The 251207-nt window shown below is 43.5% G+C and overlaps 5 protein-coding genes across 6 annotated transcripts; 4 read left to right on the top strand and 1 right to left on the bottom strand.

The window, feature by feature from the left end:
- Nucleotides 1–5509: 5509 nt before the first annotated feature.
- APOH (apolipoprotein H) lies at nucleotides 5510–11556 on the bottom strand (the record flags this gene model as incomplete). The annotated part of the gene is made up of 8 exons (XM_080356696.1): nucleotides 5510–5580; nucleotides 6435–6632; nucleotides 7107–7286; nucleotides 7857–8045; nucleotides 8623–8699; nucleotides 10066–10162; nucleotides 10523–10699; nucleotides 11499–11556. The coding sequence occupies 8 exons, from the start codon at nucleotides 11554–11556 to the stop codon at nucleotides 5510–5512; spliced, it is 1047 nt and encodes a 348-aa protein (XP_080212822.1).
- Nucleotides 11557–25141: 13585 nt separating this feature from the next.
- On the top strand, nucleotides 25142–138592 carry PRKCA (protein kinase C alpha; the record flags this gene model as incomplete). Of its 2 annotated transcripts, XM_080356679.1 has the most annotated exons (18): nucleotides 25142–25314; nucleotides 28678–28709; nucleotides 75319–75401; nucleotides 97912–98023; nucleotides 98714–98842; nucleotides 107423–107579; nucleotides 107675–107809; nucleotides 108556–108652; nucleotides 115049–115078; nucleotides 124213–124356; nucleotides 125136–125309; nucleotides 126206–126297; nucleotides 127877–127939; nucleotides 128134–128272; nucleotides 133991–134071; nucleotides 135251–135358; nucleotides 137801–137941; nucleotides 138428–138592. In XM_080356679.1, 18 exons carry the CDS (start codon nucleotides 25142–25144, stop codon nucleotides 138590–138592), a joined length of 2055 nt encoding a protein of 684 aa, XP_080212805.1. The 2 variants fall into 2 exon arrangements, with proteins under 2 accessions (XP_080212805.1, XP_080212806.1); XM_080356680.1 differs by lacking the exon at nucleotides 115049–115078.
- Nucleotides 138593–161287: 22695 nt separating this feature from the next.
- Nucleotides 161288–164687, top strand: CACNG5 (calcium voltage-gated channel auxiliary subunit gamma 5; the record flags this gene model as incomplete). Its single annotated transcript, XM_080356410.1, has 5 exons — nucleotides 161288–161495; nucleotides 162234–162320; nucleotides 163101–163241; nucleotides 163872–164017; nucleotides 164430–164687. 5 exons carry the CDS (start codon nucleotides 161288–161290, stop codon nucleotides 164685–164687), a joined length of 840 nt encoding a protein of 279 aa, XP_080212536.1.
- A 32861-nt stretch (nucleotides 164688–197548) lies between these two features.
- Nucleotides 197549–235401, top strand: CACNG4 (calcium voltage-gated channel auxiliary subunit gamma 4; the record flags this gene model as incomplete). The annotated part of the gene is made up of 4 exons (XM_080356273.1): nucleotides 197549–197771; nucleotides 228650–228733; nucleotides 233923–234063; nucleotides 234863–235401. 4 exons carry the CDS (start codon nucleotides 197549–197551, stop codon nucleotides 235399–235401), a joined length of 987 nt encoding a protein of 328 aa, XP_080212399.1.
- A 6986-nt stretch (nucleotides 235402–242387) lies between these two features.
- On the top strand, nucleotides 242388–250800 carry CACNG1 (calcium voltage-gated channel auxiliary subunit gamma 1; the record flags this gene model as incomplete). Its single annotated transcript, XM_080356384.1, has 4 exons — nucleotides 242388–242628; nucleotides 247683–247757; nucleotides 249734–249871; nucleotides 250574–250800. 4 exons carry the CDS (start codon nucleotides 242388–242390, stop codon nucleotides 250798–250800), a joined length of 681 nt encoding a protein of 226 aa, XP_080212510.1.
- Between the last annotated feature and the right edge of the window lie 407 nt (nucleotides 250801–251207).

Raw genomic sequence — 251207 nt, 5'->3', positions numbered from 1 at the left:
CCGCCACCCCCGTGTCCCCCCGGGGCTCTCCCCGCAGCGAACCCGCGATCCCGTGTCCCCCCGGGGCTCTCCCCGCACCGAACCCGCCACTCCCGTGTCCCCCCGGGGCTCTCCCCGCAGCGAACCCGCGATCCCGTGTCCCCCCGAGGCTCTCCCCGCACCGAACCCGCGACCCCCGTGTCCCCCCGGGGCTCTCCCCGCACCGAACCCGCCACCCCCGTGTCCCCCCGGGGCTCTCCCCGCAGCGAACTCGCGATCCCGTGTCCCCCCCGGGGCTCTCCCCGCACCGAACCCGCCGTCCCCCGCGTCCCCCCGGGGCTCTCCCCGCACCGAACTCGCCGTCCCCCGCGTCCCCCCGGGCAGCGGGTCCCTCCCCGCGGGCCGCACACACGCACTTCCCCGCTTCCCTCCCTCCAGGCACTTTATGAACCCGCTCCCCGGCCGCCCCGCGTCTGCCCGGAGCCGCTTTGCAGCGACCGACCGCTGCGAGCGCCCCCGTTCCCACCCGCTGCCGGGATGAAGTTGGCGGGATCTGACATCCCCGCAGCTCCCGGGGAGCTCCCCGCGGGACACGCCGCCCCCTTTACCTCGCTCTCCGCGGGGCCGGGGTGGGCCCAGCCGGGCCGGCGGGTCCCGGCCCCCCCACGGCGGGGAAAGGCCGCCCCGCGCAGCGCCGGCCCGGCCGAGCGGCCAACGGTTCAAACCGAGCCCACCCCCGCTCCCGGCGGCCCCGCTGGCCCCGCGCGTTTCCGTTTCCGCGGGGCCGCCCGCCGGTTGCCGGGCGACGCGGCCGCGGCCCAGGCCGGGCCGGGGCGGGGAGCTGAGGCGGCCGGTCACCGCGGGCCGGGAGCCCCGGGAGCGGGTGGGTTTGGGGAGCTGCTTGTGGCTAGAAGCCGGTAGGGGAAAAACTCTTGGGCTTGATGGAGGAACAGTCACAGCGCAGAGGCGCAATCGCTGCCTGCGGTCGTTAATCACTGCCCCAAGTAATTAACGTGACGTGGTGAGCAGTGGTGTCCCTGCCAGCCCCCTGCGCCAAACAGCGCTACACATTTTTAACCCCAAAATGTATATGCACACAGATATAAATACGTATTTAATAAACCTCAAGAGGAACCAGCAGAGCCTGAGGGAGCACAAAGGGAGAAACAGGAGATGCCAGAGACCATAGAATCAGTTCGGCTGGAAGAGACCCTCAGGATCATCGAGTCCAACCAGAGCCTAACTCTGGCACTAAACCATGTCCACGAGAACCTCGTCTAAACGCCTTTTAAACCGCTGCAGGGACGGTGACTCCACTAGTGCCCTGGGCAGCCTGTTCCAACACCTGACTACATTTTCCATGAAGAATTTTTCCTAACACCCAATCTGAACCTCCCCTGGCGCAACTTGAGGCCATTTCCTCTTGTCCCATCACTGATGTAGCGATGTTGGGTCAAATCCTCGATACACAGGGAGGTTTGTGCGGCAGGAGAGCCGGGACGGGAAAAGCGAGGGTGCAGGAGCAGAGGGACAAAACCCTGCACTGTTTGGAGCGTGTTTATTTGTTTGAGCTGCAACTAGTTGGATATCAACTGTCTTTTTTGTTATATATCCTCCTTATGATCAATAATTGGGGAAAAACACTTCCACTCAACGCTTAGTGGAAAATATTTGCCCCTCTGAAACGGAAGGTTTATAAATCAGAAGTGGCTTTTGGGTCCGAGCGGTGTTTTGTAGCTCCAGAGTGGGTGCCAGAATCATGAGCAGTTGAAACGAAACTGAAATTGCAGGTGCAGGCTGAATAACTGCAGAGCCAATTGTAGCCACAGTTTCTAATTGTTTCTAAGTAAAATTTGTTCAAGTGTATCCTTGTAGATAATAGAGTGATTTTGCGTTCACTTTAAAGCATTTTATGCTTGGTATTGTTCACGTTTTGTGGTTTGTTGATGTCCTGTCCCAAGGACAGAGAATATGAGGAAATGGAAATGGAAAATATTAAGATTACACGCCTGACATTCCTACACAAAAGACGGAGGTTACACTTGTTTTGCAGCCATGTCACAAAAACTATTGATTACTCCAAAATAATTAGGGAAATCTCCCATTCCTTTCAGCTCCTCAGCCTCTTCTGGAGTCAGTGAAGTGATTGCGTGTGCGTCTGATCCCAAATAAAACGTCTGACCTCTTTGATTCATTTATTTCTCTTTCCCCAAAATCATTTGCCTTACCCTGTCTAAAGTGCTTTTCTCTCGAATGCATAAACTCTTCAGCTCTTCTAAGCTTGATTCACATGCACATCTACATCAAACAAGAATTCCTTAAAAGTACGGTAGGAAATTGGCTGTTTTCTTTGATTTCTCAGCTGTCTCCGGCAACAGTGATTCGCATTGGGGTTCGTTCGGTGATAGCTCTGACAGCTACACTGGTTCCTGCACAGATTGCACGGAGCTCCTTCAATCAACGTTTGAAGCATGAAAATCAGTGATGTTAATCCATGGTAGAATCTCATGAGTAGATTACAAAGATGATTTCTTTCCTTTAAATTCAAAATTTGGAATAATTGCCACAATGTATTTTAGAAAATATGGCTTCTTTGACTCTGTTTTAAAATAATGGAAGATTCTTCCAACACAGTAAGACTGTGGGGTGGCTGACTTGCTCCAAGAGCCGAACTTTTCACCTCTGAATCAGATACCCGGATTTGTCATGGGAGCTTTGTAATCATTATGAAATCAATTTGCCCAAATCTGTCCAAATCGCAGGAGACAGACGAGTTTTGTGAGTTGGCAGAATGTGGAAGGCTGGATGGACTTAACAACGTGACTCTCTCTGGGCAGTTTTCTCCAGGCACGTTGGCCAGGTGAGACCGTGAGCTTTGCATTTCTGTCCCGCTTTGCAAATCTGCTTTTTGACGGTTGAAGAGGGCTGGAATTTCTAAGCCAACCTTTTTGCATCTGATGTACATGGATCTGAACCTGCATGTCACTTTCAGGTTTTAACGTATCTCTGTCATGATCATCAAAAAATACTTTGAAAACCTGAATTTGCTGGTATATGGTGACAAAGAACACGAGGCAGAGCAGGACCAGGGAAACTGGAACTAATTCTCCAGGCCAAGTTTCCGGAAGGAATAGATCTGGTTTCTGGGTCTGCTTACCAAGGCAGAGAGCTCAAAGCCTGCCCTGATTTGGCAATTGCAGAAGTTCTATCCAGAAAAGAAAGAAAAGCTAAAGATTCAAAAAATGACCAAGGTTTTGTCTCCAGCCAAAGCTGCAGCCTGGACACGATGAGTACTGAGGAAACCACTGCAAGTACACGAGTGTAGAACACACAGATATCTCAGCCAGAATACAGAGGTAATTCCCAATTTGAATTGGAAAAATATCTTCATCTAAATAAAATACATGCAGTACTTTTTTTTTTTAAATCTCATTTTACACGTTGTCTTATCTCTGTAACTGTCTCAGCAGGTTGCCACATGTAACATGAGCACAGCTCAAGGCATTCTGTCAAACATCTTAGGAGAAGGAAAAAGCAGGTTTCACTCACTCGCACCAGCCTTTGGAACACCTCTAGTTGCAATACATTATTTTTCAGACCTTCTAAGCAAACCTTTCATGTCTGAAAAGTTGTGATTCACAAACACCTCACTACTTCAAACGCTTACCAGGTCACAGAGTTTTTTTTCCTCCTTCTTCTTGCTTCAGGAGGTTGGATAATAAATTCAGCGTATGAACATTGGCTCCTAAGGGCGATTCTTTAAAATATTCCAATTCTGCATACCCAGCTAGGAAGCAGGGCCAGCTGATGGGATCAGTCGGAATTCTGCTGCACAAGTAAGTAGAACTGGGAAAATTTGCTTAGAAAAATCTGAATGTTCCTGGGGCAACTGTTTTTGTGCAAAATACAGATAATTTCAGGGAGAAGCAGCATTTCTGTAGCAGTGACTGCTAACTTAACTTACGCCAACTTGACAGCGTTTTGCTGCGAAAGACAAGTTAATATTAAACTGTGTTTGGTATCTCAGCTGCTGCCCTGAACATCCCGATCCCAGGGAGGTATCCACACAACATTTGGACCAGATTTCCCAACCGAGAGGTTCCTGCCAGCTGCGCTGTGTGTGTTACAAGTACTTGTGAGTATCTTGGTCTGTAAGTCAAACGTCATCCAAGGATCCTGCTTAAACACATTAGGAACCAGAACACAGCGCCCATCGTACCAATGACAAACCCTCCTCAGCTGCTTGCTTGAGTTTGTCTGTCTCTACATTACAGAGTTAAATTGCAGAGGAGTGCAAAGCATTAAATCCTTAAGAACAGCTGCCTCAATCTCTCCTTAAAAATAGGAAGTACAAGAGCAAATTATGTCAGTCATACTATTAAAATATTCATGCACAGCCTTCAGAAAAAGATATATATACAATTAGAGTATGTTCGGAGTTTTTTAATGGTAGCTGTAGCAGCTTACAAGTAGTTTGATCTTAATGTTAAATGATCCTTTTAAAAAGTTCTGCAGTCGCTTGCTTACTGTGTAGCTTACTTGTGCTTTTAATCACAGAGAAGGCTTTTCGACTTCAGAGAGAACCACCTATGACTCATGACCATTTATTATAAGTGTATAACAAATATTTCTCTATCACTGTCTACTATGTTGAAATTATAATTATTTTTTTCTGAATGGAAAGACAGACATAACCACAAAACTTGCCAGACTGGATCACACCAGTGAAATACCTGTGTCATAAGTCAGATTAAAAGTACAGTTTACTTCAAAGCTATTTAATGACCAGAAGTCATTGCTCTTGCTCAATGGTGTACAATTTACTTTTTTAAATAATCAGTTATATTGTGTAATATTCAAACATTGGTAAAAATTAACAGTTGTTTAAAACAACAGTTTCAGGTGAAGTTAGACTCTCAAAACCATGGTTTTTTAGAAGTGTAAAAGAACCCTTCGCTTGATGCTGTTGACATTTAAACCCTGCTTGGATACTCTAAACTCATTGGAAATCTCAGGCTTTCTACTTACGTAAATTCTGGAAGATCCCAGGCTGATGTTCCTCTATCTATAATTAACGGTCCATTCCCTGTCATAGGGGAGCGGTAATGGAATCTGAGCCCGGCTAATTACTGATGATGAAGGCCTTTCTGTATAAATCAGTTAAGAGCTAAAGGATTTGATTGATGATGAGGTAATATTAAATAAGAACACTCTATTGGCTGAAAATTACTTTATTGTAAAGGGACTGCTATTGAGAAAGTCATTTACAATTGCATAACTGATGGAGATACGGAAAGAGAAGCAGTATTGGGGGATTTAAGGCAGGGAAAAGAGAATAAAAGTTAATGGCTGAAATAACGTGTCGGAGCTTGTGGAGGAGGTTGGTGGGGATGGTGGGAAACAGCTGAGACAGACAGCGCTCACAGAAAGTCCGGAGTTCTGGAAATTCACACTCACGGGATCTAAGTTTTCCTCTTCTATACAATATTTTATGTCAGGCAGAGATTTGGTACCGTATTACTTGTCTGATTCACGCTTGATCTTCACATGGTTTCATGTCTGATGGGTCCTTCTTCATAAGCGTTGAAAGAAAGCCACGTTCTGTTGGCAACAAGCGAAGAACTTGAGTTAAATTTTTGAAATGTGGTAGTTGAAAATAATATGTCCCATGGAAGCTGGTAAGGTGAGCAATCAATCTTTGCATCATAGTAAAAATGCTAGAAGAAATCCACTATTTTAATTTCTATTTTAACGAAAGCTAAGCTACCTCCATCAGAAGCCAAATGTGAGGAAAGACGTTTTCATCATGCATGGGCTGTGCTTCTTCCTTCCCTTACAAGTGAAAACAAAACTTACAAGGAATATACTACGCAATAAATGTTGATAAAACAAATGCAAAGCATTTCCTCTTGCTAACAGACTTCAGTATTGAGTCTATTTATCTCTTCTGAAAGCCTGTGTGCCTGTGAACCGGTTCCCCCAACATCAATTCCTCACTACAACTGCCAGCTGCTTTTGAACGCTCTTGGTCCAGCATCAGAACCACTTTGTTACTGATGAGCCCAACGTGGGAATAATTCACCAGAACGGGAGTGAATGCATCAGGTTGTCAGGGCTGCAGCAGCGTGCAGGATTTCTTCCCCCGTAGACAACACTGATCCAAGGATTCATGAAATCCCAGGGTATTTTACAGACAGTGTTTTTTTTGGGCCAGGCCACCTCTAAAGAACACCTTGAAGAACAGAACAGGGATTCAAGCGGGGCTCTGATGGATCTGAAAAAACCCTGCTGTGCATTCTTTCCTTATCTCAGGCCATTTCTTCCTAAATACCCAATAACTTTAGCACAAGGCACATGAATTAGCCAGTCAAATAAGGCTTGAGGATGAATGATGGCATTGCCCCCCAACCATAGTAGTTGTTACTCCACCACCAGAGGCAGCGTTGTGGTCCTACCTTTGAAGCAGGCGGGCAGGGTGAGGTTGCCGTCCACACACTGCGCAGGCACCGTGTAGGCACAGGACTTTTCTTTATTCTTACAGAAGAAGGAGACGGTTTCACCGTGCCGAATGCCTTCCTTAAGGTCGTTCTGAACCCTCTTCTTCTCGCCGTTGTATAATACTACAGCTTTCTTAACGGGTATTTTACACGGTCCTGTGGAACAGTCCGGTTATAAGCAACACATAAGGATAATTAGAACTCTGTTTTGAAAAGTGAGCACGTTAGATCCCATCAGAAATCTGTGTAAGTGCTGTTTGGGAATGAAAAATGGTGTGGCCCATATAGATAGTATAAAACTTCCGCTGGTATTACAATGCTGAGGAAATTCAGAACCCTAAGTATGGGTCAAAAGTTCCCAGCGAAAATCCAGCCTCAGTAACATTTCTAATTATATTAAATAGGAACAAGAAAGGAAATACTCAGACAAAAAGAAGTTACGTGGCTGATTATTGAAGTCTGCTCAGTTACATCATGTCACACAACACTCAATGCAGGGAGTTGTCTTAGATTCTCAGGGCCTTGAAATTACGATTTCAGTTTTCTTTTGCACGAAGCTGTAATAGCTCACTAACGATCAGAGGGAAATTCAACCTGATGGATGGTTTCCAACAGCTGGGGTGTGTGTACCTCTACAGATTGGCTTGGTGGACCAGTTTCCAGTCTTCTCACAGCGGGAATGTTTGTGTCCATCCAGCACATAGCTGGGCTGGCAGCCGAAGCTGACGCTCTCGTTGTAGTGATACATTCTACGGACGGCAAACTCTATGAATCCGTTTTCTATTCCCGTTGGAGTGGGGCAGGTGACAACTGTGGCACAAAACCAAAACCAAAGCTTGGTCAGTGTTTTGCGGCTCCAAACAACACGACATACTTCAAAATAAAACTTTGTGGTTGTTCGTTTCATCCTGTTGCAAAACCAAACGTAGACAGAAGAAAGATTGTTTTAAAAAAAACAATAAATAAATATTACTTGTTTTACATACACATCTCTTGCAATCTGTAGTTATATCAGAAAACTATTTAAATGTGACATAGTTTCACTGAAAACAGTGAAGTTCTCTGGACTGAGGGTAAACTTGCCTACTTCTGAGATTGATCCTAGCACTTAGAATAAAACGTCCGCCATTCTCTGATCCCCCACCATGAACTATGTCTTGTTTAAATAACCTTTATACCTGCAGCAAATATTTCATCCGTTCCACGTTGTGCGCAATCTTGTCAGCAATCACCTTGCATCCTCGAGTCTGACTTTCAGATTAATTCTGCTATATGTTTGCAATAACAATTGTTACCAAAAAAAATATTAAGGTTGTTCGTATAGTTTAATATATTGGATTCTAGGGAATATTTGCAGGTTGATAAAAGGACGTTACTCACCCTTGCACTCGGGAATGCTGCTCCAGTTCCCGTTGGCCATGCAGGTGGCCGTCTCATTCCCAAAAAGTGCCATAGGTGGCACACACTCAAAAACTATCGTGTCCAGGAAATGAGAAACATTTCCAGGTTTCAAGCGACGGTAGGAAAGGACTCCAAATTCAGGAATCGAGGGAGGCGCGCAAGTAACAACTAGAAAAGCATTCATAGAAGTTAAAGCTTAAAGAGCGAATTATTAGTAGAATCACAGGAGTGACGTGCTTACAACCAAGTTAATCCACACTATCATTTAAGGAAGCTTAGCTAACGAAACAAAAAGAAGTCAGATTAAAAGTCTCAGGAGCCTTAGAGTATGTAATCCATGATTTTTGCTATATTTTTGGGGCAATATTTTGCAGTGTATTGCTTTTTCAGTGACGTGTTCATGCAGGGCAGGTTATAGCAAACACACGTATAACAGTTGCAAAGGCACGACGATATCTCCTTTCTATACACATGAATTTGAGTGGATAAGCGTCTTACCTCCAGCTGTAAATAACATCCCTGATCCTGGCCTTTTGTACAGTCCTTTAAACTGTATTTCTCTAAAACTAGAACCCACACATTTAACCCCAAACATACAGGGTTCTTCTTGGTTTTCCTAATTATTTCTCACATGGCACTATAGGAGGCCTCCTAGTAACAGTATACGTAATTCTGATCAATGTAAAGGAATCCTTCTGTAATAAGGAGAACAATAGAGTAGGTTTTTTGATATTTAAACACCTACCTTGACACTGTGGAAAAGTTCCGCTCCACTTTCCATCTGCCATGCATTGGCTCGTTCTTGTCCCAACGAGGTTGTAACTGGAAACAGAAAGATCTGGTTATCAGAAAGCTCAGTGAACATGGAAACGAATCAAGCTGTTCTTTGCAGGAAAGATTACCAGTCCTGATAAACAGACTCAAGAGTCCAGCTCTGGATCCTTCTCCAGTTCCAGCACTTACTGACCCCAAAGGAAGTTTAGATTCAAATATGAGAAATTGCTAATATTTGAGTATTGCAAGCATCCAGACAAAGGGCTTGATACAATTAGATGTGTTGCTTTTTCAACTGTAAAGTCTATCCTATATATTCATTTCTACAACTGGTTAATACTCTGGCTATATGTGAGTAGTGAGCATTGATCTCTGATTGTTAATGTGAATGTTGTGGGTTTTTGGGAGGAGTTCCTATCTAATTATGACAATTAGGATCAAACTATCGCAAAGAACTCAGCACTCTAAAAAACTAAAAAGGCGCTGAGATGCATTATTTTATTTTCACGCTAGACAACCCAATTTAATTTCCATATGCCCTCTAAATGCTTCTCTGCCATCCTCTGCACTTATATTGTTAGCACCTACTCTGAGTTTTAAAGAAATCTTCGTCCTGTATCTTATCATTTCAATATCACACAGCTGAAAACCAGTAAATTATAATTAGCAAAATTAAATAATTTGCTGATAATTTCCTACATTTGGTGTTGTAGTTTAATTTATTTCCTCCTTATTTTACCCCTCTTTTATGGAAGAAGGAGGTAGTGGGGGCTGCTGATGCTCTTCAGTGAGCTCTAGGCTCTGTCTTACCTATGACCTTCCTAGGTAAGCATTGTTTGTTAATTAATTATCCAAGGAAAATTATTTGTATATTAGTATCAAATATTTCTCTGTATTTGCCATAACTGTTTTTCTATAAATGTGTTATCATTTCCCAAACTAGCAAGTAGCCTTGAGTAAAAGTGCATTCGCTCCAGGGACCAAGTCAGGATTAACCTCCTGTTTTCATTTGCTGAGCTTGGAAAAGCAGAGAGACAACATTTTCAGTCTCCAGAGCCCAACAGTGTAACAACTGAGATGGCGATTATCTTCTCTCTGCTGTAGGATTTCATCTCGCCATGGTGTAAGAGGATTTAAAAAGCAGAGGAAAGCAGTCCAGAATAAATCTCTGTATAAAAATCTCTATTTTGATGGCTTCTGGAAGATGTTGCTTTGGAGCAGCAAAGCTCCAGGATGTTATAGCCAAAACTGAACCGAGGATGATCACTAGATATGCTTTTTTAAACTTTTGGAAATGGGTTGGGCTCTATGTGCAGTTTTCTAGGTTCTCTGGCAATATTGCAGCGGGTGATACTGGCATGTAAGGCTATGGTTTAAATTATTCGTTTAACGGCATGAGGAAGGGAACACTTACCCTGGGTCACATGAAAAACTTATAGAGCTCTGATAGTGGCTGTCTATAGCTTCAATTTTTCCATTTTGCAAGAGTCCGGGTCTGGGACATCTCTTTGCTGTTAATTAAAGATTTTTTTAAAAAGGATAAAGTTATTTCATGAGGCATGAATCTAGGAGAATGGAACTGAGCTGATCATAAAGGGGTCCTGGCATCTCTCGCGTTTTTCCTCTCCTATGTGCTACATTTCATAAGTACATTTTCTACATCCTATCAAAATATAGTAGTTTCAAAGTTGTTGCAATGAAATAATTTTTGGCATTTGGTTACCTAAGGAAAATAACTTCTACGCATTCAAATGCCAAACACGAACGATGCAGAATACAATAAACGCAGGTGTTATCCAGCAGTATGCGTCATTACAGCGTAAGTGCTGCTGGGCTGGGTCTAGGAGTAGGATAGACTTGGTTTTACTTACGCAGGCACAGGAGCGTGTTGAGGGGCCAGCGGCCCGTCGGGAGGCAGGTGTATTTCCTCTGGCCGTTATTGGGGACGAACCCGGGCCGACAGGTATATTCTATTTCCTCACCCACATCATACGCTCTCTTGTCGACGTTAATCGTGGCAAATAGCACTTCTGGTGGCCTGGGACAGACTGGAGGAAAGGAGACGCTTAACAAGAAATTGGGCAGAAAGTTGGAGTTGTTCTTATTTCTCAACTGGAAGCACAGGTTTCTGTATGATCACTAGCTATAGTATGTTCCTGTATGGAGCTAAACGGTCTTTCTGTAATCTATAGGTACAGAACTTATTGAGGCAGCTCTTGGTTACTTATAAGTATTAGATTTTTGTGTCACTTCATTATACTTTTGCTTCAAAATGCATTTGTGAAGGTGTTCTGCCAATTGAGTCAATTATGGTAAATTATCTTGGACAAAAGAGGGTGAGAGTGACTTAGAAGCAAATTATTGCGTTCCACTTTTAACCCAAATTAGTTTGCCGGGGTCAGCCTGGAATGAGGTTTTGGGTTTTGTTTTTTTGCAATTAAATTTCGTTTTCTTTGGTTTCCCCAATTTTTCGGTTCGGTGGGGCAAACGCTCTGTTACATTAGGCAGTTCTGATTGCAAAACAGCTTTAACATATTGACCCATCACCCGGAGAGTGAGAAGAAGAGGGGAAGGGGGAGCGGAGGGTGCGGAGCGTGTCCTGCAAAGGACACGGAGAGACGCTCCCGCTGATATTGTGGCGACACAACAGAGTGACACAAAGCTTGTGCTGCAGAAACGCACAGCAAATGGATGGAAAGAGAACGCAGAACAGTGCCCAGAGTCCTTGGCATGGGGAGAGGAGGAGAAGAGTGAGCGGGATGATGGAGAGTTGTCTGAAGGTTTAAAGTCCTGTGGTTCCTTTCTCCATCTTCCCTCATTCACACCGTAGAAAGTGGAAGCACTTACCTCTTGCTGCCAGAGCACAGTGGCTCAAAGCAACCGCGACCAGCGCCAGGGGGAACATCACGGCCGGTCCACGAGCCCGAGTGACCCTGGGTCCAGGGCTGTTCTCTCGCAAATAAAGGCATCCACAAAAGGATGGTTATATATTAACTCTTTGTATTTATTCCCATCCCAGTAAACAGAAGATAAAAGGTCCCTTGTGTTGTTTGTAATAGAGGATGAAACAACCATCACATGTTGCGTTGGTACATAAAGCGGGGATTGAAATGGTGATCTCTGCTGAGAACGTCTCCTCTCCGGTTGGTTCTGCAGAGCAGCTCCTGTTGGGACCGATGTTTTTGACAACACAATATTATCTTCTCAGCATCTTTGGAGGTTGAGGCTGTTTGGAGTAGGATATTGGACCAAATAATTGAACTGTCGCTAAGAAGCTGTTGTTTATCACTCGAGTGTGTATGTTTCTATGGACCAGAGTTACAACAATCTTTTCAAGGCAAAATCATTAGCGTTGGAGTGACATTGGTTTTGTCATACGCCTCCAGTGATGCCAACTTCATGCCAGTTTGCTCTAGATGATGATATGCCCTGAAATTCACGTTTCGGGGCCTGTTCAATCAGATTCAGGTTGTCAATCGGCATCTTTCAATTAACAGATAACTAAAAGCAGCAGCGGCAGGGCTCACAGTGCCAGCCTTGCAGGAAAAGTGGAATAATGATTCTGGGTTGAGCTTATTCATGACAAGGGCGTCAAACTTAAATCATATTTTTGGGTGGTATAACAACTTGGTTTGGTGCTGAGATTTGGGGTCAGCAAGTCAAAACTCCACAGCTACCAGCTGAGGTCCCGATCACTCCCAGTTTAGCAGATTTTAACTGCAGGAGCATCTGAAGTGCCACCAAAATAACATTTGTGTGATCATTGTTCCACAGTTCGGTGTTTCTAATCTAAGTATCCTCCTTCCCCGCTGACTCACAGCCTGTGAGGGGGAGTGAGGGACATTTGAAGCTCTAATGAGAAGCCAGGTTATGTCAAACTCTTACTGCTCTGATCCTAAATAGCTTGTTGATTCTTGTGTTTTTGACGTTTCTCTGTTTGCATTTAAAACACACGTTTTAGCCACAACATTAAATAGTTAGGAACATGCTATTCTTCTCAGAAAGAAAATGCTGTGAATGTCCTACTCAAAATATTTACCAAATACACAGTGCCAGAGGGCAAAGTACCGCTGCTAAATCAACAGAAAGAAGTGGACTTCATTTTCTGTATTTACATCTGATTCTTTTTCCATTTGTCACAGCCTGGCTTTTCCCTCTTCTTTTTCTCTACAAAATGTCCCAAGTGCCTTTCCCCTCCCCAACACACAGCAATGCCGTAATGAACTCTCCTGCCTCTGCTTTCAATCCTTCCTGCTGTTTTGATTACATTCTTCTCTGTATTTAAAATAGCACAGCAATAGATGGGCACAGTTTTATCCATTTCAACGCTGACCAGCTGAGCGTTTCTCCCTGTGCTCAGCAGATGGCAGAATGTCCTGTACCATATACCATACAGATACAAATGGGAACGGAAAAGCTTTCTATGCCGCTTTAAGAAGAGGAGGGAAAATGGTTCAGTTGATGTGCACGTTGTTTTTCTATAGATTTTTGGGCGTGATAAGTTTACTGCTTTTAAGATTGAAAGTAAAATTGAATAATTGCTTGTGAAACTGGAAGGAAAATGAACGTTTAAGTATACATCTCGCACAACTGCATAATCACCACCAATATTGTGATTCTTTTTGAAAACCTGCTACTCTGCAATAGGAAACATTAGAATGTGTTTTACAAATAACTGTGTCTTTTCCAGTAGCTGGAGAAAACGTGATTATTATTGTATGGATTCACCTTGGCAGAGCATAAGCAAACCAACTTAGTTCTGTCTGTATTTGGTGGTAGTATGCAATTATATATATATATATATATATATAATCTGATTTTTCCATCAAATCCAGCCCACTCCTTTAGCACATGTGCTATTTATTAGTATAGTTCCTATAAACCAAATCATGAAGCAGGACTTTGTTTCATCAGTGACCACATAGGAGACTGGCTCTGCCACAAATAGTATTATATTCTAAGGAAAGAAACGGTGGCTGCAAGCACAGGAAGTGGTGCAAGAACACCCTGCGATGATGTTGACCAGCATGGTATGCAAAGTATCAGTCTAATTGTTACCCGTTTTTGTGTTAACGTAACCTAAAAGGAGGATATGCAGGAAGGATCTGAACAAACTGTTTTTGCAAAAGCGGTGTTGCCCTGATAAAAATTATTCGGAGCAGCACAGCAGGACCAAGAGTGCATGTTGGAAAAGATGGCAATTAAATGATGGAGACTGGCATCACTGATCAGAGTGGCTTCAGTGAGGAATAAGAGCGAGGAAGAGGGTGAGCCAGCAAAAGCCTTAAAAGTGAAGGTAAAAATGTCATATGGAAGAGAAGGAGTAAAAAAAAAAAAAACACTAGAGGGGTGCTAAAAGAAAAATGATGATGAAAACCAGTCTATGCAGCGACATTCTTCATTGACACTGAGGGTCAACTGGAGCTGTCATGACTAGAGGAAAAGACATGGTAATAATCAGGACAGAAGATAATAAGAAGGCAGACAAAGATTCCAGACAGCAATTGGTCTATCCTGGAGAAATTATGCAGAAAGTTTGCCAGAACTGGGTGGACTGGAGGTCAGTGCGGGGTAGAGGTTCCCCAGCTAATGAGCCAGACCTGTGCCCTCCCTCTAATCTGTCTGCTTCTCTACTCGATGCCGGCGTTTTCCTGATGTTGTAGGATACGTCGCACCTCCGACCCCGCCACAGGCTTTCTGGCAGTCTGTCCTTCCAGACAGTGAGGGCTGGGTCTGCGTTACCCATCATTCTCAAGATTTTATGACTGTTCTTCAACCAAAAAATGCACGACGCAACCAGTTCAAAATGCAGGTATTCCTCAAATCAACAGGAGTGTGATAAGACATTCAGGTTCCAGCTTCCTTCACGCTGCTCTTTTTGCTTCACATCAATCCCTGTGTTTTCATGGGGACACCCGTTCCTCCCTCTGAGAATGAAGAGGTGATGATCAGGTGGCCAATGATGTATCAGAGTCCTTCTGCAGGAGCCAGGGCTGAGTCTCAGGTCCAATCGTTGTCCTTTGTATGGCCAAGATACTTCTATTAATATTTGTTCAAAGTTCATTTATGCACTGCACAAACATTTCTATCGCCTCTACTCAATACATCCAATAGTGAAGCGAGTGCTGCGTTGTACTGAAGAGATAAGAAATAAGAAGCCTTAAAGGAGAATAATTGCTTTCAGTTCTGGACAAGTTGAAACTATTCCTACTTCCTAAATATTAGCTGTTTCGTACTTAATGTAGAATTGTATACACAATTTAGATGTATACACTAATTATTAGCAAAATATTCAGTCAGCCAGAAGCCAACATCCATTTGCAGTGAATTATTTTACATTTAATGTGTTTGGACATGTTGGAAGTAAATACACAGTAACTGTTATTAACCTGAAAGAATGTCTTAGTGGCATAAACTGTGTCTATATGATTCTTTAAAAGATTGTTTTCACTTAATAGCATGTTTTAGGGGTGAACTGCAGTCCTAGTTACTGATGTTCCACGGTGGGTTTTTTCTGAATTTAGTGAAATAATTTAGTCTTAGACCTTAAATTGTCTTAAGTATCCATGCAAGTGCAGTAGGAAAGTACCCAATCCTGTACTGACCATCATGCTGAGCACCTCTGAGGGGTTTTCCCAAAGTGGGTGAACACCAAACACTGGGAGAAAACGCGAATGCATGGAAAAAAGAGACAGAAAGCACAGCTGTGTGCGCTTTGTGCAGATAACAGGCAGTACAGGTAAGGAAAGGTGATTTCACTTCTATAATTGTTATTTTATACCATCAGCTAAACATGACATTACTTTCCTTGAATAGCAAAGCCATTTAAAGAGGTTCCTGCTGCCCTCTGTCCCCAAACCTTTCCTCCCCGATGGTCCTTCCTATCTACAAGCTACAATTCAATGTCTCCTTTGCTATGAGAAAAGAGCATTCTGAAGCTGCTTCCTCCTCTCCGCCTTCACATTTCCTGCACAGAAAACCCAGAGACTCTCTCTCACAGTTTTACTGTGACCCAAATATCGTTAAACAGTCTGTTCCTCAGATCAATTCATCAAAACTCTGTCTCAAAAATCCCGCGCTATATTTCTTTATTGAAAATGTTAAATTACGAAGCCTTGGGGGCAAATGATTCTCTGTGAGAGTTTGAGTCTGCAGTGAACAGCTTTGCAAGGGATGATTTTTGAAGTGTTGACATGAAAGTGCAGTGTGGAGCCACCGATCTTCTCACCCTATTTTGCCTTGTCCCACCTTTTTGCCTTTTCCCTCGGTGCAGGTGTAGAGATCCACAACGCTATTGAAGGCCAAGGCAGCCAGCCACCCTAATGGGAGCTCCGAAAGCACAAGCTGGTGCTCTTCTCCCATCAAGCTTGAAATGAAGTTTTCAAGATTCCCTTTATCATTGCTTTTCTACTTTCCCTTGGGAGCATCATCTGGCCTTATTTATATATAGAATAGATGTATATTGCCTTGGGTTGTCATGTTGGCAAGCTGGAGGGAATTCAGACCTGGTGAGGGTCTGATGCAAGGAACACACTTGACACTTTCAATACATCAAACTTGTCAGCAGCATTTTAGCACTTTGTGATCCAGCAGAGCAATCCTCGCTCCTTTCCACCCCAGGGTGACTCCATCCCTCCCAATAAAGGATTTCTCCGGGTGAACAAGAACGCTCTTAAATTGCCTTCACCATCCGTGGCATGTTGCCATAATGCTATCAGAAAGCCCAGCCAACATGAGATTTATTTACTGCTGTTCTTTGGCTTTCCCGAATGGTGGATAAGAGGATCAATAATCAAAAAGCTGTTTGGGATATTCATCCACATTAAAAACTTCATTGAAAAGTGCATATGTCTAAAAGCATCCGAGAATCCGTGCTCTTTGGCTCTGTCGGAGATGCTGTCGGTATCGCCTAATAAATCGACAGCTTCAACCCAGACAGATCCTATGATCTCTATTAACCTGTGGATATTATCTGTCAAATTCTTTCTGGGCAGAGGTCCAGCCTGTTCCAGATTAATAAATCCACCTTCTTTGTGATTCAGCTCCAGCACAGTGTAATCAAAAAGTAGATACTCATCTCCCTTATGGTCTAGACCAAAACCTTCACCAGGTCTTGTCATCGCTTTCATCTGCAGCTTTTTAATGGGATTTTATTGATGTTTTTTAAGTGACTTGAATCAATTTATATACAATTAACAAAATCACAAGATTAGGAATTTGACACAAATCTTGATTAATCGACACAAATAGTTGACTATAATTTTTCCTCATGTATTTTTAATCCGGTATTCTTAGTAAATGTACTCCAAGAGCAGGAATTCCTCCCTTCGCTGTTGACAAGCCTGAAAAAGCTAAAAAGGTAGTCTCGGAACTGAACTTTTCATGAGAAGTTGGATGCAGAGGGAAGGCCATTGAAGTCTACAAGCTGGTTTTTAGGAGCCTTTTGGAATATTGAAACACAAGAGGGTGAGTTGAGGGCCAGTGCAGTTGGGAAGGTTGTTTTGTATTGAGCTGGACGTTTTGCTGGAAAATCACGGTGCTGCTGAGGCTTCCACAGGCACCTCTGTTGATGTGGCTTCTGTCTGATGCTCACGACATCGCATTATTCTGCATCTGGATCCTGTTAACAGACTCGTAGCGCACCACAAAGGATGGTTCTTTTATAGTGTGGACCATTAGAGAGCAGGGAGATATCAATAAACTAATTTTCCTTTGTGACAGCCTCTATTCTCCAGCAATAAATCCACGGTCAAGCCTTTCTAAGAGGAAGCAGATTTTGAAGGGGCCTGTATCAATAACCGGAATCGGCTTTTCAGAAGGGCTCAAATTCTATTTAGGCAACTAAATGAAGGCCATGCTTTTAAAAGTACTCACTTTATTAAAGCAAATTTTTGGTGTATTGGGTTCTTTGGAAAATGTAGCTATCGATTTTGGTTGCCAGGAGGCCACTCAGCCGCTCTGACAATCTCCACATGCGTGTATATCCCCAAAACTTTTGATTTGATTCTAGCGCTGTAATCTGCATCGTCATCTAATGAGGCTTTTCCTGGGGTTTTGCGTTTCTTTTTAAATTTCATGTAAAAATAACAAAAACAAATATCAGGCAATGATGTCCTTTATTCATTGCGCAGGGAGATTTTTCATTGCACATGGAGACACAAAGATGCTGCCAGTATTTTGGCAACAGAATGAAATAGAGTTGTAATTGATCCAGCATTGCCAGAACTGATATCGGTGCCATTCTCATAAATAGAAGTTTGGAAAAGAGAAGATATCCAGGTGTTTTGGCGAGAACAGGTTGCGACCGTTCTGCAGAGTGCACAATATTTATTATACAAGTTGAAAAAGTGCAGAAAATTATCTCATTTTCTCCGTCACGTCACCTAATATGTGGTTATCAATGAGAGGGTCATTCTGTTTTCCACACACATCACAGCATAGTCAGGTTGAATGTTAGTCCATTGAACCAGTTGGCTTAACCACTGTTCCAACCTTGTTAAAGCCACCACGTGGCTCTTATCTCACAGCCACATCATCTGGATGGAACGAAATCCACCGGCACTTGCATATGGGATGCCCCGGTTTGTTTATTTTCCTTAGAGCGTTGTGGGTGAGATGTCTGATTTATTTTAAATATGTTTTCTGAAGTACAACTGTTTTAACATGTAATTAACATTGAAAGAGCATCCGTAGCATTTTATTTTCATGCACATAGCAGTTTGGGGCTATTCAGGTCACTGTATCTTGTGCAACTGAATGGCAGCATGAGACTAATTTAACGCAACCTAAGGAGATGTTCCCTTGTTATGATATGTATTAGTCTGCTAATCTTTTCAGTCTTTAATCCACAATACGGGATTAAAAGACCAAAAATAGCCTCTACTGTCGTTAAAGGGCAGTTTCTGGGGTTTTGTTTGAAAATGAAAATTCAAGCGGGGGGTTGAATGAACATTAAATGCTGACAAACAGAATCCCCCCTTGTGCTGTGTCTGCGGGACATGGAGGGTTTCCACACTCCATTTTTCAGTTAACTGTCACTTTGGGTTTTGAAACGTTTCTATGAAATGAATGTCAGCTTGTTCTGTGCTTCAGCATTTTCTCTCTTCAGCCCTTCTAAATTCAACAAGTATTTTAAAGTTGTATTTGTCCAGCCAAACTCTTGTCATTTCAATTATTACTGTTTCCAAAGTGTAAACACTTGTCTAGAGCACAGACGGGCATGGTATAATTGGAAATCATACCATTGAAAACGGTGTTTTGCTCTCTCTACATCAACATGTCATCATAGAATGGCATAGAAAAATAAAGGAGTATCCTGTGTATTCCAGCTGATATGATTTTGTTTTCCTCTCACATCAGTTTGTTAGAATAAAACAAATGCAACATGATACTATTTATTGCCCCTGTGATAAATGATATTCAGCTGTCAAAAATGATAAATTGAAGTGCAATATGTATAATATGTAGTTACACCTTATCTTTGCATATAGATTGCATATAGACGTTGTTGTAGGAAAATAGGAAATTAGGATTTTAGGCCTTGTATCAGTAAGATGAGCCAAGCTGCTAAGGCTGAAGTTTCAGCTTGTCCTCTGTATAGCCCTTACCCAGAACCACAAGCGTGGTTACCTGAAATGCTTATCTTGTACCTTTAGTTGAGACATTGATAGATGCTATTGTAGGACTGCTGACCTCCGTGCTAGACTGATGAACTATAGGTAACAAATGAGGCAGGTAGAACTTCAGACAAACCTAGTCCTGCGACCCGATGACCTTTCGTTCGGTACTTGCCGTAATGGAACAAGAAAGAAGAAGTGGAACCCGCAGATCACTGGGATGGAAGGAACCTGAGGACATCGTGAATACTTAGAAAATTCCACTGGACAGTGATAAATTTTGCTTAGTTGCATAATACCTGTTAGAACCCTATATAATGACCAGTTATACTGCTGTATGATTGTCACTCTCTGAGGAGGTGACCCAACGCTGCTGTTCCTGCGACTCTTCTACAATAAATACTGCTCAGAGTAACCCACAAGAGTTCGAGTCTCTACCCAGCGCCTCCCACGACTACCTTTTTCAGACGTACATTCAGAATTCCTTTTATCTGCAAATTTAAACCCTACGTCTGCAGCTTTTAATGAGGAAAAAAGAGGCAAACCAGGTTTTGGAGGGTGACGTTGTCAGCTGGAAGTGATACAGGAAATGACTTTCTCTACCTAAAGCAGCAAACCAAGGCCATGGAGGTGGTGGCAGCGGCTCGGGTAGAGGAATTGGTCTCCAATGGTGCGCACGGGGACACCTGGGGGGGTGTGAGACCAGGGCGATACGTTCTGCTAACAATTTCTCCCTTTCTGAGCATTTCCATTTAGGGAATTTTCTGGTCTGTGTTCTTCTGGGCAAGGAATTCCAGTTGTCCATTGCAAAACCCACCTACTTTGTTTCCTACAAACCTGTATGCCATGTTGCTCTAAATAAATTATAGAGGCTCTCTTGTTCCGTTGGTACAAGAGAGGTTTGTTCTTTTCTCCGCATTGTTTGAGTGCTTTGTTTGTATTTCCAGTCTGAGTGTTTCTGCCTTTTTTGTGTGTGTACAGTTGAAGCCTGAAAATTTGCCTACACAAGGGAATTGTTCTGATGTACTCAAAAGAATGTGAATTGCTTTTTGGAAGAGATATTCAAAATTTTGCAGACTGATTGCCGGTGGGAAGAGCAAAATCTGCAAAACAACAATGACAGCAAATGCTCCAGCTGAGGCAGAAATCTTTATTTATACAATCTAGAAAGAGATAAAACCCAAGAAACATCCCAAAGGGCCCCCATCGCGTTTCCGCGTGTAACAGCATCAAGCTCTGATTCAGCTCTGTAACTCGGAGATGTTTTCACATGCACCCAAATACGAGGAAACCAAACAATAGCTTGTCACTCAGTATTCTGATGAGAACACGGAGAGGAGAAAAATGTATTTTACACTCAACATTCTGTATATCATCAGCCATTTATTTCAATTCTATGGCGACCTGCTGCGAGGATAATTCCCAAGCTGTCTGCGTGAGGAATGGGTTCTGTTCCACTCGCAAGGAAACGCGGGTTGAAGTAATAGCATCATTTCCACGGTGCGAAGGGAAGGTGGGATTTTGCTGACTTAGCAGTGAACTGCAGTTTCATCCCTGGCAAATGATTAATGATGATGATATGCCATTTTTTCCCCACAGAATTTTTCAGAAATGCTTTTTTTTTGGTGACATTTCATCTCACATAGGACTCTTTTTCTGTACTTAATCTTCTTGTTTTAATAGGTGCATTCAAACTTTCCTGTTAGTACTAGCACATGTAAACAAGCTGTCACATGGGATATTTTAGTAATAAAGTGTTTAATGACCCAATGTTTCCCAACCTACAATCTGAGTAACTTTGAGGGGAAAAGGGCAGAGAAGAGAATGGGTGTAAATACAGAGACACAGGTAGAGTTGTGCAGATACAGAGAGATGCAGAAACCAGTGTTGATCTAGAGAGACAAAACATTTCTACCTCCTTCTCACCCCTCTAACAAAAACACAAATGTAGTTATTTATGTTACCACATCCTACCTTTTTCTAATTTTTGGAAGCGTTTAAAGTGCATTGTTGCCAAACTGGGTAAGAGCAATAAACAGTTCTGTTGATGAATGTGTAGTAAGATCTGGAAACCCAATAGGACTAGTGGACGCTATCTCATCATTTATAGCTACTGGTCAAAAGGTGACAAACTTATGAATGGGAACTTCAACACTAAACTTCACAGGTGATTTCAGACAATGTGTTGGATGGAAAAAGAAATTCTACTCTCAAGTCTGTGTATTAGTGAAAACTGGTAAGTGCTTTTGACTTAATAATGGCAAGTAATTATTGCACAATAGCTGCTGGTGGAAATCTGTGTGGAAATGCCTTTGGAAAACGAGACAGGGTGAAGCGAATTGTTTTTAGGCAGCGGGTTTGCAATGAGCGAGTTGTCCTTCCAAAAAGGGACTTGGAAAGTAGCTACTTGTTCTCATAATTCTCCAGAAGAGGAAGTGGTTGTAATTCACTTTGAAATGTGAAGAGAAATTAGGTTGTGAACTTCCTTATAGGTCTCAAGCAGGAAGTGATTCCTATTTGTTGAATATTTCTTATAAGCAGGAAATAATAAACTAGAGAGCCAGAATTGCCAGAGGAGCTGATGAAGGTGTTCTCCTTGGCTTCAAGTGGAGCTAATGCAGACACAGCACATCGGAATAGGGACAGAACAATCCACGCGCTTTTCCTTTGGGAAGGAGATACTTTATTTTAATTGCTTTTTGATCCAAAAATGATCCAGGCAGCAGCACGTTGATCCAGCAGATGAGTAAAAGCAGAAGGCATTTCAAAGGCTGCAGAATGACTCTTTCAAAATGAACACAGATGCTTTCACTTACAGACCTTGGGTGGTATTGATGCAAATATAGAAAGGACTTGAGATGTTGTGCTTGTTGCAGCAATAATTGAATTCTCCAGAGAGAAACTCATAAACCTTCCAATGGCGGCTTCTACCAGGGACAAACTCTCTAGAGTATTATCCAAATATTCAAACAGGAGTAAACTTTCTTCCCAGAACACGCCATAAATGGCACTTTGGAGTCAGGAATTCGGGAGCTGCTTGCCAGGAGGCTGGAAAAGCTGGTGCTCTGATTTAATAACCATATATATGCCCGAACACAAAAATGATAGTGCTGACTCCTTGTCCAGATGGCCTGAATCAGAAATAAATGGCGAATATGGCCCTAAGGAGAAGAGCAAACCCTGTGCTGCTGATGGGAATGTAGAAATCTTCCTCCGGTGATTTGCAGAGCAAGGATGAGTTCCCGGATCGCCCCGAGTGCAGAGCAGGAAAAACAGGTGTCCAAGCAATTAAAAACCTCCCAGCAAGAGGATGCTGATGTTATTATAGCATATACCAAAGGTGTCTGGTGAATGGAATGTCATATCTCCTCATAGCATCGCTGTGAGAGTGTCCTGGTCATAGGGACAAATCTTGAAGTTTGAAGGTGAACATATACATATATGGAAAAGCATTGTGTAAGCAGCGTGTATCCAAAATACAGCAGTAAGAGAAGTTATATACGCTAAGGGAAGGTTGTGTTATAATGGTTTGCTGTGCACACATAATCTATTATTTCTTTTCTTCGTGCCTAATGTGTAAATTCACAATATACAAATATTTATTAGGTTTGAGATAGAATAGTTGCTTGACAGAGTAGAGTGTTCCTAATGTGATTGTGCAGTGTCACAACTGGTGTCATTTGGCCTAACAAGGCGATGGGCTGGAACTGACAGCCTGGGGCACTCGCTGAGGTTTTAGGGAATTAATCTCAACCAGAGTCACCCTCAAGAAAGAAACGTGAATCCAAAATGATTCAGCAGGTTTGAGACTTTAAGGCACAACCAAATGTACGGATTGTCTCGAATCTGATGTAATGCGGGTTGAGTCTGATTCAGCCCAGTTCTCCAGTTTCGGTAGCTGTGTTTGTAATGCAGCACCACAGGAACAGAAACAAATGCGTTCCATATTTCTTGATGGAACACTTGCAGTACAAAATGTTTCTTAGTGCTCATCATGCTTTGGCATAAGTTAATTAAGGCAAGAAACATCTATTCCCGCTGAGAGGAAGGAGGGATTTGAAAGGTGTAGAATAGGTAGAAACCAAATTCAAAACTGCTACCTTTTTTTTTGCATTTTGGGTCAAATCTGAAAATAGCTGCTTGCAAAATAATAGTCTGAGAAGCAAGGGCATATGGAAACAGTTTCTAGGGCATCTGGCTTGATTCTGTAAGTTTAGAAGAAGAGCAGGGCTGTCCCCGTCACCAGTTATTTGATGCAATGCCATGAACACACCAGTTCAGCCACGCTGCACCCACAAACCCAGGCTTAAAATCAAGAATTATATAGCGTGTAACAAGTCATTTCTGTTCTGCAGTAAATGTCTATGTGCACTTTCCCATCAGCAAATAAGACTTAGAGTTAATTAGCTTTCATTATTGTGAAATAAAACATATTACACAAGCTTACATAGACAGACTTATGAGTATGGAGATGCATTGGGGCAGGGGATCTTTTGATAAGCATCAGTTTCCCATATGTGAACATTAGTAGCCATGGGAATAACGTTTATTAAAAATATTATGATTAGGATTTGGTTTTCTTTCTGTTTAGCACATATATTGTGCTTTGATGCACACGCAGTCATGCTTTAGTGGTTTTCTGAACCTATGGAGATGCTGTATAAATTGCAATATGAGAGGATATATATTTGCCATAGGCAGATAATGTGTCTGTGTCCAGGGACTTGAGAATGTTTTGTGTGTAATGTGAATAAATGAAGACGAACAGATCTATTATTTTATGGAATACTTTATTGTCGGTGTGCTGCACGAAAGCAAACTAAAATCTTTATGTGCTGGATGCATAGTGGGAGCCTTGCTGTGTGTTTCCTACACTTTCTGTTGAGGGTATTGTGCGGTGAATCACAGATACATGACACGCTGCACTGGGGCAAGACAGCGAGGTCTCCGGTGTTCGGTGCATGTGCAGCGCGTGTTGTGCGATGCAGCGGTGCTGGGTATGGCCTCGGGCAGCATTTCCGTGTGCGCTGGTGGCTTCCTGGGCTGCAGGAAGGGGAAGGGCTGGTGCAGGAGCCTGCACCTGTGTTTGCTGTGGCGGGGGACCGGCCCCGCTCGGGGCAGGCACAGGAAACCCGCGCTGTGCAGGCGGCTGGGCGGAGGTTGGCCCCGCTCTGTGCCGTGGCGGAGCTGGTGGCACGTACCGCAGCCGCCCCGGGTGCCGGGCACAGGGAGGCAGAGCCCGAGGTCACCCGGACGTGCTGCTGCTGGGGCCCGGCGGGGAGAGGAGGGGACAGTTCCTATGGCCCAACGCTGCGGGAGCTGCGCTGCGTGTGCCACGGGAGGCAGCTGCTGCCCGAGAGGGAGAGGAGGGAGCCGGAGTGCCTGTGAGAGGGACAGGAGCCGCTATGTGTGCGAGGGGAGCCGGGGTGTACGAGAGGAGCCGATCCCCGGGAGAGCAGCGCCCGTTGCTCGTGTGCGAGAGCAGCCGCTGTGTGCGGGCAGACCCGTCACCGCCGGTGCGAGGGGCCGGAGCCGCTGACGAGAGGCGGCAGGTGCTGCCGCCCGCCCCGAAATCCTCCCCCCGCCGGGGGGCGGCCCCGCGCCGGGCCTGCCCCGCTCCGCCCCGCCCCGCCCCGCTCCGCCCGCGGCCGGGGGCTCGCACACCCCGCGGGCGGAGCAGCCGGCGCGGGCCCGGGATCCTCCTCCCGCTCCCTACGCGCCGCTCCGACGTCAGGCGCGGGAGCGGGGGCAGCGCCCAGCGCCGCCGTTGCCAGAGACTCGGCGGCCGCCGGACGGGGCGGACGGCGGGGCGGTGACTCCCGGCGCGGTGACTCGCGGCGCGGCTCCCGGCACAGCGGTGGAGAGGAGGGCGCTATGGCCGACGTGTTCCCGGGCTCGGAGCCCGGCGCGGCCCCGGACGCGGCGCGGCGCTTCGCTCGCAAGGGGGCCCTGAGGCAGAAGAACGTGCACGAGGTGAAGGAGCACAAATTCATCGCGCGCTTCTTCAAGCAGCCCACCTTCTGCAGCCACTGCACCGACTTCATCTGGTGAGACACCCCGGCAGCGCCTTTTCCCCCGGCAGCTCCGCCCGGGCCCGCTCAGCCGGAGGGGATCCCCTGTCCGGGGGCGGCCCCGCCGCCCTGCCCGGCTCCCGCCGCTTCCCCGGTGCCGCCGTTTCGGCAGGTGGCCGCGCCCGGAGCCGGGCAGGTGAGCCCCGCTGGGGCACAGCCGTGTCCCCTCGCTGCCCCCGCTTCTGTCACATCCCCCTCCAGGGGGGCGGGTTGCGGCTCTGTGCCCCGAGGGGCCCGGGCGGGGGGAGCCCCTGAACTTGGGGCACTCGGGGGGCAGAGAGGAGCAGGGTCTGAACACCCATCGCTTCCCAAACCAAGCAGATCTGTTTCCTCACCTCCTGGCCCCCCGGCCCGGTTCCGCTCGGCAGCGCTCACCCGCGGAGCCCCCGGCGCGGTGCCCGCCCTCCCGGCGCGGGGGGAGCTCGGCCGGCGCTCCAGCTGCTGCCGCAGAAACCCGCGGGTTTGGTGTTTCAGACGGAGGGTGTTGCTGCGCGGCACAACTTCTGCAGCTCTGCCTTTAACTTTGCGATCGGCGCCCGCTTTATTTCCTCCTGTTTGCGGAGGGAGGGCAGGGAGACGGGGAATGCACGGTGACCCCCTACGCTTTTAGGCAAGGGAGGGTTATTTTTTAAGAGAAGGTTCCTGCGACAGGGAGGGGAGGAAAACTTCATGCCAACACCCTCATTACTAAGCTGCTTGCTGGAAAATACACCTACCAGTTCCTGCCGTGCCCTCGTCTGGGCAGGGTTGCAGCTCTGCTAAAGGCCGAGCCGCTCGGCTCTCTGCTGCTGACGGGTCAGTGCTGCCCAGCACCCAATCCAGCACCCTTCTCTGCCAGCACCCCCTGCTCCCAGCGGTGCCCGTGGGTGCTGAGTCTCCCGGCCCCTGCCCTGTGCCCCCGCTAGCCGAGGCAGGAGGAGCGGGGGCGTTCATTGCGTTTAGGTGAATGTTTTGTACGCTCGGCGAGTGTGCAGCATAAACAACTTGAGCTTCTCCTCCTTTCCCTGCGTTGTGCCTCAGCGTCAGCCTTGCTCTGCCGCTGGAGTTCTCGCTCTGCGTTTTGGCTGCTAGGAGTGAAAGCTGTGATTTATTTTGGGGAAAGTTGTAAAAGATCTCGAAGGGTCTGTACCCAGCTGGGTCTGTGCCTGTCGCAGGTGTCTTGCTCTTTGCGTATGTTTATGCATCCGGGCACAGACCTTTGCCTTCCTTCTTGAGCATTTCTCAGTTTGCATGCTGGAGAGAAGACTGTGAGTGCTCCAGAAATGCCTGAGATATGTTTGCGGAGTAAGGAAGGAAATCTTGAGATGGTAGACCACAAAAGAAATAAGGAGAAACAAATCAATTTTGAGCACGTTATTTTTTTTTTTTTTTTAATTATTTTTCCCTATTTGGAAAAGAAAATGCGAGATTTGGTAATGTAGACGTGAGAGACCTTCAGAAACTGCTTCCAAGTTAATCTAAACCAGAATTAATTGGGAGGTGTGAAAAGATGCTGCAAGGTTATTGTGAGACTGTGGCCGTGCAGATAAGTGGCACAATTAGAAACTGAAGTGTAATTCTGAGGTGAGATGGATTTGAAAGCGAAAGGGTGTCCTGGGGCTGACCGGGCAGGACTCACCTGCTCCGTTGTCTTGTTTTGCTACTGAGTCTAAGGAGCCTCTTAACATTGACCAGATGAGCATCTGACAACTGGAAAACTTGTTTTGTTTGCTCATTTGAAGGTGAACGACTCTTGAATAACTATCAGACACCACACAAAGTGCTTCATCTATTTCCAAAATGACACATCGCAATTAATATTTGTTTTAAGGTATAAAGAACTGTAAATACCACTGTTCAGTGAACCACGCCAGTAAATTTGTTTCCTTAGATTACGTTAGACCAGGTAATATTTAAGGAAATAGTTTAATGCCTCCTTATCTAAACAACTTATTAAACAACTTTCATCTCTGTGCTTTGTTTCTCAAGTGCTTATTTGTTTTAAGAGCTTTTAAAATATATTCTAACTGCTGAGGCAGTGGATTGCGGCTGGTTAGTGGTGGGAATTCAGCCCAAACCTCAAAGAATGGTTGTACTTTAGAGCAGATAATCCAGGAATGTTCCTTACAAATATGTTTAAAAGCATGAAGAATTCTCTCAAGTCTGTTTCGTGTTCTCAGTCCTGCTGCCAGCGTTCTGCAATTGCATTTGCACACTTGTAATCTGTGCATTTCACTTTGAAGATGAGAGAGAACAGCAGCAAAATGACAGTATAGTCACATATGCTGCCAGGTCAGCAAACAATTTCATATTTCTTCTGTTTGTCTCACTTTAGGCCAACGTAAAGCAAAAATGGGTAGAGACTCTTGTGTAGAAATCTGCAGAAATGCTCCAAGTTGTGTGATTTGAGTTTCCACCCGCAGGAACAGCGTGCTAATTGTTTGTCCCGCCTCTAAATAAATGAGTGGGAAAATGGTGGATATAATTTCTTTTTTTTAAAAAAACATTTCCACCAACTTCATAATTAAAGTTGATGTTGTTAATTGCAAACAGCCTCTTGCTGGCTTCTGCAGTTCATGGCTTTGGTTCATTTGTCTCCAGCAAAAACGTTCTGCAGAGAGAGAAAGTGCAGGGAAATGTTTACAGGGAGGACACGCAAAACATTTATTTTTGTGGAAAGAAGGTGTTGATATGTTTAAAAATAAACAAATAAAAGCAGCAAGAGTGAAATTTGCCAGGGGTATAATATACATAGGAATTGTGGCTCGCAGATACAACCCTGGTGTGTCACTGTGTTCATTGGTGAAGCAGGACATGCACATTTGTGGTGGAAATGGAGCAAGAAGGGTGGAAGAGCAGTAAGTGCAAAACCCATGGGCCTGTTGTCGTCTTTGTATAGAAACAAGCAAAACCTTTAACCTGGCTCCTTGTCCTCGTGAGCGGTGTCTGGTTGGGGTGCGGAACAGCACCCTGAAACCGGGGTGGAAAACTAAGTCTGGTCTGTGCTAGAACTTGGAATATTTTACATTTCGTTAAGTATATGTGTGACATTAAATGAGTTACAATATTGTGCGCTAATCACAGATGATGATAATTGTAGATCCAAAATAACTCGTAAAATGATAATAATAAAAAGAATTTGTTGCCAGAAGCTGCAGTTGCATAGCTGATGACGGCTATTGTTCTCTGCTCCGAAACGGGTGGGCTGCTCTGCATTGTGCATTCGAAAATCTGTTGCTGCCTTAGCAAAATGTGAACTAATTTAATATGAAGCTATTTTTATGTTGTTGTAGATCATTGAGAAGAAATTATAACTCAACATACTAAGACAGGTTTCTCTGTGTTTTCTTTTTTATGCAGGGGATTTGGGAAGCAAGGATTTCAGTGCCAAGGTAAGTCACAAACGCTTTGTTGGCCTGTATGTGTTGTTGTGTCTCACTGTGAAGGCAAAACTTGCCTGTGGCAGGAGAAACGAGCCTGGAAGAACTAAGAGAGCATCTCTGCCTATGGAAATTCTAAAGGAAGACGATTCAAATAACTATCAGTTTTTATATCATATACCTTGAACAATCAAGTAATTGTTCACACCGTAATAACACCAAAAGTACTTGGTTTTTGTTTTGTTTTTAATCTCAATATAGTAAATGTCATATAATGTACATGTGCTGCAGCTTCTAACTTTCCATGGAAATAATCCGTGCAATTTAGCTTTTGCAGAGACCATTTTTCACATCAGCAGCTCTTGTCTGTGTGGGCGTTTTAGAAAATGGATTCACTTTCTAGTCATACGGCTGCTTTTCATAACCCAAACTCCCTGGTTTTAATTTTCATGCTCTGGATGTTTAGGAGGACCTTTGCTTTGAACTGCACTTTAGGACACGCAGCATTTTTCTATCTTATGTAATACTCAATTACAAAAATATTCCGCCCCTACAAAACCACTGATTTATTAAATTCTACTAACCTTGAGAAATGGAAAGCTGCTCTAGTGGAAGATAACTATATACGTGAAAGCCACAGCTTGATACGCTGTATTCTCACATGTTCTGTATTCTTATCGATATTTACTATTTAATAACGAAATAACCACACCCAACTATTGCTGTTGGTTTTTCTATGTCATATGTTTACCTAATCAGGAGGAAGCTTTTTTGTTGTCCATTTCTCCCTCGATCCCTGTTGTTTCACCTGCACATGTGCAGTGTGTGCTCATTAGCTGCCCTTGGCCTCGCTTCTTTCATTACGTTTTTAGTGGTTATTTGCTAATGCTCTAGAACACATTGACTATCCTGAACGTCGCTTTTCCTTAGTAGTTGGCGAAATTATAGATTCTGTGGTATTTTTGTGGAAATTGATGTTAGCTGATACTTCTTGAAATGAAGCCTTTGAGAAACTGAATGTAAAAGGCTGATGTCTTTCTTTAAAGATGTTGCAATAAGTAGTTTTCTTTCTGCAAGTAGAAACTTGCAGAGAGACATACAGTGAAAACGTTGTGTGCTTTATTAAGGTAAGCGTGCAGCTATGGTTTTACTATGAATCTTTTATAGAAAATCCTCTGTGTTGCAAGGTGTTAATACTGAATTCTGTAGATCCTCCAGTTGTTTTGCTACTCATTGCATCCAGATGGGTCTGCAGCCTCTAGTGAGCAGTGAAATGGCATTTCCCAAATCCCATTCAGGATCGCTCGGTGGGTCCGAGTTGAAGAATAGATCTTCATTACAGGTTTCCATCACTACAGATGTTCGTTACAGATTCGTTGTAGAAAATAATGGGGCTGCATTTGGATTGTGCAGTTATCTCAGGTTTTGCCGTTTGCACAATGGTGACTTGGTCCTGTTTTCTGTCCAGGAGTTGGTGGCTCAGATTGGCCACAATCCACTGGCCTGAGCCGTGGACCTGGTTCGCTGTGGCGCTTCTTTTCCAGTGCTCTGGATTTTGTGGCCACAATTCCTTCTACCATCCTCATTCTGGTTAACTAGCAATAGTTTTGTCCATTGAGGACTAATCTTTATAAAGCTAGTTAGAAATTTGAATTCAGTCTCATTTTCCTTCCAAATCCCATGAGCACAATCAGGAGTCAAAGAGTAGAGCGGCTTGATTTACGTTTAAGTGCTTCAAAGAGTTCATTCTCTTAGGATCGTAGTCCTGAATAATAAAACTCCATGATAAAGTGAAGCAGCTGAATCAATGTTTTTCAGTTCAGATTCCCGAGGCTTCCATCTGTAAAGTTATCGGCTGGAGGTGGGAAGACAAATTAGTGAGGACATGAAGAATTTAGGAAAAGTGAAACTAAAAGTTAGGTTGCAAAAGACCACCCTCGTTTCTTTAAGCGACTGCCTTGACATGATAAATGAAGAATAAATGGGAATTTCAGTATGACATGAAGGAGAGAATATTACAGTGACAGCTCCTACAGTAACGATAGTTCTTGGTCCATCAGAGTTCTACTATAAGAAACGTTTTTAGCTCTCTTTTCAAGAGTCTTGTAAAATCTCTTGCTAGAAAGACACCTGATGTCGGGCAGGTTTCAGATTTGGGTAGTTTTCTCATTTCCAAAGTTGTTTTAATTCCTCTGGCCTCTGTTGCCGAAGGGAAGAGGAAAGGTCCATAATAGTCATGCATCAAACTCTAATGATGCTTCTCCTCTAACAAACTGCAATTATTCTATGACTGTTTGTGTTAGTGGTTCTTTAATTAAACAAAAGGCCTAACTTTGTGTTTGTGCGATGTTAAATCTTGCCGCTAACCCTGTGTATTTTCATATACTTTAAAATTTCTTTCAAAAAGTGTCACACAAAATGCAGTTCTAGTTGTAATTTTAAGAGGTGCTCTCAAAAGGAAGGATTTTTATGTGTAAATTTAAATATTATTTAAATTAAAACTCGATGCTGTGTCGTAATGGTCTTTTTTTTAGGCCACTCATACTTTTGATCATCAGGCTGCTTGGAGCACGTTTTCAGTTGTCTGTAAGCGTTTTGTTTTCTGATTTTGTTGCCTTTGTTTCTGCTGTAATGTTCAGCTTCAGCATTACATAAAAACATTCAAATGAATCCTTTGGAATTGAAGAGAAATATTTTCATTTCTTTCCTTACAAAACTTTACAGGGTTTTTTTTTTTTCCCCTCCTTATTTTTATGGGTTTGCAAAACACAATCCATTCAATTTTGGTCTGGCTTTTATTGCAGCGGAGGTTCAGGGTGCAATTGCATTATTACCGCGCAAACGCTTCCAAGAGTCACTTCACATCCTAAGTAGTTGGTCTGTATCAATGTGTGTGTTTTAATGCGCCTGGCTGTGCTGGCAACCACATCTGCAGAATGGCCACGGAGTTTGAGCTGCCACTTGTGATCTGCGCAATTCTGGGGCAGCATCACAAATAAGTGTTTCATAGGGAGGTTTTGGGTTGAGAAGCATCAGTCTGAGCCCGTTGTTGGTGATGTCTGAGTTTCAGAATGAACTTGGGAGAGTTCAGCTGGATTAACGTTATCCTAAGGAATGTTGTTTTTACAGCTTCCTGTTATTAGGAAGCGTTTTGCTACTTGAAGTTTGTGGTTTATGGTTGATTTATGCAAACATGCAGCATCCTAAAATATTGAGCTTCTGAGATGGGAGCTCTTACTCCGCTGTTTTGGTTTTGCTGTTTGTTGATTGTCTCTGTGGCGGTGAAAACATGATGGTAAGATTGTTCAAGTGAGTTACGGCTTCGTGTTGTTTCCTTACGTTGCCAAGCGGGCCAGCAAGCTGTCTGCAATGCAAAAAGCTTTGTCTGACACGCACGTGAAAATAACTGCAAGATGAATATGAAAAATCGAATAATCTAAAGCGTTTTCCAGTCCATGACAGTAAGAAAGTTTCTCTTTTGAGAAAGCAGACTTTAAATCTGTTTGATTTGTGAGAAAAGTGATAGTGATTCACTAGGATGCAAAGAATGTATAGTGGAGAACATAACGTACGTTTCGAGGTTGTTTTAAGCTCAGCACCAAAGGCTCAGCAAGTTCCTCCAGCTAAAATTATTTTTAGTTACAGTAATGTGTGATCAAGTCGTGTTCCTGATTAAAGGCCTGTTGTTAATTCTCCCAAATGCTCAAAAATTGTAGTTATTAACTGCAAGTTTTCCCTCTTTCAGATGGTTTCTGCAGGGTGTGCTGAAGTTCAATATTATGCTGTAGTTCAGTTTTGAAACACATTTGGCTTAAGGATCGAGGTTTAGTTCTTGGTTTTCCATCGTGGTGGTTGTGTTCTCCTACCAGCAGTTTCGTGTTCATTTTACTATTCACATTTTCCTTCGTAACAAAAAAACCCCAGCATAATAAAGAAAAATGTATTCCCTTGCTGTGTTGCTTCTCATAAAAATAGTTGCTTCTTCCTTACTTGGAAATGTTATTGCCAAAGGGTGGATAAGATAAAGTTCCCCTCTGTGCGCCAGAGCTGCATCTCTTGTATCATTATCATTTTTGCGGTGAGATCGGATATTACAGACCACAGTTTGAACAATGCGTGTGTTTTCCTTTGTGCTCTTTATATTACTTATTAGTCATATGCTACCGTTTATATTAACTGACATTTCTATAAGCCCGAGACTGAGAAATGAATTCTCTGGAAGTCGCCGAGAGGCTGTGACTGATGATGCTTTCTGTGTAATTAACGGTCAGCATGAGATCTCCCAAGACGGGACTTTACTCTTGATGTACTGAGAGCAGCTGACTCATTAATATACTCTCATGCAGATAACTTGGAAGTACCTGCTCAGAAACCTCCAGAGCAATAACCAAGATGCACACACACAACCCCCACCACCACCACCAAAATAACACAGCAGATTAAAGCCACCCGGGAGCACGAATTGTGCCTGCGCACTGTTTCCACGATTCCTCTCCCAGCTTTGTCCCTTCTGTTGGTCTTTGCCCTCTGTAGACTGTGTCTCTCTGGGCTCCTCCTCACCAACAGCAATTTTAATGACCTGCGGACAGTGTGACGTACAGCTCATAAGCACGCAGATAAGATGCTTATTGTGCTTTCGCCTTGTCAGTTTTATTTATTCTTCCCCTCCTTTGGCTGTCCCTTTTCCTTCCCTTCCAACATACGGCCCAGATTATGAGGATCCTGTTAATTGTCTGATACGAGTGTAGGTTGAGATTCTGTTCCCTGTCCCCATGGTTGAACTTTGAAAAATGACCCGTGTTCTCAGTCTGTAGTGAGAACAGCCCTGACATGCAGATGAAACTCCCGAGTCTTAATGAGCGCAAATGCATTAGTGTCGGTTCTGATCAGGAAAACCCTTTGGAAATGTGTATCTGAGTTATCCCTGTTTTTACAGAGCGTGAGTGTGCGTTGCTGGGTGGTTTTGGAGCGTGCGAAGGTGCACGTTTGGTGTCCTGCAGGTGCTGGAGGGTGTTTGGTTCATGGATCACGCAGCAGCTGATGCCACAGAAACCCCCTGGAATGCAAAGTGTCTGGGTGTCTGTTCTTAGCACTGCTTTCCCTTACATATCTGTTCCTGTTCGAGCATCGCTTGATAATATAGACATAGAGGTTGTGCTTGCAGCAGTTGTTTCCTGCGTGGGGAAGGGGCCGGCTTGTCTTTGAGCATCATTGCTCTATGGAAGGGACAACAGGGCATCACTGTCAGAGGAGGGAAGAGACATGAATCCATATTTGTGAGGCATCTGTTACTACAATCCTGTGCATCACGAAAAAAAAAAAAGGTCCATATATCAAATATATGCACAATTCACTCTGCATCAACATGACAGTGAAATGGAGGAATCTGCCATGGTAGTTCTGTTTTCCTGGAAAATCTCCTTGGTGATAATTGTGCTCATCAAAACTGGAAGGTAATTAAATCTTATCCTGCAGCAAAAGCTTTTTTTTGTTGTATTACATCTCGGCTTCACCCTTCCCACACTTGTAGTATGTGAAGTTTTGTGTACTCGATGCAGTTGGATACCCCAGCAATGTGTTCCAGTTAAAAAACGGACTGTTCCAGTGCCCTGGATGTGATTGTGTGGAGCTCTGCAGCTTCTAATTAAACATGTGGGAGTGAAGCTCATTGTGAGCTGACAGATAAACCAGTTTGAGTCCTGGGCGAGATAAAGTTTGGCATGTTCTCCATTCTGCCCTCTGCTTTGGTGCAATACCGCACATCAGCTGCTGATTCGCAGCCACATACGGTGTTAATTTTATACAAGGTTTCTGTGGATGCGACTTGTGCCATGAGCAGAATTTAATGAAATGCTGGAAAGAAAGTTGCAGAAAGATGTAGAAAACAGATTTCCCTGTTGGGATGCATTGCTAATTATTTCTTTGATGTTTGTTTTTTGTGGGTTGTTTCTCTTTAGGGTGAAAGGTAAAAATAATAAGTTATTTAATATATACTCAGGGCTCATTTTTTTCATCTTTTACGTGTGCAGCAGAAAGCATAAAAGTCTAAGAGCGAAGGCCTCCCTTGTGTATAATTAATAACAGAAACTGCCCTTTAAGTGTTTTTAAATTCTTGTAGATGCCGAACATGGTAATTGTAGCTGATTTCCGCAGTGCTCGCTGAAGACGTGCAGGGGCTGGAAGTGCTTGGGAGCTGGTTATCAGCAGTTAATGTTTCAATTGCAGCTGTTTATGAAAACTGCCTTCCATAAAAGTGATTCATAAGTTACCTTGCAAGTCAGGCAACCAAACGCCTGTGTTTCTGTGGCTTTCATTGTCATTTGCGCTGATCTCTTAATTATCTTTTGATTTACATGGAGTTTTTTGGTTCCTTTCTGCAGTTATACAGCTTAGACCGTAAGGTACTGCAGGCACATATGCCTTTTTTTTTCAGAATATCTTCTAGTGTCGTCATGTAGATTTTGAAATCACATTTCTGTCTTTATTAATTAAAATCTTTTCATCAAATGAGCTTTATTAGAAGTCTGGAATATGTCCCTATAGACGTTGCAGCCATTTCCTCTTTTCTACTTTAGCTTCAATCAAAAGAAGTGTGTAAAGCTATTAATATTGTGTATGTTGCAAGCATTTGCATATAGATAAAAGAAGCTTGGAATTGCATTTGGAAGTTGCAATTTTTATTCTGGAGCGAAACTTTGAAGATTGTGTTTCTGAAAATTAGATGTTTTTCCTTCCGAATGATCCTTAAAATGATAGCGCAATGAATATTGGTACCAGTTTAATTAACCATTTTCAGATTTTTAATCAGATGTTTAGAAACTGGGGTTCTATGGGCTTGAGTTTCAAACCCACTAACAATGTCCATCTGCGTGTCCTTAGTACATGGTAAAAACAGATAAGGAGTGACTCAAAAAAGTGGATCAGGTACTATTCTTCCTTATTTTACTATTAACTTTGGGGAAAGTACATACTACAAGATACAGGCTGAATACAGAAATTCGTATTTCAAAGAGTGTTGAACTTTGTTCTCAGTGTAACTCTCTTTCCAAGGCACAGACATTTCACTCTTCACGTTCATTTAAAATGAGTAGCGTTTTAAACTTCTCCGGAATGTACTAAACGTGTTATTTTAGCTCCTCAGTAAACAAGAGATTATTCATGTTTGAGGATGATTTGGAAGAACAGTTTATCTTATTTCAACTTCTACTCTGTGCTGGGTTTGTATTTTGTTTTTTAGTCACCAGGGCATGGGCCAGAATCCGCTTTGAAGTATTCATGTCCTCTATAAATTGGTCGCTAGGTGCCAAACGATCCCCCTCGTAATTAATTGCTCCTGTTGTTGAATTACGTTTGCGATGTCGCACTTTGTGCCGCGGCACCTGCGAGAATCATCACCTGGTACCTGCACTGGTTTCCCATTTATTGCGCACGTGCTTTGGTGTGTGTCTGGAGATGACGGGATCCTCGAGGTGATGACAGATTCTGGGCAGCTCTATTTTCTCCCGTTCCACACTTTGAGAAAATAAATGGATTTCAACCTAACGATTCCCTGAATTCGTTCGACTCGGAGAAATTGTTATATAATCGCGTTAGAATAAATATAGAAATAGACTAATCCAACAGCATTGACTACAAGGATATATGTGTATTTATTCAAGTTTTTCCATCATGGCATGTTAGTTCATCGAATTTGTGATGTGCTCTAAAATTAGTCAGATTTTGGATTGCTCTTACCTTGTTTGCTGACTTTTGCTTTAAATGAATTAAATTTGAGAGCATTCCAAGTATGTCAGTTTTATATCTTCCTTTCTTGTCATCAGCTTTTACAAATTACATCTGTTGGCTATATCTTTATAAGATGGAACTCCTCTGTCAATGCAAGCGGATGCAAACGCAGTAGACAGCAATAGGTACACTCCTGTGCAGGATATTTTTTGGTTCTTCTGAGTGCACGTAGGCCCCTTGAGATGAATGTTGCAAGATTACAGGAGGGAGAAAAATATCATTTTGCTTATATTCTGTTTCAAATATTTCGATGCCTAGATGTTGCTCAGACCTATTCTTGATGTTACTGGGAGATGCTCAGGTGTGAGCTCAATAAATCTGGTTGTGCAGCTCAGTTAATGTGCCGCTGACGCCAGCCCTTGCCGACACACGTGTAGAAGTCAGCACAGCTTATTTCTAAGATTTCTGCAAAACCGGAGCCTTGTCTCAGCCTCCTGATGCTGCATAATGGGGAGAGATTTAGTTGTCGTGTTTGTATAAACTCTGTTCATTTGATTAAGCTTGAGCTTCTTTGAACACTTTGCAAAAGCAAAATTATGTTGGATATTATTAAACCTGGTACAAGACCAGGTGTCACTTTCGTTTGAGGATAGAAATACATTATATTACAAATATTTAAGGCTTGTATTTCTACGGTGAGGGTGGTGAGCCCCAGGCCAGGCTGGATGGGGCTCTGAGCAACCTGAGCTGGTGGAGATGTCCCTGCTCATGGCCAGGGTGACACTGGGTGGGCTTTGAAGGTCCCTTCAACCCAAACGCTTCTGTGATTCTATAATTTGGTATATCCTGCATCATCATTTTGTGGCAGCAAATGTTTTTACACAGTTACTATGGGTTTGTTGTCAAGTATCCTGAAGACAACAGGGTCCGTAGTTTTGGGGGTGCTCATGGAAGCCCCTCAAACAGGACATCCCCGGGAGCCTTGAACTGCTTCGGTATCTGGGTCGGATCTAACGGAGCAGACGTGCTTGACTTTGACCTTTTGCTCAATGTGCCTTGTTCTAGTACATGTTACTTTTTTATTACTTGAATAGAAAATGTTAAAAGAACACTGTAAAATATTTGGTAATAGAGCCATTTCTATATTGGGAAGAGGGAGGGCAAACCTTTGTCACCATTGCATCCCTTTCCTGGGTTCTGTAGAAGGTCTTTGACTTCAGATTCTTTTGTTTCCTGCTTTAAACCCCTCTCTGGGTCTGTGGTGTTGTGAGTATTTATAGTCATAGGCTGTAACTGCAGCCCCAGTTTTAAACAACCCTGTGGCTGTAATGGGCATATGAAGTCCCAAGGCTTTTTACTGCTGGTGTCATCTTAAGTGCTTTTGAATCCTGATAAGAGAACAATGGAATGTGGGTGGTTACGTTAATGAGACTGACAGTGACTGAGGCTTCACCTTAGTAGGAACTGAGTGAACAAATTCATTGATGCAAGGCCATGAATTTATGGACACCTTGGTCTTGGAGTATAGATTGTTTAAGTAAATGTGTAGCTGAAGATTGTTGAAGGGAATAACAGGCTTTGTCGTATACCATTAATGCATTAGGGAGGTCTAACGGGGTTTATGCAGGTTTCTCTAAGCAAGCTTTGTGAAAAATAATGAATGATAAGTATGCTCAGTAAATTTTCACGAAGTCCTAAACACTATCTATGGAGCTCATTTTGTAATTTATATCAGTACATTAGAAAGAGTACTAATTGTAGAACTTACTACACAATTAAATTTTTATTAAATCTTGCTCCTTCTTGGTTTTTATTCAACTTATGCAGATATTGACCTTTGAATTGTCTGTGTTTGATTGAGCTTGCTTTGAAGGGAAGGGGGTGTGTTTGCTATCATCTTTAAGCTTTTGTTGTAATAATTAAAAGGGCAGCGTCAGACACGTGGATCGTTTGACATTTAACGTGGCAAAATGAAAAGGAAATTGTTGACAAAATCAGTGGGGTTAATTTTAGAACCATCGAGTGTGAAGTGTAGGGAATGGAAACTGGGCTGGCCAGCAGGTACCACAACCGCATCCTCCCCGAGCCTCCCGAACACAGGCCAGGTCAGGTCTGTGCTCAAGGACATTCTTTGTAAGAGTGTAGGATTGTATTAATGTGCAGCTAATAAATGTTCTTAATGTTTTAAAGCCTGGATTTTGCAAGCTGCTTTGTATGAATGGATCAGGATCGCGGTCAATGCGTGTCTGTTATTGTTGTTCTATATGGAACAACAGTTGGGATCTGACCTTAGCCTGTGGTTAATAGTGTAGGCTTTAATACGTATTTTTGTTTGCAGTGCAGAGATCCTGTGAATAACTGAAGCATCATAACGTGCAGAATTCAGTGTTAATACTTAGTAAAGTGAGATGCCCTTGATACAAAAGGATTAGTAACCTGGCGAGGCACTGGGTGTGCTGAGACGTGCACATATTGTGCTGTCACTTTCCATATGTTTGGTTTTTTTTGAAGTGGAAATTATTTGTTTGGGCTTAGTATTGAAATTTCAATTTAATAGCATGATAATATCTCTTAAAATTTTACATAAAAATGTTGTCATATAAATAGTTGATACAATTTAGATTGTGCTAGTTATGGCTGTAGGTGAGGACAGAGCTATAAATGCAATCTGAAACAATCATTGGGTATAATATATACCTCATGCAAAAAAAGTAAATGTATGCACGTCTCCTAATAGTAATGAAGAAGCAGTAGTGACAAGATGCAACCCTTACTTCCTAGCTGACTTGTAGAATGCCTTCATCCCCGTGTATGTATAAAACATAGATATACTGTGGGAAGTAATTTCATTTTTCCCTTTTACAACGTATTTTGGAAAACTGGAACCCTTAATTCTAGCTCTCATTGCCTGGGAAAATTGTTTATCCCTAGGTCGAAGCTTAAAAGCAGAATAATTTATTCTTCAATGGTATCTCTTTCTGCAGTTATAAATTGGTCCTGCCCTGCTGGTGAGACGCAGGGTAACAGATGCAATCTTTGGATCAACCAGCCACGGCTTTTGTGTTAACCAGCCATCAGCAAATACCACCAAATTACTGGAGTACAAGACGCATCTGTTGGAAATGTGTTTACATCTTTTGTGAAGCAGGACGGGGAAGGCGTTACAATGAGGGTTGGGTTAGAACCAGCTGTGCGGGCAGCGAGCCGGCCCGTGTCAATGGGCTCTGTTCAGAACCCCGAGCAGACCGTGTCCGACTCGGGTTCGTGTGGCTTCGCTCCAGCTGTTTTGATTCCCTGACTATTGCATAAGTGAATTCTGTAGTTTATTTGCGTTTTCTGCCCATGTGAAATGTACCTGTGTGAAGCTTGGTGGGCAGTAGCCTAAATGCACACGTGGCTTTTCAAAAGTTAAAGCCTACAGGTTTTTGTTGCTTATAATTTCAGATTTAGTCTTCACCGGATGTGTTGCCTCCTTATTTTTGAAGGAATGCTGCCTTAATTTCTGCATTCCAAAGGAAAGCATTAAGCCTATGAATCAACCCTTTAACATTTGCTTAGCTCTCGACTTTGATATTTTATTAATTTGTTCTAATGGCATAATCCATGTTGCCATGAGGATGCTGTTCAAGGCCACATGTCGGCTCTTAGAAATGGATGTCCTGCTGCGTTTTATAACAGCGTGTCCTAATTCTGAAGTTGCCGGTTATGTATCCCTGATAAAGTGCTCCAGCCTTTTCCCTTCCTCACCATGTCCCGCTCTCTCTGCACAAAGTGCCACGAGCCCCACGTACCTGTTGTTAAATGCGAGTGGCAATTACCGCACCAGAACCTTGCGAAGCGTTGATGTGGCACTTGGAGTGGAGGCCCTGAAGGAAGATAATGAGTTCTGTATTACTTGGTAACGCGGGATAAAACATCACTTTCTTTCAGCACTCTCGGTAATGAGTCCTTCAAAAATTTCAGGCTGAAAATAGAAGAATCTTTTTGCTAATGCAGCTTTTGGAGCTTGGTTGTAGGAGAGGTAGAACACGGGTTATTACGGAACACGTGTAGCATCTGCATAATAGTTCTAAAATTAGTCAGTGCTGGGTTTAAAATGTGAATTGCTTTCAAGTCGAGTTGGGATGTGGAAACCTCTCTCTTTATGTCTTAGTTGTTAAGTTATCTCGTGAGACCAGTTCACACAAAGATTCTATTGAACAATTTAAAATGTCAAAGTTTTCTCGGCTGCACAGCAGCTGTGTCCAAATGGGTTTTGTGTTGATGGGAACTCTATGCTTTCTCCAGGAGAATGCACTGAACTAGTCTGGTGGTTTTTTAAAATTGAGCCTATTTCTCCGAATTAGTTTTATGAAAAGACCGTTTGGGAAGGTGGTACTTTGTTCTAGGGTTAAAAAATCTGCATGCTGTCTCCTGAGAAAATACCAAGATCTCTGATAACACAAATTTTACTTATAGATTACTGATACCTTTAAAAGGCAGAAAGTTATCAGAGATCCACATGTTGTAGCTTTGCTGATTACCTGTGTGTGCATACCCTTAGGCTTTCTTTTCGCACATGGTCTTGCAAATCATAACGTGCTTGTTGGACTCGGAACTAAAAATAACACTGGCTTTTTTTTTTTTTTCCCCCTAACTATTGTCTTTAGACCATCACACTCTGCTTTTCTATCATTGACTTAAGGCTCTGCAAAAGATTAAAAATCTCATTGCATTGAGCCTCCTTGGTGTGTTAGGCTCATATTGTCTCCACCTGGAAACCAGTGACATTTAGCAGTGCTTAGATTACACAGATTGTATCAGGATCGAGGACAAGAGATAAATATGTAAGACGGGGCTGTTTTTCATCCTTGCTGTACAGAGCCTTGTGCAGAGATGTACTGATGCTGTACAAGCGTCCGTGTCCTCAGGAGCGGGTATGGAAGGGCTGAGTCAGTCTGAGAGCAGAGCGGCTGGGAGCGGGGATGGGCTCTGTTCCCCAGCAGAGCTGCTCCTGGCTTTGCCCTCCTTTGCCTTTATTCCGCACAATCGGGTTGTTTTGGCTGGGGGGAACCTGTGGTTTTTCAAGCAGATTATTATAGAGGTCACTGTCTGGAAGCAGAGTCACTTAACTTGGGCTTCAAGGAGGAATTATTTTTATAACTTGTTATATGTGATGAATGAGCTACGTTATCTCGCCGTTCTGTTCAGGTTTCTGGTGGGGATGTGTATTCTCTTCTAAACCTCTTTTGCCTTCTGTAAGACGCTACATAACTCAAGCGTTGTTTAAATGAGAACAAGTGCACAAGGGATACCTTTCTTGGTGGCTGCTTGCTCCCTGTTCTGAAGATCATCCGCTTAGCTGGCATTAATTCAGTGCGATGATGAGTTTCTGTAAATCACAGCAACCCTGCCCATGCCAGACCCGAGCTTGTCACTGCTTCAGTGTTGCCATTTTATCACTCACTTGACAGGTGTGAATGTAAATCGGATTTCAGACTTATTTTGTATTTAGGTTGGAAAGTCAGTTTACTGCTTCCTCTGGTTTAGGCCATTGCAGGGTTTAACTTGGGAAATCTGCAGGTCTGAGGGGTTTTTTGCAAATCATTATGGATACCAATAGTGTCTACTAGCCAGACTTTGTTAAATCACTGTTTGCAGCTGAAAGGCTACATGTAAGGGCTGAAGAGGTGAACATATGTTAAGGCTGGACTGTGGTTTGTATTATATTTCTGAAATTTAGCATCCTTCTAGCCCCTGGCACTGGGTTTGGGTCATGATTAACACAGCAGAATTTTATCCAGTCATACCAACAGAATCTTGTTACCATCACCGGATGCTGTTTATAGAGAAGAAGCGTTTCAAAAGCTTGTTGCAGATGGTGTTCCATCTTTAAAGATAATAAGATTAAAATGTGTGACGAGCAAAAATAGGATGGTGGTGGGAAACTGTCACAACCTTTGTTGAATAGACAATGATGCAGCAAATTGATGTCTTAGCGATTTTGATTCTGGTGGAAACTTGGTACAGCTGTGTCTTAAAAAGCCTGGAAAAACTATTTATAGTAACTAATTTCTGCAGATAGCAACAAATTCAGCGTGCTATCACCATCTTTGGGATGTTTCCTTGTTTGAAGCTGATGGAATGAAACAGAGATGTATTAAGCCCCCAGATTAAACCTACCTATAAACTTTCTCAGCTGCAGAAGTATTTGCTCTTGTTGACATCGCATCTTTCATCCTGGAACACCTGTTTCATCTTCAGCTCTTTCTTCGCCCTCAATTTGAGTCAGATTCTTTCTAGTTTAGCAGCTCTCAAGCTCGAGGGGGGGTACAGAGTTATTTTGGAGATCGTGGATGCTGCCGTTCCAGCCAGGCTTTGCTGGGACCGCGGTTAAGCCTGAGTTTGTTGTGCCTTGTCCCAGGTGGTTCCACCTGCTGGGCTGAAACTCGTGTGGGCCATTTCTCTCCCATCCCGCGAGGGATTTGTGCCTGGCAGGAGTTTATCAGCCCTGAATTTAGGCCGTTGCGTTAATTTTTCATGTGAAAACGTAGGAGAAGGAAACAAACAGAAAGCGGAGAGTTCCTGGAGTGCGCGGCCAGCTGGGTTTGCGCTTTGCTGCAGGTCCGCTGTGTTTTTAGAACACTGCGAATGTCAAGCGTGGAGGAGGAATGTATTCCAGGAAACTCAGACTCTCACAGGATGTCATGAAAAATGTATGTGAAAAAGTTCAAAATGCATGCGAAAAAGTTCAGGTTTGTATTTCACCACTTTTTCACTATTGAGATTTATTTTAAATGGAGTATTTCCTTCATGATGAGTCATTAGGAGGACCTTTATTTTTTTCAGTTGCTCATATTTTATTATTAGCAATAAGTGAAAAGTAGCCTGTGCTATTTAATTTCACTAAAGCCTTGTATGATAGAACTTGGATCAAAAATGCCATTAGTAAATGGCAGGATCTTTTGACTTCTATCCTTTTGCTTTGCCACTAGCATTTTAGCACACACAATGAGTATTTTAGAAAGATATTATGAAACAAGTTTTTTTTGTTCTTTAAATGCTGAATGTAGTCATTAAATATTATAATTAGTGATCAATTTGTAATGAAGTGCCCTGTGACCTCCATCTTTTTCCTTGCTTTACCATCAGTTTCATTTTCTTTTATTACTCTCAAGAATTCACACTCTGATCTACAACAGCCAGCTGGTCTGGGCTAAAAATAATGCAGGAACCCCTACCCTGTGTATTGTGACATTGCAGACTTTTATTTACGGCTGGATTAGAAGGAAGAGGAACTTTAATGATGTGTGATGTAGGAAAACTCTGTCACTCTTCATGGGGCATTTAATGTGTCGGGACAGGTTCAGGTTTAACGTACCTGAGCAGAATTGTGTGTTGTGTTTATCAGAGGAGGGGGTTGTGTGAGCAGCCCGGTGCTGTGCAGCGAGTGCACTTTGGTTGCTGGATGTGGTGGGTACAGCTGAAATACTTCACAGCAATAGCAGATGACTGTGAAATCAAAGCAGCCTCAAACTGACGAATCCCTTCGAGCCGTACGGGTGAAACGCTGTGATATTACCTCGTGTTTCACTGGGAGAGACACCCGTGTGTACGCGCCGCGTTTCCCGCGGGGATCGCAGCTTCTGGAGCGGCAGTTTGACCTTATCAGCTGTGCTGGTATCAGTGTCGGCGGGCTGGGAACCTGCCCCAGGAGCTCAGGAGCCTTGGAAAGCCCAGCAATGCTGGACCTTGTGCCCTGGGTGGCTCTGCCAGGGGTCCCCATTTGTGCTGGGGTCCCCCAACGTGCCCACGCTCTGTCAGACCCGGGTCAGATCTTAGTGCTGCTTATGGCAGTTTGGGCAGCATTGCCCCCAGCCCTCAGTTGCTTTGCTTTTTATTCCTTTAAAGTATGGATAAGAATCTGAAAGATGACAGCGATGCTTACCCCGTCTATTTTGTTTCTCTTATTTAAATAAAATGCCTCAAACCTCAGGGAACGGCCGCTCTCGAGCCATGCCGTTTTCGGCTTGTAAGGAGAATTTCTCACTGTTCCCCGCAGAGCACCTCTGCCAAGGGAAACATACTTTGTGTTCTAAGTGGTGAGACTTTGCAGATCTTCCTACGCAAGATATTCAGCAAACTCTACCTCCCCAGACATTAATTATTACTATTTAGAAATAATTAACTAAGGGCTTTTGCTACTGCCAGCCTCATCTTGGTACCAGATAAGCTCTCTTTGGGACATGGCATGTTTGCTTCTGTCCTGAGTGATCCGTACCTGTGTGTGTCATCTCGTGCTTCCTCCTTGTTAAAAATTCCAATGGATTATTTACAGGGTTAAGTGTTCCATTTATAGAATGAAAAACATAATATAAACCACCTTATTTCACTCCTGTTAACACTCTGAGAGCCATTTGTTGTTGGAAATCATTAAATATTGGACTGAACTACGTGTTCTCTACAATGTATTGTTTGAAATCTACCACTTGATTTTTTTCCCCATGCAAATGTTTCCCTTTCTTACCTTTTTGTCAGTTACCCTGTAAGTTATGTCAGGAATGTTATGACAATTAAAGATTACTTATCCTGAGTTTAATAGTGATGATAATAAAAGCTATACATTGCGACTTGCTTTTTGTTGATTAGATATAGAATGTGTATAGGAAAAAAAATTGCTTACCACAAAGTCAAAATAATCACTTACAGAAACGCGGTACTTATACACTGGTGTGAATGAAGCAAATAGGCTTTTAGTTCTGAATTGTTATCACTCTGTTTGTGGAAAAGTTCGCAAGGTCCGTTCCTGCTGTGATTGATTTTTCTGGTGTCTTAGTCATGTACAGAAACCGAGGTGCAGGGTGGTTTAATTCCTAACTAAGTGTTGCTGGAGCTCACTTTGTCCTCAAAGTGTTTCAGAAATTTGCTATAGAATTCTAATTTTTGCTAGATAATAATTTATATTTAGGTAGAATATTTCACAGCTGGAGTTTTTATTCTGTGCCCAAATCCAGACAATAAACTCACCAGTTGTCTTTAAGTAGTTAAACTGTGTGCTGTCATCTCTCATCCCTTTTTTTGTAATTTTTCAGGGTTTATTTATATGCAGGTTATTGTGCAATTATAGCATGTGAGACTGAACTAACGTTCCTTTGAAATCGCAATGGAATGAAACTTGAGTCACATTAGAAGAGACACGTTTCCCCCCAAAATTGTAGTTTTTAAAATTCTGAAATTTATCGATTTAGTAATTGATTCCTTGTTTTAATTTGAAATAACATCAAAGCCTTAAAAATGTTTAGAAGTGAAGATTTCCTTTGTATTAGATTTTGTTGATGAACCACTGGTTTTGACCCTGTGATAAATTTATATATATATATATATATATATATATATATATATATATAAAATGGTTGAATATAGATACATTGATGTTTATATAAAAAATTAGTTATAACTGTAACTTCTCCTCCTCTCTGATGCACTTGCTGGGTGGCCTACAAGTGATACATTTCACCATTCAAATACTGCAAATATTTGATATACTTTGTTTTTAACCTGTTCATTTTCCCACAAAATTAACCCGTTTTTCAACTCCTATATAAAATAAAGTTTTATTCTTGCTAAAAATAGCTGTGGTGCTCATCCCCTTGCCTGTTTTGTTGAGTATTGGGTATCTCTCTTGGCTGTTCTGTGTGACGCTTATTTTTAGGGCCTCTATTAATATCTTTAGGTGATGTAAGAAGACTAAGGCAGCATTAAATGGAAAACTTAATTATTGTCTTTGTAGTTTTCGCTGTGAAATATAAGTGGAATTCCATGCCAGTGTTTAATAGAGGAAGTTTTAAACAGGCAAAAGTGAAGGATATGGGAACTGAAGCAGGGTGACCGTGAGCCAGCACTGGGCCCTTGTGGCCAGGAAGCCAATGGTACCTGGGGTGGGTTAGAAGGGGGTGGTCAGTAGGTCAGAGAGGTTCTCCTGCCCCTCTGCTCTGCCCTGGGGAGACCACACCTGGAATCTTGTGTCCAGTTGTGGCCCCTCAGTTCCAGCAGGACAGGGAACTGCTGCAGAGAGTCCAGCGCAGCCACCAAGATGCTGAAGGGAGTGGAGCATCTCCCGTGTGAGGAAAGGCTGAGGGAGCTGGGGCTCTGGAGCTGGACAAGAGGAGACTGAGGGGTGACTCATTCATGTTCACAGATATCTAAAGGGGGAGTGTCAGGAGGATGGAGCCAGGCTCTTCTCGGTGACAACCAGTGATAGGACAAGGGGTAATGGGTTCAAACTGGAACACAGGAGGTTCCACTTAAATTTGAGAAGAAACTTGTTGATGGTGAGGGTGTCAGAGCCTGGCCCAGGCTGCCCAGGGGGGTTGTGGAGTCTCCTTCTGTGCAGACATTCCAACCCGCCTGGACACCTTCCTGTGTAACCTCATCTGGGTGTTCCTGCTCCATGGGGGGATTGCACTGGATGAGCTTTCCAGGTCCCTTCCAACCCCTGACACTCTGGGATTCTGTGTGATTCTTTTTCACTTAAAATGCATTTTCATCTCAGAAATACTTACAGCATTTGTGACAGTGATCTCATGTTAATCCGAGGACAAATAAGTGAATATTTGTTGTTAATAAGATGAAATTGCAGATGTTGAGAGTGTTGGAAGGCGCTTGTCCTGGACCAGCTTTCTGCAGATTAACAGCCCAAGAAACCGAGGGATTTTAATGTGACCTTCTGAAAAGAATCATGTCCTGGTTGTCAGGAGGAGCAAGGAGCTGCATTCAATTACCCTTGGAGGTTCTTTTCAGTCCTCTGTTCCTAATTAAGTAGGTTTTCGCTATATTCAGCTAATAAGAGCTAGTAGGTGCTGATAATATGAGATGGAAAGAAATAATTGAAACTAAAATCCTATTAGTGTAATGTATAGAAGCTGCTATATTAATGGAAATATAAAAATATGATGATATGAAGGCTCAAGTATGAGTAAAAAGGCTCTAAGCTTTATACTAGATTTTGTAGGGTGGTTTTTTTGTTGTTCCCGCACAGGCTGTCACTGGGTCAAAATCTGTTCTGAACGTTGTTGTTTGTTTGTTTTTTAATATATGATGCATTTCAGTAATCTTCTTGTAATCCTGTGATAAACTGCTTAGTTTTAATGGAGAATGTTAGATGTTATTTGTAAAATAGTTGACCCCTGTGACACGGGTTTCATTTTCCGACATGTTTTCAGGGGATCTGCTCTTCCCAGCTGTGGAGCTGCCCTGGCATTAACCTGACCAACCTCTTTTGGAGAAAGGAGGTATATTCTGGATTAAATTCTTAATATCAGGCCATTAGGAACAAGACCAGACAATCTGCATGACTTAAGAAGGTTTACTGTCTCTATGTATGTTCCGTTTTGTGATAAACCTTTCTTATTTATGTCACTTTTTCTTTCATTTTTGTCTTGCTATGTAGCCTTTTTTCCAGAGCAATGGCACTGGTTATTCATTTAACAGTATTGTAGGCAGGTGAAAGCTGCATATATTTGTCTCCTGACCGATTTATTTTGGGTCTTCTAAGGAAAATAAGTACCTTCCTTAATTTGTAGGACAATTTGGGGCATAAAGATGTGTCATGAACTTGTCAAAACCACGTACAGAGATGCTGGAAGTCCATATTTGAAGTTATTTCATGTTCATTAGAATACAGCGTGCTCCTTAATTAGGCTTTGATGTTTTCTTGCTGATTTTTTTTCGACCCTTTCATATTCTTATACCAACTAGACCTAAAATGAGTCTGGCCCCTAGGAATGAAGAAGGAAGTGCTCTCATTCCTAATTGATGGGTGTGGGGGGAGGGAGGAGCGTGGTTGTCTAAAGACTCACTTCTTTGTGCAAAAAGCACAGATAGGATTGAAACAGTTTGCTGGATTGTTGGTTTTTTTACCCGCAATCTTATTTCCTCTGTAAGTTGTTTCAAGGAATATTATATATATTCCTATATATATGTATATATTTTTTTTATAAGAGCTCTGCATTTAGAGGTGCAGACACTTCAACCCATTGCACACATTAGAGGTGCAGTAGCAAAACTCTGGGCCATTTTTTTAAATGCAGTATTTGAAAAGGAATTGCCCTGCATCTCCTACACTGAAATCAAGGCCTCAGAAAGCGTTGACTGTATTATATAGGGACTATTTTCCTAGACCAAGCTTATAAATTGCAGACCTGGTGCAGTTGCCTTCAGGCAAGCTATTGTATTTTACTTACCTGCACTAGAGGTGTCTGAAAATAGTGCAGGATTTGGCAGTGATTTGTAGAACTGCAGAATCGCTTGTGATAAAGCTGCTTGGGTTCTCTGTTGTACAGGCAGGCTCGAATACTTGCGGTGTATTTAAGGTATTTCAAAGAAACTCAACCAGTGTGAGGATTCAACCCTAATTAGTGTGATAAACCATCGCCTTCAGTAGCAGAGGTAGGTGGATTCCAAGGCCGACCTATTTCAGGTTTATAAGCCAAACGAGTGAAGTCCTGGAGAATCTTGGGCTTTCTCTCTGTTTGGTGTTGGGTGCTTTTGGGACTCGGGGTTTTCCATGAGCCCCCGTGTCATGGAGCTTGGGGACAAACCATATTCCCAGAGCCAGTGCTGTCAATGACACCAATGTTGGTGTTGGGGTGTGTTTGGGACTCAGGGGTTTCCGTGAGCCCCCGTGTCACGGAGTGTGGGGACAAACTGTGTTCCCAGAGCCAACAGTGTCGATGACACCAGTTTTGGTGTTGAGGTGTGTTTGGGACTCGGGGATTTCCGTGAGCCCCCGTGTCACGGGGCGCGGGGACGGACCGTGTTCTCAGAGCCAACAGTGTCAATGGCACCAGCGTACGAACAGATCATCAGCTAAAAATCCATTTTAATTTCAGGCTCCATTAGGGACACAGAGAGAAATCATTATTTGTTAAACAGAAAGTAATGACTGAAACGTTTTGAACCATTTGTGTTTCAAACCTGAGAGTCGGTGTAATAGAATAAAAACATGTGCATTGATCTTTTTTCTTCTATTTTTTTTTTCTTTCATTTCTTCTTTAGCTGTTTGAAAAATGACCTGGGAAAAACTAATAGACTGGCTTTAAAATAAGAAAATGGAGCTAAACACTGCAACATGACGGGGGTCAGAAGTGTGGATTCATTTCCTTGTTCAAGCTGTGAACACAGTTGTGTAATCAGTTGTGTTTGGAGCTTGAAATAATTAGTAATCATCAACTAGTCAGAAAAGTTTAGGCGATCAAAACCAGTTCTTAAAGTTTTTAGTGTTCTGCAATCACTTTTTCCTTGGCTAATTGAAGTGGTATATTCTCTAATTGTTGCGTTGAGCTGCAGTCACTTAAATGTGTCCTAAGGCGTATTTTGCTCAGGTTCCTTTGTAGCCGTTATCACAATCAATTGTGGCAGCATTCACACTCTTCATATGTATTAATTTTCCTGGGTATGGTGTTTATAGCACAACTAAGACCTTTCTTTGAAGACATAGGCACAGGAAGCTGGAAACAGGAGGATGCTCTGGTGTGCTTGTTTTTAATTGCAGGCAGTTTTTGCATTTGTTTTGAAAGAATATAATTGCTGTCTTTTTATGTAGTTGTGTTGTCAAGAGTATGGTATATCCCCTCATGGGTGTGCCACGCAGTCTTATTTTCTTATGAATGTTTTGTAGGTTGTTATGCTTGACTTAAAACTGTATATATTTGCATCTGCTAATATCTCTTAAATGTAAATGTTGTGGTGGAGGTGGTGGGGAGCATGGATAAGACCAAACAAGGCCATTTCTGCTGCTTGCAGCCTTTGGAAGCGACATCAGGCCATGCCATGCTTGGCTGGAAAGTCAGTAATCTGGAAAACAGGTAATGGCCCTTTTTATGTATGGAAGTTGTAAGGTATAGAAATCTACATGGAACAAGAATAAATCCTTTGTTTGACTGTTGCCATGCAGTTGATGCTGCATGTTGCCCTTTAGTTAAGTTTTTATCAGCGTTCCCTAAGGAAATACCTTTCTGAATTGTCCGAAACAGGGCGGTTGTGCTCTGGGGATATTTCTACCTCTAAGTTTTGGCCGTTCTTGCAAGTGCGGAGCGTGTGATGGTTTAGAGCAGCTTATGGGTTTAGAGCGGCTTAAGCCTCTGGCTTATGGGTGACATGCTACCCTACTATTCCCTGACAATAGCCACGAAAAAGTTAAAACTGAGGCTGATAATGAGGACAAAAGGCGGCATTCTCACGTCAGTTGATAAGTCCCACTGCCCCAAATCCAGGCAGCTCCTTGCTGGTGCTGTGCCCTATGTGCTCAGTGCAGGGGTCCGTGCCATATCGTACCACTGCGCTAAAATGGGCTGCGGCAGTACCAGCTCTTCACCATATCCAGTCGCTAATATTTTTTCTGACATTTTCAGCTGTTTTATGACGCTACAGGCGGTGCTAGTATGTGCTGGTGATGTTTAATAGTAATTATATTAAAAAGGAGCTGGTGAATGATCTAAGATTACAACTGAACTGTATTATTGTGCTATTACCATCTTCTCTAATTAATAGATAAGCAAGTAGAACAGGCAACACTGTCAGCAGAAGCTCAAGATTAAGCTTCTATCTAGCTCCTAGTCTTTGTGAGTATCAGTCAACTGTGAAGTTGCAGTGGGCGGTAATGAAAGTAGACCGTGACATTTCTTCCCTTTACCCAACTAATAACCTGACCTTTGAGTCACACTGCCTTAAAGCTGCAGAGTATTTTGAGAGGAAACTGTTCCCCCCCCAACCCCACCTCTCACTTTTCCATTAAACTGTGACGTCAAATAGAAACACCGAATAAATGGAAGGGACCTCTGGAAGCCATTTAGTCTGGCTCAGAGCGGAGCCAACCTTGAACTTGGCTCGACTTTGAGGTTTAGTCGCTTTGCTCAAGGCTGTGGCTGTTTGAAGTTGGAATATCCCCAAAGATGGAGATTTCTCAGCCTCTCTGGGTGGCAAAGCATCGATGTTCTGGTGTTTGATCACCTTCACTACCCAGTTGGAATGTCCCTTGTTGTGACACATTGCTTGGCTGGCCGAGTCTGATCTTCCTGCTTCTCGGTCAATACAGCTGGGCTGGTGGTGTAAGAAAACTGCTGAAAACAGTCAGAACTCTTATAAATCTCTCAAACTCCTGGTTTGTCCTGAGAATTTCATTATCTGAAAATTGTAGGCAAAATACTTCATAAATCTGTGCTCTGTTTTATATCCCTGAAGAAGTATGTTTTGTTGTTGCTATTGTTGGGTTTGTTTTGTTGTTTTTTACATTAGCTGTCATTGTTTTCTACGAAGTCGAACAGAAAATATTGTAACGGGTGTATCGAGGAGGGCTTGGAGATTTAGGTTGCTGGTTCATTAGAAATACTGGCCTAAGCTCTGTAAGCTGCTTTTGCAGCCGCACCCGTATTTCTCAAAACTGCTTTTCTATGTGGCATTTCTCATGGTGTGTGATGAAAACATTCCCTCTTAGCTGTTTACTTGCATGCTGAATTTCAGAGCACAGAGGCCCTTGCGATCAACATCGTGATTTCTCTCTTGCAATGCGTGAGTTACAGAAGACAAAGAGGCAGCTACTCCTGATTTAGGTGACTCACGGCTCAGTATTTGGGTTTGAAATACTTAGTACAGACACCGGCTTTGGTGGATCCATTAAAAACACAGGTTTGTGATTCAAATGTTATTCAGTCATCTTTTCTTGCTCCAAGAACTGATGGAATATGCAGATGTGATTTGATCACAAGATCAGGTTTTTGTGTTTATTTCTTGGAAATGTATCAAGATTTGGCTAAATTCACTTGTTCTCCCCTCTCTCCTGTCGTCTTCTAAATAACTTCATTGCTGCCGCTCATTTCTGACTCTCAGGTTGCACAGTGTCCGTTGGGAGCTTTGGTGTCCTAAATAGTCAATACCGACTGCATTTGCAAAATTATTTCGTTAATGAAATTAAATGCACATCATTTCTATCTCTTCAACACAAACTTGAAGTAATACGTTGAAGCTGAAATTAGTGGAAATTATAAGTAATGAAACTGATGTTCACGTTTTCCGGGCAGGAGGTACTTAAGACAATTTGTGTTTTGTCTTAATGGTTAAAAATTTACCCGTGATTAAAAGGTTTTGGTGTTTGGTTTTGTGTGTGTGTGTCTGTGGTGGGTTTTTTGGTTGGTTGGATTTGATATTTTTTTTTAATATATATGCCATAGAATCTCTCCTTAAGAGAAAAGAATTCTTCCCTCCTGTCTTCCCCAGCTCTTTAAAGTTTACTTGGCAAAGAATGTATATCTGTTGCCCAAATTACCCTTAAGTACTGAGCTGGCTTACAATCTTTATTAATATTAATATGTGATCATAATTAAGCTAGCAATAAGATACTAGCTCAGCCAGTGACTTTGCACATGTACGTGTGTCTCCTCTCTTAGTTCTACTCTTCCAATTTTATTAGATATAAGCAAAAATAAAAATACACCGTTGTGTGGCTTCTCCTGTTTTCTGCCATGATAACCTTTCGGCCAGATGAGTAGCTCAGCCAACTCCTTTCGGTCATATTATTGAAAGTATAAATTAGAGAAAACCAATATTATTAAGAAGCGAACTAGGTACTGTAGTGATCTATGTGCAAGTGTGACTACCAGGAACATAGTTTAAGTTAGTATTGGGATTACGTGTATTAGAGAATAATTGACATGAAACATCAGTAGAATTTTGGCAAAGTTTTGTCTATGTGTGTCAGCACTTTTTTTTACTGTGTGTTAATTGTGACCAAACTGCATTGTATAAATCACAAAAAAAGGTCATTTATTATACTTCTCGCTATTAAAAATACAAATATTCTGAAACTATATCTTCGTGGTTCTTAATACATGGAGCTAAAAGCCTTGGCAGAACTATTTCTAGAAAATTCGCATTACTGGTTTTCAGATACGGGCATGCTTGCTGTTCACTTACAGCTCTCTTTAATGACAAACACTACTTGGAAATGGCTTAATTGGATTGTCTGCCTAATAGCATTAGGCCCGTTGTGCTGGTTTGGCTGAGCTCTAATGGTCCCTTGTTGGTGAAGAGATCAGTGGAGCAGCAAAGCGGAAAGAGAAACTTCAGCCTGGAGATAAGAGCCTTTGCTCCCCACAACTGCTACTCCTAAAAGAAACGGAGGTGGGGCTGTTGAAGAAAATGCTTCAGATATTATCTATATTGTCTGACTAAATTTAGGCAGAATGCGTTATTACTCCTTTCTGACCGATTCAACAACTGCAGACGTTTTGGTTTATGGTCAGTCCAGTGGGTGGGCACAGAGTTACCCCAGCAAAGAAAGGATTTGCTAGTTCTGTTTGTAGTCTTGGTCCTACAGCCATTAAAAAAATATTCACTGCTCATTACTTGTCACAGGTAATTTCTGGAAATACAAATTTTGTGTAATTTGGTGCTCCTGGTGCTCAAAAGTTCTCATGTCTTGAGAAAAGAATCAAAAGAAATCAAGAAATAGCTCGGTGTCGTCGTGAAGGTTGAAATGAAAGCAGTAGGATGGACTTCTTTATTGAGCAAAAGCCTATAGGCCGGGTTTGTGTGGGCGGTTGTTGTGTTTCATATTTCTTCCTGGCGCTCAAGAAATTGTTGCAAGTTGTTTGAGATGTCTGGTTTCCCAATAGCTCTTCATACAGAGAAGATTTCATTGGTCATAGGCTTTAATACGATTAGAGAAGACTACATGGGATGATAAAATACTCTTTTGTTAGAAGTATATAATACGTATTTAACCAAATTTCAAGAAGCAGATGGCTAATTAGGTAGTTTGGTGATGCAAGGCTGATCATATGTTCTAGCTCTAAATAAAAATGTAACAAAACTTCATTTGAATATTTTAAACAGACTTACATAATGTTTCCTAGTTAGTATTAAGTGGAGTGCGTACTGTTGGGACTGTCCATATTCATGTGAAAAGACAAAATCAGTGTTCTGCTTCCTATGGAATTGGCTTTATCTGATGCCGACTGGGCTTCTGCTTCTTGAGGCAACGCAAACTAAATAGGGGATTGTGGTTGGCATTGCAGTCTGGACAATTCTTTGAAATCGCATCCAAAATGAAATTAGATGAATACTAAACATACATTGGAAACTTGGTTATTTTAATACCATTTCTATCTGATGAAATTCTAAGGCATGACATCATTAGAATGACTTAATTTGGCGTGGTGTATTTCCAGCTGTATGTCAAGTTGTTTTGACAGTTTAATACAGGAAAAGAACATACTGCAGGAAAACTGTGAATAAAAATACTGAGTTGCAAGAGTAATTAGGGAAGGAGGAAAAAACGAGGTTACGAAACTGTTCGAAATTCTGTTTTGAAAGTGAATATGAGGCAGTTCACCGCAGAATTTAGGAAGGACAGTTATTTCCCAACAGTGAGGGTGTTGTGGGCAAGCAAGGTGAAGATAGTGTCATGTAAGAGATGGGTGGAAAAGGGAGGAAAGATCTGGTCGGATACATCAGGAAAATCGATTTTAAAATAATGATGGGCAGCTTTGTAATTGGCGCTGGGAATGGGGAAGACATTGAACTGCTCTGAAGTTTGCTCTTCTGAAGAGTTTTGTTCCCAGAAACAGATCGTATCCTACTGTACCATAGACGACTGTTTGACAAATATAACGGTGTTTGATCCAAACAAGTGAAACTGAGAACACTTCCTACACAGCGTCATGTACCACATGTGTAAGTGCTGTAGAACTTGGAAACGTTTTTCTCATCTATGTAATGTGCAGAGATCGGCAAGTTCTTCCCCTCCCTCTCCCCTCCTTCCTTTCTCGATCGTGCCTTTTCTGTTCAGTCTCAGATTTGGTGAGCTAAATCAAAGTGGTGATTTGCATTGTTTCCAGTCTGTGCATAGGCAAAAATGCAAAATACTTGGTGCCATCTCTGTGCTCTTCAGCCTGCTGCGGAGTTTTCAGAGGCTTTTTACCAGATTAAATCTTAAACTTCTAAAATGACCTCAGCGAAAACCAAGTTACCGTGTGCTTGCAATCCAGTTACTTGTCTGATTCTCTACAAATGATTTTCTAAGTTCTGTTCTCAGAAGAACTGAACACTGTTGGCAGACAAATGGGGTTTATTTCAAGTCATCTATCTAGGCAGGATGAGGAGTGTTCTTTGCAATAGCCTTTCAGCCTTGTTTTTGGGTGCCAGGTGATTAAACGAGGCTGTTGCCATAATGTACAGTGTGACGCGACTCTTCTGAGTGATGGAAGAGGAGGAGGAAGAAGATATTTGCCTCTTAATTGATTTCCTCCATCCTTCCCCAACAAGCTGTCAAATTTGAATGTTTGCCCCAGTTTTCTTTGTCATATGTGGGGGTAGCGGGTTGCTTGTTCGAAACTGGCAGGAATCAGCAGATATTCTGCCAATAAGGAGAATTCAGATGCGATCGAGACTTTAGAATATTGGGGGAAGCAGCGGGATTCGTGCACTGAATTCCATTTACGGGGCTGTCACTGCCGTATTACCTGAATGCTGACAAATGTGTCTTCCCATATGGAACTTTTCACAGTATTATTCTTTGTAAATTTTGAGCCATTGGTTCTGTAGCTCTTTCTACTGCGGTTTTAGTCCTCTAACTCATTGACTTTGATGTTCGCTATCACCTAGGAGTGATTGAAACAAAGTCCCTTAGCAGTTGGATTCTTCTCTCCTCATTTTATATGAACTCAACAGTGGTATTTTTTGCACAAAAGAACAGATTGGAGTAAGAGGAATAACGGGAGTCCATACAGAACACACAAGATTGGCTCGGTGCACATTCCTATTTGCTCCCGCTACCTTGGAAACAAAGGGTGGCATGACAACAAAAGCAATGCAGGAAGAAAGGTTAAACCTCACCAATTCAGAATGCATTCTGCTGCGGAAACTCGTCTTACTTCACAACGGAGTTTCAAGTTTTAACATGCATAGGAAAGAATTGTCTGATTGTTTGAACCCCATCTGTGGTTGAAATCAAGGCTGGTAACTGAAGGATACAAAAATGCCATTTTAATATAAGAACGCTTTAGAAATGTTAAATTTTTGAGAACAAAAGAAGAATGTCTCTGCAGCTAAAAATAATTTTTAGTCTGGGCAGTTCAAGTTTTTTTAGGGAATTTTTGATCAAAAATTTCCTAAAAACATGCAGAGTGTTTCTTGTACGGATGGAATTAAAGATAGGGACTGTATAATTTGGTTTTGCATGCCCAGCGATGCTCTAGGCCAGGTTGCTCCATTTCTCCTCCCTGCAGCCCTGTGTGTCTGGGCACAGCAGAGCAATGAGCGCATCTCATGGCTTGTGCATCATCTCCAGAAAGTTCTGTAAATTGTCTTGATCCTTCTGGTCCTTCCTTTATGTCCTGATGGGTCTCCTGCCTGAAGTTGGGGACATCAACCCACATCATGCTACCCTGCCCATTGCCAACACCATTTATGTTCTTCGAGCTGTGATTTTCTTTAATTTTTACTTATACTGCTCCCTATTTTTTTGTTCAGATATCTGCTCTGCAATTTTCTCTGTCTTGATTTCCCTAATAACCCGCTTTAGGATGAGGATATTAAAGGCAAATGTCAAAAATATGACGCTTGAGCTCCCATTCCAAACAAGTTAATCTGGAGAAGCATAACAACATAATAGTTTTTCAGAACAGTGTGATTGTAAACATTTCTTTTCTTGAGGAGCTAACTCACATAGATGTAAGTTCTCAAACTCGTTAATACTCCATTTTGCTGCTCAGTTAGGTTGTTCAAAGGCTAAGCCAAAACTGAAAGAAAGAAGGCATTTATTTTTTGAATAAACACTTGTGGAGTAGTTTGAAGGTCTCTTTATTCATGCTGAGGCAGCAGTGAGGTCAGTAAATAGTGTTTGCTTCCCTTTTCAGTTCATCTTCAAGAAGGGCTTTTCTTATTTGGTTGGACTTTCAGTCACCCGGCAACTTCTGAGGGGCCTTGAGTCAAATATTCAGCTCTAAATGCAAAACCGGGATGAAAACAAGAGTCCTTAGAAAAGCTAAACTGAAAAACTATTGAGTCTTGAACTCAGTAACGTCACATCAGAATGATACTTTAATTCTTAAATACACATTTCCAAAACAGACAACAGGCTTAAGATGTTTAAAACCATTTGCAAGTTGCTATGCTAGTTTGGGAAGCATGCAGATGTTATAATATTGTGTCTCTCCAGATGTCCATGTTTTTCCTGAAGATACTCTGATAACAAAATACATGTTTAAACTTCTTAAGTCCAAGCTAGAAAAAGTTTTCAGCAAGAATTTAAATATTTGTACTGTCCTCTGTGTTGTTCAGAAACATGGGCATTAGATTCCAGTTATAACAGCTACATCTTCATACTCAAACAAGCTTTTCTGCCGCTGTCCAAAAGAAATGTGCCTTTTTCTTGCTGCACAGCAGTGAAGTGCTATAATTCAGCATAAAATAGAATGTATTGCAAGTTAGCATTAGCAGACATCGACCTATATTTAGAAAAATATATGAAGAGGAAAGATAAGACACAGAATGTTGAAAGTTAAAGAAAAAAGAATGTAAGATTATGGTAGATCAGATCTATCTTGGAACTGTCACATGCCGAATTCCACTAGAATTAGTTCATTTTAACAATTAGACGTGAGCATCGTTAGGAAAGTATCGTCAATTACTGTAAAAAACATAGTAATTGTGTCTATACCATCTATTTGCCCGTGTTTCAGAACACTTGAATGTTACTACTTTATGTATATTAGAAAATGGCATTTGTTGTTGCCTTAGTATAAATGTGAAACTTCAAATTGCTAAAGAAAATGAGAAAAAAATTTTAATTAACTCCTTGGCTTCGGTAAAGCATTTGACACAGTGTCCCACAGCATCCTCACGGCTGAACTGAGGGAGTGCGGTCTGGATGATGGGTAGTGAGGTGACTGTGAACTGGCTGAAGGGAAGAAGCCAGAGAGTCGTGGTCAATGGGGCAGAGTCCAGTTGAGCCCTGTATCTAGTGCAGTGCCTCAGGGGCAGTGCTGGGGCCGGTATTATTCAATATATCCATCAATGACTTGGGCGAGGGAATAGAGTGACTGTCAGCAAGTTTGCTGATGACACCAAGCTAGGGGGAGTGGTGACACTGGAAGCTGTGCTGCCATCAGAGACCTGGACAGGCTGGAGAGTTGGGCAGGGAAATTTAATGAAATAGAACAAGGGCAAGCGTAGAGTCTTGAATCTGGGCAGGAACAACCCCAGGTTGCAGTCTAAGTTGTGGAATGCCGGATGCTGTTCAGCAGATGGACAAATTGTCCAAACAATATAGATATAATCTTAGAAACGGAACCCCCTCTGGTGTAATCCTTTTGTAGGTAACGCTGATAGCAAAGGAGCTCTGATCGGGGATTTGCTGCCTTAGTATTGAATACAGTTTTGAGAACATGGTGAGGGAAAAAATACAAACATGAAGAGCCAAGGAGTTGTAGTCATCGTATTTTTCCAGGAAATTACTTAACCTCGTGTGAAAGAGTGTTATTCATGATGGGACCGGGCGAGGGAAAATATACAACTGTATATTCTGTGGTAAAATTCTTTTTCAGGCTGTCAAAGGCCATGAATGAAACATTCATACTTTCAATGAACATGTTGTTCCTGAAGATAGTCATGATATGAGCAGAATAAAAATAGTAGTGGGAAGAATGGAAAAGAGTATTAAGAGTATTAAGTGAAGGAACAAAAATTTCATTCTACAAGGCATGTTTTATTTCAAGCTTTTATTATAATATAGCTTGGGGATATTTTGTTGCATTTTCTGTGTGCACAAATGGCCTGTAAAGTCCTAAAATGCCATCGCTAAGGTCTGAGGGAGATTAATTGATGCTGTGAATTTCTGCACTTTAAATGGAGGTGATGAGTCCGTCCGTCCGTCCCAACTGGCACAGGGACTTCATCCCTGGGTTACCCCATTTGCAGCGGTGAAGTCCTTGTGCTTTATTTTGGTTTGGAAACCTGGGAGACTTCTTAAAAGCTGTTTTCAGTTCCTTTTCCTATTTGGCATTACACAGGGAAGGGTTTGGAATAGAAGAGGTTAACATTACAAAAATTATTATTCAAACTGGAAATTCCATAGAGATAACAGTATCCAGTAAGTGACCCGTGCTATACAGTGCACTCTATACCTCTTTACTACATTCTTGGTACAAATGATACATTAATACTTTAAATGATTAAAATAACATTTCATTAGCAGGAAGTAATCAATGAAATGCATCCTCGCTGAGATCTGCTAAATCTACTAATACATTTGGCTTTCGGTGCTCACTGACGCAGCAGCGCAAATTCGATGCAGCGTGCGGTCCAAAAGCTTCTTAGGCTCTTTTAATCCTCAAATCACGAAATGATGCATCCACGCGGTGTGTTGCTTGATGCGAGGGATGTTGCTCTCTACAAATTAAGACCTATCACGTGAACACAGATTTTTCCCCTTGAGTTTCCAGTTCTTTACCGGTTACTCTAAAAATTGCATTGCAAAGGTGTGTAGTGGCTGCTGCATCTGGGCGTTCGGGGGGAATACTAAGAGAAGATACATTAATTCTCCACTTGAAAAATGATAATAGCAGAAGTTACACCACAGCCTCTGGCTCCATTTTATTTTCGTCTGGTTCTCTGTGTGCAGAGCATGCAGTGAGGGTACAGACTGCTTGGTGAACTTGTACATTTACAGGCAATTTGTGAAGCTGGACACATCTGAAGATGATTAAACCTTTCCATAACATAAAAATGCTCAATGTTGATGAAAACATAGATGTAAATTGAACTAATTATCCTATTTATTCTAACAGAGTATATTGTAAAAGGTAATAAGATTCATAGGTAGCAGGTACTACTTTGATAGCCAAACCCTGCAATCCCGCAAATGAGCATTTAAATGGACAGAAGTTTCCTATGGATTACGTTAAGCCTGTGCTAAGTGCTCTGCATAACTCAGAGAACATGCAGTATAACTGCTTTTCATTAAATGCTGTGATTTCAGTTAGAAAACTTCATGGCAAAGATCGCAGCCAGGAAAAGTTGGAGTATATTTTCCCCATCAGATAGAAGAGAGGCAATTAAGACATATTCTAGGTCAGTGAATGAGTCTAGACACAATAATAGCCAGTAGGGAATTTGCTTCTGTTCTTCCAGCTTGCATAATGTGTCCAGAAATTGTTCTAAAAAGGGAAGGAATGGACTGCAAATGATGAAAGTCAATGTGCTCTATTTATAGGGGACTTTGATTTGAGTGTCCTCACACACATGCTTCTTGGTCCTAAATGCTGCGTTTTCTGTAGATGGAGTGAGACATAAAAGTTGACATGATCAAAATGCCTGAGCGCTCAGTGCGGAGGAGGGCAGCACTTAGGCACAGGAAAGAAGATGAAACAGGTTTTAACCTGAAATCCCTAGGAAAGAAACCTCAGTGAGTGTCCTGCTAATGGAAAGCAGAAGGCACAAGGTGATGCATTAGTTCTTGTTTGGAATTCTCATTATTTGGTGCAGCGTGCTCAGAGAAACGAGCCAGATGCACCAGCCGAGCAGCAGGACAATGTGCACACAGATTAGCCTATTAATTTAAACCTTCTTTTACCCTAGCCAACATATAGGATGAGATTAATCCGCTCACAAGTAAATGCCAACGTTGTAAATTTTAAACCGAGTGATGTCTTGAATCCTTTTAGAGCCTATGGAGAGAAATGGACTCTCCTCAGATGTGATTAATCGCATCCTAAAGCTTTGTTTATATTTTGTTTTTAAGTGTAGTATCCATCATTTTTAATGGGAGACCTCTCCACATGATGCAGGCAATTTACAGTAGGATGTGATAAAGTGCCTGGTTCTGGTTCCCTCCATTAATTATGAAGCGATGAGCTTGGACAGATATATATCTAAACACGTAGGTGAGATAAATCCCTGTGGTGTTCATTTATAAATCTGTAATAATGAGGGAACCCAGGACAATCTCCCCTCCCCATGTAACGTGATGAATTACAATGCTTCAGTAATTTTTACTGAAAATAAGAGTCAATTGTAAACCAGGAGAGGAACTTGGAGGAATCCAAGAGGGTAAAGCCTCACGTGTAAGATCCTGCAATGAAATGACCAAAATAAAGCATGGGAGGCCAGTTTATATTGTATAAAAGCTCTTGGAAAGAAACAAAGATACGCATTGTTGTAAATTAGAACAGCGTGTGCCAGCTGCTGTCAGAACACCACAAGTGTCATGGAAGTTCATCAGGTTTTGATTGCATCTGACTCCACAGCATTGAGTAGTTAATGCAAAACATAGGCTGTTAGGAAGTTAAACTCTTAGTTTATGTATTTATCAAATCTGTTAACAGCATCACTAGATGAATTTAATGGTGCAGCTGTATTTAACAGAATGGCCGAAAGTGGAATTGTGGAAGAACTATAGGAGAACTGAATAACAGATTCAGCCAGAATTTCTTAGTAGTGTAATATGCTCTTACTAAAGTATTAAAAAAAAGGCCACCAGGCAAACACCCTCAGATTTGTATATTCCTTTAATGGGTTAGTCTGAGCTTCTATTGAGATACACTCTTAGCAGATTGACTTAAATGCCAATTGGTAATAAAGAAGAAAAGCTGTAATCTTCTTCTTTAGAGCAGAGCCATTTAAAGCTGAAATATGACTAATTACCACAATTGAACTTGTGAAATCCCTTGCATTTGTTAATAGACTTACTGTGTTAATGTCTCTGTGAATGGATGTAAAATCCTAACAGAAAAAAAACAACCTTGCATAGTTTTAAGACGTAAATATGATCTTTTGTTTTCCCTCACAGACAAATAGAAGTGCATGAAATACCAGTTTGCCCTATGTAGCAGTAATTTATAAGAAAAGTTTATGGGTTTTTTGGTGGCTTTTCTATAAAAGCTCAAAGCAATTGAAATAGTATCTTTTAAAAAAAATCTGTTTTACAGAAATCTGAAAGTTCTGTGATCAGAATGAGATTCCATTATGCAGCAGGGAAGTTAACTATGAATTCCCCATTACAGGTGTTACTATTGTCAGTAGTGTTGGCTGCTGCTTAGCAGAAGTGTGTCCAAGAAGAAAATGTAAAAACCCCTCTTTATTGTGCAGTTGTGCTGTGAGGCAGAATGGAGACGGAAAGAAATATAAAGCACTGAAATAAAGAAACTGGGGCTCTGCCCTCAGCAGTTTCAATGTCCTTTGTCAGCACTGCACATTTTAAAAATAATAGAACACATTTTTTCTGTTCCTCTTTTTGTTAATCATCTGCAATTTGTTCCAGATTCTGAATCACTTTCATAAATCTGTTTTTAACGAGTTGTGTCCAGTCAGTGAGTTCCAGAACAAATACATCCAGTCCATTGGTTTTGCAGTTGCAGAATTTCTCACCAGTCGCATCTAATGCAACTCGGGCAACCTCTGTATTTTGTCCTTTAGAACTGAACAATTAATATTTCAGAGCGTAATTATTGGCTTTAGAGGTACATACCGTTAAAATAAAAGAGTAGCAGATGACGGGGGTGATGGGACAAAACCCGCAACAGGAATTTTGCTGCCGTTGTGAGGATGCGGAGCCTTTCCTGGTGCGGACTGCGGTGCTGTCCACAACCCAGGGAAACGCTGCAAGTTGCGTTAATTCCGCACACCCGTATTGTTTGCTGCAGTGACTTGGGTGGTTGGTGTTTCTGTTTTTCTACATCAGCATCCAAGCACCAGTGGTGTGCCAAGGCTGGGGTCCCCACATAAGTCCCATTGTGGGACTGAAGTATTGCATCTGGGCAGGAACAACCCCAGGTTCCAGTATGAGTTGGGGAATGACCTATTAGAGAGCAGAGTAGGGGAAAGGGACCTGGGGATCCTGGGGACAGCAGGGTGACCATGAGCCAGCACTGGGCCCTTGTGGCCAGGAAGCCAATGGTACCTGGGGTGGGTTAGAAGGGGGTGGTCAGTAGGTCAGAGAGGTTCTCCTGCCCCTCTGCTCTGCCCTGGGGAGACCACACCTGCAATATTGTGTCCAGTTGTGGCCCCTCAGTTCCAGCAGGACAGGGAACTGCTGCAGAGAGTCCAGCGCAGCCACCAAGATGCTGGAGGGAGTGGAGCATCTCCTGTGTGAGGAAAGGCTGAGGGAGCTGGGGCTCTGGAGCTGGACAAGAGGACACTGAGGGGGGACTCATTCATGTTTCCAGATATCTAAAAGGGGAGTGTCAGGAGGATGGAGCCAGGCTCTTCTCGGTGACAACCAGTGACAGGACAAGGGGCAGTGGGTTCAAACTGGAACACAAGAGGTTCCACTTAAATTTGAGAAGAAACTTGTTCCCGATGAGGGTGTCAGAGCCTGGCCCAGGCTGCCCAGGGGGGTTGTGGAGTCTCCTTCTGTGCAGACATTCCAACCCGCCTGGACACCTTCCTGTGTAACCTCATCTGGGTGTTCCTGCTCCATGGGGGGATTGCACTGGATGAGCTTTCCAGGGCCCTTCCAACCCCTGACACTCTGTGAAGGGTCTGGTCCAGGGCAGGAACGAGGAGCTGGGGAGGGGACTGGAGTCCATAAATGTTTCTTTAAGCAGCGATGCTGGTTTATGCCTCTATGAAGTTGATATGAAACTAGTGACTAATGTTCCTTTCTTTAGTAGAGGATTTGACAGGTTGAGGTTGTTTAGCTTATTTTCTGCCTGTCAAGCACAGACAACCTGTGCCAGGGGAGGATTCTTGCTGCACCAAAACTGTGAACTTGAGCTGTTGTGGGTTCATGCTCCAATTTGGAGGGAGGCTTTTACCCAGATTAGTGCAGGAACTGATTTTGCAAAGAAACTTTCTATGGAGTGTTTTGTGACCTCTTTACGTTCTTTCTCTCCCTCCCGGCCATTTGCCTGAGACGCAGTTTAGTGCCATTTTCACATTCTGCACTGAATTTATGAATGACATATTTGCAAATTAATCGTGACAGCTCTAGAGCAGAGTTCCTGCCACACTGAAATTCATGTGGCATCCAAGTATTAATGGAAGTTTGATTTCTTATATAGCACTGCGTTGATGTATGATACTGTTCCATATGTGGGATGTAGTTTTTCAAACTTTGGAGCCTGAAATTAGCTCTGCATTTGTTATGCCACTTCAATATAATTCATGTAGAATTCATCTGTTTGCATGCCAGTTGGAATCTACTGGACTTTGTTATTTTCCATCCACTTCTGTAACAGTTTCACATTGTTTACAGAGAGAACATGCACTTTATATAAAAGCACTTGCTTTCATACAGTTTCACTGCATTATTTTACTCAATTTGTGAAGAATTTCGGCACCATGCAGTGCACAGCGTTAAAAGGCATAAAATGACTGAAAATAAACCCTATTTTTGGCTGATATAATGGAATATTCACCATCAGAAATATTAAACAGCATTTAAAAGCTGTGAGTGAGACGTAATGAATGAGCTGCATTGTATAAAAGCACATTATTCAGCCTATTGATTATAAGGACTTAAATCCAGATCTTCTAAGGGAAAAAGTGGCTTTTTAAGTCTTGCTCCAAACGAGCTGGGGGATAATCTTTGTTACTAAGCTGAGGCCTAAGGAGAAACATGGCCAAGTACTGACGTTGATCCATTAGAACTTAAGACATTCCACAGTCTACACCGAGTGTCTAAATGATGTGATTTGGGAAGTAGGAGACATGAACACAGGTTGTGGCACTGGGGAGACTCTGAGTGAGCTGACTTGCCTCAGACTCTTCAATAAACGTTGAGGTTTTCTTGTCTCTTCTTGGTTTTTACTGTTTCCCATCATCACTGTACGGGCTTCATCACACAACAATGAAATCTTGTCCCGTTGAAGTGCTTTAATGATGATTTACTGAATCCCAGCCCCTTGCTGCTTGAAGGTTCTCGACCTGTTGTAGGTGATATTCTCGGGTGAACATCAGCTAAAGTGGCACTGACACTCACGCCTTGTTTTTTACTTTAATATATTGCTTTTAAAAAAATATACAGGCTAGGAAGGAGTGTTTACTGTTCCACATCATGAGAATACTACTCATTCTGTCTGACATAAAGTAGGAAATACTGTTTATATTGTGCTTCAGTGAGCCAGGAAAAAACACACAAATATGTCATGACCATACAGCAGAAAATGCTTGTATACTGTTTTAATAGTCAAGGCTCTATATGACTTATAACAAGGGCAGCCATTATTCTAAGAACTCAAACGTAGCCTTAATGTTGGGGAACATTTGGAGATAAAGATCAAATTCCAGGAATGCGGTCTGCGCTTGAAAAATGATTTGAAATCTTTGTCTAGACAAACTGAAGAAAGCTTCTCAGTTCTTTTTGACTCCATCACACAAGATGAGTCGAGTTATAATGTTCATATAGGTTGTTATCACGTGGGGTTTTTATCTAGTATAAATGTAGCATAAATCCAGGCGGCTGTGGGGGTCTTGTAGTTCTGTTTTTGTACTATGTGAACGTTCATGTTTTGCATGTTGAGCTGGCCCAGGGAACCGGTCCAGCTAAGCCCAGCCTTGCCAAAATACATCGGCTGCATGAATGTGAAGCCATGGAAGCGAGGAGACAGGGCCACTGCTTTGGACAGCAATGTGCCGTATGTCAAATTAAAGTGGTCACTTAACCGTGACTTAGGAAATCATCACTATGTCAGCTCCGTGTGCCGGGGACACCCTGTTGGAGCCGGAAAAGCGCTGGGATCCAAGAGGTGGAACTAGGAATGGCTTTGCATGGCAGCCTAATGCTGAATTACTATTCTGATGGGTACAATTCGTTCACGTTTCATAAATTCATGCTCAAAATGCACCTTTACCTTTGAAAGTTATGGTGGCTATATGGTTTTCTTGCATATAGTGACCATAGCTTTCAAAGATTTTCTTGCTGCAAATCTCCCATCTCAACTACTTCTTTGTTTTGCAACTGTGGTTTTTTCTGTAAATGTTTTACTGCAAATATAAAGAATTCATTCATAATTAAACTGCATGTTTCCATGGTTTCTCATTTTGTTATGTATGTGCTACTTACCTCTGAACCCACAGGTATTTCCTAGAAATACCCTTTTTGCTATTTGGGACAAATTACTGTAAGCTGTGTCATTCACTCAACCATGTAATTTTGGTAACTGCTAAACTTAAAACATGCAGATTAATTTCTTGAGTGAATAACATAACAGACAAACACACTAGGAAAGAAAAATCTTCCACCTATTGGCTGAGGGTGAATTTTCTGAATTCTGTAGTTGTTTTCTTTATGCATTTGTTGTCTTAACATTGGCAATAAATCCGACTGTAATTGTTCTAATGCAGTTTTATTCTGTGTGTGTGTGTGTGTTGTTTTTCTTCCTGAGAACTTGCAGTTACTTTGGGATGAAACTGTATTTTCAGTGACTGATGAGTGGAGGAAAGTGACACTGGAGTTTCTAGCAGATGACCCTTTAATAAGATGTATTTAATTGGATAAGACTTGCAACAAATATTGGGCATCTGTTAGGTAACAGAAATAACGATGAGAAACAGCAACAGGGAAAAAAACTTAAATTAAAAAAACCTCTTCAGTTTCTTGATCTAATGCTACAGGACTGTAATGTTCATGTGTTAATACCTGTTTAGTGTTCAGGATAAGAGAGCTAGCATATTAGTGATAATGTAGAATAAATTACCAGATCTGAGTCTTAATAGTAATGGCAATCCAGCGCCAAATGGTTATCTTGTGTATATGGCCTGTGGATCTTCTAACTAAAGATACTACGTATTGCACTGCAAATACAGTTAATACGCTGAATTCTAAAAATGTCATTATATCCAGATGATTTGGTTTGGCGTCAGCAAGGGAGTAAATAATGCCTTTCAAGAGGTTTTTGTGCCTTTGGGGAACAAAATTAATATCTTTCATTTTCATGCAGTCATTTTAGCACATGATATACCATAGAACAGCCTACAGAATTGATCAATCGTGCAAACAAAAATGAGCTAATTGTTGCAGTTTGAAGTGCGTTTATATAGCAAATTGAACTCTTACAGAGATTATCATGAAGCAATACAAGGTGAGGTTTTCTGACAAGATTTAAGAGGTTTCATAATTATCTTTTGATGTAGACCTTCCCCATGCTGGAACTAGAAAGAGCAAATGAGATGGGACTGAAGAGACGTAAGCACATCTGAGCTCACGTTTCTGTGGATCAGTACAATGATTTTCTTCATACTTAAATTTATATAATTCTATACCAGGCATAGACATTAAATGGTGCATAAATGCTGTAACATTTATTCGTGAAATTAGAGCTTTCATGCTTTAAAATGAAGTTCTTTGTTTTGTTTTCAAAATAAGTAGGCAAGGCATGAGTATTTTGCTTTAATGTATCAGAAGCCCCATTATGCTATTCTAGAATCATGTTATTTGAAAGTTAATGTCAAAGGATTCTATCATCTTTTTAGTGACTTTCGTATATGTGAGTAAATGCAGAATTGTATCTGTGTTGCATTAGTAATTGGAGATCAGTTGTCATATCAGGATTGTGTCCAAACAGGTAGCACAGGAAGTTTATTTCTCGTAGTTTAGTACTTGGGATGTGTTCATATGTCACAGTTTGTTCAGTGTCATCCTGGCTTCAATTCTTCCCATCTTGAAGAAAAACAAACACCATCTTTTGGCAATAATGGAATTAGTGTGTGGATTGTGTTTGCTGGCAAGTGAGGTTCATTAATTTTGTGAGCACGTTATAAGGTTTCTCAAACACAACTGAAAACCTGGACTTAAATTCAAATTATACTAAAATACTTAATGTTCAGCTCTTGGCATTCGGATCTGGCATTTCACTTGTTGTATTTGTGTCCATACAAATTGTACTCCAAGAAGGAAGTGTTTTGGTTTACAGCCACCAGTGCCTTGACATCATTAAATTATGAAGTGCTGAGAAAAACAAGCTATAGCATTAGCACTAAAATATTTCTTAAAACCTCACGGTAAAACCTTAGAGCTGCACTAGCGTGTCTGAGCAGTTTTGTGCTTCGAGCAATGAAGGGATGCGGACGTCACGGTGGGACGTGGCACGGGCTGTGTTAAATTAACTGTGCTGGTGATTTAACATGAGATGAAAGATTGAGAAGTTTCATAAGGCCTTCTGACGTTTGTCTGCGGCGCATTAGGCCCCTCGTGCCCCAGAGTTTTGGGTTTTGGCTGGGCAGCTCTGGCCATGGCAGCATCGCGGGCTGGGACCATGGGGCTGGTCCTGGGACCATGGGGCTGGTCCTGGGCTGGGGACATGGAGGCAGAAGCAGCAGAACGTGGCGTGTGATGGGGACAGGGCTTGTAAGAGCAAAGCCGTTGCAATTGCTCCTACATGTAGCCAAGGAATTCTTTTCATGCTGGACGATGTGAATGGGATTCAATGCGACCGTGTCTCGCAGCATTGGTGGTGGCTCTACTGTGATTTTCCAAAAGCTCTTTGCTTTCTGTTGGCGTCCGGGATTCCAGCTGCGTTACTAAACAAAATAACCCCCAACAGCTGCATTCTGGAGCTCGATTTCGTCTTGTAACCCGTCATTTTATGCAGCCTTAAAATCCGTACAGCCTGTGCTGCTTTGTACCACTCGCTTTACTTATGCATTAAGTAACATATCAAACTGATGGCAGCCGCTTTATTTAAGACATCCTATTTCTGCGATTTGGGCAATGCTAAGTTAGTAGAAAAATCCGAAGAACTGATGTTCAGGGCTCAAAAGAAACATTTGAGGGCTTTCACATTGTGTTAGTTCTTTAATTGAAAGCGCTGCGCTGATCCTGGCTGATGTGCTTGTACACAGCTCCAAAGCAGATTATAGCGGGCACCCCCAGGGGCTTTGTCGCTGTCGTACAACACGTCAGGATCAGCAGATTTTTAAAATAAAATGAATTCAAACTATAGAAGTGATAGAAAAAGGTCTGTGGTTGTGGGTCATCTTTTTTTTTTTGCTGTTGCAAGTACTTAAAATAGCTGTTTCAGCACCGATTTTGATGGATGGGTTCTGGGTTATAAAATGGGGCACCTCAAAGGAGGGAGATTAATAGCTTTGTGAAATTTTAGCAAGGACTCTCAATCTTTTACAAAGTACGTAATTAATAAGTAGATTGAAACAGTTATGAATACTTTATATTCCATTAAAAACTTTTGTATTTTGAAAGTCTTCCTCAGTTTTGCAAACCTTATGATACCGTTTTAGGGGAAAAAGATACCGTGTACCTTCTTTTCCCTGCAGTGAGAGGCAGAAATGACAAACTTGGTGTGGTGTATGTCTGAATATAGTAGTCAGGTATATCTGAATATATTATGTGAGGTATTTGGCAAAGCCCAAAGTGTTTTAAAAATGTGTTACTTATATAGCTGTAGGTCTATATTTATATACGTATATATTTATATACCTGCATTTGGATAAATGAAGATGTCTGTGCATTCCCTGCCCCACACACGTTCTGTATTTGCACAAAGCTGCAGGTCTCACAAAGCCACTTACTCGCAACATCCATTTTGTACTTAGTGTAAGGGAGTTAATGACCTGACGAGTTAAAACTGTCCAGACAATCTGTATAATCCCTTCACACAAATAAGATATTACAGTTAACCTTTACTTTCCCTTAATTTTAAAAAAAATATATAATATAGATCTTATTTTTGTCTTTCCACCTACTTATTTGGCCTAATTGGCCCTGACACAATTGGAAAAGAAAATCTGTGCAGCAAGGTCAGGGGTATGAACCTGAGGATGTGCAAACCAGTTATTGACTGGCAGACTTGGAGCTTTGAAGTAGGAATCAGCCCTAATTTGTCAATATTGATTTCATGTAGTCCCTACACTTCGCCTTCAAGGTGGGTTTTGGGCGCCGCTTGACGAAGGTAGGTGAGGTTTGTAGGAATTGCAATGGAAATGAAGATAATCCGTGCAGATTAGTGCTGTACAGGTGCTGGGTGGGCCCGTGGGTTACAGAAGAGCTGGAAGAAGCTTAGTGACAGGTTAAGGTGATGGGGAGAGACGGTTGTTCTTATTGACAGTGTTATCCTGGAACAGGCTGTATCCTGTAGCCTGTTTTGGTGAGAAAGGGGCTGTAAATGCCAAGTGGAAGGGTTGCATTTAGCAGGTAGCGTTAGCCTGGCCACTCTGTTGAGATAAAACTCTCTTCTAGATGGGGTGAAACATTGGCCAAAAAACCTAGTTGATGTGTTATATATGTTGAAAAAGTTAGGGTAATGTAATTTTAAAAATTTCCCTGTGCAGTCAGTATGGTAATAACATTCAGAGGTAGTGCTGCTTCTGACTTCTCTTTGGTTTCTAATCTACAGCCTTTTTAATATTTAATATAAAAGGGATTTTTGTATTTTTTTTTTCCAAGTTACAATGTATTCGGAAAATGAAAAAGATAAGTATTGTTAAATCCTGTTTCTTAGTTGTTACTCTTCTTGCTCTGGAAATATTCCCAGTGCCTGATTTTAATCTATTCCTCATAAATTTATTTAAACAGTACTGCTTATTTAAATAACAACCGTAGTCGGTATTTAAACGATTTGTCTATTTTGAAGTAGTACCCTATTTCCGTGTAATTGCTATATTTAATGTTAGGACGGACTGATGCGTGCCGTGTGACAAGTTCATTCATGGCTTGGTGTCGCGCAGCAAACACAAGTCAGCCAGTGATATGGGCCCCCAGGGAGGTTCTGCGGCCGCACTGGAAATGCAAAGCATGTGAAACATCAACATCAAAACTACACAGTGCCCCAAGCTACTGTAGAGGCCCTGTGAGTTTTCTGGTGTATGCAGAGAGTGATTTTGTGCTTGTTGTAATTCTGTTGTAACTCCATAGTCCAGAATCAACTCCTGTTCGAAACCCAGCAACAAATATTGAGTGTAGGTGGTTTCCCCATTGCTGCCGACCAGACCTCCTCTGCCGCTTCCTTGGGAAGAACCAGTACGTGAAACTAAGAATTCAATTATGTAATCCTGTCGTAACAGCGGAGCCACAGCTATAAATTTTGGGTAGGTGGGAAGATCATACACAATTTTTACGGTGGTTAAGGTTTTATAAGCTCACTATTTGAGTTGGGAGAATAGTCTTGACCATTAGAAAAACGAGTCAAAGTTGACTTGATAAAAACCATTAATTTCTCTATAGGTGATAATTGGCCATTCAGTTACTGTCTTAGAAATTCTCTCTGCCCTTCAGGTTTGCAGTTTAATTTGTTGTACTGAATAAGTAAATACTGCGGTGTAGTAAAGATACTAAATTCTATTGGAAAGGTTCATCTAACCTGTTGTTTTTCTTCCGAAAGTGGGAGTATAAATGTGCTTTTAGATATCTGTTGGACTTTTTGAATAATTCTAAATTGTCAAGTATATTACTTTTGTCTTGATGCTTTTGCCTCTAGTCCTTTGGGATGTCTGTGGCTGTAGAGCTCTTCAGACATGGCTAAATGGTGGGAGGACTGGAGCTCAGCAATGGCTTGTCTCCTTTATAGATCATCTACTAGAGAAGATTATTCATTATTGTAATATTTCATTTCTGCCTCACCAGTCCGTGTCATATATGAAAGCTATTAGTAGCTAGTTTTTAGCTGATAACTCTCACCCAACAATATATCATTATAACCTTTGCACATCACATAATTTAGAAAACAGCTTGAAATTTATTTATGGCAGTGCCTTGTAACTCGAAGTGACTGATGACTATATATCTATATAATATTAATAACATGTTTTTCCCAGTACTGTGCGCTGACAGCGAAGTGTTGGACAGAATGAATTGCCCTCCATTATGTGCCATAAATCCCACAAATCACGCAGTGCTTCTGCTTGTTGGCTTCGAGAACACATTGAGTGCTCCTGACCACGTTCTCCTCTGTTTTCATTTGGCGTTTTCTGCTCCCCGCAGCTTTGGGGGAGGATGGAGGGCGATGGATCATCCTGGCCGATGCTGCTCTGAGCCCGGCTTTGCCAGACAAAGCCGGGTCTGTTCTCTCCTCCCTCCCAGGGATGCTGAGAGATCATTTTATCTCCAGCGAGCCCAGAGCTGGGAAGGATGGAATCTCCCCGCCGTATGATATATAGCACAGATCAAAACCACGCTGTCAAAACGTGAAAATACCTCAATAATTTCCTTTTTAATTTTAACTGTCAGCCTTGAGACAGCACTCGAGCTGCTCTGCATAATGTGTGCCAGCTCGCTTCTGCTTACGCTCTCCTTAAAATGTAAAGCAGTCTCTGTGAAGAGTGCAATACAACTTTCATTACAAGAAGGTGATGAACACAATGTGACTTCTTAACAGCTGCAATAGGTGATGTGAAGCTATTAATGTCTTCTCCAAACAAGCAAGAGGTTATTTTTCATCTCTATTCATGGAAAAATAAATGCTATTTTAAGCAGATAACATTTTGTCTATACTTATCTGAACTAAGTAAATGTTTACATGAATTCTATAACTCTGTATTGCTTTGTGAAACTAAGACGACTTTACAAACTAATGCTAAAATACACTAATGGCTGGATTTGAAAATTAAAATTTGGATGAATGGAAATCATAACTATTAACAAGATATTTTAGTTCCCCTTTATCCTTTTTCCTTTGGATTTATGATTCCATGAGAGTTGCTTATTTCATTGTTTATTTCAAACTATTTGATTCTCATTGAGCGTTCTCAAAAGATGGGACAGGTCTGATGCTTTTGAATCGCTTACCAAGGAACCGAGTTCTTTGGAGACAGATAATCCATTACAAAGGGAAATGGGTAATAAAAGCAAATAGCAGCCAATTAGCGGACTGAACAGAAGGGTTTTAAGAAGTTCAGTAGTCAATGTGGAGAATTGAAGCCTTAATAAGTGACTTTTTTTGAAGTGTAGCTTAAAGTCCAAAAGGACAAACACTGTCTGCTTTACTTGCTTTGACAGCTGAAGTGGAGTTTGCATTGTAGTGTGATTAGCATCGTTTCCACAGACGTTAGTGGCTAAAGTTCATGGAACCAGTTTGGCACTGGTTTTCCCACGTATCTATCTTGACACTCATGATATATGAAATTAAAAACAAGGTCAACATTGTCTTTGGTTGAATGAACTCCTTAATGGGCCATGAGAGGCTGTCAGCTCGGAGATAGAATGTGACTACTGTATTTCAGAAATATTGCCCAAAATAGATGCCCAAATACGCAGGATTTTTTAATGTACGCTCTTGCAGAACAGAGGCAGAGCTGGAGCACCAGCCCAGGAGCCAAATTTGAGAGGCAGACGTCGGTAAAGCAGCTGAGTTCAACCACCTTTCCAGAACTATTTCTCATATTTTTTGCATAGATTATTATGTTGTATTTTGCAACTGTGTGATCGCGGCATACAAAAGTAATTAGTTAACTTCTTTGTTTTCTGAAGGATGTAACGGGCTATTGTCTTCAAGAGGGGAAGATTTGTAACCAAAAATACAGTTTGGAAGCGAAACATTATTCAGCTGCAAGTAATATTATTAGTAATTGCTGCTTAGTGATCTTTCAGTTGGTAGAAACAAACCATCGAAATGATAATTGTAGGATTCACTGGGATTTAGGTTGATTAACAAACTAGACATCCAAGTGGGCAGCACACATTGAACCGCAGCTCTGGCTTATGTGGAGTCGGAGCTTATCTGGAATCAGGGGAGCAAAGCCCATTTTACTCCATTTGCCCAAAGAATAAACACGTGCCATGTCAGAAATAGAACAGCTGGAAACAATTGCTGCATGGGGTGAGGATGAAAAATAGCTGGAAAAAGATAGAAGGATGATTAGACTTCAATTCCAGCCTGGAATTGTGGTGGAATCATCAGTGTTTGCTGGCAGTGACGTGAATGTGAACTTGGTACCATCTTTCTCAGCTCTCTTCATGAGGTGAAATAAATCCATGTACGTTTTAAATGGGAAAGAGAACTGTTGGAGATGCCTCGTGAAATGAACTGTTTAGAAAAACTGAGATAATTTAGTTTGATTTCCACCACAGTTGAGGAAATTCAGTGTTTGCAGTTGCCAGTCAATTGAAATCTGTTTTGTTTTTTGGAAGTGTCCTTTGAATTAGTGTATTTGTATGTATTTGAAATGCAAAATTTGAAGTGTGAATTACTTGAGCATCTTTCCATTGTAGTCTCCTGGCACATTGCTTGATGGTATGATGTTTATTTTGAGATTGTCACATCCTCAAGTCTGGATTGTTCTGTTTTGTTGAAATGTGGACCAGTTGTGAAATATCCGAACTAAGCTTAACATTAAGAAAGAAGCTGTAGTGAGGGTGAGAAGCTGAAACAGCTGCTGCTCTAAGTAAGGACACTCTAGCAAATTGGGCTTTTTATGTGGCTTGGGGACATGTATGACCTGTTGCCAGGTGACAATGTATAACCTCATATGTGACATAATTAAATTAAAATAGTAAAAAAGCTTTCCTTATCTCAGAAAGAAAAAGTCATTTCAGATCATTCATGAATTTTGAATGGGGATCACAGTGTAATTGGGAGCTAATTTTCTTTTCCCATTATCTCCTGCCATTCCGTGGTACGAGAACACTTTGTTCTCCACAACAGTCTTCACTGAGGGCTTTGGGTTCCTACTGAAGCCATCGGAACTTCGTAGACACCTTCACCAAGATGTGCAGGTGAACGAAGCTCATACCCAAGGACGGGTTTCAACATTAAAAAATTATCATCGTGTAGAGTCTTTTGATTTTGAAACGTACATGCTTATCTCCTCTTTAATTATATTGTCTACTTGATACCTGCCTGCCTTGTGTCGTTATTCAACGTTAGGCTCTGCTTTCTTTCATTGGCTTACAGGTGAAATATGTGACTCTAAGTTCTGTTTCCTCTGTGATGAAAACTGCCGTTCTAACTGTTGGTTTCCCTTTTCTGACCAGTTTGCTGTTTCGTGGTTCACAAGAGGTGCCATGAGTTCGTCACCTTCTCCTGTCCTGGGGCTGACAAGGGTCCCGACACTGATGTGAGTACACAGATACTTCATGTGTTGCTTTTACACATAGTCCTGTGTTGTTATACCCGTGAGAATGAATTACAAACAATATCCACAGGCTCTTTCTGATAAATAATTGCAGTCTGAGGGGTTTTATGGACTGTAAAATCTGGTTTTGGTAAGAAATGCAACAATAAATATGTCCCCAAGAACAATATTCCTCCAAATGTGACAACCCAGAGGTGTTTACCCATGTATGAAGTCATCATTTTAGTTTTGTTTGCTTTATGTTGGGTGTATTTAATATTAACAATTCTCAGGAAAGGCTGAGGTTTTCTTTGAGCTTTCTTCGTGTCCATCTTATCTCCAGGTAAGCGTTCATAGCTGACTCAGGGCCTCGTCCTTTCTGCACACAAGGATCTATAGCCCCAATTAAATGCCAGATTAATCTTGAGCCAGCTGGTTTATAAGCTTTTGAAACAATTATATTTATGCTTGAGCACCGGGCAGGATACGCCCCTTCTATCTTGCTCTGTCAATACTACTTTGGTCAACAACCAGTTTTGACTTTGAACACCTGCATGGTGAGACGTGTACAAGAATTTAGCGTCCCCCTGCCCAAATAATAAACTAATCTTGTTTGTTCCCATGAAAATAACATTTCTTTGGGTTTTGCAAATCCCACTTTACAGTGAAGTAATTTAACATCTGCTTATGGGAACAATGCATTCCGAGCGTTCTTTGTCTGAATGTTCATGCTCTAGATTGGAGGCTATTGTCTCCTCGGATGAAATGCACCAGAAGACTTCTTGCAAGGTTTTAATGTGCTTCTCATGGATTGTTTTAATATGCTAGCCATGAGATCAGTGAACAATACATGGGCAGAAGCCAAAAGGGGGTTCAGAAAATTTGAGGTGTTAAAAAGCTTTCTCATTTTTAAATTTAAATGCAGAGAAACACCAAAGAACTGAGAAGAATTTTGAAGAGTTCATTTTTTTAAAACGTTTCACGTAACCTGAATTTAGCTACGTAAGAAAAATGCTTGATTTTATTGAGAATCTCGTCATGATTATAGAATGTGATATTGGCAGGTTGTTACGAGTCTTTAATATTGCTGACTGTAATTTGTGATCTGGGTTTTTTTGGCCTTGGTGATGAAATAAATCAGCCTCACACCTTATTTCAGTATTTGAGTTACCAAATGATCATTTTCAGTATTTACACAGAAGCGATATCTCAAAAACACTTTGAAAGCAAACAGAAGTAAATATGTTTTATTAAATTGAGCTATATTAGTGGGTCCTATTACACAAAGAGGACTGTAGAATGTTATACGTTCATTTACTCAAGTGTTTGACTACAGTGTCTACCCTTTCACAGTTCAGTAACTTACTCCTATCTGAGTTAGTACAAGCTTTGCTCTGAAATGTAGTGCGCTATAAAGCTTATCATAATATTTAGCAGGTTTTTAAATATTAAGGAGTAATTTTCTAAATTATTTCGCGCATGTGCACAATGAATTTGCAAATTGTCCGGTACCTTTGCATGATGGAGCCTTTCCATCCATTGTAAGAAGAGTAATATCGTCATTAATAAAGTGAACATTTCCGGAGCAATAATTTAAAATCGTAATAATTATATCAATAGACAAAACATTTCCGCTTCTGGAACAAAACCAAACCGCCTCTAACAGCTGAGGGGGCGTTTTGTGCCGGGGGGTGTTCAGGGGGCGTCCCCACTACGGCCGTTGGGGACATGGTGACAAGGATGTATTTATAGCCGTGTCCTGAGCTGCTCTGGCACCGCGGGACGGAGACTTTCCCAGCACTGGGGTTGCGGGGCAGGAGAATTCAAAAGAAACTGTCACATAGTTATTTTCAGCACGTTTTTTGGCGCAGGAATCCCCTGCGGGAAGGGGGAGCTGCACCGGCACTTCCCCTAAGTTCTCTACATACATTTAACAGTTGCAACAAAATTAATTTTATTTGATTTCTAGGTATTTAAATACAGTCATTCAGAAAACAAAAGTGGTTTTCGATTATGCTCTCCACGCACATTTTCTCATTTCCCAGCCTTTCATACATGCATATAGCTGAGTATTTAATAAACTGACTACCCAGCGGTAGAAAAGTCCTCTGGTCTGTGTTGTGCTAAAAATAGTGGTGTACAAATATTGTCTCCTCGTGTCGCACTTTTATTTGCTATGGTTTTCTACTGCTGTAAAAGACAGAACACATTATTTTTATTGCCTTAAAATTAAATGCCTTGATAAAGGTGAGTGTCAAAGAACAGCTTAAGATCATCTTGGTTTTGCTTCACTCAGACTAGCTGAAAAGGTGGAAAAGCCTGAATTAGTGCCAGAAGGAAAATAATCCTTGTGAATAAAGCGGTTGTCCTTGCCCAGGACTGAAGTGACGGGGTCTGGGGAGCAATATCCTGTTTCAGACGACAGAAAAAACTCACACAATCAAAAGATGTTGCATTTCCCTAATACTTGGCAGGGCGCGAGCGCCGATGTTTGAGCTCAGGAAGTTATTTTGCTGCTCTCTAATGGCTCTCTGTCGCTTGAATAGAAATTATTCATCTTCTCTCCATGGCCAGCTCTTTTATGGTGATGCTACCGAGTGCAATTTAACAGCTCCTGCGTTTCAGGGCCGCTGTGATGATACTTTAAAGTTCCATGAAGCATCGTCTCCAGTGCTCATACTTGATTTTGGAAGATTGCTTGGTGTTCCAAAAAACTATTTTAAATCATTGATGAAATGCTTTAAAACTTTAGTGAATTACTGTAAAAATGTTAGAGCAACTCCAAAAATTGACTGCTGCTGTAACTAGCATTAAGATGTGTTTAATATTAAAGAATAACTGGCCAAGTTTCCTTCAAAAAGGATAATTTAAAATTGAGAGTTAAATCTTTGCTCTCTTTGCTATAGGAACATATTGACCAGAATGTATTGTCACAAATGTGATTTATTAAAATGTTCCCAATTCAGTGCCACATAGAATTAAACAGTAATCACCAGCAATTTAGAAGCATTTGGCTGTATTAATTTTTTTCAGTATGAATTTATAAAAGTTCATATAAAGTGCACAACAATTCAGACCATGGATCAGCACTGTTTTCCTTTCAGATTGTAATCCAGAATCTAAAAGAGGTTTATGAGCAAAATAAATAGAAATTAAAAATAAATCTAAATGAGAGCAAACAACTGGACAGTCAAGGGAGATTAACCCTGATTTTTTGCTTCCCAGAATTGCAGTGGGTTCTTAATATTTAAGCTCCTAGAAGAGAATGAATTTATAAGATACAGATGTGGGTTTATGGCAAATGAAACAGCAAAGCCATCTCATCCCATTTGGCAGAGTAACCGACCTCATGGATGTTGGAGGGGATCGATACGGGAAAGATTTTAAAGTCGATAAGCCTCTTGATATTGCAATTATTTGGGAGCTTATTATCTGAAGCAAATGCAAACAGCTGTGGGGTCTGTGGGATGTTGTTTCTTGTGATTCCGCTGACTCCTGGATCTCTGCAGAGTGCCCAGAGTTGTTTATGGAGAAATCAAGGTTTCCTGCTTATGTTTTTGACCTCAAAGCCTTAAAGATTAACTGCAGGGAAAACTTATATAAGTTTTTCTAAGTGTTTTGAAGTGGTATTTAAGTGGTGCTGTGCACAGCTCTAATGGCTCTTTATGAAATATTGGTATTTGAGGATATTGACAAATTCCAATTCGAACAGAATCAGTCCTAAAGACTCCTTTTCGATGGAAGAGAGAAATATTAAAGGAGGAAATCTCCCCAAAAGGGCTCTGTATGTGCTGAGTGTGTGTTCTGCTTATATTCAGCAGCATCTGAAGGGAGTTCATGTATCTGGTAGGGAGCTCCTGCCTCCGTTTCCTCCTCTTAAACAGCACAGGGTCCGATGTCCCGTGACGTTCCTCTCCCCTTACCCGTTCCTTCGGAATCCAAGTGCTGTTTTCCCACCCATCTCGGGGAATGAATTGCAGCCATATGTCACCCTCTGCACCTTCTGTCCATCCCCGCGGGCAGAAATCTGCTCCTCACCTCGGGCGGGTTTTCTCGCTGCCCGTGCTCGGGTTATTTACTGCCCAGCCAGGTCCGTGCTCCTTCAGGACAGGTTTTCATTGCCCGTAGCTGCCCGTTCGTGGCCCTGCTCGCCTAAATCCCATCACTAAAGGAGCTGGAAGCGGCTTCACGAGTTACTTGAAAGCTGTTTGCATACTGGAACGCTTTTGCATTTCTCATCTACTGAGAAAACAGTTGGACCTTCTATTCCTAAATTAAAGCACAGGCTGCTTTTATTGCAACTGAAATGGCTTTTAAGCCAGAGCGGATGATTCTCAAGAGCAATAGAATTACATTCCAAAGGAACAGGTTCATGAACTTTAATAACTCCTCGTAATCCCCAGCCCTGCGGCGCAGTCCCAGAACCAACTCTGTTGGGTTGTCCAGCTGCAGGAGACACATGGAAAGAATGTCACTGCGGTGTTGGAAAGAGCCGTGTGAATCTTCTCCTTCTGTGCCCCTGGATTTTAGGAAGAGCGTGGACTGTCACAAGGGCCGTGACTCCAAAGGCACCTTGGCTTAGGTCTTACTGCAGCTCTTTAGTCCTTCACCTGACGGACCTTGTACCTGAGACACTGGGCGTGAAGTTTAATGAGGTTTTTGTTATGGTCTCTGAGCTCTGACAGTTCATCACTTTTGAAAGCTTTTTATTTATAAAGAATATGGTTTTTAATTTACCCGTGCCAGAGTGATTCAAATGCTGAATAGCTGTATGATAAAAAATGAGCTTATATTTTTATTTTCTAGGCTTTTGCTGTGCAGTGCACCGTATAACACAGATGATCCTTTTTAAAATTTAATAATTAAGCAGAGACAGGACTGCTGAAGAGAGCTGGGAAATTTATATAAATGAATCTAAAAATGTCAGTGATTTTCCTAAGTTAATATTGGGAGCTCTTCCCTTGGGGTGCTGGGGGAAGTTTGCTAATGGCTGCTGAGTTCAACTGGTACAGCTGCTGTTTCTTCCTATAAATCACACAACTCCAGTAAAGCACCTGTGGGGTTGGGGAAAAAAGAACCACTTGTGCTTGGTAGGAGAGAGCAAGTGCCTTTATTGAGGTGTTTTGGCCCAGAAATAGGGAGGTGGAAAAGCAGAGAGGGGAGACAGAGACATCCCGACTGGTGAGAACCCCATTTGAGCCCCATTTATCTAATGGGTCCCAGTAAAGCAGTTGGGTAGTTTTGCATAAACAAGAACAGTTTAGTTGGATTCTTGGATGTGCTTTTCTTATTTTGTTTGGTTTCTCTTATTTTTCAGTGTTTGTTATTGGATGATACTCTTAAGAGGTCCAAACAGTTCAGCCTTTGGAAAAGATTGGAACATGTATTAGATGATATCATTGTCACAAAATACAGTCTCATTTTTATACTTGGTTGGGCTTTTATAACAACCTAATGAAATTTGATACAGAATTTAAAACAACTGCAGATTACTTGCACTGAAAAACAAAATCCTGATGCTTCCATTGAAGTACCATTTTCCCAGTCGTGACTCCTTTTATCATTTGATTTCAGCTGTTTTCTTGCAAATAAATAAACTGTAGCGTGACCCATGTAAGTAATGAAACTTAATCCGTGAAGTACCAGTGGTCATAAGCTGAGCTCATAAACTAAAAGCAAAAGCATGTAATAAATTCCGGTAATGAGAAGTTAATAGATATAAGAGTCAGAGATTGATTTACTCTTTGTTCTTTTTGTCCTCATGAGGAGGTACCTGCTGAACTAAGGTATGAAAGAAATGTCTCTGTGTTGGGGAAACCATTGTAATCTGTAACAAAACCACCTCCAGGGCTGTTCCTATGGCAACAGGAGCATCAGACCAGCAAAGAATGGACCAGAAAGGAGATAAAAGCTTCTGTAAAAATAGTTACAAAAAGCGTATGCATAGCTCTGGCTACTTTAGTTCCTTTAAAAGAGGAAAAAAAGCCCCAAACTTGGAGTTTTTTAAACCTTATTATTATGGTAGCTATTTAGGTTACACCCTATTGGCACTGGAGGACTAGTAGAATAATGGCAAATTATGAAATTCAAGGACATTAATTAAGAAGAGTTTATAAAAAACAATCTAAAATCTAAACTTACTAGAAGCAATGCAATTTTTAAAGGGATTTTTACGTAATTCTTAAAGCATTTTCTGAACTTTAGGGTCTTAATCTTTTTTTTATAAAAGTTACAATGAGATGGGAAATGATCTATCTTTGGTCTGCAAATAGCCCGTTCTCCTATCCAACTAGTTGCTTTATTATCATTACATTTTCTTTTTGGTGTCCAATTGCAAGTGTATGAATTGGTAATCACATACTGGCCCTCCATGTGGTCCATATTCTTCTTTGTCCTTGTGATGCTAGAGAATGCATAGGACCATGTAAAAAAGAATCAAAATGCTTTTCCCCAGTATTTCAGATGTTTAATTCTGGCCATTGCAGTAGGAAAGGAGCCGTTCCTGTTGCTTGGCCCCAACACTGATGAAAAAGTGTGGAATTAGTGCAATATACTTATGAACTTGGTGTTAATACTCTAATACTTCTTGAAAACGAAATCTCCTGATCTCTATTTTTAGCCAAGCTTACTTCTATTATGGTTCGCTCATTATTTCACATTTTCAAAGTTTCTAGTTTAAAAATGGGATGGCGTATTTAACTGTTTAGCCTGTGTTGTTCAAATTAGCAGTATTTAGAAAAGAAGAAACCTGTTGAAAATATTCCAGATCTGGGGTTTGTGCGTTAGATCTTCCTTAAGCGTGGTTCTACAGGTGCTGTGCAGTGTGTTGCTGTTCAGAAGTCTGACCTCGGGGGGCTTTGAAAGCAGACAAAAGAACAGCCCAAGTAAATTAATCTGCATAAATAACACAGCAACACAGTGTTGCCATATTATTGAAAGAATTTACCCAGTCATTTCTTTATAGAACTAAAAATTCCGATACACGTTGTCCAAAAAGTAGGCTAAAAAGCAGCCTGACTGCACTGATGAGTTTGGAGGGAGTTGGGAGCAGTTAGGCATAAGAATATCCATAAAGCCTACGTTTTATAGGCTATACATATATACATATAGTGTTGATGAAGAGGATTCTTAGTTTGATTGTCATAGATTTTTTTTCTGGAAGAGTTTTCCAGCATTTTTCTTTTCCTAGAAAATCCTTTTCCCCACTTGGCATCTGGGATTATCCCCAATCATTTTCTTCCTAAGAAAATTCTTTGCCATTAATTAAAGATAATTTGAGCCCAACAGTCCTGGAACACTCAACAGGAGGAAGACCTGGCTATCTCTTCTTATAAACAGCTTTATAAAATGCTTCCTTAGTCAAAATCCACTTTTATTTTTCAAGGTCTATATTAGTACCTACAGATTGACCTACTTACAAGTAAATGTATTGTTAAACCTGAAGCCTGAAACCCGTTTGTCAACAGACATTCACAGTGTTCCTTTTTTAACGTCTTACAAAGCTTTTCGCTTCGCTTAATTAAAACAAATAAGAATTTTAATAATCAGAGACTTGAATTTATGATTGTTTTCCAAGTTTATTCTGTTTGTCATGTTGATCTTGTTCTACCAAATGAAAGTCTGTCGTCGAGATTTAAGTCAGTGCTCTGGTTTAATATTGGCAAGCAGAACCAGAGTTGAATGGGCTCTGCATCTCCTGCCGAGGTGCCCACAGCTCCCAGATGGCTCGGGGTACAAGAGAAAGGAAAACGCTTTGGAGAAGGAGAAGCAAAAGAGATAGAAGGGAAAAAAAGATAGAAGGACAGTGGCAAAACCAGCAGAAATGAAAGCAGTCCTGGAACTTTTAGGAGAAATGTATAATCCCGCAGTTTTGTTTAACATCTGTCACTTGGATTTTCGTGTGCCAGGAGCGTGATTGGGCCATTCATGAGAAGAAAAAGAGCCACGCAATCAACAGACTTTGTTCGATATTCCCACGGAAAGGGGATTTGCGATAAATGATAGGAAAGGCTTCAGCCACACGCAAAGGGCTTTGTATTCAACATGCTTAATGTAGAAATGTGCCACACAGAGGTGAAATTAAGAGAAATGGGAATACACATCCTATTTTAATTTGCTGGAAGCACATTATTAGAATGAGAGGGGTAGAAAATGTTCTATTCTACCCTTCCAGGCTGATCCTTTGCTCTTCTGTGAGAAAGTACAGCTGGTTACTGATCTTACAAGCCCAAATCAAAGTCTTTCCTAGTGCTTTGTATTTGGCAACAATAAATGCCTTGGGGTCAAATGAGGAGACGACTTCTGCGCCAGAATGTATACCCAGAGTACTCCGGGCACCCTATGGAGGAGATATGTTGTATATCTAAGTCACTTCAGTGCCATAACAGTCCAGAAACAGGTACTATAATGCACGTTTATTTCGAAGTAACTCTAAAATGAATGAGGAAACAAGTGCCATTTAGATTTTTTCACATTAGCTGTCACTGCACTGCATTTTATTCTTCTAATCTATCTGCTCCTGTCCAGTCCGTCTGCTCAGGTTCATTACCGCTTGTTTTGCCAATACTGTTGGGACACGCTCCAAGAATTTGGGTTATTAGTCACTGCAATAAAAGACCCATGCATCCTGATCAATACAGCCTTCCAAAAATTAAACATTTCCTCAAGTTGTGGTTCAAAATGATCACATAAAGTTTCTCCTTAACAAGCAGAAGATTTCTTTTGTCTTCTGAGAATGCCGCACATGAAGGTATCTTTAACGTGTGATTTTTCTTATTGTTAATTAAGGCCTTTTGGCAAAATTTGCCCTGCTCTAAAGAGAATGTGAAATTCCTCAGCCATGCGTACACATCTGACATATACACACAGATACTGTGAATTTTACATGCTCCTTTGTGTTCACCAGCAGAGTCAATAGGAGCTGCAAGGAGGCGAAAATGAGGCTAATTAATCATGAACACCTGAGCTGGGACTGTGTGCTGCTGCTTCAAATAATAAGATAGATGGTGTTTGCACTGTTTTTTTTTTCCCAAAGGCAATTACATGCCTATTGCTGCATAAATATTATCACCATATATCATTATTTATGGTAGCTATATGTTTAAAAAGCATTACTCTTACACTAATATCTGAATGGAAAAAACCCTCAGTACTGCAAGTAATGTGGCTCAGCGCATCAGTTTTAAGAAATAACTTATTTTTCAAGGGAAATCTCTCTATATAAATGAGAGCGTTTCTGAATTGATCGTGCTAACATTATGGCTCTGTAAAATGTACTGAATGCTACACACTGCTTTGGAAAGACAAATTCAGGAAAAGGTCTCAGAACCAGTGGGTTTCTCGGCATTTCTAAGATTAGTACAAAATTTGCATCTAAGTCAGTGGGAGTCTTTTCGGTGCTTAATGAACCGTGCTTGATTTACAAACTCTTTATTTAATCTGTTTCCTTAACATAAAAATAAAGAGTATGTAAGACTACAATAAAGACTAAATGTGCCTATAGGTACCGTGTATTTTGCCTAAAATATACAGTGTTACACAGCCACCCCATTTTTTCCAATGAGCTTTGCAGTACTGACATACATTTTCTTGTGATTAAAAAGAGGTGGGGGTGCAAATAAGGCCAATAGCAAGAAACTGTTGTTCCAAAAACTTGCTAGAATATAATAATATAAAAAAAGGAGACTGGGGAAAAGATGTTTTATCTGGGTTTCTTCAATAGCTCTGACCTTGTGCAATATTGTCCTGGCATAACCAGGCTTAAAAGTCTGTTAATGCTCTTCTGACTGAAAAACTAACAACTTGAAAGTGAAGTCTGTCAATAAAGGGAGAAAACTAATAGGTAGTAATCAAAAAACAAAGAAAAAAATTGAGTTAAGTCCTTGCTAATGATATTCCATAATTAGATCTCCTTAATGGATGGGTAGGATAATCCATTTAATTGTAACTATAGTTTGTGGTACAGTACTATCCCTTATTGTGTTATGGATCTATAATGGAAGAAGCAGCATTACTTTTGTAGTAAATACATTTTTTTTTCCTCAAAATGCTTTATTTTCTTAGTTTAGCAGAGATTTCTATGTCACCTGTGAAGTTTTTCTCTATCCTTTATTCTAATACCGACCTTTTGAAGGGCTGTTGCACCAGCCTTCGCATTTATGCAGCGAATTTGTCTGCCTTACGCATTTTCAAGTATACGCTGCTATTTAATGATTTATCCTTGACTAGCTTGCCTTATGTTGAGATATTCTTTATCTACAGCCTAATTAAACTAAATCATATATCGTCTGCGTCTAGTTCAATTAAAATGAATTGGACAGATTGACCTCCTTAATACTCTTCAAAGCGTGTTATTAGTCTGTACAGTTCCTTCAAGATAAATTGTCATCTCTCGAGGCAACAGATAGAAAGACAGAAAAAAATGCCCATCTGCATAACTAAGATGAAATTAAAATGGATATTTTTCCACTTACAACAGAAACTTGAAACCCTTCTTAAATTTTCACCCTAGATATAAGAGATTTCTGGGCTTGACTCAATTAAGTGTACAGACTGCTGATACACTGTCAGTCATATGTAAGAATTATTTTCTGCTCTATAATGAAGTGAACAGGGTTTTTTGAGTTACCACTGTTCTTAAAGGCTTTTCACTTGACTGGCCTTTTATAGTGATATTTTCCTTAAGTTCACGTCGGTGTTTGCTAGCTTTGATTAATTAATCACGCTTTTAACATAATAATTTATCCTTTTATCACTCTCTTGACCTGTAACATTCCTCTCCATTGGATGCTGGATCAGGAATTCATCTTTAATACCAAGCCACCATTTCTCCCCTCTCTGCGTGTGCAGATGGTGTTTCATTTCTTGCTGGAAATCGTCTCTGCACAAGATGCTGCCAAAGCATCTTCACGAACCAGCTGGCAGAAGTTTTGGGGCGATCACCCACCTTTACTTTACATGATCAAATCATTTGAGTGGCCTTCCGAGTTCCTTCGCAGCCTGGGGGCTGGTGAACACAGCGGCGTGCTATGGGTCTCATCAACAACAAAGCATTTTTTGGGATGACGCTGATTACGTTGTTGAGCGAGTTAAAGAAATGGAAGAGCCAAATATACAGCCAGTTTTTATGCTCCAGATTAATTCGCTGGAATAACCGTCCAGCAGATTTAAAGCACTGCCTGTCTTAAGCCTGGTTGAAGCTAAAGCAGCTTGTGAACTGTGCAGCTTTGCTGTGCCAGGTTTTCCTTTGGGATGTTTCTCTGCCCTGACCTTGCACAAACCTCCTGAATATCCTGTGTGGTTACAGCCTGTGACTGTACAACACTATTCCACAGTTCTCTTTAAAACATGTTTAATGGTATTTTAAAAGAGATTCGAGTATTGTGCAGAAAATAGAAATATGTATTTCTTTGCGATGCAGAACAACAGAAGACAAGCAGTGATTTTTCCTGTTTGGGTGATTCAGTGAAGGTTGACGGATCGTCTCTTAAGCCCTTTGAATTGAAGTTTGGGGTTTAGCTGCAAAATTCGTCATGCTGCAATAAAGAGGGAAATTCAATTTCATTGTCAGTGCGTAAGATGAAAATTTACTAAAGCTACATGTTACTGGAAGTAAATTAAGTTTGAATTCATTAAGAACCTAGGAACAATCATCGAGTCTGCAATGGAACAGTAGCAAATGCAGAAACAGGCTTTCAATATTAGCACAGATTTTGTTGAGCTTCTTGCATGTTTTTTACCTGCTCATTTTCCAGCTTTTAGGCTGATTTTGCCAGGAATCCACACGTGGCTTGTTAGGACACTTGGTCCATCCTGCAGCTCAGCCTTTGGGACTTAACCTGTGTCACACCAATTAGTTCACCTGACAGCTTCTTTCTCCTGACGGTTTCCCTATCTGTTAGAAATTCAGGGTCTGAGTTTGTGCTGAGGAATTCCTGGAGCTTTCCTCTTAACACAGGTATTTTACAAATGGTTAATTAGACACAGTAAATGAGCCCTGCCTGGATGGGACAGTGAACGGGACAGAATCCCCATTCTCATGAGCTCAGATTTGTTCCAGACCTCCCGTGTTGCTGAGCCTGTCGCTCTCGCTGCCTCCACAAAGCTCTGTAAAAATAAATGGTATTTGCTTCTCATCCTCAGGAAATGTTTTAGAGGAGAAGGAATTGGAGATCGGAAGAATAAGTTTTCTAATCAAGAAGAACCCGCATCCCTTTTGGGTTATTATAGTCTGATATTTCAGGCATTTATTTTAAGGCCGTGTGAGAAGATTGTGTCTTTGAAAGATATTGAATATTTAAAACAAGTGTTCTAAGATGTTCTGAATTCTCCGGGGACAGATTAATAACTTCAAGCTAAAATATTTCAAAATAAGTGAGTTTTTTTGCCTCCTTAAAATAACCCAGCTGTGAAACTGAAAGTATGTGGTACTAAGTGTTCTTTGTTCAGAGTTTAAAAATAATTCAGACCCCCAGAGATCTGGAAGCAGATGTCTGTGCTTCAGGATTCATAGGGCCCCAACAATGGGAATAACTCATTGTCAGCACACTGATTTCATATTCATGTGGCACCCATTTATCCACAGAAAAGTTTCTTTTTCCACTGGTTAAAGGGTAGTTTTAGGTGATTTCGTGGTGTTTTTTTAAATTTGTTCTATGTGCTTGGGCTAATCACTGACACTGTTTAAGAATAAACAAGTCCTGCAATGTTACATGTTTTAGGAGGTACTAGAAGGTTTGTGTACTGATAGTGAGTGTTGGGTCTGAAACCTATGGATTGGCAGGCTGGAGATAAAGTACAAATGTTCAGGTTGATGAGAAGGTTGAAGAAGGCAGACATAAGTGGTATATGGATTGGTAGTGAAGGAGGAACGATAGGCTAAATGATTGGATAAAGGCACTCAGGCCATTTTGAATCTATACTTGATTAGCTTCTGCCACCACCCCTAGATGACGAGCACGGGTGGATGTGATACAGCTCAAACACCGGCCAGAAGATGGAGAGCGGTAACATAACCATGTCAAATATCAAGTGAAAAAGCAAGTGCACAGCTGCTGGACCCTGAGTTAACCTCCCTCGATCATGCAAACTGCTGGAGTTTGACTTTCGGAGCATATGAGAATGGCTCTTGCAGTGATTTGTTGGGTGAGACTTCAGTTATATAAAATCAGTACGATGCAAAAAGTCATAACGAGAGGAGATCTGACTAAAGGTGTCTGGAATTAGTCTGTGAAGTGAGTGGATCAGTGGTCTCGGTTGCACAGACAAGTGTGATTCTTTCTGTTCTCGAAGTTGTAGGTATTTAATAATTTGCAGGGCTGCTGGATGCATAATGTAAAATCTCTGGACAATAGTTCGGTGCCTTCCAAATGAAATGGTTTTGTTGCTGATTTTTTTAAAAAAGAGAAGCTGTCGTACCTTTATTTTGCCTCTTTTTTTAAAATTTGGGGTTCTAGAGCAGCAATTACTTGAAAAATCTTAAACAAACAAGGTTTGCTGTGACCTTTGAAAGTGCCCAGATGACTGGGTAGGAAAAGCGTCCGCTGTGTCTGGCAGTAGCTAATCAGTTAAATGAATTGTGCTGAACTGAGCTGTTGTTTTCTGCAGGACAGTATATTTTGGAGTATCAGCTGGTTGACAGGCTCGAAATGTACTCGATTTCAAAAGATCTTTTTGATACAAATATTATTACGTCTCTAAATGCTTTAATACAGCTTTACAAATAGAACATACAATACAGGGATGAGAACGTGCCTGTGTCTCTATGTGGAAGATGTTCTAATTGTTTCAGATGCTGCTATATTATGGATAAAAACGCTATATAAATGCAGCATAGAGCTGTGTTTATAGTTTGTGTGCTTAAACTTTTATTAAGCTTTTCTTTTAACGCCGCATCGCTGTTGGTGAGGAGCCTCATTTGTTGTGCCTGACGTGAAATATGGAGAAAAAAGTACAAATAATAAAGCGAGCCCTTGCTCTGTCATGCTTAAAGTAGCCGTGGGAGTCGAATGGAATGAGACTTGATAAATTAATGATGCTAAGTGCTGAAGGAAAATGGAAAAGTGATGAATGTAAGTAGAGAGGTGCCAATCTTTAATAGTGTGATTGACGAGCCAGGCACACAGGTAATGGCAGAAACTGTGGGCAAGGGTTGAGAGACGTGAATGAATTTGAAGTGATTGGGTGAATTTGGGGCTAACAGTAGCAGTGGTTAATAGACACATTTGTTTTAGTCACTTTTCAAAACGTGTTTAGGGAAGATAATATGATTTTGTAAATATATAACACATTATTATTCCTTTTTTTATTTCATAACCGGGTGTTGTATTTTAGTGCGAGTCTAATTTCCTGGGCTGTTTGTGTAACATACTGTGTGTGTCTGATGGTTGAACTGGGGTTTGTCCTTCTGGGGGTTATATCCACAGAATTGGTTTCTCTGGAGTTAATCTGAAAGGTGGTGGATGCAGAGACAGCGACTGGGCTGGGCTTGGAAAACATGTCAAATTACAAAAGCACCTGCAAAGGCCAAGTCCGCTCTAGCAAACAAGTCCTTTGTCATTATCCATCGCGACCGACTGTTGTAGGTGTTATATCTGCCCATAAATCTCATTGAAGGGCAGTGTGAAGAGTTCTAACTAAAATCCAAGTGGAATTGGCACTTAAGGCATGATCTTGGCTGAATATGAATGTCCAGGATATGGGGAGAAGGTTGAGATGTTGCTTATATCTGAGAAGGCGTATTTTATTTTTGTACCAGGAATTGGTTTTTATTCGCACAACTCCTCCATGAATTTGGTGGACGCGCTGTAGATCTGGTGACGATTGTAGAAGCCACATGAGGCTTAGTTCTGCATCTTCATACCTCTGTCCCTTCCTCTTCGCCAAATTTACAGATTTACCTCAAGCCTGTTTTACCAAGCGATATTTACTGTTAGTCTTGGCTCAGAGGGACTACAGGATGTTTTACCCCATAATTATAGGTATGTTGTGCAAGACACACAATCCATACACAGGGCATTGAATAATACACTGCTCGATGCAGTGCATCTTCACCTTTTTGAACATGTAAAGGATTTAGTGTAAATCTGATATTCAGCTATTCATTTATTTTTGCAAAAAATCAGATCCCCAGTGAAGAGCAATGCATGAGACATAGTTTTTCCTGACTATGAAATTCTCAATGTAAACTGTCACAGAAGCATTTACGTTATTATTAAGTAACTTCATGCTAATTGCATTATAATGCCATCTAATACCTTGGGTTATGCACACTGTAAAAGTGTTATCTGAAACCATTTGTTTTCCTTTTAAACGCATTCATCTGGAGGGCATCTATTGTCTCCTTGGTTTTGTTTCATTTAATGGTGAGGAGAGATTTCCTGTGCTGAAGTGAGGTTTGGTAAGGACTCTTGGAGACAATGTAATATCTGGCTGCCAGTTTATAAATATTTGCTTTGCATTTAAGTTTTTCCATGTTTTGCACTTGGAGTAGTCTATTATAGAAGGATTTTTCTCCACGTTTTTTATATTTTGCGTTATCTTCAACTAATTTCCTCCAGCCACTTCTTCATAGGCTCTGAATGTCTAAATGGATGCCCAAATGGCAACTGTAGAAGGAAGACAACACTAATTTTCCTGTGGTTCTATCGGCCCATCACTTGAATGGTGCCAGCAAAACTGCTTTTCAGAAATTGTTCTTTCTCCTTGTTTTGCTCCTCATGTCAGTTTTCCACATGTTTAGCGTATCAGGTTTTTCTTTTAGCAGGATTAATATTGTGCAATTCCATTTGTACCTGGGATTAATTTTAATAATTGTTTTTGCTGCAGCCTTACAAAGGCTTAGCTAGCAGCGCTAGGGAAAGCCTATGTTAATCTCTATACTGAGATTACAGAGGAAGAGCAGATTCTTTTCTTCTTCTTTTGAACATCCACAATGCATGCAGATGAGGAAGAATGCACTTATTGTGCTTTCATACGCGACAAGCAATGTTCGTACACGCCTGCTCTATAGTCCCTGACTAAACATCGCAGTGTAGCGCCTTTTATTTCCTCCACAGTTGTATCAGTCTGTAGAGTCATATCTAAGTGGTCTTTCTTTATGAATTCTTTATAAATTACAGGAAAGCAACTGTTGGCCTCGGCGTTTACCTGAGCTCTTGAGCTATGACATACGGAACTGGATAAAGTGATGGCAAATACAAAGTTCTTGCCCTGTGGCTGCAAAGCTTCATTGCAACCCTGATTTTACTCCTGTGCTTTTCCACAGTGGTTGGGCTTTATTCTGCCATCTTTTCTGGAGCGATAGGTCAAGTCCTGCTTTGCAGTATTTTGTGTGTTAAGTGGGTTTGGTATTTGTGGTTGGGGGTCTATGATGAGAGGGACACGCAGGAGTCAGCATTTCAATTCAATATCTTGTAAGCTTGGTAGAGAATAAAGCTCTTCCAAGGGATAGCTGCAAATCTTTTACTATAGAGATACCTGAAGGTAATGGTGTGAATACCCTCCTTGATGATTAAAGCCCTCTTAGAAGTATTTAGTATTAAAAGTAAGGACAAAGTATTTAGAGGAGAAACCTTTTAAAATGGCACATGCCTGTCATCTCAAACAAAAAGTAGGTGGTTGTAATAGCTCCCCATGTAGTTTGATTTTCTGGATCTCTTAGATCCCTTTCTCCAAGCAGACAGAGTCCTCTCTTCTTTCAGGAAGATCAACGTGCACTTTTTAGAAACTCTGCTGTTGAAACATCAATGCAATAACATAAAAAAGTATAAAAAAGTATGTGTCTGAACTTAAAACTTCTCTCTGGCTTTCCGTGCACCCTCCTGCAGTGCTCGGCTTCCATAAACAAATCTGCACACAAGTCAGTGGGGTTTGGCATTCGATTTTGAACCATATGTTGATGTATATGGATATTGCATCTTCCTGTTTGGTAGCGATACATCCAGACACATAAATGCCTGTACTTGGATGGGCACCAATGCGTGCAGATCCTGCCGGGGGAGGTGGGAAAGAGCCAAGGTGTGGTGGAAATAAGCGGAGAAGGGTTTAGTGAGAACATGTAAGGTGTGTGTTTATAAATCGGTGAGTTCTTCAGTAGTGTTCACTGTTTTAGAGGAGAACGGGGAGTTCTGCACTGCGAGGAGGAGTGGGAAATGTAAACCAGTTATTATTCATGGCCTCGCATGGTGAAGAAGCTCAGAGGCGAGAGCAATATCTTCACAATACATTCATCAGCTACGTTCATAGCGCTGCTGCTGATTTACTCAGATCTTTTTGGCAAATCATCTTTATGTGCTCAAATCTATTGTTTAGTAGTTGTGAAGACCTTCATTCAAACCACCTTAGAACTAACTGAGGGCAAGTCTGGATTTGCAAATTGAATCTTGATTGTGTTTCACTTTTGCTGTTGTCATTAAGTCCTTTATTACGCTGATGATGCGCTACACCTAAACATGTTTTGGCTCCATTGGAAAGCATGAAAACTACCTTGTAATGTGTAATATTAAACAATTCAGGATATTGTACCTATCCTATCAAAAAGTAGCGATATGCTTTTATTCAGCAGGAATTTGTTTAAATTACTTCTTCCGTCTGATGAACGTTAAACTATAGGTTGTTAAACATATTCAAGATGTAAGCGATACTTTGCGTTAAAAAGTATGTTCAACAAATAAATAAATTGCCAAATAATAAAACTAATAATAAATTATTTTCTTAGGCAAAGTTTATACAACTGTCTGTCTTTCTAGTACTCCTTTTGAATCCAGATCCCTGCATTCAACCTTTATTACAATGATTTATATATTGTAACTTTATGTTGAGTTGTATCTGAAGCACAGTCTTGCCCCATTTCTTCCTAGTCATGAATCAGTTTCTGACAGGATCTTTTGTTTATGCGCTTTCTGTAATTATACTGCAGTTTCTTCATTAAAAAAGAATGAAGAAAAAATAGCTGGTAAACACCAAGTCCCTTCCAAATTTAACTGTCTTTATAGTAATTAAGAAATTACAAATCCCTGTGAGTACAGTCATGCGGCTCTTTCTCCATTTGCCAACTCAATCAGTACTATTCTACACAAGAAGAACATGAACAAAACGCAGCAATCAAAGTCAGTTCATTCAATGACCACCTGTTTCTTTTAATTAAAAATAATAATTTAATGTGAATTCCAGGAAAAGACTGAAAAATCGGCCTTTGCATCGTTTTTGAACCGTGGTCAAGTTGTCTCCTGTAGAAGTATAGAGAAGGAAATAGTTGATTGGTAATTGTCGCTGTTAATTAAATACGATTTTTTTCTGTTTGTGTACCTCTTCGCTTTAGTGACCAATGACAGAACTCAAGGAACGGCAGATGTGCCAGGGAGGGTCGGTGGGACGTGAGGAAAAGGTTCTTCACCCAGAGGTGCTGGACACTGAACAGGCTCCCCAGGGGGGTGTCACAACCCCAGCCTGACAGTGTTTGAGACTGGACAATGTCCTCAGACACACGGGGTGACCTATGGGTTGTCCTGTGCAGGGACAGGAGTTGGACTCCATGATCCTGTTGGGTCCCTTCAAACTCAGGACATTCTATGACTCCGGTGTCTCTGAAATCCATCATGAGAACAGCCTGCCTCTTCTGTTCTCCATTGCATCCTTCTTGTACAGTCTTAAAGACTAATTTACATTGGGTTTATTACCTTGTATTTTTGCTTTGTCTTGGTTTTCTTATCCCACCGCTACCTTTTTTCTTCTTTTTAATAGAGTTGAATGCAGCTCTGTTCATGCTCTGAACACCTCTCCGTGTGTTACGGTGTACGAGTCGTTTCCCATTCCGCAGTGAAATTGATGCTTTTCTCTGAGTTACTCCTTAGAGTCACTCCAAACAGTGAAACTCCACGTTGTGCCCGCAGGGAGGATTCCTGGAAAAAGTCAGTGTGCACTTTCTTACTATTCCAAGTAATGACATAGGGTTGTGTCATTCCTCTCCTTCTCCTTTGCAGAAGGGTGCTCTTAGTAGCTACATGTCAACCTGTGGAAGATTTTTGGGGGTGTTTGGCAGGTAGATTTAGAGCTCTGGGTAGGAATAACCACTGTAAACCCCAGCTGATCCAGAGCTGAGCCTGCCTTGAGCCGGGCCTTGGGCTCAGTGGGCTCCAGAGGTCTGTGCCAGGCTCAGCCCAGCTGTGATCCCCACCTGTTTTTGACTCTTCAGGCAATAGAAGTTGTATCTTTTCTATACACCGCTTTTCTATACTGCAGCTCCGCGAGAGAAATATCAAATAAGCTTTAAGCCTTTGTACGTTTTGTAATAAAAAGTGAGGTATTCTTTATATTGCTGACTTCATAATGTTGCTTAATCACTCGCAAGAGTCTCAAGTTCTCTTTGCTTTCCCTCTCCCATGTGCACAGCCACTTTTGGTCAGGAGAGAGTAAAGCTGGTGACCAGCTAAACAAGGACTTTTTGCCGTGTCTTGCTTCTGGGATCACAGAAGCCGTATTTTAAGTCATTTCAGTAGAAGCGTCTGGCTTCTTGGCTCCCGCAGCTCCTCAAGGTTAAAGCTGCTTTCTCAAATGAAGATGCCATGCAAATCACCCATTGATATTTCTGTTAATAGGAAAACAAGTAGCAATGTGGTGCCGCTTCGTGTCTAAAATCTCCACTGATGCAACCTCATAAGTCTTTTTTATGTATTTTATACTTTAAAACAATGCGACGATTTAGTGCCTGCAAAATTATAGTCGGTTCGGTGTTGCTACCAAGGGGAATCAAATTCTAATCAAAAGGGAGCTTTTAGCAAGAATTCAGAAATACAGTGCTCATAAGCTGTTTCGCGATGTGTTAAAGCACAGTTGGACATGTGCTGCTGGTTAACCGTGCGCTTTCAATTACCGCACACCCCCGGCTTCGAGACAGAGGAATTATGGAACGATTTTTCGCAGGAGGGTGCTTCCCCTTGCCGTTCAATAAGGGAAATGGATTCATTTGTGCTAAACAAAGTAAAGAAGGCAGGAACGGTGGCGATGCTGCTGCAGGGGGGCAAGATGGGGCTCGGTGGCCGCGCACAGATTGCAGGATGCGCCGTTTGGGTGAGACGCTCCGTGTTGTTCTGCTTCCCTCTGCTGGGGTGCGGCAGGATCCCTGCCCGGCCCCTCCAAGCCCCAGCCCCTTTGGGCAGAGCCAGAGCTGCAAACTCATTTATTTGCTTTTTAAAGGTTTCCGCTCCGTTTTCGCTTTTCTTTCCATAGGTCCACGTAGTGCACAACGCGGATCTGTGGGTCAGGGCAGCGCAGAACATCAGCACCTCTCAGCTTGGACACTAAGGAATGATTTGATCTATGTTTTCAGAGCCTTAGATGCCCAATTGTGATTTGTCTTTATAGGGATTCCGCACCCACGTGTGTCATCACAGGCTCTGGGACTCCAGTCCGTTGGAATTGCAGAGCACTGGCTAGTTTTCTGCCAATTTAAAGGTTTCTCAAAGGCAAATATTTAAATGTCTGAGATATCGATTGCCCAGAGTTTCCTTTCTCATTTAATTATGCTACATTGCATTCAGCTGTACTTATAAAAGTGGGGAATTGTCTTAATAATAGCAGAGAATTCACTTTTTAGCATGAAAATAACATGAATTTTAATAGAGCATATTATTCATCACTGCTTAACAAGTGCTTTCCCATTGCTTTCCCACCGCCACTCTCCCCCTTTGTAATTTTGATGGATTTTGGAAGCAGCAGTGGGTTTTCCCTTTGGAGTTTCACAATTAATCTATGCCAAGTTTAGTGCAAAGTTCAGTTCTCTTGCAAATAGCAGCCATTATTTGGCAGTTCATCTGTCATATCCTGGCTTGGCTCCCTGTGTTTACTATGAAATGCGACTGCCAGCTCAGCTTCAGGAATTATTGAGGGTTTACATTGATTAAAAGGGGATATTTGAAGGAAATTTGCAGGGCCTTACCTCTCCCGCAGTATTTTACCTCTAGCTGAAAAATATTAAAGACGGCGTTCTTTCCTCAATAATACATTTATGTCACTTAATGCATATTTAACATTGGGAAGTAATATACTGTACTAGCAACTAATAAGTCTTAATTTCTGTTAATAATATAAGTAATTAGTACTGGCAGTGTAGAAATTATTACTAATATAGTTGCTTATAATTAAAGTGTGAACTACAGATTGAAGGTAATTCCAAGTGCGTGAGAAGCACATGTTAATATGGGGAATAAGATAAAAAGGTTTTATCATCTGTGATGGGTGTATAGAGATCTCGTCGCTTTCTCTGTATGTTCTCAGCCTTGCTTGGAAAGGAATAATTTGTGTATTTCAATTTACCAAAAATGATAAAATGCAGAGGACTGAAATAGAAAATAAGGATTAAATGCTGATGAAGAGCGCACTCTCTTATTTGTTAGCTTTTAAATATTTTTGAGGTGCTTCTATTTACCTCTATAAAGGGATTTTAAAAGAGAGAATTCCTACATGGAAAGTTTCCATGTCAGGAGTAGTTTTCACACTTTTTTCTTTTGTGCCTGGAATAGGTGATTTCATGTGTGCATATAGAATAATAACTAATAATCATATTCAGTTGTTCCTTTTAAACATCACACACTAGGCATTTTCACTCAATGATAGAAAACTAATATTTATCATAGAGAGCAAATGATGATTCAAACTATATCCATTGAGTTATGCAGGGCCAACCTCAGAGTTTGATCCAACGGGATTTCTTCATTCAGGTGACCTGCTTAACTTGATAACCATGTATATTCCATTGATTGGAATGGGATTATTCGGTAGTGTTTGTTATAGAATTTCAGTGTAATATACAGGTTCAATGTACTTAGTAGACGTTCATTATAGTAATTTCCCATAGTTCTTTCTCCTCTGTATCATTACGTTATACTCATAAATACCACTTATGTCAGATGTTAAACACAACTTTAAAAATCTGTTTTTTCGGTGTCGTTCTTAGAAGCTGTTTTGTCCCTCTCAGCATCAGATGTTCTTACTAAAGGAGTGTTTAAGTGTCTATAAAGGCAACAAGTTCCCTTACATCTTCTAAAAAAAAACTAATTAAGGAAGAATTAGCTTTGAAAATGTCATTTAAATTGTTTGGAAGGCATATAGTCCGAGTGGATCCATCAGATAAGGCCGTAGTAACGCAATGTTCCCATGACCCATTGGCTGTATCTTTAATAAATAACGAAACAGATGTTCTCTGGAGCATCAAATGTCATTCCACTTAGGGTAACTGTGTTTGCAAAATAAATATGGTTGTTAGCAGTTTGCATTTCATATCTTGGGCTGTATAACAAAGAGAACTGTCAAAATAGTCTCAATGTTAATGAAAAATAGGAACCAAGGCCAACATACCTGCACCAATGTAGGTACCGCTCTAAGGGTTGTGAATTAGCTACGTGCTGGAATAGCTTAACTGGCAGAAAAGGGAAATTTTTGGTATTTAAAGTAATATTTTAAAGGTGTGTCGATCTTATTTATGACTTGAGGATCTCTTTTTGTGTTTTTCCTTCAGGATCCCAGAAGCAAGCACAAATTCAAGATCCACACCTATGGCAGCCCGACCTTTTGTGACCATTGCGGGTCGCTGCTCTACGGCCTTCTGCACCAAGGGATGAAATGCGACAGTAAGTGAAGGTCTTCTGTGTTCCCAAAAGGGGATTCTAGAAAGTGGAGTGGAAACACTCGGTAACAGCTTCTTATTTCTTTTCTGTGGAAAATACCATTTCAAATGTCAGCTATTTATAGTACTGTTATATTTCAAGTAGATACTTCAGCACTATACTGCTGTACTAATGGTGTATTGAGTTTGATGTGGCTGAAGAGCATTTGCCGCGGCAGTTTGAGGAAGGCTGGTTTTGCACTAGTCCGGTGAATGCACTGTCAAAGACTGGAATTTCAGTTCCTTTGGTAGCCAGTGTCCTATATTTTTCTTGCATTTCATTTGGCTTGGAAGTCTGCTAGAAAACCTAACAATCAATTTAAACTTTACTCCCTTTGTTGCTGATGCTGGCACGAGTGCTCTGTTTCCTTAGTCACATTCCCAGCAAGGTTTTATTCCATATTCACTATTTTTTTCCTTGCACTTCACTAATAATATCTTTAGTTTTATGATATAGCCTGTTTTATTCTCTGTTCCGTTCAGTCCACAAAAAGATAGAAAACAGCTGTGCCGTTCAGTTGAAATACACACATCTGTAATCTGAAATCTTGCCAGCATTAAGCATTGTAATATTAACTTTCACTTTGCTCGGTGTTTGCAGTGTAATCATATTATTGGCTTCTCATAGCTGCCTGAACCGATTTTGTATTCACAGCCTGCGATATGAACGTTCATAAGCAATGCGTAATAAACGTCCCGAGCCTCTGCGGCATGGATCACACCGAGAAACGGGGAAGGATTTATCTGAAAGCTGAAGTCACTGGTGACAAACTGGAAGTAACAGGTAAACAACTCAATCTGGAGTTTTGGCAGGTTTTATGAGTGTGTAAAATTAACTGGGTTTATGTACCTTGGTCACATCTTTCTATATTAAAGCCACCGAGAGCGTATTTCCCTTCAGAAGTGTGAGGATTTCATTCAATATATCCTTGAATCAAGAAGTGCTGTGAACTGGTGTTCTTGAAAACAAATAGAGAAATGAAAGCTGTGGTAATAGCTTTAAAACTCAGGAATATGAATTAGAAAGCCACCGTAATGCCAGTTTTCCATGTAGGATCGCTCACTGTTGCGGAAGTTAGCCATCGTCTTCTGAACACAAGGAACACTCTCAACTTCCATCAGCTGAGGACTTGTTTCCTGCATTTTGGAGTGTTTAATAAACACAGGCACCTTGGATTCAATCCCAGATACTCACAGTGAGTTATAAAATAAAGACATCATGGCATTCTGTAAGGTTAAGGTTATGGAGATAGGGATGGAGAGGAAGGAAAGGGAGGGTTTCTCCCAGGGTTTCTGAGTCAGCTCTGGCCATGCACACACACCCACACCCACACCCACACACCCCGGCCATCCCCAGTCTAAAGTTGCAGAAAAACCTCTGAAAAATACATTTTGCAAATGGAAGGACTGTTTTGTCCCCCTAGATAGACGTGTAGTAGATGGTTGTGCTGTGTCAAAGGTTGGAGTTTGTCGCTCAGGATCTGCATAAGAATTTGTATTTACAGCATGTTACATTTGTTCTGTACATTCTTTCTGTTCTAGCAGTCCAAGCTTGCAGAAAAGTTCTTTACATAAAAGTGACAGTGGCCTTGAAATTAAGATATACTTTTTTTTTAATAAAAAACACTCTACAGACCAAGCCCAGACCGGGTGATGTTTGAGATACTTTGTGCATGTTTAACCGAAAAGGAAATAACCAATTGTCCGATAGCTCATTATTGCTGTGTAAAAATAGTGAACTCCTTTTCTCCCAGTATGGCAGTGCTTCTAAAGTATTGACTGACAAAGCCTTTGTTAGAATATGCAGTTCGCAGAGCTGCCGAGTGCGATACCACCGCCTTCAGATTCAGGAAAGGAGGTAAATTAAATGTCCAGGAGGTTTAGAAACAGCGGGGAAAATAATAAATGATTGGCTATTTGGTTTGAGCCTTTACCTGCATCTTTGTCAAGGGAATTACTGTGTAGGTGTTGAACTCCTTCAGCTGAATTCCTTTAATATCTCTGCTCTGCATCCTGTTTTGGTCGTTAATTACTTCCTGCTGATTCTTTCATAGCCAGCCTTGATGGCATGCGACACATTTTGTGCTGCGGAATGCAGACGTGCCGCTCTGGTTGGCACCTTGTGAACGTTCTGTACCTTGGATGGGCACCTGGACCATCCTGTCCCAGCCTCGGTGGCGGCTGCTGGATCCACTGGGGATGCTCTTGAGCACGGCGCAGTTTGTCTTTGCTTCTGCGTAATTGCTTTGAGGGGTTTGTGGTGCTATTTATTTCCAAAAAAGGCCACAGTACCCACTTGCTAAGCGTTTTCCCAGTAAAATAGTGTAGTAGTGCTGGGTTTTTCCCCAGGGATTTCTAATACAGAGGCAAAGCAGGGTTGTGCCAGGTGGGGTTGGTTGGTGGCTCATTATCTAAAATCTCTGAGTACTTTAGCAGGTTGAATTGAACTAATGGTGAGAATGATTCAATCCTATATGTAAACATGCTTAATTCCCCTTTACCACATCAAATCATCAATCTGGGTGCTTAAAGGTGGACGTGCAGTCGTTTCTGTGTGAACATTGGAGACTCTGCAACACCTTTTCACCAATAAATTGGGATTTTGTGTTATACGCTTTGCCCAAACCTTGCTGTCCTCCCTCAGGGCTCATTTGTGTTGCAATTCTTTGATGTCAACGGTGTATTTTATAGCTTCTAACTTGAGAGTTGCGTTGGATATTGATAACTTATTGCAGAAAATCAGCGCGGTAGCTTTCTTTTTATAGGAATACTCTTCAATTGCTTTTTCTGAAGTCACTGAATTCGTGATGCTTTCATAGATTGAACTGACTTGGAGATTCTGCTTTTCTGCATAGTAAAGCAGTTTTTGCTATTCTTAATCCGTGCTTTTTGCACTGAATTTTCTTCCTCCCGATGTACCTTAAAAATTTTGCCACTCACATTTACTTGTTGACCCATCTTATAATTTGGGACTCTTCTGACTGAGACTGTGGGTGGTTGAATCACAGTTCTGATTTTTTTTGTTGTTGTTTAATTTTGGTTTTGCATTATTTTTGTAGTGAATAAACAATCACCTTTGTGAGAAAATAACCCCATCTGGTGCACTGACATATGAAAAGCTGCCTCATTATTGGGATCCGAAACTGTGACCTATCAGTCGCTGCGAGCTGGATTTGACAGTAGCTGACAATAAAGAATTGCCCTCCCGACACAGACACCGATTTAGAGGCGGGTTGTTACCCGCTCGCTGTCAGCTAATGCACCCCACCGTTACATAAATGTCATTAAAATATATATATACACACACACACACACAGCCCAGAGTTTTCAGGGATTTTAAGTGTATTTTCATGAGCTGAAAGAATACAGAAAATCTGGTTCTATTCCTCAGTGATGTGCTGTGATTTAGAAGAGAAGAGCTGGCAGTGATCTCTGCAGAGGGTCAGAGCACACAACAGGCTCTCCAGCAATATATAATATATAATATATAATACATAATATATAATATATAATATATAATATATAATATATAATATATAATATAACCACTCTGGGAGTTCTGCAGTCACATTATTGATGAATGTGTGAATGCCGAACACCCCATGGCACCACCTATTAACATCCCCTGGCTGTGGGCAGTTGGGTTAAGGGCCTCTGACCAAACAAGCTCGAGAGACAAACTGGAGAATTTTGCCACGTTTCTAGATGCTCATAAAAATTGTTTCCTTAAAGAACCACCCACACACACTCTAAATAACTTTATTTATGGTTGTCTAGGTCAGAATTAGTGTCTGTCTTTGTTAGCATGAATTTCATCATATTCTGCATCTGATTTTAAAGGGGAACTTATATGAATATTACAGCTATTTGGCCAGTTTTTAGTACCAAATACCTATAAAACGATCCCAAATAATTACTTGCATGTGGGAGGCATTTTTAATATCTCAAAGAATATGAACTGCATGTTTCATCTCACTAATATCTTCTGTCTTCCTGGCATTCCCAGGATCTGCAGGGTTGCTGTGTTCTTAACAGAAAGATCTGTGCCTTTAATAAATGCCAACCCCGGTACCAACTGAATGCTCCCCATTTCGTTAATTAAATTTACTTTACCACGAAGAAATAGGCAACACGTAGTATTTAAAAGTAGCATTAGATTTTCGTAAATGGCCATCTGCATGCATATAAAAAATCAATTGAAATGCTATACGTTTATGTAAGAATATAAGCGGGTAAGAATTAGAAATTTCGTAGTCTAGATGCTTTTTCAGATGACTTGATACATATTTTTTATGATGATAATTTTTATAAAGGTAATGTTATGATACAAGTAAAATACAGTTGCTCCTATGAGATTTCCAGTTGAAATTGAGACCGGAGAACCTATTGCAGGCGCAAGTATTCTTAAGGGGCATTAGAGATGATGGTACATTTTTGGTTAGTAGGAGAGTATAACTTAATAAATACAGAGGAATGAAGTATCATGCAATGGTGGTTTGTTGTTATTCTTGTTCTAGGAAGGGAATTAATCATCTGGTTTTTGTGTGTTAATCACCTGTGAATTGCAGGCGTAACAAGAGCTGACATTTGTTATGTGTCCATTGGTCAGGATTCAGGACCTGGGGTGTAATGAGTAGGAATTGGCCTTGGGAGGGATGTTAAAAGAACTTCTAGTTGAGTATAGGAAGTAGTTATGGAATGGAGAAAAGTCTCATATTGGGAAACCCTTTTAGTGGCTGAAAACTGTATAGAAAGGTCCTTGGCTGGGAACACAAGGTCGTCTGTCGCTCCCCTAAGTCACCTGTCAACTGGGCACATCGCTGGAATCCACACCAAAATCTCCTTCAGGAAGTCACGAGAATTATGGAATAATTCACTGATGCTTTATTAGGGGAAGACAGAGACTTTATGGTGCGTTGGAGCCAACAAAGGTCTCCCTTTTGTTTCATTTTGTGGGATAGTTTGCTAGACGGGACTATTTGAGACTCGAAGCCTCTTCTAAAAGCAGCGATTCGCCTGCAGTTGAGAGATTTCTGCTCATCTAAGTTGCCTCTGGGGAGGAAAAGATTGACAAGAAGCGGTTGCTGTGATTAGTAAACTGTTTTATTATCAACATTGGGAATTCAGGAAAAAGGTAGCTGTGACTCACTTGAAAAGGAACTGAGTAACAGCTTTGTTTTAGGGACAGAAACATTTATTTACTCATTCCCATGACTAAATTTATTTGCTGGTATCGCAAGAAGTTATAAATCCATAACCGCATATGGCTTGCAGCTTTTGACCTATGCGATCTCATGGAAAAAGATGCGATTTTGTCATCCGCTCTCTGAATTCCTCAAAATTCCGCCCGAATTTCTTCTCTTTACGTAAAATGTCGGTTGTTCTCTGCCAGCCCACTGCGTCTTATTTAGATATTTATTTAAAGTGTGAATACCTAAGAGCCAGCTCTGTATTTGCTTTATGTCTTCATACTATTCCTGGAAAAGTGGGCGTCCCAGATTTAGACCCGGCTTCTGGATAGATACTGCTGGGTTATAAGTAGCACATAATAGATCAGCCATAGGACAGATGTCAAATATTCCACATTTTCTGCTGACTGAACGTTTATGATCTTCATTAACAACGAGGAGGGAAATGGTGCTTTTTTTCCCATGGCAAATTAACTATTTCTGTTTTTTTAGAAGGAAAACCTAGGCAATTGTGGATTTGTTAGAAACTTCAATATGTTCTACTCTTCACTCTCTTTCCACCTGTGTGCATTCTCAGCCCCTGTTAATAGTCTAATCTGGACACAATGATAGGAAATGTAACTTGTATCATCTACTGTGCTCAGTCCAAAAGTCATTATCATGCTTATTTTATGACAGAAAACTGGCAAGTAGTATTTTAAATTGCTGTCCAAGTTGCGCTCCAAATGATGCTGAACTGTATCTCACTTCAACCGTTTATAAATCAGAATAACACCTCCATCATAGTATTGAATTAACTAATAATTATAAAGCAGTATGAGAGTAAGTTGATTTGTTTTCCTGGAGTTATTTTTCATTTAACTTTTTCTGTTTCAGCCACGCACAAGAAAGAGCCTTTGGTGGGGAGGGGAAATCTGTTTGTCTTGTCAATCCTCTTACAGAAACCTGACCTACCCTGTTAAAAATAGGGTGCCCTTCAAGAGGTGGACCACTTAGATGCTAATTCTTTATAAGCACTATTTAGCACTAGAATCATCATGCTGTTTCCTCAAGAAGCACTAAGTCAGTCGAGAAGAGCTGTCTAAGGGTACTAATTATGCAGACAAAAGTACAATTGGGCCAGATATCTTGAAACAAAGAGTGAGATAATGACTTATTTGGCAGGCTGTATTTAGTGTACGTTGCATCTTTCCTTCCCAATTCATCTTCGAGCTTCTCTTTTTCTTGTATTTAGAGGACTTTTTTCTGCTTCCCATGTTTGCTGATAAAGAAAGAAGTGACCTGCATGTCCAGCTCTGCTGGTGGTTTCTGGGCTGGCATCAGCGGTGGCTCCCCAGAGCACAGATGGGACAACTCTCAGAATGCTGCCAGGTTTCACACCGAGTGTCTCCGCTTAAAAATTAAGCATAAAAGATCAGCCTGAAGACGCCACGTTAAAATTAAGCAATTCTGTTCAAGGAATTTTAATGGAAAACTTTCTAGTGTGTATTTCTGGAAAGCTGTAGAACGTGTAGAGAGTTCTGCCGTTCGCTTATACCCGTCTACAGTATAGAAATAAAAAATAAGAAGTGGATTTTGAATCTCGATGTTATTGCTCAGAAGGGTTTGAAGATCACTTTCAGGGTGCTAAATTTTAGTATTGGATGTTTTTTCCTTTCATGGGTTGGAAACACGTGGTTTTCCAGCTGACCACTGGGTGTGAAGACCCTCAAAGAGCAAACTCAGAGCAAATGAGAGTGGAGACCATTTGTCGGACCCAGAGCTCATCTCCCTGGTTGCAAAGATTGTGGAAGGCTCCCAATTAAGCGCTCTGCAAGAAAGATGCGCCTTGCTGTTCTTCTAAAACAGTGTATTTTTTCTGGTACAATTATTTGAGTAATATAGTTAGTGAACAGAATTACATTTTATTTTAAAATTTTAGCCCGTAAGCATTTTCCATCTGTCATTTTAAAAACACAAATTTAAGATATGTAGCTTAATCAGTATCAACTTTTGGTTCAAGTTAATGTGATTCCTTTCCAGCCATGGTCTAATTTGAATAATTAGTTTACATCAGGGTATCTGTTCTGCATGAGGGTTATCTTGACGCCAGTATGTTCCAAACAAGTAGCCTGCATTCCTGTACTCTGCCTTCTTTCTACAGCTATTTTGGATAGAAAGTGCCAGTTATATCTGCTATTTCTCTCTTCCAGCTTGTTGTACCACACCTAATACCTAATAAAATAGAGCAGATCAGACTGTTTGATCAAACTGTGTTTTCTGTGGCAGGGGCTGTTGCTTTCCCCCAAAAATTTTCCCTCTCCAGCTTGAATCAATCGACACAGCGGCTCAGCAGTAGATTTGCACTAAAGCCCTGTTGAGCAGTTCTGTCGTTTGGCAGAATGCACACGTTCTGGGCGCTGAACCGCTCTCTCCATTGCCTGAAAGGAAAAGGTCAACCCAGAGCTGAATCTACCTATGTGTAGGAAATGGAACAGAACCCTTACCTGGTTTTGTAAATCACCTTCTGTGCTGTGGTACAACTGGTGTGTTACCAGCACCGCAACCTTTCGTTTCACTGGCCTTAATAAGACGCAGTAATATCTGTCCTGTGCTTTGTGTTCATTGTCCATCTCTCTGGTCTTATTGTCAATCCACCACAGCCCTGCCTGGATTTCTAAAGGGAGAGAAAAGGGTGTTTAGGAAAGATGTACTTCAGCTGGCTGATGTGTCATTAGACATTAGCATAAAACCTGTCCCCTTCTTATGCTATAAATAATGAGACTAACTATGAAATATGTGTTGCTTTGATGCCTTTCAGTGCTGGGAGGTAACAGGTTGAAATCCTGGGAAGGTCTATAATTTTTCTTTGCAATGTGAAAATGCCATTGAAATCCAGGGGAAAAGGAGGAGAGTGCCTTGAGCTGCTCATCCTGACAACATGTTTTGTGGGTTTTTTGCCTTAGCTCTGTTGGAGTTCTTAAGAGACTCTGAAGCTCAGATTTTTGTAGGAGATGTTTTCCATCAAGAAATATTGGGTGGCATAAGGGTTGATCTTTCTTGAATTTCCTTTCACATTTCTGCAGTTCGGTAGATAAATTTAAAACCCTTTCTGATGCTGACACTGTGAAAGCAGAAGATGAGGCACCGTCAGCCCTGGAGAACCTCCCTGGTGACTCACTCTCCATCACTGTCCTTCCTCCATGCCCTGGGAACCACGTCACCCTCAGAGCTTCTTGCCATTTTCCTTCCAGGAACAATTCTAATCTTAAACTATGAACCTCACAAAGGAATTCCCAAACGAAAGCAGTTTTGTGTCCAAAACACGCGCAGAGGGTTATTGCTCCCAGTAGGTTTTGAGCTCTGAATTCCCCATCCCGGCGCGGTCCCCGCGGCTCATCACAGCGCAGCTGCTTTGGGTGGGTTGGGGTCTCACAGCATCACGAAAATGCACTTTTTCTGGGGTTCAGCAGGAGGTGATGGCTGAGTGCTGTTAGCGCAGAATGAAACCTTCCACGTCGTATGAATGTTACACAGTCATTGCGCGGGATCGGTAGCAACATGATATAACCAGCTTGCTTTGTCTTCTTTTGACATTGTAAAAATAGAAGCTATATTAAGTTCTTTGTGAAGCTGGAGTTAAAAATGTCTTCTCTGCGCTTTTACTTTGGTTGCTGTCATGACATAATGCTTTCAGTGATTCCATCTGACAGCTAACGAGCTGTGAATCCAAGGAAAGCTTACTGTTACGTATCTTCCAAGGGTGGATTGTATCAAATAACCTGTCTTCTGGAATCTGTTGTCATCTGGCTGTTGCCATTATAGTATTTGGCTGATTCTCCTGTAGTAGTATAACCTAAGACTGATGACTAAATAAAAGCACAAAGAATGGCTATTTATAGTGATGGATTTGGACACTTAATCATTCCATTGCAGGGAAGGAGCTGCCTGGAAGGTGCATGTTGTTTGTGAATTGCTCTTCTCTCCTGTCATTTCTCTCGACTGTTCTTATAAATATCACTAAGTGCAACCTTACTTTAAAACAACTAATTTCTTCCATGCCAAGTCTGACAAGTGGGTTTCACGTCTTATCTGTTTTATTTTTCAGCGTTTCAATAACTCTGGTCTGACATGTTATTGCTCTCTTACTGGTGATTTGTAATCCTATACAAATGATCTCTGTTTTATATTGACAGTGCGAGAAGCAAAAAACCTAATTCCTATGGATCCAAACGGACTTTCAGATCCTTATGTTAAACTGAAGCTCATCCCGGATCCTAAGAATGAAAGCAAACAAAAAACAAAAACCATCCGTTCCACTCTGAACCCAGACTGGAACGAGTCATTCACATTGTAAGTCTAATGGCTTTTGCTGGGGTATCTTTGTGCATATTGAATCATGTATGTCAGCTTTGCATTGAAAACCCCTCTATTTCTCTCTTTTCCAGCAAGTTAAAACCTGCAGACAAAGATCGGCGGTTGTCCGTGGAGGTTTGGGACTGGGACCGAACAACCAGGAATGATTTCATGGGATCTCTTTCATTTGGGGTGTCAGAGCTTATGAAGATGCCGGCCAGTGGATGGTAAGAGTTTCTGAGAAGACAGAGGGAGAGAATATTTCACAAAAAAGTTTAAAACCGGTATTTTTCTTCAATGTAATCTAGCCTTGTTTGAGCTTTTTGCTGCATCTCATGCTATAAATTAACTGAAAATGCAACCAGGCCTGGGAAACATAGGCTGTATATGACAAAGGAGGATAATAAAAGGAATGCTTTTCTTTTGTGGTGTTGGTGAAACTCCTGCTGGAGCCAGGAGCTGCTGCAAACTCAATTCTGTTTACATAGTCTTGTGATACACATTTTATTTTTATCTCAAATACGATCTATTCATTACTAAGCGTATCACGTTATATATAGCTCAGCAAATTCGAATTACATGGGAACTGATTTTTTAAAATGCCATCTTATTACATGCCAGGTTAGGGTTAGAACTCGTCACACCTCCAAAAGGACATCTCATCAAAGGTGATTGTTTAGGGCTACAGAAGCACTGGAGATGAAGGTTCTTCAGGGTTTGTATCTCCCATCGTATCACAGGATGGGTGGAAAGAATTTCCTTGCCTATGAAACTGCCTTGGCAGATAGTCTGGGATTAAAGATCTAATTTTAGGTTGAATATATGGCGTTTCTGAGTTTGCTTTAGATCTTTGAAAGCAGTTCTCGACATACCTGTGACGTTGATACAAACCACACACACAACTAAATCAGATTTTAAGGCTAACAGGAATAAAGCTGGAAAGTCACCACTTTTTTTCTCAAATGTTGCACAGGTACAAGCTGCTGAATCAAGAAGAAGGGGAATATTATAATGTTCCCATTCCAGATGCCGATGAGGATGGAAATGCAGAGCTCCGGCAGAAGTTTGAGGTGAGGATTAAGCACACGTGGGTGCAACTATATATATTGGGTGAATTTTACACTTTATTACAAAAATAAACACCTGCTAGAAGTTTATATTAGACTGTTACTATTTCTGTTGCCTGTGGCAGCAGTGTGTACCTTTGGGTTTCTTGAAGATGGGACCAAATGGTTTAATCCAGTAGCGGTATCATTTTTTAACCGTTTAGTTTCTCTGCCATGACATTTATAAATCGGTATTTTAAAATATTCTGTGTCAAGTATGTGTGATAATTTCAGTGTCTTTTAATACTTACTGCAATATCTGCCACCTGTTATCTGGTATCTATATTATTTGACAATTGAAGTTCTCAGAAACAACAGCATTTTCATACTTACAGTGATTAGCACTAAGTGCCTTTTTTTTTAAAGAAAATACTTACAGTGTTAATTACTGATTATTTGGAGCCTCAAAGTCTGTGTAGAAGGTTGTCATCTGAAATTCCGGTGTCTTTAAGGCGGGTATGGAAGTTTTTAAAGATAAGAGGCATTTACACAACATTTACAACTTTATCTGTTTATCCAAAAAGTAATGAATGTACCTATTGTGCATAAACAAACACGCCTGTTCCTTTCAACCTCAAATGGCGTTTTTTATGTTCACCATCAGGCAGAATTCTACATTATTATTATTAAAGATGGGTTAACCCAAGAAAGTGAGGAAAATCGGCATATGTTCAACTTCCAAGAAAGGAAAAGAAAAGGTGCATCAGTTTCTTTTGAACACATTTGGATCAGCTACCATACTTCTGTCCACAGCATGAATTATGATTTTTGTTACACATTTGAGAAGTATTCGAATCTCCATTTCATTTTCCTTTCCTTACAGTTGTGATCTGACCAGTGTGATTTTATTTTGCTGCACCAGGTCATTTTCTAGTCAAGATCTTATTAACTTTTTATCCTCTCTAGGAAGAACAGCATTATGAGTAATTCTCTTCACCCCTTAGATGTCTCTGCCATATACAGAGTCTGGAATTGGGAGGATATGTGTGTGTTGGTGATATAGGTATGGAAACCAACCTGTTTTTTCTCAGGACAGAGACAGCACAAAGTCACTAGAATTACCTTATTTTAAGATGTCAGTTATTATATGCAGTATGTTCGCAAATTGAATTTGCAATCTCTTAGTTTTGGGGTTTTAAAAAAATAACTTAGCGATGATAAATGGGGAATATTGGTAGCAAAGCAAAATATGTAATTATAACTAGACCAAGACCAGTATAATGCACGATGACAGGGCAAAGGGATTTAGGGTCAGCCTCTCAAAGTTTATCATTGTGAGAAGATACAGAGGCAAGCAGCATCTTCCAAGTAATGTTCTCACTTGGTTTCAAGGGGAATTACTGTGATGGCTCATGAAAATTAACAGCACAGATGTCTGAATGGTGGTATTTAACTTATTAGCTATTCTGGTATGGTACACAAGTGGTGCTGACTCTGATCATCTTTGACGTTATTTTTTGTGTCGTTTCTGTCTTGGCTTCCCTAGTCGTTTTATTTTAGGTGCCCTGTGCTAAGGAGCAAGTAGCACTGGGAAATATGCTGCTATTTGTGATTTAATGACATCACCTAAATAAATATTTCCACTGTTCCGAAATGAGCTTTGGAACCTTACAGGAAGAGGGTTGCAGGTCAGGGGAGTATATTTGCCAGGAAGATCAAGAATTTCGATAGACCAAGGGGTCATACTGGGCTATCTGCTCATTTATCAGGTTTTAGAAAAGAGTAACTTCAGGGTGCTCACTAACCAAGTCCGGATTTGTGGTGCCAGGTCTGCTTTTCAATATACGACAGTGTGATTGATATCCAAGCTACACTGATTTAATTTTGAGTACAAAATTGCAACAATTTCTACAAAAATATTGCATTACTAATATCAAATACTTAAAATGAATAATGGTGGTAGTGAAGAGCAATCAACCTAAGCTGTACAAGAACAGACAAACTTTAGGATGAGAATCTCATTGCTTAATATTAAGGAAGAATAAGGATATTTTCGGGTTATAAAAGATCAGAGAACCCATAGATGTGAAACTTCTGAAACCAGTTTCTAGTCTTAAAAAAAAAAGTCTGACATTCTTAAAACTGACTTTGCCCTTTTGATTAAAGTTTAGAAAGCACTTGGGAGCTACTTCCCATTGAAATCAATGGGAGTTTCTAAAATATCTGCCTGCGTCTGTAGTTCAACAGACATCTTTAAGGTTTGGTCTCAAGTTCTCATTGATTTCAAGCTGTTTACACAAGGCTGTCACGTCTTTCTGGCTCCACTTTAACAACCCCGACTTCGTATTTAAATGTGGTTGTTAGTCATACAAAATCTCGGAAAGAAGAATTGAGAAGGATGGTGGTTTCATTAATGGAATCACACAGTGACTTCGCTAATTAATTTTAGATTTTATTGTGAGGAGTTTTCTTTTTATATACTATGTATTATCTATATGAAGTTGTCCGATATATAGAAATTGAGTTATATTATGCATAGATGCGCTGCAGTATTTTCTATACAACGTTTAATCAATCTGTGTATTTTCTGGATCTCACCTATCACTAATACTTACGAATTAATTATTTGCTCATTTAACAGTGTGATCAAATCTGTCTTCAGTGATTTATATATGATACATCATTATTAATACTTAGAGATAAAAATACCCTCCTGTAGGAAGTGGAGGCGGGATAAAATCTGTCACTGTTTTTCATCTGATTTTCACCTTGGGTTGTGATTTTTCTCTCCGGAATGACATTATTTGTGGCCATCTCCAAACAAAACTCCGCTCTCAACAGACGTATTCGGAATAATTGTAGCTGCTCCATAATTGTCCGTGCTGAGGTTGCCATGGGAACCCCCAATGGTCCCAGGTGGCTCCATGGACCCAAACGAGCAAATCTTAGCTGCAATATCTGCTATGTGTTATATACTTATTTTCTGGTTACAATATTTTGCTAGTCAAAAAGCAGAATATTGAAATAACACAAATAACACAACCTAATTGTATTTTTCCTACCTGGCTATGATTTGAGCAGTAGCACTTTTTTGCCATTTAGGGCGTTGTTCTGGTTTTTTTATTTGGCGAAAAGAAATATGCAGATTCTAAAACTTCTGTTTTAGGAAGTTATTTTGGTTTTGTCAATGCCTGTTTCCTGTAATTTGCTGCTTATTAAAGCACTTCTTGATACTTAACTATCACCTTAGGATAATAATGGGATAATACTGGTTTAAAAGTAGACTGGCTAATTATTCCATCTGTCCCCTCCTTTCCACATCACCATCATGGAAAATGTTATTAAAAATAAAGCAGCTGTTATGGTCCATATCAATGACTTTCTTTAATTAAAAAGAGAACAGAGTAGCTATAATCCTTACATGTGGATATATTTACCGAGTATATTAAGCGATGCAAGCAAGTCACTACAGGCAGCTTTGCTAATTGAAGTCATCCAGGCAAGTTGTTACGAGGGAATAGGTTACTGCTCATATAATCCTCATTTTAGGGCATCTGTGGGGAGGATACGTAACACTCCTCCTAGTACATCCTCTTTAAGATGTCAGACATTTGCTTTTGTTCTAATTATTTTCTTTAAGTGTAGCTCTTTGTGTAGGTTTCAGCAGAACAAAATCATTCCCTTAGTTTCGGTGCTGTCCCTACCGAGGGGACCCACACGGGACCGTTCTGGTGGCACTGGGGAGGTGCCTCCTTGGGGACGTCCATCCCCATCTGCTGCCGTGGCCACCGGCTTCCAACCGGGCTTGGTTAGAGATCGCAGCTGGTGCCAGTGGTTTCATGGCCACTGGTTTTGTACCATTCCATTTAACTGCGTGAGTAGCGATAAAATCACTCCACAATAAAGCAATTGCTGATAAGTATAAGTATAGTTGTTCAGATAAGTACTTTTTCTACAAAATAGTTACCAGTCAGGGTGAGGAAATGCAGGTACCATTTGAATCTATTATACTAGTTGGCGTTGTGGGCCAGATCCATAAACCCGTGTAGCTGGGGGACCATACTGGTTTTGTGCTGCATTTCCAGTCTCCCCTCGCTGGGATTGATGCGGGTACTGGGTAAACCATCCAGGAGCAGCTCTTATGCATTATTGTGACTCGCCTGATGGACTTTTAGCTGCCAAGAGGTTACATGCCCCATCTTTCCAGCATCCCCAGGTCTGTAGCTGCTGGGGCCAGACACCCCGAGGCTGCTGCTTCGGTTCTTCTCAGATTATCATCATCACACGAGTTCCTTTCACAGCTGCTTTGTGCCAGAGGAGCCGCTGATGAAGGCTGCACAGAAGCCAGACCTGTAGTTTCTTTTGCAGACTAAACGGATCGAAATGTAAGGAGAGAGGAAACAGGGTAGATACTGTATCTAGGAATTGGAAGTGGTGACATTTTGTTGACACCTCAGTGCTTATAAACATAACTAGTATTATGGTGATCTTAAAGCAAATGTCCTTTAAAACGCCTTACCATTTAAAATATAAGAACAGGACAATGTGCTTGGCCATCAAGCTCGGCTGTAAATACCGAGAACCTCTGCAGTGATGGAGCTGTAGGTGTTTCTACTAAACTCCCCCAATATGCAGGACAGCATTTAGTTTGACCCAACTTGTGTGTTAATCCTTGTGCAGACGCGATTTTATGAACTAGCAACTCACCTCTGTATGTAGAACCTTGCATGCAGAGCTAATGTGCACTGACAGCACCAGATCGCCCTCTGTGCAGTGCAGCCGGTGTTAGTATTTGAAAATGTCCCCAGATTCCAAGGCACAATTAAAGCTTTCCGACAAGTTCCAGTCTTGTTATACTCTAAAGAAACCCCCTTGGTTTATTTATCATTCCCTTTCTGAACATCGGCGAATCATGCTTGTTTCACGGCTCGTACTGCGTTTCTTAGATCTTCAACACTCCCTTTAGTTTTATTCTTTTTTAAAGCAGCTTCCAGCTGTTCTATTAGGAAGGACAGTACTTTCTGCATTAAGCTGGCATTTTTCCGATGTTCACAACAGTTTTAGGTCAAAAGGACGTTTTCTTTCTTGCCTTTAATCAACAGCGAGGGCATCCCGGAGCAGTTTTAATTGTGAGCTATAGGTTGGGTCAATGAACGTGCTGCACTTGCGCAGCTGGGGCGGTAGCACAAGGCTCCAGGGACTGTTTCAGTAGCTTACGAACCCAATGACTTTTCTAATTAAATATGATACTTCCATTCAAAAAAACCCAAAAACCTGGAGAAGAGCTTGTGATTTTGTTAAATTGTAAGTAAAGTTCTTCAGGTCTCTGTGTAAAGTCTTGTAACATTAGACATTTCTCTTAGGTCTTTGCAGGATGACAGTGTTTGTGCCCCAGAGCTGTTATACTGCATTTACTTCATTTTATTCTTTTTTTTAAATAAATAAAAGGTATGATCTCTGCCATACCTGTATCTAACCAGTATGCTTCCCCATTTTGAAGCAAGAGCTGTAACTTCAGGCAGCTCAGGGAAAAGAGAAATAAGGTTGCTGCTGCTTCCATTTGTAAAAGAAAAGATTAAATTGACTTTTCAGGAAAGAGACACTGAGTTATATTGAAATCATGACCAGCCAGAATATCACTGGCACATCAATCCACATTATGCATATAGGGATATAAAAAGAAGAGCTTCCTTTTTTTGGCCGTGGCACTCATTCCTAATTTTAAATGGTGCAGATTTAATCATTAGGGAATAGTTTGCAGCACTATAGGGATGCTGTTAGATGACTCCATCTGTTCTATGCTATAGTTTGGCGTGGGGAATTCCCTTATGCAGATATCTGGAGTTTCCCATCCTCTCACCGTATCTGGAAATAGAGAACTTGAAGTTGCTTAACCAGATGCCATCCATCTCTGATCAGCTCGTTATTTCTGTAGGGCTTTTCTCAGTCTGTGTGTTGTGATTTAAGGTGAAGAGTACGCATAGAAAATCATATTGATAGCAGGGATTTCTGTATCCTTTACATAAAGGTTAAATTTGTGTCTCAAAACAAGGCAAAAAATAACGTTTGTGCTGTCACGCGTCTCCAGTGCTCGTGTTGGTAAGAGCCCAGACCGCATACATCTGTACATACATTCAGCTTGGCGCATCGCAGTGGTTAACGACACGAGGAATGTCCATGCATGAAGCGTGTGTGTGTGTTCAGACCCAGTCCCGCGCTGCAGAGCGGTTTTGTGACATGCCCGTCATTGTGCCGCGCTGCCCCGAGCCCTCGCCGTGACTTTCTGTGCATAACAGACGTGTCCATTTCCGTGTCCTCGCTGCTCTGTCTTTATTCATTTACTTCTGCTGCTAATTGTTGTTGCTTTGCTCTGCCAGCCCTGTACTAACGGCGCAGTGTCTCCTTTCCTGTCTCTTCCAGGACTGTCATGTCAATCCCAACTTCTTCAAGGTAGTTTTCTCCTTGGTGTTCTCCCGCACCTTCCTCTTCACCCAACCGCCTCTACCAGTGTTTGAAGTTTATTAAATTCAATTTCATTCTCACCATGTTTTAAGGATGCACTCGTTTTTTCTAAGGCTTCTAAGCATTTTCAGATGGATAAAAAACAATTGAAGCATAAACCTTCCCTAATTTGTCACAAAGTCCTCCTTAGGTTACAAGTTTACTCACCAAAAGGGGTCACCAAGCCTCAGCAGGTGCGGCGTGCCTTTCCATTTGAAGGAATTAGTTAACTGAATGCCACTTTCTCATGGAAAATGGTGCATCTTTAATTTGAAAGACACTCATGGAACTTTAAATAACTTCCACAGATTAAATGATGCTCATGTTCACTGTATATGCAAATGGATAATTTGCACACTATAGCATGCATGTTTTATGATATAATATACTACATATAGTTGGAGTATACTATATCATAAGAGATATTGCCCATATGCACAGATGCTCTGATACCCAATTCACCTGTTTACTTCCCATTTCTCTTCTTTCACACCTCACTGAATTATTGCCATAAAAGACGCATATCAGCATTGAGAACATACCTGTGTGAACTTCTAATGTGCATGTATCTCTAACAAATGATGTTGCTTTCTCAGGGCAAAGGTTACGGACACAAATCACACTTTCAGTCTCATACATTGGTTGAATTTAAGTCGAAATTTGAAGCTCTTGTGTTGTAAACTGTTGTAAGACTTTAAGCCATTGTTTAAGCCATTATCATCTTCCGATACTATTTTTACAATTCAAGTTGACCTAGACCAGTTTACATCCCGCACCTCAAAACTTAAGATACTTAATTTAAAAATCAAATTTTATTTGTCAAGAGTTGCTTGTATTATTAATGCATGTTTTTACCAAATGTTTTAATACTCAACCAGAAAAAAAAACAAAGAAAAAGACCATTTGTCCTTGCCAAGTATTTCCTAATGCAGTAATCATTTGTCATGTAATCAGTAACTGATTTTTTCTTAACTTCGATTCTTTATCTGGTATCTTTATCTCAGAAGAGCCTGTACAGAAGAGGACTATCCTTCCTCAATCCTTTATACCTCTTCTTATTTGAAAATAGAAGCCTGTGTTGGTTTAATTGATGAAACTTGTTTAATGAAGTGAAGTTATAAGTTTCTCTGTTTAAAGGTGTGTTAAAACAGAGCAGAAGCTACCCCGAAAAACCCCATCTGGGATAAGTATGAACTTATATCTGACACAATTTTGTCACTTTGTTGTAAAATCCAGACCCTGAAGTGCACTGATAGAAACTGAGTTAAATCCTCGGACAGTTTGTGTTTCCATCATAGGAGTTGCACCCAAAAAAAGAGCCGAACAGTTTCCTGCAGCTGCTTGGGCAGAATTCAGACGCATTCCTTGTGAATTATAAACATGAATTCCAGCATAGAAAGTTAGCACTCTGTTCTGATGTGGAGACAGCACTCAAAAATTCCATGTATTTCATGGAGAAAAAATGCTTCCCTGTTTATTATCTGCCTTTTCTCTCTAAATGATTACAGCAAGTTCGCATCGCTAACCTGAGCTCAAAGCATCACCTAATGCCGCGTTCCCTGAGCCCGTCACCCCTGGCGTTCGCATGTGTTGGAAATCATGTTGTAAATAAGCAGTTAATGTGGGGCTGATGGGGAGGTTTCTGGCCCCAGGTTTGCAGGGTTGATATTGAATGGGACAGCGGGAGCCGATGGAGAAGACAGGCTGTGTTCCTGAGGGTATCGTGACCCTTCGGAGCTAGAAAGCAGCAGAATGTACAAAAATGACTTTATAATTTCATAGCAAATTTGAGAACCTGTGAGCAAAGTCAAACAGCGTAAGTACCTGTTTGGGGAGTTATCAGATACTGGGGCAGCTAATGCATTTATGCTGCGTTTGTTCCCTTAGCAAAGTATATATTTAAATACATTATTTTGTTTTCACAACATCGTGCAGAAAACACCTTTATCTTTGTGTGTCTGTATGTGTGTGTTCAGTAATTACGTAGCATGTTAAGACCCAGGTGCAGAATCCCAAGGCTTTGTAGCTTTTCTTGGCTGTTGTGTTTGTTTCAGGCATTTGCGCTTCGATCGGGTAGAACTGAAGTCCTTAAAGATTATTTTAGAGCAGAATTTTTTTGTCCATATTGAAATGTTTTATGCTTAAAAGCAATTTCTATACCTTAGGAGGTTTTATTATTGAAAATTAGTAGTAATTTGCGTAATTAAAAATGAAGGAGCATATATAAAAGCAGTGCTTTTTTTGACACTTAGGGATTTGCAGTTCTGCCATCATATTTGTTATTTCAGGGTGTTTTTATTACCGCTATCACAGGGTATTTTCAAAGATTCTTGACTATTATTCCTAGGCAGGCTCTTTAATTACATTTCATCTGGTTAGACGCTGCTCCGTTGCAGGGTTTGGCAATAAAGGCAGAAAACAAAGTAGACTCAGGTGGCCGCAGGATTATTAAACAGATTAAACATGTTGACAGTGCCAAACAGGGAGCTCTTCCCTCTCTCCATTGTGCTGCTCACAGCCAGACAGTTGTCCGGGGAAATAATCCCCAAAACTCCTGTGTTAGGATATTCATATATCTCTTTTCAAGTTATTATCATTCACAATCGTTTGACTTCATTATGTACATTTTCTAGGGGATGTGGTTACCTTAATCATGTGCCTCGCAAATTTAATTTGAAGGTTTTTTTAGAAATCATGTATTCAAGTACTTCATACAGTTCTAATTTCTCTGCAGCAAAACAAAACAGTAAAAAAAAAACCAATTAACAAAATTAATGAATGTGATTATAACCCCCTCCAAAAGAAGCAACTCTGTCGAGATGCTATATGGTATATGAAACTCTTGTATTGGCCTTTTGGGTTCTCTCACTACCTTTATCCTAAGTAAACATCCAATTAACATAATGTTGAGCTTGACAACATGATTTCTCCTCGGAGTGAGGAACCACAAGGGGTCAGTACAGAACACGGAATAGCTCCCAAAGCAGAAACAGGGCTGCGCAAAGGCCCGAAAGAAATGAAATAACGCACATTGTTTGCATCTGTATATTTTAAAATATACAAACCTGTTAAATTAAACCGCTATTTCGATAAAATTCATTATGATGTTTTTTCATACAGCCCTTTATTCAAGATTTTTAGCTGGCATTGATGATAAAAGAATGATCTCATTAATGTTGTGAGCCCGCACGGCGTTACAAGAGACCCGGGTTCCAAACGCACAGCTCACACTGGGTCGAACAAAAGAACTCTGGTTTACTAACCATCTAGAATTCATTTTGGGACACGCTACTTTCTCTTCTTTAATTTGTGGCCCAAATTAATTCGCATAGGTTGTGGTATCATCGTTCCAGTGTGATGAGCGAAGCAGCGCGGCGTGTGGGCGGCTTCAGGAGTGGGTTCCCGAGTGGGTTCTCAAGTGGGTTCCCTGTGTTCCCGGACGGGCTTTCTGCAAAAAGGCATTTTGAATCCTTTTCAGGCAAATCCTTTAAATAAATTTACTATTACTAAACAAAAGGGTAAATATGACACTAATTTAATGGGTGGAGGAAAGGAAATGAGGGGAAAACTAAAGCCGTAAAATAGTCCATATTTAACTCCCCGGTAGGGTTTTATCACCAATGTCTTTCTATAAAACATCCTGTTTCCCTTTGTGCCTTTTTATTAGCAATGGGAATAAGATTTTTTTTTTCCTAGCTATTTTTAATAACTATTTTAGCGAAGTAAAATTGCGTTTTACTTCATCTCTATATATTGCATTATTTACTAATTACGTTGTAGCTCACCGTAGTGGCGTCACCATCATGAACATAAATCTGAGTGCGGATTGCGGATTATTTACAGATTTTCAGTGTTACCCTTGCTGCAAAGAAGCTTTGCTAGAATGCAGTTTCACAAGTCCTTGGTGTCTGCGGTGCCTGTCCCTGTACCCGTGTGTCTGGCTGCTTTGCCATGTCTCCTGTAGGCACCTTTAGTCTGCTCCTTTCTGTATGGATAAGTCCGTGTGTGTATATGTTCATTAGTGCAATGCGTTTCTGTAATTTAGTTCATTAGTTATTTGTTCTTGAGAGGAACAAGAAAGAATGAGAGTGCACAGTAAGAATGGGTTGCCTTCCTCTTTGTTCAGCCAAGGTCAGAAGCACAAGAGCTGTGTCTTTTGTTCTGTTTCACAAGAAATTTAATGCAAAAGCATCTCCCCGGATTGCTCAGCACACGTTTTGTAGGGAAACAGGTAAAATGGCCACAGATATTCCTTCTCTCCTCTGACCAGGAGCAGCACAAGCTCAGGTGGGACCAAGACGTGATGTTGGTGCCATCCCCAAGTCATCCGCAGCTCAGGCTCGAACTTTCTCTTTGCTGTGTTGTTTCCATGACTACAAAACCCTCAGCTAATGAATTATAAGCTTGCATTAGGTTATGGTATTAAGCTTAAAACTCAGTCTGGTGAAGTATTAGGTCTTGCTGGAGCTTAGAAATGGACTCTTCTCATTTCAGATTCTCAGCATCCTAACAATTAAGTTGTATGAACTAGGAAATTGATAGCCCTTCATAGCATCTATAATTACATGGAATTGGAAATGCAATAATGTGAGAAACAAGGTGCCACGATGATGGAGAACATTTCAGCGAATGGGAGGTTGTTTCCTCCAGATTTTGACTTGGAATTTGTTCGATTTATTTACTTTATTAAAGGCTTGCTAATGGCTCGACCTGTTGATCAGAGTCCCCACTGAGCTGTCATGACTGGAAACTTGAATAGGCTCTTCGTCCTTCCTTGAGACTCGGCTGAGTTGTTTCAGTTGCTCCTTTTTGCATCCTTAGTATGAGATTTGTCAGTTCTGCCAGTGACATCTATGGTTTATCAGAGATCTGAGCTCTGATGTTTATTATGTAGAGTCCAGGTATTGACAGACATAACCGAGCATTAATTTCACTCTCGTGGCTGAAGCCTCCTGGGCTGAAATGGTGAAACCCAAGTGTTACTGTTCACACTGTTCTTTTCCGTGCTTCTCACCGCCTATTTTGCGTTTTCTTTAAGTGACATGCAGAGTGTTACCTGCTTTGGGTTAACTTCAGAATTAGGAACAGACACATTAAGAACAAGGCAGGTTAGCGTGAGCTGGCTTGTTCCACCACCTGGTGACATTTGAAGAGCACGTTGGGGTCTAGCAGAGAACTGGTGAGAACCTGTTGCGGTGTGAGCAGCGGGGATTTTGTCAGTTAGATATTTGCAGAGGGATCGAATCGTGGCAAGAGGACATTCCTGCTCCATGGACCTCAAGAAAGTCTTGGGGTCCAAGATAAAGCCTGTTCAGTCAGTCCTTGGGCTGCTGACCCTCGTGCAATTTAATCTGTGGGTCTTTGCACTGTGGACTGAAGCCAGCGCTGCTCTCTGGTGCTCATCATTCAATCGATTAATGTCGCTGCGTGGGTGGGATCTGGGGAGGGGATGCTGGTGGGTGATGGGGAGCAGAGCTGTGGGTCTGGAGGGGGACAGAGCTCTCAGCGGAACCAGTAATGGGTGAAACATGGAGATCATCATGTGTTCCCTGGCAGAGCGTGTGCTGCGGGGTATATACCTCCCCATGTGCGCTGGGAATTCAGCATTGTTGTTAAATATTTTTCCATTTATCACGTTCTCCTCTTGAAAACGCGTTACCAGCAGATCTCCCCGCTGGGCAGCTGAACTTGCTGAGAGCGAGTTGCCTTGACAACACAGAAACGCATCCTCTAGTGAGCTGCACGTCACGGGGCCTCTTTTTTGGCTGAATACTTATTCCTGGGCAAGGACGGGGGTCCTGCCCTGTGTGCTCAGGGCTGGCAGCAAGTTTGGGTGGTTTTGGAACCCACAATTCGTTTTTCCGCCGGGAACACCCGATGTGCTGAGGCGAATGCTGCAAACAGCAGCGGAAGAGAATTAAGGAAAATGAGCAATACAAGGTGTTAAAGCACCAACATAATGACCTAAAGAGACTGCGGGTAGGAAAGTGAATTGTGTAGATTTATTTTTTTTTGATTCTTCGCAAATTTTATTTATTGTCTGGCGGGAAAAATGACCAATTCGGTCTTTTCGCTCTGTAATTCTGAGGTTTCTGAACTATAGTTAATACCTAGAAGGCAGAAACACCGATATTCAGATTTATTGTTTTGTCCTATTAGATTGTTTTCACAGTAAAAAAGAAAAAAACAGCAGTTTTGAAGACTCAATAAGAACATTTGCAGTGATGGAAGATTGAGTGCAATGATTGATTACTACACACTAATCGCTTATTTTTCTTCTTTGCCTCACGCGTATCATTAGGTTTTGGAGAAAACTCTCTTTTTTTCATATCTAATTAAAATAACAATTGTTACACTTAGATTCAAAATATATTAAAATCATTTTTACTGCAAGACTGGAGATACCTCTTCCAAAAAGCACACACCACATTCCAAGTATAACACACTGCAGCTTCTGTGAGACTCCATGGAGAAGTGCGCTTGGGCTGGATAACTAAAACGTGTCTCACCTGTGGTTTCAGGGTAAAAGAACTGGCCGAGATAAGGTGCGTCCAAACCAGAGGCAGTAAGGCGATGTGCATGTCTTGGTTTCTTCTCACATTAACTTCTCTGCTGCCAGCACAGACTAATTTCTCTTTAACATACTGTTTTATGCGTTTGTTCGCTGCAAGCTGGCTCCGTTGTAACAATATTGTGTTTTTATCAAAGATATGAAGCGAAGCAGTTGAATGTAGATCGAAAATGAACGCAGTGCCCACCTGACCGAATGGAGAAAAAGAAATTATCAAATTGAGAGCGATGTCTATTAAAACAGATGAAAGAGGGAGGCAGAGCAGCACGTCTCTGTAGCTCAGTGGATCTGAGCAGCGCACACAGGCCTTGGTTGGCTTCTCTAATATTATTTTAAGATGCCGCCTGCAGATCCTGACAATTCTGTCTTGTGTGTTTGATGGAGCGAGCGCGGTGCCTTCAGCACTGGGACCTGCTGGTGAATCTGCCGCTCGTTTGGGGGTTTTTTGTTGTAAAAAGTGCTGTTCACCTCAAGCCTGGGATTGCAGCACTGCAGAAAGCGCTCCCTGCCCAAACGGGGTTTGGACCCCGAGAAACAAACTGACTCGAACAAAAGCTGATTTGTGGCTTCAAATAGACTGCTGACAACCTACCCAGTGGGTTTGAAATAGCAGAAATGAAGCCAAGATTTTCCATTCAGTGCCTGATTTGGATCTCCCTTACTTCTTGGTGAAAAGACGGATATTGAAATCTCTTCTCACAGCACAAGAACAGGATCTGTTCTCTTATCTGAGATCCCGTCTGTGGGGGGATCGCAAAGACACGGCCAGCAAAGCTGTTCCTTAAAACCATTTCTTCATCTTGTACAAATAAAGGTTATTAGAATAACCTTTTTACTTCTTTGGCTTATGGCTCGGTCTTGCATTGTGATCTTTAAAAGGAGCTTTGTCCCAAACCAAAGCTCCATCACAGACACTGGATGTGTCCCAGCCAGGGCTGCCCAGGGACCATCTTTCCTTTGCACAATCAGGGACTTAGGCTGGTGCCCAGGACTGGCTTTTCCTAAACCTTCGCACAACACATGGTCCTGATTAGCCTCTCCAAGCGCTGCTTTCATGCCCACAAGTACTAGTAGTGGTGGAAGAAATTCCACGGTTTAAGCTGTATTACAATTTAAAAATAATGATTATTTTTAAAGAAATCAGAGCTGGCAAAACTCCTATCCCGGCGGCAGGGTGGAAGCTTTCTGCATTTATGAAGCTGCAGGAAGAGCCATCCAATCTGAATGTGCTTGTCAAGTGACGTGGTTATTTTATCAGAGGTTGACTTGGCATTGCTGCCCACACTCGTACAGGGCTGGAGTCTGAATCAACTCATCCCTTTTAATCTTACACTTTAAACATCTCTGGATAGAGGAAAAGGTTGCGTTGTCTGGTTTCCAGAGAGGCTGCTGAAGGTATATGCCAGGCTGGGCTTGTAAGGTGATTGATTGTGTGACTTTGATTGAACTTTAAATGCTGTAGTTTTCTTTATCTGCAAAACAGTGATGATATGTAAATACTGTCCATTTGTGGTGCAGTGAGAAAATTACTTATCCTTAAATGTCAAGCATATGTCAATGGCATGAAGTAAATTAACCATAGAGAGGTTATTTACCAGAAAAACACATTAGGTAAATGAGGGAAAGCGCTTAAATCCCAAAGTATTATTAAACCCTCTTGGCTTTGCTTCTGCTGGTATATGGGATTATTTTGAGCAAAAGAGGGATGTTAGGTTGTAGCCTGCATTATCTTTTGGTGAGTCTTACTTTTTTCTATTAAATTTGAGATTTGAAATGCAACTTACTTGAGCAATTCTGTGGTGCGTGGTGTGAAATACTGAGCCTGTTGCAACCTTCTGCAAACCAGCCCGTCTTGCCAAGGCAGAGCCCTTGTATGTGATACTTCCAGATCAACACTTGATTGAAAATCAAAGTTGATTGTGTCACTATTTTGCAAGTGGCCATGTTCATTTGCATTAATTCTCATGTGTTGTGGTGGTTTTTTTAGTGTGGGTTATTTTTCTTAATGCATGTCAAAGATTTACGAGCTCTTGCTATGAAGTACCTTTAAGAATTCAGTTTTAAAAGAGAATGTATTGAGGAGACTGTTCATACCCTAAAACACCCTGTGTGGTTTTCAGCATGATATTTTTGAAAAGCATCTATTGTATTTCAAAACAAAAACAGGAGATAAACCTGCTTTTGGCATGAAAATAAGTGATTTTTTTGGTTGTTGCTTTGGCTTTGTTTTTTTGCTTTGATTTTGCTCTTCTAACCAGATAAGTATAACTGCTTTCATCTGGTTATACCTGAACACAGTTTTCCACTTTAATTCGCTCAATAACGTCAAAAGCGGTGTTGGAATGAGTCTTTGAAGTTGTGTCTGTGCAGATGTTGTTGTGCAGCCTCTCCTGGGAATGCCACCTCAAATCTGGTCGTCTCCAGTTCTGACCTTCACCCGTCCGGCCGAGAAAACAGGCTCCTCTTCTTACTTTCCTGTTTTTGTGTGTGTATGTGTGTGTGTGTTCTTCAGAAAGCCAAACTTGGGCCAGCTGGTAACAAAGTCATTACTCCAACAGAAGACAAGAGCTCAAGCGTGCCGTCCAACAACCTGGACAGGGTGAAGCTCACAGATTTCAACTTTCTTATGGTTCTTGGAAAGGGAAGCTTCGGAAAGGTAGGGATTCAGCATTACTGTTCCACTCGCACTCTTTATTCTTTTAGTTTTTCTTGAGGAAAAATGGATGAAGAATTCTCTAAGGAGCAAAAGGAGGGAGGCTTTCTTAACATGGAATAGGCCAGTTCCCTTAGGACAGGCAGGCTTCAGTCATGATTGGACAGTTTGCTTGAAAACAAACCAAATGAAACAAACCAAAAAGCTCAGACTGTTGGGCAGGATCTAAGAAACAGTTGCTGACTTTCAGATCCCCAATTCTCGGCCGTTTCAAGGAAATTAAGTCTACTTTTCTGGCTTTACAACCCAGGTCACTCTGCCGGTTCTGTAAGTCACCAACATTGATAAGGCTGAGTATGGGGAAAAAACAGGAGTAGGATATATATATAAAAATATATATATATATATATATATATATACACACATATGTGAAATCTGTTAGCTGAACGAAAGGACTGCTATTTTTCTGTCTGTTTGAATAACCACTTATATGATAAAGTGCCCTTTACTAAAGAAGTCATATGGGACTTAACATTTTCTCAGCCTGTTGGCAACGTGCCTGCGATTAACCAGCGGGTTTTGGCACAGGCTTTGTCTGAAACGACTGGTGCAGCTCTTTGCAATGGGTGAGTAATACTGATATTTTTGGGGTTTTGATCGAGTTAGTCTATACCAATAAAAGGGAAGGCTGGATTGCCAGCTATACAGTCATCAAGTAGATAAGTCACCTTCTCTCCTTGGCAATGGGGAAGGTTTTCACCTGGTGGTTTCTGTTTGTGCAGGTGATGCTGGCAGATAGGAAGGGGACAGAGGAGCTCTATGCAATCAAAATACTGAAAAAAGACGTGGTGATTCAGGACGATGATGTTGAATGTACCATGGTGGAAAAACGAGTCCTGGCGTTGCAAGATAAACCACCGTTCCTGACACAGCTTCACTCTTGTTTCCAAACAGTTGTACGTGAGCTCCGTCTTTCTTGCCACCCTCATGTTTTGTGTACTATGTGATTGTGGATTTTGTCAGTCCAATAGCATTTATTAGCATCCAACCTATATATCATAGTTTCTGCACATAGAAAATGGCCAAGAGATACTGCGTGCAATTATCCTTTGTATTTCAAATATTAAACCTAGGTTTCAGTTGTCTGAAAGCTGGGGGTCATACCTACTGGTTTAAGTCTTATTGTCTGAGACTCACTGAGTGGGAAAATATTACTTAAGTGCACTCAAATATTTTATGGTCGTGTTTGATTTGAGGTACCTGGCTGTGGGCTTTAAAAGTCCTCAGTGTGCAAGAAAAATCTCGCGCCCAAACACCATATCACCATCTTCCTCTGGCTTAAATACGCACCTACAAGCAATTACTTTAGTGTCACCTGTAAAGTTTCCAGATACTTTTGTAAACTCTACAACTACTTTTCTTCTTGCCTCTTTTTAACAACCAAAATAATATCTCCCATCTTCCAAAGGAAAATGTATTAGGAAGGATCAGAAATATCTTCAAAGCAAGAATTTCCAACCATCATTAATTTCTTTTTTCTACATGTACTTTTAGAGAGCGAGATTTTCCAGACAGAACTATATGTGAATAATTATGGGAACCGTTGTAGACAAATAATAAATAAAACCACTTCACTAAAATTGGCCAATCTGGACAGATCTCATCGGTCACTTACTCCTGCAGGTTTTACAGGACATTCCATTTCCTCATCTATTGGTTTTGCCAGAATGTGCAACCAGGCCTAATAATCTTAAAAGCTTTATAATAACGTGCTAGCGACTCTTTTGCTGATCAGTGCATATCTAATATTTTCTCCAATGTGTTCATGTGCATCTTTAATACTTTATCCTAGGACCGCCTCTATTTTGTTATGGAGTATGTGAATGGGGGTGATCTCATGTATCACATTCAGCAAGTAGGAAAATTTAAGGAGCCACAAGCAGTGTGAGTGTTCACGTTTATATATTTAAATCATGTCATCATCTTAATTTTACCCTGTACAAAGCTTAGGTTTCTTCTTCTTCCCAGATTCAGTGTGAAGTCTAAGCTAACCTTTTTTTACTGTGCTCTAAGGCCAAAAAGCTGAAGGTTATGCTAACAAATGTTGTTCGCACACATGGACCAAAGGTAGCTGTGCCTTTGTATTCAAAAATACAGCAAGAACAAAGGCGTGCAATGCCTGCTTTAAAAGTGACAAGAATTTAAACTAGGCAACAGGAAATTAAAGATGTTACTTGGTATTCTGGTGTTGGTTTTAAAAGCGAACATAAAAAAGTGAGTAGAACATTTCAGTCTGAATTAATATTATAAGGAAAGGCAATATAAACAGACTCAGTGTTGCAATATAAATGATAGTATTTACAAGATAAATGTGTAGCTTATAAGAAGTTCTGTGATTCTCCTTTTTTGTAGAAGTTTCATTAGCGTTGAGTTAATAAATGGCTAGAAGTTCTTTATGTACATGATCCCTTTTAGGTAATTGTGCATCTGGCATATCAGGGAGCTACTGATAATGATCTGTAACATATTAAAATGTAAATCAACCCCTCAATATCACTTTAGTCATGCTTTGTAACATCTCATCATCAATTATTAGTGTTTCATAAATCATTTACCAATGAAACTTTAAAATCAACTATGGCCAAGTGTTTTAAGAATCCAGCTAAAATAATTTCTCGTTTTGAATTAAGTAATCAAGGCTCGTTTAAATGAAAGGCCTTCTAAATGTAAGTATTTGAGATATGGAGCAAAGTTTCGACAACTCTCTAAATAAGAACTAGATGGTGTCGGATCATCCTTGACTCCCAGCTCAAGTCACTTGCCAACACCCGTTGCAATTTAGGGTGCGTTATGACAGCTCACGCCTGTGGAGCATCTTCCAGCACAGGCGTTCGCAAACACCTCTGAGAAGTGTTTCAGAACTAGCCTCAAAATTAATCTCATCATTAAATTATCCTCCTGCATGTAATTTGCATAGTTCCACAGCAACTGCCTTCAAACATCCATCAACATTATATATCCTTTAGCTACATTCAGCAATTATATTTTATATGATAATCATTTAAATTAGCTTTATGTAATTAATCCATTAACAGCCTGTATAAAGGAATACTATTTCTGCAAATTGTTTCATGGCATATGAATTGCAATGTGAATTGAGCGTTGATATGTGATTAGGGAGAGTGACCTTTGCAGGCAGTCAGGCCGGTGCAGTGAGATGCTGTGCTCCAGCAGCAGCATTTTGTGTGGTCCTGGGAGGCATTTTCCATTTCTAAAAAAATTCTGCATTATTTTACCATCAAATACTTGAAGATGTCTGTCAAAATCAAATTGAAATAAAGGTGTCTTTTGTGTCATCTGCCTGCAATATATATTTTTATACTTTAATATATATATACAAACTATGCATGATATATTTTATATGCTGTTATATTATCATGCTTTACCATGATGCATTCCTGGAATGTTTTGTCAGAAGGGAATCATGGGGCAATAAGGAATCGCTTGTTTTTTTTTCATACAGATTCTATGCAGCGGAGATCTCTATTGGGTTATTCTTTCTCCATAACAAAGGGATCGTTTATAGGTGAGTAAAATCTCACATATGTAATTCCTGAACTATTTTGAAACCCACAAAAGGTCCCTCGTCGACTATATGTGTGCACCCCTGTCCCCTCCACCCCCCAAATTCCTATGCATGTTCCTCACCCAGACTCAAGTGGGTAAATTTGCCCTGGTTGATCCTAAATGTTAACATTAAATCTCTGTGATTCCTCGCAGAGATCTGAAATTAGATAATGTGATGTTGGATTCAGAAGGACACATTAAAATTGCCGATTTTGGTATGTGCAAAGAACATATGTTAAACGGCGTCACAACCAGGACCTTCTGTGGCACTCCAGACTACATTGCACCGGAGGTAAATATTGACCATTCCAAGAACCTTTTAGTCTCTCAAGTGCAAATTGTCCCTACGCACATTTTACACCACCGAGTTTTGATAGCTGTAACCCTGGATTGTACCGTGGATGGTACCAGTTATACTCCTGCAGGTATATTGAATAACTTTGTGAATGAATACAATATTATCAATAAGACTTCACTACTTTTAAAAACACCTAGTTGATTGAAAACCTAACTTGACGGGATCAGTGCTTCAGGTTTTGTTCACACTAGCAAAAAACTAAACAAGTGGGATCACGACGTTGTGATTTTAAATTCATGGCCTGGAAATGTTGTTATACTGAACTTTGTGCATTAATTTTTGAAGTCATAGACACTCCATGGTTGTTGCTGAGGTTGTTGGTGAGGTCAGCAAACATTTTACTGGGAGCAAACGTAGCTTCTTTAATGGATTTCTCCACGGGTTCACACAGCTGCCAAAATACGTATATTTAAAGGATTATTTGCCATTTAGAGGAAACCACAAACCACTCATTGATTTTTGGGAAGGGACTCATGAGGTGTTGAAGGTTTTCCCTGGAAAAGTACTGTGGTTTTTTCCAGTCCGTGTCTTTCAGACGGTGCAGAGTCACAGGACAGTTTGGGTTGGAATGGACCTTGGAAGCTCATGAGCTCCCACAGTCAATCCCTGTAAAGGTCCAGTCATCAAAAACCTCAACTGAGCTCTCAGATCAGGGCTTGAGTGGAGTAGACGTAATAAATCCATCATTTGCCTTCAGTTTTCTGTGACTTGGCGATACCTGTGCTGCGTTCAAGCCACTGAAAATCATGTTCGGTCACCAACCTGTCCAAAGTGAACATTTGATCATGAGGAACACAGTTCTATTTTAAAGCGCCGTGATAAACGCGAGTTTAGGCTTAAGATTTTTAGTCTGGATATGATTTGTATTTCAATGGTTTAGGTATAAAACACTGCAAACAAGCACATGTGGTGATTTGGAAAGGATTCAAATATATGAATATTAAAATCTGGTATTTGTGCATATTGAGCTTTCGAGTGTCTTGATTTGTTTGGCTGCAAATTCAATACAAGACCTGAATCCTGATCCAAGAGACTCAGTTTTTCACTGAGTGCTGGGCAAGAGGCAGCTCTGGCTGGAACATTTCTGGCTGTAAATGAATGTTTGTTGGAATATGGGAGATTTACACACGGACAAGTAAATTAGTGTCTAAGGTGAATTTTGTCACCTCCGTGAAAGTGGAATGAAAAATAGTTTGTTTCTTACCAGTTCCTAATTCATGCTTTTCGGAGTGAAATATTGTGTATTATAAAACCTTGTTTTTTTCACAAATTACCGTTGCTTGCAACATGGTATGAGAACAGCCAGAGCAGTATTTCAGTCGCTCCTGTCAAAACATAAAGGAAGCCAATATTACCAACTAAAAAGTGTCCTTTCTGTGGCAATAGTCTTGTGCCAGTTAATCCCAAAGAACGTGCTGTCAGAGCCAAAATGCTCAGTGTGGGGCAGTGATGGGATTATTTATTTTGCTTTATTTGGAAATTTGATATAAAGAAATTAACCTTTTACCAAAACATTCATTAACTGGGAGAAAATGAGTCTTTCTATTCTCTATTTTTGTTTTTTGACTGATTTTCTTTAATTTCTGAAGACATTATTGTGACTGACAAATTGCAAACTAGGTCTGTGGCAAAATTCAAAGTGAGGTTCGTGTTTTGCTTGCAGGAGCATTTCAGCGTGTAACCATGGCCTAAAATGTATAATAGATGATAATGAGGATGCATTTGCACGGTACCGTTCCCCAACAGGTGGAGGTGAATGAGCTAAACCTAAATAAACTGTTGAAGGTATCTAGAGCAGAGTAGTCCTGGGAGCATGTGCCGCTCAAACACAGAGAATTAGCTGTTTCCATCAGTATTTGGTGTACTATAAAATAATGCTTTCCTAGTGACTGGGGAAGTTACCATTTGTTATTACTTAGGTGTATAACACACTGGAATAAATATTCATCTTTTAATCCTATGTGATTGAGGAACACGTAGAGGTTAAACTGGTAGATTGACCACTTCTGTCAGACAGTAAAGACTATTCATTGATGTGCTGAACTTAAATCTGTACGATCAGAGTGGTAGAATAGCCATGAAATCAAATAATTTGTGTTTCCTTGACTGGTCAAGAGAGGCAGAAGGGGCTGGATGTGCCCCCCACCAGCATCCCCGCCGCAGCCAGAGCTGATGCTGAGTTTCAGAAGGATTTAAATTAGAAACTCTGTTTCCCATTTCCTCCTCTGATAGCCTTGAAACTTCAAGTTCTAACCTTGCATTTGCTGGGATTGTGGGAGGCTAGTAAGTAAGACTTTCTTGTGCTGGTAATACTTATTTCTACTAATAACTAAGTTTTAACTCTTACAGTAGACAGAAGATACTTTCACAAACCGCTTTCTCTCTTGCCTCTGGGATATAATCTATTTATCCCACTGGCTACCGGCTGCAAGCTGCAGTAATCTAAACTTTCCTATGAATTTCTGGTGTTAATCTCTGTGTCGTGCTGTTAACTGTGCCTTCCTGGGAGGAAAAAAAGGAAAAGAACAAAAAAAAGGAAGAAAAAAATCAACATTCCTCTGCCAGTTTGGCTTGGTGAGAGATATTCCATGTGAGGTCTTCCTGAGCTCTCAAATCCACGGGACCTGAAAATGAAGAGCTCTTAAAACGCGGTAATAGATAGGTAAAATGGGACATTTGGAATTAAAAAGGAGGTGAAAAACTCATTTAAATTAATGATGGAGGAGAAGGGAGGGGTTTGGGGAGCTTTCTGCTCCTCCCTGGCTAGTGGAAGGCAGAGATTGTAGCTGGAGGAGGAGATCTTGGTTTCTGGGTCCATGAAGAACCTCCCGGCTCTGTGGGTCTGCTCTGCACACTGTGGTGAGACAGGAGCTCACACCAGTAAACCTTCTGTATTCTAAAATATACCACATTTGTACCTGCCGGTAGGATTGTTTAGGCAGCTGCTCAGGGCAGGCAGTGACGGCTCGCAGTGCGGCAGCTGGTGGGTAAAACATGATGATATCTCAATGAGGAGGAGGGAACTGCTGAAAATACGACATTTAGGACTTGCTGACTGTACCAATGCATGTTTGACTGTATATTGAAAACTCATCTGCTTCCTCCCACATGTAATTCCTTCCTTGAAGTGAGCGTTCCTTCCTCGCATTTACATTTTCCAATTAACGCTTTGAATAGCTCCCAATATTATGAGTATAACCGCTGTTTGCATGCGCGAGATGCAGGTTGATGAATGAACAGCGCAGATTGCTTTTCTGTGTTCCACTTGTATCACATCCTTACCAGGATTAAGTTGGGTATTCAAACTGGCTGTATCTAATTAGGATGAAAGGAAAAAGCCGCCCGGTGCACAGCAGCAGGCATTGACGGTACCACCTTTTCCTACATTGCGGTGCATTCAATGTTTTCATTGCATTTGCAGTGGGACTTTATTGCAGTGGGACATCTCCAGTCCCAGCGGAACTTGGTGTCCATACGTCTCCAGTCCCATTCCCATCACACGACTGGTTGGGAAGCTCAGAGGGGACCCTGCTCTGGCCAGCAGATGCTTCTGCTCTTGGTGACATGTGGCATCAAATAGGACAAAAATTTTAGTGACGCTGACCATATGTTAAGTTAAATGTAGGAGCTTTTTCTCATGTTAATTCTGCCTCTCTTGATGATTCTGTTTGCTGCTCTCTCACAAAGGCAGATTTAATTGGGGCAGATTACATTTGCTGATGAGAATGCTATTTAGAGAACAACCCAATCTTGAGTCACCTCTTGCTGGATAAACAAACCAGCGTCATTGAGTCTGTGCTTTGTTACATCTTTCATTTTATGACATTGCATTGTGTTTAAAATATTTCCTCTCCTCAATAATCCCATAAAACTCTTTCACAATAGGAGGAGAAACAGTCTGTGGCCTCCTGGACAGACCTCAGTGCCAGGGGGGTGTAGCAGCATCTTCTTTCTCAGTGCTGTGGGTGCATCTTCTTCTCATTTGCTAACTGAAATAAATCCTTCCTACCAAAACTACTAACATGAAGCTCACTTAGTGTACAAAATGTTCTGCCCTTATAAATTAATGACCTTCTGAAAAATACTGGGGTTTTTTTCCTCATACAATGCTTTCTTCTGTAAGGCAAGGAGAGATTGTCAGAGAGGGGTCGAGGATGAAATGTTTCGTCATTTTCTGTGTGTAAAGGCCAGTAATTTTTCTAGATTAAAGTTTGAAAGTGTTTGTTCTCTCAAGAAGCCACATTGACTCCAGGGGACCTTCGGGAACTTGGGATAGAAACGAAAGGGAGAGCAACCAAGTACTTCAGTTACTACAGTATAAAATAATGTCCCGAATGTATATTTTCAATCCCATATTACTGCTAAAAGATACCTAATAAAGATTGCCTTTATGTAGGACCTTCCAGCTGAGGATCTTGTTATTACCTCTGGATGTGTAATATATTTCGAAGTGCAATTGATTTTGAAATGCTTTTCTTAGAAGCATTGCAGTAATTTTTAATTCATGTGCTGCTGCTATCTCAGTGAAAGCATATTCACATAGAGACTATAATTTTACTTAGTAGTCCTGCTTTATTGAACCGATGACTCATTTATTTCCCTGAGAAACTCCAAAACTTAGCAGTTTGACTCCCCTTTCAGAAAGCTAACAAAAAATCTAGGATATGTGATGTGTACTTGTCTTAGCAATTTGTTTCACAAAGAATAAAAACGCGTGCAAACAGGAGAATAAACGCAAGCACATCTGGAGTAACCACTGCAATGGTGGAGCAGTCGAGGCTGGTGCTGTCCCTGGAGCGGGTGGACCAGGTTCCACGTCCCTTCACGACTCACAGGATCCGTCACAGTTATTTAGAAGGAGATCCGAGAGAAGTTCTCCACCTCAGAGCCCCTCCATGGCATGCCCAGATGCATCTCTTAAATAAATTAACACCAGTCTCTGAAGAGGCCTCGATTAGAGAAAAAGACGCACAAGGGGAACTACATGCAGGTGGCACTTGCGGGTTCTTGTGTCAGAACTCAATTTGTGCTTCTGTGAATCAGATGTGAACCCAGAGGATGCAAAATACTTGAAATTTCCATTAGGCTGAACAGCAGAAAGCCCTTTCTTTTAGGTGGAGATGGTATCTAGCCTCATACTAAGAGTATCTTAATCCTGCAACTTGGGAAGATGGAACTGAACGTTTCAGGGTTTTGCTCTTTTCTTAAATTCTGATTCCTTTTACAGCAGAACAAAAATATAAATGTTGAAAAGAAAGGTTTAATTATTGATAATCTGTAAGTTAAGTGAATGTCATTATTTTGGGCTTTGACACAAAGGGATGAATAACGTTTGCCTTGTCTCCCACCTCGTGGTGCTGCGCGTCCTCCTTTGCCTTCTCACACACATCCCAGGGTCTCCCAAGAGCCTCATTTCCCAAGATAGTGGAGAACCAAAAGACATGGGACTAACATTTGCAAAACGGTTCAACTCCCACTGAAACCGATGAGTAGCTGGAGTGAGGATTACAGGACTGGCTTTCTGGGCTTTTTCAAGGAAATACGTTCATCTCTGCACGTCACTATTTATCTGATATGTCACAAGACTGGGTGCCGGTTAACATGGGGGTTTTTAATTTGTGTTTTGTTTTTCTTTGTTTTGCAATTGTCCAGATTATTGCTTACCAGCCGTATGGGAAGTCTGTGGACTGGTGGGCGTATGGAGTGCTACTCTATGAGATGTTGGCTGGGCAGGTAAGAGCCACCCCATCTCGCTGTGACCTCTCTGTGTCCGGGCACCCCAAAGGTTGGACCCTTAGGGGACAGGGCTGGGGCCTTTCATACTGATATTATCTCCTTGTCCTCCTGACTGACTCCACTGAGAATGTATTTAGGCTTTAAGCTCTTTGTATTGCACCCACATAATCAAACGCTGCCTTTGAATACGGCTCCTTTGTACTGTAATAATGTTATAAATAGCCGTCTTCAAAATGGAATGGGAGGCACTTGAGCAGGAAAATGCAAGAAATATCATTCAGTGGTTTGAAACCGCAGGGAGACATAATAAGAGTGTGTATATGCTCTGTATTGCAGTTCAGTCACAAGAATACAGTTTTTGTACTATATGTCCTAGGGGTAAAGTATGGGTCTCGCCACTTGAAATATGCTCAGTTTCAGACCCCTTATTCTGCACAGCTAATGACATGCTGCTCTCTGAGCCACTCAAGGAGAAAGCAACACTGTAAATGGCAGATAACTACCAACTTTAAGCAATTCTATTAGTCCCAAGTTCAAAAAGATTTGTGCAATTGGCTTTCAATGAGCGTTAGCTAAAGGCATGCATTTCCTGAGCTTAAAATGTACGTTTTTAACAAATGCCTTGTAATTGTTTCTCTGCTAAATTGCTGTCAACATTTTAAAAGTTTTTGAAGTGTAGCAATTGCAGTTGTTAACATTTACAGTCTGCATTGCAACTGTTAGACATCTTGAATGCTTTTGAGAAAATGAGCTTTACCATTACTTGAGCTTTGCACCATGCCGGCTCCTGGGGACTCACCCACGGGTACTTTTCTCGTCACCCGTATTTAATAATAAAATGCAGCCTGTACTTGTGATGCAGTCTCCACAGAAGCAAAGTCTACAGGTACAAACTGGAGTTTAACTGGAATCAAGTGAGGAATGGATATATCTTAATACAAGGTAATGGGAAGTTGCAGTCTCCAAACGTCACCCTTTAAAGTGTTTGGGCTGTCTGGTGCACAGTAGCTCTAAAAGCTGATTGAAGATGATCACAGAGATAATCCTGCACACATTTCCTTGGCCTGAGTGCCATGCTGGGGGAAGAAATGAAATTTTCTCCTCAATTTCTACCTGAGACTGATGAACACTGGCTTCTGGGTCAGCAGATACTTACCTGTGATTTATTCTCAACAGCCTCCATTTGATGGAGAAGATGAAGACGAACTTTTCCAGTCCATAATGGAGCATAATGTTTCCTATCCAAAATCGCTGTCCAAAGAAGCTGTCTCCATCTGCAAGGGGGTGAGATATTACCATTAAGTTCATTTTTGGCAATCCTTGTGAATAACTAAATGTGTCTGGCTTGGATGTGGCACCGTCGTATTTTTAAGCGCAGCTTCTGTCAGGCTGTGCTCAGCGGTGCTGCCATGAAATGCTCAGCGCTTGGTGTCCCCGGGAAGTGTTCAGCTCTCCCCACTGTGCCTGCTTGTTTTTCGGTAAGAACAAATGTCACCATCAGTAGCTGCCAAATCCAAAGCAGAGTGTGTAAACAGGACGACAATGCGAGCCGTCTCCAAGCACCTTTCCTCCTGACCCTCAGCAGCACAACCCCGGTTTTACAAGGCGAGGATTTATCTGAACTCAGATGGATTTACCAGGTATACCAGATACACCATGGAACACGCCGCGGTCCTCAGCCCAGTGTGCTGCGTGATAGAAGAGCTAGTAAGAATAACTATTAAATGTAGGTAAAGATGAGCTTATGTGAAAATCTTGAGTGTAAACACAAGGAAACTGTGCGGAAATCCTGACCCAGTTGTAACCTGTGGGGCCTAAAAACCAACTAAGCTTCTACGTTAATTTAGAGGGTTTTTTTCCAGGAAAATAATAGGTTTAACTTCAGGGGATTAGCTCATGAAAAAAAGAATTCATTAGACTTTCCCTTGACTCCGTGTGATTCCCCAGAGTACTGTCAGTCTGCAGCTTTTCCAAACCACCGTCTATAAAGTGTTACTTTGATATCTTACTTAACACTGATAAAATATCAGTGCACTTAGTTAATTTGGTATTTACTTTCTTCCTTTCCTTTGCAACCATTGATGAAATCTTGTACACGAGCTGGATATTAATCCCTTAAGGGAAAACCATCAAGAAAAAGAAAAGCTGTTCGGAACAAGGTAGAAAGAAAGCCCACTCTAATTTTGGAGCCTATCCCAGTGTAGAAATGCTGGCCAACAAAAACTGAGCATGATATATTTTTGCAAAGTACATGCAGATTGATGCCTTGTGAAAATCATATATTCAAAGAGCATAGTTTGAACCTGATCTAATTACCATGTTTTCAGCTCTCCTGCTGTTGCTGTTTCGCAAGGTGCTGATGCAAAGGGAGGTCAGGAAGCTCAAATCAAACGGCACCGCTAGGTTTAGGGTCAAGTCTCTGTGGTAATAACACCTTCATCTTCTGTATTAAACTAACAAATTAATCCCAGGTTTCAGTGAGCATTATACCTGAGTTAAGAAGGCAATATGACAAATCTTCTGAACCTTGTGGTCAGCAGTAGCTCCGCAATCCCGAACTGTGCACCCTGGGGCAAGAGGAACGTGCCCGCTGTGCTCTTGAGATAGAATTGGTTGCTTGACATCTACTGCACCAATACAGAGTTTGTTGGGTTTGGTAAATGCAGTGACTTTGAAACAGAATTAACACCAGTGGAATCATCATTCGCATTTTCTTCTATCCCCTACTGTAAAAGCAAGGGGTTTAGAGAATGTAACGAAAATGGCAAAGTTGCCATAAGCTTGAAGCAGGGTGCGATTCCTTGCCCAGTGCACAGCTGACTTCCCAAAGTCTGCTCAGAGTCGCTTATATTTTAGGTTCAGAATTGGAATCTGATCAACTCAACATTTGGAGGGAGACTAAAGCGGTACAGCTGAGCTTTTAAGAAGATGTGTTGAGGTGTCACAGTATATTAATCATATCTAATTTGTGAAAGAGCTTTAAAAAGTCCCCACAACACGGGAACTGAGAGTCAAAGGCTACATTATGTTCCTAATGTACATATCAATTCAAAAGCTTTTGAGGAGCTTGTTAATTAAGGAGCACATAACTTTTTCCAAGCATGCAGTGCTGGTGGGTTTGTTGTGTTGTTTTGGGTGTTTTTTCCAAGTCTGCTTAATCTCTGCAACTGGATATAATATTGACCAGCATGTCATTAAGGATGCAAGGGAGGAAACGCCGATTAGATATTGTCAGCCGGGTGCCAAGAAATTGTAGACTCTGTAATGAGATGTCTCGAACAAGCCCAGAAAGATGAAAGGGGGGGGTTGTACTTTGTACAGCTTTAGTATATTGGAATTTATTAAGTTTAATTGATTGTTGAGATAGGGCAGAAGCTGTTCTGGAGATTTATAAGCCTGAACTAAAAGACCAAAGGTGAGATTCAGGAGTGAGTTGTGAGCTAATATGATGGGAGGTTGTCCCCACCCGCACCCCCAGCAGCAGCCTCTGCCGAATGGAGAACGTTCTCAACCACAACCCTTAATTTTGCTGCCCATGTGCTGTCTCCAGTAATCAAACAAGAAAATTAATCCTCAAAAAATGAATTTTAGCTTTCCAAAACAATTTTATTAGCAGCTTACGTCTTCATGGGAGAAGCAAGAGCATCGCAGTCTGGGGAAAGTCTGTCTCGCTTTCATTCCAGCGTTAAATTCATTTAAAATCATGTGGTGTTTTCTTCCCAACAGCTGATGACTAAACATCCTGCAAAACGCCTTGGCTGTGGCCTTGAAGGTGAAAGAGATATCAGGGAACACGCTTTCTTCAGGAGAATTGACTGGGAGAAACTGGAAAACAGAGAGATTCAGCCACCTTTCAAACCCAAAGTGGTGAGTGAGATGCCGAGCGCTTCCCTATTAAATGCGTCTGCGGTTGTGCTGCCCCGTGGGGTGAGATTAACGGTGCTGCAATCCCGGGACGCTTCTGAAATAAGGCAATTTGATTGTGCCAGACCAGTCTGTAAATCTGCTCGTGTTTCGGCACCTGGTGCTATAACCCAGCACACTTCGTTCCTTGTGAAACAGTCTCTCAGTGGTTTCAGTGCTGGCCGGTCGATCATGTGTTGCGTGACAAGCTGAAAACGGGGAGAATTGGCGCTTGAGGCCTGTAATAAATGCAGTTCCCAACTATCCCTTCTGAACAGCGTCTAAAGTCAGTGATTGAAGGAGTATGGATTACTGGGTTGAATTCTCTCCCCGGTGGGTTTGTATTCCCCATCCCGGAGTGGCATTTGACTTCGCAAGGATAATCTCCGCAACTGCCTATGTATTCCTTGTTTTTCAGCCTTCTTTCTGTTTGCTTTTTTTATCTTACAGTGTGGCAAAGGTGCCGAAAACTTCGACAAATTCTTCACGCGAGGACAGCCGGTGTTAACGCCCCCGGATCAGCTGGTCATTGCTAACATAGACCAAACCGATTTTGAAGGGTTCTCTTACGTCAACCCCCAGTTCCTACACCCCCTTTTACAAAACACAGCATGAAAGAGCAAACCAGGAACAAATCCCGCAGTGGGGAACGGTCCTTAACCCTACAATTTTTAGGCTTTTGCCTTGTTGATTCTTTTTAGGCCTGTAAATTGTAGGGTTAGGAGGTGTAAGATGGGGGGAAAAGGCCACTTATCCAGGATCTTGGCTTTGCAACAGCGATATTGTCTTAATGGGAGATAAATTAGTATACAGTGCCCACTTATTCCTCTTGAAGTCACCACTGACTTGTCTAAACTTACCCATTTTTTGGTACGTTGTGTAGTTTTGCAACTTGCCCGCTGTCCTTTTGCTCCGCTCCGCTGTGTTAGAAATAATCTAACACACGGGCCGAAAATAATAACCCAACCTCCACCTGGGGACGTCGGGGAGACGAGCAGCACAAGAGACTGAAACGGCGACGGCACTGGGGACGAGAGGATTTGCACAACGCTCGTTGGAAGGATTTGCTTTGAAAATGTGACAGAAACAAGCTGGGAATGGGTGGCAATGGGACGCAAAATCCAATTAGACCCCGGAGCTTCATGAGGCGACACCGAGTTGAAACACTCCAGCGGTGGCCAGATCTCTAGGATCTTTGCTAAGTAGCATGTGATAAACTCAAGGGTGATATGTTGTCTTTAATAATAATAATAATAATAAAAATAATAGTAATAATTTTAATAATATTTTTGTGACTTTTAATCTCCGTGAGATTATTCTGTGATCCAGGGTGCCATTGTTTGTTCAGTTCATTTAATTTGCACCACTCCTCGAGTTTACTGTTAACCAGTTCTAATACCGGTATTTTACTATGAAATTTGTTAACCTGGAATGTAAAACAAAACTCTAATCCCTTCAAGCTTATTTACACGTGTTTATTTATAGTCTGCAGGATAGGGCAGTAAATGGAAGGAATCATTATATATACTAAACTAACAAAAGATGCAGCCCCAAGTGACTTCCTGATTTCTCCAGAATAACTCAAGTGAGATTTAGTCTTAAAATAAAGAGTTTTAATTCAACAAACTTGGGGCTGTAGAATAACCAAGCCTGAAAGAAGCAGCACCTAAAACTTGTTTTATTGATAGAATGGAATTTAATACGTTTTACATATGCTTCATGCAATGAATTTTGCATGTTTAGTAACAACTCTTAATAATAAGGGTTAATAATAAGCAGATCTATATTATTGATATAATCGTATCAAACATAAAGAGTATTAGAAAAATTTTATAAAACAAATTGTGCTTTATTTGTGAAGGTTCTTGTTCTAAATGACATCATTTAGATGTAGCTCAATGTTTTATTGCTCCTGTTTCGGTTTTTACTTTAGGTTTTGGATATTGTTAATAGCTTAGGGTATAATCTCTTTTTTTAAAAGTAGATCTACTTTTAAACAATAATTGCTACCTGCAGGTTTTATACGAGATTCAATTAGGCTTTCATTTCACGTCTGCTTATTACTTGCAGAGAAGGAAATAGACTTTATTTGCAATGATGAACACTGTAATTAATGCAATCTTCTCCTCCTCTGTCACTTAGATAAAAAAGTTTTGATATTTCCTCTTACAACTTACCAGAAGACATTAATTCAAGTATCAGTCAATACTTTTTGTGCATATTTTGGTTTTGTTACAGCACGTAAAACGGTAGTCGGTGCATTTTCCTTTTCTTTCCTTCTGCCTTGTTACCGTAGCAGCCATAGGCACGGTTTGTGTCGATGTGCATGAGGATGCCAGAAGCATGATGTCTCTGTTGCTGCATGCAGACTGATTACAATTTTTCCAGCATGTAAACACATTCAAAAAGTAAGATATTTGCCATAAAAGTCTTACATTTATACTAGAAATATGTAACTTGGGGCAGGGGGGTGGGGGGATCTACTTTCTAATGGTCTTTTATGACAATAAACCATGGAACCTGCGCCAAAGATTCTGTTAGAAAGATCCAGTCCTGCGATTTGGGAGCCGGGTGGGTGGGTTTGACTGAAGGGGGTGACCTGGGGTTGGGGGGGGGGTACAGTTTTGGGGTGAAACACGGTTGGATGTGAACAGCGGCCGTCATGGTTCTGTACCCGCGGTGCCCTCGGGAGCCGAATTTTTGGTGACTGGGACCCGTGATTTGCAATATCCAAAAGTTGGACTCTTTCCTAGTTTAAGCCCCTTTGCTGCCCCAGCTCAAGCATCTCCCCGGCTTTAAGGGGTGAGCTGGACCCTCCTGAACCCTGGGATAACACACCGCTAATGGGGGGCATTGACCAGCTAACGAGAACTCATTGTGGCCTGAACCAACAGAACTCACAATCTTTAAAAATTTCAGGAATATAGTTTTTAAACCGTTCTGTCTCGAATATGTTACCAGCCAAGTTTGGGATTTCGTGTTGTTTGTATGTTGTATACTTCAAAAATTATGGTATTCACCATAAAGCAGGTGGGCTAGTGCAGCATTCATCACTATTTAAGTTTTTCTGAATATTATTAGCCTCACATAGTTGAAGAATATCTGGGTATCAAGATGTAGAAGATAATAGGTTCAACAGATTAGTGAGGCTCAGATTTTGGATAAATAAGGGGCTCTCAAATAAGTCAATCTGCTGAGAGGCGGCGTTACATGTGTTTTAAGAACACAAAGTGGAAAAGAGACTTTTCCAAAAGGAAAATAGAGGGAGAAATACCAGCACGTGGGGTTTTGTGGTAAGAAAAGGAGAAGAGGGGCAGAACCAACCCAGCCGAGATGGGCAGGAGGTCCCAGGCCGACGTTTTCTTCATTAAATATGAATTGTGCGGAGAAGTCCCGTTGTGAGTGGTTGTTGCTGGTACAGCTGTGATGGTCAGTGCAGGTCACACCAGAACACTAAAGAGCTGGCCCAACATCTGGACAGAGCTGACCCAACATCTGGGCAGAGCTGCTCATTTTCTGTCTGCTTCTCTCAGCCAGTTTCTTAGCATTTGCTCCCCCGTTTTCCTGATGCAGAAGCAGAAATTCCTCTGTAGCATTGTTACCTCAAGTCCCTGGGCTTGCGATATCTCACGTTGTCTTCTCGAGGCATCTGCGACTCTTACGAAAGGTTGTGTCAAGCAGGGGTGGGATGTTTGTGTTAATTCCTCTCTGCTCTGCCTAACGCGCTCAAGCTTGGACCAGCCCATTAACAAGAACTCCAAGTGGCTTCATTATCATGCAGGAATTTATAATGGCAAGCGAAACCTTAAGTACCCAGCAAGCATTTTCATATCTTTTTAAATACAGATGTTATTTATATCATATTTTTCACAAGATGTGGTTTTCTAGAGAACGTGGGTTTCCAGGACAGCCCCTTGGCCAGCAGGGATTGCACACACATGAGAAGGAGCGAGCGCGTTCCCATAATAAAACACTCCCCCTCAATCTAATGAAGAGGAAAAATGTGATTTATCTTGCTGATCCTTCGTTCTTTCCAGAAATACAACCAAATTTCCTTTTACAAACTGAAGGAAGTTCTTCTGGAAACCGGCTGGTACTTCAAAAGAAAGTCACTGATGTTACACACAAAAAACCCCCAAATAAACCCCAGTATAGCAAAAATATGAAGTTTGTGGTTCTGTCCTGCCCCTCGGGCTCAGCTCGGAGCAGTTTCACGTCCCACAGAGGTCGGCGGAGCCTGCGCACACGGCACTTGGCTGACTTGGGGCAGAAAACAACGTTCTTGCAGCAGTAATACAAATATGACCTGTGGCTTGATCCCCGCGAAGCCTTCCCTTTATTCTCATGTGCTATTAAAATGAATGTAAGGAAAACATCGAAACAGAGCTCGTTGCCTCTTTCAAAAACACACAGTTCCCAACATGTGTGATATCGCACAATACAGAGCACACCTGAAACTTTTGAGGTGATTGCATGTTACTTTACTATTATCTTTTTTTTTTAAACGAGTAATCCTACTGTGAACTCATTAATTTTTTTTACTATTATTTTAAGACCCAAATTTTGTATTTATAAAGAGGAGAACGTGATTTATTTTCTTATCATTTGCCTCCCAGAATCTACCAGAAACTTTGGAGACGCAATTCAGTTTTCAAAAAATAATTTAAAAAATGGAAGTATAGTGAGAAAAACTGATTAATAATTACAGGGGTTTTTTTTTCTTAATTCTCAATCTCTTCCAGTCTTTGTTTGCATGAAATGCTTTTGTTAAGCATTAATTGTAGTTTCAAAGCAAGTGTGTATGAATAAAAATCGCTGATCGTTACTTCTGCAAGAGTTTGGTCTGCGTCTGTGAACTCCCATTTCCAAATCCACTCCGCAAAGCCTTCAGATCCAGACCCCGATTTCTCCATACACAGAATTTTAACCCCTTTTAATTCAAAAGAGGCTCAACTAGGGAAACTGAGGCGGGAGCATCTGAGTCAGAGCTCGATGCAAGACTTGCTGGTGGAGGGACCTGCCCTCTTTATTAGTGCTTAAACCCCCAAAATCTCACACCTTTTCACATCCCTGTGTGTGTCAGCCCCAAGTGGTTCATTCCACTCTCTGCCATGTCTTCCTGGGAAGATTATGATTCGTGGTGCTGAATCAGGCTCAGGGACTCACCATTAAAAACTAGTTTTAGCCCTTTGGGAGGAGAGGACACGGCCTCCCAGTCCCACCGGCCATGCTCACCCAAGTCCAGCCACCTGCCCTGTTTAGGCTGATGTTGTTTTGTTTTCAAAGTTTGAAAGCAATGTACAAATATTGCGACAACTTGATGGATGAGTTCTTCCTCTGCTTGCTGTCAAATGTATTGAATATCGTGCTGCTAAACCCAAAGCAACAGGGATCTGACAGAACAGTCGGCGCCCACAGAATCACAGAGTGTCGGGTTGGAAGGGCCCTGGAAAGCTCATCCAGTGCAATCCCCCCATGGAGCAGGAACACCCAGATGAGGTTACACAGGAAGGTGTCCAGGCGGGTTGGAATGTCTGCACAGAAGGAGACTCCACAACCCCCCTGGGCAGCCTGGGCCAGGCTCTGACACCCTCACCGGGAACAAGTTTCTTCTCTCATTTAAGTGGAACCTCCTGTGTTCCAGTTTGAACCCATTACCCCTTGTCCTACCATTGGTTGTCACCGAGAAGAGCCTGGCTCCATCCTCCTGACACTCACCCTTTAGATATCAGTAAACATGAATGAGTCACCCCTCAGTGTCCTCTTGTCCAGCTCCAGAGCCCCAGCTCCCTCAGCCTTTCCTCACACGGGAGATGCTCCACTCCCTTCAGCATCTTGGTGGCTGCAGCAGTTCCCTGTCCTGCTGGAACTGAGGGGCCACAACTGGACACAATATTGCAGGTGTGGTCTCCCCAGGGCAGAGCAGAGGGGCAGGAGAACCTCTCTGACCTACTGACCACCCCCTTCTAACCCACCCCAGGGACCATTGGCTTCCTGGCCACAAGGGCCCAGTGCTGGCTCATGGTCATCCTGCTGTCCCCAGGACCCCCAGGTCCCTTTCCCCTACGCTGCTCTCTAATAGGTCATCCCCCAGCCCAGACCCACCGAGTTACCTGCAAGGGTTTCTTTTTTGCCTTTTTTTTTAAAGTTTTTTCTGCTTTTCGCAGCGGAGGAGCATGAAATGAGGCAGATCTCATGGGGAACGAGTCAATGCCGCCTCCTCCTCCAGGGACTCGCCGCACTCGCTGCCGGGTGACGGTGTCAGACACCAGCTGCTGGTCCTGAGTCAGCGCCCACATCCCACCTCGGGAGACGCTGCCGCACCGCCTGATGGAGGGAAATTCCAAATCCAATTTAAAGTGCAATACCTGAGTGAGGACAAAAAGAAACAAATCACACATCCCCGCAGTGGCAGCCTGCGTAGAAGTGTTTTAAATCTTATTCTCGCCCAACAAAAATCAAAATCACCCCTCGCTCGCTCTGCCGCAGCAGAGGCTGTGATTCACGTGATGGGAATGAATTCCCCTTTCCTCATAGGGCTCGGGAGCACGATAAATCCAGCTGCCCCACAAAGCCAAGGGCAGCGCGGCTGTTTGCTGGGCCCATGGAGGCACTTTTAATGTCACGTCAAGCTATTTGACCCACGCGGCTGGATGTTGCAGTAGATGCGATGAGGGGCCTGGCGCTGCCTCTCAGCTCACGCTGTAATTACTGGGGAGTATCTGGGTTACTGCGAATTTCCTGTTAGAACTATTTGTGAAAGGAGCTGGGTTTTGGAAGCTGTGTACACATACTGGTGTTTCCTGCATTAGTTTAAAACTGATTGGCCTCTGCTGCCCCACAGAGCTGCTCAGGGAGGTTTGCAATGTCCAGAGGGGTTTGCAATGCCCAGGGGGGTTGGCAATATTCCTCATTTCTCCAAAACTGGTGGATTAGTCCTCATTCACGTTAGCTTTTTCCCATCCTGCTCCTACAATTTCCCCATGTAGGTGTGTGTTACAAAGCTGCCCCAGACCCAGGTGAGTGGGGATGCTCAGGTGGTTGTAGCAGCATTTTAGCTGCTGGGTTTGCCCAGTAAAGTCTGGTTTTTAGGGACTGGCCTTTTAGTAAACCTGCGCTCATTCCTTACTTGATGCTTTCGGGAAGCACAGGTACCTGGGCAGCGTGGACTCAAAACAGTCATTTCTCAGATTATAAACCGCTGTTTGCTCCACATCTATGTTATTTTTCTTTCAGCCCTGGGGACTTGATCCATCCCCTCTTATCTCACTCCTCCACTCCAGGCATTTAATAAAACTCAGTGCCTGTGACAGGTAGACTTCCTCATCCGTATAAAAACACTTCACAAGTTATATTCAACTTCATGAAAGCTTCAACATTTTCAGTGACACCTCCAGTAACACTTCTTTTAACAGGATTCATTTGCTTCTCCTGCAGGTGTAAGCATGTCTGAGACACTGATTAGCTGTGATTTCAGGAAAAATCCATCAGAAATGGTTACAAAAGCAACCAGCAACGAGTGCAAGGACAGGAGTGGAAGAGTACAACCAGTGATGAGAGCATCCCAAACCCCTTGGATCAATTCCTGGTCCTTTTGGGATAAGTCATTTAGCATTCCTGTGCCTGACTGACCCTAACATCATTAAAAGATTGGTAATGAATTTCAGCGCTATATAAATCACATGGAAAACTATTACCCTTAATACAAGCAAGGCTTTAATAATTAATGTCATCTAAACTGCTTTCCAAAACATGACCTTTTAAATCTGATCACCGTGGCCAGAGCCATCGCTCATCCTGCTGCTGCTTGTCCTACAGCCAGCCCTATGGCTCCTATGGGAACCCAGACCAGCCCCAACCCTGGAGACCAGACACGAAAGGGGATGGCTCCATGTAGACCCATATGATAACAGAGGGTGTTTTATTTTAAATAAACTACACCATTTCCGTTCACACGTGCGCCTTTGTTACTCCGTGAGTCAGAGCCTCTCGGGGAGGCTGCGAAAGGCTCTGTGCCTTGCTTTTTTAAAGCTTTTGCACAGCATGTGGGTGCGAAGATAAAAATAATGTTGCACCTCTCCTTGTGCTTCCTCCTGAGCAGCGGCCGCAGGAGGAGGATGTGCAGGAGAAACAGCACACGGAGCTTCAGCTCCAACAGCCCACAGGAGTTAACCCCTTTAATTTAGTTGTGGTGCAAGCAGGATGTGAAAAACCTCCCTGGAGAGGGGAGAGCAGCTAGTGTTCTTTGGTGCTGTGAGTTCTCCCTCTTTTCGTACTTTCAGTGCTTGAAATATAATAATAATAATAATAATGATGATGATGATGATGATGTTGCTGCTGGGATAAGGAGCAGCTGTTATACAAGCATGTGCTGACCCCAGCCCATCCCGAGGTCGTGTCTGTCTGCACAGGAGCCATGGCTGCCGCAGCCATGGAACCCAAACCCAGGATGCTGATGCCAGTTTTGCTACCCAGTGCCAAATCTGCCCCACAAACACCCTCATGGAGAGAGAAAAATCTCAACAGTCTCTCCAGCAAGTGATTCCCAGCATTTGGAAGCTGCATGGGGACAGCAGCGGGGTGGTAGTGGGTCCAGCTGAGCACCGTGCCAGGGCTGTTGTGCATCTCTGCCCTGCTCTAGCATCTCCCCAGGCATCTCCCCAGCCGTGCTGCCCACGAAATGACAAAAAATAGCAAGTGCCGAGGCAGCTGGCATGGAGCATCCGTCACCTCCCACGCAAGTCACAGCATCTTCAGCATCGCGTCGCCAGTACTTTGCATCTACCTGCTCTCAGTTTTTTACTGTGATTTCTGGCTGGTGCGGACTCTCCCTTCCCCTGCCCAAAATGCTTCTTATATCCTGGTATGCAACTAAATTGGGTCAATAGCTGTTGTCTGACACTGGACCAGAGCTGTGCATGGACTCAAGGAGCGGCTGCAGCTCATCCCAGGCTGTTTGCTGGGCAGATTTACTGTCTGAACAAGTCAGTGTAGAGCAAATTAAGAGCAGGAGGGGAGGCAAACCTGAGGCTCTCACTTCATGGCCCAGGTTGACAGGAGCAGACCTTTTATTGTGTAATGTCCTGAGTGCCTTCAAGATGACTTCATCTGGAAGGGACAAACCAGATAGAAGGTTCCCTGTGGATGTCACCTGCAGGAACCCAGCACTTGTAGCTCAAGAAAAGGGTTGGCAGAGCTGCTCCAGCTGGGTCAAGTTCCAGCCCTGCAAAGACTGGCACAGGTGAATAACATCCTGTGATATGGAAGATCCCACCCAGCTCCATTCACACCACATGTGGCTGTGGTGGAAGATCCTCCCTCTTGGTCAGGAGGGAGCTCAGCAGGAAACAGTGAAAAGTGGGGAGGGCAAAGTGCTGGAAATGGTGAGATGGCACTGAAAGGCGGTGTATCCAACAACAATAACAACAAAATTTCCAAAAAGCAGTTTGGCAAAGTCCTGCCCCAAGTTTTGGAGAATGCTGAGAAGATGCAAAGTGCTGATTGTCCTGCCTGGGGCTGCCCTGCTGAGCTCCTGGCCAGGAGAAGGGGGTTCCACTTCATCTTTTGCCACCAGCAGGGAGATGGGTATGGTGGGGAAGGAATCATGGAGAGCTGCTAACGAGGTAGAAGAGCTGCTAACGAGGTAGAAGAGCTGCTAACGAGGTAGAAGAGCTGCTAACGAGGTAGGAGCTGCACAGGATTCGCTCCTGGTACAACCACTGGCACCGTGTAGATGCTTCAGCACAGTAGAAGTTGCTGCGTGAGACAACCAGCTATGGAAAATCCATCCGAGTGTTTCAGCCCTAATACATTTGCATAGAAGCGGGGTGGGAGGGGGAGGGATTGGAGCCCAAAAATGTGTATTTTTAATTGATTATATGCATGGCTGCTGGGGGCCTCTTACACTGTAATGGTTAATTATGTCACTGGCTGTATGTGCTGCAGCCTTTATTCATGTTGTATTCAAACAATCCTGTACAGTGGCCGGGCGGCTAATGGAGCAGATTGCCTGTCTGGAGAAAACTGAAGGTCTGCTTTGTTTGGGGCTCTTAAACGAGAAAAGAAAAATGCTGAACAGCCGATTACTGTGCTAAAATAATGTACCCTGTCAGAACATGATGAACATCCAGGTCTAACCTGCCTCTTGTAGCTCTTTGACTAGATTGGTAATTCCCTGCTGATTAGTTCCATCCCAGGGCAGCCTCCTGCTCCTGGGGCTGCGGGGGCTGGGGGTCCTGGAGGGAATTGCCTCTTCATCCACCTTTTTCCAGTTCAGAATCCATCTCTGCTTTCTCCTTACTGTCCATCCCCTGGTGGATTTGCTGCCTTCAGTTCTCCCTCATGAAAGGTATTTGAAAGGTAATAAATACCTTTGGGGGTTGTTCTGAGAGCTCCAGCTGCAAGGAAGGATACAGTGAAAGATGCGTCTTTGCAATGCCGGCCGGTTCTTCCTTAGGGGGCTGAGGAGTGAGCCCAGGAAAACATAATGAATTCACTATAATTTAAGCATCACTGTAATTTTGTGTGAAAGAACATATGCAGAAGTGCGGTTCCACAAAGACAAATAACCAGAATGCCGTGGCTGCCAGCTGGGACCCTCCTGGGAGGCAGGTTTTCACAGCCTGGGTCTCGCTGGGGCTTTGCTGTATTAGGTTCCACCATGCTCTGGTTCGACAACTTAAAGCTTCTACATCTGCATCAGCTTCTATTATTTCTATAAATCAAAACAGAGCTCAACAAACCAGAGCACGTAGCTCCATTGACTCCAAATAAGCCAACTAATCAACACCTCCTCCACATCTCATATCTCACTTTATTTTGAATTATTCTATTTCAGATATTCCTGTTCTGCTAACTGAGGATGTTTCGGGCAGAGATGCGGCACGTTTTATACCGCTGGGAATCGCTGAAGTCTTGTTGCGGTAAGCACAACCTGTGGGTAAAGCTGTGCGGATACTATGACCTAGTACTTATTGGAGACTGAATTTATTAGACTTGTAATCAATAGATTGCTTCTGTTGTTTTCTTGCTGGGGGATCCCACAGAGCCTTCCCGGGGAGCCACCCTGCTCTCCCGCATGGCTGTTGTCACTGTGGCTCCCTGCAGCTGGAGGAGCGATCCTGACATGTGCAAAGCCCCTGCACGCAATAAGCTCTTGTTGCAGAAATTGCCACACAAATCTGAGCTTCAGGTGCTGCGCTGGTGGCCGTGAGCTGCCCTCAGCCCGGCTGTCACCGTGCCTGACCCTTCTCTTGTCCTTCCCGCTGTATCCAAGGCACTGAGTGTCCCATTGCCGGATGCTCTGATGGAGCTGCGTCCTTTTCTTGGCTCTGCTGCCAGTTTGCTCTGTGTTTTGGCTGAATCACTCGGTCTGGCGTTGGTTTCCAGAGCCCACAGCATCTGGCCTCGTGTCCCTCTCTCCTTTAGCCCTGGCTTTCTCCCTGCCCTGGCCGCAGCCCTGCAAAGCTGGCTTTCTCCAGCACGCTGGCTCGCTGCCCTCCAAGCCTCCCTGTTGTCTGCCATGTCCTTAGACGTGGCTCTGTTTGACACTGGTGGCTGGAGCCAGTTTTCCTTTCCCCAGCCCCGCAGGGATTCGTGTCCTGAGGGGTGCAGCCCACCCAGCGCTGCAGCCCTGGCTGGTGTCACTCCAGTGGGGACTGCGCTTTTCCAGGTGGGGTGCAGAGGGGCTGGGGGGTGCAGGGAAGGGAGGATGCACAGAGGGGCTGGGGCAATGCTGGCTCCCATCCCTGCCCCGGTGATGAACTGGAGACACCAGGGACTGGGGACAGATGGAGGGAAGCAGGGAGAATGGATGGATGCATGGATGGATGGAAGGAAAAGAGAGGAATGGGGGAGGGGGTTGGAATTAGGAGGGAGGGGGAAAATAGAGGGAAATTAGGAGAGTAAAGGGAAAGGGTAAAAAGGGAGAGAGGGATGCGGAAAGGAGGGATAGAGGGAAGTGGGGGGAGGAAGAGGGATGGATGGAGAAAGGGGGAGGGAAGAAGAGGAGGATGCAGAAAGGGAAGGAGGGATGAAGGGAGGGATGGGGGTATGGAGGGAGGGAGGGAGAGGTGGGCTGTCCCCGCCGGCGCCATGTGATGCCCTCTCCTCCCCGGGCTCTCCGGTTCCTCCCCGGCGCGGAGCATCCCCGGGGCCGCCGGAGCAGCGCCCGCGGGGCCGGTGAGTGCGGGGCGGGGGGACGCTGGGACCCCATCCTGTGTCCGGGCCAGGCTGCACCCCCCGGGGAGGGGGGAAGCACAGTCCTGGAAGTGCCTTACGTGGCGGGGTTCCCGAATTGAGTGTAAAAACCTGAAAGTTCAGACCGGGGAGGTGGGAGGTGCCGCCGGGGTGTGGAGCCGCAGGGTTTAGGGCATATATGTCTTTATCTTTTTATATCCTCGCTTGAAGACAAAGCGGGCTGTGCCCCGGTAGCTCCCCCGGGGGGTCACCGGTAGCGGGGGCACCGCCCCGGGCAGCAGCCGGTGGTCCCGGAGCGGCCCCGGCTCCGGAGGTGGGAGCGACCGGACCCGGTCCTGGTGCCCGCCCGAGCGCTTCGCGTTACCTGCCCGGTTGCTCCGTCTCTGCTGAAGCGAAGGGATTTTGGGGGTTACCCGAACCCCGGGTGACAGCCCCGGATGGACCCCGGCACACGGGGAGCCGGTAAATCGCGGGGCTCCATCCCGGGGCTGCTTCTCCATCAGGCTGCTCGGAGACGCAGAGGCCATGTCGTGGGCACTGTGAGCATCCCTGTCTTCAGTGGTGACTTTTGAATACGGAGCTGAGGAAGAGAAGTGGATTTTTCAGAAGGAATATAAAATCTGCTGGAAGTCAGGGGCTGCCAGGGTGTTTCAGTGTAGTAAATCTCTTGGAAAGGGGAGCGTGAATTCAAGTGATGCTGTCTGAGGAAAACCTGACATGGTTTTTAAGCGGAGTAAAGTAGAGGAGAAAAAACTGGATCATGTGTTATTGTATGAACAGGCGAATGGGGACATGGAGCCTGTCTTCACTTTTCCACACATTACTTATTCATATCCTATGAAAGGTGGTGGAACATGAAATGTGGTATTTCAGCCACGACGGCAGCGAGCGGGGAGGGTTTCTGATGCGCCGCTCAGCTGTTGATTAACTGCTTGGCATTTTGTAAAACTTCATCAGCCCCTGACGTGTGGTGATTTTTGCAGCTCTTAGGGCCGGGTCTTCCAGTCACAAAGCAGCGGGAGGTTCCTGGGTGGTGTCTGGAGAGTGGGTCTCACCTGCAGCACCACTGTCCCCACTGCTGTCCCCACTGTGTCCCTCACACCCCCTGAACCTCCGCAGGGGAAAGGGCAATGAAAAGGAGGCCTTGTTGGGGCTGGTAGGTGTCATGCATGGTGCAGATCAGCCTTTGGGAAGGGCAGCAAGGGTGTTGCGTTCACTGAAAGTGGCAGCACTTCAGCAAGAATGCTGAAGATGAATATTTCAGCTGCTTATTGCAGCAGCAGCAGGTGCTGGCGGCGTGACCCAGGCAGGCAGCTTTGCTGGAGGAGCGTTCCCATGTTTCCATCACTGTTGCCCTTTGGTTTCGCAAGCACCGTGTGTTTGGGCTCCTTTCAGGGGCTCACGTGCTGCTGGATTTTAGGGGTGTCATTCGGGTCTCTCACAGCGTGACCCACATAAAAAGCCAAATGGCAAGAGACTGGCTCTCACCATCACGCCTTCCCCTGCGGCTGCTCCACGTGGCATCCAGGGGACAGAAATGCTTCTGTGTGGTTATTTCTCCAATCCCTTGCTGTATTATTGTAGCTGTTGAATATATTCATTGAGCTGAATGAATCCCCACCTGGCAGCATCCATACCGCAGCGTTTGCAGCTTCAGCTTCATTTATGGAGAGGGAAGGGAATATAAAATACGAGAGGGAAATAACGCACAAGCCTGCAGAGGCTTCAGTGGTATCAGCAAACTGTGAGCTACATAAGTATGTGGTTGGAGTGAGCGCTGGAGGCTTTTCATAAGTCAGCTGGGAAGATTTAAAGCCCTGGCTTTAGGTGGCATTTTAAAAATAAATAGATGATGCACTCTAGGTTAAAAGTTATCTGGGAGCCTCAATCTCACTGAAATTAAAGGGGGGTTGAGTTCTAGGTGTGCTCTAGAAAGAGGATTTGGAATCAGTGTCACACAAATTTTGTTGGATAGCCACAAACTTCTGACATTTATAGTAAAATATTTATTGGGAAAATGGAATTTGTCAGAGGACCGCACTGATGCATCGTCAGGCTTGGAAAATGGGTTGTCACAGATGAGTGGGGTTTGTGTCTGGTCCCACTGGAAGACAGGACTTGCAGCTTTTCCTTTATTATGAAGGAGGTATCATTGCTCATTAGTGAAAAACCTCATCAGAGCGGCGCTCGTGGCTGCACTGAGGGGCATTATTTGAGCAGCATGGCAGATGGCAGCCACTGACCCAAGACAACTCGCGGATAATTCATTTTCCCACTGGGTGCCCGTCCAGTGCTGCTGGGTGATGTCCCCATCCGCGGGGAGCAGACCCTCAGGTCTGCTGGGGCAGGATGCTCCAAGCCCTATGGGTGGGCAGCCCCATGGCCCTGGCTTCTTCTCAGGAGATGTGAAATGCCTGGTTACATCAGGTGTCCCTTTTCTCTGCATCAGCTCTGGCTGGGAGTATCTCTGCTCAGTTGGAGAGGTGCGGTGGGTTGTGTTTGGTAGAAGTGCCCTGAGCATGGAGGAGATGCGGGGGGGTCCCGGATGGGCATGTGTGTCCCTCCACCTTCTCCAGCCATCAGGACAGCAGAGCTGTGAGCATGGTGGGTAGAAACCTCCCCTTTTGTGGCAGTCAGAAAGCTGAGTGTAGATGAGAGGAGAGTCCCTGTATGGGTTTGGTTATTAACAGCTCAGCAACAGAGGTTGATATCGTAACTTCAAGCCTAGGTGAGACATTTCAACCATTTCTTAGACACATGCAGATAGGAAGAGTTTTCCAGTCCTTCCTTTCCCAGGATTAGCACTTCAGGGACTGAGATACAATACATCACAGCAGAAGAAAATTTAACTATTTGGGAAATGCTTAACCAAAGTGATGCTCAAGTCAAACACCACAGGCTGTGCCGGAGCAAGGTGAGAGGCAGCGATGTGGGGGCACAAGGTGGGATGGGAAATCCTGGAGCATCATCCATCAGCTCTCACAGTGATGGACTATGAACATCCCGCTCATCTCAGCTAAAATTATGATTGAAGCCCGTTACCTGAGAGACCTCCATGGGACTGCGGCAGGGTCAGGGTGAAGCCGTGGTGGGACTGGCAGCTGCTCTGCCTTGTTCTCCTGCCTTTTCCCTGGGTGAGGGTGGATGCCGTCACTTTTCACAGGAACAGAAAGCTTTGTCACAATGTCTGAGGGGACGGTGGTCTCCATGGCTGGTGTGTGCACCCTGCCCAACGTGCCACTTGTCTGCAGCCTTCAACACCCAGACACGCCAATGGCGCTTGGGGGGTTTCTTGCTTTCTCTCATTTATCAGGCTGAAAATGTTCATAGAAACACTCCAGCTGCCAGCGCTGGTGAGAGGAGCTATAGGGAGCTGCCCTGCCTCCCCAGCACAGGTACCCAGGGTTCACCCCTCCCGTCACCGACACGGGGGAGGCGGAAGAGTTTTAATTAGCTCTTGATGCTATTTTTTTACCTCCTGGCACTGCTTAATTTAGCTTGAGCTGTCATGCACTGATCATTAAGGGGAAAAGAAGGAAACGGGGGTGTTGGCCCCTTTCTGCTGAGCAGCCACATCTCCGAACTCCTGGGCTGGTAACTGGGGCTTGTTCCTAGACCTTCCATACCTGTAAAATTTATAGCCCAGGGAAATTTCACGTGCTGGTGTTTGGAATTCATGGCTCCTGCAGGGCTAAGGAAAAGGCTTACACAGCATTTGTGGGTTCTGTTCATACCTACTTCAGTTTAAACCAATATAACTGTCTTATGGAAAAGGCGCCTGAGATGTTCAGTCACGCTGTGTCCTGCCTGGCTGCTGAAGGACACAGAGACTGAAAAGCTGCCATGATGTGAGGAAGAGGCTTATATTCTCCTCTTTTTAATACACCGGGCTATTGCAGGACTTTGTGCCACCTTAAATGACATGTGGAAGTGAACAAGAGCCAACTATTAAAGAATTAATATTCCAGCCTTGGTCCTGGTGTGAAGTGGATGGAGCTGGCTGCCCTGCTTCAGCCATGGCACATGCGGTGGGATTACGGTGCCTTCCTTTATCCCTGCTGCTGGGTATTCTCAGGCTCCCTGTGCCCCACCGAGGTGAGCAGAGTGAAGCCAGAGCCAGAAGAGGGTCACTGGATCGTTGGGTTACTGGAGTTCGCGTATTTAGGATATAAAGTACAACCTGCAATGTACAGCACGCAGAGGTTAATGGGCAAGCACCGCTCTGCACGGCACACAGCAAAGAGATTTCTGCAGGTTTTAGAGCGAAGCCCCCAGCAGGTTTGCCTTGCAACACTAGATATTCCCACCTTTTATTCTGCTTTTGTAGCTCTTTGTAGGGCATTGAAACCAGCAGTTTGACTCACGTCCCTGACTGCGAACACTCTGACACGCTGCAAGCAGGTGAACGCTGTACGTCAGCTTTGATATGCAGAGGGCAAGGGAGTGTTGGGAAGGGCTCAGCTGTTGCTAGCGATGTAAACTTTTAGAACATATAAATAGTTTAGACTTGGAGAATTCGACTTGGGTGCATGGGCAATATTACAAGCTCGGAGCTTTAGCTCCTATTTTTCTCTTGAGAAATGCAATTTGTGTCACCCTTTCCTACAAAACCACAGGGTCGGAGCTGCCGGTACGTGGTTGTGGAGCTGCCATCCACCTGTCTCTGCATCCCAGCCTCGGGCATCCCTCGTGTGAGTCGGTCGGAGGTGGAGGACCAAGGCTGAGACCCCTCCTACAGACCAGGAGCTCCCCTGTCCCGCTGCCGGAGCCTCCCAGCTCCTCCCAGAGCCACCCAGCAACCCAAACATCCACCAAGGACCCTCCTGTGTGACGCTTCCCTCCCAGTCCCTCTTCCAGAACTTAAGCTTCCCACCTTCGCAGCCAACACCGCAGGTTTTCCGCTTGCCAAAGTGTTGCTTCAGCTGGGGTTAAAAGAGGTAAGAGCTTCAAACGTCAATGAGAAAGGAGATACATGGGTGGGATGTGCTCTATAAGAGGTTTTGGGGGGATGTTTGTGGATCCAGAAAGACCATGTGAATGAGCATGAACTGTACAATGCGGGCTGTGCCAGCAGTGTGTGAGCCGGGACCCGAGGCGCTGTTCAGTCAACGATTTTATTTGTTGAAAGTTGCTGGCATCGTCCACAGCCATTAGTGCGAATGAGCTGGAGTGAAGCCATCACCCCAGCGGGCACAGTGGAGCTGGCTGGTTTGGGAAAGTCTCCGGTTAGAAGCTGGGGTGACAAAATAAATCTCAGTTTAAGCTGCTTTGACTTTGGGAATATCACTTGATCTCCTTGTGTTCAGTGCTGGAGCTGTAGGTGGGCTCAGTTATTTGTTACCAACTGCCCTTGCAAACCTGGCCCAGGCAAACGGGGCAGGTTTTGAGCAGCTCACAGCAAAAAGGCTGGTGCGTGGTAAAGGGGAGGGATGAGCAATCACTGGGCAGCCTGGGGGTCTCGCAGAAAAATATGGCACTCTCTATACAGCATCCCCTTTGCCCTTACGCTGGTATGAAAGGATTTCTGATCAAGCTTAAAAAAGTAACACAGGCAAGAAATGAAACATGGGAAGCGCCAAGGAGGGAATGTCTCAGAAAAAGCGTGGAGGTCAAGTTTAAAAGAACCATTTAGGGACGTGGTTCAGGTCTAGGTTGGACTCAGTGATGGATCAATGGTCCTGATTTCCAATCAAAATGATTCTATGGTGTTCTATGTGACCATGATTGTGTGATAGCGACACTTAAGATTACTTTTCACGTGTTTCTTGTTTCTGATGACAAACAAAAAATTAATAGGTTTGATTACTGGGGTTCAATCTAGTTTTAAATAACTCACAATAACTCACAACCAGCTGCCTTTTTTTTTCCTTTCCTTTTAAACCCTCTCTGGAGAGGCTGTGAGCCCAGCGCACTCCATTGATCTGCTCTTTCTGTCCGGTGTAATGGTTCTGCTGCGTGAGGGCTGAAGCTTTCAAGACCGGTATTGATCCTTGTCAAGTTTATGGCTGCTCGTAGTCGCAGTTACCAGCGCTTGTTCAAACTGCCACGAGACGGACTGTTTTATTTCTTAATATCAAGCTAAACCTCCCCCATATCAAAAAGATTTATTTCCATACTTAGTTTTTCCAATACGTAATTCCTCTCTCAGAAACTGAGCTGACATTTCTATATGACACTAATGCAGCTCTGTAAAGATGCCTTACATATTTCTGCCTTCCCATGCACCATGGGAGGTGGGGGGTGCTGGCAGCCCAGGAACCCTACGGACCAGCTCCAACCCCATCCCCTTTGGCCATTTCCATCTCCACGTACCAGCCCAGGAGATGCTGCTTCTCTTTACATCCATCCTTGCTCTCCTTCAGCTATTATAAGGAAGAAGAACAGCCTCGTGTTTCTCTCCCGCCTGCAGTACACCTTCTCCAAGCTTCGGGAATGACCTGTTGCTTCAAAAATCAAAACTGTCTTTCCCCGTTTGCCCAGTTTTCCAGGTCAGGTTTGTTGAGCTGCTTCTCCTGGGTCCCAGACAGAGCAGCGGGCACTGCCCACTCCATTTCCTCCTCTTCTTCTCCTCCGCTGAGCTGCATACACCCAGTTGAACCAAAGACAGTTCACCACATGCTCCTCATGCTGGCAAAACCTTCTCCACAAACAAATCAAGCATCAGCTTGGGTCAGTGGGACACAAGCTGCATCTTGCACGTGCTGTTTTAGGATGCAAATCCTGCATTTGCACCCTTGGGTGCTCCATAAGCTCAGTGGGAACTGCTGTGCTCCTCTGTCACCACCTTTCTATTCCATTGTGGTTTTTAGTGACCAAATTAAGCTTTTCTGGGATAGCCCACAATGGAGCCATGGTGATGTTGTGCTGTCTGGGAAGGGTGACGATGCGGTCCTGGCCCCCGCCAGCCCCCTGGCCTGGTCCTGCCCGCCCAGCATTGAAAAGTTTAGTACAGAAAGAGCCACTCTCCTTGACCTATTTAATTTTGCCCATGTTTGTGGCCTGCATTGTGTCCTGAGGAAGCGATTGTGCTGCTTGAAGGCCCTTTATTTTTAGCCAGCCCAATTTTCTGGTCGCAGCTTAGTGGGAGCTGCTCTTTCAGCTCAGCTCCACCACAGCTCACGCTCTCCTGCCTTTGCAGCTTTTACCCGGGTCCCTGATGTTCTTTGTACATCGATCGCTCGCTCAGTGGGTTTCCTACTCCCCTTCCACCAGGCTTTGATCCTCGTCCTTTATGTTCTGCTTGGCCTCTCCTGCTGCTCCAGGTCCAATTTCCCTTGCCCTGGGCTTGCAGCAGGACCGGGCTCTCCCAGCCACAGCAGCAGTTGGTTCTGGATCCCAGCACCCCTCCACAAACAAAACCTTCCCTCCTGTCTGTTTCAACAACCTTGGCTGTGCTTCCTCTCCTTACAAATGGCAGGAAATTGGAAATGATGCTCTAGCCACGTAAAAATCAATAGCTACCTCCTTGGCCTGGCTTGGCCCTGCTCTTTCTACCTTTACGCAGGGCAGGAGGGAGCATTGTTTTCCGCTGAACTCAGAGCAGTGATTTATCAATACGACCCATCCTGCCCAAGCAGTTGACCAGCAATGTATTTATTTTTCACAGCCCATCCACGTAGCCCAGAGTGGCAGCTTGTGCTCGGCATTAGATCATGAAGGGGTGGGCTCGGAAATCAGGACCAGGATAATATTTTCTTTATGTGACCATGGAGCATGCCTAGATCTGGGTGAACCGTGTTAGGAACAATGCCAACACTCATTTCATTTTCCGAAGGGGTCAGTCCCACGGAGGGCCATGTGCAGCTCCCATCAGAAGCTGTGGCTCCAAGACAAAAATAAATTCATTATAAGGACTGCAGATTACATTGCAGGCTGCCTTTATTATTCCCTGGACTACTACCAGAAGACGCAGTGTGATTGGAGGTGCAGGAACAGTTCTAAGGCCCTGTTTCTTGGAAATCTTTGGGTCTATAGTCATTTAATTGAAAATGCAGCTACTGCTGGAAACCAAACAGCATCATCTTTTGACTGTAGGAAACAGAACACAATCAGTAAAGGTCACCAGGGGATAAATCCTTGCTGAAAATCAAGCCAGCTCCTGTTGGTGTCCTTGAAAAAGTCTTTCTCTTGGGAGCCCAGGAATTCTCGAGGCACTGGACATGGGGGAAGGTTTATCCGAGCGGCTCCTCTGCACTGTCCCTGCCTCCCGTCCCCACCGCATTGTGCTCGAGTTCTTGTGCCAGCGAGGCACTAAGAGGGATCAGTCTCTAATGCATCCGTGATTACATGGAAATTGAAGTGTGAGAGTGAAAAGAAATGAGGCAATTGAGAGGCGTGACTCCCTGCTGCCAGCGTCACCCCAATGACCAATACAAATTACGACAAATAGATAGATTTTCCAGTGCCTGGTGTTGATGGACAACAAGTCACAGACTACTTACTTTGATTTTCAGCTCCTTATTAATGAAAAAAAAAAGTGCAGGGAGGATGTTTGTGGATGATACACCAGCCAAGAATAGAATCCAGCTCCTTTTACCATTTTGGCACCAAAATCCCAAAGAGGGATGAGACACCTTGTAGTAAACACTGTTCATTTTGAGGCAGCAGCTAGAAAATCTGGCTTTGAGTGAGTCAGGGAGAACAGATGAGCCGGAGGATCTGTGCTTGATCTGGTCATATTGCTGGATTGAATGGGATCTCTGAAGAGCTGGGATAAGGCATATTCCCTGGGAAATTGCATATTCCCATCCAGTGAAGGAGCAAAGTGGTGTCCTGACGTCTATAGCTTTTGCCCTTGGCAGTGAGGTTGTCCTCAGGCTATCGAGGTGCAGGACTACTTGCCAGGACACGCTTCTCTGCCTCACAGTACCAGTTCTTCAGCTGCTGCCTCCTAATTCCTCAATCTGTGCATCTCCTTCGCACACTTTGCTCCTCACGCTCCCAGCAGGGACGGGTCCCTCCTGGGAACGTGTCCTGCTTTTCTTGAGCTGGGGGAACTATTAAATAAGAATATTAGGCATGAGGCTCATTAGCAAAGCCAAATCCTTAATTTCACATGGGAGAGAACTGTCAGAGCTGTTGCAGTGCTTGAGGGTGCAAGTACATCTGCTTTCTACTGAGATGTACTTGTCCGCTTTGGACTCAGGGTAGGATGCAATAATAGTCTCTTTCCCTCTTTTGCTCAAGAACTTGCAAGTTCCAGCAGCATTTCCTGCACCCAGAGGTGCAGACAGGCCTTGGGTGTCGCATCTGTTCAGTAAATGCAGTTATTTGGCCCCCACAGTAACTGCAAGTTTCCTTCACCAGTTCAGCCGCAAGAAATAACTATCAGTGTCGTCTGGTTGTATTAATCATGAGGAAACTACAGCGTAACATTACCTTTGGAGACTTTCGAGTGTAAAAGTGCAAGCTGTGAGGGCTTTGGGCATCTCTGAGCGTCACTGTGAGCAAGTATTAATATATTAACAGAGGTGCAAGAAATAAAGCCTTCCTCCAGTCTGTTCACTCAGCCAGATGTGTTGGAATAGCAAGTCATTGTCCCCTGCCCAAACAGGAGCCACATCTCCTGATTTAATCACAATATCCTACCACCTTTGCCGCAGTGATAACAGCAACCAGACCTCTCATCCAAAAAGCCTGTTCAGCAACGTGTGTCACGATAGCGAACACTGGCTGCGAGTACAGGCACAATGGAGCTGCCCCAGCTCTACTGTTTGTCCGTCGTTATATTGGGAATAGGCATCTCAAAGGAAATGTGTGTTTAGGAAGACCCTGCGCTCCTTCCCAGGATCCAGGAGAGAACGAGCCTTGTGCAATTTTAAAGGGAACCCAAGTAAGATGCATCCTGCTGCTACTGTGTTAAATTCGGTAGCTTTTGTTGTCTAGCTGGATCTATATATATATTTTTCCCCTATTGTTTGCAGTGCTGAACGACAGCAAAATGTGCCTTGGAAAAATACACATGACACGGCACTTATCTGTGACTCGTACTGCCTTTATAAAAGCAGTCAATAGCACTATCTGCCTCGTTCACACTCCCCAGAAGACTGTCTCTCGCAAATATCTCTTCCTTCTTGCTCTTATTCCTCTAATCTTTCATTTCTGTAGCTTCCCCCATCCCTTATACTAATTGCACTTTTCCTCTGTTGCACTAAGAACTGTGATTTCTGGTAACATTTTATCAGTCTGCAGGGTGCTGTGAGAACCGCTCAGTTCCACAAATCAGCAAAAATAAGAGAAGAAACACATATTCCATCCACAAGTGATATGGGGGATGAGGGAAGTTTTTTTGCCTCCTGTAATGTTTGCCCGGGGCCTGACAGCAGCTCTCTGGCCCCATTTCCCTGCAGCCCCCTGAAGCACCAGCTCAGTCTCCATGTTCAGCCAACACCGGCACCGACAGATCTGATCCAGCAACCACAACCAAAAGCAAAAAGAAAAAGGCAACATATTGCATCACACCACTCTGCTTGGGGGCATTTGATTATATCATTTAGCACGTGTGAATTTAGGATGGTTCTTGCAAAATTGGGATCTTGATCCCACAGTGTGTAAATCTACCCTGGAAGAGGAAAAGCGGTAATGCTGGGGGAGCCGGGTGTGACCAGAGCTGCTCAGGAGCAGGTTGTGTTCTGGCAGCTGGAAGTATTTTTGTTGATCCATTAACATGGTGTCCATGATCCTCAACAGGCTCCTGTGCCGAGGAGATACGGTTTGCACTGCTGCACATAGATAAGGCTCTGAGGATGGCAGATGCTGCACTTTGGCTACATCCTTGGCGAGCCGAGCGCTGCGTTTGGCTGGAGCAGCAGGAATACACCTGCAGCAAACAAAGGTGGAGCCGATGAGCTCCTCCCGCCCCAGCACTCGGTGCTCAGCACATCCCTGAGCCCTGGGCTGGCGTGGGGCAGCAGTCGGGTGGGATTTGGATCAAACTCTCCATCTGTCAGGTCCCGCTGTGATTGCTTTAATGGCTTGTTTCAGCTCGACCTAAATAAGCAATTGAGGGCACAGCGCAAAGCTTTGGCACATCCGTTCCCCCAAAAAGCAGCATGATGCTGATGGCCGTGTCCCCTCTCCCCACAGCCGTCCCCATCCCCGCCTCGGCCCCCCATGCTTTTGGGGATGAGCGCTTGCGGCAGGAGGGCGCTGACCCTGCTCAGCAGCGTGTTCGCCGTCTGTGGCCTTGGCCTCCTGGGCATCTCCGTCAGCACCGACTACTGGCTCTACCTGGAGGAAGGCATCGTCCAGCCCCAAAACCAGTCGGTGGAAATCAAACTGTCGCTGCACTCGGGGCTCTGGAGGGTCTGCTTTCTGGCAGGTATGGTCTGCCCCCCAAAAACGCCCCCTGTAAGGTGATGTTTGCAGCATCAGACCATGGGAAAGAGCTGGGGAAAATGGAGGTTTTAGAGGCTGTGCCCATCTCGGCTTCTGAACTTAGCCACAACCTGAGTCATGCCACCATCCCATGCCCAGATTTAATAGTCAGATGGATAAAAGTGCCTTTGCACACAGGCTTTGGGTGAGATGGCTGCTGCCATGCCAGAACCCGCTGTCCCTGTCCCAGCACCGCGGCCACAGCGCCTTGGGCAGCAGCTCAAAACTTTCCATTTTGTCCCTGGAACAGTTAGATTCAGGTCAACTCAGCTATTCCCTCCATCCGCGCCAAGTTCGATGAAGCCACTTGGCTGCAAGGACAGAGTTGAATAAAACCCAAAGGAATAAGAATCTCAAAGTGACCGATTTGAAATGTCACGAAGTTTCAACTGCTGCTTGGAAAAAGCCGAGAGAGTAACGAGCTCTGATACCACCCCAGGGTGACCTTAAACCCTCTGGCTTCAGGTTTTTGTATACAAGCAAGTCCTTTTGCACAAGAGAGATGATAGTTAAGAGATATCTTTCTTCAGCCCTAAACACTGACACCCAGGATGGAAGCAGCACTAAAAAGCAAGATTGTTTTTATGCATGCACTGAAATGAATTTTAAAGGGACTCTCTCCTCCACCAAAAATAAACAGACAGACATACTGCAGGTGTGACGCAGTGTCTGTTTGCTGCAGGTGAAGAGCGAGGCCGGTGCTTCACCATCGAATACGTCATGCCCATGAACATCCAGCTGACATCTGAGTCCACAGTCAACGTCTTAAGTAAGTGGTTTGGTGGAGTCTTACTCTTTGTGTAAGTCTTACTCTTTGTGTGTGTCTTACTCTTTGTGTCCTGCAAAGCACCAAAGAGTCACTAGGGATCTTGCTGAAGAAGCTCCTGGTTCCCTGATAGTGCTACCATGCAAGGATGCTGCTACTTTTTTCACTATGTGATTTACCTGGCATGCTCCTAAGCTTTTGGGGACATCCCTTTCTAACGGCAGGATGCTGACAGAGGCTCTAAGCGGTACAGTTTCCTGTCACTGGCTATTCAGCACTGATGCTTATAGAAGTGTTGGGCTGTATAGTCTCCTCTCTGTAATTTGCAGCTGTATTTATTCTGTAGCAGTCAGTTTTACACATTACATAGTGGGATTAATTAAGGATGGAGCGTCACAGCTCTCATGATGAATTCTGCAGTCATTTCTGATTTAATAAATAGAAATGTTCAGCAAACATTTTTTGCAATGAACCTAGAGAAAAATGCAGGTTCCGATGGTGTTTTTTCCTGTGTAACACCACTCGTGGAAACCCTTAGAAATGCAAACATTAACAGACGTTTCCACAGCCAGAGTCTCCTCTTTACTCAGCTCATCAGCAAAGAGGGGAACCCCTGCCAGGGGCTGGGGAGCAGTGCAGGATCACCCACATTAACCGAGAGCAAGGAGGGACATGAGGTGCCCACAGAGCAGCGGGGCTGCAGCCATCCCACTCACCTGAGCCCATTTCTTGTGATGGGGAGGACTGACCTGCTCTCGCTTCCCTCTGCTCCTCTCCCCCCAGAGATGATCCGCTCTGCCACCCCCTTCCCTCTGGTCAGCCTCTTCTTCATGTTCATCGGCTTCATCCTGAGCAACATCGGCCACATTCGGCCTCACAGGACCATCCTCGCCTTCGTCTCGGGGATATTCTTCATCCTGTCGGGTGAGTTTTGCTAACCAGCTTTTTTACTGAAAATCCTTGGGCATGGAGCACATTGGCTTTTGTAGCTGCTGGTGCTCTCCTAATATGCTGTGGTTCCTGCTTGTTGGAGCCATCTCCTGCAGCATCTCCCGCAGCCTGGGCTTTGCAGGATGGACAATCACCCAGTGCAAGGCTCGTGTGTGCCAGAGGCGAGGAGATGGGGGGGAAAGCGCCCACCACCGTGCAGGAGCAGCCGCTGGGGTGCTGGGGGAGAAGACACCTCCCAGTGCACGTCGTTTGCAGGAGAGACCTGAAACTTCAAATTGCTCAGCCGAGATGTCTCTACATGAGACAAGTGAATGTTTTATTCATGGTGTTGTGCCAGTGTTCAACAAAGAGCTGTGACAGCTGGGCTTTGAAGCCAGCTCCTACCCGGTGCACATGGACTTGCTTGAGTGGGTAACGGCTTGACTGAAATGTGAGCAATGCCCTGGGTTAGCTCAGCGGGAAATCAGCCTCTTTCCCCAGTTATTTCAAGCACGCTTTCAGTTTTACACTTTCACCCAAAGTCAGATCTTAAAGGAAAGTGCTTCTTCAGTGGCTTCATCCCTATAGCGTTTCCCACCGTCTTCCTCCTCTGTTCCTCCCCAGGTCTGTCTCTCGTGGTGGGGCTGGTCCTTTACATATCCAGCATTAACGATGAGATGCTGAACAGAACCAAGGACTCAGAAACATTCTTCAGTTACAAATATGGATGGTCATTTGCCTTCTCTGCCATCTCGTTCCTTCTCACAGAGGTACCTGGAGCAGTCCCATCCCTGTCATGAGTGTATCCCATTCTTAGGGGGTAGTGTTGAGGCTGTGAGCAGAAAGAGGACTCAAATGGGATTTAAGGGTAGGCTATGAGAGCAGATATGTAGTATGGTGGAAGACATATACGGTGGGGACAGACCTCAAGCCTGGAGCATTAATGGGGTGTTTGATCACGATTTGATGCCAAGCACGGATGCAAAGGAGGAGATGGGTTTGTGCCATGTTACTTATTGCAGGACACACGGCACAGGACAGTGAAACAACCATCCTTAGCGGCCCTTGCGCATCATCAGCAGAGCCAAAGAAAGCCATTTATATTTTAGTTCTGTTTTGCTGGTGGTGCAGAAGGCAGCCGATAGCAGGCTGAGCATCAGGCCGTGTCTCTCTCCCCTGCAGAGCGCCGGGGTGATGTCCGTCTACCTGTTCATGAAGCGATACACGGCCGAGGACATCTACCGACCCCACCCCGGCTTCTACCGGCCCCGCCTGAGCAACTGCTCCGACTACTCGGGGCAGTTCCTGCACCCGGACGCCTGGGCGAGGGGACGCAGCCCCTCGGACATCTCCAGCGAGGCGTCCCTGCAGATGAACAGTAACTACCCGGCTCTGCTCAAGTGCCCCGACTACGACCAAATGTCCTCGTCCCCATGCTGAGCCCCACCGCCCCCACTCCCACCCCAGTGCCAACAGTCGTCATGTCCTGACTCCATTTATTTGTTTTGGTTTGGTTTTTTCAGGCCGCTCTTCCAGGGCAATTCTTTATTTATAGAGGCATAAGTATAACCAGAGACATTGGTTATATAACCAGTAATATAACCTAGAGAATTGGGATATTTTCCGTCCTTTTTTTTTTGTATTCTTCCCTGCATATGTAAAAATCTCTCCAAAGTCCTCTTCTTTTAGCTCATCCCGCAGAGCAAACAGCAGTTCTGCCTGGGGGATAAATCCAGAAATCCAGGGCTGGACTTGAGAGCAGAAAAAATAGAGTAGAACTAAGACAAAAAAAAAGTGTATTTTTTGGTTTAGTTAGGCTGTGAAAGTTTGTGCATTTGCCTGTATCATTTAATTATAGATTTACTAGCCTAAGTGCCAGCAGGTGTAAAAGATTTGTGTAAATTTCCAAGAAATAGCCATTGTCAGAAAAATATACTTTGTCTTGATGCAGTTGATATCTCTTCTTGCTGGATAGCACTTTAAAGCAGGCTGCAATGGGAAATAGCCATCTTTCTCAACTATACCTCAGCAGGCTTAGACACAAGCAGGTTGTTGTTCCTCTATGGCCACTTGTGAACTGTTGCTTAAATATCCCCTATGAGACTGGAATCCCTGCAGCCCTGGGGTGTCTGGGCTTGGGGGGGTGGCTCAGCACCCACTTTTCCACCTCCATCCCATAGACTGGGGGTCTGAAGAGTGACTGGGAGAATTTCAGTGCAGTATCAAGTGGAAAACTACCTAAAACATTCCCGTAGGAAACACCAGGCACAGTATTTAGGGGAAATGAGAGCCAGAAGCACAAGTTATTTTGTCAAAAGGTGGGATCCCAAACAGGTGTAAAGTGATGTAGCCGAATTAATGGCATCAGTCCACTGTAGCAAAGTAGTTGGCTTGTGTTTCATTTTGACAAGAAAATGGTATTTTACCTGCTTTTTGTGTGTGTGTATAAACCTTCTTTTGAGGTTTTAAGTTTTAAAATTTCATATGATGCTTTGGCATTTTGGTCTTAGAGAGCTGGCAGGGTGAGAGCATCACTCGATTGAAAACAAAGGACAGGGAAGGAAAAATCTGTGCTCCCTCCTGTGCAAGCCCTGAGCTTGGCACCTCGCGGGAGAAAGAGCTTTGTCCAAACTTTGTTTCTGTTCTTGTTATTTGGAACCTTTCAGAAAATTCCCTTTCTGCAAAAAGCAAAACCCTCCGGGGATTCTTGGTATATCTGAGCTTGGTTTGTCTTACTGTAATTAAAACAAACAGAATATATGCACTTCTACCCTCATTTGTAGCATACTATATTATGAATGTTGCACCTCTTTGTTATTATTTATTGTTTATTATTTATAATTTACCATTTAGTATTTATTATTTATAAACTACTCCAAAGCAGGGTCGGGTCCTGGCACAGCACCACTATTTGCATCGACTCTGACACTCGTCCCAGGGGACCTCACTGCAGAACAACCAACTCCTGTCCAGGATTATTTCCTCTCCAGTTCCTCCAGATAAGCCAGTAACATATATCTAGTGTATATCCAGTATCACTGACCCTCAGTTTGCTAAGTTTTAAAACCAGGGTATCTTTTGGTAGATGCAGTTGTATTTACTGCTAGTTTTTCTATTTCTCTCAAGCATCTGTTTTCTCAATCTAAAACCCAGTTTGTAAGTGCTATGTGACAGTTGCACTGCTGGGAAGGTCCAAGCGTTAAAGCATGACCCAGCCCCACCATCCAGCACTGAAGCCTCATCTGGTCCTCATCTGTTCGCCCCAGGCAGATAAACCATCAGTTTTCCACTGGGATCTCTGTGTTTGGTGTGAATTAGGCTCCGACAAAGCACTGAAGCTCACAAGTTATGATCTTGCTTTTCCCAGAACCAAATGTAGCTTGCTGGGTTTGATGTTAGTGGTTTCTGGCAGCTCAAAGACCCTTTGCATCTTCCCCTTGATGGATCTTTTATATTCTCAGTCCTTCTTGGAAGGAAGACCTTGAGGATCACCAAAGTCACTGATGTTCAGAGGCATGAGGGCTGCCCCACACTGCTATGTTCTCCCACACCAGGGAGTAGTTTTGTACAATTAATCCTGTGCAGCATCATGAGACGTCCCTGTCCCCAAGTGGAATTTTCCTTTATACCAATTAAATACAGAAATACTCATTTTATAAATTAAAATGTCTGCCTACATAAGCAGAAGACGTGATAACAAACTTCACGCCTCCCTCAAGGCCCCAGAAGGTTTAGCAGAGTCTAGGGGTGAATTAGAAAAGTAATTACTTTAATTCATTGGAGAGATTATCATCATGTGGCTGCATTTGTGAGCCTGGGAGTTTGCATGTTCACCCAGTGAGCATGAGCCCTTCCTAAGTGCAGGACTGCTGAAAGAAATGTGTCAAAATAAGTGTTTGCTGTTTGTTCAGTAAATGCTGGTTGGAGGCAGGAAAACGTGGTGCTTGGTAAAGCACGGGCACAGCGTTTGTGCCGCCGGGTGGTATTGCAGCTCTTGGCTCTTGACATGGTTGGCAATGGGCCTTTAAATGCAAGTGTCATCTTCATGAACTGTGGAGAAACTTCTCCAGAGCTTCTGAGCTATGGAGACACATGTGGCATGGACGCAGTGGTGGAGCAAGCTCCTTCTCTCTTGAGCATCACCTCATGGCTAATGTTCTCCACAGCAATAAACACTCAGGAAATAACTGTAGTATCCCCTTAGGACACCTAATCACCATTCAAACACCTCTCCTATCTTCTGGCGTGGTTTCACCCCGCCTTAATCTCTGTTATGCCACATCCTTCGCTCTCTGAATAACATCACGCAGTTCCCTCCTCCGGTCTCCCAGCCCTGTTTCAGCGCTGGCCTCGCATGTGTCCTTTCCGTGTCTGTCGCTTGGATTGCAATAAATGAAAAGTGGAGTTTGAGGGTAAACTAAAAACTAAACCAATTAAACTAGAAGTTTAACCCTTGCAAGACTGAAGAACTTAAACTCTCCATCTCTGCTGCCGATAGAACAAATCAAGCTGCTCGTGGGCCCGCAGGAAGGTAATTGCTCGGCTGACACTTGACAGAAAATTGTTTGCATTTAGAAGGAAAAAAAATCTCTTGTTTTGCATGAATGACTAATTGGTGTCAGACCCTCACTGCATGCGGCTCTGTCTGCTCCAACGAGCAAATTACCAGGTTAAGGGTTAAATAACAACCCGGCTTTGCCTCAGCCCCGCGCAGTTGGCTGCTCAGGACAGCAGCGGGCTGAGGGTTTTTCTATCCCTGCCATCAGCCTCCACACAGCACACACATCCCTCCCCAGCCTGGGCGCCATATGGAGATCACGGCACCCGGGGGGATGGATGAGAACTGAAAAAACTGCATGTGGGAGGTGAGCGAGTCCCTAGGAGGCTGGTCGGGAAGCCAGGTGCTCTGAGACATTCTCAGAGAACTCCTAAGAACCACCCTCCCCTTCCATGTCTGGAGGTTTTTTTAATTAAACGCCCCCTCTGTAACCCATTAGAGGCATTTTCTGACCTGCATCTCCCAGGACATGAAAGCTCTTCTCTGCCAACATCTCCCCTGCCACCCTGGGACACGTTCTCCTCTTTGCACCCTTCCATCACACCATTCCCATGGCCCCAGGTGTGATGGGACCATGGTGGGAACAGGCTCCCATTGCCCATTAGTTAAAAGTGCCCTGAAAACTCTTATTGAATCAAGAGGTACGGATGCAAGGGGCTCATTAGAGACCAATCATGAGCAGTAGTTAAGTAGCCAGGAATAATGAGGCTGGTCTGGGTTATGTTCTCCCTCAGTTGCTGCTGGAGCAGCTTGTGGTTCCAGAGCCCTTTCTTGCCCTGTGCTAAAAAATAACTCTCTCTATAAAAATCTGCATATAGGTGTAGCTGAAATGCTCTCCAGTGCTGTTCCCCTTGCACTTCTGTTGTTGGTGGACACAAGAAAACACTGGGAAGATTAAGGTAAGGTGAGAGCCTCCACATCAAGAAGCAACCCCCTCCTGGTAGGGATGCAGGTCAGGAGCACTGCTGAACTGGTTTGGCTGCTGGTGGAGATACTGGTGTGATGGGGTGAGGTTTGGGTGGGTGTTTTGGGGCGACCTGGCCCTGGTGTTGCCCAGAAGGGTGATGTGAAACTGCTGCTGGGGGAGCCCAGATGAACCTTGCTGTTGTCTCCTCTGGACATGGGACTGAAGACCTGTGTCCTTTCATCAGCTTTGAGCACACAAGGCCCAAAGGTATTTTATTAGGGTGGATTTCAGCGGTGTATCTCCATGGCAGGGTAAAGAGCTGACACAAGCACGGTGAAGGCAGTTTGGAGATTTCTAATACACAGTGCCCTGCTCGCAGGTCCTTGTGTTGCATTATTAATACTATTTGTCAGGGCTGCGTATTCATTTTCCCAAATGCGAGTTAGCCCCATGGGCTATTCAAGGTGTGCTAAGAAATTAAACAGTCTTATTCCTCTCTGCTAATAGCTTGTTAGCTGTGCAGCACTGCTGTGTCCGTAGTGGGAGTGCTGTGCGAACAGGGAAAATATTCACCCAAGTAAATACTCTTTCGCTAATGAAAAGTAGGTGATAGATATTTGTTTTCTTTTTCTTCCTTCCTTATGAGATTTATTTATTTACTTCCATTTTTTTTTTTTTTTCACATTTATCCAGAGGAGTGGAGGGAAAAAGAAAAGGCATTTTCCTCCTTTTCTCATGGAGTTTTAGCTCATCCTGCAGCATCCCCTCCCGCATAGGTCAGGTTGCTCCACCATCTCTCTTCTCCTGACAACTGTATCAGCTCTTTAGATTCTTTTCTGCAAATTGCCTCCACCAAAACTGCCCTGAACATACTAAAGCTGTGATTCCTGGGGTGGGGAGCGGGGTGTCCCCAGCACCCCAGCTGCTCAGTGGGTGCCACTCAAGTGTCCTCGCCATGGCCGGGGTGCTGAGCTGACCTTTCCTCTGTGCACTGCAGAGTTTCTGTCTATCATTATTGTGTAGATATCAAATTGCAACCTGTTCCCATGGATACAGCAGATTATAGAAAGAGAAGAGCTGCCTCTTTGCTTTATCTTCATGTGTGTTTTCATATACCTTAGATTTTTGGATTATGGTGACCTCAGCGGGCAGAGATTATAATTGGCGGGCGATGGCTGTAGCGATTACCTTGTGTATCCTTAATTGCAAACCAGGCCCTTGAAAGGAGGTGGCTGTGGACAGCGTGGGGCTGCAAAACGTGTGATTGGCAATGAATGTGCCACGGTCACACTGATTTCAGCGTCAGGCACTGCAGTGCTCAGTATGCTGAGAAGTTGTGCCCCTGTGTCCCCACCAGTGACACACGGCAGGGCTTCAGCCAGTCAGTCACACTGGCTTGTGCCACAAATGATTCCAGCAGAAATACAGATGGATGAAGAGGAGATGACGCTGTCAACATCGCTGTCCTGCAGCCCGGTGTCCATCACCGCTGCAGCTGCAGTCGGTGTGTGACACCTCTGTGCCAACATCCTTCTTGTTGTCACACCGCTTCATCTTTGAGTCGCTGGCCAATTCAGTCTTCTTGTAAACTTTAATGGGAAATAATATTTATTATTATTATTATTATTATTATTATTATTATTTGCAATGCAGGAAAGCAGTATTGCAACCAAAAGATCAGCCCCACTTGACTGTGTTGCCAGACTCCCCTCCCAAGGGCTGTATTTGAGGAATATATTGGCTCTAACTGGATATTTCAAGCCCTGAGCAGTTTGTACCCCGGTGTTTGTCCAGCATTTTTAATCAAACCATCTCAGAACTCCCCAAGCTTTACCCCATCTCTCCATTTCCAGCAGAAGGAGATGTATTCACACACAAATTGTGATTCATACGCGTCAAAAATATGCAGCAGCAGCATTCAAGGTTGTTCCCCAATAAGCCATCATTTTTGTCGTCAGCTCCCAATAAATCTGACTGTGATGAGCCACAGCTGCTCTTAATCTTTAATGCTGGGAGAGTGTGAATTCATTTTTCTAAGAGGAAAAGCCTTGTGTGAGTGAGTGCGGTGTGCAGAAGGTGTTTGGTGACTGGAGCCCTTGTGGCTCAGGCTGCTCCAAGGGCTGTGAGCCAGTGCATCCGGGTTTTCCCTAAATCCTTCTTTTTGGAACCAAGTCCAAATTACCTGAATTAGTCACAAGTACTATCAAGCACCTGTGAATCTGCATGTAGACAAATCCCCAGATCCGGCTCTCTGTTGCTAATCAACAAAGTGCACAGGCACATGTTGAAATCCCTTGGACTCCAGCAGGATCCATATCAAGCCTAAACTAAGCCCAAGCATCTTTGTGAACACGTCAAAAAGCACATGGTATTGGTCTTCTGTGACAGAGGAGCTGGGAGGCACGAAAGAGGAGTTAGTAAAGAGACATGACCACAAATTTCTTCTTTTCCCATAACGATAACATCTTTAATGAGGTGCGTGTTCGCGAAAATATAACCCTGAGGTTCTCGCATCTGCCTGGCGTCTTGACACACGCTGCGAATTCAGGGGGAAAATCTGCCGAGAGAGCTGAAAGGTGTTATTTAATTAATAACAGCTAATTTGAATAAGTACTGGAATGTCACTCAGCTTCTCTGGAGGTCAGCTCAGTGATTTCACCTCCACGGGGACATGGGAGGTTTCTGGAGCCAGGGGACAATATCAGTGCCACACAAAGAGCAGCAGGGTCTCAAGTCTCAGTGATCCTGCTCATTTCTTTATATTTAATAGGAAAATCTGTGGTATTTAGATTTATTATAACTGAGTGCTACAGGGGCCTTAATGATGGTTTAATCTGTTGCCAGCTCAGCTCATCAGCGGCTGTTGTAAACGAGGGGATAAATGAGACATCCCGTGGTATGTGCATTGTGCCCAGACAACACCTTACATTAAAATAATATGGCTTTTAAAGCCGCCTTGCTTCAATACTAGACAAGTTCAAATACCTGAGTGAAAGCTCCTATTTACCCTTGAAAAGCAAATTGGTTTTCATTTTAGTGGGAATTACAGGGTGAGCTTCTCGAGAGAGCATCCCCGGTTCCTGCTGGCCTTAACTAACTTCAGAATGACCCGTGTTTTCCAGGATAATAGGATTATATATTATTTAGTATTATTATTCATAATTCAGGTAAACAGGGAAGGTCTCTCCAGCAGTGCAGAACATGTACATATAAAATCCCCTTCAAATTATTTATTTCCATATAAATTATGTACTGTCAAAACTACTCTACTGATCTGAAGGTTAAAGTCTCCATCACAGAAATGTAGCAACTCCCAGTCATTTCAATCAGAATGTGATTATTTACAGACAGAAAAAAAAAGCAGCCTGGTGGTTGTGGATTTCCTATTGATCTCTTTCAGCAGCTCTGTCTGACTTAGAACAGTTGAGATAAATGCAATAAAAATACAAACCTACGGTTGTTTCATCTTTCCATAAAAAGTAGGTCATATCCCCATCTGAGCTGTATTTTATTCATGTAAATACATTTTTTTACGATTAAAAATGCAACAAAAACTGTGTTGGTGTCAACAGAGCTGAGTGGAACTGGGTTGCGGCTGGTACCCGGGTGTCCGCAGGACAGACCCGGTATGGATGGACAGATCCCACTCTCCTCATCCACCCTTTTGGGGCAGGAAAGCTGAACAGAGCAGGAGAGGAGTGAAAATGCTCAAAGCTCTCCAGATTGAGCTCCATATAGGAATAATTATGGCTGCTATTTTAAGAAGTTGTTTAATAACGTTAAAGCGATGACAGCCCGAGATTATAACACCACCACCTCCGCGTTCCTGGGGGTTTTTTCTTTTCTTCCCCACCTCTCCTATCAGCTCTGGTATATTTGAATTTTTCCAAGCCTGTGTTACCAATTATCATTCTCCAAAGGCTCTTGAGCAAGCTGGGAATCACTTTGCACTAGGGGAAAAGACGAGGGATTGACATACAGAGCGAAGCTATTAGTCCCTCTCCTGGTGCCTACATGGAATGTGTGTGTTCAGCAGCAACATCCACATTTAAACCTGGTCCAGTAAAACAATTTGCAGCAAATCAGAGCTGCTTCTGATGGGGCTGAGAGGTCACGCCATAGGTATCACCCTTCGCAGTGACCCACAGCACATGTGGGGCTGCAGCCCCCAGGGAAACACACCTCTGCGCTAAACCGTGCTCTGCCTGCCTCAGTTTCCCTATTTATAAAGCAGAAACTATGCGCTTGATTGGCATGTTGGTGCTTTGGGAACTCCGGATGAAACGTGTTGCCCTTAGTATGCACACAGATAATTAATATTGTTTTTCTAACGGTTGAACGTTGCGTTTGTGCTGCATGGTGATGAGCACCGAGATGCTCCCTCCACAACGCAGGGCTGTGTGCTACCACTGCAACACAAACCGGAGCTGCTCATAGGAACTGCTATCCAAGGGCTGTCCTAGGGACCTGCACCACCCAAAAGTGGGGAGCCTGAGACAGAAGGAAAAAATTAGCTAGAAAGAGTGGAGCTTTCTATCACGTTTTCCTATTTTTATGGCGTTTCATTTGTAATAAGAGAAAAAAAAATGGAGTTAGGTCCAGCTGGCCTGTGTTTGAGAAGGAAAGCGAGAAGGTGATACTCTGAAGGTCCCGAAGAGGGGTGTCCAAGGGGGGTTTCACAGCGCTAAACCCGGCCTAAGCCACACCAGAGCTGGGTTCTGGCCAGCGCCTCCTCTACAGCCATCCCTGGGTTGTTAAAGGAGGGAGGAGACTATTTCCTCTCTTTGACCAGGTCTGCCCTTGTTCCAGGTTATTCCATTCAGCTGTTTGCTTTGGGGGTTGTTTTTTGTTGGTTGGCTATTTCTCATTGCTGTGTTGGGGTTAGAATTGTCCTTTCCATGTACAACACCTTTTTTTCAGCTGGCGACCAACAGCTCTTTCCTGTCTGTGCTGAAGCTGCACAAGAGGTTACGAAGATAAAAATGCAATTTAAAATACTGTGAAAACAGATCTGTCAACCTGACCTATTTGCTTGAGGGTCTTCGGGTTTTGGTTGGTTGGGGTTTTTTTTAAGATGCCAAGAAAGATGCTTGAAAATAAATCAGGTTTCGTTTAGCTTAGAGTAATAATTAAAACTTGGAATGGTCAGGGCCTGTTTAGGCAAATCAATTAAAAGATTGGCACATAAATGATGTGCCAATCCTGTCCTTGTCAGGCTGGGAGACCTTCAGATTGAGATGTTTGCAGGTGAGGCCATTAATCCAACACATATTTCCATCAGCCAACCCTATAACTGTCCTTTATGACCTTCTGGCTGGTCCCTACCTGTGATACTGTGGGCTTCTCCCTGAAGGGTTTTTCTCCATCACCGCCTCTTCCGGCCTATTTAATTTAAAGCAATTTCATTCTGCATCTCCAAATTCATCCCCAGAGATTCGAAGGAGCAGGCAAATCTCTCCATCTGCCCACAGCGCTCCTATGTGTTGAAGGCATTTGCGCACCCCACCCCACAGGCGGTAGTTTGTGTCAGCAGAGTGACCCACGGGAAGAGTGGAAGGGTAAGAAACCCTTAGGAAGTGCAGTCCCTATTTTATACTCTCTGAGTGATGGAGCTTATGTTTTTCATTATTTACAATGGAATTGAAACAAAATGCCGGCTATTTAAATTATCAGAGGGATGATGGGGAAATCACAGCACAGAAGACGCTGGACACAAGAGAACCCTTCAGTCCAGCAGATGAGGTTGTTGATGGGCTGAAGGAGGCTGGAATGGTACAAGATCGAACCAAAACTTGCAACTATTAAAGAGAAGCTCCTTGTCTCAGCCCCAGCCCTGCAGTGGTGCTGTCATTAAGGCCCTCGGGCTGCTCAGTGTGTCCTGGGCGCACAGCAAGGCTCAGCAGCAGGCACGGGAGCACTGGTGGCTTCTGCAGCATCCCAGTGCATGGGGTACACTCATGGCATCCAATATTCATGATCCAAAGGGATGAGAGAGCTCCCGCAGCCCTCCTGAGCTGCTGACAGCCAACAGCAGCCCTGTGCCAGCTGGAGGGACTTGATGGACCATCAAGAATGAGGCTGAGGGAACCCCCATGGGCTGAAATATGTAAGAGTAGCCAGGATGGATCCCTTGTAGCTACCCCAAGGAGACCAGTCTTGTACTGGCAGCTCCATCTGTGCTCTGGAAAGCAGCTTAACAGCTCCAAACAGCAATGGGAAACACTTGTTCAGCCGTTTACGGTGCTGTGTGACAGCACCTGGCATCACTAAACCACCATCAGTGCCTCCCTCCCCTAACACCCCAAGGGATTTCTTGCTCCAAACAGGTTCTGTGCAAGGAGGTCCAGCAAAAGCTGGGATAAAACCTGCTTTCTCCTGCTGTTTCGGGGCACGGAGTCTCCTGCCTGCCCCTGCACGGGTGTGAATAACGCTTTGCCAGCTCCAGCACCTGCATTTGGCCCAGGCAAGGATCAATAATTAAATAAGAGGTACAGGAGAGTTCCCACCAGTTCCTCCTTCATGAAAGACACAACAGGTCGTAACGTTCATCATTAATCCCAGAGACAGAAAACGTGAAAACCAGAGGATTTAAAATGTGGTTTTACACTCTCATATATATATATATATGTGTATATATATATATATATTTAAAATTATTATTATTTTAAAATATTGCACAGTGAGCATGTGGAGCAGTTTCCACCCTGAACTGCTCACCACGGGGACACTGAAACGCTGTGTTACAGAGATTCTTTAATTTTCCCCAACCTTTAGGAGGAAAAGGTTGTTCCTGAGGAGCTGGGGCTGTCCCTCGCTGCAGCCGCTGGTTCTGCAGCACCACCTCCTGCTCTTCGGGAGAAACAGCAGCCCAGCAATTATAACCCAGAAATTGCTTTTCCACCCCCAGGGACCCTGTGAAGGCTTCTCAGTGACACTGAGCCCCACCGTTCATTTCTGGGAGCACAAGCCATTGAAAAGGCAGCTGAAACTCCTTCTGGCCAGGCAAGGGTGCTGCTGCCCTCTAGAAATTACGCTCCTCCTGCAGAAAGTGGTTTTTTTCAAATGGTAAAAGTTCAGTCCTCGTTCAGGTGTAACTTTCATAAACTATCACGATTTTGACAGCGCAAAAATAGGTTTAAGAACAAGCCAAAGACGGGGGTGGGCTCAGCTAAAAACCAGGTTGTGCAAAGCTACAGATACACAAACATGCACCGTCGGCGTTGCGGACTGACCACACAAACCACGTTTTCTTAGGAAGGAAGGGTTAAAAAAGAAGCTGAAAGTTTTATGAATTCTTAGCAGACAGCGAAAATGGTGTGAATGGGAATACAATACAAAAGGGTTTTAGGGCTGGATGGAGGACCTTTAAAGTGGCTCGACTAGGGGTATGCAGCACCTTGGAGCGAAGTCACACGGGAGTGCAGGGCTGGAAAACGGGACCTGAAAGCACAGAAGTAAAAGGGGCCACTTACACCAGCACAGAGGAGCAAGACGGTGTGGGGAAAACACTGAGCTCTCTGCTGGGGAGGCAGAAAAGGGGAATCAGGAACCTTCTGGAAAAAATAAGGCAAAAATCTAGCAGCAAATACCCAGGTAAAAGCATTCTTGCGAGCCTGAGAACCTTCTGCATGGGTGGACTCACCAACTCCAGCAAGACTTCCAACCCCTGCTGCCCCATACACCAGGGAGGGCATCTTGGGACTGAATAATTGATTTTGTTCTGTATTCTCTACTCATTGGTGGCTCTGAGTCCCAGATCTGGCAGGAAACCCCGGATCACACACCAATTGCAGGTGTCAGGGTCCTGTTGCCAGATGCTATCGCATGCAATTACTGAAGATTTCAGTGTACTCGGACTTTCTGCTCTGTAGAAATGCTGCTTTTATGACACTGGAGGAAAAGGTACTGCACTCTTGCTTTGCTTGGACATTGAGGATACTCAGTGTTCACACTGTTGTACATCAGCGAGCAGAATGGGAGCAAATATCCCAAAGGAGAAGGACTCTGCCACAGAGAATATTCTGCTCTTCTCTGGGTCCATAGCTCCAGGACAGGAACTTTATCATCTAATAATGGAGCAGCTTTTATTCTGGCAAAGGGGATGTGTCAATAAACACCTCTTTGGTGCGATTTCTGGCAGCTGAACTTTGATTTGCATGGCCTCTGCAACTACCTCGGGGATACAGCTAAACATAACACATGGATTTTTGCTGATAAGAATTGAATGCCTCAGCATGGACAGAATTGACCCCTTAGTAAATACTGCCCTAATAAAAGCTGCCTTGCACCAGCCAGGCTGCTTAAAAGTCGACAGACTGGGGCAGGATGAAGGGTTATCTGATAAAAACCGGAGGAGGAAGGGAGATGGGAGAGAAAATGTCCATCGGGTACAAGAGCTGGGTGAGAGCATCCTCCTGCATCCCACAGCAGGTGCTGAGGACCAGAGTGTAGCAGGAGAGAGCTCAAACAATCCCTTATAAACTGAGGATATACCAACACCGAGAATCCTCCTGAGTCTTCCTGTTATTATTTCGAAAAGAAAACAAACGAAATTGGGTTTTATTTTTAAAATACCCTGTCTCAGGAAGCTGACGACCTCCTCAATATCTGCTTGCATTATTCAAGGGAATGAATCATTAAATGCACCTTGAGATGCAGTCATAGGCACCAGGAGAAATCAATCCCCGGGAAAGAGAAGCATCAGCTAAGGGTCTTATTTGCAACTCCTCTTCAGAGCAATTTTAGGGGTGCAGCCTCTGCTGCAGGAGGGCACCTGATTCCTTTAGTATTAATAACCCCAATGCAGCCCCCAGACCTCAGGCTATGGGGAAAGCTGCTGTTTTCTGTCCAGAAACCACCGTCCATGGAGGGGCTTAGGGTTGGGTTTGGGAGAAATACAACGCTGTCTCTTTATAATGGTGCTAAAGGAAAAAAAACAAGCATCAACTCTCAGCAATAAGATACATTAACATGACAGATGGCTTGCAGAAAAAGAAAAACCATCTCCGGTTTTGAGATTTGTGCTGACTGCGCCACAGAAAGGAACTATTCCAATTAGCATTTGTACAGACTAATCGAGGAGCATTGAGAGTATCAACCCAATTTGTGGCCATTGTCGAGCAGTCATTGTTCTTGATTATTATTCTCAATTACCCCTTCAGTCTCTCGTCTGGGGATGGAGAAAATGCCACTTTGGTTTTCGCCTTCCTGTGCCTGAATCCGCTCTCCCGCTCCCTTCTCTGGGGACACGGAGCCTTGCCCAGCGGCTTCCACCCCATCAGCAGAGGTAACGCAGCTTTCCCGGGTACCCGGGGTTAGTCCTGCCTGGTTAAACAAGTCCATCACGAAGCAAACATTGTGATTCATCAATATGGCTACAGGCAACCGAGTTTTTAGCCACACGGCCACATGCAGCTGTCATTTTGCATTGCCGTAATGCAAAACCAGCCCGGGCTTTCTCTGGGAGGATATTCCTATCACCATCAAACGTACCTGGGGGAAATGCCTCTCGGCACACGTGCTGGGATGCACGGCCCTGGCACCCACCATTTATCTGTCTCCTCCTGGTTGTCAATTAGCCTTGAAATGCAAGTGGTTTTTTCTGCTTGCCATGTGTAGGGTGCTGTGGTCGCACCCCAGGTGCTGGTGGAGCCAGGAATCAGCCTCCAACTGCAAAAATTCCCTACCTGCCAGACCCAAAGAAAAAATGCGATAATACTCTTCCATGGGAGTTATATCTTTTCAGGAACAGAAGGTGGCAGCCGAGCTTGCAGTGAGTGCCTGGCATAAGTAGCTGTGATATTGCTCAGAAGTGTAAAAGCGTTTAATTTCTCGGTTCATGGGGTGGACGCAACGCAACCGCCCCGAGCCCAGGGCAGCAGCCCCGCAGCGAGCGGTGAGCTCTGGGTTTACGGGATCTGTTAGGGCGATGCTGGAATGACAGCACTTTTCCATGGATGTCCTTTGAAACAGGCCTGTTTGTTCAAGCCTGTGAAATTCTATTGTAAATATATGTGTATATATATGTATATTTGCACCAGCAGGTGCCTCATCCTGCTGCATCTCCCCACCCCATACAAAGCTCCAGGTTTGTCCATGCTGGGGGCTGGTGGCCCCCACTCGGGTGGTCCTCTGGGTTGCTGCCTGCTGTGGGCAGCTGGGTTCAATTCCAGGCTCCAGTGGGGTTTGGTCCCTTTAATTTGTGCTGATGAGGTGGGGGCTGTAAAAGGTCTGTGCTGAGGAGTGGGGGCTCCTGGGAAGGGTTTTGCTCTGGCCAGGCAGAGCTGCAGCTGCATCCGTCCTGCCTTGCTGGGTGGAGGAGGGCGATGGGTCAAGTAAGAGTTCTCCTCTCTGCTCTGGCATTGCTGCTTTTCAACTGAAGTTTATTTCACCCTATCCTGAAACCTGATTTTTGCAGAGACCTCTGCAGGCATCAGCAGAGGTCTCCTGCTCTGCCCAGTACCACTGCAGAACCTGCTGGGGCTGTGAGTCGAGCATTCACAGGTGAGATTTTTGCCTAGGAAAACAAGCAAACAAGGTTAAACTGGGGTTACTAAACCCTGTGTCTCATGGTCTCAGGTGCTACAAGGTCTAAGCTTGTTTGGGGACCTGTCTGTGGTGGACCGTGTCATGGGACAGAAGAAGGTTTGTTGATGTGAAGGGCTTTAAGTGAAAGGAAAGCTGCTGATAGCTTTAAAAGCCATCGTTTTATGTTCGTTTTCACAAAAATAAGAGCTCTCCTGATATGTATATATAAGCCATGTGTGGATGAAAATGAGAGCTGTTGCTCTCTAAGCAGGAGCAGGGTGGTGGAGGTGGACCAGAGATAATAATTATGGTCCTGGTGAGGAATACTTTGATTAAAAGTATTAATGAGTTCCTCCAACTCTCAACCAGAGAATACTGTAATCAGGTGGTAAACTCCTGAGTGGATAAACCACGCTGCTAATTCTTTCACTGCAGCAAAGCTTGTGTTATAGTTGGGATTTCTAGTTTTCACCTAATCATCAGCCTACAGCTGACACTGCTCATCACCCATTAATGGCAGCTTTAACAAGAAAAGATGGTTAAAAATTGATGTCCCAAGAAACTAATTCCCCATCTTCAGAAAAGTCTCTTCAGACTTTACATGTGGATGGAGCTGATGCTTCAGGTCTGCTCTATGCCAGGGCTAAACATTCGGTCATTCACTGAAAAATTGTATTTGGGCACAAATCTGATTTTCAGGAAGGTTTCTCTCCAGCTGCCATCTCCCCGAACAAGGAGTTTCAGCTTCCAGGTGATGATGGTGAACTCCAGTTGTGCTTTCTCTCTATACCAGGATACTTTAAAAAGAAAACCTTTGGATTGTCTATGACTTTGTCCCAATTCAGATGAAAACCTTGAGCCCACAATAGAGCTGCAGCCTTTGAGATCCCTGGTGGAGTCTTTGACCAAACCCCTTGTTTCTTCAATGCTTTATTTTAGTAACCCTTATGGATATTATGAACAAATAAAGGTAAATAACAAGGCTTCCCTATCTAATTTTGACTCATCATTGGTAGTTCAAAATGAACTTTCCTACCCTGTGTATTTGAGAAATTTATAGGCCTTGCTCCATCTAGAGACAAACAGGACAGCAGCAGGGATGTATCTTCTACTCGGTTCCCTGCTAATATTCAATTTATAAGGAACACCTTTATCTGGGAATTGTTTTCAACTGAGGCGCGTGGGTACTGGCAAAATGAGCTGCATTGCATTAACGTTCTCTTAAAGATTCAAAAATGTTATGCAACAGAATTGCCAATTCACGCCACTTCTTTAATATACTTTCTAATGCATACTTTAAAAAATAGTTTTTAAAAAGCCTGGATTGTGGAGTTTTCCCCTTGAGCTGCCTTGACTTGCTATCAGGAGCAGCTTCAAAGCCATTTCTCTTTTCATATGCTTGCCTGGTGTGTCTAACTGAGCATGATTACTTTTTCCTGAACAAATAGATAATTTTGCCTTATTTATAAGTAGAACACCAGGATTCTTTGTCTTTGACACTATGGGGCTGAATCTCAGGATGGCTCAGTGTAGCTTGTGTTCATTATTTAATGAAATTTGTTTTGTGGGCTTTTTCCTTCTGCCTGAATTTGCTTCCAAACAGTATATTTTTGCCATAGTGCATCCAAACACTCTTGGAATAATAGTTAGGCGAGTAATAACCCATTTCAGTTGAAATTTGCCATAATAAGCAAGTAATCCTTCACAGGTCTCTGTTCTGGTTACAATGACGATGGAAACATGTAATTTTCTCCCCAGTCAAATGTTCTGGTTGGGTTTGGTGTGTGACAGTAGCTGTGCAGTCCCTGAACTCATTACAACAGCCACTGGGAAACGGGCTCTTGCTGGTGTGTGAATTCTTGACATAAAACAGCTTTTTGGGCCATGCACTAACTTTTGCTCAGATTTCCAAGGCCCTCATTAAATAAGTTCGCTGCAAGAAAAACCAGACTGACTCTTAGGATGGCGAAACGCTTGTGGCCATAATGACTTTGGGTCAAAAGCTTGAAGTGTTGCCGTCCCAAATTGGGCAGATTTCAAAGCTTTTTCCCTAAGACCAGCATGGAGCTGGGGGTGGGATGGAAGACGAGCCTTGATGTGGCAAAGCGGTGCTGGGGGGATGTGCTGAGCTCCCCATCTCACACCTCCCCATCTCACCATGCATTGCTTAGTCCAGCTGCTGCCAGCTTGACATTATTAGCAGAAGGGCCCTGAGATGAATTTGCCTTTAGAGAACTTGCCTGAAGGGTCAAGATGAAAAAAAAATGGAGCACAAAAGCTGCCCGTGGAGTTCAGCATCACTGGTGGGATGGCTGCTCACTGCAGTGGCCAGCTCAGAAATGAGGGCAGATGCCTGAAAGGAGAATGAATGCATTACAAAAAGCTCAGTCTCCTGGTTTTACAAGTGGTAGTAGCAGGACCTTTGCTAATGTTACGGCTTTCCTGGAGTCTCAAACCTCTCAAAGCCGCCTTCCAGGAATCGCAGCCTCCTTTGTGACCCCAGAGGATAAAACGGGTTTTGAAGATGTTAAGAGGCTCAGTAGCTTCGGTGTGAATCTGTGAGAGCTTTGCATCACCTACAAACCCATTTTCCTTAGATCGCTCCCTTCTTTCAGGACTGTCAGGCTGTTTTGTGCTTAAGCTTTATTCAGAGCTTGCAGCGAGAGATCCCTGTGTCGGGTGTGCTGTTGTGAACTTGGAGCAAAGCGTTTGCTCTGCGTTGGGATGGTGATGCGCACCCAAACTCTTCACTGCAGCCCTGCCCGTGGGTTTGGGCTGGCAAGGGCTACGGTGAGGGCTGTCCCCACCAAAGCTGGTTCACCCACCGGCACAACTGAGTGAGAAGTTGGTTAGATTGCCTGCAGGCTGCAAATAAGGCTGCCAACAGCCTGAGCCATTTGAACTGCTTGAATTATGTATCAGTCCAGAGCTGTTCTGTGTTGTGTGTGTGGTGTGAAGGCAGCAACCCCTCTGGGATCAAGGTGTGCGGCCGGGGGAGCGCTGCTCCTCTCTGTGTCACACCAGCCCCTTCCCCTGCTCTTGGTGCAAGGGTGGAAAGCAAAAAGGAACAAAACAAGATGGGGATATCCCTGCTCTATCAGGGAAATAGGCTCTGAAAGTAAGCAGGGAGGCAGGAACACATCCAAATCATGGAAACGTAAATCGCTCTGCAGCAAGTGCTTATCTGTAAGTCCTGTTGTGAGAGCCAGGCGGCTCCTCAAACCTCCAGCTCCTCTCCCCATTTGCAATCAAAACGTGAACCTCAAGAAGGTACCTGGAGACACATGTTCATGGGAGACTGCCCGGAGCTGTGGGGTCTATAGGGGAACTTGGAAACCTCGCATCCCCACACCAGAGACCTGCTGCCATCCTTTCTGCTTCCCAGAGCCACCAGTCTCAGGGTCGAGTGACCTGCTATATTTCTTGCTTCTGTTATCTGTTTTTGTTTTCCATTTGTCACTGCTGGCTGACTATTATGGAAATGATCGTGGTCGTGTTAGTGCTGGGGCTGCTTGGTCCATGCACCACTGGGTTTGCAGAATTACCTCTGGGATGAGCCGGCGAGTCACTAGGGTGTTAGTCAGCTGGCAATTTGGCTTCAAATTTGTTGTCATTTCTTAAGCTGGTGTATAAGAGAGGGTCTGAATGTCCTCATGGCAGAGATGCAAACACTCCACCTCCTTCCTCAGAATACCCTACACATGGACCTGGTTAAGGGATGTTTCTATATTTTCTCATACAAAGCCAGCTTTGTCTTTCCGCTGATGCGCACGGGTCTTATTCTGGTCTCATTTACGCTGCTGTCAACTGGAAGTAACCCCTCTGAAGCCAGAATAAAAAATGAAGCTCCTTGCCACGTTTACATATTCTGCTCCTTACAGCATAATTTGTCCTAGTTTTTAAGTACTGAATGCCTTTGTAGGAATTTCATTATAGAGCACAAGTTTTGTCAAGTGCATTCTGCTAGTTTTGCTGGAGGTTGCTAAGCACAGTGTATTTTTTCTGAAGCCTTTGTACTGATAAGTATATTTGCCGATGCCACCAAAAAAATTAAAAATACAGCATGTAAGAAAACACAGCTTTGTGTCTCATTCCTGGGGAAAAAGAAAGACACATTCTTGTAGGGAAAGGGCTTTTTGTACCAGGAAAACTATCTCCAGTGGCTATTTGTGATGCAAATATGGACAATCTGAGGGTAATTTGGAGGATCTCAGACTTCTTGCCCAATGGTACAGCAGTCAGTGCTGATAATAGATTTCAACCCATCTGCAAGATGAACACCTGCTGTGCAATATGGCTCTGCAAGGATTATTTCTCCCTGCATAGCTGGAGTAAAATCTCCATTGCTGGCCGCAAATTTGGGGGCATATTGGCTAAAATCTGAACCGCATCCTAGTGCAACATTAGCAGTTCTGTTGCAGCACGTTTTAATACATTGCCTTGATGTTTGTGTGGATTTTAAAGGGCTTCTTTCTTTCTAAACAAATTTAATTCCATTACTAAATAATGCATTTGGCCTCCAACCTGACTTGTGCTAATTACTCACGTGCTGAATTGGTTTTCAGTCTTGTTTGGAAACGCTATAGAGTTTATTGTCTTATTAAAAGCACCTAATGTGAGCTTTTATTTTATTTTTTTAAGATTGCAATGGGTCTCTAGTGAAACCAGATAAGGCAATAATTTTTCACTAAACTAATTATCAGAGCGGAAGATGCTAATGTGTTGTGCCAACTGTGTCTCGTGTCTCCTCGGTTAACATGCAGCATGGTCACGGCTGTTCAGCAAGACTTTACATCTCGGGAAGCAGAAAACGGAGCCTGTATTAAGCTCACCCTTGCTCACTCTCTTTTGCAGCCTTGTTAACATGTTCGAGCTGTACTGTAATGCCTCTGCCTGCACTTACAGTGTTAATTAAATGTTTTTAATTCCAAGGAGGACTGGCAGGGACTTCAGGCATTAATTTACCCAGATTCTTAAGGGTATCAGATGGTTTCCAACTTGCAAAGGTCCAGAGCATCCAGTCTTCAAAAATTACGCTTCTTCAGCTGTGTTGGAAATTGAGGTATTCAAAGTCAATGGCTACTTCTGAAACATCCCTGAAATGTTTCTTAGGACATTGAAACAGGTCTCTGTGCACAACTGCGTGTGATCCTGATCGCATAGATGAGCTGGGGATGACGTAAATTACCAAGAATGGCTTCTCATTTTCAATTAACTGCAGTATGCAATAAGGGTGGGCTTTAAAAAGTGACAAAACAAATTAAGAGTGTGCAGAAATCCTACCCCTAGATGTGCAAAGCCTACAAAAAGCCCTGGGTGCTAAGAAAAAATGTCCTTTTCTAGGAAGAAGAAAAATAATTAAGATTGAAAGAATAAAAGTGAGGTTTCACCTTGAGCAAATGCAGCGTGTGCTTCTCCAGCTCTCCTTGGAGCAACTACATTTGAAAACAGAATTGCAGCCTTGGTCAGGACTGGGATTTGTCTGTCTGATTGCTGTTAGTCCCCCAAACAAATAAACAAAACATAATTATCTTTGAATGTTACCCAGACTAATGTGTAGAACATGCACTGGGGAGTAAAGAGAGTAGAGGACACTGGGCTAAAAATCATTAATTGGTAATGGAGTTTGTATATTTGTCAACAAGACAATCAGCTTGGAGAGCTGAACGAAAAGAAAACAAGCTGCAGAAAAACAAATGCATACCGAGCCTTGTCGCTGGTGTTTATTTAGCAGCCTGTCACAAGCAGAAAATGTGGATCAAAGGTAGGGAAGGCGAGGAAGGAGCAGCTTCAGTCCGAGGCATCCGTTCTGCATTGCATCAGGGTTCACTCCTGGATCAGGGTCTGTTCTGCCACATCATGTTACATCAAGCGAGTTGTGAAATGATGGAGCCTAATGCAGAGTGAGTGTTGGGAATGAGAAGTAAAACAACAAACCGTTGTTTTCTTATTCATTACTCGCTGTGGTTTTTGGGGTTATCCAGGAACAGAGATGCTGTTTTAAGTGAGGTGGGGAGTTCAGGTTGCCAGACTTGGCTTGATGAGAGAGCACAGCAAATTGCTTATGGGATTTGATGTTGTCCCATCCTGCCTTCAGAACAAAGCACGCTGGTAGGAGGTTTGGGTTTTCCTTTTTTAATCATTGGAAAAACCTTTACAAAAGAACTCTTCACTCTAAGTTAAATATATATATATATATTTCTTCTTTCTGCATCTTTTTTCTTAGTCTCAGATGATTTTATTGGGCTGCACAGCTACAAACCTGGGTCCTGTCCCCTCAGTGTGAATGTGCAAGGTAGGGCTCATTGATTTTCGGTGGTGGCGGATCCCATCTCCTTAGGGATTCTGCTGGCGAGATGCAGGTTTCCCCTTGGGCCACTTGAACAGAGGTGACCGCTGGTCCCAAGGGACCTACAGAGGGAACTGCCCTCAGATGCATTTTCTGCCAAGCAATCTGAACATTGAACTACCTGGATAAGGAGATGGAAAAGGGTGGTAGGGGAAGAACCAAGAGTGAAGGAGGAGACAAAATGTCAGTTGAAAAATAAGCATTGTTCAGCTATCAAAGAACAAAATGAACTTGAAATCCAACTCATAATTTTCCTGTCTTTGCATCAGAAAATAATTTGGGAGGTGAATTGAATTAAATTATTGGAGTTCTGTTCAAAGACTTTGATGGCAAATGCTTCTCTCCCTTCCTAGCCAATGCCAGTGCAAAGAAGACAAACGATCAGTTAGAGAAATCGCAGCAAATAAGGGAAACAATGGATTTATGATATTTCTTATTGTACTCTGTGAAACAAAAACATTTTGTGTACTGAGCAGCTTCAGAGTCTTGTTCCTTAAATTTAGCTCATCTGTATCCACTGAAGATGGTGACTGTGCAGGTCTCTGACAGCAACGAGCTGCCTTGGTGACTTTCCACTTCCATGTGCAGCACGGATGGAAGCACCGGCCACCTTGGCCACTGGAGCTGTGGGTGTTAGTCATGTCCTCCAGCTGTAGCACATGCACCTCCCAACCGTGTTCATAGAATCAATTTGCTTGGAAGAGACCCTCAAGATCATTGAATCCAACCATTCATGTAATTCTGGCAATAAGCCGTGTCCCTAAGAACCTCATCTATGCATCTTTTAAACACCTCCAGGGATGGTGACTCGACCGCTTCCCTGGGCAGACTGTTCTGTAAAGAAATATTTCCTAATATCCCACCTCAACCTCCCCTGGTGCAAATTGAGGCCATTTCTTCTTGTCCTATCACTTGTTACTTGGGAGAAGAGACCAACACCCTCCAGGCCACAGCCTCCTTTCAGGGAGTTGTAGAGAGGGATAAGGTGTAAGTCACCTCCAGGATTAATTGGTATTGAAGAACTTGCTTAACAACCACGACTGGCACTGATGTCTGGGGATCTGAAGCCTCCCCATCCCTGGCCAAAAAGACCATCCCTGTGGCAGATAATGTGTGGGGAGAGGAGGCAAATGGGGTGGGCTTGTACCAGCCCCTTCGTGGCCACCGCTGCATGGCGGGGGTATTGCCAGCTGCCTGGGCGTACAACAGCACCGCCGTGTTTTACACTTCAACCCTATTTATTTTCTAAGCCTGGACTGGCAGCTCTAATACCCAACTGGTGCTTAACCGCAGCAAACACCTCTGGTTTCACCACCATTCCTCGTGTTTCCTTACACTGATGGCTTTGGATAGGGGTTGCGGCAGAATAATCCACACACTGACAGTGGCCCTGGGGACTCGGGCTGGGGATAATTGCATCCTTTTTATACTGCTAATAATTAACTATTAAAACAATTTACTAATGGATGTAGCGGCTACTTTAAATGAAGAATTGATATGACTTAGCACAACCATGAGATACGGGCTGGATGTAAATATATCAGAGTGCAAAGCCAGCCTGCATTATAGCCTGTTGAGGTCAGAATCTATTAACCATAATTCCTCTTAGCCTAAATTATCTTCATCTATGGAATAAGTTTTTCTTACAGAAATTATTCTAAAACCTTTAAAACCAGAGCTGCATGTACTCTATCATATGGCAATGTATGGTCTCACTCACTAAGTGGAGGAGAGGGGAGTTTATATAAACTCCAGCCAAAAAATATAGTAGTATTGCCAAATGTAGCAAGTTTAACAGATATTTTAGTTTGAAAATAATGAACTCTGCGTGCATGAATAGATGAAATTATATTTACTGGCATGAATTAAATGGGTCTAATCTAAATCAAAATGGCTGTTGAATGGTTGTGGCATCTATTAACAGAACATGGAAACTAGTTTTATCCGATTCTTTATTTTAATAGGTTTCTCGTATTTACACAACATAACAGTCACAGAAAGTTTAATTAGATATCTGAAATCTCCCAGATCTTGTCAAAGTAATTTCTGAACTCTTGACATTTCTGCGACAATACTGTCCTAATTCTTCTGGTAGTGTTTTCTTAAGAAGACTCTAATAACTAACAGTCGTGTCTGACAAAATAAAGATAAGCTGTTATTTTTCTCCAAGAGATGACAGTTCCATTTTTCAAAAGAGAAGGAAAGCTTGCTCACTGGTTTACTTCCCGCAACAGCAACATTTTCAGGTGTGGGTTTGGCAAAACAAAGAGTTACTTGCTGTAGGTAAAGGGTTTTTTTCCTTTGCATCTAACCATTGCGCTTGGATGGAAAGGTCAGGTGTGTCAGAGATGGTTAAGGCTTTGAAGAAGACAGATGTGTGTATGCAGAAAGAACATAAAGGGGATTGGAATAGCTTAAAGGAATAAGCAGAATTGGAAAGATCTGGGCTTTAAACTTCATTCTGCTATTGAAGTCATTGTTAGCGCTCTCCCGCACTGAGCAAAAAATGTCAGGGGGGAGGAGGGAGGGAAGAAGAAAAAATGAAATATTTAATACATTTCTCTGGTTATCTCAACTGCTGGAATTACAACAGTGCAAATTACTCCAGGCTTTTAGCAACTGAGTAGAATCCACTTCACCTTTCTTTCCTCCTGTGAAGCAGGATGCTGTTTCTTCTCCAGCCCTGGGTTGGGATTGTGGGAACAAGTGTTGGCTGTGCTAAAGAACCGGTGGAAAATAAAGAACAGGTACCCTGCAGGCTACAAGCCCAGAGAAGGTAGGAGTACGTGTGTGTGCAGCCTGGACCTGGCTGTTCTCTCATTCTCAGCAAGGCAGGCTTCTATATAATAATCGAGCTGGTTTTGCTGAGATGTTTAGCAACCAAAATCTCCCGTCTCTACCCTCCTGCCCCTCTGCAGACAGAGTTGTGGTCCCCATACCCTCTCCCTGTACCTTGTGGCATGGGATGCTCTTGCAGGACAGCAAATCCTGTGCATCCTCAGCCCTCTGCGCACGGTATTTTCGGTGGCCTTTTGAGCATCATCTTGGGGTGATGGTGTTGGACCACTCGCTGTAGCCCATTTCCAAAACCCATGAGGTCTGTATAGTATTTGCTGCGTTTAAAACCCTTTAATAAGGTGGGTGTTGCTCAGTGTTCTCCGGCATCTCGTGGCACTGGGGCACCCACACCCCTTCTCCCACCTCCACGAGGCTGCAAGCACGCAAAGAACTGTAAATAAAACACTACGGTTTGTCTAAGCAAGAAGAAAATCCCCGACACGTAATTAGTTTATTGCAAATGGGAACGGCTTCTGGCACTTTCTTTCGCAAGGCTGCAGCCTGGGGTGTCTGTGGGTGTCTCGCATCAGCCGATACTCATTAAATAATCCTTTCCGCCCATGCTACCCCGTTTGGTTCGTCTGCCTCAATGATGTTCCATGAGGGACTGATTTGGGAGATTGAAAAGCTCCTGCATCTTCGCATTACCCTGGCAATATCCCCTCTGAGATGGGATTTGAATTCCTGGTCCCTCACATGTAATGTTCAACATGCCATATTTGCCACTTCTATTTATTTTGCTTTTTAATGCTTGTAAGACTGGAATGCTCCTTTTTATAGAGGCATTACAGTTATGGGTAAAAAGTCAACGTCTGCCAGCTTTTGCAGTAGAGATGCTGTGGGGTTTTTTTCTCCTTGCTACCTAGAAACCGTTGTATTAATAGTCATCTTCTTGGAATGCTTTCCTGTGAAAAATGTAAAGATTCGGGTAAAAAGGCAGAAGCATTTTTGCTAGAATCATTCACCTAAATAATGATTTTTAAAAAATGGGGGCTGAGGAAGGATAAGGTGAGGATTTGGGATTTCCAAATTCTCCGTAAGAACATGCAGATGTTTCAAGAAATTTAGAAAAAAAAAATCAACATGACACTTTTAATGAGCTTAATATTGAAGTCTGAGAGTGGACGTTGACCTTGTAATGGGTCTCTGCCATGACAAAGGGGTTATTTACAGCCAGAGTAGCTGTTGTTATTTTTCATTCTAGTAAGTAAATGGTAGTAGAATTATTCGCACGATACCTTTGTTGTGTGGAGCTCAGTGGAAAGCTAATTCCTTTACGGTTTTTGAAACCTCATCCTCCTTTCCTCATAGATTAATAGAAAAAAAATCCAATTGGATCAACATGCGTGTGATGAACCTAAAAGAGTGTCTAGAGATTTATCTGTTGAATTTCCTAGGCATATATTTACTGGATACATCACAAAATAGTCCATTACTTATTCGTTAATTGAATTGAATAATTATTCAATTGAGTCTCATATGAGAGGAGAAAATGCTTCTCCACTAGCAGAGCTAAAAGCACGTGAAAAACCTGTAGGTGTGTTCCAGCCCTTCTTTGCATAGATCACTCAAAAAACGGTGTCTTGTTAATAGTAGTGGCAGTAACCATCTAACAACCTGAATGAGGAAGGCTCTAGCAATTGGCAAGCATTCTCTTTTTCTCCGTGCTAAATATTTTGTCAAGGCTTTTCACAACTTTGGCTGCTGCAATTTCTCGTCTCTCTCCAAAAGCCCTTTTTCTTTCAAGCTGGTGAGACTTGAGCTCTCTTGGGCAAAACCCTCGTGTTTCCCAAAGGTTGTTTCCCAGCCATGGAGAGCAGCGTTGTGCCACCACAGCACCAACCCAGGGCCACGAGCTTTGGTGGGTACAGCTGGGTATTGTCCTTGCATGTACCCAAGAAGGGGAAAACATAATAAATCAGGAGCTCGGGGGTTTTGCTGGAAGCACGTGGTTTTGCTCACCCCACCAAACGGGGGTCTCTGGTGTCCCCTGGCTCCTCAGATAACCCCCAGGTCCTCCTGCTCCTCCAAACTGGTGGCAAGTCATCCCAGCCTCAGCAACACCCATCTACTGTGGCCGGGATACTGGTGGCACTGGTGCTGCCCAACTTGGCACCACAACCCCTGGAGGTCTGGGAAGTCCCACCAGAATTTTGCTGATCTCTTTATGTTCTTCTAATCATCCTTCTGACAAGAGTCTTTTGGTGGGTAGACAGAGAAGGTCCTGTTGGTTTGTGATCTTTTCCTGGCTTATTTTTTGACAATTTCAAGTACAAGGGCTTGAGGTTTTTCTTTTGCATTGCTTTTGATTTGGATCATATTTGCAGCAGATTGGCTGCTCTAGCACAAGCCCTCTTACAAAATCTTCTGCATTTACAATTTACTACTAAATGTCAATTGTAGAACTATTTGCCCTTTACCAAAAAAATCCACACAACCATGGGAGAAGCATTTAAACATAACCTGCAGGTGATACCAACAAGGGGTACTTAATCACCCTGTTGAGTGCAGAAACTTCCACTTAAATTGCATCAAGTTCAAGTGATTTTATACATGGCGTTAATAGGATGTAAAGCATTACTGGTTCTACCAGCTTTTCCTCCAGAGCTCTGTGTTACATTGGGGTCAGTTTTGGGTCTCTTTGGAGAAAGAAGGGGAGGAGAAGAAACCCTTGGGACCTTATGCTGATTAAAAATATATTAATACTGTCTTTGTCCTGAAGAGCTTAGAGTTCAGCCATGGAGTAGGTGTTTGCTGAGTAAGTGTGCTCTGACCTGGCCTTGAGTTGACAGGCAGCATTTGAGGTGCAAAGAGAGATGAAAATCAATAAATACACCACTTACCATTTACTCAGACCAAACAAAATACTTCATTGAGGCAGCGGTGTAGATTCAAAAAGACAAGTTATGGTTCCACTGCATGGAAAAACAGCTTTTCAGACACATAAGTGCTACAAACATCTCATCAAGAGCATGTTTTTGGTAACTTGTGCTCAGCAGCAGAGGCTGCAGTTCCAGTTGTTGCTCAGCTAAGAAGATTTCCTGGTCTCTAGTGTAGAAATAAAAGAACCAGAGCACAGGAAAAGGCAGATAAACCTTGGTTTGGATGCTTGTTCTGTCATTGACCTCTCGGAAGTAACAGCTAGCTTTAATTTTACCTTCCAATTTCCTTTCTTAGTAGGTTGAGTGTTTATAAAACTTTTCCAAGTGAGCTGCCAGGGTGTGCTCCTGAAAGACCATTTCTCCGGTGAATAATCAGCTGAAATTCTAATGAGAAAATCCTTTCACTGGGCAACAGCCTTCCTACTCCAATGCTGCATTATCAGCTCAAAATTATTCAGACAGATCTGAGGAATTTTCTTTAGGCAGCTTAGGAGATAAATTCAGTGCAGCAAGTTATCATGATTGATTTAAGTATTTAAGACTTATCCTAAAAACCTGTTTCGCTCAATCCGCCTCCTAACACATTCCCAATGGAGCCCTGCTTTCCAGGTTAAAATGCAATCTGAGTGCAGCGAGCAATTTCCCTGTGGCTGGCCGGGGTAATTCTGCTCCATCCTCTGGGTGCGGGTGATGCAGTGTTCCAGCAGCAATAACCTTCCCGACAGATTGCTTCATTTTACACTTCATGGGACTCCAGTGGGTCTCACCGTGCCACTCTGCTACAGCGTCTTCTCCTTTGGTTGAAAGAGGATTTATATATATAGATGTATAATTTATATATATATATATATATTTAAAGGACATTAGAAAGACTAATGTTAGATTGTTTGTGGAGTGATGAGGAGTTGTTTCTCGGGAGTCCTGGCAGTGATCTGCAGGGTGCGCAGGGCTTGGTGAGAGCCCTCCGAAGCGCCATCCATTACGGTGATGTCCCACTCCCTGTTTCATCTTCTAGTCTGTCTGAAGTTCGTGCACGGTTGTGTGGAGTAGCTGTGTGTGCGTTTGTTTGTACGGCATAAATAGCCTGTTGCTGGGCTGTTTACAGGTAAATTATTCTGTAGAACTGACTGATAACAGCTGGAATGACATGTTTTTTCCCTTTCCCTGCCCCATCCTCATTGTACCATATTCCCCAGAACTTATGTTTCCCTCTGGAAACTGCCCTGAGAACGAATGCAGCTCATTTCAGTAGTGCCTTGCCTGGCTGAACCCTCGGTCAGCACATCCATTTCTCCACCATCAAAAAGATAATCGGGTTTTTCACTGCAATTTAAGCAGGTCCCTTGTGCTAGAAAATTCCTGTAGCATCTCATCAGGCCACTGCCTCTCTAAATACTTTGAAATGTGGTGCAAAATCAAGTCTGTAGTCCTATTAACCCCTTCTCCCACTCCCTTTTTAACCCTTTAACCCCCCACTCACAGTTTTAACTCATACTCCAGATAATGTTTAATTTGACATTTAACACTGCAATGAATTCCCAGCTCTTAGGACACGGACAAGAGGTAAGACCTGTGAGATGAAACCGCATGACAGGTAACAGGCACGGTGAACTTTAGATCTGTGAGATGTGTGCGATATTAGTTCATTCTGTAGCTGAATGTGAATGCTATTGATATTTAATATCTTACCAGGAGGGATGAATGTTTGAAGGACAAGCATTTGTAATTTGCTTTGACATTTGACATGATCAAGCAAGTAAAGGAATAATATTCCATTTCTCCATTGTCAAAAAGATAATGAGTTTCATAACTATTGGTGTTATGGGGAAAATACAGCCTATGTGTAGTGTAAAATGTGTGAGAGCTGCTATATATTCTTCTATAAATTGTATATACCCTGTTCTTTTGATGGCCCTATTCAAACACAGCATGCCTACCCTTTTTAATTTTCTGGTTTGCTGTGCAAGCCTCTAGCAAAAGAGACTCTTTTTTTTTAATGAAAAAAATGCTTTCTTCAAATTATTTATAGAAAGAGCAGTGCTGTCATCGAGTCTGTCTCATCATATCATTCTTGGGTATCAATTTCTAGGCTCCGATGACAAACCATAGCAGCAACTTTTCCAATAGCAGCATCTGGCTTCCTGGCAAAGTCTAAATGTAGTTATCTGGAAAGCTTCAGAGGTGCTTCTGAGCACATTTTATTTATTAGAAAGCAGTTGTGTTGCTTTGCTTGCCATGACTAAGCCAAAGAATATTTAATATATTAAAAGGAACAGTAGAATTAAGGCCAAGCTGTTGCCCCTCAAGTGGCAAGAGAATGACAATATTTTTTCCTCTAGGATGGCTGTTTCTTCAGCTCTCAAGGACAATCTGAAACTCTTCATGCTGACTTCAGATGACCTTTTGTAGAACTAACAAAGAAATTGAGCCTTATAACCCCTCAAACACAATTCAAGTTCACCTTTTTCTAGACACAGCTCCGTGTAATGTGATGGTGACTTCTCTGCCAACCTTCTCTTGCTGGAGGCAATAGACCCTTCACCCAGAGCGGGTTCCTCAGAGGTGAAAGACACTGTGTCTTTGCAATATATGACGAATAATAGAAGGAATAGGTGCGTTGATGGGTCAGATACTGCACCAGTCCTCAGAACAAGTGAATTCAGCCTGTATTTTGCCACAGAATTTATGACCTTGGATCCAGCTCTGTGAAGGTCTCCTGATGTAGTTCAGTAGGTATCACGCTAACCTGTAAGAGCTGAACCAAGGTATATCAAAATATAGTTCCATGGACAACTTTAATATTATTCCTTCTTAAATATGCCTGTGATCTGATGCCTTCTGCCACGTCTCGTGTTCCTGCAGGGTCCTTCACTTGGGCTGGAGATCTTGGTGCTTGTGGAGCTCTGCTGCAAATCTGGTGAGTCAAACCAAATCCCACCACTACCCCGTGTATAAAACGACATTATATGACACTGCACAAAACATATGAAACATTTCTCCCATTCTTCATACATACCCTAGTCCGAAGGAAATTATTAAGGTTTTTTTTTTTTTTCCTAATATCAGCATCGAATTAGATAGGAAAGAGATCAAGACCCACAGGAGATTACAATACTCAATTACATAGATGCCCTCCTTATAGCTTTAGGACATTCCTAGATGCTAAAAGTCATTCTCACAAGCATAGAGCTAAAAGCTGAGAAAGGACAAGGGAGGATGAAATATCTGTTCCAGGCTTTGATGATGGTTAGACTACATCTACATCAAAAGCTCTGTTTAACTGGAGTGATTATTTGCATTCTGAGAAAGAACTCTCTGGAGTTTTTCTTGAGCAATTTCCAAAAGCTTCTTTTAGTGAAATTCTACTATTATTTTTCTAGATGATAGATTAATTGTTAGGATTTTATTAGTGACAGCTCTCACTGAATTCAGTTAAAGCCAAAGTTTCATCTCCAGAGTAACTGTTAGTTAGTTCAGAAATAAAATGATCAGGCACAGGATTTCATTTAAAGCTTTGAGAATCAGCATCAAGGAATCAAAACAATTCTGTTTCAAGTTTCTGTTTCTCCAGTGTAAAAAATAATTCTGGGTTTAGATACTCAGCCCTGCACATTGTTGGGGAGCAGGGAGCTCAATTACAAGGAGAAGCTGTGGGGCTTTCTCTTCGCATTGTCATGAGCTTCTGTCTCTGGTCTGAGCTTGGAACAATTGGGTCCTAATTCTGATTGAGAACGGAGGATGCTACTGCAGTGCAAAACGCACTGCCAAGGCTGCTTCGCTGCTACATCCTATGGCAGTATTTTAGGGCTGTGTTATAAGCAAAGTCTGCAAATCAAAGGTTACATGATGGGCAACCTTTACTACATGCAGTGGGTCAGATAGCTTTCGCGTTTAAGAAAAGACTACACGCTTTCTTGCTATTGAGGATCATAAGCACTTTTGCCTTCCTTCCGCCACAAATGGAGATTATTCGATGGTTGGATTTAATGAATTCAAAATCCTTAGAAAATCACTAGAGCCAGACATCAATGTAAAATACTCCACCAGCTTTCAGTAGTGGAATATAATATTAGCTCTCCCACAATCTACTTCATGCATTTCAAAAGAATAGAGAACATTTTTAAACTAAAGAAGATAGCTTGGGCAGAAAATGATTGTCTGCCTTGGATGCTTCTCCGTAACGCTTTAGGAGCCTGAGTTATTTCTCACAGGGCAGCAGAAACAGACACAGCAGCTTGCTTTGCAAAACTGGGGGGTGGGGAGGGCAGAAAGAGGAGCAAGAGATTTTGTTAATAAATTCTGTTATGTGCTGTTACCTTGCACAATCAACAGGACTCTGCGGGGGGTGGGGGGTGCTGCAGGAATGTGGCTCCCAGCATGTGGAAAACCCTGCGGTTGTGTGTCCCCTTTCTGCTGGCTGAGGACCCACCAGACCCACCACGGTTCATCCCGTCTCTTGCCGCATGTCTGGACTGGAAGCTCTTGAGGAGGATGTTTGTGTGTGAGTGGGAGCCCTGCCCCAGCTACAGCCCCCCCAGTCCCTCTCCGGCTCCTTGCTGTGGAGCGCCAGCCATGAGCAGCTCGTTCAGGCACCACAGCAATACAAATAAATAATATTAATTAAGGCTCAATAGGTTTAAAAAGCTATGGAAATAGCTTCTCTCCTGCTGTTTCAGTATCTCATTTTCCCACTCTGTCCAAACCCCCAAAGCCCAGAGGTACAAACATATATTTTAAATGAGAAGTTTGTTGAACCTCATTAAACTTAAATGCTCAATCCAGTTTTTCTGAACGAGGCTTCACTCTGCTTTTGAGTTTACCTGACTTCATTCTTCCCTCCTTAATGAAGACATTAATTTAGAAGGTGATTTTGCAAAGGCACTGATAGTCCTACAAACTACAACCAAAAAGCATAACTTACACGCTTAAACCAAGCACCTATCTTTGGAGCTTTTCCCTATTTACAGGCTTCATGTTTGAGCAATTTTCTGAGGTCTCTGTGAAACAAAGACCAGCTTTTAATTTGTATTTGCCTTTTGCTTTCCCAGTTTTTTACGAAAAGGACGAGCAGCTGAAAAGCATCTCTGCATTGGTGTGTTGAGCAGTGGAGTCACACAGGCACCTGCAGCCATCCACGCACCACTCGGGAAGAGCGCTGTATTTCTTGAGGTTTGTAGCTCTTGTCCTCCCACTCTCTAATTCATATACATAAAACTGGTGTGCTGCCACGTTCTCTCCACACAAATGCATTAGCTGATCAGAAAGGCTTCCCATTCATCTGGCTTGTCACTCGGGTGAGGTGGAGGCAGGACTGACTTGTCAACTCGCAGTGATGAGAGTCAGGGGTGGAGGGCAGGATAACGCAATAAAAAATGGTGTGTATATTTCTCCCCTTGGTTTTCCAAAGGAAGTTTCAGGTGCTGGAATCTCTCATCTGCTTTCAATCAGGAGAAAACCAGCAACCCAATACTTGCCCACAACCTCCTTGCATAACTGATGCGGAGTGAGGTGGCAGGAGGAAATCATGGCCAAACCACCAGGTTTGCTGTGCTGTAGCTCCCTGGCCGTGCTGACACTCTCCTCGGGATTGCAACGCTTTGTCCCCACTGTACTTGGCACCATTTTTATGGTGATTTCTAGGACAGCAGAAGGAAGGTGTTTGTGACCCACCTGAGAGATCACAGTGACAGTGCAGAGCTTTGCACCCATCAGGTGTACAACACCTTCCCCATCTCCACACAAATTCTGGTCAGGCTCTGCTCAAACCTGCATCCCCCGTGAAGTTCTCACTTCAAACGTGGCATCACGCTCCTGCCGCCGGCAGAGCCGAGCGAGAGCAAACAAAGCGATACTCGAATCCTGCCGGGGGCTGCAGACCGGGGGCTGCGGGTCAGGGGCTGTGGGTCACCGACCGGGCTCTACCCGGCGGGGCGGCAGCAAACCGGGGGTCGGGCGGCTCTGCCCCTCGCGGGGGTCCGCGGCCGGGCGGCCCATCCCTCTACCCCTCCATCCCTCTACCCCTCCATCCCTCTACCCCTCCATCCCTCCCGCGGCCGGGGCGGGGCGCGGCTGGCGGCTGAGCCCGGCCCCGCGGCGGCGGCGGGCGGCTCCCCCCAGCTCCCCCTCCCCGCCGCCGCCTCCGCCCCCCGCCCCGTGACTCGGCTGCCTCCCGCGGGCGGCGGCGGCTGCCGGGCGGTGTCGTGCGGACCCCCCGCGCCGGTGCGGGGACTATGAAGCACCATGGTGTGGTGTGACCGTGGCGTCCAGATGCTGCTGACCACAGTGGGCGCCTTCGCCGCCTTCAGCCTCATGGCCATCGCCATCGGCACCGACTACTGGCTCTACTCCAGCGCCCACATCTGCAACGGCACCAACATCACGACGGACGAGGCGCAGGGGCCGCCGCGGCGGGCGCGGGGCGACCTCACGCACTCGGGGCTCTGGAGGATTTGCTGCCTCGAAGGTACCGGGGGGCAGCGCTGCGCCGGGGCGGGGGGGAGAAGCAACTTCCCAGGGGAACCGGCTGCGCGGCCGGAGCCGCGGGGCTGAGCTCAGCCGGAGCCGGAGCCGCTGCCTCGGACACGGCCGAGGAGGAGGATGGCGTTACCGTGGCAACCGGCATCTCCGAGATTGCCATGGGAACCGGGCGGCGGGATGCGGAGCTCTGCCCCGGGGGAGCTCTGCCCGGGGGGGCGACCTCGCTCTGCGGTCCCCCCACCCCGGGGCTGAGGGACCCCGGGGCTTCAGGGTTTGGGGGGGCTTGTGGCACGTTTGGGGCTATTTGGGCTGCCTCTGAGTCCTCCAGGCCTGGGGGTTGGGGAGCCACGGGGGCTTTGGTCTCAGGGACTTTGGGGCTCAGCTACAGGTCTCGGGCGGGACAGCAGAAACCCGAGTTCCTCCCTCTCTCCCCTCAGACAGAGACACCGGGAACCCGGTTGAAAGTGTTGTTGCTACTGTTCAAGTGCTTCAGTGTAGGCTCAGGGTTACTTAATACAGCCTGGGCGTCAGACTGAATAATATAAACAAATAAAAATATACATGTTTTAATGGCTGGGGTGGGTGGCAGGACACCCTGTTCCCCGCAGAGGCCAAACATGTGGCTCCCTCTATGAAAATGGAGTTGTAGAGAAGGCGCGGCAGCGAACTGCCGGGACAAAGAAACACATGAGTGTTCAGAGGATTTGCCACCGCAGATCGAGAAAGCCCAGATGGGAAACAACATCTGTCAGCCGAGTGCGCGGCGCTCTGACCGTGGGAAATCGGCGCATCCCCAGGAAGGGGACGCGCAGCGCGGGCAGGCGCCGGCAGCGGGGACCGGGGCTGCGGTGCCTCTGAACCCCTTCACCTGCTGGGTCGGTTCTTAGTGTGAACAGCTAACAGAGCCTCAGTGGTGCTGGATAAAAGTGAGAGCACAGAGGAAAGCTATTGGCTTCTGCTGAGCTGCTTTGTGGCTCCTGGGGGTGGTGTGTTGGCTTCGGTGCACCGAATGCCATCAGCACAACTTGGCGCACGTGAACTTTGCAAACCTGGTTTGTTCTGACAGACAGCTCAGCCCAGACGAGCCCAGCTGTAGTTCAGACTCCAGCACCTGTATTCAGAGGGGTTTTTTACCTCCTCCGAAAAGGCTGTGGTATGGTGGAAGCACCCCGTCCTCAGGTCTGTTCTAATCTTCTGCCAGCAATTTAAGGTGACAGAGTAACATTTTTCCTCTTAAAAAATTGAATTTACTACCTAATAATAGTATACATACATAGAATAGCTGTAGGACAAGAACATATCTTTAGAGAACAAAAAGAGCGAGAAAAAAATTACTGAAATGTGAAGGTTTTCAAGTATAATAATAATGCTCGGCTTTATTACTTGTGAAGGAATTGTAACTCTTGGTATGGGCTTTTATGACACCTGGAAACTGAGGGTTTGCATCTGAGAGCTCCTGAGTTTGCCTGAGGGATGCTGAGCATCCTCCACTTGAACCGAAGCTTGTGATCTTTGCTGAGCTTGTTCTAGTGTCTCCAGCCTCCGTGTTCCATGGAAAATAAGTTTGTCTGTACCTTGCAGGAGCTGCTGGGCATGCTTTGCTAGGCCAGGCCTGTTGTCTCTGGGAGAAACCCTTGAGTTTCCCGAAGTCGGGACTTCTGCACAGTCTTCCAGGAATCTCATTCATAGGAATGAAGTGAGGCTTTAATTGGAACTGGTGGATTTTTTTTTCCCTTGATTTAAGCCGGGCTTAAGTAAGGACTTTGTTAAAAAAGAAGCCAGTGAAGTGCCCATCCCTTCCTAAGCACGTTTTATTTGGGAAGGTATTCACTGAAAAATTGCACCCAGCAATTGTGTGCAAGTGAACCATGAATCCTCATCAATTCAGGGGACAAAAAAGTATTTAGTGTGACCCGTTCTCCAACAGCTATCGAGCTTTTCTGCTCAAAATTCAAATGCTTCGATTTCAACATGGAAAAGGTTCCTTTGCTTCATAAAATAATAAAACCATTTCTAGAAGCTGATTTAAAACAACACCGCTTTGCTTGTTTCAGAGCATCACTCCTTTGGAGCGGATGGTTCTTTTAGTAAAATCAGCACAATAGTTGCAACTCTGAGCAGATATACAGCAAGAAAATAATGTCAGTCCTAGGTTTTTATATGTGATTAGATGGTCTGGCTTCACGCCTATTTTTAGAACTGGTTTTGTGTTTTGGAGTAACAGTTATAAAAACCTACTTTATTTTAAGGGTCTTAAGCAACATTTCACTCATCTCGAAAGGACAAATCTAAGGCTTAAATGTGCAAAAGCTGAAAATACTTTAAACAGCTTCTGAAATTGCTTTTGACATGAATAAAGCATTTTGCAGAGTAAATTTCAGGTCAATTAAAATTTTCCGTTAAAATGTTCCTCAACTATATGCGTAAAACAACTTGTATGCTGTTCAGTATCCCCATTTCCAAGATTTCGGACAAAATTGTTGAAAGAGAGTGGAAAGGAATAACCTTCTAATCAAATGATTAGGTGTTCCTCAAGGTTCCTGTTTATCTTCTTTGAGACAATATTTTACAACAAATTAGCATTGTAAGGATAATCAGAGTGATACGGTTTAGGGATCCAGCGTATTATCTTTGTTTGGAGCTGCAGTTGTCTTGGGGATGCAATCACGTTTCGGTACGAGTAGTCGATACTACTATGGAGCTTAGTCACTCAAGAAGTAGCATTAATGATACATCAGTCAAACTCTTGCCTGCATAATCTCAATTTTGTTCTTTTAGCGTGTTTGTCAAAGGTGGAGGTAGGAGGCTCATTGAGTGGATTTTAAATAATAGCAGTATTTCTGCATGGATTTTTTAGAACTTATATCCAAGGTAATTGCCTTAGGTAGGAAACTGTTTAAAATAATTCGTGGTATGAATGTGTGCGTAGCAGAACTGGATGCAATCCGACTGAACCTCCGCAGTGAAATGGCCCAGGGGCTCCTTGGCAAAGCTGCTTTTTGGTTTTCCACGGCATCTGTGGTAACTGCAGGTTTGGCAGCTGAAGGTGAACGGTCCCTGTTCGAAGTTCCTAATGGAGCCCCATGCAGCCATCCTGGACACACCTGAAATCTGCACCCCCACACACAAGTTAGTATTATAATAAGAGCAAACCAGCCCCATTTCAAGGCAGTGCTGGTATGTCCTGTGTCCACACTCGAGCTACAGTAGTTGACACAAACTGGGGGTCTCTGTCATGGTGGTGAAGACCCAAGTCTTGCAAACACAGCAAATGCTGTGTCTCATGAACAATCATTTTGTGGGCAAGGTAACCTGCAAGAGATTAAACCACCACAATTTTCCAGTAACCCCTATTCCTGCGGTAAATACGCAGCACAACTATATAAACCTTGCACAGCCTTAGTCACGAGGAGGATCTGCTATGAAAATATTTGCCTAGAAGAAAAAAATAAGAATAAAAACACCACTTTATCCACTGAAACTGCTTATCTTCGTGAACCATCGTGCTGAAGTTTGATAGGATGGCTCACAATAGAGAGCTCTGCAGGCCTTGTGACATCAAGATACGAAATCAAGTAACATACTTGTAATTTAAATTTATTCAAAGAGTGTTTTATTAAACACTTCGGCATATGAATGTCTTTGAACCCATTGTGTCTACTGATTTCAGTATTCCCTGTTTGCCATTTGCTTTTCAAGTGGCGCAATTGGTTATTGGATTCACACAGAACCATATGCCTTCCTGCCTGGGTGACGGGAACATTTGTAACTGGGAGGAAGGATCAAGTAAATTCATTTATGGCTTGAAAACTTGCACAAATGCACATTTGCACAATTCTTTGCAAGTCTTCGGGCTTGGATGAATGCGCACAAACATGGGAACTGCTGCTCCCATGGATACTCTTGAAAACAAACCAAAAATGCTTACACAAATGTTTGAGGCAAGCAAATAAAGGAAGGCTGCCATCCATCAATACTGTAAATTCATGGTTCATCCCGGAAGAATGAATATTCTTTAGTATTCTCAAAGCAATGCTATGAAGTCTTAGCACCGCCACTATTTGTAGGGAACTAAATACAGTGCAGACTTTATATTCAAATGCTATTGCCAAAATTTTATTTGTCAAAGAGCAAATATTATATCACGTTGATATCAGACATGATCTGCCTTGGAGGTTATATCCACAGGCACAAGGAAGTGGGTTAAGGGATGGTTGGTCTTCTCAATCTTCACAGCACACAAGCCCATATTCCCCCTGTGGAGGAAGGTAACTGCAAATGGAGAATGTACAAATGGGTGTCTCTGCCATGAAAAACTCACCCTGTGTGTGCCATAGCCTGTTTCTTGGACAATATATATGTATTTTGTACATGTTAGAGAAGAACTTTTCTGAGATTCAGACCATGTTTTCATTCCTTCGTTCCATACGTCCTGCTCATAGAGCTCCATTTCCTTGGTAAAACACGTGCTGTTGAGAAGGCGCCTGCGCTGCACTGATTGTTTATTAAAGCAATTCTTAGAGCTCCAGCGTCATCTTTTCAACAGTGTTTGAAGCAGCGCAGCTTTGTCAGTAATTGATGGGGTGATTTTTGACAGCCTTTTTAGGTTAATTTTTTTCAAGAGCATTCCATTTTCTAGAGAGACTTTCGGAACTTGGAGCAATCTTCAGGGATGCGAGTTCAGTCTTCTTGAAATGCTGTCCATAGTATAACACACTTTAAATACCCAGAAATTTTGTGCTGGAGGAACTCCCAGCAGAAGACGGGCTAAGGCATTATCTAGTCTCTTCTCAAATGAAAAAGAAATCACAGATCTCCTAAATGCATCTCTTTGAACATTTGTAACAGAGGCTCTCAAATGACCCTATTGATGTAACAAAACATCCATTCTTCCTGAGACGCTCTGTGAAACAGGGATTTCAAGCTAATTGACTGAATATATGTCGCTTTAATGAATTAATTTGCTTTCTTGAACTCGATCTACTATATAGCCAGTAGGGAGCTATCAGGCTACACTAGGATTTGGGTTTTTTCTTCATGGCAAATATCCCAATGCAAAATTTAGAACCCAAAGACTTTCTGTGCATTAGCGATACTCCCCGAAGGCTGTAAACCAAAGAAAGCGCATTCATAATCCAACTGTAAAGCTTCTTCATCTGTGCAAGATGTAATGTGGATAATATTAATCTTACCTAGGTTTCAGAAATGTTTTGTGAAGGCTCAAGGATGCGTTGGGTTATACGAACAGGATACCTGTGGCTGTGTTGTGCTGTAGTTACTTCTGTATATAATTATACTGCATAGTGCAAGCGGTTGACAGATGGCATTTGTGGTAGTAGCTGTCAGAGCCATAGTAAGTCATTTTGGGGTTCTCGGGGACCTTTGCAATGTAATGTAATGTAGTCTTTGGGCTTCTTCCAGCAGCCGTTACCTTTAACTGACCTTCTTCCATGGGCTTTATTACTCTTTTTAGAAACTGGCAGGAGCTCATTGCTGTTGCACCTCGCCAGGGCTCGCCCAGCCTTCTGGCAGCTCTGCCAACCCTCACCAGCATAAACCGGTAAAATAGGCAAATAAGACAATGTATTTTTTTGTTGTTCCTGTAAAATTTTAACACAGTGATTATTTCTCCAGTGGGTTCTGTCCCATTCGGGGGTCACTCGGTGTTACTTCTCCCCATACCGTGCTATTCAACCTGTGGTTTCGGTCAGAGCCTTGCGAGGTGCAGAACACACAAACCTCTGCATAAAGCTGGGGCAGAAGGGGTGTATATCTAATATCTCAATTCTGTAGCCTTGTGTGTCTTCACAGAAAGAGAGGGAAAAACAAAAAAGAAGTAATATTAGGAGAGGAGGCTAGTGCTTTCATCTCCTTTTTAACTTCTTTTGATGCAGTACTTAGGTCCTGAGTGTAATTTGAAGGCTGATATTGATACCTTCCAGTGCCCAGATGTTTAGTTTGTGAGTCAAAGAGCTGAGCAGTAACTTCTGCATCCCCAGACAAGAGATGGAGCGGGAGGAGGAGGAAGATGGGCTTGTCGGTCTGCGCTTTGCTGGGTTTGCTGCTTCATTTGAGGCCTTTTCCCTGACTAGGAGGGGTCACTGTGCTCCTTCCCACCCACTTTCCTCTCATACTGGCAATAAAAGGAAAAATAATGTGGAGAAACTGGGACAGAGCGATAGGACTGCCCAGCTCAGAGAAGCTGCATGAACACTACTTTAAATGGGTTTGAAGCATTTTGCTTGCAGCTTATGTTTTATACATGCAATATTTTGTGTTTAAGCGTGTCTTGTGGAGGGACAGGATTAAGCCTGATTCTCCACTTCTGTAAATTTATCTGCTTTCTAGGAAGGCAGTGGAATTATGCCAATATGATGCCAATATATTAATAAGAGAAGGGATTCTAGATCTGTCCCTTCAATTGGACCTTTTCCTGCTGGTCCTTCTTTTCTGAGCCAGGAATCATCTCAGGAAATATGATAAATTGTATTATCAAACCGAAAAACTGATCCTGCTTCCAAACATTACTTTGTGCTTATCTCTGTTTTAGATTTCTGTTTACTGGTATTTATTATGTCGCAGACTTATGGTTCAGCATCCAAATTCTTACCAACAGATGGCAAGGCAGGATGCACAGGAGTAGTAAAATAAACAGGATAAATGCACAACTGCCCATATGTCTGAGAGGCTGATACACATTTATGACTTCAGAACAAAAGGATGTTTTCGGTAGGCAGCACCAGAGCTGTGAAGGGCTCCTCGCTGTTTTCTGCCTTGCCCTAAGGTTTCTGGCTTCTTCAGTGTATTTTGATCGGTTAAATTACAATATATTTTGTTCTGTCTCTTCTATTCCCAGATAGCTGTTTCCTTTGGTTATTTGTCTCTACTCCCAAAGTACAGCAGTTCATTTTACCTTCCAATTTTTAGTGTGGAAAGTGGCTCTTTCCTGGGCTTCAGCTCCTATTTCTTCTTTCAGGGTGGTTGTTTTGGCTGTTTTGAGGAGCACACAGAGGTGCTGGGGAACACAGCAACTTTTGAGGCAGTGACTTTCTCTATATTGGGATATATTATAATATTAATGATACGTGGGCTCTCTAATCTCTCAAAATAGCAAAGCTCGGGGCGAGCTGCCTGCAGGATGGACAGCCCAGCCTGGGCAGGCTTGAGCTACATTTCTGATCAAATCTGGGGGCATTTTTGCCAGTTGTTGTGTGCTGCGAGTCAAATGCAGTGAAAGCGTTGAAGCAGCTCTTGATTTGGCCTGGCAGATAGTCCAGCTCTTCTTTCTCCTCCTTCCTGTGGCATCCTGTCCTCTTCACATCTCTTCTCATTCTTTGATTTTTGCCTCTCTTTGCTGAAATGTTACGACTTTTCTTCTGCTAAAAAGGTACCTTCTAAATGAGGTTTTTAATGCTGGAGCAAGAGTCTTTCTTTAGAAAACTGGTGGATACTGGCCCAGGTAGAAATTTAAGATTTTTGTATTTTCTCTTCTTAACTCTCGAGCATCTCTGTGTCCTCCTGCTAATGAAAAATGTATAATCATGTACTTGCAAAAGGTATGAGGTTTAGGTTCAGTTTTCTCTACCTATTTTACTACATTTCCCCTGTGTTTACCCAGGCTCCTGCTTGCTTTACAAATAGCACTGTATGTTCTTCTTCAATAGAATTGAGTGATATTTTGTCAAACATTTGATGTGAAGGAATGCTAGATTATGAATAAGGAGTGAAGTTACAGAGAGATGAACAAGGGAGAGTGCATTATGGAATTACAGTATTTCCTGTGCAGATTGCCAGGCCTTGATACGAATTAACCTCTTTTATTGTTCTTTTTAAAGCATTCCGCCTTTTAATTGCTGTTTTGGAATCATGCCACTTAGTTATGCCCTTTGAATGCTTCTCACTTAGCCAGTCCTCTCAGCTTGATAATGCCAAATATTTCAAAGATATTCAGAAGCAACAAGGTACCCTCATTTGAGTGGGAGACGTACCCAGTTCAGGGAGGAATTACCACCCTTGCTTAGCTGCCAGCGGGTTTTTTCAGACTTAGTTAATAACCATTTTTAAGTCACTGCCAATTCTCTACCAGAGCTTTCAGATCAGTTTTCTCCCATTTATACATTTTAAATAATGCAATTTTGTGTAGAATATGGATGACTGAGTATTTTCTCCTGTCCAAATATATAGCATTCAATAATGTTCGGATTGTTATTGTGTCCTACTTGCATCCCAGAGGCACAGTTTATCTATTATTGCTGCAAGGCATTAAAGAGGAACCATGACATGTCGCAATTATGACTTGAAATAGGATCTTGCCAGAGGTACATTGCCTAAATATAATCAAATCTAAAATACAACTTATTGCATATACCTATGTTAGAGCTGCGCATACCTATCTCCTGGGTCACTGAATATCAGCGATGGCTGTTAGCGAGACACTGGATAATTTTGTTCCAAGAATTGCCATGCTGTTGGTTTGGGTGTTTTTTTTAAAGCTCAGCCTCCAGCATTCAGCTGCCCACAAGCAAATGAAACAGCAAACTCTTAACGCTGGAAGATCTTGTGACTATTTAGACTGAGTTTTCAAAGGTAGCCAGATATGAAAGTTATTAATATTCCTTCGTATATGACTCACTAATGGCTGTAATCATCTTTGACCAGTGAATCTTTTAAACTCAGGTAAACCATAGCAATGGTCTTTACATACTTGCATACATTTCATTGCGAAATTGGCTAGAGTTCATTTCTTTGTCTGTTTTTAGCAAGCTGATGAAACAGCAAGTTGCATTATGTCGCATCAGATTTTTATCCACGTGGATCATGAACAGGCTTGAAGCCTTCAGATTCACCAAACAGAGCTCTGCGACTTGAGCCAGCGCAGTAAATAGCCCCAAATAGACTGTTATTCTCCAGCTATGCCTCTGCTGATGGTGGGCAGGTTATTTGTTGGCAATTGTGAACTGCCAGAACTTCAGGCCTTGATTTCCAGTATGTGTTGCAGATTCTTCACCTATTCCCTCCCAAATTTAACCTTCCCCGGTCCCACTGTGCTACCTGACATGCACCTGCTGACAGCGGTTTATTCTGCACAATTAGAGCTCGGCAACATTATTAACAATTTCTACTGGGTTTTATTAGGGAAACTGTATGAAAATGCCAGTATCAAGCAGAGCTACCCTAGAAAAAATATCAATTAATAAATTGGGAAGCTAGCTAAGCAGCAGTTTGGAAATGACTTCTTGAAACTAGACTTGCTAACCTGTACCAGCTGGGTGCTTATCCTCATCCTCTTGCCATCAGGTATTTGCCGTTATAGCAATTTTGGGTTCACTAGTGTGCTCTTTGCAGACAGACCAGCCTCTTCCAGACGGACAAGTAGGACGCAGATAGCCCCAATCCAAAAGCCCCTCTACATTTGTGCTGGTGCTGAACCCAAGCCCACAGACCTGGCAAGAGGCTGAGTGTCTTGGCTCATGTTTTGTGCTCCTGGGATCTGCCCACCCTGCGTTTGGATCAGAGCTCGTCCACGTCCCCACATCTCAGCCCACTGTGAAAACACGTTTTTGTCTGTCGACAAAAGACGCTCCGAGACGATGAGTAGTCTTTTCAAAGACTGTGGCTTATGAGTTCTAACCGTATTTCCAGTGAAGGTTTGTCTTTGAAGCTTATGTTGCATTAGGAGCCAACAGGGGTTTATTTTGTTAAGTTACTTAGGTGTTTCCAAAAATATTTATGCAAGGCTATGCCACTATCTGCTAATCATGAGATTAAATATCCTGTGGTTCTCCTCAGCAGACTGAAAGTTTGGTTCTGAGGTTGGTGAACGTTTCTCCTTTGCTCTGCACATTTTACTGTACTCTTGTCCTTGCCTTTAGCGCTGGCAAATGCAGACGGGTTTGGAGATGCTTTGGGATCCTTAAAGATGCAAGACCTGAAATAAAGCATGTAGTGTTTAGGAATGATGCTAGGGCCGTATTCACAATATCACTTCTAATTATAGCCATTCAAGCAATTCATTTGCAGTGTCCTGCTACGGTAGTGCTTATGAAAATAGAATCCTCTTTATAGTTTGGTAGCAGATTAAGAGAGGAAAAAACCAGATATCCCGTTCCATGCAATGTCTTTGAAAGAGGTTTGCCCTCATAACTTGCTTTCTAGGGACATACCCCTTGTTTTCACTTGTCATCCTGGCCTGACTTTTAATGACTGACTTTGCATCTCTCAGTAGCCAATTCCCTGTCACCTTTCCCTCATTTTCTTTCCATTTCTGTCCATAAACGGCAGCGTTCTAGCTGGAAACAGCCTTCGGGCGCAGCAGCAAAACCCCATAGAAAAGGCCAGAAATTTTCCACCTGAATTCTGAGTCTGGCCCAGGGCTTTGGCTGCACAAGGAGCCAACGCGCTGGACTTTGCAGGATCCGAGCAGCGCTCAGATGCAGCCGCTGGATGGAGGACACGTGGCTGAGGAGCGGGGCCAGAGCCGGGCAGCCGGGACCGCGCCGTCGGCATCTCCATCCGACAGCGCTGGATGCAGCTACTCCCCCAGGTTGTCCCTTTTCCTGGCACGTCTGCTGTGCCCCAGGAGGGCTGAGCGAGTGGTTGCAGCTGGCCAGAATATGGGGACGCAGCTCCTAATGCTGATTTTATAGCATTAATGTGCACCTGTTTTGGTGGCCAACTGGCACCGTGTCCAGCCTAAAATGTGTGTGTAAGCCCGGTATTAAAAGAGGCACAAGAATTACCGTGCATCAAACATATCATTAGACACGTGCCTGGTAGACATAATGTAGGATAATGAATATGATCACAAGAATAAATTAATAACTGAAAATATTTTTTATACGTATGCACACTTAAAACGGGATAAGAACTCAGTGACACTTGTGTCACCAGTTTATAATTAAAATGCAGTGCTTGAATGAAAATGTAAGCTTCAATTAGCCAGCACGACCCTGCTTCCGGCTTTACTTCCCACTGAAAAGCAACGATAACAAGCTCACATTTATTATCAGAGTTTTTCCTGGAGCTGTGCGCTGAAACATGCTCACATCTGAGCCCTTTCACTGAAGACATTTTTTCGCTTCAGCAGTTTGGCATGCCATACAAAGGCTCTCTGATTTTTAGTGATGTTCACCTCCTCTTACATAAAAATGTTTTCTGTGCATATTATTTGGTTTTAGTTAAAGTCCAGGTGCACGGGTTACTGAAGAACCAAAAGGATGGCTCATCACACAGCACAATGGGTAATTATTGCTGAGCTTCACTGTATTGCACAGACAAAGCCTTTCTTGGAATTCAGCATTGTCGCTGCGAGAGAGAGGAAATACCTAAGATGCAGCCCCAAGTCCCACAAGGGTAAGAATAGATCCTCTGGTGTCTGCTTTGCCCATTTAATTTTTAACTGTCTCGAGGGACAGAGCTTCGCAGTTTTGTTTAGAGCTACTATTTTGCATTTTAATTTCACCAGGGGGAAGTTAACACATATATAAATTATGAGGTCTCATACGTTCCCGTTGTCATCCCAAGACTCTTTCTAGTTATGGTTAAATAATTCTCTGGGTTTGGCCCCCATTTAAGCCAAGATTTATCTTGATTTATGTGCGGTCCTGACAGAGTTCAGTGCTGCGTAGCCTAAGAATTGAGGTTCTGATTTCTGCAACACAGGGCAGGGTCCTTGGCTGGACAGCTGGGCTGCCTGGGTAGGCAGAACAAAGCCCAGATACCTTGAAAGAACAATTCTGGAAATGTGTGTGCTGGGTGGGCACCTGCCTGTGTCGACTTACGGGAAGGTTAATCCTGTGCAACATCTTGGCTCCTGCCTCTCTGTGCAATTTTTGTACCTGTCTCAGTGCTCGAGGTGCCTTTGGAGAGCTGCTGACAGCAATGGTGCCTTCCCAGACACTCATCTCGCCAATGCCAAAAACACCCCAGGAACCTTTTAGTCTAGGACATATTCAGCCTGAAGATGTCTTCAGTAGGTGCTCGGCTGGACATTTTTGCACCCTCCAGATTGGTCCATGTGCAGACAGGGCTGCAGGAAACAGAGTCCAAAATAAGGCAGCTAGGGAATTCCTTCCTCAACCGGTGCTTAGGACAGTTGGTGAAAGGGCTACAAACCCCAACCAGTCCCAAAAATGTCAACATAGAGCAGCCGAGCCTCAGAAAGTGCACTTAGGGAATATCTCCCTGACGGAGATGGGACCGAATGTCCACACGGATATCTTTCCCAATGCCCCCTCCAATATTTTAAGCAATTTCTAGGGGCAGAATTCTTGTAATGGAGGAGAGGATGTCAAGCCAGGGTATCTCAACTCAGAACAGATACGTGCTCTTAGCTTTGGGTCAGGCAGTGATGTGTGGTGTGGTTAGAGCCCTCAGGGACTCTTCAAGTTGTAAAAACTACAAACCTTCTGGTTTTTCGCTGGTGCTATTCACATGGGACAGAGTGACCTCTCCAGAAAGCCTTTCCAGCAGCAGCAGCAGCAGAAATCGCTCTCAATAGCATTTAATAACTACCCATGGAGAAAATTACACTCTATTTAAAAGGCCAGAAAAATAATCTTCAGTTTAACTCTGCTGACTTTGGTAGAATTACACCAAAAATGAGGGTTGTTTTTTTTTTTCTGGTATCCTTTCCCATGCTAATGTTCAGTAGCTGGGCTGAAAAAGCCTTTCAAAGGCAGATTAAACAAGTCCAAATGGTGAAATATTCTTTTAATTTTCCTTTGCACACGTTATTTTAGGTGTAGCTTGGAACACTGCCCTTACAAGAGGCATTCCTTTAAATATTTATACAGCATCAATATGTAGCCACCTTCATACGTTTTTAATGATACATTCCTTTCTAAATTAACCATTAGGTCGCCCTGTTCTATAGCATTCCATATTTTGCACTGCCTCTCCGCTCCCCTTGGAGTTTTATTTATGTATTTTGCTGTGGAACAATGAAGATGTCAAGGCAAGGCCCAGGGGCACTGTGAAAATCGAATTCTTGGAGCTCCACCGCTGTTGCCATGGTGGACACGCACTCAATAGCACACTGTGCTGTTCCGCAAGCCAACGGGATGCAAACCGCAGCTCTGCTGCTGGGCCATGTCAGTTCATCACCGTTACAACCGAGGGTCTTCGTGTCCATAATTGTAGTTCCCAGGATCGGGGGGTTAAAACTACTGAGGCAAACCTGAGCGAAGGGGAAGGTGCTGCAAAGCGCTGGGAAGCAAAAATGTCCTTTCTGAGGTTCTCCCTGAGAACTGCAGTTGTGTCTGTCAGATTTCGGGGTTTTACAGAGGTTTTCCTCTTTCGTATTCTCATTTTGTACTAGTTAGTAAGATGCTTCGGTACGCTGAGGTGAATAGGACAAAGCTCAGTGTTGTCAGCTGAGTCAAAGATCTTTACTATTTCCTCAGCCCTGATTCATGCTGAAAACCCACAGATGAGTAGAAGTGTTTGCACAAGCCATGGGTTTTTATAATGCTGGGATTTATGAGTCTTGTTTAATTATGCCACGTTATCATAGCAAAATGATTTCTGCAGAAGCTGCTCGTGGCTCGTTTCCATTCTGGTTTCTCTCTCTCCTAAGGGGACCGTAGGAGTTGGCTGCACCATGAGATCGCAGCTGCATAACCAAAAACTGAGCAAAGCCTCAGCAGATTGATGGATGGCACACGTGTCCCAGGTTGGGTAGGGAGAAGAAAAAGATACCAGACAAAAAAAAAAGGTACATCAGAGCTTGTCCTATGCCCTATTACACTGAAAACAAGAGCAAAATATTCCTGCACGTTGCTTCACAAAGAAGAGTTGCAGCCCTTAGAGCCGAAATCCAACCTGTCCTCTGTCCTGCTCAAGGGGCTTTACCCTGGGCTTGTTCTGTAAGAGCTTCAGTTAAGTCAGTGGAGATTTTGTCTGAGGATAACAGGCTCAACGAAACACTGAAATGCAATTTCCCCCAGTTGCAGTGTATTGAAGGAAGAGATTGAGCTGCAAGCAACCCCCGCCCAGCACCGGCGCTGGGGTCCTGCTGCACACATCAGTCCCCGTCAGGATGCCGCCGTCCCTTCTGCTGGCAGATGAGGCGCTTTGCAAAAAAGCACAGGGGTATTTTTTGTATCTTCCCTCCAATGAACCGACTCCGGTATGATTTGGTTTGCTGGGTTTTTAAATGTGCTGGTAAAGGGATGTTGTTTGCTCCAAACAAAAGCCGTCTGGGCTTGGCATTCCCGCCGTGTGCCTCAGTCAGAGGCGCCAGGCAGCAGCTGAGACACAGCAAACTGCTCTCTTCCACCTCGGGAAAGGCAAGATATGGCCAGCCTTCAATTGTGCTGCTATTTGAGGCTCTTCTTTGGGTCGCAGAGGCAATTTTTTTCTCAGTGTTTGCTGCAAATATGTTTAAATTCACTCTGTTTTGGAGGCAAGTAGTCAATGCATCTGAAGTGCATACTTGACATATGTCTCTTTTCACATGCTGTCCTCCATTCGTTTCATGCAGCAGATGCTCAGTTTACCACTTTAAATGTATTCTTATTTACATGAAATTATTTTAGAAAATAGCTGTTTGGAACTAAACATTTCCAGCCCTTCTTCTGGTTGCTGGGAGCTCCTTTTTGCAGCTGTCCTGTGTGGCTGCGTGCAGATGTTGACAGGTTAATTTGCATTTGAAGAGCTGGATGCAGTGAGTTAAGCAAGGGTTTTTCTTCCCTGTCTCTGAAGGCAGTCACTGAAACACTCCTTGCCAAATTTAGCCATGATGCTACACTTTTTAATTAACAAGAGCAACATCCAAGCTGACTTTGGCCCACTGTTTGCTGCCCATTTATTCCATGGTTGAATCAAGCCCCCTGACCATGTAAAAGAAAGGGGCTTTTTTCTCAAAATTGATTGTACAACAGTGAAATGCAAGGACAGTCCTATTTCACAGCAAGGCAGTGTGTACAAGCTGGTTTATCTGATTCCCACTGTAATGTCCTATTTCAGAAACTGCAGGTTCAAATCTTCCAGCTGAGGTTGCTGGTTTACCTGGCTGCCGCTTGCTACTGGAGTCAGAAATGGTTTAGTAGAAAGGAAATCCTACTAGCAAGAATAAAGCGCACCTTGCACAGCTCGATCCCCATTCCTGGAGAGTACCCTTGGTTTTTTGTCATGTATGGCTTTTTTCCCCTTAAAATAATAGTTGCATAAAGGCCTTCAGCACAAACCCCCACATTTAGACTTCAGTGCCTCCCATCAATAAAGGCAGAAGTCTTGATCCACAACCATGCTGTCAGCCTCTAGGAGCTGTCGTTCCGGGTCTATCATGCGCCTGATCCACCCACATGGACTCAAAGCACAATTTAGCAGGGACCAAAACCTTCCATGCTGCAGCAGGGAGAACAGCAAACACTCCAGGAGCTGTAGCCCTGTCACCATCAAGGCCCCTACACTTTGCTTCCTCTTCGTTTTCTTTTCTTCCCTTTAGATGTTACAAAACTGTCGATGAAAGCTACGTTTTCTTTCCTTCTTCATTTCACCCCACTTGTGTTCTTTCTCTGCCACGTCCCTGCCATGATCAGCCGTGGGCAGATGCTGGTCTCACTTCTCCCCCATAATCTGGATTTCAGCAGCCCTCATGCTGGTCTAACACACCATAGAGCTGCAGCTGAGTTTGCTGCCATGGGGACCAAGTTACTCACCTGAACTTCGGTAGTTTTGATGTCTACAGACAAGCGTTGTCATGCACACTGATAACACATGAGGCTCAGTTTGCACTTGACTGCAACCAGTAAGAATTTTGCCATGAATGCTCCAAAACACAGACTAATTCATCACCCCACCCGTGCACGGGTGCGGTGTGAGATGCCGCTGGCACATGGCACTTTCTTAAAGAAAAGGGTTTCCTTCAGGTCCATCATTTGCATCACGCATTAAGCTTTTCTTGTAGATATCTTTTATGTTTTCTGTGTGATGACTTAAGGGGAGGGGACAGGAACAGGGAATGCTGCTGTTAGACAGGCATGAATCAGGTACCCATGGCGACATGAGCTCACTCTGCATTGGCACCGACACAAGAAGATTACCTTATACAGGAATAACTGCGAACAGAGTTTTTGGCCTTCAAGATTTTCTTATCTGTAAACATTATATCTGGATAGCAGTGCAATCCAACTTGTCAACAACAAGAAATAAAAGAAAAATAAAACTAATTTAAAACTCCACAGCGGCAGTGGAATAAATTCGTACATTTATCATTTCAGAGGTTCCCATCATTCCTGCAAGGTTTAAATTATTAGATTTTTTTTTTCTTTTTTCACATTGTGTTTACTCTCCTAAGAATAGAATACGATTTACTGAAACGTGTATGGATGAAAAAGCATTTTGCTTTTGCGCTGTTGCTTGCACAGTTAACACACACAAACCTGCACCTTCCAGCTTTCCAAAACCTCGGTTCATACCATCAGATAAATTACTTTAGTATTCAGAAATTTACTTTTAAAGCCTTAAAAGAAGAAGGTTTATTACTTGAACTTTCCTTTAAGAAATACCATGCATCTCAGTGTTTGGTGCAAGGCTTTATCTGGTCCAGTTAAAGGGGCAGGTTCTTCCCAACGCTCCCATGGGTGGCTGGTCCCGCCAGCTCTAGCGCTGGAGATACTTGCATGAGAAAAGATCCCTAAATTGACTAAATGCAGGACGAGGACTTAAGCTTACCATAACAGCTGGAAAGAACCCAGTGAACGAAAAATCAGTATCTGCTACTGTAGATCTCTCAGGTTTCAAGCTTCCGAGGCAGAGGGCGATTTTGAAGAATAATTTTAACTTGTACATACATGAATTATTTCTAGTGACTTGCTCAAAAATAGGAATTTGAGCCCTGTACTTACACAGGCCTGTCCATGCCTGGGAACACAAAACTTACTGCACCCACCTGAACTGAAGTACCCACCTTGGTCTGGCACTGCGGGCTGGGCACACATGTCCCTTGTCCCTCCCCTGACACGGGTCAGCAGGGAACGGCCACAGTGTGGGGTTCAAACATCTCACTGAGGTCTGAGCCAGCGAGGGAGGGCGATAGTTGGTTATGGATAGAGGCTGATGGCGAAGTGCTGTCCCCCGGGAGCATCCTGCTGCGTGAGTCAGCGGCGCAGCTGAGTCACAGCCTCCCGTGGCTGCTCCCGCCATGGGAACGGCTTCCACACCGTATGCGAGATGGTGCTGGAAGCCACGAGCCGAGTCGTTGTGTTCAGGCTCCTCGTTTGCTTCACAGGCAGAAACATCTCGTTGCGCACCTCGGAGAAGAAAAAGGAGCGTGCGATGTGGGAAAAACCAGCTCCCAGATTCCCACTTGTGAGATCACTGTTTGAAAAAAAAATCCAACAAAAAACACCTTTAAAGCACAAGGGGATGATAATATCTGTCATCCAGAGGGATGACACCAGAGGGATGACAAGGGGATGATAATATCTGTGTTGGAGCCCCTCAGAAGTCAGTGAAGGTGCATTTGGCAGCCAAGCTCGCCTGAGGCATGTGGAGCTGCCTTGGGAAAGCATTCATATCTCATGAGGGTACAGCCCTCCTCCAGATCCTAGGAGCAGATCCGTGGATGGGTTTAGGTGTTACCATGCCTGAAAAAGTAGACTATTGCCCTGCAAACCCAAGCGCCCTGGGCAATAAATGACACTGAAGAGCAGGAGCCAGGACCTTATTGGTGAGCGTGGCTGGTCTCAGCTTTGCAAACCCCCAGGGCTGGTGTTTCGGGCTGTGCTCAGCCTGGCAGGTGGACTTGACCTTGCTGAGGCCTCTGGATGGAGTCACGGCAGAGCAGGCGTGTGTCACCGCATCCCACTCAGGTGCTGGTGCCTCCCCGGCAGCACTGATGGAGTTCAATGGTGCAGCAGACCCTCGCTCTGCCATAGGTATTTGCTGGCACGTAGCCCATAAATCCAGTCTCTAGAGCACGAGTGATCTATAGTCACTAGGAAAACTTTCTCAGGACCTGATGTAGGAGAGAAAGCCCTGACGCATGGTTAGCACTGTGCGCAGGAGAGCTGCTGGAGACGGCTGATATTTCGACATGACCGAGTATTTTTAGAGCCATCCTATGGTGCAGGATTTTTAACTTCCATTTCACGGCCCTTGAAGCCAGGCAAACTTTCATTAACATTTGATGCCTTGAAGTCATGCAAGGTCTGGGGGAAAAGGGAGGGGAAAGAGGGGAAAAAAATACACCTTTTTGGAACGTATAGTTTGCAAAGTTGCTGTGAAGCTTAGAAGAAGCCTCCAATCCCTGCTCTTTGTACCAAGTGCTTTTAAAGTACCCAAAGCATTCAGAGAGTATCCCAAATCACGGCTGCGTGGGAGAGTCTTGCTTAATCAAAAGATAAACTAACATGTTAAATACCTGGAGTCTCTCTGGCCCTTGGGGAGATTCAAGCACTTTTCAGAGATGTCCCCACCTTCTATGGATTATGCCTCTCTTCATCATCCATTATTAGGCAACATGGCTAATATAGGGCTTTTTGACCCATAAATCCCCAAGTTATTCAGAAGTTATCATGTTTCCGTCCTAGAGAGGTGAACCTGGGACACAGAGCAGTTAAAGTATTTGCTCCCAATTCCCACTGCACACGCTGCCATTTCTGCCTCAGAACAAAGTAAGGATTTTCTACCCAAATTTATACACGGTGAAAACAGTGTTTCCCTGGCTACAAGGCAGACTTTCAACTGGAAAATAAATTAACAGAAACTGGTTTTTTTTCCCCAAAAATACACACAGGTATACACACACAGAGTCTCTTTGCACACAACTGAGATTTTTTTCATAGGCTGAAGGATAGGAAGAAGAGATGTAATTGACAAAAAAATGTATTGGCAGCATATCACTGAGTTGTAAAGATTGAGTAAGTACCAAAGCATGGCCCCGTTAAGAGAAGAGGGTTTTGGAAAGCCGCCTTTGGGCTGCCTGCACCCATCTGCCAGCACCATCGCCACGTCGCTGCCCTGCGGGGGGCTCAGCGCGTGCGACCCCAAACAGCCCGTACAGGCTCCTGTGGAGGAAGAGGGGTTTGTAATACCTGGGAATGAGGAGCTGTGGGCTCTGCATCACACCAGATGAACTGTCTGAAGGGGAGAGGAGCTGTAAATCTCCCCTTGTGCGTGGCAGCGTTCCCGGGCGGCCGCAGCCGCTGCTTGCGTCCCGAGCTGCGCATCGCTCGGGAGGTCTTGCCAAGGTGGTGACAAACTGGTCCTCTCCTGCTTTCAAAACTGGAGAGGAAATATGGTCCCTGAGAAGCTGTTATACAAGGTCAGGGAGAGAGATGAAGGACTGAAGAAGGGAGGGCTAAGAAGGAGTCAGAGGCACAGCAACCTGCACAGCCCACCTGCCTTTTGTCCGGTCTTCGCAGCAAAAGGAAAACTTCTTGGTTTTCGCCTCCTGTGAACCTCCCCAGTCACTTCCATGCCACTCTAGGACAGCAAAAAGCAATAAGCATCTCTGGTTACAACAGAGGATGTGCCTGATGCTGCTAAGGGCTGGAACTCTCAGGTAAATTATTTAAATCCAAGTCTGAGATCCTTGATTGGCTTGCCCAAAGCTACCACCAGCATTATCCTTCCCTGACGCAGGTAGAAACATTTAGTAGTAAAATGCAATTCCGAAATGCTGAAAGAGGGAAGAAAATAAACTCAAAAATCTTGACAATAAAATATTTATGCATCTGTGCTTTAGTGCATTGTAATTTTGCATGATATGCTTTGCTTTTGAGGACTCACTAGGTTAAGGCACTTCTGATTCATTAAACACTTTTTGCCAAATGCTATTTCTACAAATATTGTTGGGCCATTGTGCTTAGTTGTATTTATTAGCTGGTGTAACAAGGAAGTTACATCTTCCATAAACCTGAGAGGAAACCACTTAAATGTGTTGCTCTGAATCTCAGCAGAGAAGAAAACAGATCTAATGAATAATTAAAGCTTTAAGAGGTCATGCTGCTTTTGCAGCCTCATTTTTATTTGTCACTGCTTAGTTTGCATTAGGAAATAGGAAGTTTCAGATGCAGGAGCCAAATGAAATCTCTTCTGCATGTGTTCATTTAAACAGATCTACTTGAGAGCCATCTCCATTTTTATGTATTAGGTCATTTGTTAACTGTAACTATTTAAATCAGTCCTGGGAATTATAAGTTTCAGGCTATTAATTTTCAACAGGCAGTGGCTTTGTGCACCCCCTCACCTTCTGCCAGCAGTACGAGCACTGGCCCTTCAGCAGGGCTGGGGATGCAGGCAGGGCTGGGGATGCAGGCAGGGCTGGGATGCAAGCAGAAGTGTGATGCAGGCAGGTCTTACATGCAGGCAGAGCTGGGGATGCAGGCAGGACTGGGATGCAAGTAGGACTGAGATGCAGGCAGGGCTGGGGATGCAAGCAGAGATGCTCAGGGAGGACTGGGATGCAGGTAGGACTGGGATGCAGGCAGGGCTGGGGATGCAGGCAGAGATGCTCAGGGAGGACTGGGATGCAGGTAGGACTGGGATGCAGGCAGGGCTGGGGATGCAAGCAGAGATGCTCAGGGAGGACTGGGATGCAGGTAGGACTGGGATGCAGGCAGGGCTGGGGATGCAGGCAGAGATGCTCAGGGCGGACCCTGGTCACCATCTGCTCCTTGTCTCCGCAGGCACCACCAATCTGCCAGGCTCCTGTTCTCCTCCTAGGCCCTCTCCTTGCCTCCAGCCACCCACCGCCCACCCTTCCCGTCTCCTCCTCCTCAGCCCTCTCTCCCTCCCAGTTTCTCCCATGCTTCCTTTCCTCCTCTCTGCCTGCCAGCACCCACCCTGCGTGACGGTACAGTGCCTTACGGCTTACATGTACTGCTGGGAATCAGGAATAACCACATCAGTAATAACTCAAATTCAAGCTAAAGTCCTTCCTATTTCCTTTATATTTTCTTCCAGTTGCAAAATATTTTTGTTCCATTTATTTTTTTCACTCTGGCACCTCTTCTTTCTAACCGGCAGCTCTGTTATTTTTTCTGAAGGTTAGACATTAGCCCTGGGTATTCAAGTAGACAACACAGTCTCTTGGATGCACCGCACTAATCTCTCCTAGTGGAGTCTTTCTCACTAATACATCACGCAGATGATTTTTGAAACCTTTGCCTTGCATATCCCAAATCCAGCCATCAGCAGGGTTTGGCAGTTAGATCCCTTCCTCCTAACCTTTAGATTTCCCATTGTCATCAGTCTTGTTTCAGTCCCACATCACTGATTGTGCCTGATCAATCTCTAGAGGTTTAGTTTCTATGTATAACTCAACAAGCTGGCATAGAAATGAGGAAGACATGCTCCAAAATGAATGCAGACCCAATTCAAGGTCACTGCATTATGAAGACAGACATATTGCAAGCATTCCCTTCAATTAAAATGATTTATGGAGTGAAATTTCCCTGTTCTTCAATATCCAGCTATTTTTCTAAATGCTATAATCTTATGATCAATCACCATGGACTGAAAAGACATGGAAACATTACAAGATCCCAGAAGGGTCCAAATATCCTGCATATTCCTAATCAGTTAACTAGTGAGCTCTTTTTTTTTCATTTGCAGTGCATGAATGCGCCAAAAGAAGGTTTGTAAAGAAAGAGTTCAGTTCTAGATGTCAGGTTAGAGATGTTCCCTGCTATTAGAGCAGACAATAATTCATTTCACACAGAGAAATAATTACGTGATGCCATGTAAGCTTCTGCTACATGAAGAGATCTCACAAGGAGTATCACTAATATGAACCATTTTTCTGCTGACTAGATCTGGAGGGTTTCTTCCATTACAGAAGCATCCTGTGCGTGTTACCCCAAACATCCCCAAGGATTACCCAGGTCCTCATTCTGGAGAGTTGTTTCCTAAATTTTAGGCCACTGTATGTCAACCACAAACCTTGCCTGTTGTGAAATGAAGACGCTTAGGGAACTTGAAAAAATAGAAGTTTAAGAGGGTCTAAAAGTAGAAATTAAGAATGAGAAGGCAATAAATAGCTTGAGGCTGCACGAGTATGAAAGTTGAGGGGGCAGAAGATACAAGGGATGAAACACCACACGTTTTCCTGGTTATGTTTCATCTACTTCAAGATCATTCCCCAGACATTACCATGATTACGTCTCAAATTATAAACTCAGTAGGGGCCTTGAAGAGACACAAATGTCCATTTCCCTAAATTTTCTCCCCCAGGTAGTGACAGGCTTTATAGACATGCCGTGATCGTAAGAGGTGAAACCATCAAGCCCTGGTTGATCACCATGTTAATGAGGGAGAACTGATGACTTACTGAAGTAAGGGAAACCAGATGGATAAAAACCAAACTATCCCTTAAGGGAAACTTGATTCCAATTGTGCCAACGCAGGGAAAAAGCACAGTTTGACAATGTGAAAATAAACACGATTTGTCATTTTGCAGCATATGAACGCTTCATCAGACAAAATGACTATCTGTTCTCAAAATTGCATCCGGTAAAATTTGGCATTTCAGCCCTCATAATGATTGATGGACTGGCAGCAATTTGCCTGAACGAGCAGTCTTTGTACTGGTGAATGTATGTCATGGTCAAGAATACTGGTAGGGGAAAACGTGGATTTTTGTCCAAATCAAGATATATCTGGATCCCAGTTATCACACAGGCCAGCACAGCTTGTTTCCCACCACTCTCTGAGGTGCTGGAGCCATCACAGCCACTGTGTAGTTACAGTTGTGAATAACAAGGTAGTCTCCAACACGCCAAAAGCATTGCTGGTTACTAAAGCACCTATTTAAATCAAGGCGTTTTGGACTGGAACGTAAGTAAGAGGCTGGAAATTCATTGGAGATTGACTTTGAGTGTGAAGCTGTGGTGGGTGAAGGTGCTCCCCTAAGAAGCCAACACCAACTCCTCAAGCATCAGGCAAATTACAGCTAAGATAGAAAAGCCAATTACAAAACTGTAATGGAAGTTTCCATCCAAGCTCCAAATTAATTTTTAAAACTATTATATCAGCCACCCAGAAACAGGTTTTGCAAAGTGGTAGCAGAGCAGAGTATGGAAATGTGTGGTGAGACAAACTTCTGGGCTGCTAGGATAAAGGACTGGAGCATGAGATGCAGGACGAGACGAGGTGTGAAGACAGAACACAGCAAGCGTGGGCCGTGGTGGTAGATAGAAAAGCAGACACAGAAAAGTGAGTTAACAACCCCATGACAAACAGAAATGTTGACAGACTCTTGGGACTGAGCCAGGCATGGGAACGCTTGTCGTGGCAGGGCTAACATAGCTCTGACTTGAAAAAGTTCCTCAAGCAGCATCGCCAGCATTGCCCCCAAAAATTAATATCCCGCCCAGGTTGAGGAATTGCCCATTTCCTTCTGCAGGTGATTTACAAAACGCAAATGGAGCATCAGGGCTGGAAGTATGTCAGTGTTTCTTCCTAGAAAATAGTCATTCCCTCAATAAGGTCCATAAAAAGGAGGGGAAAAAAAAGACTAAAATAAGCCACTGAAGCCACCGCAAAATTCCCCCCACTTTTCCATCCGAGCAGAAGCACAAGAAAGCATGGTTAATAAGGAGCAAATTGCAAATGGTAGCAGGAAAACCATCAGCAATGCACGGAGGGGCTGCTGGGGATGCCTGAGAAGTGGTGATGGAATAGCGCAGCACAGGATTGTATCTGCTGCTCGGCTGAGGAAACGCAAACATTGCTGAACGACCTCAATCGCGACTTCTGTGGCCAAGACGCTGGTTTATGAGACGAACACTCGAAGAAAATGGAAATTAAGTAGCTCAAAACAACATGTAACATACAATCAACTCTTACCTACTTTGCTGCTGTCCTACGTTTCCCTGATGCTATTGGTATTCACTGTGGTAGCGCAAGGACGCTTAGTACTTTTGGCAGCAGTTTTGTAATGACTGAAGAGGATTCAAAGGACAGCAGCCAGACACTGTGATGTGTTTTATTAGCTCCCAGATGTGCAGGTGAGGTGAATCTTTGGGAAATGAGTTTCGCTGCCATGGATTTTCTAACATCACTCAAGGTCTAAAATAAAATCTTATAATGGAACAAAAGGCTGTCATAGAATTTTAAAGTCATCTTGGCAAAGCGTCTTTTCTGCATCTGTTCATTTCTTAGACAGAAATACCAATGCACAACATCATTGGTGATATTTGCCCAGCTGAAAACAGAAGGTCGGCTGCTGAGGCTGTATAGACCCACATGAATTGAAATGACTGAGCCTCTATAGGCATTTCCCTGGATGTCTTCTGGTGTAGGTGATCCAGAATCTGGAGATGCTTTACCAGGCTGTACACAACCACATTCAGGTGTTATGCCCTGGGTTGCAGTAGACCAAAAAAATATTGGGCAAAGGGTAAAATTGTTCATACCAGAACTAGAAGTAACTACACAGCAGCGGACATCTTTACCACCTAAGCAAGATACATGGTCACCTTCTTTGGGCAGTGGTGAGCATCCATGTCTGGAGGAGATCAGCTAAGTCACCACATCTGGGCCTCCAGAAACTCAAGAGCATTAGAAGAGAAAAGGCTGGGTCATGACATGAAGGTTGAACTGCCCAAGCAGAGACCTTGCTGATCGCTATTAGTGGCTGTGAAATTGGCCCTCAGGTCAGGGAAGATGGCTCTTCTGAAAGGTGGAGCGTGAGCTCCGCTACAGTTTGAGATCACTGCAGAAAAAAGCAATGCAAGGGATAGAACAACTCACCCATCGTTCTGTGGGGATGTGGTGAAAGGAGAAGTCATGAGCTGCCTCTGCTTCCAACAGAGAGGGCTTTAGATGGTCTTGGTAGAGGAGCACCAAGGAGAGGCTGCAGATGGCAAAAGGCAACCAGCTCACACACTGCCACAGGGCAGACAAGTCTGTGAAAGCAGATTATCATATCTTAGAGTCGGTACTTGAAAGTGGTGTTATAAGGCAGTCTCTTCTCTCGTAGAAAGTGTGTGCTAAATAGAGGAGAAGCGTTACCTCCTGTGTGAAGGTAAGAGAAGAAGCAGAGTGAGGTTAATGGTGGGACTGAGCATGTCAAATGACGAGATAAACTGAGACTTGTTCCTAGAGAAAATGTGCTTTTGCCAGACTAAAGGGGAATGGCGAGCACTGAGAATAAAGACCAGGCTTCCAACGCCAGCTTGTTCGCAAGCACGTGGACAGAAGCAGCTGCGAGCTGCTTGGTGTGTGTTTCCTCCAGCGCCAGGGTGGTCCGAGCACTCACGAGGTGTTAAACACACCGGGAAGGTGTTTTGGGTTTGAAAATGTTAAAGAGGAGCGAGATGGAGCAGGCAGCAAAAGCGACCGGTAGTTATTCACGTGACACCGAGGGGAGGGATGGGGAGCTCAGAGCAGCAGAGGGTCTGTAGGCAGCAGAGGAGGAGGGTGGGAAAAAGGGGAAATTCATGTCACAGCAGAAGATGAGAAAATAAGAGACTCGAGGAGGAGTTTTGCTTTGCCCATCAGACAATTGAAAATAGATCAAAAGAAGAACCCAAAGGGTTTGCTGGAGCTGACAGCTCCTAAGGAAAAAAGTGGGGCAAATTTCATACATTTCAACATTTTACTTCCTGGGCAAAAAGAAAGAGATTTCTAGAGTAGGAGCAAACTAAGGGAGAAGAGCAGATTCTGATATTGCTGTTACGGGGTGAGACAGATTTGAGTCCACTGCACTGAAATCAGAATCTGGCTCTTAATTCTGCTCCTTGAAAGCAGGTGGTTCAGCTCCCCGCATTGAGAAACCATTGCATTCTGAGCTATGGGACAAAAGACAGAGAAAGAAGGGAAATACCTTTATGAGGAAAAATAAATTATTATTTCACTATCACAACACTTGCAGAGAAAAATGGTTAAGATTCAGGATCAATTCATTTTAAAGACTCAGTTGAGCTGGATTTGCTGTAGTCTGACCACAACAGGCACGGAGAGCTAGTGATGCTCAGCTCATGGTACTGCGCTAGCCCACCGTTGTGGGAACGGACTTCTAGTCTTTTTAGGTCCTAAACATCTTCTGAAAACAACACCTACCCTGGCAAAAGTATGACAATAACCCCAGGTATTTCATCAAATTCACCATCAGGATGAAACAAAAATGTGAACTGTCAGATGGACAAATGTTTCCTGAGCTGGCAGGACTCAGGTGGTGTCAGACAGCATCTGTCTCAAAAGCAAACTACGCTTTGAAGTTTCCAGCTTCATGAGGCTCTTGCGACTTTTCTCAAAGGCAGACACCCAATAAATGTGTATTTAACCTCCTGAGGCTACTTCCTCTGCTGGCTCCATCCTCCGTGGTGATGGCGGCAGCGCTACAGCAGCAACGTGGGGTAGGAAATTCACATGGGGTGTGTTCTGCACACAACCTGCATCAATACTTCATGATTTCTTTTATAATGACAGCATTAAATGTCCTCTGGCAGGGGCTCACAGGATCTGCGCTTGTTCAAGTAGCTTGAGGAGAGCCCTGTGAAATTCTCAGCGAGCAGCAGGAGACAAATAATCGAACTTGGGACAATTTAACACAGAAAGTGGCGAGTCACAGAAAAATATCTAATGCTGTTCCCTGTGGGCTGAGTTGAGAGCTCAGGACCATGAAGCCCCTGTTTGAGCATCAGCATCATGAAGCGGGTTTTGAAAGTAAAAAGAGGAGCACCACCCATTCCTCTTTTCAAGGGTTATTTTATGTCCAGAGGAATGCAGAGAAAAGAAAGTTAACTCGGCAGCTGCGTTCGCTGTTGTGTGCCAATCCAGTGAGACAGGGGAGTTGTACTGGTGGAAAATCAAATAAATGAACACAGTGCACAGATAGACTCCACACTATACATTTTGTGGAGAGGAACATTTCTGGCATGTCTGTTCTCTTTTGCTCGCTGTTGCTCAAATCACACTGCAAAGGATTACAGAACTTGTCAGCAGAGAAATCTTCCTAAGGAAAAAAAAACATATATAACTGTTTCTCTTCTCCCCTGGTGGAGTCCAGCGCTGACACACTCTCACTCACTATAAATAGAGCTTCTCCGGTGTTGTCCAAGGGAAGCACCAAGATGTGTTGTTAAGGAAACCCAGTCCCACACTGCTGGGACGGACACTGTGCTCGGGCAACTGCTGGTACAACAGCCCCAATCCACCCGTCACGTTTTTCTTGTTGTCTGTGATGTTATCTGTCAGTCAGCCTTCGCTGCGCTGATATATTCAGAAAACTTGTCATTTAAACATTCAGATATTCAAGTGTTGCAGTAAATCAGGCTAACAGTTGGCTCTGGAACTGAAGCACAGCATTTAATCACAGAATAGATGCAACAAGCAGAACCACCAGGCCAAATTTCCCATGGCTCCTTACTAATTGCCTTATTTTTAATATGCAGTCAGCTCCTTGCAGCTTGTATTCCCTGTATCTGCAAGCACTTGTTGTCAAATGATCTTGAAAATAATTTCCTTCCACGGCTTCAAGCCATCCCAGAAGACCCACATTTGCCAGAAAGCAAGCAGCTGGTAAGTGGGATTTTAGGCTGGACAATTCTGGGGTGTATCTACCTGCCCGCAAGTAATTGCTGCAGCTGTGTGACCACGTTTGCAGCTGACATTCATAGCGCTTATTCCATCAATATTACCCACCTCAAGAGAAAACCCTGCTTAACTCTATTAATAGTGTGCACGTGTGTGCAGTAAGTATCTGTAGCTGCTCAAGACCTGCAAGAATGTGGCGTATTGGCAGGGAGACTTGGATCCGAGGAGGTTGCAAATGTCTGGCAACCCATGAGAAAACAAGAAGGTTTCTTAACCAAGTCCCAAAGCCGATGTTTTGCTGCATAGTCTCACCAACAAGGGTGGGCAAGAGGGCTGGAGGATGAAATAGTTAATCGAGCGATAGCCCTGCAGAAGCTGTTGATGGAGGAGGCAGCAGCTCGGCCCATCTATCCTCATGTGTCTCCCACTGCTATCAGATATCGCCTCCCATAAGCTCGTGCTTAGAGCACGGAGATGAAAATTGCTATTGACAGAAGTACCCTGCAGACAAGGTCCTCTGCTGCCAGGCTGCCAGTGTCTTGCGTGGTGGAAACCTATTTTAAATGGCAATGGAACACTAATATTATGGAGAGATCTTGTTGTGTTTAGTTTTCAGGATTAGAAGTGGGGAGAAAACAAAAGTACAGCCTGCCTTGATGAATATTGTCAGACATTCAAGCGATGTATCTCCCAGTGACAATTCCTGCAAACACTTCCAGGGCAGCAGGGAATGTTGTCGTTGATAAACACTAACCATGGGAAATGGGTGTTCCAAAGACATGGCTGATGATATGGCCAGCAACAACGTGATCATGCAATGCATGGCCACACAGTTAATAAGCGTTTGCATCCTACAGCATTCACTGTCTCAGCCATCAAAAAATGAAACCCTAGTGAGCAATTCTGCAGTGGAACAGGCAGGAGTATTAAAGGATTATTTGAGAAAGAGCAAGGAGAAGGTAGTACGTCATCAGAATTTGGCATCACTGCTTTGATTTACTGTCGAAAACTCTGTGTACTTTGAGATCCCAAACCCCAAAACAAAGCTTAATCTTCACTTACGCACTACGGCTCCCTCCCTTATCACATTATCTGAGTACATCGCACTCTAATTATAGTTATCTGAACAACACTTAGTGAGATTGGCAAGTACTAACCTTGCTAGAGAAGCCCTTGAATGCAGAGTAAAACCAAGTCAGAAGCACTTTTTAGTTTTTAAATGCCAGCTAAGTACACTGCAACCAGTTGAAAAAACATTCTTACACCATCAGCAACACTTCAGAAAATTTACCTGTTCATTATCATTAGCCCAGAGCCTGAAGTCCTCGCTCAAAATTCAGAACAAACTTATTATTACCAGGAAAAAATGCATTATATTATTTGTATTTCTAAAAACGTAATTTAACACATATCAGTAATCATTCAAAGAAAGGAGTAATACTTACAGCATCTCAGTGGGATATTATATCTTACTCTCAAGAGGAATCCAGAAGTGCTTCTCAATATTTTAGTATCTGTTAGGCAGTGATTGCAGTTTATTTATCTCTCTCTAGTGGGTATGGAAGTAAAAGTTAAATATTCCATCTTCTTCTCCAAAGTATATAAGTGACTGTATACTCAAGCAAATTAAAAACAATACTCTCTTCCACATCACACCCTGGTGTGGAACACAGCCCACGGGTGCCATACGAAGTGCGGACCAGGGGCCACGTTTGTCTACGCATTTCTTCAAGGCGTTTTTGTATTGAAGTATTATTTAGAGTTTTTCTTCATGAATAGGAGAGGATAAAAATCATACTCTGGATGTGTTCCCTCTTAATTGCCACACCGTAATGAAGAGACTCAAAGAAATGACCATCGAGTCTCAGAGGCCCTGTTGTGCTGGGAGTGATTGAGTTTCATTGCGTGAACGGCCATAAAGATAAGCACTGGGATCTTTACAGTCTGAATTTTGTGTTGTCTTGCTGAAGAGCCATCGGGAGCAACAAATTGGCTGACGGCAAACAGGGGGTCGCACGGGCAAACACGCAGAGCAGGAGCCGTCCCAGCTGGAGTGCTCCCGTCCATCTGGCACACAGGACAGGTGTGTCTCTTCCAGATGTGACGTGAGCCACTTCTTGTTCACAGCCTTTGAAGTGCTGTGCGGAGAAAGCCTGAGCCGTTACTACAATTAGAGTGGAAACATCATTTACTGGAAGAATTAAATGCACTGTAGTAGCAAACCTGCAGTTGACACTCTCAGGGTGCAATGGAAATCCTCCGGATTAGTAATTCTTTTGAGATCTTTGTAATCATTGGTAATAGGTAGTGAAATAAATCCACATTTATATCCTACAGACTGCAGCTGTGCTTCTGTTGAAGTAGTATTAACTGATGGTTTTTAAATGCTTCTGCCAGCTCGAGCTGTAAGCACCGAAACTCCCGAGCTGGGGATAACTCATCCTGGGTGATGTATGTTCCTGGGCAGGAAAGTGGTGGTTGATGAATAATGAAGGCAGCACAGCAGGATCACAGGCAGTTCTCTGGGGACAGGTCCCCACATGGCTCGCAACTGTCCCAGCCACCCCGCTGCAGCAAAGACTGGACGCGGCTGTGGATAACCAGCCTAGAAAACAATACAAAATACCAATGTAAAGCTTCACCCAAATGGGCAAAGTGCTGAAACTCACCTTGTTCAGTCGAGCGAGGGGTTCATCTGGCCAACTCGGGTATCAGGAGCGCACGCTCGCGCCTTGAATTACTGCACAGGCTCCCAGTTAACTAAACAAATAGGCCATTAAAAGCTGAGCCAACCTTGAGGTGGGACATATGGGTTTATATTGCAGCAGGAAGAGATTTATGGATTTGTTTTCCAAGCCTAGAGTAATTGAAGAGGTTTCAGGCAGTTCAACATTTACCATCTCTGATAAGGGAAACCAGCACTTCACTGGGAATGGGGACGGGGGGTGGTGGGCACTGGACTGGCACCCAGCTTTGCTGTGGAGCCCCCACCATAGAGAGGGACCCAGAGCAACAGTCACTTGAGGAATAAAAAGCAGCTTTTCAAACTCGGTATGCTTGTAGGATAAGCACAACGCTGATAAGTAAAGCACAGAGATTAAAAGACTCAGGAGAACGATATTAGTGACAGACTGAAGAAAAAGAGTTTGGGAATCACGGCTCTTCCTTCCTTCAGCTAGACTCCAGCCAATTTGCCCAGAATTTGTGACCTTGGAGATGGTTTCTTGATGGCAGTAAAAAAATCAGTGACCGACCTGCAGGAGAATTATTTACTTACAGAACCTGGGAGGAAAAAGGAAATAAAGCAGAGTTTACAGAAGCACGTTTACCTCATTCTGTTGCTTATGTGTTACATTTACTTTATTTTTCATTTAGGAATCTACAAAGGACATTGCTTCCGAATCAACCACTTCCCTGAAGACAATGACTATGACCATGACAGCTCAGAATACCTTCTCCGTAAGTTGAAAAGTGATACCTATAATAATGCAGAGAATTAATAGACATAGCCAAAGAGACTTTCATAGAATCATGGAGTTATAGAATGGTTTGGGTTGGACGGACCTTAAAGTTAGTTTCAACTTCCCTGCTATGGACAGGGACACCTTCCAATAGACCAGGTTGCTCAAAGCCCCGTCCAACCTGACCTTGAATCCTCCCATGAACGGGCCATCCACAGCTTCTCTGGGCAGCCTGTGCCAGGGGCTCATGGGGAAGAAACCACAGAAAGAAAGTGAAGAAACCATCTTCACTCATAGTAAGAAACCTTTCCTGGGTTTCTCTTCTTTAAAGTCCAGACCAAGTCTTATTCATTGCAAGAGACTGGTCCAACCTGGGTGGCAGAGAGCAGTGGTGACATATGTCCAGTTCACACTGCAGCTGGCACAACCGGGACCCTTGGGGACCCCCATTCCAAGGGTTCCTTTCAGCCAGGAGAATGCTCACAGTTGTGGTGCCCATTCTCTACACATCATATGGAGAATTTTCAAATTAAAACTACAGCTATCATTCCCAGATTGGCAAGGCTATTTTACACAGCAAGTATTTATCTGATTAGTGTATCAAAGAAGGTTTGAGGAGGGGGTTCCAGCCCATTAGGAAGCTTTTCCGAATGCTTAAACCCAACCCTTATGCAAGCCTCATCCTTTGCAGCTGCTGAGCCACCTCCCCCTGCAGTGAAATTACTGCATTGTGAGAAGGAAGCTGAAATTTCTGCAGCTAACAGCAAAATCTCAGCATGAACATGGCCTGTGGCTTCCCCGCATGGACAGCCAGCCATTGCTGCTCTGTGCTCGCGTGTAATCCCCCGATAAAGTCATTTCATCCACCAACCTGGTGCTTGAAACGACGACAATGGTTTCATCTCCTCCAGGCGACCATTCACTGAGGTGATAGGAAATCTCGAGGGTGAAACTTCACCAATCCTGCAAAGTTTGAGGTAGATTTCCCCCTTCCCACAGGATGGGGAACATTGCCAACTTGTTCCTTTGACCGAAATATCCGACCCTAAGCTGAGAGCAGTGCCCTTTGCCAGAGAAAGGAATCGCAGGTCACAAGGTGCTGGGGAAGCTCCACAAAGCAGCGATGCTGCTGGCTGGTGAACACTCCTCACTTACACCACTATTAATTACCTGAAATGCTTCGAAAACCCCCCTGCTCACTTTTGGGAAACAACTTCTGGTTGATAAGACAAGAAGAAACAATTTTAAAAATCTCTGAAAAAAATACGCGTTACCAGAAAACCCAGATTGTTTTTTTAGTTTTTTTCATCTTTACTCTTGTCAATTTGGATCAGTCATAGCGCTTGGGTGACATGATTTCAGTGCTCAGGCAAAGGCAGACTAGCACAGTGTGAGCACAGCTGCATTTATCTTTCATACAAAGCCTTGGAACTAATGTTAAATTGATGCCAAGTCAGCTTTAGGAAAGAAACATCATTAGTAAAAGGACTGTAAAGGAAAGAGGAATTAAGTAGCATCTTGATAAAAGAGCATTATGCCATCTTAATGTGAAGGAAGGTAGAAGCGCGAAAAACAGTCTGCAGCTCCGCAGTAAGACGTGAGATTGGTAAATTGTTTGTACCTGTGACGGGTGTTCCAAAAAGCTGTTTTCTAAAGTGACTAAGTACAGACCTTAAAAACAAGTTGGTTCAGCCCTTTATGTCTTCTGCAGTACCAGGCTTCAGCTGCTCCCCCGGGGAGGAGAGCTCATCCTCGCGTAGTCTGCGCAGATCACAGGGCTCCTCCGCTTTAACTTCTGTAAGAAAAACCACAGCTCCACTTAAAATGTGGATGGTTGATTTAGAGATTACTGAAAGGTTGTGTGTCTAAATGCAGAAGAGATGAGCTCATACATATATGTAATAGGAATTGAATAATTGTCTAACTAGACACAGACAAGAGGATATTTGCATCCTGTTTCAAAGACAACGTGAGACCTTCTGTCCCGGTTTTGCCCTTTGTGCAACACCTTTACGATATGTTGTCTACGTATCATTCACCATGCTTTTTAGCCAGTTCTTGGCACAAGTCTCCTGGAGGGCCATGTTGAGAGCAACCCTTATTTTTTGTATCTTGCTTAGACTACAGCACCAACGCTGTGGGCATCTTGTGCTCCTGAACGAGCAGCATGAGGGGTCTCAGCCTGCCCCACAGTGACCAATCTAACACAGACTAGGGGAATTGATCCCTGGTTCCAAACCCTATAGAAATCAGTGAAAAAAAATGACTGATTTTAGAGGAGTTTAGTCCAGGCTGTGGGTAGGAGCAGGAGTCTGGATTTTTGCCCTTTGGCTTTCAGGCGGCTCCGTGCCAAACCAGGTGATAGCTGCCACAGTGACAACTGACATGCGCAAAGGTGCTCAGACAAGACCCCTCTTATTGAACCTTCCCCGTGACAACACATGACAATGTGCCTAAAAAGTTCCCCGTCCATTGCCTGTGCAGAGCCCCAGCAAGCAGCACAGGTATCGCTGCCATGCAGAGAGAGCCCGTGCGGTCCCCAGGGCTGACACCTGCACCTCCCAACCCCACGCGTGCGCCCCGGCTTCCCTCCCCTCCCGCATTCCTGCATCGCCCAGAAACCAGAAAAGGGCATTTCAGAAAACACCAGGGCTCTCCTGCAGCACTGAAGTGCGGCCACGAGGGAGACTGAAGACCCCATTTCAGCGGCACGTCTGCACTTCCATGGATTTTGGCCCCCCGTGCTGTAGCATCCTCGTTTTGCAGGCGGTCGCTTGGCTCCTGCCCATGGAGGAAAGAGCTGGGGCTCGCAGCCCGTGGGGAGGAGCAGCCCGCTGGCCGCGGCGCTGCACCGAGGAGGTGTCACAGCGCATCGCGGCGCAGAGCAGCCGATGCAAACAGACAGGACGGTAAACAAGGGAAAAAAATGAAAAAGAGCGGGGGAGAAAGCAAAAAAACAGATTGCCTTAATGTTTTTTGATGTGCTGTCATTTTATTACCAGTATTGGGAGACATACGTAAATTCCACATGGTACCTATGAGCTCCCTTTTAGATTTCAGAGTTAAAAGTACACATTGCAGGAAAAAATGTACTGTAGGGTTTTACAGGAATGCTGTGTGTTTTGCTTCTCTTCACATTAATTACCTCATATAGAAAAATTATCTCTGGAGATTAGTGTCACAAGTAGAACAACCCACCCGCTTATATTTGTCATGTCTGGCAAGTTCCTTCTGATGATATCACTGAAGCATTTTAGGAAAGCTGTATAATTTAATTGAAATCATTATAAACAACATGAATATAAAATATAGAAATCAACAAGATAAGGTAGGCCCCATCAGATTTTAAGCCTCTTCTGCTTTTTGTCAGGACACTAACAAACGGACAGTGATTTGGGATGCCCCCATGTCCAGCAGCACAAACAGAGCCTGACATTGAATATATTCTAATAATCGACTCTAAAAACTGACCCAAAAGTCAAAGCCCTGTTATCTCATATTGCACAAGCGAGAATACACCCAGGACAACAGAACGGGCTCTCAACGCTCAACAGGCTTTGATTAGAGACCTTACAACCTCGTTACTCAGATTTGCCAATTATTGCAAGACACCATCAGAATATTAACGCATCCGACTGAATTGAATTTAGATCCAGTTAGAAAATGCCCCATCTGTAAAGGACACATGTAGCGACGTTGCCAGTGCTGGTAGAACACAGACTTTTCTTGCTGTTACAGATTAATATAGGGAATAAGCTTCCTGGGCAGGGACTGTCTTTTCTGTTTTATGTTTGCACCATCCTAATGAGGGCTGGGCCCGTCGCTGGGGCTCCCGGGGGCTTTGCAGCGCACACAAAAGCGATGCTGTTATTAAATGCCCAGTCCTGTCCCTCTTGCAGTCAGCGGGAGTTTTGCCACTAGTTACCAGGGGAATCGTTAGGAAGCGATTCACTAAATTGGGAACGCCACGGCCATCAAAAGTAAAATGAGAAAGCACCAGCTGTAACATCGGGCCGTTTCTCCTCGGGAAAGCGGTGCCGCTCGCTGTGCGTGTCAGCCAGCAAGATGGTACCCGGGAGAGACCTCATCGCTAACGGCACCGCATCAGCACATTGGGCCAGATGGTGGTTTTCTCCCCTCCAAGCACTCAGCCCCGGGGGGTGCCCGTGTCCCCCCAGTCTGCTATGGGATTTCCACCCCCCTGTGACAGCAGCCTCGGACCCCCACCCGCTTTGGGCATCCCCACACCCCAGCACCGCTCACCATGCTGGGGCTGCGCTCTGCGCCTTTGCCTTTCCACCGTCCCCAGCTCTGGGGCAATCCTGTTTTCCACAGCAGGATTCAGCCTTTTCTTCAAAAAACATCCTCTGTCTATAACAATATAACTTGCTTCCTCGCTCTGCATTTCAGAATTGCCCACCAGGTTTTACCCCTTTGTTTTTTACAATACAAACATGTCTCTTCTTGTGCTTGTTGATATTTTTTTCTCAGCCCTTTTCTTCCCTCCCTGCCACTTTGCTTTCAATTGCTGTTTAGTCTCATAGTGACCCGACTTGGAAAGCCGGCTTGAAGTGGTGTTGACTTCTTTTTTTAAGGGGTTTTATAGCCCAGACTGAAGCATGCAGAATTTTAAACGCCTCTACTTAGCTGTCAGGAAACTAAACACAAACATCTTGTTGAAATTTCTTCCTTAGAAATCTAAAAGGTTTCAATGTCCTTAATATCCAACAAAAGAAAACAGGGTTATTTGCTGTGCTCGCTGGCAACACAAATGCTGCAGCCTTCGAGGGCTGTGATTTGCTCACCTTGCGCATGTCCAGCGAGCGGGTCCATCGGCTCAAGCCGTCCCCAAACGTTGTAGCTCATTAATTTTTCACTGCGCGATTCCAGGTCTTACTGTCACTTACCTCGTGCTTTGCCAGAAATCCCCTGTACGCGATGGCGTCAAATAATGGTGATAACGCTGGACTTCCTAGGAGAAAGCCAAAAGATTTAAGCTACTCTAGTTGAGAGAGTCTGTGCTGCACTGGCCACCTACCCATGGCCTTGACTCCCAAAAGTGTGCCCAGACACGGTGATAATTCCAACACAAGCCAGGGGTTTTGAGACTTTGTGATCACCACGCTTGCGTTTGAGGAGGCATCTGAAATGATGACTGTCTGGATTTTCTGCCCATCTCGCCTCCAGGCATCGTCCGCGCCTCCAGCGTGTTCCCCATCCTGAGCACCATATTGCTGTTGCTGGGAGGACTGTGTGTCGGAGCTGGGAGGATTTACAACAGCAAAAACAACATTATTCTCAGCGCTGGGATTCTCTTTGTTGCAGCAGGTATGTTCTCCTTAAATCGAGTCTCTAAGAGGTGCTGTCTTTTTAAACTGGAAAGTGGCCTGGATCAAGGGCACTAGCAACATCACACTAGGCAAATTTCTTAAGACAAGAATATGTTTTCGAAGCTCTACAATAAGTACATTCTAGAAAAGCTTTTAGTTTTCCTGAAAAAGGAAACTGAAGTCAGTAACAAGCAGGATTTATGCTATTTAAAATGTATTGAACATTAGATGAATCAGGCATATCTTAAATCCAGGGCCTTTTTCTTTTCTTTAATATGATGGCAGAAAAAAATTCACCTGTGATAAGTGAGCCCGTTTTCCATGCTAGAAACATCTGAGAGAGTCAGTCACATTGTTAACAGCTTTCCCTGAAGCTCGGATTAAGCATGCTGCTTTTAGATGAAAAATCAGCAAGGTGGAAGAGAACTTATCTTGATCAAGGTGAACAGCCGTAGCCTTGAGCTCAACATGGATTTTTATTATTATTCTGAATGTTAGAATCTCACTAACAATATTAGCAAGCTCCCGTATGCTACATCTTTCTCACTGTGGCGATGAAGAGATGGGAACAAATCCCGCCAAATATTTTGGGATCCATGTGAGCATCTGTGACCCAGATGTGGATCTATTCTTTGTTTTTCAAGAATAAATGAAATCTTGAGATAAATGAAGGAATAAATAAAGATAGTAAAATTTCCTGCTCATAATCTTTGAATCATCCAGATCCAGAAAGTAACATGGCTTGAATTTTATCTTCCCAGCCACATAACCACTGTTTTATGTTTTTCTCTCTCCAGGACTAAGTAATATCATAGGGATCATTGTCTACATATCAAGTAATGCAGGTGACCCAAGTGACAAGCGAGATGAGGACAAAAAGAATCATTACAACTATGGCTGGTCTTTTTATTTTGGAGCCTTGTCTTTTATTGTGGCCGAAACCATAGGTGTTCTGGCTGTGAACATTTATATTGAGAAGAACAAAGAGCTGAGGTTTAAGACCAAGAGGGAATTCCTTAAGACTTCTTCCAGTTCTCCTTATGCCAGGATGCCAAGTTACAGGTACAGGAGGCGGAGGTCCAGATCCAGTTCTCGATCTACAGAGCCTTCTCCATCTAGAGACATTTCTCCGGTTGGCATGAAGATAGCAAGCACCATTCCCATGAACGAAATCTCCATGTACACCCTGTCCAGAGAGCCCTTGAAGGTCACGACGGCTGCCAGCTACAACGCAGACCAAGAAGCCAGTTTTCTGCAGGTTCACAACTTCCTTCAGAAGGAATTTAAGGAAGGACTCCATGTCAACATGGTCAACAGGAGAACAACGCCTGTTTGAAGCACCTTCCTTCCTCACGCTTTCTGAAGAAATACCGAAACAGAATGGATCTGTCGTGAAAGAGAAGGAGTGACGTTAAAATACCCTCTCACGTCTTTAACTGTGGCATGTGTTGAGGTAGCAAGTGGAGATCCTCTGGACCAACATAAAGATATTACACGCCCGTAGCTTTTTTTGAAGCTATTGGGAGTTTGTTTCTTTGAGTTCGTGGTGTCACAAGATGAGGGCGGTTCATGTCCCTGTGCTTCTGCAGTGTGTACAGAGTCTTGGAGAAACTGCGAAGGACTTGCCACCAGTGTGTTTTAAAGGATTACAGAAAAATTGTTGTATGACTTCTATTTTCTTTTCTAATATTGCGATCCCTTAATACAAACTCGCAAACATAATTTATAACCAAGCCCAAGGATGGATATGAACTACTCATCAAGTGAGCCACTTTGACACAGCATAAGCTTTGCCTCTTTCAAAAAAAGAATTAAAAAGAGAAAATATTTTTGAAGGCAACACTTTGTAAAACTGACCTGTGCTACCGAACCGTAGAGACCCCGTGTACTGAGCATTACGGACGCCCTGATGGGGCGGTGAGGGGTTCTCCCGTTTCGGGGTGCAAGGCGTCCCTCGGGGCAGCGCGGGCTGGGGACAGGAGGGTGGGTGCATCTTGAAACACTTAGGAAGGGAAGGATTAAAGTAGGTGGGACTTGCGCATATTTGCAAATATCATCTCTTGCCTAACATTTAGAAAACTTGAATTCTCATTTCGACTAGCCCTAGTGCCTGATCCGGCAAGGTGCTGAGTGCTGTCTGTCAGGAGCCCCTATAGACTACGTATAGCCAGAGCGAGACGCGGAGCTGAGCCGGGGCGGTTCCCCACACCGCCGTTCCTGTTTTCCTTACCGCTTCACAAGTGCAACACTAACGCTACTGGAAACTAAGATATCTCAGCAACACGCGTGAGCAAACCAGAAGCTAATACGTTCGGACTAGCGAATCTTCCTGCAGCAATGGGAACCGAGCGTCAACAGAACGGATGACAACTTTGTATTTTTTAAAACAGAACAAAAATAATCACCGTTTATGAGATATTTATTAAACTCTTTTTATTATGAATAAGTGCCGCATGGTGCAAGGTATAGTTGCTTTCGGATGGAAATGATGGTCGACCTAATTTAATTTATTTTGTAATGATGAATCTACTTATGTGCAGAGAGCCCAGAGAAAACTCTATGCATCACCTAAGGGGGGAACGAGTTTGTACCCTTTGCTTCTGTATGTTTCTAAAAAAGTCTGATTTGGTTTTTTTTTCTTTTAAATTCCTGCTTTCAATTTTTACCCTTAGGCTTGGAATCTCAACGTTTGAGGGCCCGACTCAAAGGTAACTTAATTTAATAGTACCCATGTTGAATTTAGTGACCACTCAACCAAGCCATACGAGAATGAGGTGCCCTATTCCCCTCGGATGAATTAGGTGCAGTGAGAGAGGAGCATCTAATTCCTGCCCATTCCTTTGAACACACCCGTCATCTTTGCTACCAGACGACTAGAGGTGACAAGAAAACAATTATTTGGACAGCTTACGTCATTGATGGTGGGAGATCTCAGCCAAACTGCTAAAACCTCTTTAGTCTTAAATTATCCAGCGATGGCCACAGCGTCAGACAGTCAGTGGTCTTTTAGATACGAGGCTTTCAGCTAGTGGAGCCAAGTCCTCCCGAGAAATCCCGGAGGAGCTGCCTTAACATCCCAAAAAGCAAGTTGAGCCCTCTCTGCCCCTCCTAGTAAAGCCCACTTAAGCCTCTCTCCTTGCAAGAACTAAGACGCAACTCTCAATATTAAGCGAAAGTCTTCCCCTAGTCGCTGTTGAGCTCTGCCCAGCCCTCAGCCTGGTGGAGCGACACCGTTGTTCTGGCGGAGGTGGGTTGGAGCCTTCATCCCTGCTTATCAAGAGTTTCCATTCAGGTTAAAACTCTGCTGGAATCCTTCTTCAAACCTCTGAACTCTGAGAGCTAAAGAGAATGGAGTGATGGGAACGATTTAAAAGTAGAAAATGTTGTGCTACTTTCTGTATCAACACACTATGGAGAAAGATATTACACAAACTTTTTAAAAGAAAATTTAAACCTAGGCAGACAAGAAAACTTTTTTACCTACTTTTCGGCTAGGACAACATAAAAGCGTTCTAAAATTATTAAAGTTCTTGATGAAAGGTTTTTTTTATAAGAATCTTTATGCTTTCAAACAATAAATTATTTCCTACTTTTTGAGACTTCGTAATATTAAAATACTTTGATTAGCTATGATAGAAGTAGAAGTTTGCAATGAAAAAAAAAACCTTCTGTCTCATTAGTGTGTCATACTAAGTGCTAATTAATTTACATCTAATTATAGTTGATGTATTTTTCAAGTGCAATTTCCCAGAACTATTTGTTTCCCACCGTGTTAATAAACTAATAGTTAGAAATAAGTCCTCATCCGTGTTTACTGTAATTAAGAATAAAACTATTCCCTTTAAAACCAGGAGTTAGATTTAGGCTGTTTCTCTAAACTCATGTACATTGAACTGGAAGTCAACAGTGTGAGGTTTTGCTTCGCGCCTTGGTTTTGTTCTTTTAATCGTCATTCTCCAGCGACCGTGTTTAAACCAACCATCTGATCTAGCCCAAGTCTAAGGCTTTTCTAGAGCCCAGGTCAGACCTGCAAAGGCACATGCAGTATTTTCACACCACATCAGCAAAAAAATGGAGCTGTAATGGGGAAATATTATATTAATGGGATGCTCGTGGGATACAGGTCTGGACAGGTAACAAAGGCACAGGGAGCAAACAGGGACCAGAGTTTCATTCTGCGGGAGAATGGGGGCTGTGATTTCAAACTCATGCTCTATGTCGAACTGCAGTGAAGTGTTTTGTTCAACCAAAGCAAAGAAAAAAAAAGTGGTTTCATTTAAAAATTCCTGTTTCAAAAATCCTCCAAACATCAGTTTTCTCCTGTGGAAAACTCTGATTCTGACAGAACTGAAAAATGTGCATCATTCCTGCCCATGAACAGTGTCTTGCTCCATGGCTGAATTATCTGAACAGGATTAGATTGTGTTGGGACTTCAAAACCACTCAGTGATAGGTTAAAAAAAAAATATATATATATATATATATATATATATATATATATATATAAAAATCTGTTCTTCCACATCTCTCTGGTTACCCCTGGACAGCATCCAACACAAATTAGCCCCTATCTCTCAACAAGGCCTGCAGAAATAATCATCATCATCCAATTCACAATGATCAGTCTTTTGGTATTATCCTACGACAGCAGACCTAAAAAAATAAATGCTATTGTTTCAGGTTTGATCTTCTGAGAAACAAAGTTTCAGGTCCAGCATCAGCTCTCTCTTTCTGGTTTCTCATACACAGCAGAAGTAAAATAAGAAATCATTCCATATGCCCATCCATCTAACAATGAACTATTTTTATATTTCCTTTTCTTTCTGTATGGATCACATATCCACAAGGGCTAATATATCATATCCCTTGAGGTTACATTTCTGTCTGCAGTTCTAAAGTGTTATTTCCACTGTGCTTCAGTTCTACTGGTATAATCACAACCATGTATAATGTACTTAATCCTTACTTTTTAAATAAACCATTTTAAATGTATTCAGTTTTGTGTGAAGAAAGATATATAGATTTTTAACTTCCGGATTCTCTGAGCTGGGATTTCTGTGTATATTTTCTCACATTGCTACCTGGTTTGATTGCAGCTGGGGGTGTTTGGACACCAATATATTAGAGAAAGAAAATATTCTTGTGGTCCCATAGACTAAGAGCTCTCCAAGAGAAGCTATCTTCACATCTCTAGGCATTTGGGTAGAAAACTAAGAAAAACCTTGTAGTTTTCAGCTTAAACTTGGCCTATATGAGACACAGTCTGGTTTGGGTGCCTGAGTTCAGACTGGTTTAGTGGTTGGGGGCCCTGCAAATCACCATCCACTCAAACAAGCCAGTGTCTTGTGAAGTCCCAGCCCCGAGCTCGTGCTTGTCTTCCACCTTTTGAGGTTGCATGTGAACCCCCTTCCGAGCATCCTCCTCTCCCAGCTCTTGTCCGTTTTGCCTGAAAGCCCAACCCCACATGCTGACACTATGAATTCCTTGCTCTGATCACCACCATAAAATCCCAGTGGTACCAGCAGCACCAAACACGGGTCGGGAGTTCAGCATCCTCTCGCTCCCAGACGTCCCAAACCATCCCTATATCGGAGACAATATTTCTTCCTCAAATACCTCTTTTAACTTTCCTTTCCCAGCTCCTAAGCCTCCAGATTGTCTTTAAAGATGAAGACCGCCTGCACGCCTCTGTCTGCTGCCTCTCCCCGTACGTGCCATCTATGGCACGTCTGGAGGGAGGCAGAGGATTCATCTCTTCAAATGCCTCCGACACGCAGTAGTGAAGCCATTTAAAGCTCAAGCCCAAAGCTGGTTGCCTTGAACTAAAATAAATAAAGACTCTTCTCACACGGCTGAGCAAGTCTATGAGTAAATACCGACCCTGAGAGCTGTGGCTGCCCTGCTGTGAACAAGGATGGATCAAAAAGTGATGTTGTTTGAGGGGGAAGCAAAGACAGAGTCCTGAAGTCTTCAGAAAGTGGAAAAAAAAGGAGTCCGGCGAGGAGGATGCGGCATTTCCTGGGAATGAGAAAACTAACGAACATGGGAGGTGCCGAAAATAAAAGGGAATGAGGAGTGCCGTGCACCTGTCTGCAAAGCAGCTCGTCTTACAGCCACCGCCGTGCCTCACCAGAGCGAACGGGATCACTTACCGGCACGGCACCCCCGGCACGGCTGGGGGTATTTTGGGAGAACGGCGCTGCGGGCAGCGGTGGGGACGGCAGCGGTCACTGCCCTGAAGATGCTGGGGCTGCGTCCAGCGATGTGGGGCCGTGTCTCCTTCTTCACGCCCATGGGAGTCTATTCAAAAAAATAAATTAAAAACCAACCAACCAACCAACACACACATTTTGCTCTTGCCTTCGGTGATGGCAGGATTTCAGCCCCAGGACTGGGCAGCTTTTGGAGGGTGTAATTGGTGACAGTCCGCGGTATCAGCTGTGCCGACCCAACCGTGACTATGGTGTTGGCACCACACTGGGGCAATGCAGGCTCAGGAGCACAAAGGACCTTCCATTTGAAGAAATCTGTTTGCTGAAAACTCATTTGATCTGAAAGCTTATCTCCTCCAGTCTGGGTTATTCTCACCTACAGGACATCATTCTGCAAGAAGGGAATCACTGCATTTGATTGATCTGGTTGTGGTAAATACTTTGGCTGGTCTCGAAGAAATACGGGAGCAGTGCAGGGGAGTAGAGCCAAGCCCACACTCTGCTAGGGAAAAATAATGCAATAGTTGGTCTTGAGACACCTCCTTGAGCATTTTCTCCAGCAGAGAAACATAATTGTGTCTCTCACTCACTGCTGCTAAAGTGCAACTAATTACAACCCTCCCTGCTTCCCAACAGGTCCTCATTAATAGTCTGTGTATATTTCATGTGATATTGATTTTTAAACGTGGATACTTGCCAGCTGACAGACTGCAGGAACCATTCCTAGAGGATTAGGTCCCTGCCCTGCCCGATGTCCCCAGTGTCCTCCCTGCTCCCTTTCCCCTCCCATTTTGCACCATGTACCTTCATTTCTTCCTCCAGCTCCCACCTCCCCAGCATAACCAGACACTGTAATGGGCCCAGATGTATCACCCTGGTCCCCAGGGGTGCTTACGCCAGCCCCATCACACATCAAGCAGAGGAATGTGAACCTTTTTCACTCATATTTCAATTACCATTAATTTGGATCAATATTTTTTTAACTTGTTCTTTAGTTTCTCTCCCATGCTCCCTTTTCACCTGAACTCCTTGTTTCAGATTGTCCTCATTAATTGGAGCTGACAGCTCTGCACCTCTATTTTGACACCAAATTGAGGTGTTCATAAACCAGGACTGGAGTAGCTTTGACATTATCTTGACATCATAACATGATATTTGCAGCTTTCCACTGGCACTTTTTTAACCGTTCTTTTGACATTCAGGTACTGTCACCCTCCTCAGTCTGACATCGCAATTGTAATGTCACCTCCTTAGTGGCCTCTGCATTGACATTATCATCAAATTAGCTTTACAGTCAGCTGAAAGATCAAACAGAAGGAGAGAGGTTGGCCCAGCCCTGGCAATCTGGGTTCAGGGCAACAGAAGTCACTTCTGAAAGAGGGAAAGGATGTGCCGGGTGGTCACTGGAGTTATCGGACACATCAAGGAAAACCTGGATGATGGGAAAGCAAGGAAGCACTTGAGTGGTTTTGTATTAGAGAAAAAAAGACTACTGAGAATACTTTAGGTTAGTTAAAAACTAATTATAATAGAAATAAATGATAAAATAAAAAAGTTTGCTTATTTTGCTACTTTCTTTAAGCCACAGTGCTCAGTTCTGGAGGGACGTCCAGCTCTGAACTTGCAGAGGCTGCCAGGAGCTGAAGGCGTGGGCGTGCAGCTTGTGGGCTCAGGGGCTATTAAACTGTTTAGAATAAGACTCAACTCAGGCCTGACAGCATTATAAACAGGGATGTTTTTATAGCCTGGCTGAAGAGTTAATCATCCTGTTAATGCCTATTTCTGGGCATGCTGCAAGTCAAGAGATTACAGCCGCTAAATGGTGGCTGCGGCAGCTCTGAGCGAGCGCCCGCCCGCCCGGCTCGTGGGAATCCAAAACAATCCCGTTGGGACGGGCTGGAAAGCTGAGCTCTGCCGGGTGCTCCCCTCGTTATGTGCATTAATAGCTCCCCGCCGCGCCGGCTGACACAGCCCAGCAGCTGCCGGCGGCCGCCCCGCTCTCCCCGGGCGGCGCGGGGCTGGCGTTGGCAAACGTTCAGATGCGCCAGGATTTGGGGAGACCTCACGAATCACCCACCGTTCTCCGCCGGGAGCAGCGGTCCGGAGCGCGATGGATGAGAACAAACCCCTGAAGGTCCGGCTGACGTTCTCCGTGATCCTGGTTGGCGTCTCGCTCCTGTTTGCGGCCGTGGTGACGGACCACTGGGCCGTGCTGAGCCCCAAAGTGAAGGAATATAATGCCACCTGTGAAGTGGCTCATTTTGGGCTATGGCGACTCTGTACAAAGCGGATTTTTATACAAGGACAAGGTCCCAAAGAGAAGGGCTGTGGGCCGATAAGCCTGCCAGGAGGTACGTGACCACCCACCAGTGCATGGGACAAAGCAGCAGGCGGTCATGGCAGGCTTTGCTTGGGAGGTTGCAGGACATGGCAGAAGGAAAATAGGGTCTGTGTTCCTGCAGCAATTAATTTGGCACGGGACTGCATGGGGCTGCTTTCATATTGGTCTGCATACACACCTCATGTTCGTCGCTCTCGCCGTACGTGTGCGCTGTGTTGCCTTGCACGTCCGTTTGTGACCATATTTGAGTCTCCTGTGCAACCACGACAGTGGCAGGGAGAAGGGGAGGAGAACCGAGCGTGGTGGAAATCCCAGGGGGAAACTGGGATGGTGGAAATTTGGCTGACATCGACCAATGGTCCCGCAGCGCCCAGGCACACTGACAGCAGCGGGCAAGAAAGAGGATTTATGGGTCCACCATATGTAGGTGGATCTTTAGGTCTTCCAGACACATATGGCCATGAAGGAACAGCCTGTTCACGGCTGGCGTTGGGTTATCTCCGAGCTATTTAAACAACCGTCCCTCGGGGCAGGGAGGAAGAGAGACCCACAGTACGTTTTGCAAAAAGAAAAGAAGGCATAAACTGAGCTTGAAGCGATTTCTCAACGACTTACTGAGGCTTCTCGTTGGGTTCCTCCGGTGCAATCAATGGGGAGGGCGGTGGGGCGGCGGGCACGGCCGCGTTCCCAGAAAACCGCTCCGTTCCCAGGGTGCGAGGAGCTCGTTCGGCTTTTGCTGATTGCCAAGTCAGCAACATTCGCGCCGCGTGCACTAATACATTCCCTCCGTGACCGAGCTACGCTGCTTTTTTAGAAGGCTCACAGGGTACTGGATGCTTTCCAGAGCAGAAATAACAAGATTGCCTTCATGCCGGACTCGCTGCTTAAAATGAGATATATATGTTAACACGTATTTGAAAATTTCCTGTGAAAACTACTGCTTGAGCTTACTGTATATTCCATGTATTACTGCAATTCTTTATCTCTTTGGCCAAATTACACGTTCTGAAGAGAGGAGCTCAGCCACAGCATTCGAATCTGCCTCTAACCAAATTTGGGAGCGTGTCATCCATATGCTTAATGTCTCTCGCAAAGGTACTTACATGCCTAGAAATATATTCCTCGCTGTATGCCTTTCCCCGCATGTGGAGGAAAACTCCCACAAAAGGGAAAACAATGGAAATCGGTGGATAAACACCAAAATTGCACAACCGCGGGGTAAATATAAAGCTCATAAATATCCAGCTGTCTGCAAAAAGCAGATTCGCAGGCAGGGCAGCACGAAAGCAGCTACTGTCTTTGATAGACACCAGCATGTGTTCGCACGGGTGTTGAATCACGTCCCAGCGCTGCCGTTGCACGGCGAACAACAGGGTGGTGATGGAGGGGCTGAGCCACCGGGTTTTAAAGATATTTGGGAATTTGGATGACATCCTGCGGCATAATCAGCACCCGGGGTTTTCAAAGGGCGAAATTTGCACCTCGGTTATAATATAAGTGTTTTAATCCCCGTTTTACTCACACCAGGAGCGCGGCAAGGGGGGGTTTGGGCTGCTAAATGGTGCTGCGGCCGCACGGCTCGCGTTAGATTGATTTCACGCTTCTGGGAAGAGATGTCGGCAGGGAAACACCGGGGCTGCGAAAACCACAGCAGTCGAGAAAACGTGAATGAACAAGTGAGCAGAGAAAGAGCAGATATGGGCACCAGTTTTCCTGAAAATCTTAAGATATAACCAGGCATTACTGCCCAGACTGGGAAAGAAACATAAGAATTTATCATTCCATCAATAACCGTTTACCAGCCACTCCCTGAGGAGGAAATGGATGGCACGATTAACATTATTTAAAAGGTTTTTTGCTCAGCACAGCACAAAATGGGGAGGATGACTTGGCTCTCAGTCCACAAAGCAGGGTTGTGATTTAGGCGGAGTTTTAAAATTTTAAAGTGCTCTTGCGAGGATGTTGACGAATTGGAAAGGGCTCGGCATCCTGCTGTAAGAAATAAGAAGATGAGGGAGATGGCTGTTAAAACCGGGCAAATTCAGATTAATGCTGAGACATTTTTAACTGCGGTCCATTGGTCCTTGCAAACACGGGAACTGAGTTCAGGCAACTGGAGAGGAAAAGCGCTTGAGCACAGGGGTTATCAGCAGGGCTGTTGTGCTCCTCGGGTCCGTACGAGAGACTCACTTTGCAAGGCTGCTATGAAATTAAACCGTTTGGAGACACCACCTCTAAAACTCAATGTGTGTCCAAGGCCTTGCTGGCCAGGCCAGAGCCCAAGGTCTGGCCCAATCCACCACTCAGCCCTCACATCAACACCTCCCATCGCAGCAGCACATCCTGTCTCCCAAACATAACATGAGCAAAAACCTCAGATTAAAAGTATCGTTGGTCCAGGTTTTTCTAACCATCCAGCCTGCCCCAAAACCCACCCGTGCTGGTGCCCATCTGAGGTTCAAGAGCATGGTGGGCCCCAGCCTGTCACTCCAATGCTTACGGGTGATCATTGCCACCTCAAACTCCACGTTCCCCCATGTCTCACAGCCTCTCTGCGTGTCGTCCCCCATGAAGTGTCCATATTGCAGACCCCTGAGGTTCAACCATGGTTCAGTGAGTTTGCAATGCTGCTGCATCCCACAGCTGTGCCCAAACTCGTTTGTGAGTGGCAGGACAAGGTGTTTCTGCACAGAGGAAAGATGAATTGGCCCATTCTCCCCCCACGGTGGTCACCCAGGAATGGTGGATCTGAAGGGCAGAGGCCAGGAGGGCCATAAGGGTGGGTGATCTGGAAGGGGGAGGACACTGTGTGATAAACCCCATGTTATATCCCTAAAGTTCACGTTGGCCTTAATGACCACAGAGCCCCTGGGCTGTTCCCATCAGCACACTGAGGTGACCTCGTGGCAGAAATAATGCAGCGAGGGGTGGAGACAAACAGAGGTTGCCACACAGTTTTCATCCATTATAAAATCCATTTTAAATCCTATCCATTATGTAAATGTGGTGTGACACAAATGGGCTTTTCTCTTATTCATGGTGGCACGGGAGAGGCATTGAGGCACCTCAGTTGTCTTGAATAACAGGGACCCTTGTTGAAACAGATATTCGCAGCTCAGCAGAGCACCGAAGCATCTTTAAACTGAAAACAATACGTCATTTCACCAATAACAATCTAGTTATGTTTTCCCACAATAAATGCATTTTCCAAAAACACCTCCCCTAAAGTTAACCGACTTCTGTGATAGCCTCATTTATCGCACTTTGGCAGAGCTTTGTTACAAGCCACAAGGGCAGCTCCTTTTCCTGCAGACAGGTCCAGCTCTTAAAGAAGGTTTTGTGTGGTCTCCATCTGCGGAGACTTCATGGACTGGAGGGACCGGGCTGGTTTGGTTCACCTGCGATGGACACACCATGTCTGAATGGCTTCACCTTGGGCTCCGTACAGTCAGCATGCCTTAGAGTCCAATATAAAGCATCCCAGCTTCATCCCATTTCCCTCCCCTTTAGCACAGGAGCCAAAGGATCCCCAAACTGCATGCTCAGCCTCAGCAGCCTCTCAGTTGCTGGCAGAGACACGCAAGCTCCGCTCTGGGGCTCCAAATTTGCAATTTTAGTCATAGAGGCCTGAGTTCAAATATGTTCCCTCCAGTTGTTTGCAGGAATAATAAAGAACAGGTCAGGAGATGCCAGAGTTGAGCATTAACCTGGTCTCCAGCAAGGAGAAGCTGCAGATGAAATACAAGTCAGCTTGTAAAATTAACTAGATAAGAGCATCTCAAAAGAATCTTCCACTAACGGGCTCAAAAAAAGCTGCTTTGCAGCTGCCTATCTCCTGGGAGAGAGAAAATAAATCCTCCTTGAATCAGTAACTCCAAAATCTGCTGTTTACATGGCAGAAAAAAAAAGGCTAACAAGAAACATGAGAACCAACAGTACCCCGGTATCTTCTTGCCACTAGAATGCTGTAAATAACCAAAAAAGTGTCCCCAGGCAGAAGTCCCCCATGGTCCTGCACACGGAACCTGGCTCAGGCTTCACCCCACGACCTGCCCTGGGGCAGCACATCCTGCTTGGGATGCTGGGGAGGACCAGAGAGCCCTGCTGGGCTCTCCCAGCATCTCTGGAAGCTGGTGCTCACTCCGTCCTCTGAGGGACAAGAGATGCTGGTGTTAACCAAGCGCCTGCATTTCATGCAATCTTGGTGTGATTTCCCACTCTGATGGGAGCCCAAGCCGGGGTGCAGGGGGGTGCTGGGCTGGTGCTGAGCGTCTCGTCTCCAGCCTGGCTCAGCAGAATAGTGCAATCAGAGCTGGCGCCGCTCAACGTGTCTCCGCGATTGCGCCCTTCCAGCCAAATTCCTGGCGAGCAACTGTTCTCCCAGCTCTGCGCCCCTTCAAACCTTCAATTAAATCAGTTATAAATAGTGAGAACACCCGCCATCCGAACCCCTTCGAGCCAGCAGGTCCTCACCAGCCCCTTCTCCGTCCCACTGGGTCGCTGGAGCTGAAGGGCTGGTGCATCTTCCAACCTCTCCTCGCTCCTGACCCTCACTAAGCTGAGCAGGAAACAAAACCGTGGCCATTGAGAGACTCGGTTACCAACTCCCCTCCTCCCATTATCCTCCTGCCCCACAATCTTGATCCTTGTTCGCTTAACAACCCCTCTCTAAATACCCCACATACCTGGCAGCGTGCTTGGGTGAAGTCCGGATAGAGGAACTCTATCCAACTCTATGCCAACTCTGCCATCTTATCCCTGTTGGGTTAAAAGACAGAATGAGAAAAATTACCTACGATCCTTATTTCAAATAGATGAGCAGTCAGTGTGCGAAGCTCTTGGATGGAGCCCACAAAAGGTATCGGCGGGTTCAGCCTTGTCCACGCTGGAGTCGATGGCCGGGCATGCACATACCATTCATCTCAATACAACAGATCTGACTCCAATTTACAAGGTCCAGGAACCTTAAAAACACTTCAAGTTTGACACATCAATAAAAAGCAAATTCAGTTTTACTATCAGAGGTTTCCAAGTGCATGAAACGAATTTCCTTCTCTCTTTCAGAACGCAACTGCTCCTACTTCAAGCACTTCACCCCAGGAGAGAGCTCGGAGATATTTGAAGTAACCACCCAGAAAGGTAGGAACGATCCCCAAAAATACTGTTGTAATGTTGGGTGACCTGGGGTGCACACAAGACCTAAGGACAAGGTGTCCCAAAATGGGGGTTTAACCCCCGTTCCACTGAAAGCAGTAGAGGAATTCCCATCAGATACCAATCAGCAGTGAAAAATGCCCTGAACTAGGTCACATCCCATATTTCTGGGAAGAATTATTTTTACACATGACCACAATCACAAGTCCCACAAATATATTATTGTGGCAATACATATGCAAACCACAAAAGGCCTTTTCAGCATAAAAATGGCTTTATGACATTGGCACTACCCATGACACTGGGAGCCTTTGCCTTCAGAGGGAGACGACATTAATAAAATCTAAATGAATAAATCATACCCCAAGCAGAGTCTTGACCCTGGAAGGAAGCACAGAGACTGGGAAGACCATTAGGAATTTTATGCTTTGTATTGATTTTATATGGAAGTCATGTAAAAACCAGAGCGATCGATGGGAGGAAAGACCAGAGGTCCTACAAAGACACACACACATCATGTTTATAGGGCATGGATTGGGAAAACAGCCTTTCACAGGCAAATTTCACATCTCAGATAAGTCCCTGATAAAGCCAAATATTTAGAACACTCATCCAACGTGCTCATCTCTTTCTCACCCTCTCATTAAAGATGAAATCCTTTCTAGTTTGCCACTCAGCATATTTTACTGTGGAGTAAATGAGCTGATGATTATGTTACACATATTAAACAATCTGCTTTGCTTCCAGTGGAAATCATAATGATGGAAAACCCGGCAGACAGGTTCTACAAAAAAGCAGCTTCCTAAGACAGGAACAACCAGGAATTTTAAGTGGATAGAAGAGTGTATTTGCTCATTTAAATACCACCAGATCCAGCCATCTGATCTCAAAAACACACCCAATGCCATTTCTGAGCAGGATCGGGAAGAACTGCTTTTCTTTGAAGTGAAAGAAAAAGCTGAAGCCCCAGCAAAATATTTTACATTAAAACAAACCCTTTCAGGCAGTTCCAGCACACAGTGAAGAGAAACATGAAGGAAATGATAATAAAAGAGTGGTATGAAAAGCAATGAGAACAAAGAGTGATCTGCTGTTCACAGAAATAGCTCCATTTGGATGGGAGCTAATTAGTAACAGGCAAAAAAATTCTTCATGATTTTGCCTGGGAGATATTTTTTTTCCCATGTCTTGAAAGGCAAATATCATCAGGCACTGTGATGTTCACGCATGGCTACATGTGTTAAATATTAAAGTAATCTGAAAACGAATGCGATATGTAAATGAAGGGCTGAATTATTCAATTAGCAATTCTTCCCCTCATTCAGGCACTGGAGTGTGCTGCGGCTGGGGAGGCGTCCAGCGCACGTCTCAGCGAAGAGCAAGACAGTTTCTGTAGGGTCTAATCCTGAAGAAGCTGCGTTTTCACAGGGCTGGGAAGCAGTGTCTTAACGTGAAAACAGAAAAGATGCCGTGCAAACGCTTCACCTCTGGCCTCCCGCCTGCCCGGAGCGCACGGCTAAAACATGGGTACATCGGCACCACGCGTGGCGCCTTGCCGAGGCTCTGCAACGCACATCTGGAATAAAAATAGTGTAGGGCTATTTACTGTGAGAGCAGAGGGATGGAAGAAATGAGAGCGTGGAGCCCAGGAAGACTTCAACACCAACATCTGTGCAGCAAAACGGCTCCAGCCCCAAGCTTGATCCCCCCAGCACAGGTGCCATTTGCTCTGGCAATGAGCAATCAGGACACGTTTCCTCTTCCTGCTCTGTTTTTATACCCTTTTCATTCCAAATGGCCAACACTTGTCCCTGCTTTTATTTGAGGGCAATACTCAGTTCACCAGGGTCATCTCTCCATAGAAGCAGTAAGACACTTATTTCCCAGAGTGACCTACCGCAAAGTCACAACAGCATGCTCAAAATTTGCCTAATTAGCCTTTTTTTGGTTTGCTTTGGCAGAATACAGCATTTCAGCTGCAGCCATTGCCATCTTCAGCGTCGGCTTTGCGATCATCGGAACAATCTGCGTCCTCTTCTCCTTCAGGAAGAAGAAGGACTATCTGCTGAAGCCAGCGTCCATGTTCTACACCTTCGCAGGTAGGTGCTGCAACGCTCGCAGACTCGCACTCGGGGCATAAAACAATGTAGAGAAACTTAGATTGATCCCAGGAGGATGGGAACGCTTCAAAAAATGCCCTGGAAGTGGCATTTTCTACCCAGCCACACTCAGATTACCAGTCCCATGTGGTGCTCCAGATGAAGAGCTTTGCTCTGCATGTTACCCAGCAGCTTGGCTGTATTTTCTCCAGCTACCTTTAAAAGTGGCATTTCTAGCATATTCAGTGCCAGCCCATCTAAACCCTGGATACACACTATTTTGTATCTCTGAAGACTCAAACCAAAGAAACAGCTGATCCAGGCCCAAAATACCCAACTGTCTCCCCAAAACGTGAAAACTTCATTTTTTAGTGATAGTTTGACTGAAAAGCAGAGGTACAAATTGTCACCTCAATAAAAATCTTGCCCAACCTTTGGAAAACCCACCTAGGGAACACAATTATTCCTCCACTACTTAGAGTTTCCCATCCAAACCTGCCTAAGAGATGACAGTAAGTCACCGTCTGGGTTGCAGCAGAGCTCTCAGCAGCCGTGAGCGTTGGTTCCTTCAAACATTGAAGCCAATGACTCACCTGCGAATCTCAATGCAGTTCCTGCGTGCAGAAAGACAGATGAGGCGGTTAATGAAGGGTGAAAAATTGACAGCTGGTTATTCAACCCACTGCTCCTCTCTTCCTTCAGGTCTCTGCATCATCATCTCTGTCGAGGTGATGAGACAGTCCGTGAAGAGGATGATCGACAGTGAGGAGACAGTTTGGATCGAGTACAGTTACTCCTGGTCCTTCGCCTGCGCCTGCTCCTCCTTCGTCCTGCTCTTCATCTGCGGCATAGTCCTCCTGCTGATCGCGCTGCCTCGCTTCCCCCAGAACCCCTGGGAGACCTGCATGGATGCCGAACCGGAGCACTGATGTTCCAGGAAATAACCCACAAAGTGTTCCGAAAACATTTGTATATTTTAAAATGCCTGGATCTCACTATACAATGAGTACTCCACTAACTAAGTCATTACTGAACCAAGACATGTTCGATTGTAACTATAAGCTTTGTTTCTTTTCTTTTTTAATGTAAGAACGCAGAGCATTCAGCACCTGTGGGTCGTGGGTGAAGGGCTTTGGGGATGCCCGGTGCTGATGCTGATGGACACTGTGTGTGTCGGCCAGCTGATGCTACAGAGAAGACAACTTTCCTGGGGAGGTGTTTGCTGCCATTGGGTGTAGATCCATGAGGGATAACGGCCTTTTACACCTCGCGTGGCCAGTGAGTCCATTTCCCCATTCACGCCGTGCTCATCTACCCTCCTACAAAGGGTTTGCTC

This window comes from Nesoenas mayeri, assembly GCF_963082525.1.
Source record: "Nesoenas mayeri genome assembly, chromosome: 19".
Taxonomy (NCBI): domain Eukaryota; kingdom Metazoa; phylum Chordata; class Aves; order Columbiformes; family Columbidae; genus Nesoenas; species Nesoenas mayeri.
Note: the sequence above shows the minus strand (reverse complement) of the source record. Positions and strands in the feature narration are given on the sequence as shown.